This window comes from Dermacentor albipictus, unplaced genomic scaffold, assembly GCF_038994185.2.
Source record: "Dermacentor albipictus isolate Rhodes 1998 colony unplaced genomic scaffold, USDA_Dalb.pri_finalv2 scaffold_11, whole genome shotgun sequence".
In the NCBI taxonomy this organism is placed as follows: Eukaryota; Metazoa; Arthropoda; class Arachnida; order Ixodida; family Ixodidae; genus Dermacentor; species Dermacentor albipictus.
The window spans coordinates 8,972,457-9,237,557 of record NW_027225565.1 but is presented as its reverse complement, the minus strand read 5'-3'; the positions used below and the strand labels follow the sequence as shown (position 1 = coordinate 9,237,557).

The 265,101-nt window shown below is 47.5% G+C and overlaps 1 protein-coding gene and 2 long non-coding RNA genes across 3 annotated transcripts; 2 read left to right on the top strand and 1 right to left on the bottom strand.

Annotated features, from left to right (window-relative positions):
- Window positions 1–29,551: 29,551 nt before the first annotated feature.
- On the bottom strand, window positions 29,552–146,440 carry LOC139051379 (nose resistant to fluoxetine protein 6-like). Its single transcript, XM_070528397.1, has 14 exons — window positions 146,408–146,440; window positions 130,853–131,070; window positions 64,098–64,215; window positions 60,865–60,952; window positions 58,628–58,731; window positions 54,800–54,974; window positions 51,753–51,846; window positions 51,572–51,664; window positions 42,606–42,685; window positions 41,682–41,804; window positions 36,513–36,633; window positions 35,359–35,545; window positions 32,251–32,393; window positions 29,552–30,844 (listed from the first exon to the last, which is right to left on the bottom strand). Exons 1-14 carry the CDS (start codon window positions 146,418–146,420, stop codon window positions 30,464–30,466), a joined length of 1,938 nt encoding a protein of 645 aa, XP_070384498.1. The 5' UTR covers window positions 146,421–146,440; the 3' UTR covers window positions 29,552–30,463.
- LOC139051380 (uncharacterized) lies at window positions 30,401–49,744 on the top strand. Its single transcript, XR_011509348.1, has 3 exons — window positions 30,401–30,517; window positions 30,594–30,860; window positions 49,095–49,744. It is a non-coding gene; the product is annotated as an uncharacterized lncRNA (long non-coding RNA).
- A 34,317-nt stretch (window positions 146,441–180,757) lies between the features above and the next one.
- LOC139051318 (uncharacterized) lies at window positions 180,758–182,227 on the top strand. Its single transcript, XR_011509327.1, has 2 exons — window positions 180,758–180,924; window positions 182,099–182,227. It is a non-coding gene; the product is annotated as an uncharacterized lncRNA (long non-coding RNA).
- The last annotated feature ends 82,874 nt before the right edge of the window (window positions 182,228–265,101 follow it).

Below are 265,101 nucleotides of genomic sequence, written 5' to 3'. Positions count from 1 at the left end.
ACGGAAAGGCTTCCCTGATGGCCTTATATGAACGGACATTGCGTAAATTTCACAAAGTACGATCTAAAACATCTCGAAATCGTTCCGCACCACGCGACAGCAATACTTTCAGGCAGTGCCGCGACGGATCACACAAACCAGAGAGGAGGAAAGGCTTGCCGCACACCCTTTCCTCCTCGCCCGATGAAAAGGTCTATAAAAGATGAATATACGTAGATAATCATGTATCATTAACTCCCTTTTACGCTTCCGCGTTTTCTTTCTCCTCTATTTGTTTCTCTATCTCGCATTGTTTTTTCCACCACATGTGACTTCTCTGTATATTGTCTCACATATTGCTTAAGTGCACCAACATGAAGGCTCTCGAGTGGTTCCTGGGCACCATAGCAAATATTTAATTGGTTGATTGATTGACTCACCGATTATAATTATTAGTGTAGTATAAAATGGCATTTTTTAATTATGCACTAGTATATTATTTCACTGCAGTAGCTTCTTTGCAATATTCTTATAGTGTGACAACTTTTTTAAAGCATCAGTTAAGAAAGTGCATGAAGATGATATGTGTCTAGTAATATGCATTAATTGTGCTCTTAATTTCTTCTGAGGTTCAATGATGATTGGCTACTGCGTCCAGTGCTGTGCTATAAAACAATATGACGCAGCCATTATTGCACGTCGCATAGAACAAACTGAATGTCTTTCTCAATCAAAACATAGGCTAAAAACAAAGAACGAGCTGTTATTTTTATTTTTTTGTGTGGTGACTTGAAGTGTATAAATTGTGAAAATGACCTGTTTATATATGTATTTTATTATATTATACAAATGAGCTACCCCCGTACATTTGAATAGGTGCTGCAATTGTGCGAGTTGGTAAAAAGCACCCAAAGGCACCTATTAAACCCTTACGATTCCCTAGTTTGTAGTACCTGAAGCTCTGTCACTTCATTAACGTCGAGAAAGCCGCTCATTGTGAAGGCCTCCCGATAGACTTGATGCTTAAAAGCAACCCACATAAATAAATGAGGCACTCAGGGCCGGATTAAGAAAAATGGGGGCCTTGGGCTAATGGGCATGCAGGCAGCCTTTCCTTATACTGCCGCCTTGCGCCTGCTACGCGACTGGAAATATTCCATGTTTCATTTTGATTCCACCAAATTAAAAAGAACTAAGCGCGATCAACGGGATATTATTATTAATATCATCATCATCATCATTATTATTATTATTATTATTATTATTATTATTATTATTATTATTATTATTATTATTATTATTATTATAAGGGAAACAACAAAACTTGCTTGAAGCACGTGCTGTTGTAAACACCACCACATATGTTCACTTTGTGATTAATCTGCATTCTGTTTTGAGCAAAAGCTAGGCTTTAAGAAAAGGTTTAGTGCACTCAAGCCGAACAAGAACGTAGGAAAGATCACACAACCCAGATGTCGATCCTTTTGAAGCTAGGCTTTGTCTGCATCACTAAGTTTAATCCCGTGAAAAGACGCATGGTTGTATCCAAAACATTCTTTATTAAAATTCAAGCATCAAACTGCAGTAATCGTTATACACGTTACTCTATAAATATGCAATAGATATATACAATATTTAAGGCAATACAAACACCCTAAAAATGTACTAGAATGCAGATGAAAATTACCAACTGTAATTACAAAACATTATTTGAAAATATTTTCGTTAAAGGTAAGACAAGCAAGGACGACACCAAACAAACGTGGCATCGTCAAAAACAACAAAAATACAGTTCTTTATAAGCACGCTAAATATCACAAGAAGAACAAGCAAGAGACGAACAACGAAGATTTGCATATCTTGAATTACACTGCTCAGCGTTTCATTGGCAACGTGGAGGCTGGGAGGCGACAGAACAAACTTATGGGAACTATTCATGTATGGCGCAAACAGTCCTCTTTTAAAATGGCATCCTTCGCGCCTTCGCGTTGGCGAAGTCAGATATAGTCTGTTCGGAGGATAGATCGCGGAGGAGGTCATTTTCAATGGGCATGATAGCAAGCGAGTTCACCTTGTCGTCAAGGAAGCTCGAACGAAGGCGATTTTTTATCAGCGACAACTTGAAAAACGATCGTTCGGTCTCACAGTTTGCCACGCATATACTTAAGTACATTCGCAAAGCTATAGAAAGGTTCGGAAACACATCAATAAGCTTTCTTTCGTGCAGCAACTTCATTATTCCCAGGGGACTCGTGTCCTGGCACACGGAGTTGTGCAGAAAGTTCGCAAACTGAACGATTTCAGCGGAAAATGCTGGCTCCAAATCATTTTTGTAGGTTTTCAGCAATTTCTCAGCCTGCTGTGCCAGAGAGGCCTCGCTCCCAACATCAGTCAGCAGTTTTAAGGATCCGAAACTTTCGCAGATTTCAGTGTAGGCAGCCTTTCGCACTCGCAAAGCAGGGCTATATAGACTGTCAAGTACAACATTGTAGGTCTCTGCGATAAACTTTTTTCTACCTTGTAGCGCAGTATCGCTTTTTCCGTCCGGGTGCTTACTCAAAACGATGCGTTTGCCGTCATCCTGATAACATTGATTGGTACTTAGCGTGCGTGCTCTCCCTTCGAAGATATCAAAGATAGGTCGCAAAACATTAACAAAGCCTAGCTTCTAGAGAGCTCGGCAGATCTACTGCAGTTGAAATGTCTAGGCCTGGTTTCTGAAGTGCTACGCTCGTTTTGTCAAAGCGCTCCAAGATTTCACTCCAGAAAATCGCCATGAATGCAGTCTATAGTTTTGTCATTTTCTTGAAGAGAGAGTGCGCTTCGTTCCTAATGTCACCGTTTTCTTCCTCGCTCTTTGATATAGCTTCAGGGCAACACAAGACTGCATTGAAAATTTTCAGAATGGCCTTACATGATTCAGCGTGTCTTGAGCACCTGTACTCAGAGAGACTTTTCAAAACAAGCCGCTGGCCAGTTCCGCTCATGCTGTCCAAAAGATACCTCCATGGCTTAGGTGAGGCAGCAAAGAACACATACAGTCTCTGAATTACAGTGAAAAATTTGACTGCCTCAAGGCAACTGTCAACGCTACTCGCGCCAACTAAGTTCAGTGAATGACCAGCACACGGGACGTAGACTGCCAATTCGTTAAGGTGTTCGACTTGAGCTCGAAGTCCTTTGTATTTTCCTGACATATTACTCGCATTATCATAAGCTTGGCCCCGACAATCATCAATTGAGATGCCATTAGTCGTCAAGAGGGACATCACGGTATCGAAAAGATACAAGCAAATATGCGATTAAATTGGAATAAATCCAAGAAAGCGTTCGTACACTTTCCCATTTAAATAGTATCGCAGAACAACTGGCAGCTGATCAATGTGAGTAAGGTCTGGAGTCGATCCAACAATTAAAGAGAAGCATTTTTCACGTTTCACTTCGTCAACGAGACGTTCCTTGGCAGCCTTTGCCACATGCTCGATAAATTCATCACTAATGGTTTTTGACAGATACGATGGGTGACATTTTCATTTGTTCCCGTAGCATTTGATGTGCTCCTCTAGAAAGGGATCAAACTTGGCAATGGCCTCAAGTACTCCCATATAATCGCCATTTCTCGGTGAACCTAAAATCTCCTCACTGCCCCTAAACGCTATAGGTTGCACTCAGCTAGAAGCTTAACTACAACGACTACGCGCTTCAACACCTCTGTCCAGTAAGCGGTCTCAGTGACAAGATGCTTAATCAGCTCCTTGTCAATTGTGCTGCTCGAGTTAGAGCGGGCGAGCCATGCTGCCACGTAGTTCCGGTGCTCGACGCTATTTTCATGTGCGCAAACCTTTTCTTCTGCTCTTCTCCAATCAGAAAAGCCGTGCGTGGTGAAAGCACTGGGGTTGCTTGAAATCGAAAATAGTTTGCACATGAAACAGTAAACGGAACCTTTGGACTCCGAGTACATTAACCAGTGACTCTCGTACGCCTCCCCATTTGCAGCCTTTCGCACGAAAAGATGAGGTGACATATATATCGTTTCTGAGTTTTGTATTGCCTTTCGGAAGACGGAAAATTTTCTGCCCGATTTTGAAAATACAATGGCCCTTTCTCAAAGCATACACTCCGAAAGCGGTCAGTAATAACGACCGGCCACTTAGCAGAGTCACTTCGGAGAATCTCGCAACGTACCTCTTGCTGCCGGGGGTGTCTGTACTTCTCTGTTGCCGCAACAAGAAGCCGTCTCATTCGTCCTCTCGAGGCACACTCTGTGGTTGGGAACATGATTATTTGAAGCCAAACTAACAGGAAACAAGTGAGTCGTTCTTTAAATGTTGTTTCCTGGCGCTCGTCAGTAGAAGGAGGCTCATGGGAGAGGTTTGGCACCTGCTGATCAGCAGTAGTAGAAATCGGGTGTGGTGGACTGGACACCTGGAGCTCTGTGGCAGGGACCCGCCCGAGTAGCATAGACGTTGCTGACTCAGGAACAGGACAGGGCTCGGTTAGCGTCGGTTTCTCAGAAATATGGACGACTGAGGTTGGCACCGTTTTCACAGGATCCAGACAACCAAGATGACGCAAAGCTTCTTGCCAGGAAACCGTGGTGATGGAGTTGGCAAGTCCTCCACACAGCACAGTCAGTACTATTGGGAGTATGACACGTACTCTGGGTAGAACGATCATACTGCTCCGCGGAAGCTGCATTCCGTACGTAGGTACTTTGTCATCATTGGTAGCTTCTTTTCACGCTCTTCTCTTTCTAACTTCGCCTTTCGTTTAGACGCTCCATTTTGATGCTTCCGATCGAGAATTTTCGCATGAATGGATGCTAATTGTTCACCGGGCAGCGTGCGTCAGTCCGACGCGACCACATGTGTTTAACGGTGGCCGTCCCGATGCGTGGCGCACGCTGCCTGGATGGTCTGTGGCTGGCCGAGAGTAATGCGTCCTCCGGGAGCTTCTCAGCGGGCGGGCTTATGCAAGCTTAACCGGCGGCTCGGGGCTGAATCGCAGCCTGCGATCAACTTCCTTCTATAGACGCGCGCCGCGTCTCTTACTAGCGCCAAAACAGGCGTTCACATACGCATAGAGTTCCTTGTACAAATTCCCTCCTTCTCCGTACAAACTCACTCCTTCTCCCATTCCGGTCTCGTCTTCGTATTGGCTAGGAGCAATCGTCTGTTCTGGGAGGTTCTCGATTTTTCTTTCGCCCCGTCGACGCCGAGCGCGAGAACGAAGGGGAGAGGGCGACTCCTGGCGCGGGCGAAGTTACGTGCCCTCCGTCACCTCTGAGTCATCATTTTCTACTTCTTTCTGAAAAGTTCGGCGGCCAGTCTGGCCTACGTTTTCTGTTGAGCGTGCGCAAGGGTGCGCAGCCACTAGGCAGGAATGGGCCCTGGAGACAGGCCTTTGTGTCCATCTCTCCAACTTCCCCCTTCACTCTTTCACAACCCTAGCGCGAATAGTGAACATTCCATGCGCCATGGCACGCGGACAATAGCACGTGTGACGTCTTCTTTCCTTTCCTGCCTAGGCCATGCCATCAGTCTCATCATCTGCTATCGGTCTCATCTTCCCCCGCCCAAATTACCATCACGGTAAAGAAAAGTCGAATAGGCACTGTTGGGTACTGCAGCACAACCTTTCTATGAGAAGGACAGCGGCGGAGCTATTTGAGAGGTGAAGGGTGGCGTGGTGGTGACGAGGGGCAAGGGAGATTTAGGTCGTCATCCCACATTACATGTTTTAGCTGTTTCTCCCTTGCCCCTCCTCTCCAGACAGCACTGGAAAGACGGACTGACATCAAACCACGAAAACTCTTCCAAGCAAACGCACCTCGCATCATAAGAAAAAGGGCCCCGCCGGGGTGGCGGAGGATTCCTGTTTTTGCAGCTCGACAAGCTCTCCCCAAATGATCAGGTTAAACGCTTGCTGTTACATTAAGCGGGGGGCCCCGTCTGCTCGTTCTGGTTTTCTCGCTTCATACATGTCGCTCGAAGTTCCGTTGCCCATGGTTCCATATACTAAGAAGGTTAGAATAAATGGGCCCCCTTCTCCTACTGTCCGAGGTGAGGCCCTGGGCTGCAGCCCCTTTAGCCCCCCCCCCCCCCCCAATCCAACGCTGGAGGCACTCCATGGGCAAGATTACACAGGAACATGAATTGGGAGGAGACAAGGTACGAATTTGGTAAAGGTAGGTGTTCTATCTGTTTTTTCTGAGCGCTACAGGTGTTCCCAATTCTATTTTGCGTATTTTCTCAGAACCCAGTTTTTCGCGTTTCTTTATTACACCAACAAGCATAGCTATATTTCTAATGAAGATTTCTCAGTGGTACTTTACACACCTAATTCTTGCATAGTTGGCTGTGCCACCATAAGTAAAGTCGTACGACAGCTTTTGGTATGGCTTTTGATGTGATATGGCATGGTCATGCATGTGTTGGCAAGGCGACCTTGTGGACAGACGACGAGGCGGCCGTGTAGGGGTTGAAGGACGGGACTTCGGGATGAAAAACCCAAACTTGGGAGGGATTTATTCTACATTATATACAGAGACGTGAGAGTCAATTAGCATTCGTACAGACATTACGGGCCGGCAGCAACTCGGACGCTGCGGCCCGCGGCACGAAGTTCGAGAGAGGTGAATCAGGGAATCAGGGAATGTCCCAGAATGCTCAGGTCTCTCTGGAAGGCTTCTTATAAACCCTTCGAGCACTGTAAGTCACGTCATGTTTGACCAATGGGAGAGTCCGCTCCGATGACGCCACTTTCAGCCAATGGTAGGCGCCCGTGTCGCGGTGTCACACCTGGCGGCTCTCTGCGGTCTTGCCTCGCAGACTGGCAATGCACTTCTAACGAGGAGAAGGGGAGGGCTGCTCATGCTCCATTGTCGGAGGCCCACCTGCTAATCCCGGCGGCGCACGAACTTGTTGGCACGTGAACTTGTTGCCTTAAACTTGTTTGCTCGGCCGCTCCTCTGGAATGTGCTTTCCTGCTTCGGCATTCCTCAATTAGCTGTGCTGCGATCCGATGTGGTCTGGGGAACTCGAAGTAATCGCAGGAAACAGCTCCATATCTAACAGCCGCTGAACGCGAACGCAAGCGCTGGTGTCCATACCTTGTGCACTATTGTCATTGTTGTTGTTGTAGCCTGTGATGCGTGTGGCTCCTACCCACGATGGGGGATTGGCCAAGAAATGGCACTATTGTAGTTATGGTTACTTCAAAGGAAAAAAAAAGAACTCGTGGCAGGCGTACATTCATCAATAAAACGTGTTTCTTTATACGAATACGAATCAGAAAGTCTTCGCCCCTATTTTTTTTTTAGCCAAGGTACGGCTGTAAATGCGAAGTCAACATATCCATTCCCAGCGGTGGAAGAGATCATAGCCCGGCCTTATCTGCCGGTAGCGCCAAGGCGCGGCGCTGCTGTCAGTTGTTGGAATACTTACCCGCTACAAGTAGTTACAAAGGGTACGGCCACAAGTTCAGTTCAAAAGATGGCGGTTTTGCTACATATGTCCATGGCGTACGAGTAACGAAGTGTAATTCGTTTTGTATGGAGCCAGGGGCGAACGCCAGGGGCGTAGCCAGGGGGCCTTCGTCGTCTTATGGGGCTACAGCCCCCCCCCCCCCCCCCCCCCCCGAAATTGTTTCGCGCTGTCGATGCACCGTCGACCAAAGCAACCCCCGGCGCCGGCAATCAGTGTGGATTTTGTCTAGAATGTCTTTTTCACGCTCGTAAAGACATTTCACCGCGAACATAGCTAACTCGGGCTCTGGATTTCGCGGAAACGCCGATCTACCGGGAGTCACATAACGCAAGCAGCCTCTTCCGAGCACAAAGTTTCAAGGTCGTTTGGATGGCCAACGGGCTCGCCGCGGAATCTACGGAGCGCATGTATGTCAATCCCGAAACTTTATGGGTATAAAGTTCTCATAAAATTTTGATGTGAAAGGTGCATTGACATTTCCAAAGTTGTGCTTTAGATTTTAAATTGAGGAACTTTGTGGGTTTAATGTTGTTATAAACATTTCACGCCAAAGGTGCATTGACTTTCCTAAAGTCGTACATCGGAACATAAAACGAGACAAGCCAAATCAACACACTATTAGACAAGTTGACAAAGCACGCAGCGAGGTCTGATGAGACGGAGGTTTGTGATGGTTCATTTGTGCCGTCATGTCACAGAAAAAAATATCAGCATTCTTTTCATCTGCGCCAAAGCACCCGTGTCAAGACACTAAAGCCAACCAGGGTAACTACGTTCTTATTTGTTTTTTTCTACTTTGACTTTTATTCGCGAGGAGACATTGAGCATCTTCAATTTTTCTTTATTCTCGCTACCCTACCCGCGGGCTTCCAGACCCAGCCAGAAAGCATGCGTTTTTTTGGTGTTGCCCCGACCACCGCGCGGCGACCTTCCGGTTTGGTTTTCTCTGGCCGGGTGGATTTTCGCCTGGCAGAGTTTTGGACGCCTTCTCGCTAGCAGACGAGTAAAAGAAACAATGGTCGCTCGCCGCCATCACTGTGGGAACTCGACGGATTTGCAGCGAGTTCGCTTGAGCGCAACCTCTCCGGGAAGTCTTGTCTCGACGGTGTAGAATACCGAGCACTATGCGTATGGTTCTCGGTGGACCAAGCGCCTCACGTTTTCTTCGATATTCTTTCGGTAGCCACATTAGGTGCCCAAAGTAGGCATTCGATTGTGGCCAAGTTACTCTCCTTCGCGTTTTTATTTTTTTTCATTTCGGTGCTCCCGCCCCTCAAAAGGAAAAAAGAAACATTGTTGCGGCACAGCGACTCGACGCATTGTGAAAGTTCGATTTTGTTACTTTTTGTTTTGCGGAAAGTAATCGGCCACGGGACGCTTCATTTGCCGGATACTCTTATTACATTATTGTGATTGAAATTATATGGACACTCGAAACGCATTCCTGCTGTCGCCGTTGCCCTCATGTTTCGTATGAAGTCCAAGGGCGATAACATCGTGACCCCGCGCCGCATGCTGTATGCGCGAGTGAAAGCGTAGGGGGGTGTGGGGTGGAATGGGTGAACCGACGATGGTGGCTCAGTCTTGTGTGCGCAAAGGAGAAGAGCGGCGAGAAAGCGCGCCGCCTTTCGTCGAGCGCGATACATCAAGGTTAGTGAAGGGAAAGGGGGCGGGATCTAGGATTCTGTGAATCTGCGATTGGGCAACATGTTTATGTGCCTTGTTTGACCCAATATATACAGTGACATTTTTCTTAGATACGTAGATTTATTGGTGACTTATATGTATAATTAAGTATATCTTGTTGCGAGGTTTTGTGTATACGTGCAGTGAACTTTCTTTCCAGTGACAATCTTGTGCCCTTTATCAAGCATTTGTATATTCCATTGTATCTTCGCATTTCTGATGAACGAGGGCGAGTCAAGTGAAAGTGAGCCTACCCACCTCGCGCAATAATGGCTCGGTTCATTATCTGCGAGGCATGCCCGTAGCACACAGGCATCTCTCATTTACAAAAGTGACACGCAGGTGTGAGGGTAAATGTTCTTTAATGCTCTATTAAACTGGGTTGAACATGGTTGGGTGACGTAATGGATGCTTCAGAAATTGAGCAGCGTGGTTTCCTTAGGTTTTTGACAGCTGAAGGTGTTTCCCAAAAAGAAATTAGTCGCCTTATGGCGGCCGTGTATGTTGAACATCGCATTTCAATGGCCACTGTGAATCATTGGAGTAAACCACGGAGGAAGGAAACTAAGGAGAGGCCCTACCCCCTCCGCGCGCTAGAAGAAAAGTGTGGCGGAAATGACGTAGTAGGTTGTCATTTTTTTGCTGCTTTTTTTTTGCTGTATGGCGACGCCTTTTGGGCCACAATGGCGGCGTTGTTATGGTTTTGAGAGGCGCTCACACGTGTTGCTCTGGTAGGTTTCGTGCCGTGGCAAAGGCGCTGTGTGGGCGTGTTTGCGTTAGTCACCGTGTCTTGTTGCGCTGTGTTACCTGCACCGTGCGCTGCCGGATGTTGCACGAGCGCGCGCGATACCACGCGCAGCGCGGCGTGGTTTCGCGAAAGATGTAAACAAGAGAGGAGGGTGGCCCAAAAGGCGGAGCATCGCCATGAGCAACGCCAACTTCCGGCTTCACTTTTGCTTCACAAAGAGTGACGTCAGGGCCTCTCCTTAGTTTCCTTCCTCCGTGGAGTAAACGGTTGAAAGACCGACGTGAAAGCTGCAAAGACGATCCAAGACCGGGTCAAAGCCATCGTGCAATCACCCCCAACAAAATTGCAAAGGTTGATGAGCTGAAGAGACGCCTTGACTCATCTGATCCGGTATCACAATGAGGGTGGCGACTTCTTGTCTGCAATTGTGATCGGGTACGAACCATGATACTACGAGCCTGAAACATGACGGCAAAGCTTACAGTGTAACGAATCGAATTCACCTCCCACAAAGAAAGTAAAGACCGTCATTTCCGCCGTAAAGGTGGTGTTGACGTTTTTTTTTTTTTCGATCGTCAGGGGCCATTGCTGATAGAATTTGCTAAACCCGGAGAGGCTATCAATCGTTTCCGATATTGCTAAACACCGGATCGGCTGCATGTAGCAATCAAGAACAAACAACGTGGAAACTTTACGAATGGGGTCATCTTGTTCCACGACCTGGATATGGTGTTGGGCTGCTGAGCACGAGGTCGCGGGATCGAATCCCGGCCACGGCGGCTGTATTTCGATGGGGGCGAAATGCGAGAACACCCGTGTACTCCCATTTAGGTGCACGTTAGAGAACCCCAGATGGTCGAAGTTTCCGGAGTCCTCCACTATACGGCGTGCTTTATAATAAGAAAGGGGTTTTGGCACGTAAAAGCCCATAATTTTTTATAACCCTTTTATAACGCCCCCCCCCCCCCCGGAACAAAATCTCTGGCTACGCCACTGGCGAACGCCGATCGAAATCCACGGGGAAATGCAGCCCACAGATGGGGAAAGGTGTGTCGCTTTAAGATGTGTGAGTTGGTGGTGTTGTGACTTCGCAAAAGGCCGTGAAGACTTGCATGACAATGAGCGTTCGTGGAGGCTGGGTGCGCCGCTGATTGACGACACACAGCATCTCAAATTTAGGGTTCCAATGCGACAAATGTTTAAGCCGGCATGGGGACTGTATACGTGGAAAACAATGTAAGGTGCGAGGAATAGGACGTATATATGGAGTTACCTCTATATACCTTATTTTGGCTAATCAGAACTAGGGGCAAGTACTTCCTGATTCGCCCGCGTATCTGAAAAAAAGAAAAAGCATGCACAGCGCTAATTTATGGTTGCAAGTTTAGTTTACAACAGGCTGCAGGTTTAGGCCGTACTTGGAAGGTTGAAACAAAAGTGTGCAACACTCTTTGTCCTAAACGTCAAGCAACAGTGGGCCTCTGCTGAGGAGCATGTGTCGGCACGTGTCTGTGTTTGTGCCTCTGAAATGCTCTGTCAGAGCTGGCTCAGCGGGTGATTGTAGCGATGATGACAGAGCTCGCGAAGCATCTGTGGAAGGAAGCACCCAAGCCGATGCAAAGTGAGCAGCTATACCGAGCTTGGAGAAATCGCTGAGCCGGAAATGTCTGAGGGCTATCCGCAGGCTGGTATTCCTGCTGAGTTTCAGAGCAGCAAGAAAAGGCACAACTGCATCCAGCTATGTTTGCCGAGAAATGGATAAAGGCGAGGCTAGCACTCGTCGTCGTACGCCAGGACTTGATCACGTAAGCTCTCTGAAGGAGAGCCGCCAATCAACCGGCCCACTCATTTCATTTGCTATCTCGGCGCTGAGATAGCAAATGAAATGAGTGGACCGGATTGGCATTCTGTTGACTGGCGAGCTAGTCTACAAGTGTTTTTTGGCAGTTTTGGTTTCGCTCCAAGCGCAATTGCTATAACCTGCAGTGGGACAGTGCAATGCAAAGCTCTCTGCCTTTGTTCTGTTACTCGAAGTGGCGATAGCGCGCTGGGCCAGCGGCTGGGACGACGTTTGTGTCGCGGTGTGGTGTCGAAGCCCTGACGAGAAAGCGACGGCATCGTAAACGATGAAAGAACATGTTTTGACCGTTTGGACCTTGGTTTGTTAAGTGTGTTGGGTTTGGCGCTGTAGCGTTACGAGCTTTATGAAGCTTCAGAATAAGAAAGAGAAGGCAGTACTGATACAAGACATGGACAGGTGTACTTCTAGTGGCTTGACAACCAAGCTTTATTGAGGGCTTCATTATGCGTTGTTCGTTTATGTGCTCATTGAAATGCGTGTTTTAGGACTTTGAGAATACAAACTTACTTGTGCTAGGAAAGGTTGCTGCTGCCTGGCTGTAGCCTAGTGTCGCAAAATGGGTAAGTGCAAAGCCACGTTGTAACGCTTCGGAAGCGGTACGTCAATATAAGACATGATGAATCATACTCGTAGGAGGCCACTAGCGTCCTAGCTAGCACTGCAGCAGATGTGCTTAAAAGTACTTGAAGACGTTCAGCAATCGTGACAGCCGACGCAGCCTTTCGAAAGAGCGAGAGAGTTCGCAAGTGACTGTCGTCTGCGAGAAAAGTTTCGCGTTTGCAGCGAGCAGGCTACGCGTAGCAGACGACACTTGTAGGATTCCTTTCAAGGGCGCAACACTTTCTCACAATACAACATTCTTATTTCCATAAATACTTGATGAGTATTTTTATATAAGTACATGCACCATTGTTTTTGCTGTTGCAAAAATAAATAAATAATTATTCTCTGGCGTTAAATCGGGAACAGAATCACTCAAGAATACATACCCCTGGTGTGCCCTAGTGATAAACCATAGTAAACCGTGCTTCCGTCTCAAAGTCATACAACATAGAGTTTCGTATAATAGTATTTTTAGAAACTCTGTCATACAAAGTTTATGTAGCGCGTTGTACATTGTATAACATACTGCAGCAATAAAATTAGATTATATGCGACAATACTTGAGTATAGCTTCGTTTACTGCGCCGCAAGCAAACGCATGCAGTCCAATGATTGAAGTCAATCCGAAGCCTGTACTTCCCATCATTCCCATGTATGTTGAGGAGAGCCCACCGTAGACTCTAGCGCCACATTTCCCTCTAGCGTATTTATTTAGAAACTCTATAAATACAACAAACAAATATCTAAACTTTGCGCAGTGTTGCCAGTTTTTACTGCTACGCTTCATTGTTGCCTGTATTTTGTGTTAAATTTGTGCCTTGTTTAAGCAATCGTGTATTAGAGCATATAACTTCTTTTATAAAGATATTTGCCTTAAAAATTTAATTTGATATCTAGGGATATGCTATGAAATTGAATTTCTCAGGTCGTGATAAACAGCGCCGCTGGCAGGTGCTGTGGTAGTCTCGCACATGAAGACATCATGCAATTCGCGCTCAAGTCGGCTTACTGCTTGTATCTATAGGCTCCGTACAACCGTATTGCATCGCGATCGGGAGGTGGTGGTGGTGATAAACTTTATTGAAAGGGGGAAGGGTAAAGAGGGACGTGGCTGAGGGTTAGGGCTCAAGTAAGGCCCTGGGCCTGCTTGGCCTTTTCCGCCCAGTCCGCCAGTTCAAGTTGTCGGTCGACGTCCCCGGAACTGAGCCAGGCTGTCCAGTCAGTCTCGCTGCTGACGGGGAGATGAGAGAGAGAGAGAGAGAAACTTTATTTTGGTTCCTTCAAGGATTTAGCTTCTCGAGGTCTCGGTCGTCTTGGGCGCCGGCGACTTGGAGCCTCTTCCAGCAAGGGTGGGCCCCTATTCCAGGGCTCCACTGAGCCTAGCTACCTCACTAGCGTGCTGCACTAAGGCCCTTTGGGCCGTGAGCTCGCAGCTGGTAAGCCGACTCTCCCATTGCTCCGCACTCGGGTTATTGTGTTGGTGGAATGATTTATTGTGTTTACATTCCCATGTGACATGGTGTAGTGTGGGTGTGGCCCCGCACCATGGGCAGGTGTCTCTGTATTGTGTTGGGTACATTTTGTTTAGGATGTATAAATTTGGGAAGGAGTTTGTCTGCAATCTGCGCCAACTCGTTGCTTCCTCCTGCGTTAGAGCTTTGTGCGGTGGGGGATATTTGGCTCTCGTCCCTCTGTATAAGTTTAAGATTTCTGTGTATCCTCCCTCACAAGCGTGTGGGTGATACTCCGGGGCGCGCGACTGCTCTGCTCGGAACGTGGTCTCTCGAGCTAGGCTGTCTGCCCTTTCGTTACCCTCTATGCCTGCGTGGGCCGGAATCCAGATTAACTTGTGCGTAACGTTCCTCTCGGCGAAGTTGGCTCCGCCAAGAATTCTGAGGGCGGCTTTGCTAATCCTGCCCCTCGTGTAATTTCTGCACGCTTCCTTCGAGTCTGTTAAGATGTTTAGAGGCCTGCCTGTCCTATATCCTTCTACTGCCGCCAGCGCCACGGCAATTTCTTCGGCCTCCGCTGTGTCGGCTGCCTTTGCCGTCGCACATGTGATCAGATTCCCGTCGCCGTCCACCACCACCGCCGTGGCCGCGCGCTTCCCTTCTCGCGGGTACGTGGCAGCATCCGCGTACACCGTGTTCTCTAGTAGCGCGAGTGTCTTTTCCACGTATTCGGCTCGCGCCTGCCTTCTGCTCTCGTGGAGGTTGGGGTCCATGTTCTTAGGTACTGGCCTAACGCTTTTTGTTTTTCTTAAGCGAGGACGGGAGCGAGGTGCATTCCCACATTATGTGTGTGAGTGTTCCTGTTTCTGAACAGAGCCTACATTTGTCGCTTTCCCTGCCCCCTGTGATTTCGTTAATGTATTTTGGGTGTGGGTATGTGTTTGTCTGAAGTCGCCGAAACGCGACCGCTTGCGTTTTGTCGAGTTTCTTGGCCGGTGGTGGGAGCGCGCGACGCCTCAAGCGATACCGATGGGCTATTTCATAATAAGTATCGCAGGGTTCCTCGTGTCTCTCCTCCTCATTCACGCTGTCCGCATACCCGGACGAGGCTCGGCGCGCGAGGTCTCGAGCCAAACTATGAGCCGACGCGTTGCCGGGCACAGCCGCGTGAGCGGGGGTCCACACGAGGGTTTTCAAGCCGCTTAGGGGGCGTCGTGTGAGGACATGGTGCGCCTGTTTGGAAATTCTACCACGGACGAAATTGCCGATGGCCTGCTTGCTGTCGCTGATGACGGTATTCGCTTCCGCATGCATGGCCATGGCAATCGCGGTTTCCTCCGCTTCCAGCACTCGGCCAGCCGTGATTGTTGTATGTTCTATCAGTCCTCCGTTGTGATCCGCTACCACCGCGGTCATGAAGTCGCCGCGAAGGTGTTTGGCTGCGTCTGTGTAGACCACGGGAACGAAATACTCCGGAACCACCTTTTCACGCTCTCAATAGTTTCATACAATTATCGTGGGAAACTGCTTTTGCCGCTGGAAAATCGTGCGCACGCTAGCCAGAGCCGACGCTTGTCGCTGCGACTCTTGCAGACTCGCCATGAGGCTATCGTTGTGCGGCAAATCTCGACGTAGGCAGCTGTCGAACCGTGTTCGCCGCAAAGCCGCCAGCTAAACGATCGGAAGTCGCGTTCCAGTGCAAAGACTACACAGAAGGCCGTTTACACATGGCATAGAAGTGTGCAACACTGCAGGTTACTTTGCTGTCTAGCGAGCAGACGACACAGGCGAGTGGTACAATGGGGAGCTGGGTGGCGGAGGTCAAGCGAGCCTGATTGAAAACATCTGCGATTGCGTTGAACGCCAGTTGCTATGGCTGTTCTGTGAAACCTTTGTCGTCAATGTTTTTGGCCAGAGGCGCCGCTTGTGAAAACGTCGTTTTAGTAGAAAACCGATGTGCCTGAGTTGACAAACTGCACATTTCTGTTTTCAGTCGTCTGCAATGGCAAATGTTTGCAAATGTGAGCATGTCCATTTTGCATGGGGAGGACTTCATATTTATTATTCTTATTTTATGTATCCTACTTTTCCTAAATTGCCCTTGGAAAAATGTGCAAACAGTAGTAGGCTTTCCATTTGTATTCATCTACTTTTTATTCCGATATAGCAATTATAGGGACATTCTAGGCGAATTTCTGCCGTCGCCGTGAGGTTTCGTATAAAGTCCAAGTGCGATGAGATCATATTGCGCATCGTATGCTTTAAGAGCGAGCAAAAGCAAGTGAGGGGGAGCGGAGAAGGATGGTGGTTTGCGCGCCGTCTTCTAGAGTTTCCTGTTGGGGGCGAGGAGTTACGGAGTCGCCATCTAGCGGAAGCGCCTCGCTGGCGTAGTGTGAGGGATCATGCGGCGCGCTCCTCATAGGTTTTGCTGTCAGCGCTCACTGAAAACACTACGCGCGAGCTCTCCCGGACATTTCTCTAAGTACTTTCGAAACGAGAGAAGTTTTTTAGTGTCTAAATAATAATCTTGGGCAAACTGAAAGCACACAATTGTTTACAGACGCTATCTCTTTACCGAATACGTACAGTGAACGCCATTGCGCGCGGTCGCACCACGATGGAGTCTCCCGAACCGGCTTCTTGCGTGAAAGGTCGGTAAACGCTGAGAGCAAACTATGTGAAATATGTTCTTATAGTGTTTGTATAACTAAATGGAGCGTAATAGAACGAAGCCTCAATGCAGCGATCGCGCAGATTCCCAGCGACCGGCGCGTCTGCATGCTTGTCCGCGCACTGTTTCGCTTTCTCCGCGCGCGCATTTTCGCACCGTGCCATGAGCTTTAGGACGCAGAATATGAGCATTTGACAGTATACAAGCAACCATTGTTGCGTGGGTGCTATCAGAGCTGTGCAAAAATAACTTCATTGTAGAGACTTCGACGCCTACGGGGACTATGATGTGCCGTCGCGACGATTCGATCTTTTTTTTCTTCTAAATTCTTTGACCTTTCAATATTATTTCTCGAGTTGCGTCGCACTGTATGTTTATCGGTGTTCTCAGCGTGCAATTTCCCGCTGCTCCTTTTTGTAACCCAGTGCATGCATTAATTCATAACACAAACATGACCATATGCCATGCTTTTTTTTAATGTGCTTCTTACCGTTGCCTTTCCACTCCACTCAACTTGCCAGTATCTATAGCATCGACAAGTTCATAGACCAAACCGTCATGACATTAGTCGGGCAGCGCACTCGGGCGAGCGTGTCAGTGCGCGTTTTCAGAGCATCGCAGACCGGGCGCCGTGGCAGAAATCTTCCCCGCGTCTGTGCTTGCTGCATACCCGAGTTGTAGCCGATGTTTGCCGGTTTTATGTTTCGCGAGCCAAACTTCACGCAGCTTGTCCTGCGGCTACGTGTGAATAAGGCTGACTGCGGGCTCCGTTGCGTAGATCCGGCATTGTGGCACCGAGCAGTAGCCTACCATGTTGCGCGTCTTCAAAGGCAGCCACTACCTATTGTAGTGCTTTAAGCGTTGTAAAGGAGACACTCGAAGCGGGAAAACTTCGCCACTAAATGAGGACCGCAGCGTACGAGGGAATTGAAACTCTCGTTTTCAGCTTGCTTCGGCGCTCCCGAAGCAGCCGACGCGGCCGCTATGTCCACGTGATCCCTCCTAGCACGTCACGCCGACGGTGGCGCCAGCTTTTCCAGTGGTGGAGCTCGAGGCCATTACAATAATTACTAGAGGGAACTCCAGTAATTAGCAATTATAGATTAAACTAGGTCCGGGCGTTGCGGCACACGGCGCGGCGCAGAAAGGCCTCTACAATGTCTCTATGCCTTATCTTGGTGGTAATCTGATGCGGGTGCAAATGATATACAAGGGCCAGCCGAGATGAATGGTAGCTTCGTGCGCACTGTATTCTCGCGCGGCTAGTGTTGAAGGTCACGTAATTAAAGAAAGATTAATTCAGAGTTTTACGTGCCAAAACAATGATAGATGTGATTATGAGGCACGCCGTAGTGAGGGGCTCCGGAGTAATTTGGACCACCTGGGGTTCCTTAAAGGGTCCCATAGCAAATTCTGGTTATACGCTGGAAGTTGTTACATGCCCTCTAGGGAGCGTTCAGCCGCAATTTCTTTTTAAGAATAGGCTCATCAATAGTCGAGACAGAAATATTTCATTGCTGCGAACCAATGATTTCAAGAGGCAAGCTCCACTACCAAGGAAGACGCTCACTCCACTCGTCCCGTTTAGCCTCCGCAAGCGAAATTCTTTCCCGGCGTTCTCCCATACCGGACCTCGAGGATCGCGTGACGCATACGTCATGGGCCCCGCTTTCGCTTTTTTTCTCCTCGTTTCTTTTTTTTCTCTTTTTGTGGCGCTGCGCACTTTTGCTGACGCGTCACCCGCAAGCTATTCTGATTGTCTGGTTTCGCGCAGCGCACGATTTTGCGCGCTGTGCACAAGGACAGATGACTAGGGGTGTAATTCAGTGCTACACGAATACTCAGGCAAAACAAGCGGATCGTAGAGCGTGATCACGCGCTGGAACAAGGTAGAAAATGCCATAGTTTCGGTAGCTTTGCCCGGGACTGCACGACCGTGGGAACAAGCAGACGAAGCGGAAGTACATCTCTCTTGCTTCGGTGCGAAGTAAAAAAAAAAAAAAAAGCACGCAGCCATTTCGTTCGTATGTTTTATTATTTCTCTATACTTCAATTCATCAATTCAAGCAACAGATCACACATATAACAAATGTTGCCTCGAATAATTCTAGAAATCACGTGCCACTGTGAACGACGCCACACTGCGGACACGAGTACGTAGGCGCAGGTACACGAGTACGTCACCGTCCGGCTTGGAGCGCGGTCACCACGAGGGAAAGGGTAAAACGGCGTTCGGATTGATATGTCAGACCTTTCCGCGGCGCGTAACGATATAATACTTTGCAGACACGACCGCTGGGCCCCTCACCAGGTCTGGCCATTTTGAGCTGACAAGCGCCGTGCATACAATGCGCCCTAGCGATCGTGTCTGCTAAGTATAACATCGCTACGCGTCGTGAAAGAGCTGAAATTACAAACGCCGTTTGCCCTTCTCCTCTTGGGCGCCGCGCTTCCAGCCGGAGAGTCGACGCATACCGCACGAGTGTGCCTATGTACAGGCGCGGCCAAAACACGGCGCGCGTGGCCTAAAGTCCTGCGTGGCCTAGCGTGGCCGCGCTCCTCGGACCACCAAGCGGGCGCCGCGAGAAGTATTGCGGCGCAAGCGCAATCAGTGCCAGAGGCGGAGTTAGCTGCGCGTCGTCTGCTACGGCCCTTCTCACTTCGCCACACGCGCTCTGGTGCAAAAGACTGTAGCCATGGTGCTCGAAAGGAAGGAGACCTTCATCAAAGCTTCATCTGCAGCAGTGGTCTGGGCTTCTTCGTGTTCACCATATAATAAATCTGAAGCATAGATGTATTAATATGCCTTGTGTGTAGTGTGATTTTTTCACTTCCTTAGCAAGCGAATTCTGAAATCGACCTTCGGTGACAAAAGGGACCTTTTAGAAGTAACAGGCGGAATTGAAATTTTAGGCGTATAGCATGCCTGCGTGCTTTAATAACTGATTCAGAATACTACCTGTTGACGCACCATTGCTACAGGGTTTGTGTACTCTAGAGCGCGCGCGCAATCTAGGTTTCGCTGCTCGCGGCGAAGTGGGAGGGACCGTAGCAGCCGACGCGCAGCTAACTCCGCCTCTAGCGCTGATTGCGCTTGAGCCGCAATTGGCCTCGAGCTCCACCACTGGAAAAGCTGGCGCCACCGTCGGCGTGACGTGCTAGGAGGGATCACGTGGACATAGCGGCCGCGTCGGCTGCTTCGGGCGCGCCGGAGCGAGCTGAAAACGAGTTTAAATTCCCGCGTACGCTGCGGTTTTCATTTAGTGGCGAAATTTTCCCGCTTCGAGTGTCTCCTTTACAACGCTTGAAAGCACTACAATAGGTAGTAGTGGCTGCCTTTGAAGGCGCGCAACATGGTAGGCTACTGCTCGGTGCCGCAGGGCCGGACGCACGTAACGGAGGCCGGTGTCGGTCTTATTCACACGTAGCCGCAGGACAAGAAGCTGTGTGAAGCTTGGCTCGCGAAACATAAAACCGGCAGTCATCGGCTACAACTCGGGTATGCAACAAGCACAGACGCGAGGAAGATTTCTGCTACGGCGCCCGGTCTGCGATGTTCTCAAAACGCGCACTGAGACGCTCGCCTGAGTCCGCTGTCCGACTAATGTCATGACGGTTTGGTCTATGAACTTGTCGATACTATAGATACTGCCAAGTTCAGTGGACTGGAAAGGCAGCGGTGAGAAGCACATTTAAAGAAAGCATGGCATATGGTCATGTTTGTGTTATGAATTAATGCACTGGATTACAAAAAAGGAGCAGCGGGAAATTGCACGCTGAGAACGCCGATAAACATACAGTGCGACGCAACTCCAGAAATAGTATTGAAAGGTCAAAGAATTTAGAAGAAAAAAAAAAGATTGCATCGTCGCGACGGCACATCACAGTCCCCGTAGGCGCCGAAGTCTCTACAATGAAATTATTTTTGAACAGCTCTGATAGCGCCCACGCAACAATGGTTGCCTGTATACTGTCAAATGCTCATATTCTGCGGCCTAAAGCTCATGGCACTGTGCGAAAACGCGCGCGCGGAGAAAGCGAAACAGTGCGCGGACAAGCATGCAGACGCGCAGTCGGTCGCTGCGAATCTGCGCGATCGCTGCATTGAGGCTTCATTCTATTACGCTCCATTTAGTTATAAAAACACTATAAGAACATATTTCACATAGTTTGCTCTCGGCGTTTACCTACCTTTCACGCAAGAAGCCGGTTCGGGAGACTCCATCGCGGCGACCGCGCGCAGTGGCGTTCACTGTACGTATTCGGTAAAGAGATAGCGGCTGTAAACGATTGTGTGCTTTCAGCTTGCCCAAGATTATTATTTAGACAGTAAGAAACTTCTCTCGTTTCGAAAGTACTTACAGAAATGTCCGGGAGAGCTCGCGCGTGGTGTTTTCAGTGAGCGCTGACAGCAAAACCTATGAGGAGCGCGCCACGTGATCCCTCATACTACGCCAGCGAGGCGCTTCCGATAGAGGGCGACTCCGTAACTCCTCGCCGCCAATACTTCTCGCGGCGCCCGTCGTGGCGCTCCTCGAAGCGCGGCCACCCGCTCCTTGTTAACTCTAAAGTAGCTGCGCCTGTACATCCGGCCACAAAAGTTTACGGACCACGGTGTCTCAGAGTACGTTAAATTCCCGAGCAGCCTCTAGCAGCAGCCAGAAAAACTGTATACGACATTGTTGTTACCATATTGACACGTCAACTTGTTTACCTTTATCGGGCGACCACTTTCACCGCCTAACAAATGTTATCGCACAGCGCAGGACGCGCCTGCATTTATCGTAAGTTTCTGGAATGTTATCGATGGTTCCATCCGATGTCTGTGACCAAACCTTAAAAAAAAAATTATGGGTTTAACTTGCCAAAACCACTTTCTGATTATGAGGCACGCCGTAGTGGAGGACTCCGCAAATTTTGACCACCTGGGGTTCTTTAACGTGCACCTAAATCTAAGCACACGGGTGTTTTCGCCCCCATAGAAATGCGGCCGCCGTGGCCGGGATTCAATCCCGCCACCTCGTGCTCAGCAGCCCAACACCATAGCCACTGAGGTGACCGAACCTTGCGTAATGTGATTGCATGTGTGCGCGACGCGAATGATGTAGAACTTTGTGGAAGGCACGCGGGTCCCAGAGATTACTCTGCAACATTCGACGACTGATGTATAAAAGCCGACGCGCTTGACCCGCTGATCAGATTTTGACGATCGCCGACTGTGTTCGCCGCTGTCGCCGTTCTTTAAGTGTGGCCTGTTTTTGCGGGTACAGGTTCGCCCAATAAAATTTAATTTCATCTTTCACAGTATTGCTACTGTGTTCTTTATCGATAACGCTGTCGGAAGGTCAAGCGATACCGCCGGAGAGCTCTCGTAGTCACCACGCCTTGAGTATGCTCGAAGATCAATTTAGCATCCCGCCGTGCTCCAGCATACTTATTTCCGTCGGCACCGAAACACCCGCTGACGTAGAAGGCGTCATCGAGGGTCACCAACGTCTACTACTCGACCGGGAAGTTTGTGTCGCAAGAGGGATCGCCCGACTGCACGGAGGCAAAACGAAAGTGCTGGTGACAAACTTAAGCCAGGAGTTCAAGCACATCGACACGGCCACGACGATCGCCTACATCCAGGAAATTCTGGAAACCAGCAATACGCTTGTCCTCTCGCCTCATCTACTCCGACGACCGTAGTTCCCGAACCAAACTTCGACATAAATCCAAGTCTCCCCATGATTAAGCAGCAAAAGCTCAGAAGTCTGCTTCGACGATACAAAAGCTACTTTTCGATGTCATCGAGGATTCGCAAACACCTGTCGCAAAGCATCGCATAATAACCGAAGAATGGGCTCAACCACTCCGCCAGAGCCCTTACCGAGTTTCGCCGCGAGAACGCGAAGCTATTAGGCAACAAGTCGACGAAATGCGGCGCGACATCATCCAGCCGTCGAAAAGCCCGTGGACTTCTTCTGTAGTCACGGTGAAGAAAAAGCATGGAATCCTACGTTTCTGCGTCGATTATCGGCGGCTTCACGAGATCACGAAGAAGGACGTATACTCTCTCCCACGGATAGACGACGTATTGGATCGGCTCTGAAACGCTAAATATTTCATGTCGATGGATCTCAACTCTGGCTACTCGCAAATAAAAGTCGGTGAGCGAGATCGCGAAAAGACCACCTTCATCACGCCAGAGGGCCTCTACGAGTTCAAGGTCATGCCATTCGGACTGTGCTCGGCGCGTGCAACGTTCTAGCGCGTCATGGACACGGTGTTAGCAGGGTTGAAGTGGCAGGCCTGTCTTGTTTACTTGGATGACGTCGTCGTCTTTGCCGGAAATTTTTACGATCACCTTAAGCGGCTTGCGACAGTACTAGAGGCCATCAAGCCATCAGGGCTCAATCTGAAGCCGGAAAAGTGCCACTTCGCCTACGATGACCTTCTGTTCCTGGGTGACGTCATCAGCAAATCTGGAGTCCGCCCCTACTCACAGAAGACAGCCGCCATCGCAAAGTTCCAGCAGCCCATCGACAAGAAGGCAGTGCGTAGATTCCTTTGCATGTGTGCCTACTACAGGCGCTTTGTCAAGGATCTTTTACGCATCGCTGAGCGCTTGACACATCTAACCAAATGTGATGTCGAGTTCAAGTGGGAAATGCCGCAGGCCGACGGATTTGAAGAACTCAAATGACGCATGCAGTCGCCACTGGTACTTGCGCACTTCGACGAGTACGCCGATGCAGAAATCCATACTGACGCCAGTAGCCTAGGCCTTGGTGCCGTTCTAGTCCAGAGGAAAAAACGGACTTGAACGAGTGATAGCTTACGCTAGCCGGTCGCTATCAAAAGCGGAAGGCAATTATTCTACGACCGAAAAGGAATGCCTTGCCATCATTTGGGCTACAGCAAAATTTCGCCTTTACCTGTATGGCAGGCCATTCAAAGTCATCAGCGACCACCACGCGTTGTGTTGGCTAGCGAATTTAAAGTATCCTTCAGGACAGCTGGCGCGGTGGAGCCCCAGACTACACGAATACGACATCACTGTAACCTACAAGTCCGGACGAAAACACTCTGATGCCGATTGCCTATCACGCATCCCTATTGACCCGCCGCCGCAAGATGACGAGGATGACGACGCCTTCCCTGGAATAATAAGCGCGGAAGACTTTGCTGAACAGCAACGAGCAGACCCGGAACTAAAAGGCCTCGTCGAGTATTTGGAAGGGAACACCGATGTTGTCCCTATACGGCATTTAAGCGAGGATTGTCTTCGTTCTCGCTTGAAAACAACCTACTAGTAAGGAAGAAGTTCTCACCAGTCCGCGCCAACTACCTTCTTGTTGTTCCCTCAACGCTGTGTCTGGAAGTACTGCAAGCCCTGCATGACGATCCGACCGCTGTGCACCTCGGATTCTCCCGGACGCAATCGAGGATACAGGAAAGCTATTACTGGTCACGCCCGATCACCAACGTTGCCCGTTACGTCATGACATGCCGAGACTGTCAGTGACGCGAGACACTATCAACAAGGCCAGCGGGATTACTACAGCCGATCGAGCCTCCTTCCCGACCGTTTCAGCAGATCGGGATGGATTTGCTGGGACCCTTTCCGACGTTAACAGAAAATCGTCGTGGCGACGCCCTACCTCACCGGCTTCGCTGAAACGAAAGCTCTGCCGAAAGGTAGCGCAGCCGAAGTGGTGAAATTCTTCGTCGAGAACATCCTGCTGCGACATGCCGCCCCAGAAGTCCTCATAACCGACAGAGGAACGGCTTTTAAAACAAAGCTAACCCAAGCCATTCTGCAGTAAAGTCGGACAAGGCACAGGAGGACCACTGCATACTACCCACAGACGAATGATCTTACGGAGCGCCTGAATAAGACCCTCGCCGACATACTATAGGTCTTCCCCATCATTGCCAATTTCGGTATGCCTTGGCAGCTTTCCTCCTGTCGCCCCGTGCCACTCCCAAGGCTAAGACCATGTTCGCCTTCTGCTCACATGAGTACGGCGTGTACGGCATGCTTTAGGCACTGCAAATTGTTCGAAACGGTTGCGCGGCACGACAATAATAGGCAGTCGAGATCACATGCCTCTAACCGCTGGCACAGCTTGGAAGAAAAGCGGCGGTGTCTCTCTCTCGCGCATGTTCCAGATCTACGATGCATGTCTTGTGTGTATTTTTTCTATTCCGCATCGACGAACGCTGAAAAAAAAAATTGCTCTCCTCGTCGTATTGGAATAAACGGCTGATGACGGCGCGTTCTTCGGCGACAGGCGCGACCGGCTGCTGACGAAGCGCTTTTTCGAAGCGTTGTCGGCAGCCGCTTCCCGGTAATGTCAGAGCCGAGCAAAGGCTGAAGCCCTTTCTCGTAAGTGAAAGGAAGGCGCGGCGCTGGCGATGTTTTACAAATCACTCATGAGAGCGCTGCAATCGTGGCGCATTCGGGCGCACAGAGCGCGCTGTCACGTTGTATGTTTTAAACTCCGCGGCTTTCGTTTTTCACGAACATAGAGTTTACTTAGAAACTCCATGTTCACGAATAAAAACGGCCACACTAAGTCTATTTCGTTGGAAGTGCCTGGGTTGAGCAATATTTATGAAGCTCCACAACTTTCATATTGACGCTTGAACGTTTCAAGCTATATTTAAAAAGTTAACTAATTTTTCTCGGCTAATTACTCAAAAACAGACGAGCAAAAAAATGCTACTGTAAGTTTAGACAAACGCTAACAACATACACGCGATTTCTGTTCTCAAGAACGAATAGGTTTTTTTCAATATCTTCGTCCAAGTTAGCTGGGATATACCCCACACACACACACACACACACACACACACACACATATATATATATATATAAATATATATATATATATATATATATATATATATATATATATATATATATATATATATATATATATATATTAACAAACGAGAACACCAAAGACAGCATAGAAGAAATTACTTGTACCCATTAATTGAATTAAAAATTTATAAATTAATGTAAAAAAATGAAAGTGGATAAAAAAAGAAAACTGGCCGCAATTGGGACACGAGACCACGTTTCCGTATTACGCGTGCGATGCCCTTACCAATTGAACTACCACGACCCCGTTTTCCCATCCCCTTTCTGGGGTATTTATGTGTATGTACTAGAACTAACCCTGGGAGTGTTAGCCAGCGCCGCCACCTACAAGCCTTGGCGGCAGATGTCGAACATCCTTTCTGCCGCAGGCGTCACGTGCACAGGAACTTTTCGGGTGGAGGCAACTGGTCAATAAACCCACACGCGCTACCTGAAGTTGTTTTTTCATCCACTGTCATGTTTTTCGTTATCATTTAGTTCAATGAATAAATGCAGTTTCCTTAATGCTGTCTTTTTTGCCTTTGTTGGTTTCTTTGATAAGACTAATAAAAATCGGGTCCCTCGGTTTCCTTTCTTTCTCGTTCTATATATATATATATATATATATATATATATATATATATATATATATATATATATATTTCGCACGAGAACAGATGGAAAAATTAGGGTGTAGCTTTTACCTGCAACACCTGCTTTTAAAGCAGGAAACTGAAAACATTGTAACGCATTGCGCTTAAAATGTTACCTATATTCACGGAATTTTAAGATTGTATCTTGTGCTGCTGTTTTACGTGCCTGGGAAATATGTCGATTAGCGGCAGCATCCTGGAATGCTTCGATTAGTAACATTCTGCAGAGGCTCTAATGAACCTGTACAGAATAAACATTGATCGCTCGTCACTCAGAGCATTGCTTCGTACTCCGAATAAATATAAACACCATGCCTTGCGTAGTTTAGCGAGGATAGTGGGGTAAGACAACCAAGTGATGTGTATAACATAAAAATTGGGAGAAAGCGAGTATTCTGCAACTCTTTTCAGACCACATAAGCAACCTACACAGTACCAATTTTCGGTACACGTCACCGAAAAGTGGCTCTCATTTCTTCAAAATATTAAATATGACTTGTTTTCGCTCCTAAATGTAGCTCTTATTTAGGAACCGCCTGTAAATGAAGTGGACAAAGTCAGAAATGACACGTGCTTGTAGAAAAAATTCAAGTGAGTTTTCTAGATGTATTTAAATGACTCAACACGTTCGACCAAGGCCATTTTCACGAACATATATGCGATAAGTTGTGATTGCACAAAGCAATTCGACAGTTACACCTGTAAGAGGTTTGATTAGAATTTTGATGGTGATAAGGTAGTGCGACTGCAACGCTATGTAGGCTAGCTCTAGACGGGGATTCAGAAGGTCCAGCATTTGATAATCCAGCGATTTCAAGACGTAAGGCACACCAGTCGTTGGGCGTGGCTATTTGTAATACTTTATCCGGAACTATAGCCCTCGCCTGCCGGTTAAATATAGCAGGCTGACTGTGTTTTAACATACGGATATAGCGGTAGGAAAAAGAACTCGGCATGATGCAAGTTGCGCAAGCTGACATCTGTTAGGGCGGGAACTGCCTAGCGCCAGGCCTTCCCCGCAACGCGCATGTGGCTAATCCCGGGCATCGTTCGTTACAGCGTGTCTCGAGGAGGCACATTGGACAATCCTCGCTGCTCAAGCAGTGGATACGTAGTAAAGAAACTTACGTTGCCACTCTATTACGAAAAAAAATTTGCTTCAGCTGTAGCTTTGTTATACTTTTCGGCGTGCAGCTGAAAGGGAACATTTCATGTGTGTTGAAATAGCGATTCTTGGAAACGTGCCAGGCTATCAGAACTTTGCTCACTTTATATTGCACACCTGCTGAAGAATACCCTTCATGAAACCTAAGAGCGCATGCAAGAAAAGTTACCGTTCTTGAACGCAGACCATGTGTTCCCGTACACACTGGCACACCTTGTACCTTGATGCGCACATAGTGTGGACGTTCCTTGACGCAACAGGAGGGCCCAACACAAGAAACGACTAAATGGAGAAAAGGCTTAGTTGCGCCGCACTTCAGAACTCGACAAGATCCGTGCGCCTCGGGCCACGGCGACCGCATTTCGATGGGGGCGAAATGCGAAAAAACCCGTGTACTTAGATTTAAGTGCCCGTTAAAGAACCCCAGGCGGTCGAAATTTCCGGAGTCCTCCACTACGGCATGCCTCATAATCAGAAAGTGGTTTCGGCACGTAAAACCCTCTAATCTTTAAAATCTGTGTGCCTCGGAAGCAGCCAAACTACGCGACATGCGTGAAACTGTCGTCGACTATCCTTAGCGCCTACGTACGCCATAGACTGTCGCTTGCTGCAGACCACTATGCGCCGTCTGTCAGAAAAAAAAAGGAAACAGAAGAAAAGGAAAAAAAAAGAAGGAAAGTGTACCATACAGCGTATTTGGCAGGGTACGGTCACCAGTGCTTGTCTGCTTTGACAGTGTGTAAACTGGGGCTTTAGACAGGTTTTGTCAGTTATGATTTGATGTGAGTGCTTTCTGTGGTTGTGGAGGCGTTCGTACCATCTGAAACATGCCAGCACCGAAGGAAGCCTTTATGCTGAGTTGCATGTCAGCTCCCTTCAGCCCCGGCGACCGCAGTATACGGCTACAAGCACTCATACCCGGCCTTGCCACGATCGCACTGAGATGCACTAAACTGCTTTGAAAATGGCAGGACGACAGTACACGAAAGATAGGTATGTTACACATTGAGGTTCATTAGCAGCATATGCTTAGACCTTTGAATATTTAGATGATAGAAAGCCATTTACAAACAGTTGTTTAGAAAAAATGTTGGAATTCTGCTTACTTTGACATGCGAGATTCTTGAGCATTCTGTTTAAATTGGGTTATCACGTTTTACCGGAACAGACACGTTTGAGCAGTTCACATGGGTTTGCACTTGACACCGGCTCAGTAAACGTTGGCAGCCAAACATATCTCGTATAGACGTTAGCGCTCATGCTCCGAAACCTAGCCCCAGCAATGAAACGTTCCTTTCCTTCAAGCGCTTCCTAACCTTACGTGAGGCCTCCTTATAGCGAAGGACCGATGGCGGAAGCAAGCGTACTCTTAAAGCTCCCTTCGCCCGTCCTCACGTGAGGAGCGGTTGTCGCATGCCTGGGTTCGAGATGATCTCTTCAAAGCTTTACGCGAACACCATTATTCAATAAAAAAAAATGTATCGTCACACCATTCTTAAGTTGAAGAGCTAATATAGAAATGCGTGGGTGTTTTTTTTCTAGTTTTGTTCACTAAACGTAAAAAAGTACCATATTTCGATGCAAAACTTGATGTGCTCCAGCAACGCTGGCACGCCGGCGTCGTGCAACGCTTAGCAACGCCTAGCAACGCTTTCATGCCGCACGCGTGACTGAAACGAACATGCCTGGCAAGACGTACCTAAAGCCCCTGCATCTACGCGCCTGGTCGGCGGAAACGTGTATGGAGGGGTTTTAGACGTACCGTGTTCGCGCTTCTCCGCAAGTGGATGACAGCGCGCATGCGCAAGGAAACGTCACGTGGCTATGTGTCGAGGTGAAGCGCTCGTTCAGGGCCAGGAGCGGCGTGAGGACGCATGAAGGTAGCTTCGGAGCTACCTTACGCTGAGGAAGCACCAAGGAAGCCTTCATCGAGGGCCCCTCAGTAAGGAAGCTTTCAGAGTGACATAAGGTGGCCTCACCGCAATAAAGGCTTCCTTACTGACGCAAGGAAGATTTTGTTGTTTGACCCCTAGTTGTTCCATAGGCCGTTGACAGAAGATATGGAAATTGGCAGACAGAAGACACCACCAAGCAGGAAAAGGATATGAATAGGCGGTGTTCCAGCTTGCAGCGGCTAGACGCCACAGCGAAGACGACAGAAGTGACAGAGAAAGTATCGTACATTTTCTATGTTTGTCATCTAGATGTGTATATGCGTACACGTTCCCCATCACAACGCATAGACCGCAGGAATTTCAGGGCTTAAGCGCTCTACATATACTCAGTACCTGACATTCTTGTAATCGGAAAAGAAAGGGGAAAAAAAAGAACGACGACTCAGCGAGTTGTGTAACCGTGTTTACCGTGGCGGCTGCAAGTATTCACACACCGACACCAGTCCATGGCACATATATTAAAGCACACACACTGTAACACGCTATGTGCTGTACGCACAGCTAGAGTGGGCAAGAATATGTGTCCGCAGCTTACGCGCACGGCACATGAAGAAGTCCGTCTGGTGCTATACTCGAAACGAAGCTCGCGCAATCGTGCTGCTGAGATCCTGTTTCCGGAGCACGATGCCTATCAACCAAACACCCGGCACCGACGACTTTGTGCACCCAAGCTTGCATGAGGTTCTCTCTTGCCTCAAGGGCAGATGCAATTTTCGTTGTGTGGACATCACTACTGCGCATGCGGACACACCATTTTGCGGCGGCATATGCTATTAAGCGTACCTGACGGACTGCAAACCGCGGGAAATGCATCGCAAACACTGCTAGCCATGTAGCAGTGATGCCGCTAACGACGACTAATCCTGTCGTCACTGATAGCACAAATGCATCGCTCTGAAACAGCTGGGGTATTGGGCTGCAAAAGGGCTTCATGTTTCCAACATGAAGCCGAAGAGCGTCTCCAAAGCGAGCCAGCTCATGCGGGTTCAATTGTTTCTATAGCAGTCACCAGATGTACAGGCTTGTGGAAGGCGATGTACCTTATCAGTCTGCTCGACTTCGTAAGCACGTATTTGGGCGGAAGCTGTGCGTAAGGATGCAGACAGTTCGTTCCGGTCACAGATGCTTGCCGTTCTCTTGGTTACAGCGCAGGTCTCAGTGTCGTCCTTCCGCTCCACGATTCCGGGATGACTGTTTGGCCACTTGAAGCAACGTCGCATTTCTTAAAAGGATAAAAATGAGCGCGTGCGCGGAGGGCGGCTGCAGTAGACGGCGCAAAGATGTCTCGCCGCCGTCGGGAAGTGGTAGACACGGCGCGTGCGTCTCTGACACACGCGCTGCGCCTTCAGTTCACTTGGAGATCACGACGCGCAGGCCGAGTTTCATACCGCGGCAGGACAGCAGGTAAAGCTCAAAGGTGCACCGACGCGACTCCGATTTTTTCCTGGGGCACGTCGCCATTACTGACGGGCATGTCCAGGGCGCTGTTCGCCATCGCCGTGTTTCGGCGCCGCTGCTGCTGCTTCCTGATGCTGCTGCCGCCGCGGGTGCTGTTCGCACGCGACACCGTGCTAGCAGGCGGCGCCGCTCTGAGGCTGCACCCGAGCCACGTGACCCGAGCAGCTTCTCGATGAAGTCCTTGCACAGTTTCCGGAAGGGTGCCTCGAAGGCAAGGTAGAATATCACGGCCACTCCCATGCTGACGGCCAGGTTGCCCGAGAACAGGTAGAGCTGCAAAGGAGGACAGGTAGGTGCGGTGCTTTCGCAAACTCGTGGCTCCTAAGTATGTCCTAATACAGCGCCAATTGCGCATACAAAAAGCGGTATTTCAATTGGAGCAGTGTACGTCAATAATCACGAAAATACCAAGTGGTGCTCCGCTATTTTCCTCAAAGTGTGCTGTAGGCACAAAGGCAGACGGGAAAAGAGCGGTATTTGTGGGCGAGAACATGCTCCGAAATTCTTTTGTCCCAGCCCTCACCACCGCCTCTCCGGTGCTTCTCTAGGGCGGGTGCTTACTGATTCGTCCGTAGTTTGCTAGGTCGAGAGTAGGAAATGTGTCCACACGTTAGAACACGACCGATGCGATCAAGTACATTTGTAAGCTTCCCGCTCGAAGGCCGTTGCCATTCGCAGGAAGATTAGCGGCCGTGATAATAAACTAGATCGACTGGTCTTTATTCGCCGTCATAGGACAGGGCGTGTAAATTTGTTTCCTGGAATTGCCATCGACTGCGACGAAAGCCAATGGCAGAAGCTTCTTTTTCCCGATGCTCGTTAACGCTAACAACGCGTACACAGAGTCAGCCAAAGCTATACGTATGCACCTGCGCAGTAATGTTTATTTTATGCGCTAGAAAAAAGGAAGAAAAATTTTCGTCCGCAGAAAAGAGCACGAAGCCACAGAGACAATCTGAAAAACCTGTAGGGGTTGCTTTTGTAGATGTGTGCTATTTTTGCTTGGATAAATTTTTTTCTTTTCACGAACGCTTCTCCACAGTGCGTGTTTTCGCACTTGCAATTTACGTATGCTGTACAAACTTTCATTTTCCATTGATCTCTCCAATACTTCATCATAATACGTACTCCTGTGAGCAATAGTATAAGGAGCAGGGATTCCACGATAAAGTCAATTTGCTATTCCGCCTAAGAATGTAACCCGAAATTGAGAACTCCACTGCCAACTTGGCATTGCGACCTTTTTCGTGCATCCGTCAATTTCAGCCTGTGCGGCTGAATTACGAATAAATGCAGTTTTTTTTCGGTTTCCGTACACTTGTGCTCACGGTTGTGCGTGTGCTTTCATGTCAGTCATATATAATCTCTGGGTTGAAACTTCAATATAAAGTCTCCTGTGTACTTTCCCATCACCTGAATATCGCAGTGGACCAAAAAGACACCAGGTCTCAATGGGAAGAAGAAAAAAAAACGGTTGAACGCAAGTTCTTTTGTATACGCCATCACTGAACAAGTGAAGTAAATGTCTCGCCGCAGTGGTCTACAAGGCACCACATTAGTGTCGATAGCAATGCCGAATTAACGAGCAGGCTATGCAAAGGAGGCTGTTCGTCCCAGTCATCGACTCCACCACCCACTCGGCGTTCGCATTTCGACTCCACTATTGCCGAGTCTCTCACCATAGACATGTGGCTTCCGAATATCCTCTCGCGGATAGTCCACATCTGGAAGTCGAGCACCACCGGATGCGCCAGGTACACGCCGTACGTCAGCCGGCTGAGCGGAAGCCACGCCTTCCACGAGAGCACCTTGTTCACCAGCGCTGCGTAGCGTTTGCATGATTTCTCACTAAGTGGTCGAGGCCCAACACAGGAAAAAATAATAACGAAAGGAAAAAAATAATCATTCCTACCATCACCTCTTGAGATACTCCTAATCAGCAAAAACACCATAGTTGCATGACTTCGCGGAAACAATGAAAATACGGAGCAATGAACTGAGGCAATAATCCAGCAGACAGTTTAGCCGGATTCATGCGCCCCTATGTAACTATCTCTAGAAAGGGGAAAAAAAATTGCAATACGCCCCTCTGCAGCACGAAGCTACCAAGGGAAACCTATACAGGTTTCTCAGGAAGAAAGCTTTGCTGTTGAATTCGCCCTTGTCCGGGGTTTCTTTTCAACTGCGAAGCTGTCGTTCCGAGACACCCGTATGCATTTCCTTTGTAGATTTTTGCTACAGGCGGGTAGTGACAATTTTTTTCCTTTCATGAACTTTCCTCCACCTTGAAGATTTCCGCAGAACTGGTTTACCATACTCGCTATATCTTGTGCAAGGTTTGTTGCATAAACACATAATTTTGGTGTGTTTGAATCATAATGTGCGATACGTACGTACGTACGTACGCACGCACGTACATACATGCACACATAAATACATACGTACGTACGTACATACATACATGCATGCATGCATACATACATACATACATACATACATACATACATACATACATACATACATACATACATACACACATACATACATACATACATACATACATACATACATACATACATACATACATACATACATACATACATACATACATACATACATACATACATACATACATACATACATACATACATACATACATACATACATACATACATACATATGCGTCCTTTGCCGGTCAATCGTGATAATGCGGTGGGTGCGCTTTCCGTTTCACTGCATACGTTTCGCTTTATTTGTGAAATACATTTTACGGCGAAGCTGTTCATTGCTAGGATTCCGTGGATTTTTTCTTGTTCGTCAACAAATCTGCGTGTGCAAACACTCAGCTCCCGAATTTGACGCAACATCGATTCATTCGATGTAAAAGTTTATACATCTTATCACTTGGATATGAATTTTTTCTAGGTTAGTTATCAATAGGCACCGTTTTGAAGATCAGTAGACTTTCAAGTAGATAATTTTATTTGCTTACTTGCTTACGGGGGTATGAGCTATTCATTGTGGCCGATAAATTTACGTGGCGGACAAATTTCTCGTTGGGTAGGCATAGAAATGCTTACGCATTTAATCATAGAGATGATACGAGAGTGTGTGTGCGTACATTTCGTCACGATGGCCACCGATCAGGACAATGAATGCATGTCCAAGTGATGAGACTTACTAACTTTTGCATAAAATGAGGCGAATGATACGGACATGATCCTTTTATCACCATCGACTAAAGCACAGCAATCAAGAAAATGTGTGCTCGTTCGTGTGCCGCCGATCAAAGTAAGTGTGTGCGCATGTGCCTTTCTTCAGGCGAACGGCCTCACCGCTCAAGAGAAATAAAATTTGCCCATACCTTTGATCTAAATTCTGTGTCACCTCTATGTTCTGTGCTAAACAGCTTCGCTGGTAATCCACCTTCACAGCAGTGGAATGACGCGTAATGTTTTTTCTTTAGTGATGATAATTATGTTAAAATTTGTTGGTGAATATCCAGATGATTTCTGTTCATTTTCATAACGTGCCACACTGCGGCTGACGGGCTCGTCCTCATGCAGCTTTCTTCCTCCATACCGCGCAGTGGTGGCTCAGTGGCTACATGGCGTTCTGCTGCTGCGCAGAAGGTCACTGGTTCGATTCCCTACCACCGCAGCCGCAGTTCGATGGGGGCTCAATGCAAATAAACGCTCGTGTACATAAACTTAAGCGAACGATAAATAGCCACAGTTGGCCGAGACTAATCCGGATGCCCGTGTGTTTCCTTGGGACGCTAAATCCCACAATTTCACCTGAATATTTCTTCAACCACACCGAAACGAGAATGGGAAATAAAACCGAATAACTCAGAAGTTTGCCGCACTTATTCTTTGTTCTCACATTAGCCGTCAGTCAGTAGCGCTTCGTAGTGCCTGGAAAGGCAAAGCAGAAGAGTGGGTCTAAAAATTAATCTGCAGAAAACTAAAGTAATGCTTAACAGTCTCGGAAAACAACAGCAATTTACAATAGGCAGCGAGGCACTGGAAGTCGTAAGGGAATACATCTACTTAGGGCAGGTAGTGACTGCGGATCCGGATCATGAGACGGAAATAATCAGAAGAATAAGAATGGGCTGGGGTGCGTTTGGCAGGAATTCTCAGATCATGAACAGCAGGTTGCCATTATCCCTCTAGAGAAAAGTGTATAATAGCTGTGTCTTACCAGTGCTCACCTACGGGGCAGAAACCTGTAGGCTTACGAAAAGGGTTCTACTCAAATTGAGGACGACGCAACGAGCTATGGAAAGAAGAATGATAGGTGTAACGTTAAGGGATAAGAAAAGAGCAGATTGGGTGAGGGAACAAACGCGAGTTAATGACATCTTAGTTGAAATCAAGAAAAAGAAATGGGCATGGGCAGGACATGTAATGAGGAGGGAAGATAACCGATGGTCATTAAGGGTTACGGACTGGATTCCAAGGGAAGGGAGGCGTAGCAGAGGGCGGCAGAAAGTTAGGCGGGCGGATGAGATTAAGAAGTTTGCAGGGACGGCATGGCCACAATTAGTACATGACCGGGGTCGTTGGAGAAGTATGGGAGAGGCCTTTGCCCTGCAGTGGGCGTAACCAGGCTGATGATGATGATGATGATGATGATGATGATGATGATGATGATGATGATGATCCCACGTCGCCCGAAATGTTCCTTCACAATGGTATACTCTTGAGCAGCAGTCGTGTCTCCGGTAACCCCGCGCGAACGTTGGTCGATGCGCGAGCCTACCAGAGCTGCGCGGTGCTCACCGCATCGGTCGGTGAGGCAGGCGTACACGGTCCAGCCTAGGCCCAGTGCCCAGCCGGTGCGGTGCAAAGACGAGTAGAGCAGGGTCTCCAGGTCGGAGGCCTCCACGTTGCGGTTCCACTTCCACGTTGCGAACAGTGACAGCGCCATGCACAGTGACGACGAGAGCCACAGCGTCGCTTGCACCACCTGCGCGCGCCAGCCACGCGTGCAAAGAACGAGGAAGCTCAGCTTTGCACCGCTGAACGGTTTCCGCCAGCGTGAAGTTGAATTGTCGTAAACAGCTAATAAAGCAAACAATTCGAGAAATTTAGTAATTCAGATAGCTTGACGGTTATCGCACTGTTTCTGATGCCTGCCACTGAATGAATGAATCATGTCCAGCACGAAATGAAAAAAAAAATGTCCATAGAATCCTCTATTTTAACCTTTAGAGACAATTGCCGCCAAAGCAACAGTTTTTGTTGTCAGTTATTTTAGCCTCAACAAGCCGCTTCAAATGCCCTAATATAGGCTCTTTGATGCCACGTTAGTGCAGAAAAGACGTCATATTGTCTTCAGGAAATTACCATACTGCGTACAAAATAGTCAAATCCCATCGTGCTGGCTATGAGCGTGCGCGCGCGCGAGCATGAGCTCTGCATTGACTAGCCCGACAGCTCACTGTGACGTCAATACGTGGATGGTCAAATGAAACATCGGCGGTGCAGTTTGAGCATGTACAGAAAAGTAAGTATATCGTGGTACCTTTCTTCGTTCTTTTAACTATGCTTTGTTTATTTATAGCTGTCATAATGTCACGGCGATGATCATTACCAGGTACGGCGACACTGCCAGCAATAGCAATAGAGCAACTTGTGTTAACCTGCGACGGAGATGGGCACTCTCATCCGCTACTATATAGGTTCTTTGTATGACCATATGCAACACTATTTAACCTCTTATCAGCAGCAGTCTCATTTTTCTACTTGAGCTCAAAAAGTTGCTGTTCGCATTTCATCTGCCGCCACAGAATTGAAGTCCGGTTGCTTGTTATGCAATCAGCACCCTGTTCGCGCAATGTCACAGTTAACGTCAAAGTCACCGTACTGGTGACTTGCACGTAAAGTGCGGGCGAGTGAGCCGGCAAGCGCTGCAGGAGACAATTAGGGCTGACCTTGGTGATGCGCGTCGTCGGGTACTTGAAGATCAGGAAGGCCGTGCACAACCCGACCGTGAAGGGTCCCGCGTGAGTGTAGGGTCGCATCACCACGTCCTGGACCATCGCCATCACTCGGCTGGAGAAGAACGGAGACAAAACCCATCGTGGCGAAGGCTGTACACGTATACGCGTCGCAATGGAACTCGTGGGAGCCGGCCATCGGGCGTTGCCTTTGAAGCGCACCTTCACGCTGCCCCCCGATCGGCTGTTTGCACTGCTGTCACACAAAACACTATAGAGGCAAATAGCGTGACACTGGGTTGGTGCACCAGACTGATCAGACGATCGGCACTTTGACGCGGCGGGACACGCGGTACAAGAACACGCTGAATCACTCGCGTGATCGTGGTCCGCCTCCAACAGTAGAGTCCACTCCAGTATATACCACTTTATTCTGAGGCAGAGTATGAGAGACAAGGGAACGAAGCTACTTGAGGTTGACGCGGATCACAGACTTTCCAAAGAGGAATCTTACACCGATTCGGCGGCATCCGTGACCACTCCTGAATACTAGTAACGTCAGTGTTTTAACATGAAGCGGAGCCTTGGTAGGTCAGAAAAAAAGGGTAAAAACACAAGATGGGCTTGAAGTTGCCACATCAGCTCCCCCCAACGCACTAGCCCAGCGCGTGCGTCACGCCACTTCTTCAAACCATAGTTCGAAGGCATATCAGCAAGAATTATACCGCACAGCTCTTCAGAAGATCAATCTCGGCCTTGTGAAACACGGTAGGCGCATTGCTTAGGCAGACAGCGGAATACTTCTCAACAAAGAAAGCTTCCAAAGCCGACCGAGCCGTGTTACTTGCACATCTGCCTGCACAAGCGAGGCGCCTAGCGCGTTGCACAAGGCCGAGCTTGATTTTTTGAAGGGTTGTGCGATACAGTTCTTGCTGATATGCCTTCGAACTGTCGTTTCAAGAAGCGGCGTGACGGATGCGCCCGAAAGAGCCTTTAAATCGGCACTGTGTTGACGGGAAAGGAGTTGGTAATAGCGCTTGTCTTAGTCTCTTCCATGGGTCCTATGTCTAAGTTATTCTTGCTTATACTTTTCCAGTCCACATGATAGACCGACTAGCTCGAAAAATTAGTCCCTCAGCAGTCACCAAGCCTCCTTGGCAGATCTATGCGACATTACGCGCATGCAGAATTCTTGGCTAAACGCGAGCGAAGCTGTGCCACACTCACGTGAAAGCGATGACGTCACGACCGTGACGCATCGCGCCCTTTGACATCCACGTGTGCTGCTCATTTCGTCCTCCTCCGGGGTCACTGCCCAGCGAGCCCGTTCTGACTAACGCGCCTAAATATTTTCGATTGCGTAAAACAAATGTCAAGGCCTACATCGGCTTGTATAGGTGGAGTTTATATTGCACCTGTGCAAGGGCGTTTCAACTCTAAATCTTCGTTCGCCTGCTTCCAGTGGCAACTTAAAAGTTGCTTTCGTTCCCGAAGTGAAAGACCATTAGGTGTGGCATTGTCAAGGTTAAAGTAGCGCCAACAAACAGGACGTAGAAATAAACGGAAGAACACGGAGAGCCCAAACCAGCAACTAAAGATACAGAGGGGAAACCCTCGTTTTGACAAACAGTCTTGCATGCGTACATCAAGTATCCCCCCCCCCCCCCCCTCCCGCCTCTTCTTTTCTCTATCATCAATGAAAACTATTATCGCAGAAACATCCAATGCTTACCTTTAGCAACAGGTTTATAACGATGGGGGAACGATAGCAAAGACATACAAGCTGCAAATTAGTCAAGAGCAAAAGTAAAAAAAAAATTTAAGAAGAGAGAGAAGAAAAAACAGTACACAATAAGATCTGGCAGACATTTGATTGCACAGCACCAGTTACACTATGGAATAACTTCAAAAGTCCTCCCAAAAAACGGCTGCTTCTTTTTCAGTTAATATTACTGACACGCCTCTAACAACCTAATTTTAGTCTTTAGGTTTCTTTCAATATTTCTTTTATTTCGGTCTTTCTTCAGCGCAGTGTAATGAACCAACAACAAAAAAGAATACTGCGCATAATAGCAAACGTCTAGCACACTGAGAATTCTTTTTTTTTTGCGTTATAGTGTGCCGACAATACAAGGTCTGTACAGCCAAATAATTCTACGAATATGGTACTCTAGCATAAAATACCAACAAATTACATTTAGAAATACTGCCAGGTTAACGTTGAACACGTCATTATACAGTGCCCTAATTCCGGAGTTATGCAACATTCCTTGTTCAAGGATAAATTATGGTGAACAAATGATTGGAAATGCTTTACCCCGGCTTCTCAACTTTTACGATGCATCCAGCGTGAACACTGAACACTTCACAAAATCTCAGCTCGCAGTTCTTCTACGATTTTTAATTCGATGTCTAGCTATATACTATGCGGCTACTCATATCTTTCAATAAACAGTATCCTGTCGCTCTAAGTCATGTTTTGCTATTCGTACTATCTGTTACCATCAATATTTTGTTGTTTGCGAGAGTGTTTTGTTATTTTGTAATATTTGTTTCTGTAATGCGTGACTCGCTGCTGCTGTCATCGGGGTGCCGAGGGCACCTCTAAAGAATGTTCCGTTAATGTTAGGCTTCATGAAATCATTCGTGACTGTTTGTCAAAGCGAGAGTCGCCCGCAGCGGATCTTTAGTTCCTAGTTAGCGCTCGGTGTTCCGTCTACTTCTCTGCTTCAGTGTATTGCTTGTTGGCCTTATTTTATTCATGGCGATACCAGATCATGAAAAAAATTATTGAAGGACTCTGGCAATACTCTTATTCTTTTATGAGCCATTTTACCGGCACTTGCAGCGCTGTTAATTTCTTGTGTCTCCCCCAACTGCTCCGCGCGCTTGGAATTACCTTCTGTTGAACGCGACGTAGAGGGAGCGATTACAGACAGCGACAGCCACATTCCCATGGGGCAGAATAATAAAAATACAAATAAAAAACCCTCGTGTACTGGTCGTGCTCTAGGTGCACATCCTATGGTCTTCTGGACGGTTAAAATTATTCCAGAGTCCATTAAGCCCCTATTGAACCGTTCCGTACGTACACCAATTATTCCATGTTTTCCATACGATTCTGATGGAAATTACACCAAGTATATATGCAATCTATAATAGATTATTTAAGACTGATAGGGAAAGCACACGAAAAAATGCATGGAATTGTTGGAGTCGCATACGGAACGTTTCAGTAGAGACGGTGTCACTCATAGCCCAAATTTCAAATGCGGGACCGTTAAACCACACAATGGATGTAAATTTTCAGCGTATAGATGGCGTGACATGCTCCCCTCGTCCTTGCAAAGTAGAGTTTTGATTCGACATTTATTTTGGTACGGCCACTGTTTTAGTGTCTCAAAGCAATTTGCGATTGTGATAATGTCGTCTGACTCCCTCGATTGTCGCACGTTCCTGTAACTTCTCGTACTGTACTACTCGTATGTTCTGAAAAGTAGCCACTCTCTTCCTACAAGGTCTGACTCCGATCTTGAGTTTTAGTTTTCTTAGAGATTTTCTTAAGCGTGGGTGTTATTTGATTTCTGATACCTTACTGTGACTTCCAGAATAAACCTAGATATCTCTAGCTCCGCCAAAATATAATGGACAACACCTTCAGATCCTTGCGAGTTTGATCCAGATAGGACCTTTAGTTCTCTGCTCTCTCTCTCAACACACACACACACACACACACACACACACACACACACACACACACACACACACACACACACACACACACACACACACACACACACACACACACACACACACACACACACACACGCACGCACGCACGCACGCACGCACGCGCGCACACACACACACACACACACACACACACACACACATTATATATATATATATAATATATAATTTAAAGCAACCGTGCGTGAATGATGCGCTTCAATGCATATACTATAGCAGATAGAAATAGTCACCTCGATGCAATGATGCAATGGTTTGCAAAACATTGTACACTGCAAACGCTCCAATATGATGCATTTTATTCCAATGCCGAAAACTCTGTGTACTTTTGTCTAAACGTTTGCTAACCGCGTTCAATCTATATCGTCTGTCCAGCGGCTCTTACTTCCGATAGTAAATTTTACTTAGGGTTTGTACTGGCTCGTACCGTGTTTGTCCGAAACATCTTAGGTGTCACACATTTGTCTAATCAACGAAAGCACAAAAATATTAATAAAAAAAGAAACGTGCGAGAAATGCGAAAAGTGCGCTAAGATATGCACCGCAATCTAGTATGTAATAGCGGTCACAGACAGAGGAGTGCATGCAAGAAGTTGCGGCAATGTACCGCGCCGCTGCAAACACGTCGCACAGACGGAGGCGCTTCGTAAGACGCGTAGTACGTGCGCCCTAATCGCTGGCGGTAGTTGGTCAACGCGCACCTCAAGCGGAAATTGCTCGAGCAAGAGCCAGCAGCACCGTGTGCTAAGGAGACCTTAACCTGTTGTCGCAGCCGTCGTGGTGGTGTGGTGGCTTTGGTGCCGAGCTGCTAAGCCCGAGGGCGCGGAATCGAATCTACGCCGCGGCGACCGCGTTGCGGTGGGGGCGAAATTCCAAAACGCCCGTGCATTGGTTGCACCTTAAAGAACCCCAGGTGGTGAAAAATTAATCCGCAGTCGCCCACTACGGCGTGCATCATAATCACATAGTGCATTTGGGCCGTAACACACCAGAATTAAATTAATTAGCTTGTTAGCGCAAGTTATTTCAGTCAGTGTTAAGCGAAAGCCCTTTAATCACCCCCCCCCCCTCCCACCCTCGCTGTATTTTTTTTTTACTTCCCGCTGTCTTGTTTACAGGACTTACGGCGGCGATTGGACCGTCTGTGTGGCTTTTTTCCCACCTCTTTCTGCAAAAATTTGGGACCACAAATAGCTTGAGCCAAACTGTAACCAAGGTTATTTCCGGTGATGCCTTTAAGCCTACATATTTGCCCTTAAGACAACCATAGGTTCGGTTGCCGTGCTTCAGTCACGAAGGGGCTCCAGCGAGGAAGCTTATTTGGGGCGAACGTACACACTTGGCGGCTTAAACCAATTTCTTAGCTACTAAGGCCTGCAGTCGTCAATAAAAAGGACAAAAGCGAAATCTCACCTTCGCTCAGCATACAGGGGCAGCATCGTCGGTGGGTAGCCCGACAAGGTCGTTTGCACTCCTATGACGACGCCGAATATGATCACAGCTGCAAACGCAGCCATGCCCCCAAAGGCTGGTCTCCTGTTAGGAACAATGAACGAGATGGAAATGAACCGAGGAGTCCCGAGTTTTGTTAGCCACAATCATTTGAAGCTAGCAGGCAATGAAGCCGAGGAAAGCATTGGGGAAATTAGTTGTTTCTTTTTTTTTTGAACCGAAACGTATAGAAATGTTAAAACGTAAAAGGCAATAAAAGATGACGAAGAAACAACTTGCCGCAGGTGGGAGCCATACCCACATAACTTTTTATTACGCGTATCATGCTCTTACCAATTATGCTACCGCGGCCCCATTTTCCAGTCTGCTATCTTGGGAATTTGTTACGTCTGCTAGACTGCCCTGGTAAGGTTCGCGAGCGCCATCACTGACGGCCATGGCCGTGGAATTAGGACACCATTCCAATCTCGGGGTTCACGCAGTGCGTGGAGTTGCGAGTATACGCGACTGGCCACTCAACCCTCGTACGCTACCGTAAGTCATTGAAGCTGCCCGAGTCGAAACTCTCGCTAATCAGGAGGTAGTTGCTCAGTCAGGTAGTTACTTAATCAGTAAGAGTAAGTTATAATCAGAAAACTGAATGGGATAACGTAAACTTGACGATATCCTGCTGAGCGAATAAGAAATGCCGGAGGCTTCACCACGATTGTGCCGCCTAAACGCCTGAAGTTCCTTCCGCGCACTGCAGATCTAAGTGAGAACAACAAGCAGAGGGGAAATAAATCGGTAAAATCAACTATTGAAACGAAAACCACGATCTTCGAAAATGATAAACAATGAACGCTTAGGTTCATGAAGCTTTATCAAACAGTGTTTACGGCTTACCTCATCAAAAGAAAGACGATCAAGAAGAGAGCACAGTGGAGTTGCCAGTCTGCACTGACGTACCACAAACTTGGAAGGCACTGAAAACAAAGCCGGTGAAGGAATGAGTGACTTCAGGGTAGCGACAATGTTGAGCTACACTTCTTACTACACGTCGAGCTGAGACGCGAGTCCGCAGTTATAGAAGGCCAACGATGTTCCTGCGGTTTCACCTTGGATTCAATCGCAGTTTAATTTCAAGGTTCATTGATAAAAAAATTATTCTGGCCTTAATGATGAGCTCGCGCAAAAACGGTTCCAGTTATAATGCACATGCGTTACTGACATGCATGAATGTACTTTCTAATGATATGCACTTTTCTTGTAGTCTTCTGAAGAATTAAGCTTTTGCTCGGGGCCAACTGCGGCTTCCCTTAAAAATACATCTAAAACGCAGAAATGCTTTTACAAGACAGGCATTGTACCACTTTGAATCAAGCTTGTTGAGAGAGCAAGTTAAATTCTAGAAACTCTAGGAAGCAGAATATTGATTAAGGACATCGAATTTTTTTAACGAAGATTGCCGAAAGTCAGTGAGTTAAAAAAAAAAGATATAGAAGCACCAAGTGTACAAATCCCGCAACTATGCACCAAAAACAAACCTTACAGTTCTGTATGTTACATCTGTCTGAGCATCTCAAGCGAACAAATGTGATATGCGAATTTACAGCTTACGTGAAATTGTTACAAAGGTTACGAAAGTCTTGCACGAGTCCTATTCAGAAATTAATGGTATATTACAGAGCACTGTGTAATACATCAAGTCCTTCCAATGTGTTATTAGACGGAGTTTACAAAATTGTGATATAGCTTTTTTTAATTTGACTGTAAACCAATTTGCACCGTAAAGGGTGCTTTCTGTCTATAACCCTCACCCTTACACTCTCTGCGGGTGTAAGGGTACGATTGGTAGACATATTTGCACCTTTAAGGCCCCTCAAGGGGGTCCTCGAGGGTGCTTAAAGGTGCAAATCTGTTTACAGTGTTTGGAGTTACAGAGTTATCAACTTGATATTTAAGTATTTTTAAAATATTGCAATTTTCAACATTAAAAAAAAACAGCGGCCTATGTAAGAAGCCTGCTGCCTACAGTTACTAGAGTTTAATTTCTTTTGAATGCGACAAGCCTAATCAGAATAGATGCAGCGGTTGCCGGGGAAACGATTTGGCGGTTCCCATGCATTTACACAGGAGTGGGTACAAACACAGCAGCAAGGTACAAAGAATGCAAGATGCTAGGGCGACTTCAGCATGTATATACATGAAAGATACGAGCACTTACAACCGTTAAGCGTCAGAAACGCGGATGAAATTGCGCACACGCTGTCGGCATTCAGCTTACAGCCGCACCATAGAGAAAGAAATTCAACAAGAGGGGTCACTCTTTAAAAACTGGCAACAGAAAACACGTCACGCCTAGTTTCAACAACGTCCGTTAGTTGACGCGAGCATCAGAAAAAAAGAATGTGAAATAAACTTCCAGACAACGTTTTATTTTTTTTTTATTCCTTCCTACTAAAAGTGAAAAAGTTTTGCGTGTAAATGAACTTATACTTTGCAACTTTTGGTTGTGTTGCCTAGCAACAAGCTAGCGGCACGCCAGACGCGCGTGCATACGTCATGCGCCAGACAAGCCGCAGGAGTGAGCGAGGGCGGTCGTACGTGCGAAGCTCGCGTGCTCGGCGACCCGTCTGTTTTGGATATAGCCCATTTTTGGGGGGCTCCCGGCCTTCTCTATGCTTCTCTTGCGTGTCGTCTGCATTTCCACACGGCACCACTGCACTACTGGACTACGGCAAGGTGAGAAATTGTGTTTGACAGTGTGCGGCGCATTTTAATCACATTTAGGCTTAGTTCGAGTGGCGCAGTTAGCGAAAAACAGCACCGCCGTCCTAGCGCAGTTAATTTGAGTTAATGCCTCGTCCTGGGAGATGTTTGCGACGCTTTCTATGAGCCGCAACATTACTGTAACTTATTTCGGTAGTATTTGGGTACGCTTGCCGCGCCCGGCTTATTGACGCAGTAAGCGAAAACCGGCTCGGCCGTGTGAGGCATTTGCGCGTGTGCATGCGTGCACTACGTCGTAGCTGCCTCAGACAGACAAGTTTTCGCGCATTCTGTGGCCCCCAACATTATTGTAATAACGTCGTTATATTTGGGGTAGTTTAGAAGCACGGTTGCCGCGCCCGGCTTATTGACGCAGTTAGCGAAAAGCAGCTCGGCTGTGTGCCGCAGTTTCGCGTGTACTGAATCTTACTGGTAGAAGTTCGTGACGCATTCTCTGACCCGAAAAAAGTATTGTAAATTATTTGGTAACTTTTTGGAATACCTTGAGGCTTGCTCGCCGCGCCTGGGGTTGTGAAGCTGTTAGCGAAAAAAGCAAGCCGCGGCCACAGTGAGTTAGTTTTGCGTGTACTGAATTTTAGTGGGACAAGTTTGTAACGCATTTCATAGCCCTGCAACAACATATACATTATTGCGGTACTCACGCTTCTCGAAAACGCGACGAGCGATTGCCGAGAGTGATAACACGGGAGTGTTGCATGCGCCGGCAGGACGCGTAAAAGATAACACGGAGGAGATCAAGAACATGACATTTACGTATTCTGAGCGACTGAAAACAGGCTTTGCACCCACGAGTCTGACTTGAGTGCGATTAGAAGGCATTCTGAGAGCGTGTAACATGGTCTGGCCTAGCCTGTGTTGTAGCTACCTTTGTGTACTTGGCATACCATCGTGTCGGCCGAGGCCAAGTTGTTTTGGAAACGCGCAGTCACCCGTGTATTTGTGCACTTAAAGTGCCGGAAATAATGCCCTGGAAAGGAGGGGTGCTTGAAAATCGGATGTTCAGATTTTATGGCATTGTTTCGGAGGAGTCTTTGCTGCGAAATGTACGTAAAAGTGAATTTATCTGTAATGCCGCTCATTCACCACTTACGCACGTTTCGCCTCTACGCGCAATACTCCTGTTAGGTCAATATACGGAAATTATACATGCTTGTAATTTACTTTCTTTCAGCTGATGGCATCCGGTGGAGCATCGTACGGCAATGACTGCTGCTTACCTGGTGCCACAACTTTGGATGAATGCAGAAGCAGCCCGGAACGAGCATTTATATAGAGCAAAATAAACATTCCATCATTTCAGAAGACGTCTTTCGTTTTCTTTATGAAATTGCACCTGACAGATTCGGCGCAGTCTTGTAAAGGTCAATCGCAATCATTTCTACTTGAAACGATTCCACGCGAAGGCCACGCGAGGTTCAGCAGAAGCGAAAAAAAAAAAAATGAATGCCGCGCCGAGCAGCGGAGCCGGCGCGGCGTGTACCAACTGGTTTTCAAAACGCGCGCGCCCAAAACCGAAACCGGAAGGAGTCAACAACATCCGCTTGGTGTGCTACAGTCAATTCGGCCGCTGGGCTCTATGGGAGTGTCCGCTCTTGTTGAAATTTCTTTCTCTATGGCCGCACCATGAGTGTTTTGTGCCTCGGAGACAAAGTTGCTTTGAAGACATTCTGCATGTAACCGCCTAGCGACTCTGATATTAAACATTATCTAACTACAAGAACAGCCGCCGTGGTTGCTCAGTGGTTATGGTGTTGTGCTGCTGAGCACGAGGTCGCGGGATCGAATCCCGGCCACGGCGGCCGCATCTAGATGGGGGCTAAATGCGAAAACACCCGTGTATTTAACGCGCAATTTGGGTGCACGTTAAAGAACTCCAGGTGGTCGGTATTTCCGGAGTCCTCCGCTACGGCGTGCGTCATGATCAGGCAGCTGTTTTGGCACGTAAAACCGCGTAATTAAAAAAATAAAACTACATTGGATGGATGGATGCGAAACTTTAATCAAGGTCCTGAGGTAAATAAAACTACAAGAACGATTCATTTCAAGGCAGGACGCGCTAGTCTTAGCGCGACAATCTTTTTTTCAAAGCATGGCTGTCAGTCTAAAGACGTCCGCGTTCTCTGCATTGGGTGCACTTGAAAGAACCCCAGGTGGTCGAAATTAATCTGGAGTCCCCCATCACGGTGTGCCGCATAATCAGATCGTAGTTTTGGCACGTAAAACCCTAGAATTAAAAAAAAATCACCGTCAATGACAATACTCCCTAATGTGAAATTTGAGCGCAGCTCTATACGTGTTTTCATTCCGCGATATTATTGAGGCATCGCACCGATCACCGCACCGACTGGCAGGGACGGGATGCGCGGTGCTATACTATTTAGACCGGTCTCACAGTTGCCGCGTCCCGGCAACTGCAGCTTCTGGAACCGTAATCTTTACCGGGAAACGCTTGCGAACGGCAAGCGTTTAGCAGAGCAATGAGTAGAGCGGCAAGTTGGGCTTGTTGGTGGAAGTTCACCTTGTAAAAGGGCGGTACTACCTAATAAAATTCTGTTGGGAGTCTGCGCGCATCCTGTCCACTTCTACTTCTGTCCGTGTGTTTATAGCGCAGTACTCCCCTTTTACAAGCTATGCGGGAAGGCGAGCTTTCTGGTTATTTTTCTCTTTCGCCCGCACGGCCGGTGGCGCCGTTGTGGCAGATGAGCGGACTTGAGCGCCATCTGGTGGTGCTTCAAGGTGGCTTGCTGCGCTTTCATGCTCATGCTTCCACTGCGCCCTCCTCCTTCGCTTTCCTCCTCGCGCTCTCTTTGCTCTTGCCGTCTTTCATCCACCGCTGCGCTCCGCCTTCGCTTTTTCATCGTTCGCTGTGTTCGTTCGCGTGCTTACGCCGAGGGAGGACGAAGCACGCAGATGATCGACGAAGGAACGGACAACTAAGAGCTGCGCTCTAAAAGAAAGAAGATAAACTAATCGTGGGGGGCATGAATATTGCAGCCAATGCTTGCGGCGTTGCCCTAACAGCCACGCTTTTAAAAAACGTTTGAGGCACTTGTGTCACCTTACATGCATCGAATGCGAAAGCATTCTGACTCTCCGCGCAATGCTTTTCACTTGTTCATGTACTCGAATTGCGCAGACATTGAGAGTGGGCAACCAGCACCAATTTGGTGGTTGGGCCAAGTCAAACCGACCTGGCCAAGCGGGCCAGGTCGGTTTTGAATGTGGGTCAATTGAATTTTCGAACTGGGCAAATTCAAGTTTAGATGTGGGCCACCCAAATTTTGGGGGTAGGTCAAGTGAATTTTGGGAGTGGGCCAGGTCGGTTGTGCACGTGGGTCAACTCAATCTATTGGGTGTGGTTCACGGCGTCCGTCCTGTTCAACATGGGATTTTTCGGTGCGAGCCGCAGCAGGTCCAGAGCCGCGAACTTGACGTCATCACTTCGTCACGTTGGTTTTGGTACCATCGGATGTTAACGCCAGATCGACGCCGGATTTTCCGTTTCATGTGGTACATAATGCTTTCGCAGTAATATAGCAGGTTGAACCGCGAGGAGACAGGGAGTAGTGTTCAACCATACTACAAGTAGAATATGAGCCTTCAGAATATAGCTGCATCTTGCGGATTTTGCTTAACTCATTAGGTCAGGGAAAGTGATTCCGTGTTCGATCATCGGAGCAGGACGAATTTATCTTCAACTTTCGAAGCTTGACTCAAGAATCCGTATGAGTGTCTCTTGTAGCTGTGCGTTAATTACAGCTGCCATGCCAAGTTTCCCTTTTTTGAATTTCCCTCTACCTTGATCTGCGCAGAAATTGTTTGGCTAAACGTTTTTAGCTGTTCTATCTCACTGCCAAAAGTGCCAGCGAATGTACCCCTATCGCAATAAAACAAAGCAGTATAGACGATACAGCCATTACCGACAACGGCCTTTACATTTTTGTGATAGGCAGTACAAGGAATAACGCTGCAACACCTGTTTGTTTTTAGAGCGCAGCTCTTAGGCACCCGTTCCAGCGGCGAGCGTTTGCGTCGGCGGCGTAATCGAGCGGACGAGCACAGCGAAAGATGAAAGAGCGAACGTGGAGCAGGAGATGAAAGACACAAGCCGCGAACAGCGGAGACCAATCAGAGCGGCCCCATCAGTAACGCGCGCGCGGGAAACTGGTGTCATGCGGACCCGCCCGACCGCTCGATGCGTACTCGTATCTGGTCTCAGCCGGAGCGCTCGTTTCGTACTATCGTCTGCTCGCCTCAGCTCGCGCTTGTTTGGTTTGGTCGAGTTCGCTCTTGTTTCGACTGTCATGGTTTCTGATTGTTTTGTAATCCGATTGTATGCGCGACGCGAATTGTATAGTACTTTCTGGAAGCCACACGGCACCAACGACTACACTGGAACGTTCAACGAGTCATGTATAAAAACCGACGCGCTCGACCTACAGATCAGATTTTCGGTGATTGCCGACTTTCCACATGCCTCTCAAATTCTTTGCCTCACTATATCGCGAAATGTGAACACGTATAGAGCTGCACTCAAATGTCGCATTAGGGAGTATCGTAATCGTCGGTGAATGTTTTTTTTCTTTATTTTCATATTCACAGTTCCGGAGTGCTGCTTCTGTAGGCACCACGCACTGGAGAGATGGCGGTGCGGCTGTTTCAGCTTCCTACAAGTGCTGGTGACGAGAGCCATTTTGTACAGATTGGATTACGACAGAAATGAGACGACATCCTGAACAGCAAAAGACGCGTGTTCATTATTTACTTCAACTTGATAACCGATGACCGGCAGCGTTCGAACCCATAAGGCATGCGCGGTTGTAGTACTACACAGGGGGATAATTTTCAAGTTGTATCTTAATTTTAAAAATCACCTGTGCCAGATAGCATAATTGTTGTCCGTGAGCTGTATTATTCAAAGAGGTGGACATTACTAGCGCGATAAATCGAAACACATATTCAACTAATTAACACATGATCACTAATTAACTTCTTAATTACTTTACAGCCTATAGTGCAATTTACGAATTGTAGCCGGTGAGCTTGCCAAACATATCCACTTGACTTTCCAAGATGACACCAGTATCGACATATTTCCCGAAGTGTGGAACAGAATACATGGGCGTTCCAGTTGCTTTCGTGGTTCAATGAATAAAAAGCATTTTGTTATAAAGGTAAGTGGAACAACAGTGCATTTTTATTGTAAGTTTGATGGCGTATATCTCCAAACGGACGTCATCATGGAAATTCATTCCAAGTGGGTACACCTTGCTAACCCATCGTCTACAATTCCAAAATTGCAATATGTGCCATGAAGTAATTCATTCAAAAGATGATTAGTGGAATTTTATTATTAGTTAAATATGTGTTTCGATTTCTCGTGTAAGCACTGTCCGCCTCTCTGAATAACCTAGCTCAAGAAGTAGAATTTTCTTAACTGCAAAAGGTAATTTTCACAAATACGATATAATTAAAAAAATTATCATATATATATATATATATATATATATATATATATATATATATATATATATATATATATATATATATGGGTCATTCCATCTCAAGTGTACTCGGTGTTTTATCGACCATCTGCGATTCTGCTGAAAAAAATCATACTGTATTACCTCAAAGTGCGAAGTAATTATTCAAGCAATTTTTCTTGAAAAAAAATTTCTAATGCCCTGAGGACGCTTTGAAGATTGCGCACACAAGTGAAACTGTGCCAGGTAGAAAAATTTCTACAAAGTTATTGCTTTGACCTGTTACTGCGAATATTTTTTGAAATAGTCGCCAGACGGTGCTCTTTCGTGACTATTGTCGTTTATTACTCCTTTCACGCCCGGAAAAACACATGTAGCACGTATTCAGCAACAGAAAGCAGTATCGGGAGTTTTTCATGTTGCTTTACAATTTTCTAATTGACACTTTTCGTCTAATTATAATATTCGAGAGGTTGACCAATTAATTAAGTCTAATTATGCAATTCGGCGAGATCCATAAAAACTTTTCTGAGTGTCTCCAAGCGACGGCAAACCAGATTACCTAGGTTCTGTGCCGCTACGTGGCATTTGCATATTTTTATGTCTTGGTGCAAGATAGTTGGGACACCCTGTATATAGGCTTCTTTCTCCGTACCTCTCGACATCCCTGCGGTGCTGAATAAATTTGATAGGATTTTAATGTGATTGACAGGTATTTGGATGAAATTGGAAACGTTGGAAAATACTGCGTCACCGGCTTCTGAGGTGAAAGAAACGCACGTGAGCAATAAATCAGTTCTTCCCACGGGCAGTCAATTCCAGAAAGAAGAAGGAGCAAGAGCAGTATGTTCCGCAGTCTCGGCCATTCACACAGATCACCAAAAGCGCGGCCAAAAAAAGTTAAGGCAAATCAAAAAACGAAGAAGAAAAAGAGAAGGAAAGGAAAGCGCCTGTTAGACATGGAATTCCTGAAAAATGAACTTCAAAGTCATAAAATTTTAAAAAGAAAGCTAAGAGAAAGAATAGCACAAGTACACACTACGCGCTAATACAATTACAAAATATTGCTTTCATGTAAGAAACTGTCAAGAATTTCAGAGCAGATCTTTGTGATGACGCGTTAGTCTACGGTGCAAGCAAATTTTTCTTAGAATGAACGGCGATTCATTACTGACCTGATAACGTATCCCATTGACTCGAGCTGATGTGTTCTAGTTCGAACCAAATCTGAGGTGTTTTAAGTGGGAAATAAAACTGGGGCGTTTTAGTTCGAGCCTTTGTGTGAACGGGAAACACCCCGCCCACTCACGGTGCGCGCGGACTCCCTCGGGACAGAGGCTCTGCTGAATGGGCGTTCAGCGAAAATTGCAAAAATCAAAGGAAGGTCGGTACGATTCTACGCTTTACTCAATGCATCATGCCTTGTTCGTAGCACGCGGGTAACTGTCGATGTCGATGAACGCGTCCGGTATGCTCGCCGGATGTGAACCGCCTTATTGGGCTAAACGATAGTCTGTCTGTTTTTAGTTTCGATGGTCTGTACAGCAGACGCAGTGCCCCTCCTCACGCGGTTAAACATTACAAAAGGGGACTCACCTCAAGTACCTGTATAGGAACATGCCGATAGTCTGCTTCTTGGCGTTTTTCTTGTCGAGATTCCTGATCACGTTCATTGCTAAGAGGAGCCCACTGCGCAGCGCAAGAGTATCGGCATGTAAGAGCAAAAAGAGGGCAGTCGAGTACACCAGTAAATTTTTTTTTTAGCTTTGTCAAGTACCTCAGAAAGAAGAAAGTGTCCACGGCTAGGAGACCATTGACGATGACTTGGAAGAAAAATGACTCCACAGCGGGTATGAGAAATTTGAGGCCTCCTATGTAAAAAAAGAAGACAGACGAAATTGGCAACAATTAATGGTAACGTTTCACGGCCATCACAGAAGTTGCTGCGAGTTTTCAGAAAGAAAACTCGAGGGGAAGTACTGACAGCATTGTATTTAGTAGCTTGCATTTCGCGCGGCCGCGAGAGAAGTTGCGTGTACCTACGTGTATGCATGAACAGCTGCATCGGAATGACTGCAACACATGCTGCACTGCGCAACTGCGGCATGACATATATACGAACTGTATACGACTGAGTAACGTGTTTTTCCTCCCCCCAAGCTCGCTCCAGGGAAGCCGCGGAAGTCTTGAAATAAACCCATATAAAGCAATGTAGGTACAGATTTGTCTAGAGCCAAGCTTCAGCGTTATTGTTATATTATTTTCTTTTTCACACGCACTATTTCGGTTTATATTGGATGACAGAAACCCTCGTTTCTTTTTCTTAACGACTATATTTTTCGGAGGAATGCTTAGTGGTCCTTTTCTTCCCTCTGTGGTTATTTCTCACGTAGGGGTGTATAGGTATTTTTTCGGAGGTTATTTACGTGGAAATGTGCTTGCTTCTGTAGCAAATCATGTGGTGCTATCAGTTAGCTGATATGGCCTTGTCTGCTTTATTTATCGGCGCTCAACTTCTGCACTGGCAAACAAGCAAAGATAGCGAAGCTGCGTCATAAGGCACATAACTGCACTGTCACACGTTCCGGCCGTGCAACGCAGGAAGTGTTCGCCATTATAGGGCACAAGATTGCCGAGTAGCGACGTGATGAGCTCAGTAAAAGAGCGTGCTTAAATCTTACGTTAAGCTGTTTACCTAACGCAATAAAAATCTATATTCACAACGGTGTCAGCGTTGTCGTAATAAACAACAAGATCCCCCAATTTCAACTTGTGTCGCAATCAATTTTCGATGCAGCGAAAAGTATTCGTACGAATAAGAAGTGACTGGATATGCCACGTCTGGATTTTGACCTCGAAACATTTAAAAAAGTTAATAATCACGAGCGCAATGTTACGCTTATTTCTCAAGTCGTACGCCCAATTATTACTATGCTGGTGGCGTATTCCAAGTAAATCGAAGGTGTACATGAAGACAAATCTAGTTACTTTTCTCAGGGTTTCTCGATTTCTGACCGAGAGCGCCGAACATTAATTATAGCATGAATCACAAAAATGTCAGGGGAAAGTTTTGAACGCTGAAAAGGAAACAAACAGGTCAAATAATTAATTTATAACACGCAGGTAAACCAAGAGCGCTTATTTGTTAGCCCTACCTATGTCCTTCGTCTTTTGTGCGCGCTCAGTTCATCAATAAATCATTACCAACTCGCAAGGTTTCAGTTCTATTCCAATTCTTATCTCTATAAGGAAGAAAAAGACTGATATCCTCCAGGTGAGAGCATGTCCTAAGGCATTACTGTAGTCCAAAGCGCTTGCAACTGGAGCTCGACAAGGGCGTACTCGGCGACGATCAGTTCGCTTTTTCTCGACGCTTACGATAATGCAACCAGAGAAGCTATTGGCCTCGAGCTCCACCACTGGAAAAGCTGGCGCCACCGTCGGCGTGACGTGCTAGGAGGGATCACGTGGACATAGCGGCCGCGTCGGCTGCTTCGGGCGCGCCGAAGCGAGCTGAAAACGAGCTTAAATTCTCCCGTACGAGGCGGTTTTCATTTAGTGGCGAAATTTTCCCGCTTCGAGTGTCTCCTTTACAACGCTTGAAAGCACTACAATAGGTAGTGGCTGCCTTTGAAGGCGCGCGACATGGTCGACTACTGCTTGGTGCCGCAGGGCCGGACGCACGTAACGGAGGCCGGTGTCAGCCTTATTCGCACGTAGCCGCAGGACAAGAAGCTGTGTGAAGCTTGGCTCGCGAAACATAAAACCGACAAACAGTCATCGGCTACAACTCGGGTATGCAGCAAGCACAGACGCGAGGAAGATTTCTGCTACGGCGCCCGGTCTGCGATGTTCGGAAAGCGCGCACCGACACGCTCGCGCGAGTCCGCTGCCCGACTAATGTCATGACGGTGTAGTCTATGAACTTGTGATACTATAGATACTGGCAAGTTCAGTGGAATGGAAAGGAAGCGGTAACAAGCACATTTAAAGAAAGCATGGCATATGGTCATGTTTGTGTTATGAATTAATGCACTGGATTACAAAAAAGGAGCAGCGGGAAATTGCACGCTGAGAACGCCGATAAACATACAGTGCGACGCAACTCGAGAAATAGTATTGAAAGATCAAAGAATTTAGAAGAAAAAAAAAAAGATTGAATCGTCGTGACGGCACATCACAGTCCCGTAGGCGTCAAGTCTCTACAATGAAATTATTTTTGAACAGCTCTGATAGCGCCCACGCAACAATGGTTGCTTGTATACTGTCAAATGCTCACATTCTGCGGCCTTAAGCTCATGGCACGGTGCGAAAACGCGCGCGCGGTGAAAGCGAAACAGTGCGCGGACAAGCATGCAGACGCGCAGTCAGTCGCGGCGAATCTGCGCGATCGCTGCATTGAGGCTTCATTCTATTACGCTCCATTTAGTTATACAAACACTATAAGAACATATTTCACATAGTTTGCTCTCAGCGTTTACCTACCTTTCACGCAAGAAGCCGGTTCGGGAGACTCCATCATGGCGACCGCGCGCAGTGACGTTCACTGTACGTATTCGGTAAAGAGATAGCGGCTGTAAACGATTGTGTGCTTTCAGTTTGCCAAAGATTATTATTTAGACAGTAAGAAACTTCTCTCGTTTCGAAAGTACTTACAGAAATGTCCGGGAGAGCTCGCGCGTGGTGTTTTCAGTGAGCGCTGACAGCAAAACCTATGAGGAGCGCGCCACGTGATCCCTCATACTACGCCAGCGAGGCGCTCCCGATAGAGGGCGACTCCGTAACTCCTCGCCGCCAATATCGGCGTCCAAGGTTCGGTTGTACCTACGCACTGCTTGGAATTCGACGTTGAGGTACGTCTGCGACAGCACCACCCAGAACATGGTCATGACGCGGATTCCGTGCAGACATTGCATGGCCGAAGGCACGTCCTCTGTAGTCAGCAGTTGCTTTAGGTTCCGGAAGATGCCGAATGTGGCCAGCACACTTTTGTCCGCTTCTGAAATTGCGAAAGGAAAAAAAAAGTTACAGGCCGGAATAAGTCAAAACTAACTACGTGTACGATAGGTACAACCTTTAGTGGCACAAATTTTCCGATGGATATACTAATACACAGCGTGTTCAAAGGGAAGCTTTTCGTTTGAAAAGTAAACACAGCGGTGTAAGTACCTCGCAGACCACCAACATGGTAAGCTGAGGGTTCGTTATGCGTTGACACTGAGTGCCTTCCAGGAACATGAGCGTTAAACAGGTCGAGCGACGTGGAGTGGTACTTCAAGCGGCTCGGCCTCGTACTTCTATCTACGCGTCACGGTTCTTTTTCTCCCTCCGTAATAAATCACGAGCATTAGCTAAAGTACGCGTGTATCACGTGACTCTTGAGCGGACGCCCGAGTGACTCCTGGGTGAGTGAATGTTAATGACGCGTAAGGCATACATAAAGGTGCGCCATTATGCAACAGATAATGGTGGCTTTCCCGAGTCAATGTCTCTGGATAGTATGCGACCCAGTTACAGTCGTCGCTGTAGAAGGGCTACCGCATCTAAACAAGCTAGATTGGTGCATCAGTGTGCCAGAAGGGTACGTCTCCTGGATGATTCGCAGAACACCGACTTGTTCGAAAGCTTTCGGCCTTTGCACCTCACAGGAGAGCTGTTTAGCTATGTTGCGTTCTCCAGGGTCGCGTACCGCACCGCTGCCGACCAGTTGTTGCGACGCTTGGTTCTTCAACCTCGACCAGCGTTACCATTAGGTAGCGTGGCGTTGTCGGCAGACTGCAGGCGTCCGGTAGACCATGGCGATGAGACAGGGACGAGACGACTTCTCGTGCGAAACTTGCACGGTTTATTCAACGGTTGGTGATAGATGAGAAGAGAATGAATTAAAAAGGTACATTTCAGGCCCCTTTAAATAGACCCACTAAAATCGTAGGCGGGATCTTGGTCACGTCATCGTCACGTGACATGCACTGAGTCCAACGGTGCTTGGCGGCGGCAAACACTTTCCCAGGACCATGTTTTCCGCAGCTTGCCTCCGCTGGTGGCAACCCGCGGGTCCTGGGCATCGTAGGCAGCTGATCCTTTCTTTTTCGCATGTCGTTGGTTCGCGGAAAGGGCGTCTGGTTGTGGATGGACGGCTGATCCATTCTCCCAGTTGACGTCTTCATGAGCATGCCTCTGCTGGCGGCAGCCCAGGGGTCCTGTCTGGTTTGCGGACAGCGTTCTCTAGAGTTTGACAGTTCGCGGAAAGGGCTTTCACCCACACACACACACAAAGGGGCCCGTGAACACTGCGGGGCGTCAGCCAGACCGGCGTCCACTGGAGACAACGATAGCAAATTAGGAATCCATTCTTCGTTTCGCTTAGGCATGCACACACACGAAGGGGCTTGTAAGTACTGCGGCGCACCTGCCAGACCGGTAACCACTCGAGACAACCGCATCAAATTAGGAATCCGCCCTTCGTCTCGAGGAGGCATGGTGGTTGAGCATCCTTTTTGCCCGGGGTGTTGCACGCCAACCGGAACAGCTATTGTAGTAAGCGAGCCCGAGCGATCTGCGGCGCGCGGCAGAAACATGAGGTTGAATCATAGGTTTCCATACCAAGATTGCTAGCAGAAAATTGGATTCTGCAGTCGTTCATCCACCGTGACAATGATAGGCAGTAACGACATCGATTTTTCTACGATTCGGCATGGCTTTGTTGAAAATTATTTTATTGCGATAGCAACTATATGAACGCTCCAGGCGCATCTTTACCGTCCTCGTTTTCGTGATGTTCCGTATAAAATCCCAGGGCGATAACATCGTTGCCGCACGCCGTATGTATGCTGTGTGTGCGAGTGAAAGCACGCGAGGGGAGCAGACGATCGCGGGTCAATTTGGCGCGCCCGAGGGGGGAAAGCGGAAAGGAAACGCACCGTCTTCCGTTGCGCGAAAGGCCGTGGGCGGATGGGAGGCAGGCCATTTCCATTTCAAATTTCAGAATGAAGCTTCAAATGTATTCCGCTTGATCTGGATGTTGTTTAACGGTAACACTCGCCATACTGAGGGACTACACTCTTGACATTTTATTAGCAAGCGTCTTTCTTTTTATTTGTTATGTTCTGTAAATCGTACAGTGGCAAAAAAAGTTAGGGTGTAAATAAGGCTAATCGTTATTTTACACTGAACTTGCGGCAGGACATTAGCTTCAAATAGGAAACGAAAGGTTGTTCGAAGCCAGGAGGGCGAAGTTCAGCCAAATCAAAGTTGTAGTCGTTATTCCCACGCTGGATGAAGCGCAGTGCTGGCGGCGCGCGGATTCGCTAGCAGCCAGGTTTTTCTCTGGTAATCTTATTACGGAACTCTATGGTTCGGACCGCGGTGTCCAAAATGTGGCCGCGCGTGCGCACTCCGTAGATACCGGTTGCCATTGTCAGACACATCGCCGAACGCATACTGGGCACACCGGTTCTCGTTAGATCACCTAATCTAAGCAGCGTGAGTCCTTGGAAGGAAGATCACGTGGTATCGCAGAATGCTGGTGGTTCCTCTGGTACAGGGGAACAGCTTTGTATGCCCGCATTCAAAGAGCTTTTCTCGCGTAAGAGCGTTTCCTTATCGCTCGACGTGCTGGCGCGGCGCCAGTCTTGATAGCGATTACCGTGACAGAAAATTCGAGCACAGCCAACCCTGGAAGTCATAAGAGAAGTTTCGCGCATACAGTCCATTTGCACTGGGCTCCCAAAAAGGTACGCGTGTCACGTCTTGAGACGTTTACCGGTGAATAAAATTCTTGTATTCTGAAATTGCTCGGCGTCGCAGAAACGTCTGTTGCGTAAGTGGCTTTGTGATTGGCTCATCGGCGTGACGGACGGATCGCTATAACGCCGATTCCTATCGTGAGTGGTGGCCGTCCGAGCGTCTATCAGAACGTATGTGAATAGGGGTTCAGGGCGCGTATTCGCCAAAAGCTCTTACCCTAGAATTGTTCGTATAAGAGCAGATTGCAGCCAATCCTCGTGCTAGACATATCATAAACGAAGCCGGCTATCCAAAAGCAAAGAGCACTTACGAACAAAAAGCTTTGTGGATTCGGTCCCAGATTTCCGAGACCTAAAAGAAACAGCCATACGGCGTCAATGGCAGAGTATATCTCCTTTCTCCCAGGCCCCATATCGAAGCAAGTGCACCGAAAACTCATTGTGGGTGGGCGCGCCCGTTCTGCCAGCTCGCTGCCTAACCCACAAAAGGACCAACGTTATTGGCTGCTGCCACACCTAACACACAGCAAGTCCACAAAATGCTGGGGAGGAGCACCGATACACATATATTGTACTGTAAAATAAGGAGCAGTGGGGCTGCGGCTACGACAGAGACAACGACGACGAGAGAGAAAAACCTTGTTTCGGTGCTCGATCGCCTATACTATACCTCTCGCTGCTCTATCGTTCTAGTCGCGAACGCTTACTGCCCAAAGAGCTTCGCGACATTTAATGAAGGTGCTGGGTGCCATTTGGTGCAGGTATATCGGTGCTATATATGTAGATATGTCACACTGCCAAGCGGGGCATTTATTTGCAAAATGCGTTCTCTCTCAGAGTCCATCAGAGTATATTTCGTCATTTTCAAGTAGCTCAAATGTCTATTCATATACGATCGATGACGTACTTCTCCTGAATGATTCGCAGAAACTTGGCCTCTGGATGATATTCAGGACAATCTCGAGCAACGTTCCGAGGAGAAGGACGGTCCCCAAGAGGCCGAACATGCATCTGAAAAGAACGTAAAGGGATGTAACATGGTGAAATGAATAATAATTGTGTTCATGGAGCGAGATAAAGCTTTGGTCCTTGTGAAGCACCTGACGTATGCAGCGGGCAACGCACCGTGGCTCCAAGCGTGTGCTCGCGATACAAGCTAACCAATCATAATGCGTTCTCGGGGAGAACTATTCTTCACCAGAAGCGTAGCGTGAGAAACCGAGGATAAAAGTTTAAAAGCTCGCAGGCTCAGTCGCAGCTCGGCTACATTTCTTTTTTTGTCGAGGTTTTATCTTACTGTTAAGTAGAAAAATACTTATCTTCGGCTTGAAGTTGTGGGTGTGACTGAACCCCGTCAGTTCGGTATGGAACATGACGAAATAAAACGAGGCACCGATCATAATAGATTTAGTAACGTTAACGTTACGGCTCCCACGCGAGAGCCCTGTTCAATGTTGTGAACAAGGCTCCCGCGTGGGAGCCGTAATGTTAACCTTACTAAACCTTTTGCGGTCGGTGTCGCTTTTTATTTCATCTTCATCATACCTTTGTCGTATGAGCTAATTAAGGATCACAATGTCTCGAAACGACGAAAAGTACATAGAGACGCATCGGAATTACAGAACTCGAGGTAAAAAAAGTTGACTCGGCATCCTGGCCCTGCCAAAGTAAATGTACGGCGAAGCTGTTGCAAAACCAACACTACGACTGCTGAGGGTGGTATGCAATGCTTTAGTGATGGTTCGGATGCTTGTATTGAGCTTGTTCTTCATTGAAACGTATGCTGTTCTGTGTGTTGTAAGGAGGGTGATTTCAATGAATGTATGCACTGTTCGCTTCACTTTGCTGAGCGCTTGTAGCCTCTGCGTTACGGGGGTACGAGTCATTGCATTTTTTGCTTGCTCACGGGGTTATGAGCCATTGCTTACGCGGGGGGCATAAGCCTTTGCTGATGATGATAGATGTTTGTTTTGAGCTTATTCTGTATTGAAACGTACGCTGTTCTGTACGTTGTATGCGTTATTCCAATGAACGTATGCACTGTTCACCTCACTTTGCTGAATGATTCTAGCCTCAGGAGGATTACGCGTTACGAGGGATATGAGCCTTTGCTGATGAGGATAACTTTCTTGACGGACGGGCACAAAAATGCCGATCACGAGAGGCCAACAGCTTTACTGTAAAGGATTGACAGGGCCAATGGCCGTAAATGCTAATAAACCACGTAAATCATACTGGAACATGTTTGGCGCGGACAAAACATGAAAGCTTTTTATCAAGTTTAAGTTTGTTTATATATATATATATATATACACTACGTAACGCATGACAACAGAAGATGGCATTTGTGTAAATATGTCATGGAACTAAAATTAGTCAAGCAACAGTCAGTCGTAAACAGTAAACCAAGAAGCCGGCTGCGCCATTTTCGCGCCAATTTCGCGTTTCCATGGGTGCGTGACGCTCATAATCTGGCCTTTCCTTTAAAATGCAAGGAATTTTATTACAACTGGTTCTCTAGTTGTCTGATGAGAGTATTTCTGCCGTTCGCATGCATTTGAATTGAGTAAGCCCGATGTGAAGCCTCTGCTCAATAACTTATAATCAATCAAATATAGTAGAACGGAAAGCTGAGCTATATAGCGATGACTGTTGGCTTGGCATTGGTGGCACGAAATAACGACATTGACGAGAGCTAGATGACAGCAGAGTCCCATGTCCTTTTTGAATGCCTAATGCAACAAACTTTGCGCATGATAATAAAAAAAAAACTATTGCTTTCAGAATTTCGTCTACAAAATGCGAATGGGTGCTGTACCCATTTTACCCACGAAACGCTGTCATGCCCGCTCGCCAGAGTGACGCAGAGTTCGGAACCTCTCGACCGGGTCCGACACATCCATGCTTGTTTCTGCTTCGCGCGCAGAGCGTGTGTCGTTCTTGCGTGTGACTGGCTATATTTTCCCCCGCATTTTACAGTAATAAAGATGTAGACAGGGTCTGAAGATATATTACGTGAGCATGCATATATAGTTGCAGCTGACTTTTGTAACCCTCTGAGTCCGCGAAGTCAATTTGCCACGATCCAAGCAGAATGCGACATTTGAGGAAAGGGAAAAAAATGATGTTGGGCGACGTGCTTACATGGCCACCAGCTGCTCTTCCGTGAGAGTGACGATGCCTTTCGTTTCGCATTCGGCGACGCTGACGCCAAGCTTCAGGTTGGCGACCGCTGCTCGGTTCCATGGAAAAGAGAAAAACGTAGTACGCATTCCGAATCATTCAGAGCGGCCGACACGTCGCAAACACGCGCGAAAGCTGCGCGCGCTGTATGAAGAATTCCAGCACGCGAGTTTTCTGCACAGAGATTACGATCGTGCAAATGAATGCACGATATGAAAAGCGCGAAATGAAGCTGAGAGCAAGGGTCGATCGCTATAGCGTTCCGGCGCTAGTCGTAGTTATCGCATGCTTGACCAGTGAATGAGTATGGTAAATGCGGCATAACATTACAATGCTGCTACGTTTCGTCATAAACATGTACACATACCGAAGTAGCACTACAAAGAAAGCTTATGCACACCGATGTCAGCCTATATATTAGCAGCCAGTGTACTTATAACCTTGGGCCCTATAACGTAAAACTATTCCAATATATTTTTATTCCAATCTCTTGACGTCAAATTTGCGTAACCGCCGACGCAAGCAGCGGGCGGTCACCCACAGGGTTGTCTGAACAGACCAGTCAAACGCTCTCCTCGTTCACAGGAGGTCACTCTTGCTTGCTTGAAAAACGAATAACGTTGTCTACACTGAGCGGCTTGTCCTATCTAATTGGCCGACAAGAGGCGAGGAGCACGCTCAAGTGGAGAGGGATTCGATCGGGCAGAGCCAGTGCACTGAAAACGATAACCGAATGACGAGGGTGGTGCCGGCGTCTGCGATTGGTCCGCTTTCCCTTACTTGGCTTCAGGTGCCTGGTCCAAAATCACGGCGGCATGCAACGGAGGCTTAAGAATGACGCTAAAACGGATTATCAGCAAAGAAGAGTTGGCAGAATGAGGTTGTAAACGTGCCGAAAGTGCTCGAAAACGTTAAAGGCACGCAAGAAGCTTTATTATACGCAAATTAACGCATACTCTCCGGCACGTGCGAGTAGCCAGCGCCTGAGCAATCTTTTATTCCTTTCGGAAGGGGGCAGCCTGCGGCTATTCAGAAAAAATTCAGTCTTGTTCGGCATATGAATGCATCGTTAATACGTACACGTCACTTTGACGCGGTGAGCTTTCGCGGTTTCGTGATGTCGCGTGACAGGTAGGTGAAGTGGGCGCAGCCCGAAAACTTTTGACCAATAGCCGGGGGCTAATGGCAAGAAGGCTTCAAATCAGAAATAACTGTTTTTCTTTTCTTCGGTCAAATTATGCATAATCAGTGTGTACACGTCATATCAGATGGGGAGGTATCGCGGTTTTTGTGACGTCGCGTGACAGACAGGTGAAGGGAGCTAGTCCGAATTCGAGCAATCGCGGAGGGCTGATAGCCGAATTGGAATAGAAATGCTTGGAATAGCTTTACGTTATAGCACCCCTTGTTTCTATGTTCGGTAACCTCTGCTTCGTACATGACGTTTTTTTTTCTGGAAGCATTGGACATAATGTGTTCAAGTTACGACACCTCGTGTGCTATATATGCACGAGCTTCTGTCGCAAGTTGACGATACCCATTACTGCAAGCGTCTTTTGATATCAACGACTACATGGATGTATACCTTTTGATCGCCACGAAGACGGCAGCTGTTTCAGCATCGCGTAGTGTTACGTCACCAAATGCCCGAGTAATTCTTTCTTCGGCATGTGAATATTTAAGTGGGTAAATGTAGGGAAATCATCTCGTTATCCGTGCTTTATTAATGACTACATAAATTTTCATCACACTTGTTTGTTCACACAGCTGCACGTGATTGGTTGATCTTGGTTCCCCTTCATGATTCTGTTTCACTGACTCGGGAAGGCTAGTCTGCGGTCTGTGCGCAGCACAAAAAGCCAATGTCGATAAAAAAAGAAATCCGTGTAAGGGTATCAGGGATTCCCTACGGGGTGCAACCCTACCAAAGGAGAGGGGAAAAAAAAAACAAAGACCCTCGGAGCTGACCTTGAGCAAACTGGACTCCCGGCAGGTTTATGGCGGCAACTTCCGGTCGCCGCCTTTACCGCGCTTTTGGACCACCTACTCCACGCTGGCATCGCGGTGCGTTGCAGTAATGGTCTTTGTGTCCGCAGTGAAACAAATGAGGTACGGTGTAGTTAACAGTGTAGAGGCAACTGGCAAAAAACAGCGACAAGGATTTTCTATCTTTTTTTTTACATAGAGCTCCAATTCTTTGTCTTTTCACAGAGGACGCACTCAAGCCTGCTTATAGAACCTGAAGAGACAAAGCAGTTTTTTTTCCCTACGTCTCGTACGGTGAATATTTACTCCTGTCAGAATGTGAAAGGATAAAACATACGTACACTTAGTGAAGTGGGTGACAAAGTCTCGTAAAGCGGCATGTGCCTCCGCAGAATCTATATATAGTTAACAATGGCGCATTACCCAAAGACACATCGGCTCCTACAAAGCGACTGAGGATTAATATTATCTGTAGCCTTAACCCCTTTTCTCAAATCTTACAGCCTACGACACCGTATATTCAACTCGTTAGCCATCTCCCAAATGAAGAAGCAAACAATGATACATAGCGATGTTCTGCGAAGGTTGCTACACATTTCAGTAACAAAAGGAAATATCACCGCCTTCACAAGTAATTCATCATTTGACCAACTGCGTGAATAATAAATGGAGACTATATGAACTTTTAAGCAGTACTTGCCACATAAAGCAATGGCTGCTACTGTGGGGAAACGGTTCAGTTACTGCGGTCCTTCTGTCACAAGCACATTTGAAACTTAGCCAGCCGATTATCATTACATTGAAGCAATTCACTTTGCACGCTAAATTCCTGCAGTTCGTCGACTACACTAACCTTACTTTCATAGTATAGCAACCGGGCAGAGTTCTGAAAAAAAAAAGTGAACCAGTGCTTACATTCCAAACACTTTAGAATATAATATTCACGTCAAGAAATACCTGCACTCTAATCTATTGTGCTGAAATGTACTGCAACTACACATTGCCTTACCCTTACCTTTTCTTGCTCTGTTAGTCACCTGTTGTTTTGTTTACGTGAGCTACAACGGTGCCTGCATTTCAGAAAAGCGTTTGTAGTCGGTACAAGACGTTCGCATACTGGATGTGCGGGCATGTCACACAGTGTTTACCATCGACAAGCGTATATAGTATATATGAGAGGTGGCTGAAGAGCGCGTGGCAGCACCTACCTGGATTTAGCATCTTGAAGACGTCCTCTTTGCTGCATGTTGAGGGAACGCAGATGCCCACTCGGACTGCAATGGATGTCTGCAACCTAGTGTAGGTCAGCAGCGCGTCTTTGTAGACCTGCGTTAGTTTGCGGCGGTGTGGATTCAGACGCTTTAGTCATATATGCCACGTTCAGATGCCCGTTCAAATCACATGCCAGGCCACCCACATGCCAGATGCACATTGTCGCTGGGACAAGATGCTTTCTTTTCTCATGCCTTGCGATCAGGCTCGGTTTATCTGCGTGCTCTTAAGTTATTCCGTGAGTAACCGCGATTGCCTCAGCTTAATAGACTAGCTTGCTCCGTGGCGATTTGTAGTCGGGAATGCCAGTCCTAAACTTTGTAGGACTGTAAACATGAAGAACATGCTTAACACGGATGCAGAGAGGGACAAAGCAAGGAGAGGAAAGGCAGGCAGGTCAACCAGACGAGGGTCGGGATGGCTAACCAACGCTGGGGGTAAGGGAAATGGGGAATGAAAAGAGGAAGAGTGAGCACTGAGCGCACGTGGGAGGATGCAGAGGAGCACTATAAACGGCTTCTGAGTAAACCAAATGGTTCGGGCGAGTGGGGAAGTGCTAAACTAGGGTATTATATAAGCATATATCTGACAGAACCAGTGCTAGCCGGTATAGAGTGCTGTACGATGGGCTTTTGTAGTGGCTTCTTTACATACTACATAGCGCTACCATTGCCTGACTGAGCCATGCATGCTCCCTATACGTGCTCAGCATGGTGAAAGTCCCAGGTAGCGGCGAGAATTTCTGCTGAACTATCACTTCTTATCATTTCAGAAATATGTTGTATTTTGTACAGAGGAGGGGAAATGTTTTTCTGCGAGATCTTGAAAAAGTCGGAAAGTCGTGAAGTCTAATGGTCAACAATAAGCCAGGAGCGCGAACATTTACGACCGGCTTCGAAAATAAGTCGACGTGCAAGTGAACTTATTTTCTTCAGGACGTACAGTCGGTGCTAGAGGTTTACATAGCGCGGGCTTCGCGGAAAAGCTCAGTTTTAACGCAATAGCGTTAAGGAGCTCGTGTCGCAGAAAAGCCGGTCTCGTCGGCGTCGGTGTCGGCGTTGACCATGAGCGATAAATCACGGCAGGCACTTCATAAATAAAAAGCAACTTCCAAGATGGGCTGGGTGGGAAGCTAACCAGGGTCTGCAGAGTGTGAGACGGAGAGGCTACCACTCAGCCACGAGTTCGATGCTTGAAAGCGGTACAAACGCGCTTCTAGTGAACGCGGTGTTGCCTTAAAAACGTGCCGTAGAAAGTTATACTGCGGTGTATATCGGTAATTATGAGCATGTAACTTACACAAGTCGCATTTACACGAGTAGCGAAGTACGTTTCCGCTAGATTTCTTCTGCGCTTACCTAGAGTTACTGTATATGCTACCGCAGGTAGCAGAGTTGCGCGTCTGTTTTATCACGCCGCTAGCGCCCCTATTGGCAGAGCGTCATCACGTGGTAGTCAAGCAACCGTGCATTGCGGAGAAGCAGATGCCCGGGCCAATTTTTGTATTTCCCGACGCCGCCGCTGCAGCGAACTGGATTGACACAAGTTATCGCCAGTCAAATTCAAAGCGAATCCGGCCGATCTTGGCGTTCGCTGTTCGCGTGCGCGCTAGCTGCGGAGCAACAACACAACGTGCGCAGCGCATCTCACAGTTGGTTCATCGCAGCGTCCGCGCAGTGCCATCGGAATGATATAATGACCGGGTGCTCTGCTGCCGTCTGCACGAATCGCTCTGAAAGCGGAAAAGCTTTTTATTCGATCCCATTCAAACCCATGCAGCACACTGCTTTCACAGAACTGTCATAAAAAACCAGCTCACATTTTCAGGATAATGCACTGCTTTGGATGCTGTTTCTGAACATAAAAGAGGTTACACAACTAAGTAAAGATATTTCATCTACTACTGCTTATGTGAAGCAGGATGCAAGAGGAATTAATGTCGTTATTTACCATACGGTAAGGGCCTTTACTGTGTTTTGCATTATTATACCCATATTGTAGCTATGTCAATCCTGTGAGAGAAAAACTTTCACTACACTCCCACAGAAGGTTACGTTTCGAATCCCTGCAGTGAAAAGGCACATAATGAAGTGGCACTTGAAGGTGTGGCTGATATCCAGTGCCTGCTAGTAGGTGGGTACGTTTATACAGCAAATTTAATGGGGTACCAGAGTCGAAATACTAATGGTTGGTCATTTATTTACCAGTAATATTTAAGACTGCCTAGTGAGAACTTTGGCACATAAGCAGGTATGCCTATTGCAAAACCCAGTATCCAGTGTCCAGTGCAGCGCCGGATTATGGGCCCAGTGCCGCGCGCTGGATGCTGGGGTACTGGGCAGGCGCGGCGTACTGGGAGACACTGGGTACTGGTGCGAAAAACAGCTCTAGCGCGTTAAATACGCAGTGCCTGGACACCATATATATATATTTTCTGAGAACAGAAAGAAATAGAGAGCATTTTGGCGCAATAAAAGAAAAACTAAAAACAGCTTCGCCCAGGATTCGAACGTCGGGCCTGCAAATCCTAAGCCCGGTACTTTACCACTACGCCACGCCAGAAGCTGAACATCGGTGCATAATTTTCTACGTCAAGGACCAAGAAGCAGTTTTAGTTTCGCAGAGAGAAGCCTCGCTCAGTCATAGTAGATGCGCTATCCGGCGCCCAGCAACTAAAGCTCACGCCTGTACCACAAAGAAAATTTTGCTGTCCATATTCAGTCGCTTGCTCGGAAGTGCCACAACACCAATTTTCACTTGCGATTTGCTTTTTAGCTTCGAAAAAAGTCCTAAATGAACCACCGACTCGGGACGCTGTATGGGCTGTTACTACCGATTTGGATAGCCGTTTGTTGTTCTTCATGCGAAGGATATGCAACGTTTTCTTAGTTCAGTGATGCCTTTCAGTCGACACGTCTGTCTATTCATATATCTTCGTCAGAGAAGCGCAGGCTAGGACTGTGATCCTTCGGCGACAGCACATATATACCTGTGTTCATGACGCGTCACATCGGCGCTCATCGCTACTTGTGCTGTTTGTGCGCTCATGTTACTTGTGTTTATTTACGGACACTGATGCGAAAGCTGAAATATGGTGATTTATTTTTGTTAGACTTCTTGATTCCTGAGCCTAAACGCGCCGAGAGCGTGCAGATGGACTCGGCGGATACGCTTGGCATAAGCTTCGGTGGGGACCGATCGCGGCGCCTTTTGTTGACGATCTTATTCAGTCAGCTGTTTCGATGCACTTTGTTTGCGATTAGGCGGAAAAGCAGTCCACAAGCGATGCAAAAGCGCCCACGGTCGATCGACAATATGGTAGGCAAGTCGCCTGCAAAAGCAGAGTGCGGCTTCACCGCATAGATTTGGTTGCTTGCCAGGCAAGATGGCGGACCTACGCGCAACTCTGCTACCTGTGGTAGCATATACAGTAACTCTACGCTTACCGCACACGCAGAGCCATCTTGCGGCAAACACAGAAGGCCCCCTCTTCTCAATGTACGGCGCTGCCTCGACAGGTGGCGCACCATGCGCGCATTGGGGCTGTGCGCGGACCGGCCCCGACTCCCTCTCCCCTGGCGACGCTTCGCCGTGCTCCCACGCGGGTTGCAGAATCAAGCGCCGTTCCCTTCTTTAGATTACTATCTATCTATCTCTCTGCCCGTGCCGATCACGACGTTTGGCAGGCGTAGATCGTTTCCCCCTCCGAGACACCGAGTTCTTTGGTTCGTTCCGTTTGCTCAGGCGCACGTTTCGTTGCCGCGCCGAACGCTGCGTTGCTCGACGCTCTCCGTGTGATAGGTGGCCGCAAAGTCCGATGCGGGGCGCCTCGTAAGTGATCCCTGCGCCGTAGCGCATTGTCTTACACCCCTTGGCGGGTCGATGGGAACGCTGTCGCGTTCCACTCTTGAAGGCGAAGTTTAGGCGTCCTCCAATTTTTTTTCTTAGTTTGGGGACGCAGACTCGAAATTGATGCAACGCTGTGTTCGTCGTACACAAACTTTCAACTTTGTATTTCAAGCTATATGTCAAGGTCTCGCGGAAATCAAGCGACCTCGCAAATTACTCGCCATGCAAGCTTCTGACGTCGATAATATGTCGCTAACGGTTGCAGCAGAACGCAGCACCCCCCCACGAATGTAACCAACGTAAACTCTCGGCTGCATTCACTGTTCTTTACTGCACAACGACAAAACGTTGTTTGTTAAGAAACCTCACCCCCGCCTCTATTGCTTTTTTTTTCATTTCCACAAGATATAAGGAACTAATCGCTGTGCTGACATAAATTCTAAGCGCGTTGCCTTTGCTGGCCGCCACTGCTTGCCATCGCATTGTCGTTTCACAGAATTAGCGGAGCCGGAACGAACTCAGGAAAGGGTTACAAAGCGTGAACGTGTGCTTCTATGAGTTCGTCGCATTGAGATACCGAAACGAATTAGGCACCAACTATTCCCGTAACACGCCGTGTCGAGACTGCTCTTTTGTGCGCGCAGCCTATCATGAGCCCTAAATCACACACAGTTGTTAATTACTTATTATATGTCACACTTGCCCTAATGCAAGCCTCAGCACCCTTACTCCCTCCGCTGTCAGCATGTAAGGGACTACGAAAGAATAATACCCACGCGAATCTATAGCATCAATTTTGCTTTACGGTGTTAGCCGTACATGCCCGCGAAGACATGCCGTGGTCGGCGGGGAGCTCAACCGTTCGACAAACGAAAAACAAGCACGCACTATACATGGGAACACGAGAAGCACGTGATGAGCGTGAGATTTTCATTTTGACGTGCGTTCCTTTGATGCATGTAAACACAGGATAACGGTGCAAATGAGAATTAATTGAAGAAGACGTCGAACGTAAACGGTGGCGCCCTGAAGGTATAGCCGTTTGAGCACGGCATCTTGACACTTGAGAAAACCAGCGAAAAAATTGAGACGCAAACACGACAGAAAGAAGAGGCAAGGCAACGCTGGACTAGCAACTGACTTATATTCGAAAACACAGATCAACTCTCGAACATCAAATTAACTACCACATGTTTAAATTCGGCCTTTTAGAAAAGCTATCTTTTTATCGCTCAGAGAGATAGAAGGAACAGTGATGCATTTTCCTTCCTCTTGCATACTGATATAAAATCCCTGAACTATTTCTCTTTCGGTTTTAAACCCACCACTGCCAAGAATCGTCACGTTTTCAAAAAGTGGTGCACAGTCACGCTGACGACAGTGACGACGATGAAAAGCCAGGTGAGCAGCTCCTTGTGAATTGCTCAACGCACGATGGTCGCGCATCCGGACATTAACGCATCGACCTGTTTGGCAGATATAGACCTCACCACACTTCAACGGGATTTTGTAGATAAAATGTGTCGCGCACTTAACGTATCTGTTCACATGCTTGGTTTTGCAGCCTTCCTTTTTCTTTCCAGCATTTTAAGTGCATGTGCACAGTCCTGACAGCTTACACCATGTCGCCCAGCGACTTTCTTGATATTGTGCGACGCTTTATGAATATAATGCATCACATGAACTTTTCTTGTTTCTTTGTTTCTGTCATATTTTCGGTCACCTTTGTTTTGTCTTTTAAGAGGAAGCTTTAGCTCGGGCCCAACTCCGACGCGGCCTATTCAAATACGTGTAAAACGCAAAATCGCTTTTCTGAGATAACCCCTGGACCGATTCTAATGAAATTTGTTGCATTTGAGAGAGAAAGTTAAATTCTAGTGACTGTTTGAAGCGGAATTTCGATTTAGGTCCGGTATTTTGTTACAAGAATTTTCAAAAATTCGGAAGTTTGAAAAAAAATAGAAGTACGAAGTTTACAAATTCGTAGCTCTGCATCAAGAGCAGATATCGCGGTTCTGTAAATAGCATCCATTAGACTATTAAAAGTGGACAAATTGGATATGTCATTGTGTATCTTGCCTGAATTTGTTGAGTTGTTTACAAGCGTTCTGCAAAAGCTGTATTTACATATTACTAAATTTTTTGAGATTCATGTGTAACATACGAATTTTGTACGCTTTAAATGTATTATTAGATGCAATTTGCAGAATTGTATTATCATTTTTCGTTGCTGAGTTACAGAGTTGTAAAGATGATAGTTTCGATTTTTGAATATATTTGATTTTTGCCAATTTTTGTAAAAAGTGATGACGTAAATCGAAAATTCGGAACAAACAGTCACTAGATTTTAAGTTTTTCTTTTAAATGCAACAAACCTAGTCAAATTTGGTGCAGTGGTTGCCGAGAAAAGCGAATTATTATTTTACATGTATTTATATAGGAGCGCCCGAGCTAAAACTTCCTCTTAAGCTTTACACGTAAGTTCTCAGCTGCCACCTTAAGCAGTTGTGCAGGAAAACCCGCTGCAGTTATTCTCTGAATTTGACGGTCAAGGTTTTCCTGGAAGACGTGACAACAACTTTTCTGTGGCGCTCACCGGAAACATAGAGTGGCTATACTTTTTTTTTTACTAACTTAGAATGGCTTGACTCAAACGGAAGCTAAGCCTTCTCAATTTTAGGTGAATAAATCTAGCAAACGTGGCTGTCACCTCGAAAAGTTAGTGTGATGTCTAAAAACCTAATACCTTTTTCCTTATTTACGGGTGCTCGCGCATCCGTCACTGACCGGATGCGCGAGCATTGTGTGTTGACCAATTCACAAGGAGCTGGTCATCTGGCTTTTCATTATCGTCACTGTCGTCAGCGTGGCTGTGCACCACATTTTGAAAAAATGTGACGATTCTTGGCAGGGGCCAGACAAAAACCGAAAGAGAAATACTTGAGGCATTTTATATCAGTATACAAGAGGAAGTGAAATGCATCAGTGTTCCTTCCATCGCTCTGAGCAATAAAGAGGTAGCTTGTCTAAAAGGCTGAATTTAAAGATGTGGTAGTTAGGGAAAAGTGGTGTGTTACTCAATTTAAATAACTTGTACCTTGGCAAGAGCATTGCGCATGCGTCGGTGGTTTGATGTTCCAGGGTTGATCCGTGCCTTCAAATGCATGTCAGTTCCTAGTCCAGGGTTGTGGTGTCTCTTCTTTTTCTCGTGTTCGCGTCTGAATTTTTTCGCTGGTCTTCTCAAATGTCAGCATGAACCAACTGGCCCAACAAGCAGCACTTCTACGGTATCTTATAGCGGAAGTTACTCAGCGCTGGCGAGTGCAGGACGGGTGACGGTGCTTGAATATGTGACGAAGTGCTCAAGAGTGAAGCGCGCGCTGTCGAGTTCTTGGACACCGGCCTATAGCGGTCGTCGCTGCGTGCACCCCGCCCGCACATGCCATACTATGCAGGGCGGATGCGCCTTCGGCTTTCTGGCAGTACTTTCAAAAGGCGTGCTGCATTCAGTTACTTGCATAGAAGGAAACCTGTACCGAGCCGCCCGTTCGATTCAGTGAGAAGGAGCACTGCGTAGCTATATATTAAGCGAAGCGGTAGAATACTGCCGGTAGGGGTTCAACGGTCCTGGCAGAAACCACACTTTTTTATGTCGAAATTGCGGAAATGCCTGATGGCAATGGAATGGCAACAGATGCCTTGCTGGCCTCGGATCGGTGTCCACACTCCGCCTATTTCACATTTTCTTTATATCGGAGCCAGAGGACCATCATGGAATCATGGAACCTAACCTTGATTGTAATCTTCAGTCTGACGTAATATTTTTAGATTTTGCTAAAGCCTTTGACAAAGTGCCCCATAAACGCCTTCTTATAAAGCTTTCCCGCTTAAATTTTGACCCTAATATACTAAAGTGGATTGAAGAATTCTTGACTAATCGTTCACAATTCGTCACCATTAATAATAGGAATTCTAATTCAGTCTCTGTAACTTCAGGCGTCCCACAAGGATCCGTGCTGGGCCCGCTACTTTTCCTAATATACATAAATGATTTACCATTAAACGTAACATCTAGCATACGTATGTTCGCGGATGACTGTGTGATATATCGTGTTATTAATTCCACCGCTGACCAATCTTCTCTTCAAAGTGATCTTAATGCAGTCCAGGACTGGTGTAACGAGTGGCTAATGGAACTTAACCCGCGTAAGTGTAAATATTTGTCCATTCACCGTCGCCGTAATTCCCTCCTATTTCCTTATGTAATATCTGAAGTTCCGGTAGAACTAGTTCATTCATACAAGTATTTAGGAGTAACAATTTCGAGCGATCTTTCCTGGAATCCTCATGTTACTAACCTAATATCATCCGCGAACAGGACTTTAGGATTTTTAAAACGCCATCTGCATCACGCTCCTCAACATGTAAAATTGTTAGCCTACAAATCATTTGTCAGGTCAAAACTAGAATTTGCATCGCCTATTTGGAATCCTCATCAGGCATACCTAATTAACGATCTTGTATCTGTACAAAATCGCGCCGCTCGTTTCATCCACTCATCATATTCCTTTGACATCAGCGTTTCCTCCTTAAAAACTGCATCCGCATTATCCCCCTTAACGCTCCGTCGTCGCATTGCTAGCCTATCTTTATTTCACAAATTCTTTCATAGCCATATGCGCATCGCACCTTATATCCTTCCTCCTACACGCATATCTCACCGCACCAGCCATCAGCTACAGGTTGCCCGTCCACGCTCACGCACTGTCACGTTTTCAAATTCTTTTTTTCTTCGCACAGCTGCAGACTGGAACGGCCTTCCTAACGACGTTGCTGTCATTATGTGCCCATCCAAGTTCATCGAAAATGTAAAAAACTTCCTGTTATTGTGACTATGTATTTTTATTCTTGCCACCCCTTATGTAGCGCTCCATTTATTGGAGCCTTTAAGGTAATAAAATGAAATGAAATGAATCTGAACGTGAGCGGCAGTCCGAGAGTATCCAGGCAAGTGTGAGGAGGTGCATCCTCCTGCCTAGCAAAGCCGCTGTTTCTCTCTCTCTCTCTCTCTCTATGTATATATATATATATATATATATATATATATATATATATATATATATATATATATATATATATATATATATATATTGTCACGTGGTGGTGATGTTGAAGAACACAGTAGCAATACTGTGAAAGACAAAACTAACTTATATTGGGCAAATCTGTGCCCACAAAAACAGGCTACACTTATAGCACAACGATAGCGGCGAACACGGTCGGCAATCGTCGAAAATCTGAACAGCGGGTCAAGCGCGCCGGCTTTTATACAACAGTCGTCGAACGTTCCAGACTAATCGTTGGGACCCGCGTGCCTTCCACAGAGTTGTACACCATTCGCGTCGCGCATACATGCCGTCAGATTACACAAGGTTAGGCGACAACAGACAGCGGATAGAAGCATCGATAACATTCCAGAAACTTCCGATTCAGTATAGGCGCGTCCTGCGCTGAGCGATAACATTTGTTCGGCGGTGAAACGTGCCGCGCGATAAAGACAAGTGCACGTGTCAATATATATATATATATATATATATATATATATATATATATATATATATATATATATATATATATATATATATATATATATATATATATTGTGAGACGAGGTTTAGGCAGCCAGTCTCTTCTTTATTCTCCCGAGACAGAGCCCCACCACCAGGCCCCAAAACGGTGATGATGAGTATGTACAGGTGAGAATATGAAGCGTATGAATAATGCTCACACTAATTGCCCCGCACGCGCAAGCGGCCAGCCAGGCCGCGACTTAGTCAGGAGGGGAACGCCGAATGAATCGTTTTAGGCGCGAAACGTGAACGATCTCCGAACCACGACAACGATGGTCGGAAGAAACGTCTACGGGAGTAACGCGATAGTTCACGGGGGATGTTTGTTCGTTAATAATATAGGGTCCAAGAAAGCGGGATTCAAACTTCTCGCACAAACCGGGTGCACGAATGGGCGTCCAAAGAAGCACTTCCTCTCCGGGACGAAAGGAGACGTCGCGACAAGAGCTGTCGTAACGTTGCTTGCGATCTAGCTGACTGACTTCTGTGTTGAAACGAGCACGTTGACGGCATTCCTCAAGTCTCGAAACGAACTGTTCGGGCGTACTGTCTGAGGTGTTAGTTGGAGCATTGAAGAAAGCGGCGTCGATGGTGAATGTCGGTGAACGGCCGAAAACTAGGTAGAAAGGTGAGTATCCCGTAGTTCGTTGGATGGCGGTGTTGTGAGCAAAAGTCACGAAAGGTAAAAGTTTGTCCCAATTATCGTGGTTTGGCCCGATATACATCGATATCATGTCTATCAGTGTGCGATGAAATCGCTCGGTTAAGCCATTTGTTTGTGGGTGATATGCGGATGTCGTCTTATGAACTGTGCCGCAAGCTCCGAGTACTTCTGCGAGCATTGCTGACATGAAAGTCTTGCCGCGGTCGCTTAACAGTACACGAGGGGCACCATGGCGCAGCACAATGGCATCTAGAAAGAAGGTGGCGACGTCGGAGGCTGAACTAGAGCGTAGAGGAGCGGTCTCTGCGTAACGTGTGAGCTGGTCAACAGCTGTCACGACCCATCGATGACCCGCTGGCGTTATGGGCAGAGGGCCGACTAGGTCTATCCCAACGATGGCAAACGGTGTCTCGGGACATGGGCTGGGCTGTAAAAGCCCAGCAGGAGGCGAAGTCGGTCGTTTCCGCCGTTGGCACTGAACGCAAGAAGCGACGTACTTGGCCACAAAGGTAGACATGCCTGGCCAAAAGAAACGGCTCCTAACGCGGTGGTATGTTTTGTGGAATCCCAAATGGCCAGCAGATGGGTCGTCGTGCAAGGCTTCAAGCACTTGTGTGCGCATCGAGCGTGGAAGAATAGGTACCCAGCTGTGTCCGTCGGAGTTGTATATGTAGCGGTACAGCACATCGTTGTCAAGCTTAAATAGTCGCAGTTGTCGACGTAATCTGGCATTTGGTGCAGATGTAGTTCCGCACAGGCGTTGGATGATGCTGTCGCAGTAGGGGTCAGAACGTTGACACGAGGCGAGGTGAGTGAGGTGATTGGAAGATAACGTGTCAGTAACCATGAGAGGTAATAACGGTAATAACGGGAGTGACGACTTAGTCTCATCATCAAGCGGCGAGCAATGGAGAGGTGTACTCGAAGCTAATAATGGCAGCGGGCAGCGAGAGAGAGCGTCGGCATCTTGATGCTTTTTCCCAGACTTGTAGACAACGTCAAAGTCGTACTCTTGTAATCGTATCACCCAGCGACCAAGTCGTCCGGACAAATTTTTGATTGACGACAACCAGCATAAGGCGTGGTGGTCGGTTATGACCGTGAAATGGCGTCCGTAAAGATATGGTCGAAATTTTTGGATCGCCCAAACTACTGCGAGACATTCCTGTTCTGTGATCGAGTAATTCGTTTCGGCAGGTGTTAGTGCGCGACTGGCATAGGCAACAACTCTCTCTCGTGAGGTGGTATCACGCTGTAAAAGTACAGCACCGATCCCATGGCCACTAGCGTCGGTGTGCAAGCAAGTCGGTGCGTTGTCATCGAAGTGACAGAGGACAGGGTCGCTGGTTAATGCCTGCTTGAGGGCTTGGAAAGAAAGTTCGCATTCATCTGTCCAAGGGAAAGCAGAGCCCGACGTGAGCAACTTGTGTAGCGGCGACGCCATGGCTGCAAAATGACTGATGAAGCGGCGGAAGTAGGATGCCAGGCCTAAGAAACTTCGTAATTGCTTTTGATTTTCAGGGCGAGGGAAGCGATGCACGGCAGCAACCTTTTCGGGATCCGGTCGAATGCCATCTTTGCTGATAAGATGGCCCAATACTTTGATGTGCTTTCTGGCAAAATGGCATTTCGTTGTGTTGAGTTGGAGTCCAGCGTTGGAAATGCAAGTGAAAACTTCGTCCAAGCGCTCAAGGTGCTGACTAAAAGTTGTAGAAAAGATAACGATGTCATCTAAATAGCACAGACAGGTCTTCCACTTGAGGCCACGTAAAACTGTGTCGATCATGCGTTCAAATGTTGCAGGGGCATTACATAAACCGAATGGCATGACGTTAAACTCGTAAAGTCCGTCTGGCGTTGCAAAGGCTGTCTTGTCCTTGTCCGCTTCGTGCATGGGGATTTGCCAGTATCCGGATCGGAGGTCTAGACTAGAGAAATATTCTGCACCCTGGAGGGAGTCAATGGCATCGTCAATTCTTGGCATCGGATATACGTCTTTGCGCGTGATCTTATTAAGGGCTCGATAATCGACGCAGAATCGTACGGAGCCGTCTTTCTTGCGAACCAGCACGACAGGAGACGACCAAGAACTGGAGGATGGCCGAATGATGTCTCTTTTGAGCATGTCGTCAACGTTATCCGCAATGATTTTCCGTTCTGCGGAAGACACGCGATACGGGCGGCGGCGTACAACGGAACTGCCTTCGGTTTCGATGCGATGTACTGCGACGGAAGTGCGCCCCAGAAGCTTGGAGTGGACGTCAAATAAGGCTCTGTGTTTGTGCAGGAGTGAAAGAAGGTCTTCTTTCTGCGCAGTGGTCAAATCGGGATTTATCGCGGCCGTTAAAGCAGCGGCAGCAGTGTGATAATCAGTTGTGGTAGACAAAGGTGGTGATTCGGTGTGAAGCGGTACCAGCGAAAGAGGTTCGGTGTCAGTAAAGCATGTCACAGTAGAGCCCTGGGAGAGCACAACTGGCGAAGAAGTTGGGTTATGAACAGCGACTGAGGCTCTGCCGTCCTGAAACCGTACTAGGCTAGGAGTAAGGCTAAGCCCACCAGAAATGCAGTAACCACTCGGTGCAAGGAACACATCACCATTAATAATAGTGTCGGAAGTCAGCGTCAGAATATGCTCAGTGCCCGCGGGAATGAAACAATCGGTAGACGTGACAAAACGCAGGCTGTGATCATTGACAGAGGACGAAGATTCAGTGTCTGTCATATGAATAGTTCGCTGACGGCAAGAGATTAAAGCTGAGGCGGAGGACAGGAAGTCCCATCCCAAAATCATCGCGTAAGTGCACGAAGACAGCACGACGAACTGAATGTGGTGGAGGATGCCATCAACGAAAACGCGCGCAGTGCAAACACTGGAGGGCTGAACAAGAACTGCATTAGCACAACGAAGGGGAGGGCCATTATACGGTGTCTTCACTTTGCGCAATCGAGAACACAAGTCAGCACTGATAACGGAAAGCGATGCACCTGTGTCAACCAAGGCTTCGATTCGGACACCTTCAACAAACACCCAAAGTACATTTGACGGGCGCTCCGGAGGCATTTCACGTTGTCCAAAAGATGCAGCTTCCCCTCCTGAAGCTGCACCACTTAGTTTTCCGGGCGGTGATCGGAGGACGAAGTAGCCGGTCGTAGAGGGGAAGAAGAGCGCCGCATCGGTGATGGAGAGCGACGACGCGGGAAACGCGATGAACTGGCAGTGTTGAAGTCCTGTGGAGATGGGGAACGTGGTGGATAATAAACGTAGTCAGTACGCCGACGTCGTGGTACAGGGCCAGAAAACTGATCCCTTTCAAAGCCGTCATAGCCACGTCTTTCATCTTGCTGACGGCGTCGGCAAAACCTGGAAATGTGGCCACGGATGCCGCAGTAGTAACAAACCGGTCGAGGTGGGCTCCATGTGTTATAAGACGGAACAGGCGATGGTCTTGCAGTGAGAGGATTCAGGGACATGTGCGGTGCAGGTGCCTGTTGTGGTGGCTGCTGGGGGGGTGGCGCTATAGAGGCAACCTGAGCGTACGTTGGCGTATGGATAGGGTGCGGGCTCGTGATTTGCGGGCAGGTCACTGCAGCTAGCTCTTCCCTCACGATATGGCGTAGGCCGCCACCAGGAGGCGTCAGATGGACCTCAGGAGGGTTGGACGACGCTTGGGCGTGCAGTTCCTCACGGATGATGGAGCAAATCAAAGCACGTAGCTCGCTGTCGTTGGACGCCTTGAAATCAGATGTGTCAGGGTGCAAGCGGAGCATATGAAGGTCATCGAGACGCTGACACGTACTGATGATGTCGGCGACGGTAGTGGGATTCAGCACTACAAGAGCATTGAATGCCGCAGTCCCAATACCCTTGAGCAGGTGGCGTACACGGTCACTCTCTGCCATCGAGGTGTTCACGCGGCGGCAGAGGGCGAGGACGTCCTCTATGTACGAAGTGTAGGACTCGCCTGAGTGCTGTACACGCTCAGCAAGCTTCTTCTTAGCGATATCGGAGCGGACAGACGAGTTCGCGAAAATCTTGCGTAGCTGGTGTTTAAAGATGCTCCAGTTGACCAAATCGAGCTCATGATTGTAAAACCATGTTTTCGCAACTCCGGTTAGGTAGAAGGCGACGTGAGCAAGTTTTGCTGATTCGTTCCAGTGGTTGAAGTCACTCACGCGCTCGTATAGCTCCAACCAGTCTTCAACGTCGTCACCTGGAAGCCCAGCAAATACCGGTGGATCCCTCTGAGGGGTGGTGACTGTCCAAGAAGGGGTTCCCGCAGGAGTCGGTAAGGTGGATGTCGAGGTACTGGTCTGCTGGTCTTGCGACATGGTCGAGTGCAGTAGGTAGAGGCGGCGACCCGAGCGGAGCTCCAGGGATGTAGCGTAGGTGAAGCTGGAGAGAGACCGGGAGCGAGAGGGCGAAGGGACCGGACAGCACACTCCACCACTTGTGAGACGAGGTTTAGGCAGCCAGTCTCTTCTTTATTCTCCCGAGACAGAGCCCCACCACCAGGCCCCAAAACGGTGATGATGAGTATGTACAGGTGAGAATATGAAGCGTATGAATAATGCTCACAATATGTATATATATATATATATATATATATATATTGTGAAGAAGAAGACGCGCCTCGCGGCACAGCCGCATCGCCAACGCGCGGCTCGGCTCGGCTCGCGCTGTTGATTGCTGGCGTCCGTTTGGACAGTGCTTCGGGCTGCTTCGCCGTTCCCGGTTGCTGTGCCGTTACATTAGGAGCCGCCAATAAACCTTTTCTCAATTGGTGGAGGTGCTGGGTACTCAAACCCCGTTGCTTGAAACCCTGGAGCTGAGATCACGAACGCTACCACCCGCCATGACCGACAGCTCCTCCCAAACGGCACCGACGCCACAGTCCGTCACCTGCACCGGCGTTCCACGACAACGGGACCCCAAGGTCTTCAGCGGTGCAGACGACGAAGACGTAGAAGACTGGTTTGCGTCGTATGAACGGGTGAGCGCACACAACAAGTGGGATGATCCCGCAAAGTTAACTCACGTCATCTTTTATCTGGCTGGTGTTGCCCAACTGTGGTTTCACAACCACGAAAGTGACGTGCCCACAGGGCCAGTCTTCAAGACAACCTTTACGGAAGTGTTCGGCCGACCCGCTGTTCGCAAGCTCCGTGCCGAACAGCGCTTGCGCGCCCGAGCACAGCAGACGGCGGAAACGTTCACAAGCTACATAGAAGACGTCGTGGACCTTTGTAAACGAGTCAACGCCGCAATGCCCGAAGCTGAGCGAATTCGCCATATACTGAAAGGCATCGATGACGGCGCATTCCAGATGCTCCTAGCCAGGAATCCGCGCACTGTGTCTGAAGTTGTCAGCCTGTGCCAAAGTTACGATGAGTTAAGGAAGCAACGCGCTTCGACTCGGCGTCCTTTGGGAAGCGACGACTTGTTGGCGAGCCTTGACAACATGTACGACCCATCCTCATTCTTTCAGCGGGTCAAGGACTTTGTGCGTGAGGAAGTTGCCCGCCAACTTTCTTTAGTCCCTTTCACTCAGGAGCCCACCTCCCGTCTTCCAAACACGCTCCGCACCCTCATTTCCGAAGAGGTCGCCCAAGTTGTCCCTTCCGCACCACATCAGCCCCCTGCAGCCGTGAATCTCAACTCTACGCGGGCAGTGCAGCCTGTCGCCACGCCTCTCACCTATGCGCAGCCAGTCCTGCCTGTGGCCGCGCCTCTTACGTACGCCCAGGCAGTACGCAGGCCTCCACCGGCGTCTTTCACGACCAAGTCCCAACCGCTGCCACCGGAAGCCCATGCTACACCTTGGACCGCACCGCGAGCTAATCCTTGGCGGACCCCTGACAATCGACCCATCTGTTATTCTTGCTGCACTCCCGGACACGTCGCCCGGTATTGCCGCCGTCGTCCTCAAGCGTTCGGCGACGCCTCGCGGCCCTTCCAGTACGGCAGCCCGCCATTTCGCCAATACGCCGCTCCTTCCCCCCAACCGTATGCTCGTGCTGACATCCCAGAATTTCCTTCGCGTCGCTCGCCATCCCCTCGCCGACGCTCGCTCTCCCCAATGCGTCGGCGACCCGCACCACCTGACCAGGAAAACTGACCGTCGCAGTTCAAGAGGCAAGAACTGCGCCCCATTCGAACTGTCAAAGTCCTCGCGCCTCTCCTGCTAACGTGGTCGAAATTTGTGTAGAAGGTGTTCCTGCATTCGCTCTTGTGGATACCGGCGCAGCCGTTTCTGTGATCGCCGCCAAACTGTGCCGTTCGCTGCGCAAGGTGACCACGCCGCTTTCTGGACTGTCGCTTCGTACGGCAAGCGCGCAGCCCGTCACTCCGCACGCAGCCTGTACTGTACGTGTGCTTATTAACGGCATTGTTTACATCGTCGAGTGTATTGTTCTTCCCACCTGCTCGCATGACGTCATCCTCGGATGGGACTTCTTATCCAGTCATAAAGCCGTGATCGACTGCGCACGCGCCGAAGTTGAATTTTCCCCTTGTGACGCACCCTTGGACGAAGATTGCGACCGCCCTTCTAAACTTACCGTGCGCGAGGACACAGATATTCCACCTGGCTCCTTCGCCCTCGTCCCCGTCTTTTGCGATGCCATCGCTGATGCAACGGTCCTCTTCACGCCGTCCGACGTCTTCATGAGCCGTAAATCTCTCCCACTACCCTTCGCGACGCTTGACATGGCTGGCGGCTGCAGCAATATCTACTTTTACAACCCCCTCTGTGCGCCTATTACGTTGCTCGTTGGTGAATGCCTTGGCTTCGTGGAACTCCTCGACTCTTCGTCTTTGGTTGACGTCCCTGGAGACTCTTTTGACGTCGACCCCGGCCAAGCATCTTCGATGTCCGCGCTTGAGGAAACGCCCAGGGTTGCGTTCTCGCATGCCATCGCCGATACCCTCACACCTGCCGAACGCGCCGACCTTCTTGATCTCCTGCACAAATTTAGAAGTTCATTCGACGTTTCACAACCTCACCTGGGCCGCACGTCGGAAGTGCAGCACTACATTGACACCGGTTCACATCAGCCGGTACGTCAACGACCATATCGCGTCTCTGCCGAAGAGCGTCGTGTCATTACCTCCCAAGTCGAAGATATGCTGCGCCGTGATGTTATTCAACCTTCGCACAGTCCCTGGGCGTCTCCTGTCGTTCTCGTTCGCAAGAAGGACGGGTCTATTCGCTTTTGCGTCGACTACCGTCGGTTAAATAAGGTAACGCGCAAAGACGTCTATCCTTTGCCGCGCATCGATGACGCCCTCGACAGTCTTCAGGGCGCAGAATTTTTCTCGTCCCTTGATTTGCGTTCCGGGTACTGGCAGGTCCCCATGGCTGCGGCCGATCGCCAGAAAACCGCGTTCATTACGCCTGACGGTTCATATGAATTTAAGGTGATGCCTTTCGGGCTTTGTAACGCCCCTGCCACTTTTGAACGACTCATGGACAACACGCTGCGTGGCCTCAGGTGGTCTATATGTCCGTGTTACCTCGACGATGTCGTGGTTTTCTCGCCTGATTTTCCTACTCACCTGCTCCGCCTTAGACAAGTTTTGACCTGTCTAACGAACGCTGGCCTTCAACTCAACCTCAAGAAGTGCCGCTTCGCCGCGCGAGAGCTCATCATTTTAGGCCACGTTGTGTCCAAGCACGGCGTTCTACCCGATCCTGCAAAACTTCGAGCAGTCGCTGAGTTTCCGAAGCCTCAGACCATCAAAGAACTTCGAAGCTTCGTGGGCCTATGCTCATATTTTCGGCGCTTTGTTCGAAATTTCGCATCGATCATGGCGCCATTGACTCAGCTTCTACGCGGTGACGCCGCCCTCTCCTGCTGGTCCCCTGCATGGGACTCCGCCTTTGCTTCGCTGCGTCGTCTTCTCATCTCCCCACCTATTCTTCGCCATTTCGACCCGTCAGCTGCCACTGAAGTACATACGGGGTCGGTCTCGGCGCCGTACTCGCCCAACGAAAGGCGGGCTCCCCCGAATATGTCGTCGCCTATGCGAGTCGCACACTGACGAAGCCTGAGGCCACTTACAGCGTGACCGAAAAAGAGTGCTTGGCTTTAGTATGGGCACTTGGCAAGTTCCGACCATATCTGTACGGGCGCCCATTCGACTTGGTCACAGATCACCATGCGTTTTGTTGGCTCGCCAACTTGAAAGATCCCACTGGCCGCCTAGCCCGTTGGGCACTACGCATCCAGGAGTACGATATTCGCGTCGTCTACCGCAGTGGACGCACACACTCCGACGCAGATGCCTTGTCTCGTTCACCTTTACCTCCAGACTCGGCCTGCGCAACAACTTCCGCGCATTCCGTGTCATCTCTCGACATGGACTCCTTTGCAACCGCACAACGTCGTGACCCGTGGGTCGCTTCTCTTTTCGACTATCTTTCTGGATCGTCGACCATCCCTGTATCCCGAACCCTGCGACGCCAAGCAGTTCATTTTGCCATTCGTGACCAGCTGCTGCACCGACGCAATTACACTCCTGAAGGTCGTCGGTGGCTTCTGGTGGTTCCCCGCAGCTTAAGGTCTCAAATATGTGCCGCTTTCCACAACGATCCGCAGTGTGGCCATGCCGGAGTCTTCAAGACGTACGAACGAATTCGCCACCGCTACTACTGGCGCGGCATGTACAATTTTGTACACAAGTTTGTTCGGTGCTGCCTTGACTGTCAACGCCGCAAATCGCCGCCTTTACGCCCATCTGGTGCCTTGCAGCCGCTCCCGTGCCCTGCCACACCCTTCGATCGCGTCGGCATCGACCTATACGGCCCGCTTCCTATGACACCAGACGGCAATCGGTGGATCGTCGTTGCTATTGATCATCTGACACGCTACGCCGAAACTGCTGCTTTACCCAGTGCTACAGCGCGGGATGTAGCCTCTTTCGTCCTACATCGCTTCGTGCTTCGACACGGCGCACCTCGGGAACTCCTCAGCGATCGAGGTCGCGCCTTCCTCTCCGAAGTCGTCGAAAGTTTGCTTTCGGAATGCCATATTATTCATCGGACAAGCACGGCATACCATCCACAGACTAAAGGGCTCACAGAGCGATTTAACCGCACACTTGGTGATATGCTCTCTATGTACGTGGCATCTGATCATGGTAACTGGGACCGCATCCTTCCATTCATCACGTTCGCGTACAACACCGCGATCCAGGCCACTACGGGATTTTCACCTTTCTTCCTCCTGTATGGCCGCGAGCCTACGCATACCATCGACACGCTCCTTCCATACCGTCCTGACGCCTCCGAGTGTCTACCTGTTTCCGACGTCGCCCGACAAGCCGAAGAATGCCGCCAGCTAGCGCGCTCCTTTACGGCAGAGCAACAGCAGCGCCAGAAAGAAAACCGCCTCGACACGCATCCAAGCACGACCTACGCTCCAGGCGTTCTTGTGTGGTTGTCGGTCCCTTTCCAAACGCCGGGGCTTTCCTCAAAACTCGTCCCAAAATTCGAAGGGCCTTACCGAGTCTTGGAGCAAACATCCCCGGTGAATTTTCTCATTGAGCCCCTGTCACCACCTGAAGACTTGCGCCGGCGTGGACGTGACATTGTCCACGTCTCGCGTCTCAAGCCCTACTACGACCCTCTGCCTCCCGATTCTTAAGGCGCCAGGATGGCTCTTTTTGTCCGGGGGGAGATTGTGAAGAAGAAGGCGCGCCTCGCGGCACAGCCGCATCGCCAACGCGCGGCTCGGCTCGGCTCGCGCTGTTGATTGCTGGCGTCCGTTTGGACAGTGCTTCGGGCTGCTTCGCCGTTCCCGGTTGCTGTGCCGTTACATTAGGAGCCGCCAATAAACCTTTTCTCAATATATATATATATATATATATATATATATATATATATATATATATATATATATATATATATATATATATATATATATATATGTAAATTAATGAAACGAGCGCCACGCTGTCAGTACCACTTCGTGTTGTCCCTTTCTCGTAGAATCGTATTTTCTTGCGGTTACTTAATCCCAAGATCATGAGTTACCAGCTGCCCTGCACCAACACTCTGCTATGTTACCGCTTTTATTAATAGCATGCCCACCGTCAGAACCGGCTGGAATATTTTCCCTTACGAACAAATATAGCGTACGAGCTTTCTTTCTTTTGTGAGTACGGGCTGCGACTATCCAACTATCGTTCGACGCGGCGGCGCAATACCACCTATACCCATAATTGTGTGGCCAAGTTCTTGTTATAGAAACATTCTAGTGCGCAACTCCCATCATTGCGCGCATAATGCGAAGTCCGCTGCATCCCAGCGTGCGCACGCAAACCCCACAGGAGGCGTCGCGTGCTGCACGCAAGGGGTCCGAGAAGTGGCGGATGCACGCGACGCGGAAAAGAAAATGTACTTCGCATTTTGCGTCGGTGAAGACACGCGATTACATACGCAGCGAACTTATCCTATACTTATACACTACGTGTCGCGGAGCGTTAATTTTCCGACCGCAATACCGTGTTGCGTTTAAGCTCTTTGACTATATATGCGCCTAAATGAAGGTAATTAGAGAGTTGTAGAGTAGGGGCCGAAACATTCGGGGTCCCACTGAGTTTCCCGCGTGCCTGCGTTGAACATACGCAGGAGCAACGAGTTTTTGAGACAGGGTTTTGCACACGTGGTCTTGCGCCTGGAGACTATGCGTCGCACTTGCAGCGCCACTGCGGCTTCAAAGCAAAAGTAATATAAATAATACATGAAATCTGATAAAGGAAGTAGTTTTGGCTTACTCACGTCGGTGTTTTATAAAAATTTTGAGCTTCATCTCTTACCAACAAGCAATTTGTTGCGTTTACTTTTGAGTCACTGACTTATTTACCGTCAATAGCCAAGTTAATCTAAGAGGCAAATTGCGCGCGCGTTCATAGCTCGTAGCGTTGGCATCGCTGTTAACGATAGTTTGCGCATCACAACAAGAGACGCGCCGCAGATTTTAGTGACGAACGCGTCCCTCAGCCACCATATTGGACCTTGGGGAGAACGCGATCGCTACATTTAGTCAGCACTAAGGTGTGTTGAATCACAACACACGACGTGCTTGACTTGCAGAAACGTGCCACAGCACCACAGTAGGATGAAACACACGCAGCGAACTTCGGGGAGAAACGCGCTATGTAACTTCTTTCTTCAACGTCAGCTAGAAGCAGCTATCACTTTTTAAAGGTACGTGCAATAATTAATGCGAAAGCATTATATATACATGCCCCATGAAGTTAAAATCCGGCGAGCGTCCGGCGTTAACATCCTGTGGTACCAAGACGCACGTGACCAGGAAGAAGACGTCCCGTGATCAAAATGACGTCACCTTCACGGCGCTGGACCTGCTGCGGCTTGCACTGCGAAATCCCACGGTGAACATCTTCGGCGTCGGACGGAAGCCGTGGCCCACACCCGAAACAATTGACATTGTCCCCTTAGAAAATCGGGCTGGCCCACGTTCAAAACCGACCTGGCCCACTCCCAAAGTTGACTTTGTCCTATTCGAGCACATGATCAAGTGAAAAGTATCGCGCGGAGCGTCAGGATATTTTCGCATTCAATGCACGTAAGGAAACGCAAGCGCCTTTGTAACTTTCTCTTCGCCCCCCCCCCTCCCCCTTTTTTTTTTCGTATGCGACGCTCATACCGCCCCAAGCTTCTCAACCGCAAAAGGGCGAACGAAAGCTGTCGCCAGTACAAAACATGCATAACAGGTCCAGCCTGTCGCGAATTAAGTGCCCGCAGGCTGAAATTCCTTAGCGTCACAGCTCTCACATTTGCGGTGATTGTCAACCATCCTGGCTGGTCAACAAACGGGTTCACTGCGCAACCTCGCACAACAGAGATATGTCATAGCCCTAGTTAAATCGTGTTCGTGAAGTTGCTGCCGTCTTTAGCGTATTCGATCTTGCCATTGAGTGCGGGAGTTGGCCGACGTTGAGGTGGACTTTGAGAACGGAAGCTTTACTTACATTATATACGGAAACTTTACTTACATTATGTAGAGGACTTAGGAACAAGTAAAATAACAGTAAACAGTGATCGTCGACTGTTTACTGTTATGTTATGTTATTGTTACGGAAAGGGAGAGACGTTCTCTGAACGTCTCTCCCTTTCCGACGGTTCGCGGGCTTATAACCCCTTCAGTCCCTGGGGGCCACGGAACTTTGAGCCAATCGTTGATCCCGTACAGGTGTCGTAATTTTCGTCCAACCGGCGAGCCCGTACAGGTGTCGTCATGTTGGGCCGACGGGGACACTCGCTGGGCTCTCCCCTCCGATGGCCGCATCCGTCCCACTACAGAGGCTAGAAGGTTTTCCTAGTGTCGTGAACGGTCGCCATTTCAAGGGGCCCCTGTGAAACCAGTGTGGATGCACTGCGTAGGTGGCGCTGCAGCTACCAGGCGCGTGGCTTTGGCCGCGCCGTTCGCCCAGCCAGTTGGCAAGTGCGCGCGGGCTGGGATTTGTGCGTCATTTGCTTGTGCGACTCTCGATGCATCGTTACGTTGAAAAAAAGTGACGTCTGTGCAGCACGTGTGATAATGCCGACAAAAAAAGGTCGCACGTGTTTCGTGCCGCTCTGCAAAGGTGGCTACAAGTCTTCGAAAGAAAAAGTGTCGTTGTTCCGCGCCCCGTCCGACCCTCATCGGTTGAAACAATGGGCTCGAAACATAAAGCGAGATGACAATGCTCTCGACGAAACCTGTGTCGGGTGCTCAAGACATTTCGACGAACGCTACGTTCAAAGGACGTTCAGGCACGTTATAAACGGGACCTTCTAGCCTCTGTAGTCCCACGCTGCCTCCTCGCCTGTTCGTTCCCGAACGACCTTTCAGTGCTGCAAAGCATCGTTTCTCGGAACGAAGGTCAACCACCTCGATACGTGCCGAACTCCATGTAAACTCTCGGGAATCGCCACACGGGAGGAGGGGGGGTGGGGGGGGGGGCAGACAAACGCTCCCCGCGCTACACACGAGCACAAGCTAACCAGCCCGTCTGGTGGGTTGGTAACACGGTCAACGCGCACGTGCGCGCCACAATTAGAAAACGTCGACGAGTTGTTGCGCTCATAGAATTTGACCGATGCTGAGAAATGGTTTTCGCCTATAGCACTTCGATTTTAGGCCTACCGGGTATGAAATCCACAACCGAAAATAGCGTTTTTTTATCGTTCAATCTATCTCCCTCACGCAAGACAAGACAAACCGATAGCCTAAATCACCACTCGTGTATACCTGACGAACTTTACCAACTTTGAGAGTTGTCAGGAATCGAGTCCAAGCTGGTGGAAGGAGACAGCCGCCGCTTCGATAGGTGCCGCCATAACTGACGCGAAGCTTTTGGGGCAAGTTTGGGGCGGTGCGCTATATCTGAGAAATAGCGTGCCCCTCAAGAGACCATGGTGTCTGACGCATGCGCAATGGCAACATCGCTATTTGTTTGCGGCCCCAAGCGTTTCTAAAGCTATATATTATGTGTAAAAATATAAAATTTACTGCCAGAAAAACAGCAGCTTCATCATCATCTTGAACCTCTTGAATGAACGCACATTTGGTAACGTTTAGTGAGACCCAGATTGTTGGAAAGCATGCATATTCAAGGCAATTATTCCCAGCGTACTCTAAACACATTTCGATATAGCCTGCATACAAGGGAGTGAACCGCAAGGTGGTTTCCCATCGTGGGAAACATTTCAACGTGTTACTTTCAGCAGGGGTCACTTTTCCAACATGTTACTGATGCGGGACGTCAAGAAGAACGGGGGTGGACGATCGTGTCAGGATTGTCGGTAGTAGAGATGACGCCAACAACGTGCCTGAGCTCTTGCAACACTTCCTATAACACTTCTCAGGCTTGCGCGAAAAAGTTATGACGTGACTCATGACGAAGCCCGGCAATGTTTCAACCCCCGTTGGATTTGCTGTGGTTTTTATTCCAGTGTTGCTTCCCGCCGTAGCTTTTTGCCCGCGTGACCGACATGGTATATGGAAACTGTACGTGCGATGCCGAGCAACTCTTGCAGCCTGCAAGCTATTTCAGAAATTATCAACAGGCAAACAAGGGGTGCAGGTGTTCGCCATTTCCGAGAAATTAGTGCGCTCGCAAGACAACTGGTTCCGACACATAGCTTGAAAACATTGTGCACCTATGACGTACCCCGATGACGTACCCCGATGTGCCCCGCATCGGCTCCGTCTTTTTGAATGATTCTGCAGGCACTTTTGGCAGGACCACGCATTGAAGCTTATCATCGGATTCGTGAGGCTAACCCGAATCGGTGGATACCTTTGGACAAGGCGGGCCAGCATTTTTTGGACTTCTACAGCCTCTTTTCTGTGCATCGCGCGTGGGCGCCACGCTGGGCCTAACGCCACGTAGGTCTCGCGAGCCCGCCAAGCCGGCATGTTCGATATGCGCATGGACGACGAACCCTCCTCGGAGACAGAAGACGGCGAGGAAAGAATGGGTTGGCAGGTGGTCACCAACCGAAGATCGCGATCTGCGAAAAAGACCTGGGCAGCTGGTGGAGCCGCCAATTCGTTCCGAGAATCACAAGGAAAGGAGATCGCCAACAAAGGTGCTGCCGGGGCCGACAAGCTCAAGCGCCGGATTGTGAAGGCGTCAAGAATGCCGCAACTGCCGGAGGAGCACAGGAAAATCATCGTTAGGCCTCGGGGAGGCCTCAACCTGAACAAGGTCAGCACAGCTATTGGAGAAGCGATCGTCGAGGCAGCCGGACTTACAGCAGATCAAGCGAGGGAAGACATCGTCTGCCCCAACTTCACACAGAATATTGTGGTGGTTAGTACACCGGACTCCTCTCATGCTGAAAGGTATGTGAGAATCAAGTCCATTACGATCATGGAGGCAGAATATGAAGTGAGCGCTTATGAAACAGCCCCCCACTCTACGTGCAAGGGGGTTATTAGAAGAGTGAACCTCAATGACAGTCAGAGTGTGATCACGAAAAAGATAGTGCATGAATACAACCCAACAGCGTTGGCTGCACAACGTATCAAAGCTACGGGATCGGTTATTGTCCTTTTCGACGGATTCAGGGTGCCCAACTTCATCAAATATGGGTCAACCCTCGTGAGGTGCTATCTGTACAGGAAGCAATTTGACGTATGTTACACATGTGGAAGAATCGGACACAGATCAGACGTTTGTCCAACACCTGATGTTGTGCAGTGCAGGGGATGTGGTATGCAAGACCCAGGGGAGGCTCATATCTGCTCTCCCAAATGCAAGTTCTGCGGTGAAGATCACCCCACAGGTGACAGGGCGTGCAAGCAGCGGTACCAAATACCATATGTAGTAAGAGTAAGAAGAAGACAACGCTCCAAAGTGGAGACAGAGATGGAATCGGCCCAACCTACAAAGGAAACCCCTCCAGGCGCCGGAAGGCGCTCACGCTCGAGAAGCACATCAAGATCAAGACAGCGCTCAACATCGAGGGGAAGAAACCGTTCCAGGTCTCGGGAGGCGCAGGTGCGCTTCGAGGAGCAGGAGCTGAAGATAAACAAGAAAAAGGAGCCAGGAGCGACCTGGGCCGAGAAAGTCAAAGGTACTGTGAAAGTCACAGGTGCGCTAGCCTCGCAGGAACAGAGTAATGATGCCAGAGTAGAACAGCTGATCAGAGAGGTTATATCACTAAAGAAAGCAAATGAAGAACTTAAGCAGCAGATTCAGGAAATGAAAAAAGGGTTGAGGACAGAAAGCGACAGTGTGGCAATAGCTAAGCCGGTGTGTATAAGGAACAGCCCGGAAGAAGACACACCGGCGCCCAAAAAGAGAGCTGTAGTTCCGGAGGCAGAATCGATGTGCTCGGTTCTGGAGGAGATTAGGAATGCGATTAGGGACCTAAAGGACACGGTAGACAGCGTTAACCTTAAGGTGGATAAAACATGGAAGTGGAAGTTAATAGCCGAGAAAAGGTTGAAAAAGCTAGAGGCCCAAGGAGAAGATGAAGAATATATGCCCTTGGAAGCCGAAAGCGCAAGAACACCCCCAGGAGCGGCAGGTGGTACAGTCAAGCGAACAGTGACAGGGGGTAGCAAGTCAGGAGGCAACGACAATAATAATGGATAACAGAAATAGACTTAGTGTGTGGCAGTGGAACTGCAGAGGATTTCAGCAAAAAAGAGCGTCACTAGCACAGATAATCAAAACGGTTGAAAATAGGCCAAAATTAATAATGTTGCAGGAAACTCTAGCGGAGGAGATCGGGCTGTCCGGTTTCAACTCGGTCTGCAAAGGCAAAGAACCAGGCAGAGGAATTGCCACCCTAATTGACAAGAAAATTCCTTACATAGAGCACGATCTAAAATTAGGGGCGAGTAAAATTGAATACATATTTATAGAATTGGTCCTAAAACGGCACAGAGGTAAAGCGCAAAGCTTGTTCTGCCTCAACATATATAGCAGTCCCAGAGAGATGAGACAGAGCTTCAGAGCCATCTTTAATAAGACCATGAGGGTAGCCAGAACTGCGCCACTCATAATAGGAGGGGATTTCAACGCCCCACACCAATCTTGGGGTTACCGCTGGAGTAGTAAGAAAGGGGATGGAATCTGGCATCTCGCCACAGATTTAGGCCTTTCTCTTATCACGGACCCAGCCTTTCCTACCAGGTGTGGCAGTTCCACGTGTAGGGACACTACCCCGGACTTATCCTTTACTTATAACTTACCCAGGGCAGACTGGATAAACTCTGGCACTGACCTAGGAAGCGACCATTACATACTACACATAATGGTAGAAACGACGGGGGTGGATGTAAAGCATTTCACTTACATAGACTGGGATCACTTTAGAAAAATCAGAAAAGACAGAGCAGACACAGATAGAAAGGGGCGCATCAGACTACAAGAGTGGGTAGCTCAGCTTAGGGACGACTTGAATGCAGCAACTAAGGCTATAGAGACAGAGGAAGAGGTCGAACAAATTGATAGTAGAATGGCGCATTTGATCGAAGCCAAGCAATCGATTTTACAAAGATGGAAATCACAACGCTTAAACAGGAGACTTAGGAAGCGAATTGCTCAGCTCAATAAGAATATAGAGGAACACGCACGATACTTGCAGAAACAAAAATGGGATGAGGTTTGTAATTGTGTAGACGGAAGGATAAAACGTGGAGGCAATTGGAGTCTGCTCAGGCATCTGCTCAACGAAAAAGGCACTAAATCGAATAGACGCACGGCAGTGGCGAAACTGGTACACCAGGAAAGTCAGACTGCAAGCGCAGAGAGCATAATGGAGCGACTGGCTACTAAATACTTGCCTCTCAGGAAAGATCAGGATGCGAGTTATCCCGATTACTTAGGGTTAGAATGCAAATATATGGATCAGGAATTTACCGAAAGTGAGGTACGCACGGCACTGTATGATCTGAATAGTAGGTCAGCAGCTGGCCCGGATTGAATCTCTAACAGATTGCTTAAGAATTTGGACGACGAATCAATAAAATATCTGACCACATACATTAATGACCTATGGAAAGATGGGGTATATCCAGAAGAATGGAGGACGGCCAGTACTATCTTAATACCAAAGCCGGGCAAGCAACTCAACTTGGATAATCTGAGGCCAATTTCTTTAACATCATGTCTAGGGAAGACAATGGAGCATGTCATATTGAACAGGCTAACGAAATATGTGGAGGACAATGACGTCCTACCGTACAATCTGATTGGTTTCAGATCAGGCTTGTCCACACAAGATGCCATGTTGTTAATCAAACATCAACTGCTATTGGCTAAACCAACAAACACTCGAGCTCTCTTGGGGTTGGATGTCGAAAAAGCTTTTGACAGAATTAAGCATAGAGCAATACTTGAAGTGATTTCCGAACTGGGATTGGGGAGAAAACTCTATGAAGTGATTAAAGCCTTTCTTGGCAATCGTTCAGCTCATCTTAGATTCGGGGATATTATATCAAAGAAGATGGATCTCGGTGACAGAGGGACGCCACAAGGGTCGGTCTTGTCACCTATGCTTTTCAACCTGGCCATGTCAAAAGTGGCAAAGGGACTAAAAAGGATAGAGGGCATTCACTTTACCATTTATGCAGACGATGTGACGATATGGACCGCTGAAGGAAGTATGGGACATGCGGAAAGCAGACTTCAGAAGAGCATTTATGAGGTAGAGTCTATATTAGAAGACATGGGACTCAAATGCTCTGCTAGTAAGTCTGAACTCCTTGTACTCAAGAACAGAAGAAGGGGTAGAAAACCGAGGGGATACGTTCCCGAAGAAGAACCCCGGTTAGTATTAACCACGAAGGCAGGCAAATCTATTAAGCAAGTAGAATCCATAAGAGTCTTAGGGTTATTCCTGGAGGCAAATGGGGCAAATGGAAGAACAATACGACACATCACAAGCAAGACTGTGGAGGTAATAAGACTGCTAAGGAGAATCACTAACAGACAAAGAGGGCTGGGAGAGGAGAGCGCCATGAGACTGGTCCACGCTTTCGCCTTGTGCCACTTCTCATATGTAGCTGGGATGCTCATTTGGACACAGACAGAGCTAAACAAGTTGAACAGATTAATTAAAAGGCTTGTCAAAACAACAGTGGGGCTACCGATTAACACCCCGGATAACAAATTAATGACACTGGGGCTCCACAACACAATAGACGAGATAATTGAAGCTCAGCAAATTGCCCACAGAGAGAGGCTCTCTGGAACAAGGCCAGGTAGAGCAATACTAGAAGAGGTAGGATGGTGCCCAACCGAATCCAAAATTTCAGGTGAAGGCACAGTAGAACTAAAAGATAGCATAAGAGAGATAATCAAGACGACTCCTTTCCCCAGAAATATGCACCCAGTCCACAACCTGGAAAGACGAAAGGCAAGGGCCAAAGCTCTCCTGCAAGAGATAGAACACGACAGAGAACATGCGGCATTTGTAGATGCTGCGTGGGTCAGAGGAAAGAAAGCCTTTACGGCAGTAGTAGTAGATGCAGATGGTCTCACTCGGGATGCTATTACAATCATGACTAAAGACGCGACAGTCGCGGAACAAGTAGCGATAGCATTGGCTTTAAGGAATAATAAGTGGACGAAGATTTACAGCGATTCTAAGATGGCTATTAGACACTTTACCAATGGCTTTGTAACCAAAAGGGCTGCCCAGCTGATCGGTGAGTTGGACAGCCAAGAGATCGAAATCCGCTGGTTTCCTGCGCACATGGGGTCTGTCGATCCATCTCGGAAGAATTTAAACGAGATGGCTAACGCAGCTGCACGAGGGCTTACTATCCGTGCACTACGCGACCAGGACCTTAATAATATACAGGTGGAGAACAGGGACCAATTACTTACATATAATGAAATCACAAGGCATTACTACATGAACAGAAGGGAATTCCCAGTGCCACACGCTAAGCTCAATAGAGCTCAAGCGGTGACTCTGAGATTGCTGCAAACAAGAACTTATCCAAGTCCAAACTTTATTAACAAGATATATCCTGAAAGAGAGATACCAATCAATTGCGAGAAGTGTAATGGCATCATTACTCTGGATCACATGCTTTGGCAGTGTCCTGTGACTTTCACAGACTGTGACAAGGAGAGAGACTGGTGGCAGCGAGTCCTACACAGTGGAGTTCTTTCCGATCAAGTACAGGCCGTCCAGAAGGCCCATGATACGGCGGTAAGGTTAAACCTTACTGTCCCGACGTGGGAGCCGCCTGCGTCAACCTAAGGGTTGATCTTCAGGACATTAACAAAGTTCATCATACCATACCATACCTATGACGTACAAGATGGTATAAGGTTCCGCGATGATAAAAAAAGTCTTACGCTAGAATTGTTCGTAAAGGAAATTCCAGCCAATCTTGATGCTGGATATACTATTACAGACGGCAGCATGCCAATGAGAATCGGAGGAGCACTTACGAACGAAAAGCATTGCGAATTGGGCCCAAGATTAATTGTTCACTCGAATACTTTGCCAGCGCTTCCTTCACACTGAGCATGTTATCCGTTTTCAAGCGAAGCTTGTATTGGCTCCCAAATTTCGGTGACGTTGTCGTAGTCACGCAAAAAAAAAACAGTTGCTCCCAGAGCAGAGCAGCTGCGGAAAAGGGCGGTTTGATGAGTTGACAGATGCGCCGGCGCCGGAGCGTTAGCAAGGATTCCAGCTGCATAGGCGCGCGCTCACGACACGCGCGCAACCAATGAGAGCCGTTTCGCTTCTGCCGGGGAAGGAAAGGGCAGGAAATGGTTTCGCGCGCGCTGCGCCGGCTTCGTTTCCGTTCAGTTCAGCCTCGGAAAATGGATGGGACAGCCACGCATTGTGCGTTCCCCTGAGGAGCATGCAACCTTCGACGAGCGGCGCGGAAAACTCGCCCGTGAAATGGCTCGCCGTCGGCGCGCCGATCCAGTCTTTAGAGCCGCCTAAACCAAGGCGATCCAACAGCAACGAGAAGAAGATCCTGAGCTGAGGGATCAGGAGGCTGAAGCAATCCGGCACCCTTACCTGTGGGTTCCTTAACCATGACGAAGGTCACGTGCACGCAGGACAACCTTCGCTTATCCCAATTTTCCGGAAGGGGAAGGGTCGATCGCTCATTTTTGAATGCAGCATCTTCAACTTGAAAATGGGATTGCAAAGTAAAAAAACCTAACGGAGATGTCAACGGTGTTAGTTGGCGGCGCATTTACGCACGTGCACTGGTTCTGCATCAAAGAAAGCTTTATTACACGGTGCTAGCTTTCTCATAGCAAACAACAAAAACAAAATAAAATAGAGAGTACATTCCAGATAAAGTCCTACTAGACAGCTGCACTGTGTAATCAAGAAAGTAAGGTTTGAAACTCAACAGCAAGCAGATCTCATCTAGAAATCACAAATGCTTGCGCTAAATTAAAATTTTATTTGAAGTAGATCAAAGACATTTTATAGTAAAGTCACCGGCAAAAGCTACGTCTTTTGACGCGACGCTTTTTTTTTCGAACCCTCCCGAACTTGGCTGACCATGGCTGCTGCTGCTGCTGGCTGCTGGTGTCTGTCCGAATAGCGAACACACAGGGCAGCCCTGACATAACGAATCCGCTTATATATGCATATATATGGCCATATATGTACAACACCTACATATGCGTCAATGGCCGGCTCTGTTCTCTACGGAATTACACAATTAGACAACGAACGCTACCTATATAAACATCCTCACTGCAGCAAATATGAGCACTTATGCGCATAATACCTTTTAATAAAACGAATATTTTTATGACTCATTTCGCGGGACTTGGCGCATCTGCTCAGTCGGTTTCTGTACACTCTAAAAAATTCCACGCTTAATTTCACGGTAAACAGTAAGTTTAAGCGTGATGCGTATGTAAATGAGGCGCGGCCGGATGACGTCTAAAGCACCACGTGACCAAAAAAAAGCGTGACATTCCTTCATACAAGCGTAAGGACAAGACTGCCTACCATGGTTCTGTCTTGTGCGAGTGTGAGCCAGCCGCGTACTCGTGAGAAACGCAAATCACACGCTTAACAACCTGCGGAGCGCTCGCGCGGGTACTTTCCATCGCGCTTATAAAAATGTGAATAGGGGATCCGTGATATATCACGTGATCTGCGCGGAGCGTGCTCGAGAGAGAACAACGCTCTGCGTCTTCTCACTGCCTGCGGAGAATGCGAAACGTTTCTTGGGGAGGCTGTAGGAGACCTTGGTCTTTTGGAGACTGCGCGCGGCCATTTTGGTGTGGATTTTGTGGCGGACTGCCACGATCGACGTTCGCTCATTGCAGCACAAAGCTTCCGGTGTAATTGTCAGAGTTGGTGTGTATCGCCATGTTCACTTCTACATATATTCATGGCGTACAACGCGGGTGGTGTATGCGTACGTTGTGCACTGTGCCGAGTTTACGAGAGTTCACGAAAGAGAATCCACCGCTGTCTGACGGCTCCAGAGCAGCATTTCCATATGGATAATGGATATGTCGCGGCCCCTCACCTGCTATTCATGGGCCATTGAAATATATACGTAAGAACATTAGTTACGGTTCGCTTTTATTAAATGATAGCTAACTGCCTATTCATCACATGATTATTGGTGCGTGCTTGTATGATGTGCGGTGCAAAATTTGCCGTAATGGTGCGTATATTGCAAAGCGAGAACCTTTTACGCGAGCAGTAGCCTTGATCTAAATAGAGCCTCGTGCTTTTTTAACAAGTTTTAACACCGGACTGTTGAATTCCGCTGAATTGTTCAGCTTATTGTGCTGAAGTAGCAAATTCGCACGATTTCTGTTGTTTTTATTTTACAATCGCCAGCTCAGCGTTCTCTCTGTGCCCGCTGCCATATCACCTCGGGCAAGGGTGGCGAGCTGGGAGATGCCACTCTGCATTTTGCACCGTGCTTCTTCTCATGATTTAGAACTCTGTTACTGGCGCGTCAGTGACATTCCGTGTATGCCACGTAATTGTCACGTACGCCGCTCATAGCACACTGCTGCCTGTAAAGTAAAAATTCATAATTTTCTGAGCTCTTTGTTGACTGAAAGTAACCTGCATCTGAGAAGCACTGCATGCGAGGTTGTAACCACACGTGCTGCTTAATTTTCATTCCAAATTGCACACTGAATTAAGTTATCTATCCAGTGTAGCTCCGAATATTTTACATTTTGGGCTTTATAGAGAGGACGTGTGGCTGTGTTCAGTGACCATCAATATACTCCTCTCATTGCAGCTCTTGATTTCCAGCTGTAAACCTATCTAATATATATGCCCGCAGTGAGAGTGTATACGAGTGAGAATTTCACGTAGAATGTCATTCTTATAAAAATTTTCATCTCCATTGGGTTGGGAATGAAGTGTAACTACATTTTTCTAGCTCATTTTTGCTTGGGCATTAAAGGTTATTATCGAAAGCGTTGCCAGGTGTGTTCGAATTTTGAAACTTTATTTTTATGAAGAGCATCATAGAATAAAATCAGTTACAGCTATTTGTCTCACCGAAATGCGTTTTGCACAGCGTTCTTTTGTTTTTCAGGTCACATTGGAAAACAAAGAAAGATTTGGAAGTAGGATTGATGAAAATGAAAAAAGAATAGAAAAAGCTCTTTCTAATCTTATCAAAAATACTGACATTTTCTGAGCCTTCACACGTCACTTTAGAAGCGTGCTCGCGACCCGGGCTTGCAACGCATGCTCTCATTAGCGATTTAAGCATCTTTCCCATATCGCCTACTTCTAGAAACTTCCAAACCATAACATATTAAGAGCAGTCAGTAGGATAAATGTCAGAAGAAGTGCAATCAGTGTTAAAACAGTGAAAAAGCAAGCGCTCTTCGTTACCACACTTAGTCTAAATGAAACATGTTTTCACCTCTAAAGTGTTATTATTTGGGCATTAAGACGTTATTGTGCATTCAGATAGCGCTAAGTGACCCTATGAAACCATGCATTGTCCGGGGGGAATCAAGGCTTTTCATCTGCGGCTCTGAGGAGGAAAACACTGAGATGAGAAATGACACATCCCTAGGAAAGGCACTAGTGATGTGCCTATGCCTTTATTGTATGTAATATGTAACTTATCCGGCGGCATATGGCCAATTTTTGTGCAACCAACTTAAAGCCAAGAACAACTAAAGAAATATCGTGGGCACAAACAAGATTAAAGCATTTGTTCACTCCGTTGCGCATTTAAATCAAACTAATATAAAGACTTACGCTTTCTCAGCGATCTGAAAACGCTTTAACCCTGTAAGTTTTGTTAAATTTTAAGCATCAGCGTTTCATTGTATCATATTTTCTGGGAATTAATATTCTGAATAAAAGATTTACCTCAGGAAGAAATATGTCTCTCATAATTGTTTCGCTGCCTAGAATATCCGTCTTTCTTAGACAAAGAGGCCAGTGAAAAATAATTTTATCAGGTATTTTGGGCCAGCAATCGGAGAAGGAGTGAAATAGCATGATGATTTAATGTGGCAAATACTGTCCTGACGTCCCTACCCTACACAAGGCTTGCTATCTTCGAACGCGGGACGTCTCTGAGCATGGTTGAGATTCGTCCTTTTGCGCAAGGATAAACCGAGGGGCTTGTTTACGTCTTACATTCCTTGGCGTTGTTGAAATGTGCCGGGGTTTTGCAAAGCCCATTCTTAGTGAATTAGTTCCAGTATCCCCGGCGGGAGCTGCTTGCGCAATCTGTCTGTAGCATACTCAGCTTTTACCTTGCCGGCATGCTGCCACTGCCATAGCGTCTTGGTTTGTCACAGTCTGCGCCGTCGAAGCAGAAGTTAAAGCAGAGGACTGCGAAGACCTTGGCGAGCAAAGCTCGCTTCAGAGAAGCGACCCAAGCGCCCAAGCCGACAAGAGCCGGTGCTTCTGCGTTGCTTCCAACGCATGCAGAGAAGGGGCGAGGGGGTTTGGGGCATACAGCCCATTGAACTTCGTAAAGTAGCGCCACACTTCGAAGTATGCCACCTCCTTATCGCGCGCTCTTGCCAAAGCCAACGCCGCGTCGCTGTTGGCCTAAGACACGGAGGAAGGAAACTAAGGAGAGGCCCTGACGCCACTCTTTGTGAAGCAAAAGTGAAGCCGGAAGTTGGCGTTGCTCATGGCGATGCTCCGCCTTTTGGGCCACCCTCCTCTCTTGTTTACATCTTTCGCGAAACCACGCCGCGCTGCGCGTGGTTTCGCGCGCGCTCGCGCAACATCCGGCAGAGCACGGTGCAGGTAACACAGCGCAACAATACACGATGATTAACGCAAACCCGCTTGCACAGCGCCTTTGCCACGGCACGACACCTACCAGAGCAACACGTGTGAGTGCTCAAAACCATAACAACGCCGCCATTGTGGCTCAAAAGACGTGGCCATACAGCAAAAAAATTAAAAAAAAAGCAGGAAAAGAAATGAGAACCTACTACGTCATTTCCGCCACACTTTTTTCCTAGCGCGCGGAGGGGGTAGGGCCTCTTCTTAGTTTCCTTCCTCCGTGGCCTAAGAGCATCACGTGGGCCCTCGCGCCGTGCATCAGCGCCATTTTTGCTCTAGAAGGGTCTACGGAGTGGCGAGGAGCGCATGTTGGCGCCGTTGCTACGCTCGAGCAGTGTAGGCGGCGCCACGGCCGAGGAGGGAGCTTGAAAGAGAGGAGAAACGAGGAGGAGTGAAGGCGGAGGAGTAGAGTTTCGCTACTTTACGAAGTTTATGGGGCCTTAGATGGGCATTCTCCTCACTCCATTCCCATTGCCCAGTCGGGAACCCTGTCTAATCGTAGAGATGGGTCACGCCATAATAAGTGGGGGAACAGGAGTCCTTATCACGTCTGCTAAGCGTGAAGAGGGGTTCCTGATCACTCCTAGCAGGCGTAATCGGTAAGCGTGGAGAAATATCACGCTTAGATTAAGCCAGTAAAAATACTGCAAACGCACGCTTAGATAAGCATGGATTCTTTGGGGTGTACGATTAATTACGAGTACGAGTACATTGTCTGTCGTACTTACAAATATTGTGCAAGATATTACATAGTATTGTATAATTAGTAATTAACTAACACACTGCATTGTTTATTTTCCGTACTTTATTGTTATACTTTCCGTTTTCCCACTCCCCTCTGTAATGCCTTCAGGCCTTGAGGGTACCATAAATAAATAAATAAATAAAAAAATAAGCTGATGATAATCATCATCATTAAAGTGGGCCGATCCCGGAGACTGTGCAGTGCGCAATCGCGTGGATCAAGCGGTGTGGTTCTCCGTGCTTATGGGGGGGGGGGGGGTTCTCTGAGCCAGGTAACTAGGCATGTAATCGCTTGAGATCCGCGTTGCAGGAGATGGAGAGTTTTATAACATTTAATTCACCACTTCCCGAAAGATTCGCGTGACGTAAGTTCAAACATCCGCGTTGGATATATATAATTTATTTTCATTTTATTTTTTATTTTTATTTTTCAGTTCGAACTTCGCTGTCACTTCTCTGCACCCGTTCCCCACAGCACTGCAAGAAAAGCAGAAAACAATTTACGCGAAAGTCAAATTGAAATATTATAGGGCACAGATAAAGAGAAGAGGACAGACCCGCCACGGCTGCCTGCGTCGTGAGACGGACCCTTCCAGTTCTACTCGTACGATATTTAGCTACTCCATGACGTGCACGTGCCTCCTTGATGAAAAAGAAAAAAAAAATTAAGTTAGGCGTTATTTGTTTTCGGTGTTGACCGCACGGAGTTTTATCGCCCGTCTTGGTGGCTCCGAGGACAAACACGCGTTCAGGTGGTCGGCGCACACGGTGAGGGTTAGTTTACGCAGCGAATAAAAGGAGGCCGTTCCCGCTTCGCGCGAACGCTTCATGGCTTCGTAGAAATAACCCCGATGGAGCATTTGTCGCCTAACGCGCGCATTATAACCGGCCTCGCGAGAACTGCGCGGGAAGTTTCCACGCATGTTGTTGTGCCATTACCACAAGCCCGGATCCCGAATCTGCAAGATGCAGAATCTATCCTGCGAGCGCCATAATTCTCCCTTCACAAGTCAAGATGCTGCGCCTTCGTGCGGGAGAAGCCTCGGCGGAGCAGCGTGTTTTGACGTGCCCGCGTGTGCCCGACGGCCCGGCGCCGCACCTCCCTTGCCTGGAGGTCACCGCGCGCGCGAACTTTGAACCGAGTGGCCAGCGCGGTCGCTGGTTGGACCCCTCGGACGACCGTCGTGTGCTGACTTTGTATTGGGCCGGTTGAGTGACAATGGGCCTCGGGGATTATAAAAGCAGTGACAAGCCGCCTGAAAAACAGGATCCGCCGACCCCACCTGGAGAGAGGGTCGCTCCCGACTGGGGTGAGATGTGTCACGCGTTTTCGCCGGACGCCGTCGTGCGAGAACAGTCGCGTTTGTGTGAGCTCTCGGCCCCAGTGCCGATCCGTTTATGTCCTGTATGATAACCTGTATATAATGTATAAAGTCCCTTTTGTTATTCTCATCGACGCCAGGCTCGGAGTCTTCGCTACCAACGCTCTGTCACGAAACGGGTGAAGAGCGCTACGGGACCACAAAGCCGTAATCGTGGTGCAGCGGTTGAAGTTCGTAACACTGGATGGCAGCTACGGGATTGACCGGCATCAGCTACCTCGGCGCGGTGAGTGCCTGAAGTTTACCTCAAACACCAGACTTTCTCTGACACAGGTTATAGTAGCTTAGGGAAGGATTTGGTGTTGCATTGTGATAACCTTGTGTGTTTCAAGCCTAGTAAGAGCGTTTTGAAAACCAGGGGATGCTGAGGGGGTAAACAGGGCAGTGTGTGATATACTTGCATATGTGTTACTAGTAGTGTTGTAGTAGCGTACGGCAGGTATATTCAAAAAGGGTAAACAGCAGGAGGACAGTGTGAACGATGGAGAAGTACAAGGTGAAGGAACTTCTCGAAATTTGTGAGGAGTTGGGCATTGAGTTGGGCTCAACTAAAAGAAAGAATGCGATCCTTGAGGTCATGAGGACTGGGGACGTAACGGCGGAGGAAGCCGCAGAGGCCTGGGCGGATATCAAGGAACGGCGGGAAAGGGAGGAAAGGGAGAAGGAACGTTGCGAGCAGGAAAGGAGAGAACAGCAACGTCGCGAGGAGGAAAAGGAGGAAAGGAGAGAGAGGGAGCGACGGGAGCACGAGCTTAAAATGAAAGAGTTGGAGACCCGAAATAGCTCGCCAGCGCCTAGTCTCACTTCTAATGTTCCAAGAATACGCGATCAACTTCCACCCTTTGTCGTCGGAGAGGATATGGCCAAATACCTCGTGAAATTTGAGCACGTGTGCGAACGGAATAGCATTGAGCGATCCCTCTGGGCACAGAATCTGTTAGCGTTGCTTCCTGGGGAGGCATCAGACGTAATAACTTGCTTATCGAAAGAGGCGTTTGAGAGCTACAGTGATGTGAAGGAAGCGCTACTGCGGAAGTACAAATTGTCGCCCGAAGCTTTCCGGCAGAGGTTCCGGTATGCAAAAAAGGGTAAGGAGTCGAATGTTGACTTCGCGTTTCGTCTAAAAGCCGACCTGGTGGAATGGCTGAAGGGCGAAGAGGTTTACGACGACCGCGACAAAATTGTCGAATGCATCGCGTTGGAGCAGTTCTACCGTTGCATTGATGAGGATGTCCGGCTCTGGCTGCAAGATAGGCTAAAGGAGGTTAAGCTAAACAAGGCAGCAGAGTTAGCGGAAGAGTATTACACCCGCCGCAGCTTGCACAGCAAGGCAGTGCGCATAGAAAAAGCAGATAGAAGAGATGGGTTTTACGGGAAGCCCGACGAACGGAAGGAAATCACGCGTCGCGAGTTTCGGGACGACGAGTCCCTTCCCAAAGAAACTGTAAGGGATGGACAGAATGCATCTCAGAATGATGACGATGGTCCGAAACAGCGAAACGAAATGACGCGTTCTTTTGAGAAACGGAGACCGTTAACCTGCTACAATTGCAAAAAGCAAGGGCACATCGCTGCAAGCTGCCCAGAGAGAATTGCTTTTGCAACGATACAGGAAACTCACAAAAACATACGTCTATTGGAGCCCTATGTGCAGGAAATTAAGGTAAACGGCAAGAAGTGCCGAGCACTGCGGGACTCTGCAGCCACTATGGACGTTGTTCACCCGTCTTTCGTCTCCTCGAGTGATTTTACGGGAGAGTGCGTTAGGATACGGCAAGTGGCCGAGAAGGAGAGTGTCTGTTTACCGATCGCAACGGTTATCATTGAAGGAGAGTTTGGAAAACTTAACACCGAAGCCGCTGTGTCAGCCGCCCTCCCGGAGCAATTTTCCTACCTCTTCTCAAATAGCTCGGAGCAGCTGCTGAGGGATCAGGGCAAATCATTCTTTGCCGACGTGGCGTACATGGCCCCCACGCGATCCAAAGCGCGCCCGCTGTCGAGGGAACTTGACTTAGCGTCGGTGAGCGAAAGGCGGTGCGGCACACGGACCGATCACGGTAACTTGAGTGGCGAGCAGTCACGGGAGAGGCAGAGCTCGGAGGCTGGCCTAGACGAGCGGGTCCTGGAAGTGAGTGGGAGTGACGCGTGCAGTGCTAGCCGCGATATAGACTCGACGCCGCAATCAGGCGACGCGGGCTCCACACTCGCTCCGGTTTCCGCCAGCCGGCAGGAGCAGGCTGCAGTTGAAAGAAAAAGTCTGATTCGCGAGCAACAGGAAGATTGTTCATTAGCCGATCTGAGGAAGAGCGTCAAACGGGGAGTGGAAAAAAAGGGGGTTTCATTTGGCAAGGAACCTGGCTTATTGTACCGCCGCTACACGGATAAGCAGGGTCGCAAATATAAGCAGCTTCAGATTCCGCGAAAATATCGCCGGGAAAAATGAATGACCTCATTTGCTTCCTCAGAAGTATGTTTTCGGTCCAAAGCGATTTTAAGGGGACCATTCTATTTGTAATTATTATTGCTGATTAATAATTGTTTCTATTTTGGTGTGTTGTTGATTTGAAAACTGATTGTTTGAGCCTTGTGTGCTAGATCGTACACCTGCCTCTTGTTGCAGCGGGAGCAAAAGGGGATAGCGATTAATTAGGTTGATTTGAATTATGGCTTTGTCTGGTGTTTGACGGGAGACAGAGGGCACTTGTTCGTGTTGGGTGTTGCCTTTTGCCGGTCGATTTTGCAAGCTGCAGAACGACCAAGCGGGACCAGTGGCGAGAAGCAAGGTCTTAGGAACGACCCGAGCGGAGCTGGTCAAGGTGCCTTGGCGACGACGTGGTGAGCAGAGCTCCTGTCCTGGCGAGTCGGACATGGGCACGTGAGGTTACCTGGCGTCCCGACACTGGACGTGAACTTGGACGAGCCTGACGAACGTGCGCGCCTGGCATCCGAGCCACGTGGAGGCAGCTCGTCTTCCCGGCGCCTTATCTGAGGGCGGGGATGCTGTTGTGCCATTACCACAAGCCCGGATCCCGAATCTGCAAGATGCAGAATCTATCCTGCGAGCGCCATAATTCTCCCTTCACAAGTCAAGATGCTGCGCCTTCGTGCGGGAGAAGCCTCGGCGGAGCAGCGTGTTTTGACGTGCCCGCGTGTGCCCGACGGCCCGGCGCCGCACCTCCCTTGCCTGGAGGTCACCGCGCGCGCGAACTTTGAACCGAGTGGCCAGCGCGGTCGCTGGTTGGACCCCTCGGACGACCGTCGTGTGCTGACTTTGTATTGGGCCGGTTGAGTGACAATGGGCCTCGGGGATTATAAAAGCAGTGACAAGCCGCCTGAAAAACAGGATCCGCCGACCCCACCTGGAGAGAGGGTCGCTCCCGACTGGGGTGAGATGTGTCACGCGTTTTCGCCGGACGCCGTCGTGCGAGAACAGTCGCGTTTGTGTGAGCTCTCGGCCCCAGTGCCGATCCGTTTATGTCCTGTATGATAACCTGTATATAATGTATAAAGTCCCTTTTGTTATTCTCATCGACGCCAGGCTCGGAGTCTTCGCTACCAACGCTCTGTCACGAAACGGGTGAAGAGCGCTACGGGACCACAAAGCCGTAATCGTGGTGCAGCGGTTGAAGTTCGTAACAATGTGTGCCACACACGGAGAAACCTTCCTTGCCCAACTTCTTCTAAGGATCAGCTACTGAATGCGGCTAACTTTTGCCGGGTCCTTTAAGAAGGCGTTTCGCTGCGCGGAATGGTGTTTAATGACCACGTGAAAGTTTATTTATTTCCTTCTCAGGCTTATTATTATAATAAAACACGGTAGCCGCACTGACTCACACTAATGATCGAAGTCATACGTCATAACGCCAACCAAAATGAAGCCACCTGTTCCATGCCACGATATAGCGTAAGCATGTAATCATCCTCGCTACATTAGCAACGTGAGCATCTTATTGCTCCTCCAGGGCAGAAGAGAAAATAAGAAATCATGGCATCGACTGCAGAAGCTGCAGGATTGCAAAGAGCTAGTAGTAGTTGTACAGTAGGCAGTAAGAAATACGTACAATGAATACCTGAAATGAATACCTCATTGCGAATAATAAATGCCGAGAGAGAGAGCGAGAGAGAGAGAGAGCGAGAGAGGGAGACAGAGAGAGAGACAGAGAGAGAGAGAGAAGAAAAGTTAAAGGCAGGGTCGTTAACCAGAACGTAAAAACTGGTCTGCTACCCTATATACATCCGGGAAAGGGAAAGCGGGAGGTAGAAATGGTAGAAGAAAGCAGAGATAGGGAGAGACAGGGCGCGCAGATATACAATCACAGGCGTCACTATCTGCAATGAATAGCTAGCACATGCGTATACAATTCGGGTACCTTTCTTCCATAAACACAAAAAGAAGTGGAAAAGTCGCAACGATGAAACCGTAAGCTTAGGCGGGGCAAAAAATTAGGTAGGGTAAAGCGTACCGACCACTGGCGAGTGAGGTCCAGAATAAGCTACGCTTTGAAGAGAGAAAGAGGGAATGTTGTCAGGAAAAAGCATTTTGAATTATGAGGTTGTACGTGTCAAAACGACGCTTTGATAATGAAGCACGCCGTAGCGGGACACTCAAAATTAAGTATGACCACCAGTGGACCTTTAACGTGCCCCCAATGAACGGGGCACGAGCGTTGTCAGGAAAAAGCAGGCAAACCTGTTAGCCGTCGGAGGAAAAGAGCGGCAATTCAGGGCGCGGCAGACGAGAGAACATATGACACTTTGGACCAGGACGACGCGGTTAGCATACACGCAACGAATGAGAAATCCGAAATAACGGCAGAAGCCTCAGTCGAGAGTGAGGTAACTAGACAGGAAACGAGCATGCTCTCGCCAGCAGCGAAGGGCATAATAAAAAGACATCAGAACATGAAACTATCACAACGCCGAGCACTCTTGAATGATACCCACATTGTTATCACATTGAAATATTACGACCAGCCGCCATGACAGGTGCGATAGGCTGCAATATGAGTGTGATTCCTAGATGATCAGTGTGATGCCAGTTATGCGAGCCACGTACCTTTGGTGCGACTGAGCGTAATTGCTACAACTGAATTCACTTTGCAAGGGAGTTCATAGGAGCGCGCAGTGTTTTTAATGTGTTAGCATTGGGAGTGTCAAAGTGGAAACAAGTATGTGCGTTAAGCGTGGGAAGCCAGTCCCGATGGCAGAGAGCGTGTATGTGCATATATACGCCATGCGCAGCGCCTATAGGGGCGCCACTGAAAGCCACGTAGCGGCGGCCGTTGGAACCGCCGGCGGGCCTCGCGGCGGAGACATCCACTGCGGGCATGATGAAGTGTGTGCGTGCGATTTGGCGCTTGTGCGCGTCCCGGATAGTTACTTGTGCGGTGTCAGTGTGCGCAAGGGAATCGCACTGTACAATAGTGGGCATGTGTCCGACTTCACGGCTGTCTGGGACGACATTGTCTCTTTACGCGCCAAGTGTTTGCCGCAGATAAGCATCAACAAGCTAGCCTGCGAAGTGGAGCTCATCGCCAATATGGCGCTTTGATTACAACGCCCCGGCCCCTGATGGCTTCGTTTGTTGGCAACGTTCTGCATGCACACATTTGCTTCGTTTACATGCCGTGTATTCTTATAGTAGGTTGAGGGAGCGCCGTAGCGCCTGCGAATGCGTGGTTTCATACAGGCGCGGCCACGTAAGGTGCAAGCGACGGTAAAGCCTGCAAACCAGCACGATGAGCTTGACCAAAAATAGCACATAGAGCATTCCGGCCATAATTAGGGATTGACTGTTTTTATTATGCTTTCGTCTTACCACTGTCTGCACAGCATGGATTTCACATGTTCCATCGGTAAACAAGCAGAGCATTTAGATGATTTCACGGGAGCACGAGAGTGAGATATCAGAAGACGCCATAGCTGGAAATTTGCCTGCTTGGTCAGTCAACAGCATATTGCTTTTATATTTTATGGTATCTTTTAGTGTCCCCACCATTTTTACCAGTATCACCCTCGCACTCAAATACAGAATTAAACCGCAGGTTGTATTGCTTGTTGTAGTGCCCCGAGTCTGAATAGCCAATGCAGCTATTTTTAATTAGTCAAGAAAGTACGTTGACGCGTGATTAACAGTGTGAAAGCAAATGCAAAGGATGTTATTAAATAATTCCTGTAAACCACGTGCGACATTGAAATCATTTTCAAAGCAGAGACAACTGCAGTGAAGCAACATGAACATATATTGACTCATTTGATGCAAAAGAAGAAAAAGAGAACAAGCACTTGCTAGTCCCACTAGCAAGTAAAGAAAGCAAAAAAAAGAAAAAAAACATGAAGGTTTCAGAATTGACCACAATGCATGACGCAGCTGGGATAAAGTGAATCTGCATTAGTTGCAGACATCAATGCTTCGAAGTTCAGGCGTTTCCCATTACCGCGAAGTGATATTAGGAGCCATTGAAAACTAGGTTGAATGTCCTGTCAAAAGCCTTTAATGCTCACAGACGCCAGGTTGTACAGTCAACATGCAGATAGCTGAGGCGAGCTTATACTGAACGCTCTACGCCGCAAGTCGCATTTCAGTGACATCGATAGGTAGAGCAACAGCCGATTCCGTACAACGCATGAGGAGATTGCGTGGCGTTTTTTTTTTTTTTTGTAGGCGCCGTCACCTACTTTTTAATACGGAGCCCTTTGTTCAAAGCGTCTAAACAAAATGGGCACTTCGTAGCTTCACCATGTTTGCCATTCGTCCTGTTCTATGCCAATGCCCGCAGTACACTGTGCAGAAAAGATCGCTTTCCGTCGCGCTGAACCAGTTTGACGACCAGCCGCTGTCGGAAGAAAGAATTATACAACATCGATGCGACTTAACATCGCATCAGAAGGCCGTGCAAGCGCTACTGCGCTTCTGGAGATTTACCGGCCTGTGTGAACGCCTGTGATTGGAACGCCTTTTGTGTTACCCGTTTTCTTTTTTACCCTTTTTTTTAAATTTTTCTTTCTTCTCTAGCTCTTTGTCACTTTACAAACCCTATATGCCCAACCCCAGTGCAGGGTAGTAAACCGGAAACTCGCCTCTGGTTAACCTTCCTGCCTTTCCTTTCTTTCTGTATCTCTCCACAGCCTCGCTTCGCATTGTCTGACTTAGCTTTCCGCATCTTTTCTTTCTTTTCTTTCAAAAATAGGGGGGGGGGGGAGGCATTCCGTCTTATCAGTAACAGCAACCTGATGTTTATTGTATCTTCTGGACTGTAAACGAGGCGACGAAGTTTAAACGACCCGCCGTGGTTGCTTAATGGCTACGGTGTCGGGCTGTTAAGAACGAGGTTGCGGGATCAAATTCCGGCCACGGTGGCCGCATTTCGATGCAGGCGAAATGCAAAAACACCCGTGTACTTAAATTTAGGTGCACCTTAAACACCCTAGGTGGTCCAAATTTTCGGAGTCCCCCACTACGGCGTGTCTCATAACCAGATCGTGGTTTTGGCACGTAAAACCCAATTATCTAATACCCTAATCCAAGTTTAAACGTGGAAGCGTTTATTAAAGGCGCAAGGACATCAGCCAAAAATAAAAACGTAGTAATCACTCTAAAACTGCACTAAACAAAGCGCGATTGCTTATCTTCTCCGTCAAACAGCCGCGATCCACCGCCGCCGTCGCTCTTGCTCGTGAAGCAGCACCGGAAACTAAGTGTGTGCCTGGCGATTTTTTGCACGTTTTGAGGCACCCAAACTACGCGAAGTTGTTTCAAGACATCGTTGAAGGCAGAGAGAAACGTTAAATTCCGACCAAGAGCGCGAAAATGATAGCACGCGCATAGGCGCAGTTGGCAACAGTGCTCGTGAGCGCCCGTCTATGCTTTGCAGCCTTGGCGACAGGCGGCGTTGTCGGCGTTTTGCGCATGGCGTATAGACAGATACACATTTCTGGTTCGTCTCCCACCGGTGACAAGTTATAATTTCGTCCATTTTCATTTCACTTCATTATTTCGTACATTTCAATTTCGGCCGCAGCTAATTACCGCTATCCTTACCTTGGCTTCATTGTCTGTTGGCTTTGTCTATATGATCGTGAATAACAAAAATCAAGCCCCTCCGTTTCCCTTCTCTTTATTCATCCAACACACACACACACACACACACACACACACACACACACACACACACACACACACACACATATATATATATATATATATATATATATATATATATATATATATATATATATATATATATATATATATATATATATATATATATATATATATATAAATCAATGTGTCCTAGCAAAGAATGGCTCTTATAAGATGCGCGCGCACTCTGTCCACTCTCCTTGTATGGTGGTGCTGAACAGGTTTAATTCTACTTTTCTTTTGCGTCACGTTGTCCGAGTAGCAAAACACCGTGAAGTACGAGGGCCGCGCTGGGAGACGACCAGGCGCTCGGGGTGGTGAATTCAGCTTGCACGCACAGGCGGCCGCATGCGACACGCAAAAGAAGAAAATAAAACAGGTCTAATGAAGGTGAAAAAACAAAACAAAAAACAAACACGAACGGCCGCGTGCTCCAGAGAGGGAGAGAGGAGCAGGCTCTGTCGTCAAGGAAAGCGCCGCGAACAGGCGAGCAGCTGCAGTCGTGACGCGTCTATTGGATGCTCATCTACATAAGTGTTCAGCGGGCGCTAACAGCGACTGCTTAGTTTGTGACAACGAATTACACGGCGCCAGGCCGCATGAATGACCACTTAGTAGGCATCTAACGTACGCGACAGAGAATGAAGACAAACAAAGCGATTCGAGAAGGCGAGACACCGGAACCTGCATGCGGCGGCATGTAATGACTTTTCTGGTGCGTTTTTTTTTGGTTTGCGTTTCTCTTGATCACCGGAGGCTGGTATTACTACTTGTTTTGTTTTTGTTTTTTCTTCCAACGATGAATACTATTCAGTGTGAAGCTGCAACGCTGTTTCGACATACGGATAAAACAGGTGCGGACGTGCTTGGAATGACTGCCCATAAACAAACAAATAAACAACAACAACGTATTACGTATTCTTGCGCATTTCTTTCTCGCGAGTGCGCGAGCTTGCGTTTTATTTCTTTCTGGTATGTTTATTAACGCGGGATAATTCCCTTCCTCGATTAGCGCAATAAAAGATGGGCGGAAACCCCAGGAAACGGGCACACTTTCTCTCTCTCTTTTTTTTTTTTTTGTCTACCTCGCTTCTCTCGTTTCTGCGTCACACCGCGAATATTGGCTTCATTCTCCTGAAAAGAATTGCTCCTTAAACGCTCTCGCGGAGTCGTCAAAACAATGCCCATTATGCTGCGAACTGAGCGAATTACTTTGCGAATGTTTGAAGCACGCAGCCCGTCGCCAAGGGCTCCTAAGGAACGAAGGTGAAAAAACAAAAAAACAAGAACAAACAAACACACAACCAAAAGAACACCAGAAAGTAAATCGCCAGTATCGCGCCATAATGACATCGCCCACTGGCCTTGGACAGCGGAGGTCACGTGAATGCGTCGTCATCTGTGTACTCCCCTGTGTGTGTATGCGCGCGGGCTCACGAGTCGAACGCGTTGTTTGTTTGCGCAAACATTTGGGCTGCCATCCTTCTTTGCCTGAACGCGAAGGAAGAGCGCTGTAGACGGAGAGAGGTAGCGCCTCGGTAACTGAGTGCTGCTGCGTTCATTGAAAATAATAGTAAATATTATTATTATGTGCGGTAACATTGCCACCGCTTCTTCTTAACGCACTGAATACAGTCAATTGAAAAGAGACAGGCGTTCACAGGAAGCCGCGGGAGACGAAGTGACCACCGGTGGCCACTACACATACGTCAATATGCAGATAACAATGTGGACATCATTTGCAGGAAAGACCTGAACAATCAATTCACTAATTATACTAACTACATTAATTAACTACCTAGTTACAATCTTTACGGTACGTGCTTATACTGGACAGACTAAGGGAATCGTCATAAATCTAGGTCTAGGTCCGTGTCTCTACATTACAAGACGCCGTGCATGCCAGAAGCAACTGGCGTCAAATTATTCGTTCAGTTTACCTGATTGCGCATGCGGCGCCGCCAAGCGCGGCTCTCCGTCAAACTCCTCTGTGGCGAAAAAGGGGGGCGTAAAATGACGCTGAGGTCACACGTCCCTCTTCCCATGAGCCGATATCGACTGGCAGTTTGCGCAACTCCCGACGGGACTCATTATCGATGCAGCAGCAGAGGTGAGACAAACCGCTTTGTCACGCAGTATGACGAATCTCTATTTTACGCCGTCATACTATACGTCACAGGCGGGGTAGCACTGTGCGCCGCGCTTTGCGGTCCCGCGTCCGTAATCACGTAAATGTAAAGGGCCGTTTATAGTCCGACGTAACGCGCACGCGCGCGCGCGCTCGCGCACGCTACGTTACGTTGGCGAAAACAACTCCTTCTATAGTGCGACGCACTGCAGCGCCGACGTAACCGGCGGCTGCCAGCGCGCCCCGACGGGCCCGGCGCAAATTTGGCTCCTGCTCCATTCGCACGCCGGCGCCGCCGACTGCGTCGACCCACAATGCATTGCGTGCGAAGAAAAAGGCGCCAACACAACTCCGCAGACTGCTTTTGCGGACGGCGCGCGACTTGGCGAACCTTCTGCGCATGCTCCGAAGATAGCAGCCGACGGCGCGTGCGTTGAAGTATAGAGGGGGTGGCATCTCGGCTGGCGCAGCGCAACCGACGTAGCGTGACTGACCGCGAACGACGTTCGCCCGCGCGCCGATAACGTCGGACTATAAACGGGCCTTAACGGATAATTCGACGCCACCATGTTATTTCAGCCTAGATGGCCATTTCGAAATGTCGAAACATCGGACTCTACAAGGTTCTGATGATCATCCTACACTCTCTACGCCGACGACCTCACCCTTTGGGTCGACAGAGGCGGGAGCGATGGTCAAATAGAAGACACCCTACAAAGGGCAATCTGGGAAACGGAAAGCTATCTGAGACGCATAGGGATAGAATGCTCGCCGGAAAAATCGGAGATGCTAATCATGAGCAAGCACCAGGTCAATATCCAGCTCCTGGTCAACAACACCCCGGTTCCAAGGGTGGACAAGATCAGGATACTGGGTATGTGGATACGAAAAAATGGGAGAAACACCGAAACGATAAACAGACTAGAAGCCACGACCAACCAAACTTGCAGCCTTGTCAAGAGGATAGCAAACAAAAAATGCGGGGATGAAGGAGGTGAACCTACTTATCGGCTTGTCCACTCTTTCATCATTAGCCGAATCACCTACGCTATCCCGTACTTAAAGACAACTAAAGCAGAGAGAGACAAGGTAGACATCCTCATCAGGAAAGGTGGCAAAACAGCCCTAGGTTTACCACCGTGCACATCAACCGAGACGATGAAGCAGCACGACAAGCGCACCTCAAAGATGATACGGCTCCGCTCCCAATATCAAAGGATGAATTACGCTGCATTATAAGGACAACGTGTCTCAAGATGTCTAGAAACACTTGGTTTGACCAGAATTCTAAGAGCTCGGACTTATATCATATTGATCCATTTATTGAATTCAAATTTTCATTGTCATTAGATAGAACCATGGAAACCCTTATTCATCGATTAAGGCTAGGCACTGCCTACACAAAGCATTTCTTACACAGAATTGGCCGTGCGGAAACCCCAGAATGTGATTGTGGATTTGTAGACGAAGATATATATCACCTCCTCCTATAGATTGCCCACATCACGACACACCAAGAAGCCGACTTAAATCAGCGCTAATTAAATTAGACCGCAGACGTTTCAGTTTAAGGAAACTTTTGGGCCCTTGGCCAACAACGGCCTTACAGTAGAGTGCTTTAATAGCACTAAAGACTTTTCTTGAGGACAGCGGCATAGCTGGTTGTTATTAGCGCTTTCATTTTCCCCTTCATTTCATTGTCACTGTATATATCCATCTGTTTGTGAATTATGTTATGTTGTCTGTTCTGTTGTGACTGTACGTGATAATGCATTTACACGATGTATGTACCACCCGCTGACTAGACAATGTGTTATTAGGCGACAATATCTTTTGTACTTTTGAGACATTCTTCTACATAAGTGTGGAGACATTTACATTGTATATTGTATGCACCATGTATTCCTTACGTCATAGTCTTCCTGTGGAAACGTTGCGTGATAAGTCCTGGTGCTTGTGTGAAAAGACTATTTGATATGTAACCTTGAACCCTGTACGATGTATGACGGAACCACTCAAGAGATGAGGAGTAGCCGGCGCCTTAAACTGTGCGCCAACATCTCCTTATATCGTATCAATAATAAAAAAAAACGAGACGACCCTCAATCTAGGAGTGTCAAACACTCTAGAGGAAATGTGCGAGGCGAAACTCACGGCACAATATGTCACATTATACTGGCAGCAAAACGGGTAGATCCATCCTTAGGAAACTGCGCTACCAGAGCCCAGAATCGCGAGAGGGGATAACCACCATCCCCAAAGAAACTACCAACAGGTTAAGAATACTCCCCTTCCCAAGAAACATGCATCCCATACAAAACGAGGAACGCAGGAGAAGCAGAGTCCAAGGACTGCAAAGCTCCCTCCTCCAAAAACAAGGGGTAGTGTACACCGATGCAGCAGAGTACCCAGAAGGGGACTACGCTCCAATAGTAGCGAGCGACAAAGGCGAGCTAATCTTGAGCTGTAGCGTGAGACACTCTTCACCAGAGGAGGCAGAGATGTCGATGATTGCCCTGGCAATCACAAACCCATCAACAAGAATAATTATCACCGATTCTAAAACTGCAATTAAAGTCTATGACACCGGCAAGGTGTCCAAAGAGGCCGGCAAAATTCTGCAGGTGGGCGCCCGACCATAGTGGACTCACAGGGAACGAGATCGCCAACGAGGTCACCCGAGGACTCACACACCGGGCCACAGCGCAGGCAGACTACTCCCTGTCCAAAAAGCGAGACCTAACCACACACAGAGAAATTCTAGAACACTATGAAATGGGCAGCCCCCCCCCCCCCCATAGATCTCTCACAAAGAAGGAAGCAATTTGGCAAAAACTGTAGACGGGTACCTTGCCAAACCCGTATATCCTACACAAATGGCATCCTGAAGTGCACTCTTCCAAATGCAAAAAGTGTGAAGGCATAGCGACCCTAAAGCTCATGCTCTGGGCTTGCCAAGCACTAAACGGTCTACATAGAAATAAAGAGTCATGGGAATGCTCCCTCCGGAGCCAGGAAAAACAAGCCCAAAAACAAGTCATCGGTCAAGACCAGGCCGCCGCCCGAAGCCAACTAATTCTGGCCGACGTATAGGGGGGAGGTAGACGGTGAAAGGGGGAGCTGCGTCTCACCCCGATCACCCATACTCCCTGACGGGTGCAAATAAAGTGCATTCTCTCTCTCTCTCACTCTGCAACTTTACAACTGAGCCGTAAAACTTGTCACTAAAAAGTTAACGTAATTAGTTGATTTAGTGAATGGATTGCTTTGATTTTTCTTGCAACGGATATCTGCCTGGGCAGATAATTTGTAATGAAATGATTGGAGTAAATTCTGTAGGCTTATAAAAAGTGTTCAAAGTGGAAAAAAAAAATTGGCCGACATTAGTCTTCTTGGTAATGCGATCTTTGAGCGCAGCTGCTACCTTATTTCAACAACAGGTAACCGCATACACAACACGCAGTGCCTGCCGAACGGAGGCGGTTCTGCGTTTCGGATTGGGCAGCACAGCGCGATCCGCCGCTATCGAGCCGGCGCTCCGGCGACGCGCCATCTTATAAGGCCCATTTATAGTCCGACGTTATCGGCGCGCGGACGAGCGTCGTTCGCGGTCAGTCACGCTGCGTCGGTTGCGCTGCGCCAGCCGAGATGCCATCCCCTCTATACTTCAACGCGCGCGCCGTAGGCTGCTATCTTCGGAGCATGCGTAGAAGGTTCACCAAGTCGCGCGCCGTCCGCAAAAGCCGTCTGCGGAGTTGTGTTGGCGCCTTTTAACGCGATAGCGTTAAGGAGCTCGTGTCGCAGAAAAGCCGGTGTCGTCGGCGTCGGTGTCGGTGTCGTCGTCGGTGTCGGTGTTGACCGTGAGCGATAAATCACGGCAGGCGCTTCATAAATAAAAAGCAACTTCCAAGATTGGCCCAGTGGGAATCGAACCAGGGTCTCCGGAGTGTGAGACGGAGACGCTACCACTCGGCCACGAGTTCGATGCGTCCAAGCGGTGCAAACGCGTCTCTAGTGAATGCGGTGTTGCCTTCGAAACGAGCCGTGGAAAGTTATACTGCGGTGTATATCGGTAATTATGTACATGTAACGTACAGAAGTCACAATTACACGAGTTGCGAAGTGCGTTTCCGCTGCATTTCTTCTGCGCTTTCCGCACACGCAGAGCCATCTTGCGGCAAACACAGAAGACCCCCTCCTCTCAATGTACGGCGCTGCCCCGACAGGAGGCGCACCACGCGCGCATTGGGACCGCTGCCAGGCGCGTCGCGGGACTCCCTCTCCCCTGACGACGCTTCGCCGTGCTCCCGGTCCTTTCTTTAGATTACTATCTCTCTGCCCGTGCCGATCGCGACGTTTGGCTGGCGTAGATCGTTTCCCCTCCGAGACACCGAGTTCTTTGGTTCGTTCCGTTCGCTCAGGCGCACGTTTCGCTGCCGCGCCGAACGCTGCGTTGCTCGACGCTCACCGCGTGATAGGTGGGCGCTAAGTCCGATGCGGGGCGCATCGTAAGTGATCGCTGTGCCGTAGCGCATTGTCTTATACACCTTGGCGGCTCGACGGGAACGCTGTCGCGTCCCACTCTTGAAGGCGAAGCTTAAGCGTCCTCCAATTTTTTCTTCGCGCGCAATGCATTGTGGGTCGACACACTCGTCGGCGCTGACGTGCTAATGGAGCAGGAGCCAAATCTGCTCCGGGCCCGTCGGGGCGCGCTGGCAGCCGCCGGTTACGTCGGCGCTGCAGTGCGTCGGACTGTAGAAGTTGTTTCCGCCAACGTAACGTAGCGTGCGCGCGCGCGTTACGTCGGACTATAAACGGCCCTATAGTGGGTGAGTGTCGCGGAAAGGGGGGGGGGGAGATTAACAACTATTATTTAATGCTCCTGCTGAGGTGGGATGAGGAAACGGGTGAAGAACAGCGGTATTGAGTAGAGGTCACACACTCATTCACTCACAGACAGGCCTCAATGTGGCCGCACAAGGTTGGGGTGGGAAGTATAAGTAAGGGGGCGAAACACTATGACTGCCTTTCGAGTCACCGCAACCGCACTGTGCCAGGTAAGGGGAGTTATACGGCAAGAGTGGGGGCGGGAGAAGGACAACCAGGCGCAAGCACTGTCGGAGGCTACAAATGCCACTGAGGAACGCGCCCCGCAAACAGGGAAGCGAGAGATACGGCTGAGATCCGTACAGCCACGCGACGCGAAGACACAGGTGCGGAGAGGTGTGGAGTGTCTAGCCACTGTAGCGGCAGTGCCGTGACGGGGAGAGGGCCGGCGAGGGCGGAGAGGACGGTAGCGGCGAGAGTCACCGCAACGGCGCTTCTCGGAGGACGGGGGCGAGAGGATAGGCGAGAACACGTGATCCGTCTTTGGAGGAGAAGGGGAGAGCAAGGCTCGAGCTGTGCGCGAGAGATGGCGCCAAGAGCGCGCTGGACCCGGCTACGGAGCTGGTTACTGCGAGGCACAACGGCGAGGCCGACGGTGACGCGAAACGCGGGAACGGGCGCCAAAGCACGGCGCTCTAAGAGAAAAATTCGCCATCCCAGCCCTCCGAAAGTGCATGTCTAGCGAAGCTGTTGAAAACAGCCACTACAACTACTGAAGGTGGTGTGCAATGTTTTATGGCTTTGGAGTAATGGTAGTATTGCTACGTTAGAGTATAATGGTAGGAATGGGAGTACTCGTAATTTTTATGGCACGCCGCCGCCCATAGCGGTGCAGCAATAACATTGAGATCACTTGCTAGGCTGGTTATTTTATATATACCGACGGCTACGGGACGTCACACCCCACGCCGCAAGCTGGCGTCACCGCGGCAGCTTGCGCAACGGTAATTATTACCGGGTAGCGTATGCGGGGAGCGCTACGTGCTTCGCATTGTTATCACAAGAACCTTATTATCAATTATGCGGTTCGGATACTCTTTTTAAGCTTGTTATTTATTGAAACGTATGCTGTTCTGTATATTGTATGAGTGATTCAAAAGAATGTAAGCCCTGTTCGCTTCACTGTGCTGAGCGCTTGTAGCCTCTTCCTTACGGGGCTATAAGCCATTGCATTTTTGCTTGCTTACTGGGTATGAGCCACTGATTATTATATTTTGCTGTCGACGGACGCGAAAGAATCCCAGGATCCTAGCCATATACAGCTACGCTGTAAAAATAGTATATACGGTATTTGAGCAATTAAATTATTTTGGTAGTCAGCGCCTGTGTGCTACATTCATGTCACGAACTTAGACCAACTCGCCTAAAACACTATCCTAATTCGAATGACCTGCGCCAGATGTTTTTGTATGTATGTGCGTGTTCTTGCTTATATAATGAACGTTCGTGCAAATCATAACGCTTTTCTTCCTTTATGCATTTTTTTTCACATAATAAGTATTCATTTCTGGAAGCCAGGCGCTCGACGAGCAGCGTAACCTTTGCTCGGACAGCCCGTCTAATTCTGGCGTTAATTGTGCGTTCTCAGAAAACACTGGCGATTCGTCCTGTATTTCCCCCTGCTCTCAAGGCCACGGTGCGCGAATGTTGTTCCATTTTGCGCATCACGGTTCCCACTTTCATGCGCGTGGTAACGTTTCTTCACTTTCTCAGTGACGTCATGGTTGCCTACCCCCAACCCGCCCTCTCTATCAAGTGCATTACAACTTCTGCAATTCTTGAAAAACTACGTCACTCTGCGAAGATAACCTGAATTATGCCCACCCTCTGTACACTGCGATGCTTCATCGTAACTGCTTATGCATGTAGTGTTCTGAAGGTAAAATGGACTCGGTAAAAATAGTATTTTTTCCCCTTTTACTACAAGGCTGACTACGATGGAGACCGACCACAAGTAAAAAAAGAACGAAAAAAAAAGCGACAACATGATGCTAGTGATGAAATCTATCCGTAATTTACTATCAATAGCATCGATACTTTTTTTAAACTATATGTAGTGCAAAAGGATTTTTTGATAGTACGATTGATAGTATTACAATAGTTCGCTAGCGTTCAGTATTGACACTGCTATCAACTGTATCGTGGAGGAAGGAAATTAACTTCGCGTTATACGGAAATTAGCAAGCATGAACGAAGGAAGTTTGGATTCGTGCAGTAAAACTTTGCCAGCAGGAAAACAGTTTATCGGCTGTGCAGAACGCCACCGTGCGTGGGCACCGATGTAGATTTCGACTTCTTACGGTTCTCAAACGCGTACATAGAAAGAGAAAAAAAGCAAAAAGAACACACAGGCACTTCAGGATACTTCAGAAAAACGAAGCATTGTGATGTTTGAAAGTTACGCAATTCAGAAGCTGAAGTCAGAAGTGCGCGAGGTTAGTTGGGTTGCCCGCCTCTTAAAAAACGGACTCGATCGGCACTGCCACAGAAGTGGGTAGGGTTAGCCATTCACGTGCGACATTAGGACACTATTAGCCTAACATGCCTAACCTAACATGCAGAACGTCTGTAGCATAGACACCTGTTAATAATCATCACTACCCTAGATGAGAAACTTCATACTTCACTCGCCATCGCCGCCACTCTTTCACCCTGAAAAGAGAACGGGTTCGGCATGTGAAAAAAAAAGAAAAAAAGCGACTATGTTGGAAATGCAGTCAAAGCATCATTAAAATGTTATCGCAGTAAATCGTGCTCCAAAGCTATACAGAGTGCACATTTTACTTTTAGTTATGAGATCGCAATTATAAGTATGGGCTAGCCATAAAGGGTGAGGAAACATCCACAAGAGGGAGAAACGAGGTGAGCCTAGAGAACTCAGGTATGAAAAAAAATGAAATATTTGCTTCCGTACTTGTTTATGTTTCGTATCATCAGTTGTTATACTTCTATAGGCCCGCAATATGTAAGGATTCATTTTCCAGTCTTTTTGCCCTCCCTCATTGGCTCCCATGACGACAGGCCTTCGCTATCGCCAATGCTGGCAAGTTACTGCCACGAATGATAAAAGAATAGAACCGAAAGGAAAGATTGTCAGTATAACACACCTTCTGGCAGCTCTTATTTTAAACAATCCCGGCGCGTCCAAGCTTCCTGCGATGCGTTGTCAACAAGTGCATCGTCGGTTATTGACTTGTCTAAACAGAACAATAGCAATGAAACGGTTGTCGGGGCAGTCTGTGTCAGGACGCAGGCGCGAGCATGAAACCCATCTTTGTGCGATTTGTGCCAGCACAAGTATTGCGTTCTATATTAAGGCAGTAACATATGGGCTAGCTATAGTTGCTCGACTGATGTGTCATTCGCAGTGGAAGCAAAGAAACAAGACGAGCACGAAACACCAGTTATAGACAAAATGGCCACTGAGAATCAAATGGTTCGCCATGCAAACGTGGACTAGATTACATCGCCACACCAGGAGCTACATGCTTTGTGCTGCACTACAAGTGCGACGAACATAATTGGTCATCGAGCGCGTTACGCTTGATGACTCGTTCTATCAAGAGGCTTCGTCTCTTACGGAGCCATGATGACATCGCAGGGACGCGGAAGGCCTTGTCCGTTGTTACTGGTATCACGGAAGTAAAGCTTAGTTCGTTCTCTGTTGTCCTCGCTTCTCCGTTGGAACTTGAAGCTTCTCGGACGATGATCGGCAGTTGTTGATCAAACGCAGACAGGAATCGGTGGAGATCAGATGTACAAGAAATATTTATAGGTAAACTTTTCTATACACATGGCAGGTAAAACAAATACATTACAAACTTGAACAATTGAGAAACAAAGTCTCACTCTTCGACTGTCTCAATGACTGTTAGAGCCCAGACTCGTTTTAACGTACATAGTACGGAGGCTCACTGATCTATCAGCAATTCTGAGCAAAACACGCCAGGCCCGAACAAGTTATCGCAAGGCCGCCTCAAATCTCAAGGGCGTCTCTAGGCCGCAAATGTTTCGGAAGCAGGGGCATCGATACCACGTAGTGCGGCCGTACTCAAAGTTTGTCCGCGTGGGAGACTGATGGCCCTCCATGTCCTTCAAATTTATTGTCTACAAGACAAAGTTCTCCGAGTGCGTGTTTCCAAGACGCCGCCGTCCGAATGCACTCTTCACGTGTGCACCACATCCCTACAGCGTGCACTGTAAGTTGGCCTTCGACACCACACAGGCAGTCGCACCGAACAACAAGGCTGGCGATTGCGTTCCGGACGCGTAGAAGAATAGGTCCCTGCTCAGTACATGCGGCACGGGGTCAAAGTTGCTAAGCCCTTGTTAACCACGGCGGCGCCTCCAATTGGTCAGGTACTCGGGAGATCGACCCACAATACCTTGTACAGCGGTTCCTTTCAAGGCTGGTCTGTGTGGACTCGTGTGACCGTCGGCGGACTGCCAACACCGTGCGCACAATACCGACTTCCTGGAATCGGCACTCTCCCTCCTGGCGCCTGCCGCGACGCGTCACCCAACACCGCGCGGTGCCTGTGACCCCGCATAACACAGCAACTGTTGCCCCGCTGACATGGGGGGAAGTGAACTCCCTCTCTATACACAAAGCACGTGGCCGATTCGTGACACTTAAGAGCACGAACAATCAGAGCGACCTTACAACGGACGTGTTTGTGTTCAAGCCGCCTTAGTCTTCAATGAAACTACATTAGGACGAACAGCTGCAGCTTCCTTATCATTTCCGACTAATGTTTTATGGACCAAAATGGTGCCAATGGCTCCGATATAAAAAAAAATAATTTAGGGCAGCTTCGCACTAGCAGCGCGAAAACTGGGTAAACAGCGAATCTGGCGGCGCCCCCTAGGTTATTCTTGTTTCGGCTACGTTTATGAGTGGGTATGCTTGGAGACTGGGTCAAGTTTCCTGCGTGGTGTCGTCGTTAGCCCCCCAAAGAGCAACGAACACTCGGTCGTTAAAGCATGTACAATGTGTTGTTTTATTTTCAGTACCAGTCATTTCTATTGTCATCCGATGACACAACTACACAGGCGCTTCGACAACTCGCTGAGGTTTCGCCGCCGCTTCACTGGCGCGATATTCGGAATTGAACCGAAGTCGTCGCATCCGCCGGTCGAGTAGCAGCGCGGCGGCTTTCGCGCCATGCTTCTTTTTTTTTTTTGGGGGGGGGGGGGGGGGTAGTGACGCTCTTCTTCTGTCGCCCCATCTCTCCGTCGGAAACCCAGGTGTTCGGTTGGCGCGGCGGCGGAGCGGAGCTGTTTTTATACCCCCGTTTAGATCGCGGCTTAGATCACGGCTTAGATCCGCATCTTCGCATGCGCGGCCTCCGTACGGCGCCGCGAGGCAATAATAATATTTGGGGTTTTACGTGCCAAAACCACTTTCTGATTATGAGGCACGCCGTAGTGGAGGACTCCGGAAATTTTGACCACCTGGGGTTCTTTAACGTGCGCCTAAATCTAAGCACACGGGTGTTTTCGCATTTCGCCCCCATCGAAATGCGGCCGCCGTGGCCGGGATTCGATCCCGCGACCTCGTGCTCAGCAGCCCAACACCATAGCCACTGAGCAACCACGGCAGGTCCGCGAGGCAAAGCTACGGTAAAGCGGTGCCGGAGCGCTCGATGACGTCATAGCTCGGCGAGGTTTTGCTGCGCACGTTCGCCGGCCTAACCACCAGCTTAAAAAGCATCGCTGTTAAAATTTTAGTGTTGCCTCCCATAGGCATGACTATACACGACGCGCTCCCGGAGCTCACGGCGTGCTTGCCCCACACTACGCGTTAGATGTTGCTCCATTCACGTGGGAGATAGGTCAGCGGTTTGCTGCGTAGGGACTGCTAACTGTATCTGGGGCCGAATCTTATAACGGTTCGGAAGGGGAACGGTTCACTTGGCCTGATCTGATTGGTCAAAATTTTGCTTGCGTCAGAGACAGCGGGGCGGCACCGCAAGTTATGATCACGTCACGCATCTGTCAATAATTTCCACAGCGAACCCGTCTTGGCTAAGAGCGGAACCGGCGAAGGGGTAGTCCGCTTTGGGTTCCGTTGCTGTGGCTTGGCTGTTGGCTTGTGACCCTGGCCGCACGCGCCGGTCGCGCGACCACGGAGACACGCGGGCGTGCGTTGATTGTTTCGGAGGCTATTACTTGCCTTTGTCGTATGCTTGGCGTTGCTCTGTCGGTATCGACCACGGCTGGAAGTGCGATACGCATTCGAAGAAATGACGGATAATGAGTTTCACCGGACGCCCCTGCCGGCTTTATGACTAGACCTTTCGCAGGCTACGCTATCAATTGGAGGACTCTCGGGTGCAAGCGTACCAGTGGTCATTACACGCAGAGGACGGAATTGCGCGCTGCGGTTCATCGCCACCGGCCTGTAGCCCCCAGAGGTCTTTCGAAAGCGAACTATTAATCGGAATGGGCTAGATCTCTGCTGCCGACACTGTCCACGAAGTTGCTCTCGCAATTACTGCGTTGGCCGTTAGAAGCGCTGGGTCAGCTTTCCCGTGACCTCAGCTTCAAAGTCAATGCCAAGGAGATATTTGCATGGTGAGATCGAATTCCCAGTGCTATCGCCAGCGTGAACAGCTCGCAGATCACTGTTCAACAACGAGAAGGGTTCAACTTAGGCTGATCCAGTGCTTCCTTCGTTCAGCTAATAAAACTATGCAGTCAGGACGGGAACATATTGTGGAGATATCTTATTTCGCTGCCCTTTATTCTCTAGTTCGGGATTGCCGCACTTTGTTCGTCAATTTCGCGGCACAGCGCACCATCAGCACCACGCTTTTCGATTTTAGTTCGCGCAGGCGTGTATATCGTAATGCTCTATTTCAAGTTCCATTGCTTCTATCACGCGACGTGGCGTGGGGAAAATCGCAGCGATAGCGGCAGCGCGGCGGAGAGCGAGTCATGTCTGCGCCGATGACGAAGGGCGAAAAAAGAAGGAAAATTTATACAGTCGGCTGTACTATAGGTGGCCCTAAGAACCAGTTCATAGTTTTGTTGCGCTCGCTGCTTAGGAAGTGCTGGCAGTTCCTTCCTGCTGCGTGCATCGTACGAGCTCCTGGTAGCAGACGACACAGCGCTGCGCTCTGCCAACTCATTTACGGTTGCGATACCGCCGGTCGACAGAGAATGAAAAAGAATGACATTAACGAATTACTTTTGGATTGCGTAAACGCCCGACACGACACATTTATACTTTAGAACTTGCTGTATAATATTTAATTTATATTTTATATTTAATTAGCAAGCAGGAACATTCTACAGTTGCTCGATTAGCTGGTCATATAATGACGTACTCTTCAGCGGTGGCACCCTCTCATCTACTGGTCGCGTCTTCCCCTTCTTCCACCACCGGCTTGGGAGTGGCCCATTTAGTGACGTAAGCGGCGAAGTGAACGGTTCGCTTTCCGAAACCTTATAAAATTCCGCCCCTGGGCGCTGTAGCCTAAGTTCGAGCCCCATTTTTGCCAAACTGCTCACTCTATTTTGTTCCTATACTAAGCCTACGGTATAGGGTAGCTTACATCGTATTTCGCTGACTCTTGTGAAGTTCCAAATGAATTTTCTCGGATCCCTAATAATGTTGGAAGCAGTTCGGATTCCCGCTCAGGAAGAGGTTCGAACGGGCGAAGAAGAATTTCGTGCTCAAAACGCTCGCTCGAAGAGTGGCAGAGCCTCTCTGAGCAAGCGTTTCAGTCCCTTCGTGATCTTTCGCCGACTGTGTTGCGTCAGGACGCGCACTATCGCTTCACTGAATATGGAAATCGCCATTGGCGGATTTGTTTCAACGGTCGAGCAGACTTGCTCGCAGACTTGGCGGAATAGAATTACAGAGAGAGAGGGGGGGGAAAGAGGGAGGGAGGGAGAGACAAATGAAAAGCACAGCATAGTTTCGTATGAATGACCGAGTACTGAGGATGTTCCATGTGTTGCATCGCGCCTGATCTCGCTCGTGTAGCGAGCAACGAAGATCCAAAGCGGTGTTGCAGAGGCCATTTAAGGTAATATACCAGGAGAAAATGTTTCAAAAGAAAACATTAAAGCGGCGTAAAACACCGTCATAACAGCTTTTCTCTTGGTGATATCAGTGTCACAGTACTCTGCAATAAAAAAAGAGTTTATGTCCCTAACGAGACTGTAGGTGGTCTGTTGAAGGTCATTGCGAAGTAGGGTAAACAACTTGCACAAGATTTGCGGTAGCGTATAATAAGTAGAAAGCCGACCCCATGGGGTGCATATTCATGGCAGAAAGCGCAAACAGGAGCAGAACGAACGAACGGTATTGCGGGAAGGAGCTCCGACTCAAGCAGAGAATTAATAGAACCATATTTGTGATGCAAGTGTGTTTGCAAACTCACAAGAACGAGCAATAAGAGTCGCGGGTTAGCCCGCCCCTATCACCTACGACAAACATTCGCGGCTGCGCGCAGACAATTCTGCTGGCATCACTGCCGCTTTGTATAGTCGGCTTTCGTACGCAGATCCACCTCGTAGACAGAACGGTATAGGCTGTGGCCCGGGAGTGTCCAAAGTCGCTGGCGACACACTGGGCTATGGGCGTATTCTTGCTGAGCACGGAGTCGCGGCTTCGACCCCCGGCTGCGGCAAAGATCGAAACCCGACAGAGGTGCACCTTAGGTGCACGCTCAAGAATCCCATGAAAAATGTTTGGTCCACGGGAAGGGCCATGCACGGGCTTTTCGTCGGCCTCGGTACGCGTAAACGTGTGCAATCCAAGCAAAGCCAAAAAAAAAAAAAACTGCAGGATACCACGTCGCACTCTATACTGCGTTTTCCTTCCGAGTAATATATCACCCGCGCCTTTGTTTTGCCCGAGCAAACATCCTGCTTGCTGCACCTCTAGAGGACCCCTACATTTTTTTCTTTTGTCTTCCTACCCTGCGTTTCGCTCGGTGGCACCGGCTTCGAGCCCAACTTGTTAGACCGTCGCTCTGGTTTATATCTGCATCGTGTACAGCAGCGCGCACTGATGAGGCTGCGTCATGTGTCATCATCATCATCATCATCATCCTGGTTACGCCCACTGCAGGGCAAAGGCCTCTCCCATATTTCTCCAACAACCCCGGTCATGTAATAATTGTGGCCATGCCGTCCCTGCAAACTTCTTAATCTCATCCGCCCACCTAACTTTCTGCCGCCCCCTGCTACGCTTCCCTTCCCTTGGAATCCAGTCCGTAACCCTTAATGACCATCGGTTATCTTCCCTCCTCATTACATGTCCTGCCCATGCCCATTTCTTTTTCTTGATTTCAACTAAGATGTCATTAACTCGCGTTTGTCCCCTCACCCAATCTGCTCTCTTCTTATCCCTTAACGTTACACCTATCATTCTTCTTTCCATAGCTCGTTGCGTCGTCCTCAATTTGAGTAGAACCCTTTTCGTAAGCCTCCAGGTTTCTGCCCCGTAGGTGAGTACTGGTAAGACACAGCTATTTTACACTTTTCTCTTGAGGGATAATGGCAACCTGCGGTTCATGATCTGAGAATGCCTGCCAAACGCACCCCAGCCCATTCTTATTCTCCTAATTATTTCCGTCTCATGATCCGGATCCGCCGTAACTACCTGCCCCAAGTAGGTGTATTCCCTTACGACTTCCAGTGCCTCGCTGCCTATTGTAAATTGCTGTTCTATTCCGAGACTGTTAAACATTACTTTAGTTTTCTGCAGATTAATTTTTAGACCCACTCTTCTGCTTTGCCTCTCCAGGTCAGTGAGCATGCATTGCAGTTGGTCCCCTGAGTTACTAAGCAAGGCAATATCATCAGCGAATCGCAAGTTACTAAAGTATTCTCGATTTACTTTTATCCCCATTTCTTGCCAATGCAGGTCTCTGAATACCTCCTGTAAACACGCTGTGAATAGCATTGGAGGGATCGTATCTCCCTGCCTGACGCCTTTCTTTATTGGGATTTTGTTGCTTTCTTTATGGAGGACTACGGTGGCTGTGGAGCCGCTATAGATATATTTCAGTATTTTTACATACGGCTCGTCTACACCCCGATTCCGTAATGCCTCCATGACTGCTGAGGTTTCGACAGAATCAAATGCTTTCTCGTAATCAATGAAAGCTATATATAAGGGTTGGTTATATTCCGCACATTTCTTATCACCTGATTGATAGTGTGAATATGATCTATTGTTGAGTAGCCTTTACGAAATCCTGCCTGGTCCTTTGCTTGACAGAAGTCTAAGGTGTTCCTGATTCTATTTGCGATTACCTTAGTAAATAGTTTATAGGAAACGGACAGTAAGCTGATCGGTCTATAATTTTTCAAGTCTTTGGCGTCCCCTTTCTTATGGATTAGGATTATGTTAGCGTTTTTCCAAGATTCCGGTACGCTCGACGTTATGAGGCATTGCGTATACAGGGTGGCCAGTTTCTCTAGAACAATCTGCCCACCACCCTTTAACAAATCTGCTGTTACCTGATCCTCCCCAGCTGCCTTCCCCCTTTGCATATCTCCCAAGGCTTTCTTTACTTCTTCCGGCGTTACCTGTGAGATTTCGAATTCCTCTAGACTGCTTTCTCTTCCATTATCGTCGTGGGTGGCACTGGTACTGTATAAATCTCTAGAGAACTCCTCAGCCACTTGAACTATCTCATCGATATTAGTAATGATATTGCCGGCTTTGTCTCTTAACGCATACATCTGATTCTTGCCAATTCCTAGTCATCTTCTTCACTGTTTTTAGGCTTCCTCCGTTCCTGAGCGCATGTTCGATTCTATCCATATTATACTTCCTTATGTCAGCTGTCTTACGCTTGTTGATTAACTTCGAAAGTTCTGCCAGTTCTATTCTAGCTGTAGGGTTAGAGGCTTTTATACATTGGCGTTTCTTGATCAGATCGTTCGTCTCCTGCGATAGTTTACTGGTATCCTGCCTAACGGAGTTACCACCGACTTCCATTGCGCACTCCTTAACGATGCCCACAAGATTGTCGTTCATTGCTTCAACACTAAGGTGTTCTTCCTGAGTTAAAGCCGAATACGTGTTCTGTAGCTTGATCTGGAATTGCTCTATTTTCCCTCTTACCGCTAACTCATTGATCGGCTTCTTATGTACCAGTTTCTTCCGTTCCCTCCTCAGGTCTAGGCTAATTCGAGTTGTTACCATCCTGCGGTCACTGCAGCGCACCTTGCCGAGCACGTCCACATCCTGTATGATGCCAGGGTTAGCGCAGAGTATGAAGTCTATTTCCTTTCTAGTCTCGCCGTTCATGTATCACTGCTGCTTTTTGGCGTACGCGCCATCGATGTTCTATATGTACAGTGGCAACATTGGTTGGATCGCGAGTTTTCAGAAGGGCCCAACACCTGAGCCGCCTAATGCATACCATCTTCAATATCTTTCTTTCTTCCTTTCTTTTCTTAGATACCCTATATTACCCTTCGCTCGACGATAAGGTCATGATAGTCCCCGAGGAGCTATATGGATAACGACGCTCGAGGAGGCGCTGACTGCGACGATGCAGCGGGAAACTCACTAAAACAGCTATCGATTTTCAAGTAAGAACACCTCAACTCTTGCCAAAAAGTGCTACTGGTCTGTCTCTCCTGGGTGATGCCAGAAGAGGCTACTCCAAGGCCTCACTCACTTGATGTCTTTGAACGACAGAAAGCTGAGCTAGTTGGTAAGGATTCATTATGCAAAATAGAAGTGAGGCGTGCAGACAGGACACAAGAGTAGAGAAGTGGACAACACGATTCTTTCCGCTGAATCTGGCGATTCTTTCCGCTGAATCTATTCTTTCCGCTGAATCATGGCGCCAAGTTAGGTTCTACCAGGAGTGTCTAAGGGTCCGTTGCGCGGCCCTGGGAGGCGGTCACCTTTGGAACCGCCCTTACAACGATTGGAATAAGTTAGCCATGCAACATGCGGACTTCCTATGGAGGATGAAACTTCCGGAGCTTCAACAAAGTAAGGAGAAACACCTTTCTAATAATTCGCCGTCAAATAATGTACTGGTTCTTGGAGACGCCATTGTAAGTGATAACCATAGAAGAACCCTTGCTTTAGGCCCTAAGCACTGTTTTAAGCCAAACATAAAACCCGTTGAAGTTTTAAGCTTACCGCGCTGCATAACCAGGTTCGTTCCGGAAGAAGAACGCTCACGCTGTATTTCGGATTGCATTGCTAGCCTTCAACAATCTAATTCCCATTTTAAGACGCCTGACCCTGTCCGACCGTTAGTTGATTACCTTGTGGAGCATAAACTTAGACCTGTAATATCTGACAAGGAAGGTTATTTCGTAATTATGCCAGATGACGTGTTTTCAGAAAAAGCGATTTCAGCCATAGAAAAGAATTTGCAACCAGTCAAACTCAAGCCTTCGGTAGTTAAGCAACGTGCGGTTGACCTCTTGTCAAGACATAATCTTGATAGGCTTGTATGTAATGTCAAGAAAGCTAAATCCCTCACGTTAGAACTGTTTTTCTCGGCCAAGACTCATAAACAAGAAATTCCTTTTCGTGCTATAGTGTCAGAGGAAGGGACGTGGCAGGTCTGTGTCGCTAGTTACCTACAGAACTGCCTAGCTTCACTAATTTTTTCAGATCCCTTTTGCCTACGTAATTCTCAGGCGCTAGTTCACTATTTAAGAGAGGAGAATCCGGGTGATTGTACAGCTTTTAGTATGGATATCGAAGACCTGTATTATTCCTTGCCGCATGACGGGTTGCTAAATTCCGTAAATGAATGCATTAAAGAACAAGTGCAAGAGTCGGCTTTTATTGACAGATGCGGTGTCTCCACGGGAGCTTTTCTAGAAATTCTTTCAATGTACTTGAAGTCGACGCTGATTGGGTGGAGAGATGGCGTTTTTCTGCAGAAATCAGGCATTTGCATTGGCTCAAAGGTTGCCCCTATTCTTAGCAACATTTACCTGAGTAAGGTTGACAACTGCTTAGAAAAAGCCTTAGGTGATAGCGTTATCAAGATATTTCGTTACGTTGATGATTACCTGATTTTCTGCAATAGGGAAGAATTAGACTCGGCTGCTACCTCAGTAAGTGAGCAATTTAAACTTTATGGGGGAGGATTAAAGTTTACCAAGGAATTACCTCAGAGACACGTAATTCAGTTTCTTGACATTTCCTTGATCTTCGAACAAAATCATGTTTGTTGGCAGTACTCCCCAAGATCTTCGAAGCCGTTGCTAAACTTTCAATCCAAGCATTCTAAATTAGTAAAAAACGGAATTGCCATGTCGTGCCTTAAGTCTTCCCTCACAAGATCTTGCATGCACAAAATGAGCGCCAGTTTTAATGCGCAGGTCCGGCGCCTATTAGAAGCAGGTTATCCTAATGTAGCGGTGGCCGCTGTAGCTGAGCGCCTAAAGAAGTCGGTTTCGAGGGGGACGGACGTAATTACAGAAAGCAGTAATCGCAAAAAAAGAGTAGTGGCTATTCCGTATATTCATTCAGTGTCGCACAGGCTTAAAAAAGTTGCTAGTAGATATGATGTCAATGTTGCTTTCACTGCTCCCAATAAGCTAGGTAAGATATGCGCTGCCGTACAGAATAAAAAGGAGCGGGTTAAAGGCAAAAAACGAACAGATATTTGTCCAGTGAAGCACAATAAGAACAACAGTTTTACAGAATGTCGTATGGGTGTGGTATATCCCATTCCCCTTAGCTGTGGCCAGTTCTACGTAGGGCAAACGGGACGGTGTATCAATCAGAGGCTAATGGAGCATAAAAGGTCGTTAACCGGTGGATCGCCTTCTAATCTTTCGCTACATTGCCGAGATTGTAACTGCAAGCCAAAGTTAGATGAATGCGCGATACTGTACAGGCATAAGAATGAAGATACGCGTCTTATGGTAGAGGCATGGCATATCTATAATGGCGGAAGTGCGTGCGTGAGTCAGCCTTCGATTACTTTACATAAGGAAGAGATTAAGTGCCTTAACAGTTATCTCTCACGTAGACCAGCACGTGCACTCGATTGACACGTGGTGTTACCATTCCTGAGCATGCGCAGATGAGTTTTGTGTCTTCTTTCATTTTTCGCCTCAGTGCTCCCTTCAGTTGATAGTCGGCGTTCGTGTTGTCCACTTCTCTACTCTTGTGTCCTGTCTGCACGCCTCACTTCTATTTTGCATAATGAATTGATGTCTTTCTTTTGTCCTTCTCGTACAATGTCAAGCAGCGCAGCCAACGTGTCAGCTGACTCACTGATCGATGAGGTTCATGGTAGTACAACATGCGCCAGCGCTTTGTTCTGTTGCGCTTGCCGGTATAAGGAATCCGTGTACGGCGATAAACGACCCCATTTTTAGCAATAGGCCGACAGATGGGGAGAAGGAATGCCTTTTGGCCTATCGTGATGTTTGGTTATACGAGTACTGAGCCAACGCCCCGGCTGATCAGCATATGCATGCCTTGAAAAAAAAAAAGATACAAACGCAAGATATGCGTCACACTCACGCTGTCCTCCTTGAGTAGCTGCGGCAGGCGGGCGATGGCGTGTTTCGTGAGGGCGGGTATGTGCGGGTGCTCGACCTGGATGTTGCAGTGCTGTCCACGGAAGTCCTCGTCGCCGGAGCGCGTCAGCGACACAACCTCGAGACACTGGTCGTAGTCACCGTAGTCCGACATGGTCACATCCAGGATGCCTGACGGGGGCCGCCCGATGGAGTCCAGCACTGAGCGACATGCGCAAGGCGGCGAAGAAGAAAACAATGAGCTCTTTAGTACTCGCAACGAAGCAGCAATAAGTAGCCGAGGTACTCGTATTAACGTTCTGCTGCCTAAAGTGCATACTAATTACAGAAAAATTGTCATTTTCCTCTTTCATTTTATTATTGAATGCACTTCAGATAGAAAGAAATAATGCCGGTTATGTATTTTAGCGAAAACAATTTTTTTTTGTTCAATGCACCTGCTGTGTTCCATTAACTTCTTTAACTGCCCGTCTCGTATTGTGATTTTCATGCTAACTACTGAAATTTGAGATAGCTTTTATAAGTGCCAACATCTAAGTTTTCTATATATAATTTGTTGGCTAGAATATTTTTTACAGTAATAATATAGGAAGTCCAGTCCGTCTGCGGTATGTAACATTGGGACCTGCTCCATATTCTCCTATGTATGTCTACTGTTGTATTCGCATAAAGTTTGATGGATTCATTTTCTGCTTCATTCTCTCCACTGCAATCCATTTATGACAGAACGAAGAGAGAGAAAGGGACAGAGGAAAGACAGGGAGGTTAATAAAGGCGCACGTCCGATTGGCTGATCTGTGCTGGATGAAGGGCAGAAAAAAAATAATCAGAAGGGCTAAGACATGTGAGAGAAAATATTACCAACGCGCACGTGGCGGGGCGCCTGACATCATTTCACAGCCTGCCATGTCAGTCGGTCGGTCGGTCGGTATGGGAGTAACAGAGAATATGGGAGTAACAGAGAAGAATCTTCGAACTGCAGTTCGACCGGGCTGCGGATTCCTGCAGTTTAGATGCTTAAAATCGAAAAGGAGAAAGGAAACCTGACCACAGAACAGCGTAATCACTATCACAGGTGTATTGTTGCCTTCTGCCTGATTCGACTCGTTTGCGACATGTCTGTGGCTGCCAAGGACTGCCTTCGAGTCCGTGTACAGCATATTTACAGAGAAGAATGCACACCGAGTTCACGCCACATTTTCCGAATAATAAATAACTAAGAAACCACAACTATATAGCAAGCATGGTTGCGGCGTTTTTGCTAAAAACATTTAAGAGAAATCCTTCTCAAGTTTTAACGAAGACAAGTCCTGTTGACGAAATGTTGGCGTGACGCTGTTACTTCGGGTGCTATAACGTAAAACTATTCCAAACTTCTCCATTCCAATTCTGCAATCAGCTCTCCGCGATTGGTCAGTCAGTCAAGAACTTTATTGAGGTCCTGAGGGGTCTAAGCTGTTGGAGACCGCACGCGGGGAGCTCCTTGGGCCGAAACCGTAGGCGACGCCCAAGTCGGTACGGGAACATGGTGACGCTCCGCCAGTTCTTGGGCCCTCTGGACGGCCTTGAGTTGGAGTGTGAGGTCCGGGCTTTTGAGGGCTTCTTCCCATTCGGGCTCACTGGAGAGAGGGCCCTTTGGTAACGCGGTACATTGCCAAAGCATGTGCGAGAGTGAGCAGTAGGGTTCTGGGCAGTCTGGGCAATTTGCCGGGATTTCTGAGTTGTGGCTTAGTAGGCCTCGTGACGGATACGAGTCCGTTTGCAGCATTCGAAACACGGCCGCCTGCACGCGTTCGACTTTGGCGTGCGGGAGCGGGTATTTAATTCTGCCTTTTCGATAGTGTGACGTGATTTCTTGGTAAGTGAGTAGCGGGTCATGAAACTGAGTGTCCAGCCCCTCGGAGGCCGGCTATTGGTCAAAAGTGTTTTTATTGGTCAAAAGGTCAAATGTGGTGTTCCTTAGAGCAGTTTCATTATATTCCGCTTAATTAGTTAATTAAGCAAGATCAATGATGCATTCTTTTAAATATTCACTGTAGGGCCAAATGCGTTTCGTTGATTTGTAGAGGGGGTCCAGAAACGACCGATCAAAATTTTTGCTGGCAACGCACATGCTGCGTGGTGATTCAGCCTTTAAAAAAAGCCCGCGAAATATGAAATGAAACCACGTGACTACGCTCATGCGCTATCGTATTGCAGCTACTTGGAAAAAATCCGAGGACAAGATGCTGTGTGCAAATAACAAGCAACACTGAAAACAGCATCACTTCACATGTAATGCCCTGTAACTCAAGAGGCAGATATCTCCCTTTTCACATATAGTGTGTCCGTTACACCCAAAGCCGACGGTGGGCGTTGCCTCTGTAGATGACTGTAAGATCACAGCGGGCCGGTGACTGCGACTTAGGAGGGCGAGGATACCAAACCACAACAAATTCACCTACGAGCCATTTCTTCTTTTGCTTCGCCTTCGACCGCCTTCGGAGTTGACCAACATTAACGACCTATACTTACCATGCCTTCACAGCGGAGGATAAGAAAAAGAGAAAAAGCACAGAACGAAAGAAAGTGAAAGGAGCTTGCATGCTACAGAAAATCCGTAGCAGGCATGCATTTCTCTAATAACGCGTATCTGCACCTTTGCAAGATTCTTTCGTGCATCTGATAAAGCGACGTGTGCCGCGCACACGTATAGACCTTTTCATCGGGCGAGGAGGAAACGGCCCGCGGCAAGCCTTTCCTCCTCTCTGGCTTGTGCGATTCGGCGTGGCGTTGCTTGAAGGTATTGCTGTCGCGTGCTGCAGAACGATTTCGACACGTTTTAGCTGGTACTTTGTGAAATTTACGCAATGTCCATTCTCATAAGGTCGTCAGGGAGCCTTTCGGTGCGTCGGTAACTACAGTAAGCGGAAATATCTCTTTGGGGGCGCAAACATGTGACGCGCATTATGAGCCGCGGTGTCTGTATGTGTTAACTATTTTGCGTATATCAGTTTTGATTCAACGAAGAGAACCAGTGTCTCTGTATGGCCAGCATGAAATGGTAAATCTGCTCACTATCTGATCGCTTGGCGCAGGGAATAAAACATAAGAATGCATACTCGTGCACGGCCAACCTAAGGCAACCACGAAACATCTGAGCGGCCGGCACTATCAAATATTTGTGATACACCGCCATCGTTCTCACGGATTTCAAGTCTAGTAGGCTTGAAATCACTATATCTCTACGCTAGCCTCCTACGCGAGGCCGATGGTGCTGCTCAACATAGCGATCATTGTGGTTTGTGAACCAGCATGATACATGTGTAGCTATATGCTTCGGTATTGCCTTTTTGCTCTGCAAAGCCATAATATATGAGAGAAGTCGCGTAAAAATAATACGATGGCTATTTTTGAGGACAACATTTCCGTAATACGTGTGGGTGCGTCGTAGAGAACGGAACGAACACAACCGAATAAAAAAAAAAACGATTATCGTCCTCTTTCTCAAAAAAAGAAGAAAACGGGCTAACGCCGTAATACGACCTCGCATAGTCACGTCGCATAATGTTTATAGATCTGTAAACGTTTATGCCGTCTGCTTGGACTATCCGCTATATGGCAGATGTCTGTAGAAGATATAGATCTAATCCAGCACCTACCACTGCTTAGGACGCTCGCACAGTTCGTAAACGGTCGCTTTGCTGGACAAGCTTAATTCACTCTGTAAGGTGTGCTGTTATTACTAACCAGAACTACCTTATTGATGGGTGGAAACCTCATCCACGGAACCAAGTAGTCACGCAATGTAATCTGCAGCTAACAGTTTGAACGCTTGTTAAAGTATAACAGCACGGCTCCTATCGCAGCACAACGGTACCCACGCTGTTACATCATCGCGTATGTTTCATTGCTCCTAAACCGCAGAAATAGAAATAGAGGATAATACTGCAATAAGGTAACATTAGTGAATGGAACATTCAGAAATACACAAGTGATGTCCGAGGTTGATTGTAGGCTCAAATGTGAGCGCACACATCGCACTGCGTGCTCCGTTCGCCTCAACGCCAGCAGAAAGTCCGGCCATACCGACTTTAACCACTTGAGTACGTCGCACAGAACCGTTTACCACGTAGAAGACGCAACGTTATACTGAATAGACCTCACGAGCGCGAAAACAAACGCCAGAAACTACCACCGAGCGTATGCCTCCCATGCAAAACTACAGTCGGCATGCTCGCCCAAGCCAGCACGACGACTTCCCATAGATGGCGTCACTGCGTCGCAATATGGTGGCGCCCATGAAAAAATGGTCTATAGAGTCGAGTGCGATGTGCACTCATTGGTATTCGTCGGCGCAGGGGTCGGGTGTGGTGCATCGCTGGATTCACGGAAAACACGAGTGGCAAATAGTTTGTCACCGATTCTCGATAGGGATGACCCAACGAAATTTCGTATTCTGTTGCGGTATTAAGTCTTATCAGCCACTGCACCACCACTATTCTAGTAGTACATCTTGGGGATGAAAGCGGCACGGACGCGTAGGAATGGCGGCAGATCAGGGAAGAACGACAACAAAAGAACGATACCTATAGAATGCGAAACCAATCGTTATATTATTTTGTCCGTCTGATGTTTAAGGTATGCACATGTTCCGAGTGGTTATGAAGGGGGTAACACGCTGTACCTCATATATAGTAACACTTGTTTGTAGCGACGTCTATACTTGGCACACACATCGCCCGCGCTAACGCTGCACGTGCTCTGCAGCACGCCTTTCAGAGAAAGTAAAACCAAACTTTGAGTCGTACTTATATAGAGTGATAGCGTGAAAGCAGGACAAGGTATAACGAACAACAAGGACAAGTGCTGTGCTTATCATCGTCGTTACCTCGTCATGTGTCCTGCTTTTGCACTGTTAATGAATTACGTATGGAAAATAACCAACTAGCCCAATCCATCACGCTTCAATTATTTGAGATATCCTGGGAGCTGCATCTCCCACGTGACACTTTCACGTCTCCGTGTCCACGAACCTCTCGTCGTACATCTACACCTTCCAGGGGACTTGGGGGCTTGGAGCATGCTTGCACATCGCTGAAGCGCAAATGTGCTCAGTCCTGGGGCGCTATAACGTAAAGCTATTCCAAACATTTCCAGCCCAATTCTGCAATCAATCGATCGATTTTGTGGACGATACACGACCGCGTCATTGTCGCGCCGGCATTGCTGAAGCCGTAATGATTACTAATACTTTCAACTTCCGTTTCTTGAGCACTGTTAAAAAATGGCCAAGCTATCTACATCGATGCCTCTATTCTATATTGTAGGGGATGTACTAGCTAAAGTTGTGCGCGCTAGTCGTACTTGTGCTATGCGGAGATATATTTTGTTTATTTCCGCGCAGTGTCAATGGAAGTCCGTTGTCGACATCAGAGACAACACGGATTTGTAGCAAACATTTTGTGGGAGACTGCAAAAATGACTTTAGCTAACACGCATCGTATGTGCCGACCATTTTTGCGGTGGCACATACGATGTCGTTCCCGATTACCTGCTCAGTGTCACTTACATGGCTTAGCAGACGCTGCCCTTTCGCCGCATTGCAGCCATGAAAATAACGGTCAAGCGTGCGGATCTTCTTAAAAGCAAACAGAAGCGTGTACATCGTCCTTCGTATAAAACGTCCACGCACGCACACGTAGGCACACAGCAAGCGCGGTACGAAACGTGCCCAAACACGCGCAGTGCAAGAGGCAATCAAGGCGGCGTAAACGAGAGATGGGAGAGGCGTACACCCGCTAGTTAAATTTTGCCCCGCGTACGGCGCTCTCACACCGGCGCGGCAGCGCCGCTCGCCGTTGCCGTTATTGTCTATAGCGCAGGGCGGTCAACTCTAACGAACCCAGCTACTGACAAAACGCATGCACGGCCTTGACAAATCAGTGGGGTGGATGTCACCTGTAGGGTTGATGTTAGGACGGTTAAGAATGTAACGACTGGCACTCGTCTCGTGGGCCCAAGACGTCGCCCTCACCTGAGCGCCACACAATAGGCCTACCTGCCCTAACTTCGAACCCTGCAGTGGCGAATAAAGTTGTTTCTCTCTTGACAAATCAGTTCTGCGGAAATCCCCATTGTGGAGAAAATTTCATGAAAGAACTTTATGCTATTGTCGTGCGTATGACAATTTTTCCCTTTCACGCATGACCTTCGCCCACCGTTTTTGTACAGTCATCTCGGTATCTGTGTTTTAAATGTCACTTTTGAAAGGAACAGAACACAGTGACCCGAAATGCAGGCGCCTATACGGACGGAATCGCACGATTAGGTTTTCTTTTTTCAGTAGAAGCAACTAAATCTACATAACTGTTCCACAAAAGAGATAGCGATAGTATTCTAAATGGGAAGGGTAATCGAAGGCACAGACGCTTGGTATATAGAATTTCCGAGGAGGTTTTAAGAAACACTGTAATCGCCTTCCGTTTGACTGTGTAAGGCGGGTATGCACTGGCTAGCCAGAGGCAAAATGACGGATTGGTTACGTGGCACTGCGTGAGATAGAGAGAGAGAGAGAGAAAGAAAGGTAGAAATAATCTCACGGGAAACTGCAGGCACACTTATTACGCAGGGCGTTTTCGTCATGTGCCTAACGCTAACATCGACGGCGGCCCGATCGTTCGCAACACGCAGGCGCCCAGTATACTGTGCAAAGCTGGCCGATTCACGGCTTCGGTCATGCGAACCACGTCCGGACGCAGCGGGTCGTGCCACGTGCGTGCCAAGCTGCATTCAAATGAACCGATGCAGGAAACGCGGCGAACAGAAGTCGGGCGTGTGGTACTCCGCTTCTGGCAAGGCAGCTTTGCAGAGAGCCTGTTCCTTCCGCCTTCGCTCGCGGCTCCCTTTTTTTCCTTTCTTTTTCTTCTTTCCTTCATAGCAACTTGCTTTTTTTTTTGCAGGTGTGTGTTTTTTGTCCTCCCCTCTTCTGTCTTTCGCCGCCAGCGCGGCGCGCACGAACGGAGACAAGTGCTTCCTCGTGTAAGGGCGCTTCGGTCCAAGGCCAGCCACGCATTTATTTACTTCCAGCGAGATGCGAGATCAGATGGCTGTGACCGTAAGCCTGCCGCCGGGACCGAATTTCATACCGCGGTGTGCAATTACACATACGACGTCCGCTCCTTCACCCAGGCGTCATTGTTATTTCGCCCGCTTTCGCAATGTTGGACGACGCGCCGCATACACGCCCGAAGTAACCACGCTTCGGAAACGTGTTAAACAGAGAGATCCGGTGCAATTACCGGGCTTGAGTAGAGAGAGAGAAAGAGTCGCCCATTGCGACCGCGAGCATTGCAACACACTGCGAACGCGTCGTTGGGACGAAACTGCCGCCAGAGAGGCGGTCTTCGGTTCCGGAAAGAACGCGTCCGGATTTGAGAAGAAGCAGTCGGAGCAGTTTCGTTGCAATGTCAGAGTACTACGGGCAAGCGCAAAAACTACGCGCTCTCATCTACTGCCCTTCTTTTGATGACGAAAGATCGTCTTTGCGGGCTGCTTCAAGCAGACTGGTGGACGCCATTAGCCCCGAGAACGAACGCGAGCGGCGCTGCGAGCGCCGCTCGCGTGACGTCAGGGCAATGACTCGCGCCTGTCGTCTGCTACAGTTCGGGCGTTGTCCGGGCGCTTTCTGCGGTGTTTTCGTTTGTTCGCCCTCGTTCTCTCTGCTTGTATACTTATGGTGGTCGTCTGAAATATATTTTTACGACGTCTTCCTTTGCGAACATTTATTCAAAAAGCTAATTTCTTAGACAACAATGCAGCTCTCGAAGGCAACGCTACAGTGCCAGCCGAAGCGACGCAGACCAGCCCATTGCGGGTTTTTCATACGCGGATAGACAATCGCAAAAGCATAGCCTATAGGAATCCAGTTATGATACCATACCTGCCGCGGTGCAACAAGTATGTCACAAAGCTGGCTATATATGACTTCTACAGCAATTACGTTGATTTTATTCCGCTAAAACAGGTTTGCTCACGACGAGTAGTTCATGGTATAATATCGAATTTTTGCATTTCCTCACAGAAACGCTCGGCAGTAGCACGGGGACTTAACTAATACTGGAGCTTAGATTCTACACGCCTCACTTGCTTCTTGAAATGCCTGTCAACATTAGGCCGTTCTTCACGTGTTTATTTTTTTTAAGCGGCGGAAATTTGAAGTAAAGTTAATGAAGGCTTACAGCTATTTACAGAGTACAAATAGGAATGTACCAATATGTATTCCCTTTTCCGTGCTACACGTTCAACTCACCTCTCTAGAGCGCATTTGTTAATGATTAATAATGTATGTTATGTTCCTCTATTTTTGTCTATGTTACCAAGTGTATATCATTTATTTATTTGAATGCCGCAGTGTGTTTTGCATTGTTGTTGTGGAAATATTTCACTGTTCTTTCATATATTGTATAACTGCAATGTTTTATGGCCACTACATAAATGTAATTTATATGGCGCTTGATGTGTTACCCCATGCAGCCATATTGTAACTAAGGGGGTGAGGTTACCTCAAGCCGCGTCTGTGCGGCTTTTTTCCCTCATCCACCTCCATTTAGCACTCCTCTGTACATGTGTGTGTGTAAATGGAAATTAATAAATCAAATCAAATCAAACTCACTTGAGAAATTTACTGGTGCTTGTTGCTTGAGGAATATACATGACGAATCTGTTTGGCGAACTGACACAGGCTGCTCGGCCCAATTTTTTTAGTGAAGTATGCCTGCTGGACCACGTAGCTGCAGCCAGAAAGCAGTCAAGTAGAACAACGGGCGCCGTTGTTCTACCATCTCAATCGGTCGTCATCAAGTTCAAAACTTCTCACGTAACGACATCTACAGGTTCTGAACTGGCCGCTCTTCGCGCTGCTGTCGAATACATTGAAAAAGAACCGCCCAACAAATGGGCAATATTTTGTGACTCGAAAGCAGCCCTCCAGAGCTTGCGAAGCTTACGACGTGGCAATTATGAACAGCTGGTGTCACAAATCAACGAAACCTGCCATTGCGCATCTGAACGAGGACATGACATCATATTTCAGTGGCTGCCGGGACACTGTGGCATCGTTGGTAATCACCTCGCCGATGACGCTGCCCGACGTGCCCAGGCTGGCTCACCGACAGTCCTTATACCTTTATCCAGAGTCGACGCTGCAAGAGAGCTTCGCAGTCTTGCTCGTGCAATCACGTTAGGTTGCTGGCATACACCACAGAACTCTAAGTGTCGTTTACACAGTCTCGACCCATCACTAAAACTTACATTACCAGCGAACCTTCCACGACGTGACGCAACACTGCTGTGTCGGCTGTGGGTAGGAGTAGCATTCACCAACTCCTTCAGCTACCGCATTGGAATGGCGGATTCACCAATGTGCGCTAAGTGCAAGTGTGAAGAGACCATCAGCCACCTTCTGTGCCACTGTTCTCGCTTCGATAATCAACGTGAGACTCTCCAGTGTGCATTAAATAGACTGGATGACAGGCCATTCACGGAAGCGAAGATCTTGGGAGCCTGGCCTCACAGCTCATTGGCCCAAAAAGCAGTTAGAGCGCTTTTTCGCTACCTGAAGACGACGGACTTGAGTGCGCGACTATAGACAACCTACACTTAAGTTATCTCTCTTTCTCTTTCACTCCCCATTCCCCTCCCCACGCGTAGGGTAGCAAACTGGACTCAGTCTAGTTAACCTCCCTGCCTTTCCGTCTTCCCTTCTCTCTCTCTCTCTCTCTCAGTCGAAGCGTCAATGACTAGTAGTATGGGACATATGGAAGATATAGAAATTCCCCCGGTGGAGGGTCAGAAATCAAGTGAAAGTATATGCAAAGCTTGTGGTTCTTTCTTTATGAATGTTTGCGATTCGATTGGAGCAAACTTAATTTAGCCTGCAAGGTTCTCTTTTATGTACCGACGAAGCGAATAGTTATCCGTTTGCATAATTAAATAACGCTGGATCGAGGCATCGTGAGACAGAAGGTGCTTGAATTTTCCTTTTCTAGGCAATCTAAGCTGCGCGGTAGTAGCTCCAGAATACTTTAGCCATTCCAGTTGGCGCTGTAAAAAATACTTTATGGTTTCAATTCGAAGTTATAGTGAACTGATGGGTTTCGCGAACATAGCGTGCCTCGCCATACGGACAGTCGATTGCTACCGTTACGTGATCAGGGGTGTGCCATATTGTTGATAAAGGCTACTGAGGGCCACTATGAAACATTTCATCACTCTCAATTGAGTGGCTCTCGATCTTAACAACGAAACTTTTCTCTGAGATGATTGCTACTATGGTGTTTGTGAATTAACTATGTAAATACTCTACATGACGCGCCGTCGTGTTAGCAGCCATGAGCAATTCGTTTTTTGGAGGCCTATTTCAGAGGGGGATGAAAGTAGCAGCAAACTTTTTCATAAGAAATGCGCGCCTAACTATTTTTTTACGCATTAATGAATGGCCATACTTGAATAGAACAACACACCAGAGTAATAGGAATCATAATGACAGCTTCGCTGGGCAGTGTCTTGTTAACATCGGATAACATGTTGACGCCAATTACCAAATTTTTCTTCCACGTAAAATGCAGTGCCTCTCATAGCTAAATACTAAAGGAACGTTAAGTGTTTAGCGAAGCATCATACACAACTTCGCGCGTTGAATTTGCAGATATTCTTTTGTTAGACAAAATTTACCGATAGACACGGCGCATATATGCATTGCAAAACCTAGTAGAACCATTTAACGTTACTTAGCTTGTGATATCCAAGCCGCAAAGTTTCTCGACTCACACGCTTTTGAAGAAGAAACTGTGGTTAAGGTATGGCAGCTGAAAGAAGCCGACGTATTCTTCAATACGTACGGCTCGAGCCACCCATACCCCAAGCATACAGGGAACGAGCGCGCGCGGCAGCCGAGCGAGCCGGAGCGAGCGGCGTCCTGGCCGTGACGTCACTCGCGAGAGGGCACCACTCCTAATTCTCGCCGCTAATAGCGTTATACAGAAGAAAAGGTGTGAGAGAGAGAGAGAGAGCAAGGACAGGAAAGGCAGGGAGGTCAACCAGACGAGCACCCGGTTTACTAGCCTACACTGGGGGTGGGGAAAGGGGAATAGATAGAGGAATAAAGGGAGAGAGTAAGCACTATACACAGGGGCACTATAAACGGTCTCTTAAGCCGGTGCACTTCAAGTATTGTGCTACTGTACGAATCGCTTTTCGTGCCAGTGACGGGTGTGAAAGAAAAGGTGACTCGACTGCCACCCGTACAAGAAGCCGACATGAGCCGTGCTGCACGTTCTAAAAACGACTGACCTCTGTGATCGGTCACAGAGGACTATTAATGCGCGGTGAACGCTGTTGGTGCGTGCACGCGCATAACCTCTTATATATGATATTGATATACGGGAAGGCGGACATGCGAAGTACTGACACAACACATTTATTGCGAAGCATTCTTTGCCTCATTCCAGGCACTTCAAGGTAGGTAGGTAGTTAAAACACCCGTGTACTTAGCTTTAAGTGCACGTTAAAGAACCCCTGGTGGTCCAAATTATTCCGGAGTCCTCCACTGCTGCGTGCCTCATAATCAAATCGTGGGTTTGGCACGTAAATCGCCATAATTAATTTTTTTCTTACCTCATTTCGGATCTCTGTAATAAAATGAAAATTTTATGACCGGCAGTGGAATTGAACCTGTGCATTCGAGCACAGCAGCCCAATGCCTTAGTATCACCAGGCTAAGACCCCCCCCCCCTCTTTTTTTCTTTATTGTCTAGGCCACAATCGTACGCATACTACTCTCGTGCCGGAGCCGAGTAGCTGCTTGAGACGTCTGCACCGTGTGTCACGTGTCAGCATTTCGTGCTCTTTCCTCGTGACAGCTCGCCCTTTGAGACGCTGTGTTATACACCGCACCTCTTCTCTGGTATTGGCCCACATTCCCCAGTTCTTTCCTCATGGCAGCTAACGCCATAACGTTTCATCGCCAGAGTGCCGACGCCATCGTCGCTTTAACGTAGGTCACATATTTTCTAAATACCCTAGAGGGAAATGTGGCGCTAGTGCCTACGGGGGCTCTCATGAGCGCTGCCTCAACCTACATGGGAATGATGGGAAGTACAGACTTCGGATTGACTTCGATCTTTAGACTAGTGGCGTTTGCTTGCGGCGCAGTAAACTAAGCTATACTCATATATTATCGCGTAAAATCTAATTTTATTTCTGCAGTATCTTATATATTGTACGAACGCTACATAAACTTTGTATGACTTTGAGATTGAAGCACGTTTTACTATGGTTTGTCACCAGGACACACCAGGGTATGCATTCTTCTGCAATTCTCTTCCTGATTTAGCGCCAGAGAATATTTATTTATTTATTTTTAGAACAGCAATAACAACCGTGCATGTAGTTCTATATATATAGTCATCAAGTATCTATGGAAATAAAAATGTTGTATTGTGAGAAAGTGTTGCGCTATGAGAGGAATGCCACAAGTGTCGTCTGCTACGATGCCTGCTCGCTGCAAACGCGAGGCTTTTCTCGCAGACGACAGGCACTAGCAAACTCTCTCGCTCTTTCGAAAGGCTGCGTCGGCTGTCACGATTGCTGAACGTCTTCAAGTACATTTAAGCACATCTGCTGCAGTGTTAGCTAGGACGCTTGTGGCCTCCTACGAGTATGCTTCATTATATTTTATATTGACGTACCGCTTCCAAAGCGTTATGACGTGGCTTTGCACTTATCCATTTTGCGACACTAGATCGCAGCCAGGAAGCAGCAACCTTTCTTACCATAAGTAAGTTTGTGTTCTCAAAGTCCTAAAACACGCATTTCAATGAGCACGTAAACGAGCAATGCATAACGAAGCCCTCAATAAAATTTGATTGTCAACCAATAAAAAGTACAAGTGCCTATTCTGAAGTTTCATAAAGCACGCAACTCTACAGTGCCAACCTAACATACTTACGAAACCAATGTGCAAACGGTACGTCAAAACATGTTCTTTCAACGTTTAGGATGCCGTCGCTTTATCGTCAGAGCTTTCACACCACACCGCTACATAAACATCGTCCCAGCCGCTGGCCCAGCCCGCTATCGCCCCTTCGACCAACAGAAAGGCAGAGAGCTTTGCGTTACACAACTGCAGGTTATAGCAATAGCACTTGGAACGAAACCAAAACTGCCAAAAAATACTTGTAGACTAGTTGGCTAGTGAAAAGAATGCCAATCCGTAGCCTGTACTTCCCGTCATTCCCATGATGGTTGAACGATGGCAGCGCCAGATTTCCCTCTAGTTATACTAATATGAAACTCTACGACATATACCATATGAGTAAGACGTAGGTATACGTACGATTGCATAGCGCACAGTCGTTGATGACGTCACAATCCGTGCTTCTCTCACTAAAGCTAGTTCAGTACCCGTATAGAAACCAACAATTGACACGTCGTAAGCGCGAGTCGATCGGCAGGAGTTGAAATCATGCCGTCACCTTCACACGATCGTCGTCACTGTCGTCTTGCTATCGTCGTCACCAAGATGTTCGCGTCACCATATGGCGTCACACTCATAGCTCCTTGACTTACACAAACAGGTTGGTTCACCTGGTAACGTTTTTGCGCAGTAAAAGCTGGTAGCTGCTACCAGCAAAATGCTTCGCATAACAATTATTCGCACAGTGCGTGGGAACTGCTTCCCTCTCTCTCTCTCCCAAGTATATAGGGTAGCAAACCAGGTTACCATCACTGCCTTTCCTTCTGTTCCTCTCTCTTCACGCTCCATTGTCAGCATTTCCAAAAAATCTTGGGGCGATTCGAGTGTTACAGGCTAAAAGAGCACGTCCGTTAACATGTGTGACAGCGACAACATAAATTAGGTTCCATACTTTGCCAGGACGTTGTTGGAAGACGAAGTAGTAAGCTGCCCGTGCTTTAAAAGGAAGGCACAGCTTGTGATTGAAACTAAAGGAAACGGTAAAGAAAGTAAGTTGTATTCCGCGTGAGGCAGAATGCACAAGAAGCGATGCTGAAGATGAAGACTATACAAGGCGACAGAACAGTTGTGCCAAATTTTGCTTAGCAGCACTATATGGAAAACAGTTTGGCGTGTACCTTTCCTTCTTTAAATCTCCCTCACTGATCGAACTTCGTGCCAACGATGACGTTAGTCACGTAAAGGGTCCTTTTTTTACAGAAACTTCGTAAGAGAACTAATGGTAAACAGTCTACAAGGAGTGGTTCTTCTGCTGCGACGAGTGTTCGCCGAGTGGGTGCCACTGCCTGCGCAGCTGCGACACACTTCCTTCATGCAGGAACGTATGTTCTGTAACAAATGTGTTGTTTGAGCAAACATTTTAAGGGTGCGGCAGCCATCTTGTAAGAATGTACATATATGCGCATGTGCGAGCTCGATGAATAGTGCTAACTGCACACTCGCAAACACGGCGTCTACGAACTTTAGGCCAAATACACAAACACGCAGAATAATTTCGGCAGAAGCGGAGAAGAGACACACATTCATTTGTAGGTCAGCATTCTATTACTTGAATGCCGTTTACAGTCAGCCCATAGGCCCATAGGGCCGTATCACGCGAATGTTTCCGTCCCGTGAGTCTTTCTTACCTTCCCAGGATTTTTCCTCTTTTTTTATTTTGTTCTTGTTTAAGTGGCGGTTAGAAACACCACTAGATGGTTGTTACTATTACATTCAGAAATGTCGCTGGGACTGTCAATACCATAACGAGGTGACTTTTCCAGCATGTTTGCAAAACGTGCAACCATATCGCACAAGACACCCACTGCAGTTGTAAGTAAGGAACTATACGCACAGCAATCTGTTGAGCTTCCTTCACTGTGGGCAGTATGTCTAGTACGTTTAGAGTCCTACTGAGATTTTCACTGAGGTACAGTGTAGAGCACAGGCGTAGAAAATGAGTTTCCGTCTGTTTAAACACGAGATATAATATGAGATGGTATGAACTAACTGTATTGAATAGGTATTATTCAACCGCCTCTCTTGGATTACGCCACCGCCCTGTAACAGTAAACGAGCGCAAGATTTCTTCCGTTTTTGTGCGGCCATCATGATTTCCTTTACAATAGTATAATTTATAAACAAGACTCCTCTTAAGTATTGAGCACATGCTGAATTAGCTGAAAAAACTAGAGTGTCACGTCCCAAACCTCGTCGTGCATTAGTTACTTTTTTTTTCATTCCTCATTTGCTTTTATTGTCACATAATTTTTGCTACAGCAGAGCACCATATGTCCAGGTATCGCGGCGCCATTATTTAATATTTTCTTATTATCAAATAGTTTATTCATTAGCAACACGAAATAAAGAATAAACCGAGGTGAGAAACTCAAGCGTATTAAGCGTCAATTAGTTATAAACAAACTATTAATATTACGCTTAGCTAAAAGCAGTAAAAACGGCGGGCACCTTAATTAGGTGGAGAGATCGATATAGGAGGTTATCCGAAAGCAAAATAAATAAAAAATGGGGTTTGTAACTTACATTTCTTCGCCATCGCGGTAGTGGACAGGTCATTTTTTTCTACAGGTGGGGGAAAAACGAATAACAGACGAGATATCAGACGACCGTTTGCGGATGCGCTTTAAAGTTTTATGAAGGCTTGAGAAGGCGGATGGAAAGTTGAAAGCACAAGAAAATAGAGAGAGAGAGAAAACGCGTGCCGGAAAGAGGAAAGCTTACGTGACGTGCGGGTTACGTGATAGCGAAGCATGGATAAGCGTTAGCACTTTATTATCCCCAGGCGTTGTCATGGTCGCATCATTATATATCTATAGGTTCAACTATATCAATTTAGTGTGACAGAACGCAAACCACCAAGCTAAAGTGGCTACGGTTTTTTGCCAGGTAACAAATACGCATTTCGTGAAACTCGACAGGGACCTGCGACGCCACTGTGACATCCGTGCTTGTGCATTTGGTATGTGCGGGAAATTGGGCAAATGGGTGGAGCCCAGTTATAGAAAGGTATCTGTATAGCGCAACAAAAGGACACAATAAGAAACGAAAACGAAGACAAGCGCTTGGCACGGCGCTTGTTCTGCGCTTGTCTTCATGTTCGTTTCTTCTTGTACCCTTGTTTTGTTGCACTATACAGATGACCGACAAACAAGCCCATATCGCCACCCAGTTATTGGGTGCGGGCGAAATTTTCAGAATTTTCAAACTTGTGTAACCTCTAACCTCGGGCGTACATGCACGACGCTCGTCAAATATACATTAATCAGCAGTGTGCAAGCAAGGAAAGCCTCAACGCCAAGCCATCGTTTTGACAAGGGTCTTCGTCAGAAGCCTGACGGAAGACTTTGTCGAAACCTTGGCACCACGACTAAGGCTTCCCTTGTTAGCGCAGTACGCACGGATTCAAGTCCTTTTGCGATCACTTGGATAAATTGTGAATAATACGCAATACATATACGACATTTACAGGCAGGTCATGTAATGCGCAGATTAGATCATCATCATCATCATCATCAGCCTGGTTACGCCCACTGCAGGGCAAAGGCCTCTCCCATATTTCTCCAACAACCCCGGTCATGTACTAATTGTGGCCATGCCGTCCCTGCAAACTTCTTAATCTCATCCGCCCACCTAACTTTCTGCCGTCCCCTGCTACGCTTCCCTTCCCTTGGAATCCAGTCCGTAACCCTTAATGACCACCGGTTATCTTCCCTCCTCATTACATGTCCTGCCCATGCCCATTTCGTTTTCTTGATTTCAACTAAGATGGCATTAACTCGCGTTTGTTCCCTCACCCAATCTGCTCTTTTCTTATCCCTTAACGTTACACCTATCATTCTTCTTTCCATAGCTCATTGCGTCGTCCTCAATTTGAGTAGAACCCTCTTCGTAAGCCTCCAGGTTTCTGCCCCGTAGGTGAGTACTGGTAAGACACAGCTATTATACACTTTTCTCTTGAGGGATAATGGCAACCTGCTGTTCATGATCTGAGAATGCCTGCCAAACGCACCCCAGCCCATTCTTATTCTTCTGATTATTTCTGTCTCATGATCCGGATCCGCAGTCACTACCTGCCCTAAGTAGATGTATTCCCTTACGACTTCCAGTGCCTCGCTGCCTATTGTAAACTGCTGTTCTCTTCCGAGAGTGTTAAACATTACTTTAGTTTTCTGCAGATTAATTTTTAGACCCACTCTTCTACTTTGCCTCTCCAGGTCAGTGAGCATGCATTGCAGTTGGTCCCCTGAGTTACTAAGCAAGGCGATATCATCAGCGAATCGCAAGTTACTAAGGTATTCTCCATTAACTTTTATCCCCATTTCTTCCCAATCCAGGTCTCTGAATACCTCCTGTAAACACGCTGTGAATAGCATTGGAGAGATCGTATCTCCCTGCCTGACGCCTTTCTTTATTGGGATTTTGTTGCTTTCTTTATGGAGGACTACAGTGGCTGTGGAATCGCTATAGATATTTTTCAGTATTTTTACATATGGCTCGTCTACACCCTGATTCCGTAATGCCTCCATGACTGCTGAGGTTTCGACAGAATCAAATGCTTTCTCGTAATCAATGAAAGCTATAAGGGTTGGTTATATTGCGCCTATTTTTCTATCACCTGATTGATAGTGTGAATATGATCTATTGTTGAGTAGCCTTTACGGAATCCTGCCTGGTCCTTTGCTTGACAGAAGTCTAAGGTGTTCCTGATTCTATTTGCGATTACCTTACTAAATAGTTTGTAGGCAACGGACAGTAAGCTGATTGGTCTATAATTTGTCAAGTCTTTGGCGTCCCCTTTCTGATGGATTAGGATTATGTTAGCGTTTTTCCAAGATTCCGGTACGCTCGACGTTATGAGGCATTGCGTATACAGGGTGGCCAGTTTCTCTAGAACAATCTGCCCACCATCCTTCAACAAATCTGCTGTTACCTGATCCTCCCCAGCTGCCTTCCCCCTTTGCATATCTCCCAAGGCTTTCTTTACTTCTTCCGGCGTTACCTGTGGGATTTCGAATTCCTCTAGACTGCTTTCTCTTTCATTATCGTCGTGGGTGGCACTGGTACTGTACAAATCTCTATAGAACTCCTCAGCCACTTGTACTATCTCATCCATATTAGTAATGATATTGCCGGATTTCTCTCTTAACGCATACATCTGATTCTTGCCAATTCCTAGTTTCTTCTTCACTGTTTTTAGGCTTCCTCCGTTCCTGAGAGCATGTTCAATTCTATCCATATTATACTGCCTTATGTCCGCTGTCTTACGCTTGTTGATTAACTTCGAAAGTTCTGCCAGTTAAAATTATGGGGTTTCACGTGCCAAAACCACTTTCTGATAATGAGGCACGCCTTAGTGGAGGATTCCGGAAATTTCGACCACCTGGGGTTCTTTAACGTGCACCTAAATCTCAGTACACGGGTATTTTCGCATTTCGCCCCCATTGAAATGCGGAGTCCGAATTTGGGAGCAAGACACCAACAAGCAAACACGCATTATAACAGGCTTGATAACGTCGTGTGAATTACGCTGGTTGTCACAAAAGCAAGAATTGTAAACTGACAATGAAGGTTGCTTTTTAGCTTCCTGTCCATCCGCCTCCATCGAAGTGCGGACGCCGTGGCCGGAATTCGATCCCGCGACCTCGTGCTCAGCAGCCCAACACCACAGCCACTGAGCAGCCACGGCGGGTAGTTCTGCCAGTTTTATTCTAGCTGTAGGGTTAGAGGCTTTTATACATTGGCGTTTCTTGATCAGATCGTTCGTCTCCTGCGATAGTTTACTGGTATCCTGCCTAACGGAGTTACCACCGACTTCCATTGCGCACTCCTTAATGATGCCCACAAGATTGTCATTCATTGCTTCAACACTAAGGTCTTCTTCCTGAGTAAAAGCCGAATACCTGTTCTGTAGCTTGATCCGAAATTCCTCTGTTTTCCCTCTTACCGCTAACTCACTGATCGGCTTCTTATGTACCAGTTTCTTCCGTTCCCTCCTCAAATCTAGGCTAATTCGGGTTCTTACCATCCTATGGTCACTGCAGCGCACCTTGATGAGCCCGTCCACATCTTGTATGATGCCAGGGTTAGCGCAGAGTATGAAGTCTATTTCATTTCTAGTTTCGCCATTCGGGCTCCTCCACGTCCACTTTCGGTAAAAGAATTTTACCTGTACTGTTGTGGGCGCCTACCTATCTCCGTGAATACTATTTGGTCACAAACAACTACGAGTCATCCTGTCCCCAACTCCCGATCCGTGGGTAATCATTGGAGTCTTCAACGGCGGTCATACACTCAGGGGAAGTTCGAAGATCAACGCGAGAGGCAGAGCTCTGGTATCTTTCGTATGCAGTAATGAACTTTGTGAGTTGAATGATGGAAGTACTAGGTTGCTACGTGGCTCCACATACAGCAAATGTCTTGACTTGGCTTTTGTCTCACGAAGCCTTGTCAGACGTGCTGGGTGGTGTGCGGACATAGAGACGAACGGAAGCGACCATATCCCCACGTACGTCAAGATTAGAGGATTGTCTCTTTCCAAAATACGGGATACGATTCAAAGAGTGGACTGGACTAAATTTGAATTTGTCACGGAAGAAAACTGCGAGGCCAATCCATCTTTCGACTTGGAAGAGGCAAGCAAGAGCGCGGTGCAAGACACTATGCGCACTCTCACATGCTCTTCGAAACTGACGCAATTTGATGTGGAACTAGAACGACGTCGAGCAATCGGACGACGTGCTCAACGAAGGTACCGACTCACGAAGGCAATGGGCGATTTATGGACTGCCAGACGCGCGCAAAGGAACTTCCAGCGCCGGTTAGAGAAGCCTTAATCGCAACGTTCGGCTGCATTCTGTGAGTCACTAGATCCACGCAAGCCTTTATCGCAACTATGGAGAACGGTGCGCGGTTCCGGACACGCCCCCGTACAGTGGTTCACATTCAAGGCTCTGTCCCTCTCTCAAAAGAGACTGGAGATTGACGTGGCAGAGGAGTTGTGCGCCAGATTATCCGGCGAACTCACAGCTCTCAGCATTCCACCGCCTTCGAGTAGTTCTCTACCACCACGTGATCAACGCATGGATCTACCATTATGAATCCACGAACTTAAGGTAACATTATCTTTGTGTGGCCGTACATCAGCGCCGGGACCTGATGGAATTTCCTACCGAACTCTGTGTCACCTGGGTGAGCGAGCGAGAGTTGTTCTCCTTGAGCTGTATAATGAATCTTGGAGAGATGGCCCGCTGCCCTTAAGCTGGAAGACAAGTCTCCGTGTGCCACTGCTGAAGCCTGGCAAGTCGCCATTGGAACTCTCATATCATATCACCCGATCACTTTGGCAAGTTGTGTAGGCAAAGTAATGGAGAGGATGGTCCTAGGACGCTTGGAGTTGTACTTGGAGTGCCACAACACCTACCCGGATGTCATGGCGGGCTTTCGACGTGGTCGATCATCGATCGATACGAAGCTATCTCTTCATAGGCCATACTTCTCTACAGTATAGCTACCGCGTCGCCCCCCAGGTCGGTGTTCTTAGCCCTGTGGTATTTAATGTAACCATAATTGCTCATCTTGAGCACGTGCCAAACACAGTCAGGCTATCAATGTACGCGGAGGACATCTACATATGGATGTCTGCAGTAACGCGCCTAAAGTTGCGAGTGAGAATTCAGAGAGCTGCCACCCAAACTGCTATCTATACCTCCGTATTGGAGGCCTCAAAATTTCCTACGAGAAATGCGCACTAGTGCCATTTACGTGCAAATCCATGACAAACTGCAGCGTAATGATAAATGGCCAAAGAATACCATAGTTCACTCTTACATGTTTCTAGGTGTCATAGCTGACAGGGACTTTTGACGGAGCACTTACGTAAGTGTAAAAAGCCCAATAAAACGCGCTCCTCGTTTTTAGGTCACTTCATTGCTTTCAAAGCGAATAGCATTGTCTACATTGAGCAGTTTTTCTTATCTAATTGGCCGACAAGAGGCAAGGAGCATGTTCAAGTGGGTACGGGTTGGATGGGGCCGTGCCAGCACAGTGAAATTAGATAACCGGATTAGGAGGGTTTTGCAGGTGTCGGCAGTTGATCCGCTTCTCCTTACTTTGCTGGCTGTGGCTGGTCAGAAATCGCGGTGGCATGCAACGGAAGGTTAAAAATGCCGCCAAAACGGACCCTCAACAAAGAAGAGTTGGCAGATCGATCTCGTATACGTGCCGAAAGGGCTCAATAACGGTATACTGCCACTGAAAATTTTTGTATTATACGCTGATAAATCGATGCTGTCCGGCAGCTCCGAGTATCGAGTACCAGAACGATCGGTAGGACGCCATCTTGTATTACTTTTGAAACGAGGCAGTCCGGCTATTCAGAATAAAAAAAAAACAGTTTTTTTCGGCATAATAATGCGTATTTAACGCGTACAGGTCACTTTGACGCGGTGAGATTTTGCGGTTTTATGACGTCGCGTGACAGACAAGGGAAGTGGGCGCAGCCCGAAAATAGTTAACCAATAGGAGAGGGCTAATGCATGGTAAGAAAGGCGTCGAATAAGAAATATTTATTTTTCTTTCGGTCGGTCTAATCATGCCCAGTAAGTGTGCGCATGCCTTATCAGGTAGGGCGTTTTCGCGGTTTTCGTGACGTCGCGTGAGATATAAATGAAGTGGGGGCGGCCCTACATTTTTTTGACCAATCGTGGATGGCTGATTGCAGAATTGTAATAGGACAGTTTGGAACAGCTTTACGTTATAGCACCCATAATCAACATTCAATCGTCGAATCATTGAATAGCCATGCATGTCAACCTTGTTTTCTTTAGTTCCTACACTTTGTTGGTCCTTTCTTTTATTTTAACGTGATTATTATTTTTTGTAACATCTGACGAACACTCGTCGCCATAGTATACTTTTCGGATTTTTCTTTCGCTTAAATTGCTCCTACACTTTTTTCCATCTTTATACGACCATGTATGCATTGATGTAAATACATTTGTGGGCGTTTTTTTTTGTTATGAATTACATATCTCCCTATGTTTTTCATGTTGCCAGGTTTGTGACGGCTGCAGAGCTTGTGATAGCGTATTATTATCTTATCTGCACACCTGTAGAAACGGTAGCTGTGTGTGTTGCTGTGCGATTTAATTAGTGTTCGTGTTTGTGACTTTCTGCTACACCCCTGGCACAATGCTTTCGCTACAAGCCTCTAAGATCTTCCTAAATGGTAATAAAAAAAACATAGATCCTTAAATAAAATATCTAGAGTGGACGACGAGTTGTGACAGCTTGTGGGACCAGATGGCACCGCTGCAGTGCTGTGGCTCTCACGGGCGTTTTTTTTCTTTAGGAGACTGCACGTACGCTCTCTTATCAGCGTTTATATACAGAAAGCACGTTCTAGCCTTTTCCTTCCGTTTTCTGCGCGGCGAGCATGCAGACTGCTTTTGTGACAAGTTGTAGGACAATTAAAAACAGTGAGCAATTCGGCGAAAAGTCGTCGAGCGTCGGCGCCCGCAATATGTAACGAGTTGAGTTGAGTTGAGTTGAGTTGAGTTTTTGTAGGCTACTGGTGGGATTAGCCTTGCAGTTGCTGCCGGTAATTGCTCCACCGTAGCGACACTTAAAATAATTAAATCACGTAATCCGACACAGACCTCACAATTACAAATGTTCACTCCTCAGTTCACCATGTGGAAGCCAAATCCGTGTCCTGTAGGTAATTTAACAGAAGGCGAGAGACCTCCTTCCTACACAACCGATTCCCGCGCGGGAAAACTATGTCCTGAAGCAAACTGTGAGGAAGCCCTGTGTTCTTGAGGGACCCGAATAACACCCTCCTTTCCGCGTTATACACAGTACAGCACATTAGGTAATGTTCTATGTCACCGCACTCACCACATGTTGAACAAAATGGTGATAACGCCAGGCCAGTCTTAAACATCCACGCAGGGGTACGTGCAGAGCCCGTGCGAATGCGGAGCAGTAAGGTGGCTTGGTTTCTTTTGAGACCCTTGATCACACATAGCTTGTGAGGTGAGCTCCACAAAGAACTGAAGTGGCACGACACCGCTTCTCTGAAGAGTCTCCCGTCTTCTTGAGGAACTTTTCTCAAAGGATTCCCAGACAACGCTCTATGGGCGAGGCTGTCCACCATATCGTTGCCTATGATACCTATGTGTGATGGCACCCATTGGAATCGTATGGAGAAGCCTTTGATACTGAGATTTTGCACCGAACGTAGGGAGCTTAGAGATAAGGCATCAGTAGGGAACCCGTGCTCTAACCTTTGAAGGGAGGATTTCGAATCTGTAAGAATGACAACCGGTTGAGGCGTACAAAACCGTAGCTTTTTGAGAGCTGCCTCAATGGCAATGCATTCGGCCGTTGTGGAGGACACGACTGCAGTGAAGCGAACGGACCAATCATAGTTCAAAGAGGGAATGGGAAAAGCAGCTGCACTAGATCCTCTGACCTTGTCCACAGAGCCATCAGTAAAAATTTGAAGATTACGTGCATATTCCGCTTCAAGATGTTCCAGAACGAGCGAACGCGTTGCCGCCAAAGGAGAACTCCGCTTAGCATGAACGTCAGGAACTGCCAACGAACTTTCGAGGCTCGCGAAAGACCAAGGCGGTTTGAACCTCTTAGTTCGACCTCTACCGTCAAGACCCAGGTAACCAAGAGTATTAAGGGCCAAGTACGCTCGGGACTCGGATCTCTTTCGAAGGCGCTGTAGAAGTGCTCGGCCGGCTGCCGTCTGTTTGAGGCGGCCAATTTGCATCAATAACCTTTGTGAAGCGACTAAGCTAAGAGGTCTCGATAGAGATTCATAAAGTACTGCATTGTTAGGAGCAGTCTGCGGAACGCCGAGAGCCCTTCTTAGGCCCTTTCTGAGCAGAACCTCAAGTCGTTGCAGCTGTGATATCGATGGGGAAATTAAAGGGAGCTGATACATTATTCGACTCGTCACTAGTGCATCGTGCAACCTGATTATGGAAGAAGGGTGATTTCCCCATTGCTCACTTGCAACTCTACGGATTACATTGAGACGCGAAGATATCGATGTCACAACCGAGTCCACAGCTCGTCGCCACTGTAATGATGATGTGTGGTGTTTTTTGGCGCAAGGGCCAGGTTTGGCCAAAGAGCGCCATGACAAGTGGTAGTGTTAACGATGTATTATGGAGGATGTGACTTGGCTGTAAAGTGGCCTAAAAATAGTCGCTATAAAGTGCGTAAAATCCATGTACTATAAAATTATGGCGATGACGAATGACTAATACTGTGAACATTAAAATCCATCGTAAAAGGATGATGCAAAATAAAAATATATAGGATGGTAAAATTACTTGGAGCACTGCTGCCTCGCCAGAGCCCTTGAAACACAAGGGCCTAGAGGCATGTGCTACACTAAGGAGCTATCGCAGCGGCATCCTCTGACGAGAGGACCCGCTACGAACATGTAGGGCTAAAAACATGCAAGACAACATCTTTCAGAAAACTTAGGACTGCGCTGGTGTCAAATAAAGGTTCTGGGCCAAGTAACATAACAGGATGAAGGGGGATGCGCTGCCGGTATGCTAAGGGAAAATGTTTCTTTCTTTCATATTCGGCTTCCCGACACTCCAGGAGGACGTGGAGGACGGTCAGCCTCTCCCCGCATCTACCGCAGGTTGGGGGATCATTTTCAGTGAGTAAATAGTTATGCGTGCCAAATGTGTGTCCTATTCTGAGACGACAGAATAGGACATCTGTTCGGCGTGATTTTGTTACAGAGGGCCAGAATCCTAACTGTGGCTTTATGACGTGGAGCTTATTATTTGTTTGCGCGTCCCATAGGCGTTGCCAATGGTTCCGTAGTTTTCTCCGCAAGTAGGGCTTCAGATCTGTGACAGGAACTGCAGCGGTGGGATTAGCAGAATGCCATGCAACTGACGTGGCCATCTGATCCGCCAGAACATTACCTTCGATGGCCCTATGACCTGGCACCCAGCATATAATCACATGTTGGTTAGATACATATGCTTTGCATAAGACGGAATAGAGTTCATTTATAACAGGATTTTTGTGCTTACAGAACGATATCAAAGCCTTCACTACACTTAGGGAGTCCGTATATATGACTGATTTTTCGAGTTTTGATTTCTTTATATGCTTCACGGTCGACAATATTGCGTAGGCCTCAGCCGTGAAGATACTAGTCTCCGGATGCAGTACGCCGGATTCCGAGAAGGATGGACCGACGGCTGCATAAGACACCCCATCGTGTGACTTCGATGCGTCTGTGTAGAACTCCGTGCAGGAGTGTTTGTGCTGGAGTTCCCGGAAATGCATTTGGATTTCAATGTCTGAAGCGTGTTTTGTAACTTGCATAAAAGATATATCGCATTGTATGAGCTGCCACTCCCAAGGAGGTAGCAGCTTGGCTGGTTGCATTAGGCGGAGCTCGAGGAGTGGGACATGCATTTGATCACTAAGCTCCCTCACACGCAGCGAGAAAGGCTGTCTAATGGAGGGACGTTTATGAAAGAGTGTAGCATATGTCATGTCATTTATGGTATTAAAACACCGATGTTGAGGGTTAGAGTGGACTTTCAGAAAATATGATTGGCTTATGTATGTTCTCTGCAGATGAAGTGACCACTCATTTGATTCTGCATATAAACTTTCAATGGGACTTGTTCTGAAAGCTCCAGTGGCTAGTCGGATTCCTAGATGGTGGACCGGATCTAGCATCTTTAGCGCGCTCGGGGCTGCAGAATGATAGATCACGGCACCGTAGTCCAACCGTGATCGAATGAGGCTCTTGTAAAGATTCATTAAACATTTCCTGTCGCTGCCCCATGTTGTGTGGGATAACACTTTAAGTAAGTTCATTGTTTTTAAGCATTTAGCCTTGAGGTACTTTATGTGTGGAATAAACGTTAATTTCGAATCAAGAATGACGCCTAAAAACTTGTGTTCTTTGTTCACAGGAATTCGCTGGCCGTACATTTCGATACTGGGTTCTGCAGTGAGCTCTCTCTTTCTTGTGAAAAGCACACAAGAACTTTTGTTGGGGTTAACTTTAAATCCGTTTTCTTCTGCCCATTTGGACACTTTGTTCAAGCCCTGTTGAACTTGCCTCTCACATACAGTAAGGTTGCAGGATTTGAAACCCATCTGTATGTCGTCCACGTAAACAGAATAAAGAATGGCTGGCGGTAATGAAGCACGAAGGGTATTCATTTTCACGATGAAGAGCGTGCAGCTAAGTACACCTCCTTGAGGTACACCAGTTTCCTGTATGAAAGGTCGCGACAATACATTGCCGACTTTCACGCGGAATGTACGGTTGGACAAATAGCTTTCTATTAGGATGAGCATATTGCCACGGATGCCAATTCCCGACAAGTCTCTCAAGATACCATAGCGCCACGTAGTGTCGTACGCCTTCTCCATATCGAGGAATACGGATAGGAAATATTGTTTATGTAGAAAGGCGTCGCGAATGTTTCCCTCAATGCGCACAAGGTGATCGGTTGTGGACCTCCCTTCTCTGAAGCCACACTGAAAAGGATCGAGGATATTGTTAAGTTCAAGAAAATGGACAAGTCTGCGGTTAACCATTTTTTCAAAAACCTTACAAAGACAATTTGTAAGAGCTATCGGACGGTAGCTTGCCGCCAGGGAAGGGTCTTTACCCTGCTTAAGAACAGGGACCACAATCGCTTCTTTCCATGCGGATGGGAGGCATCCCGTAGCCCAAATAGCGTTGAAAAGCGTGAGTAGTGTAAGTTTGGTGTCAGTGTGTAAATTTCTGATCATTTCGTACATGACTCTATCAGGTCCCGGTGCAGAGCTTTTGCATGTGGTCAAAGCAGCTCTCAACTCTGCAATACTGAACGGCCGGTTATAAGGTTCATTCTGTCTGGATTTTTGTATTATTGGCTTACATTCTTCTATTCGTTTGTATTTCAAAAATGATTGCGAATAGTGGTTTGAACTCGACACGCTCTCAAAGTGTTCTCCTAGTGTGTCTGCCTGATCTTTCAGTGTTTCACCTTGTGTGTTCACCAAAGGAAGTGAATATGTTTGTCGCCCTTTTATCCTATTAACCCTGTTCCAGACTTTGGCCTCATCTGTATAGGAGTTGATACCAGATAAAAACTTCTGCCAACTCTCTCTTCTGGCTTGTCGGCGGGTTCGCCTGCCTTGGGATTTAACTTTTTTAAAATTGATAAGATTCTCCGCAGTGGGGGAGGCGCGTAGCATCCCCCACGCTTTGTTTTGTTTCTTACGAGCGGTCCTACAATCGTCGTTCCACCACGGGACACGCCGTTTGCATGCCAATCCATTTACTTGTGATATACATTTAGTTGCGGCATCTATTATGAAAGCTGTAAAATATTCCACGGCAGCATCAATTCCTAACGAGGACATGTCATCCCATGACATACTAGTTAAGTTTCGGAATTTCTCCCAGTCTGCTGTCTCAGACTTCCACCTAGAACCCTGTGGTGGATATTCGTCTTCTTTAAGTGTTCTTAATAGTACGGGGAAGTGGTCGCTTCCGTAAGGATCGTTCGTAACTTCCCATTCTAGTTCAGGCAGTATGGACGGAGAAACTATGCTCAGATCAATTGAAGAAAAGGTATTGTTTGCAAGACAGTAATATGTGGGTTTCTTCTTATTCAGAAGGCACGCACCAGAAGAGAAAAGGAACTGTTCAACAAGACGACCTCGCGCATCTATACGAGAGTCGCCCCACAGAGAGCTGTGCGCATTGAAATCGCCAAGAAGAACGTAAGGTTCTGGCAATTGGTCAATAAAGGATTGGAATTCATGCTTCGTTAATTTGTAATGTGGGGGTATGTAAAGAGAGCTAATGGTGATGAGTTTGTTTAGGAGTACAGCTCGAACCGCCACTGCTTCGAGAGGTGTTTGTAGCTGTAAAAGTTGACATGCAATGCTCTTATGGATAACAATGGCAACACCGCCCGATGATGCGACAGCACCATCGCGATCTTTGCGAAAAGTTATATACTGTCGGAGAAAGTTTGTGTGTTTGGGTTTTAAGTTTGTTTCTTGTAAACACAGCACTTTGGGATTGTGTTTGTGGATTAGTTCTTGAACATCATCAAGGTTTCTAAGGAGACCTCTGACGTTCCACTGAATTATCTGTGTATCCATATTGGAGGTCAATAAGTGCTGTGTGTACAGAAACAGAAGTAGTGATTATGAAAATTACAGAAATTAAATTACAGAGCCCTTTCGAGGCCCTGTAACGGGAGTTTTGTTCTTTCTGGAGCGTTCGAGGGAGCCTCGCCGCTCCTTAGGCGCTTCGTGCGCCTTGAGGATAGGTGTTGTGTCCATTGCCTCTAGTGAGGCTCCGGACACATGCTCTTGCGAGCGAGAAGTTTTCAGAGGGAGTCCCGCCTTGGAGGGCAAGACCCCTGCGCCCACCACCCCGGAGGTCGGTGGGGCTCCCTGAGGGATTTGGCTGCGCCGGCTGTTGCCAGCGCTGGAAGGGGCCGGGGAGGTTGGGGCAGCCTCGGCTGCGCCCACCTTCGGGGTCGATGGTCCCTTCTGCTCGGTTGGCGGAGCAGCGCTAGCTGCAACCACCGTGGGGGCAGATGGCGTAACTGCCGACTCACTGCGTGTGGGTCGGACAGCCGCCGGAGGCCGTTGTGACGCTGCCCCCTGACGCGCCACTTCAGCAAAGCTTTTCTTTGGCAGGTATGCTACCCGCCTGCGTGCCTCTTTGAACGATATATTTTCCTTAACTTTGATTGTAACTATTTCTTTTTCTTTTTTCCATGATGGACAGGACCGCGAGTACGCGGCGTGTTCCCCATCACAGTTCACGCAGTGTGGAGCATTGTCGCAATTTTCAGATAGGTGTTCTTGGGCACTACATTTCGCGCAAGTCTGGCGGCCTCGGCAGTTCTGTGAACTGTGGCCAAATCTTTGACACTTAAAGCATCGGAGAGGATTTGGGATGTACGGTCTCACTCGGATCTTTATGTAGCCAGCCTCAATGGTCTCAGGTAGCATACTTGATGCAAAAGTAAGTATTAAGTGCTTTGTGTCAATCTCCTTGCCATCGCGCCTGATCTTTATTCTCTTGACATTGGTCACATTCTGATCGCTCCAGCCCTCCAGTAGTTCAGCTTCACTCAGTTCCATGAGATCGGCATCGGAAACGACTCCGCGGGTGGTGTTCATTGTGCGGTGCGGTGTGACCGTCACTGGAAGATTCCCAAAGGATACTAGATTAGAGAGTTTCTCGTACTGTGTCTTATCACGCAGTTCTAAGAGGAGGTCACCACTTGCCAATTTAGAGACTTTATAACCTGGGCCAAAAGCTTCACTAAGTGTCTTTGCAACAAGAAAAGGTGAGATCATTCTCGCTGCCTTTTCTTTTTTCTCTGAATGTACTACATGAAATCTTGGAAAATTCTCATTATTTCGGCCAAAAAACTTGAAAACTTCTTCGGTGCGCCCTCGTTTGTGAGGGCGATCAGGAAGTGTTGGAAAAGAACTTGCCATAGATATGTTTGAAAATTCGGCAGCGCCGCCAGCCACCCACCATGGAGCCCAACAAGGGGACGCTGCAGGACCGTGAAAAGACGGCCTGCATGCGCCAGCTGTACGACACTACTATAACCAAATCTGTTATAACCAAGGTTGGCTATCCCACACAAGGTTAACCCTTGCCGCCGAGGAGAATGAAGTAAATGGAAGAGAGGAGAAGACAGGAAAGGTCAAAAAGTAAGAGATAAAGACGAAGATTCGAGAGGAAGAGATAGGAAAAGGCGACTGCCGATTTCCCCCGGGTGGGTCAGTCCGGGGGTGCCGTCTACGTGAAGCCGAGGCCAAAGGGGTGTGTTGCCGCCACCGAGGGGCCGTAAAGGTCCAAACACCCGGCATTGGCTCAACCCCCAGGATCCCCTTTTCCCCGGACACGGCTAAGCCGCGCACGGCTACACGCGGGAGGGTCCAACCCTCGTGTGCTCGGGTCCGTGGTGTCGCAACACACCAAACGCCTGCTGACGCAGACGCCCCTGCGGGGCGTCGCCACTGTAGGCGGTAGTCAATAATGACGCCCAAAAAGCGCTTGTGTTTAAATTGTCAAAGACAAGATTGATTAAGGTCTGTCTTCAGCCGCGCATACCTTCTTCCTCTACCTGGAAACATGATGAAGCCAGATTTTTCCACCGAGAGAGTCAACCCCACACCTTGAAGGTAATTTTGAACTGAAAGTAATGCCTGTCGAGCTATCAGAGCTAAACGCTTGTGTTGATATCCGGTTAACCAACCAATATGTAACGAAGCATGTGACGAATTTCTGCGAAAGCGTAAGAATGTTGTGTTTGCCAGTGTTCTTAAAAGCGAAGCTTTCGTTGCCCACTATCCCGGGTTTGGCATGGTGGCCTGGTTGCTGGGTCGGTCACTATCTCGCCGGATATGTTTGTGGATATATTTGCAAAGGTTAAAAGAAATGGAAAAAAAGACAAATTTGGGCGTTCGTCTTCATTGATGCCGCACAAGGAATGTCTACACGCTAGAAGCAACAAAGTAAAATACAGAAACCTGAGTAATGACGAACGACAGGGTTCCGGCGCCCTTCCACCGGCACTCCTTGCATGATTACCGAACGTAATGTCCAAATTCTCTTTCATCTGACCAAAGCACCAGCAGTGATCCGTACGATTGCGTTCACGCTAACGGTGAGTGCGGGAATGGCTCGTTGACAGAGCGTGCGAATCTGTGCTCATGCTTTGACGCAGGTGACAGACAGACAGACAATGAACTTTATTTGATCCTGAGGAGCTTCAGCGGAGGCCCCTATCGGGGACCCGCGGAAGCCGCTGGCCGCGTCCAAGTCGAGGCAGGAACGCCGTGATGTTGAATGCAGATATTTTATATAGTACGTACCTTTCACGTGAACCGATTAGTAAACCATCTGACGAAAGATGCATTTTCATGGGTGGTATGTAGTGATTGCTCATAAGATTGCAGCACCATCAATTCAAGCAAATCTTTGCTGAGTGCTTAATTAGTTGCGACTTTTGGCGTGTTTAGGATAGAGCCTGCATCCTTCGTGAATGACTTGCTGGATGCGCAGACGCATAAGCAGCCAGCGCTTCGCAGCGAGCTAGCAAGCTTTGCCGAAAGCTTAGGAAACGCAGGGGAGTAGTTTACTTATGAGCACCGCACTGTCTGCGCACGGCTAGCGCGTCGCCAGTTTAGGCGCCAGCCGAGACTTGCAGGTATCACTGACGCGTGCTGTGTCATCGTTTTGCCGCACTTGCGTTGCATGAGAATTACTCCATGCTTTAGAGAAGGCAGGATTCCTCAGAGAATATCCCAAATGTGCACTCTTCAAAGCTCCTTTCAGTGGAAGCCACCTTTGCAAGCACTTCTACAAGGAAATTCTTCGCAATAGCATATAGTTAGTCGCCCCACTCTATAACAGGATTCGACAATCGTATAACCACTGCACGGAACAGTTACGACATGACACTGCACCTAATGTCGGGTCATTATCACTATCGCTCTCAGCATTCAATTGTCTATAGAAGACTCACTGAAGTTGAGTGATGAACGCGTTGAGACATGCATACGGGTCGGGCGGCAGCATGTGCCCACCAGCGAGGTGCCAAAATTGCACTATACAGGGTGTCCCAGCTAACTTCAGCCAGAGCTTAAATATATGCGAATGCCACGTAGCTGTACAAAAGCAAGGTCATGTTGTTTGCCGTCAATTGAAAATACTCACATTGTTTTTTTTCATCTCACCTGAATAGATAATTAGCCATGATTAATTAGTCATATTCTCAAATATTGTAATTAGACGAAAAGTGTCAATGAAAACATTTTAGAGCGACGTGGAAAACTCCCGATACAGCGTTCTGTTGCTCAATACGTGCTACATGAAAGTGCTTTTCCGAGTGTGAAGGAAGCCAGCGAGTACACGCAAAGTGCCTCGAGCGGCCAGTCGCACGGCAATTTTGCGTGCATCCCCGTGCAGCCGTGCACAATACGAATGAGTCGCAGGTTGCCGAATTTCCAGCAATCCCAAAATGTGCAAAGCGAGTGGCATCGGAACTTCGCCTACATACTTAGAGACGAAGCAAGGTTCGGAAAGGCAACTCAAGAAAAGCTATGAGGAGAGACTACAGGCTCTCGAAGACAGTTGGACAATGCTTAGTAGTTCGTCATTTGGAAACTACAGGCGCTACAGCATAAAGCTATTTCAAACTGTTCCTGTTCCATTTCGGCAATCGGCCCTCCAAGATTTGTCAAAAAACTTACGACCCCTCCGGCTGTCTGTAACGCAACGTCACACGAAGACGGCGGAACTCCCCATGTGATATGACGTGTAAACACTGGTTATGCATGATTAGAACAAATAAAATAACAATTATTATTTCCAATCCTACGCCTTTTTTCACCATTAGCCCTCCGCTATTGGTAAAAAGCTTTCCGGCTGCGCCAACTTCACCTGTCTGCCACGTGACGTCACACAATCGCAAACCTCACCCGTCAAAGTGGCGTGTACACATTAAAGATGCATTACTACGCCGAAAAAAACTGGGCCCATATTCCCCAAAAATTCTTACGCTAAAAGCGCTCGTGTCAGACAATAGTAATGTAGGAAATATAATTAGCTAAGGCAATCAGCCAATGAAAAACAACACTTACAAATGAAAACCTTTGTGAATTCGGCCCCTGATCATGTTTGAAAGTTCTGTGAAGGTAGGCAGTGTTATTCACTTTGATAGCAAACAAAAGTGACTTCCTGTAAGCGAGGAGAGCGTTTGATGCTTGTGTCGGGCGTTACGTCAATTTTCCATCAGCAGATTGAAGTAAAAACAAATTGCGATAGTTTTGCATCATACGGCCCGAACACAAAGAAAGAGAGGACATGCAAGCGCTCACTCACAATTCTGGGCCTGTATTTACAAAGGGCCCTTATACTAGAATTGTTTATAAGAAAAAGTTCCATCCAGTCCCGGTACCGGACATAAGTGAAGGTGCCCATCAATGGGATAGACAACTTGCGAAGAAAAAGCTTCGCAAATTCTGAGGGAACGCTTGTATGCGTCACTTTCTTTTTGTGAGTGGGTGATTGTATGTGTCCCTTTCATGCTTCCACATCGATGCTCTAGTTTATTAATGATGTATTTACTTGTGCGGCAGCGCTATAACGGCATGTGTCGTTAACATTTGGGCCCTTAATGCCGTTTGTTTCTTCTCGTGTGGTCCGGTTTTGGCAGCACGACCGCTGCCGGGGAGGGCGTGCAGCATGTAAATCTGCTCCAGGCTCCACTCTATTTTCGTTTTGCCAACGATGCCAAGAAAACAACACCAAGGGCCCTATAACGTAAAACTATTCCGAAATGTTTTTATTCCAATCTTCTGACGTCAAGTTTGCGTAACCGCCGACGCAAGCATCGGGCGGTCACCCGCAGGATTGCCTGAACAGACCGATCAACTGCTCTCCTCGTTCATAAGAAGTCACTTTTGCTTGCTTCAAAAACGAATAACATTGCCTACGCTGAGAGGCTTCTCTTTTCTAATTGGCTGCGAAAAGGCGAGGAGCACGCTCAAGTGGAGAGGGATTTGATGGGGCCAAGCCACTGCACTGAAAATCGATAACCGGATAAAGAGGGTGGTGCCGGCGTCTGCGATTGGTCCGCTTTCCCTTATTTAACTCGCTGTGGTTGGTCGAAAATCGCGGCGGCATGCAATGAAAGCTTAAGGATGACACTGAAACGAATCCTCAGCAGAGAATAGTTCGCAGAATGAGGTCGTAAACGTGCCGAAAGTGCTCGAAAACGTTACGCGGCCACTCAAAAAGTTTTATTATACGCAAATAAGCCCATCTTTTCTGGTAGGTGCGAGTAGCCAGTGCCTGGGCGATCGGCGGCAGCCATCTTTTATTCCTTTCGGAACTATGCAGCCTGTGGATATTCAGAAGAAAACTCAGTTTGTTTCGTTCGGCATATTAATGCATCTTTAGCGCGTACGTGTCACCTTGACGCGGTGAGTTTTTGTGGTTTTGTGACGTCGCGTGACAGGCAGGTGAAATAGGTGCAGCCCGAAAGGCTGTGACCAACAGCCGAAGGCTAATGGCGAAAAGGCGTCGAATCATAAATAACTTTTTTGCTTTTGTCCGGTCAAATCATGCATAATCAGTGTGCGCACGTCATATCAGATGGGGAGCTATGGCGGTTTTCGTGACGTCCTGTGGCAGCCAGGCGAATGTGGGGGCGGCCCAAAGAAGTTCTTAACCAATCGCGTACGGCTGATTGTAGAATTGTAATAGAAAAGTTTGGAATAGTTTTACGTTATAGCGCCCCAACTGCATGACACTCGGCGAATGTGGAGATCATTTGCCATACTTTTGCGAGTGCGAGAAACGTTGTCAACAAACACTTTCGCACTTGGACAACCACACGCTGTCATAGTACATCGATTCTGCAGGACCTGGAAAGAGGGCGTGCGGATGCGCGAAGTGCAGCAAAAGCGCTCCTGGCATTATTGCGCGAACGTGACCTTGGCTCTAGGCTATAGGCCGCTGTTTTCCGTGCCCCAACCCCGCGTGCATTGAGCGAAATTGCATAAACAGCGCGATGGGGCGCAGCCATATATATATAGTTAGAATATAGTATAGTCATAATGGCCAGTGAACACGAAAGACTAGGTACCTGCACTATCACCACATAATACCATACTTTGCGCACACTAATATTTTTAAACACAGCTTCTCTCCTAGGACAAACAGCCAGGCGAATACATTGCCATCTGAATTGCTTTCATCGCGTGGAATTCCTGGCTCTGACTTTGGCAAGCTTGTCGAGCATGCTGATGCGCGAATTCTTTTACGGGTATATACTTACAACGTGTTATTGTGCCGAATACGATGTGATTTAATACAACGCCTTCAAAATTTCATTTTTTTTTTACTGATAAGCTCACGAAAGCTTTTTTTTCCCGCTACTGAGGTGCGGTACGTTGTCACCTATCAGAATTTTGTATCCTTTCCTGCTGTTGCATATTCCTTCCTGCCCCCCCCCCCGCCTCCCTTCCACCTCTACTTGGTCTTCGGACTACAGTATGTTGTAAACAAATAAAAGGAAGGAATAAGAATTGTCAGTTCCTTAAGGATCCTAACGTGACTTGAATGCGAGAGCTTTATGACTTCTCTAATTAATCGGTTGCGTCCGTGACACATGAGGCCATACACTGTCAGGTGTCCTTCACAAATCTGCCTTAATCCCCCTTGCTCTAATTTTTACCAACCTTAATGCACCCTAGTTCACTTTAATCCCCCGTGCTCTAATTTGTACCAACCTTATGCACTCTTAACGTCGCAGCCAGATGCCTGCGACATGATATGTGCAATGACGCACGCACTAGGCACGCCTTTAGCAAGCCAGAACCGTGGAGCAACCTCGTGTCGCGCCGACCCAAATGTTCATATTTTCCTTTCAAAGCCACTAATTTACCTTGTATACAGGAACCTCCGCGACAAGTTTGACCTCAATCCGAGCATATTTTGACGTGTCTTTACTTTTAGCGATTCTTGACCATAGCAGCCAAATACAGGGCGTTTTTTTTTGTTTTTTTTAGCTGCACCAAACAACATTAAAAATTGGCTGTTGCAATTAGCGCCATTCTAACCCTTGATCTAAATTACTCGATCAGGCGGCCATTACCTTTACGGGAACTGAAGATACTTAAATATCTAGCGTACTTACGTTAATTAACTTCTTTAATTATTAACTTTACGGCCAGCATTTCGACTGCGAATTATAGCCGGTGAGTTCGCAAGGCGTATTGGCATGGAACGAATTATCCGGACTGCACCAGTTTCGAGATGTTAATTTTCAGTGTCCAACGAAATGCATTAGCGTTCCAGTTACTTTTCTTTAAAAAAAACGCTGTTTTATTCTCAAGCGCAAAAGTAAGTGGAACATCAATTCATTCCGTCAGACACTTCGAAAATTAATGTCTCGAAACTGGTGCAACCCGGAGTATTAGTTCCAAGTGAAGACGCCTTGCGAACTCACCGGCTATAATTCGCAGATTGAAACAGTGGCCTTAATGTTAATAGTTAAAATAGTTATTTATTGTAAATAGGCTAGTTATTTGATTAAGTATTTTGAGTTCTCGTAGAAGTAACGAACGCCTGATCCAGTAATTTAGATCAAGGATTATAATTGTGCTATCTGCCACAGGCAATTTACAAAAATTTGATGCAGTTAAAAAAAAATAGAGCACCTTGTAGATGTGGTGGTCAAATGCAATAACGCTCATGTGCTTACATTCAGGCGCACTCAAAGAAGCCGCGGTGGTCAACGTTAATCCGGAGCCTTCTACCGTCGCATCCCTCACAATGCATTGCAGCTTCTAAAGCCTTGAATGGTGTCTTTCCGGGATTCGGCATTGGCTAATGTATTGCATTTGGAAATCCTTGCGGACCTTTTCAGGGGTTCGGTCTCGGCTGATGCTGTTCTTGCTCTATATACGCCAACTATGAATTTGCAACGATTTGCTGATTTCTTTTTTTTTTTCTGCACTGCGACCTTCCCAGTATGTCAAAGCTGCGCACCATGCTAGGTTATATTAAATAAGGCTGCGATTGAAGAAGGCAGCAGAGCAAGTTGCGGCTAGTCACGGCGACATAAGGGTTTTCCCCGCTACGAGGAAGCTCGAAGCATGGCGTCGTGCTGCGCTGCCCGTTGTTTGTTTGTGCAGAGGGAGACATCGCTATCCCCCGATAACCATCTCCTGCACAGTCCCCTCCCGGCTGCTTGTGATTTCTTCAGCACTCCGCGAAGGGAAAAGTGAATACAAGGGTCGCTGTGACGAGTCCACTGCCGAGATGTGCAGTGGCCACGTGGCAAAACACATTCACGGGCGCATACATTTTCCGCATTGCTTCCCAGAGGGCGCGAGAGGCGGGCAAATACGCATACGTGCTGCCAAGAGTCCCAGCCAACTTGACGAAAATACGAAGTATCGATCCATCACCTAAAGTACTCTGGGCGCCTTCGACAATTAATTACCGTCGCTTTTGGCACTGAAGTTATATATGTACGTCTTCACTGAAGTGGCCGTCTCAAGTCGAATTTTCATTTTTTTTTTCAACGTTAGTAATATGCGCTTTGTATACGGGGAGCATCGCAGGGACGATGAGGCGTGTCACGGCGCTTTCGCTATTTCGTTCTTTATTTAATTTTTTTTCTTCTCACGCCCGATTCCTCCACGGCCAAGGACCGCGTGAACGGATGGCGCAGGCTGGGCCCGCCGCCAACAACTTTCTCTCGCGGGTCGCACGCGGTGTGTGGCGACAGATATATAGACGTGTGAGGTCGCGTGCGATCGGTCTTCCTTCAAGGCCGCACTGCCGTGCCCCTCGCGAGCCCGATCGGTTAGAACAAGTACACGCGCGTGTCGAAGCAAAAGCGGCGCCGGCCGACGTCCGTGTGCAAGGTTCTATGCTACAAGTCTATACGCTGTCTGTCGCCGACCTTCTGCTCTTTGCCTTCCTCTTTTTTTTCCACTGCTCGCGATGACGCTCGACGTCGATGGCATGTCCCTTGCGCATTCGCCGTAGTCGACGGCCCGGGCGGTGCTACGCAAGGCGGGGGAGCGCGCGCAACCGCAGGAAAAGCGGCCGAGGAAGTTGTGATTACGGGCTGCTTGCTCCAACTTCGCTGGGCCTCGGCTTGGTTTCACAATGTCGCAAACACAGGAGGATACTGCGGTACACAGTTGACTGCTTGGTTGACTGGCGTTTCTCGCACGATTTATCCGGCAAGGCTTTCACTTAACTGTTGCCGTCGTTGCTGCTCAACAGCGAACACCTTGGTGGGCAGTTTTGGCTTCTTTTGCTAAAAATACTCTGAATACGTGCCTTATACAGATATGAAGCGAAAATAGATCCAACCGTAAAAAACTGCCGAAACAATTATTTTTTTTTGTCGCGAGTGAAGATAAAAGACAACGTCGTGTTTTCATCCAATTGTGTAGAGAATGCAGCACCGCAGCAGCTGGTAGATGAGACTATCTGCAGCAGATTAATTGGCCTGCAGACGTGACTAGTTAAAAAGGAAAACTACAAAAAAGTTAAACAACGCGATAGTTTAACAATTCCATTCCAATCCTTTTTCATTCCGCGCTTTCGTAATGGTTCGAGCGACGCCCCGCCTACGATGACCACCAGGATCGGGCTGTCGTTAGCGGTGAGTGACAAGGCCGTAATAGAATGGAACGAGAGAGGGAGTGAGAGAAGTCATAAGGGAAATGCAGGAAGTTTCATCAGGCTGAGCCCAGTGGCATTTTTACAATTGCTACAAGATCAAGCCCTAAGGACGTGTCCCGGTCTTCCGAGGTGTGCGTCTAGAGCGGCAACGATAGCCATAGCTCGAGATCACCCAATATCAACGTACTTGGTAACCGACGCTCTCAGGGCGCATATTCGGCACGTTGCCGGACTACCTTCTCACCATCTTGCCGCTCTACCCACAGAAAGGCCACACGCAACTTTCAGTCGTGTAATTGTTGCCAATCGTACCTTATTACCATCGAACTACATCCCTGCAGCAAGACCACCCTCACCTTTATGCTGCCTGCATGCACATACCTGAAATACGCCTCACCATCCCAGGAATCATGAAGAAAGCTAACATGCCGTCGTTTGCCCTGAAGCAGGCCACATTAGAACTTTTACATGAGGTGCACAGTGCACGTTTACATTGATGGCTCAGTCGCATCTGCAAGTTCAGCTGCTGCTGTGGTGATACCAAGAAGATCCGTCAAAATACAGCTAAAAACGTCACATGTATCATCAATGACAGCTGCTGAACTGGCAGCACTGCGTGCGGCTTTTCATTTCATTCAGGAGGAACCACCCCATGCATGGTCAGTCTTCTGGGATTTCAAGGCAGCCCTACAGAGTGTACTCTCAGCACTGCGCCATGGATCACATGAACCGCTCGTCGCAGAGATCACAGAAGTCCACCATCGCATAGTTGACGAAGGACACGATATAATAGATCAGTGGTTGCCTAGTCGCTGTGTCATACATGGCAATGATTGAGCAGACGCAGCTGCCCGATCTGCCCATGGCGGCGTCAGCTGCGTTGCCATTTCTCTTTCGAGAGCCGACGCAGCGGAAAAACTTTCCGCACTTGCGCGTGACCGAGTTCATCCGAGTTCACAATTGCACGCCTTCATACCCTGGACCCTAATTTACAACTCCCTATTCCACCCGAGCTTCCACGACGTGACTGCACCCTTCTAGTCCGTCTATGGCTTGGAGTAGCATTTTCAAATGCGCACTCTTTTCTTATCGTAATGGCCAACAGCCCACTTTGTGACTTCTGAGGGTGCAATCAAACAATCGCGCACCTTCTTTGATAGTGCTCGCGTTTCAACCCGAAAAGAGCAGTCCTCTCAGCCACCCTAAACAAACTGGACAAGCGCCCAATGACACAAAACAAGATCCTTGGAAACTGGCCTACGCGAACATCAGCGCGATCCGCTATGAAGGCGCTGCTGCGATATTTAAAAGACACGGGACTTTCTGACAAATTGTGACTGCACCATGTGTGACGTAGGATTGTACGGTGACACTGCGTAACACTAGGAACGCCTTTGCGGGCTGCATGATAGTGCCCACAGAAGCAGCTTGTGTTTACGTGCGTGCGTGCGTGCGTGCGTGTGTGTGTGTGTGTGTGCGTGCGTGTGTGTGTGTAGGTTTTCTTAACAATTTTTTTTCTTAATCTTTTTATCCTTCTCTCTCTCACCTATCGTATCCCCTTGCCCCTCCCCCAGTACAGTATAGCCAACCGGAGATAATAGAGAGTTTTAGCTTAGGGGACGCAAGCGGCTTGCGTACGCAAGACCTAGGGGCGACGGTACTGCGCACGCGCGGACCCAGACGTAGGGAACCGCGCATGCGCAGTACCATGGCCCCTAGGTCTTGCGTACGCCGTTTCTGCGCAAGCGGGTGCGAGAGAGAAAACATAGGGTGCCTTTGCTCCTTGAATATGTGACTCTGCCTAGGCACTACGGAGGAGGTTTCTTAGCGCGTCCTGTATGCGTTTGCCTCCGAGACAAGCCTGCATTGCGGAGTGGGGTCGAGTTTCTTTACGCTCCGCCGCTGGCTGCCGACGCGGTGAGATAGCGGGCACGGACACCCCGTTAGGTGATCGCTGTCTGAAGGGTTAATGTTCTGACTGGTGTTGTATAAGCCGCGGGTCGCTTGTTTCGTGGCGACCATAGATTGCATTATTTAAAGGCATTAATCCAGGAGGACACATGTAACCGGCAAACGGAGGCCTCATGAGAGCACCTGAGGTTATAGTAAAGCAGGCGGCGCAGGATCTCCGGGGCACCCAAGGGGTAGCGGGGGGATCAAAGCTGGAAGCAGGGCGGCCCGTGGGTTGGGGCCGCGGAGGCCGAAGCGTGCCAGGGGGTGCTCGCATAAAAAAATTGGCTGTGCGTGACAGCGGGCAGCCGATCTTATATACCCCTGGCACGCGCAGGCCTCGGTGAACCACAACCCACGGACCAGTCCGGGTTCTAGCTTTGGTGTCCCCGTTGCCGTTTTGGTGTTCTGGAGGAGCCACCAATAAAGCGAAATAATGACACGTCGTTTTTATTAGTAAAACACACGATTGAACAAATATAATTAAGTCTAGCCTCCAACTTGCGATGCCAATTTCAGCCCTACCGCGCCCCGCGACTTCTGCCGGCACGCCTAGGGACAAACGCATACAACACGCGCTAATAAACTCACCCGTAGTGCCTAGGCAGTCATATATTCAAGGAGCAAAAGTACCCATATTTCATGTCTCGCATCCACTTTTAGCGCACGCGCGGAAACGTCCGGTGACTCCACAAGTGCCACGCCCCACCGTACCTACTAGTAATTGTAAATACGCAGCCCGGTAGGCTACTCTGTGCTGAAGAAAGGGGGAAGGGGATTGAAAGAGGAAAAGGAAGAGAGAAGTTCACACTTTGCACTGGTACACACAAAATTCCGAGTTAGCACGACAAAACGATGAACAAGAAAACAGAAGTTGAACAAACAATTTAGTCATCTGTGGCAAATATTTTCAGTGCAATAAAATATCTTCTCCGAAACAGTTAGGAATCGCTATTAAAGGCAGAGAAAGGTGCCAAAGGCTAGAGAAGAAAAAGTAAGCCTACCGAGTACGGCCAGTCATTATCAAACTGCTGGACTATCACGACACAGTTTCGATATTGAAAGCTTGCTCCAAGCTTAAATGCTCTGCGATTTCGGTCATTGAAGATTTTTCCGCTCAGTTTCGCGAAATTAGAACGAAGTTACGGCAGAGCTCGTCTGATGAAAAAAAGAACGGAGCTAAAGTCAAGCTAGTTTCTGATAAATTGGCCACAGATGAAAATACGTTTGCTAGGGATGCAGCCATTGACAAGTGAAACAAAATCACCAAAAACGCTAAATGACCACAGCTGGCGAACGGAAATACAAGAGTCTTAAATATTAACTGCTCAAGCATTTTTAACAAAGTACGGCAGCTTGAAGCCCTCTTGGCCTTTCATGACTCAGAACTAGTCGTACTAACAGAAACTTGGTTGATTGTCGACATATTTGACAGTGAAATAGTTCCAAAGGATTAGGGAATATTCCGCAAGGATCCTGACAGCAGAAGCGAGGGTGCTGCGATATTGTTTAAAACTTCCCTTTAGCTGACCAGAATGCCAGATGAACCGAATGTGGAAGCCTTAGTTTGTAAAGCCTACGCTGAAAATTCATGGTTCCAATACTTCAGTTCAGCGCAAACACAAGGGACAAAGAAAGGAAGTGCATAACACGAGCGCTGTCTCACAAATGAATTTTTATTGAAATCTACCAAGAATATATACACATACAAAAGAAAAAACAAACAAAAAACAAAGCAAAGACCGCTGAATAAACCAGAATCAAACCACTACGCAGCATTCTAGGAAAATACAACAAAAGCAACTGATGTGACGCACTCTCAATCGGCACTCTCAAAGGCACTCTCAAAGTAAAAAGAGGTATCGGCTTTTCGTGTCTTATGTCGTCGCTTAAGAAATCTTGTACTCATCACATGCAAGAGGCCGGATTTCCTGCCGGTGTTATTAGTGTTGTGTGCGGAAAGCTGTTTCTACATATAAAAAACAGAACGATCTGTTGTAGAACGGATAAAAGAAAGGATAGAAAAAAGAAACAATTCGCTGTCATTCCGCACGTGCATAAATTGGCACATGGGCTTGAGAACACTGGCACGAGGTATGGTGTTAAAGCGTTGTTTTCTTCAAGTCATAGGTTACAAAACAGTTGTTCGTTAGTTGACAAGCGCGCATCGAAATCGACCTGTAATAGAGCGCCTTGCCTGATCCGTTACGTCAAGCATTTTGGTTCCTGTGCGGTAGGCGTGGTTTACAAATTGCCGATATCTTGCCAAAAAGTTTACGCAGGAAAAAACTGGTCCATGTATTAACACGATATTAAGGGAACATTTCGCCTCATTATGAAGTTCATCTACTTTAGCTGTGGCTTCGCATTGCAACAAACGCGGCTGGAAACCAAGATTTGGTAGGCGTTCGATTTTGTATAAAAGCCAGCATCAGACAACCCGTGATCTATCAGAAGCCTTTTTTTATTAGGAAATACAAAGACGCATGCGTCAACGAGGAATCACTAACCTTACATGGCACGGAATAATGCTACATCGATAAGTAGTTTTAGACTACCCCTGGCGATTCAGAGGGCGACACGCGTTCTTTCTTTTTCTGTGTGTTTTCCTATGCTCCGTAGTGATTTGATTTTGCTGTATTCTGCGGTCTTTGCTTTGTTTTTACTTTTTCCTTTTTGTACGCCTATAGATACTTGGTAGATTCCAATAAAAATTCAGTAGAGAGACAGCGCTCATGTTCTGCACTTCCTTTCTTTGTCCCTTTCTTTGTTCCTTTCCAGTCTGACCAACGAGTATATCACAGTTATTACCGACTCCCAGGCAGCTTGCCATAGCTACGCGAGAGGTCGAATATCTTAGTACCCCCAAAAAGCAGCCATGACGGCCAGCGTTGTCGACTATTTCCAACAAGAGGTGGTCTCGATGACGGTCCGCACTGCCAGTGCCCTCGTAGGGGAGGAGACAGCCATCGCCTTGGCCATCACCTATAGTCCGACCAACGAGTACGTCACAGTTATTACTGCCTCCCAGGAAGCTTGCCGTAGCTACGCGAGAGGTCGAATATCTTCAATCGCCCACCGGCTCCTCAAACGAGCCTCCGAATTCCCGGACGTTGAAATAGTGTGGACTCCAGGACACGAGTCCCTCCGTGGAAATCAGCGTGCGCACGCTGTAGCCCGAGCTCTTGCCTCCCGGGTGCCACAAGAGAGGGATACGGACGCATCCATGGAGCTCGTACCTTTACAATACAACGCCATACTACAACACCACAGATTGAACAGACGACAATACCCACCTCCACACAAGACCCTCTCACGTGAAGACGCCGTAACATGGAGACAACTTCAAACCAATACATACCCACATTTAAGCAGACTACACGCAATCCACCCTGCACTATATTCATACAAATGTCCCATTTGTAATGATTACGCCTCCCTATATCACACCACATGGGCGTGCCCCAACGTGAAGGCGGCCCCGCAAATACCCAACCCCACACCCGAGCAGTGGGGGGCCATGCTGACTAGTTCGGACCCTCTTAACCAGCAGCAACTGGTGCGGCGGGCCCGGGAGACAGCAAGAGCCGCAGGAGCCCTGGACTAAGGGCGCCTCCCGCCCGCACAAGCAGAAAGACATCTGCTTGTCCTTTTTTTTTTTAATAAATGTTTCTCCTCCTCCTTCTTTGTCCCTTGTGATTGCGCGGAAGTATCAGAACCATGAATCCAACTTTACAACTAGCGCAATTAGCAGTCTTGATTCTACGTTAACAACATGAGATACGTACTTAAAACCATTTATAGACCCCCTAACACTTCTGTCTGTGTCCCAGAACAATTTAAGGCTTATATGCAGCGTCACATAAAAGCGGATGACCAACTAATCCTAGCATGCGATTGTAACCTGCACGCTGAACACTGACTGGGATTCGTTCTCGTCTCGGTCCGCCCACGTCCTCGAGCCTGAAGTATTCAACATGGCCATCGACGTCGGTCTGCTGGAGGTTTTAAGGTTCCTACTTGAATACAGAGCAAGTCCGAGTCACTGCTAGACTTATTTTTTTTTGGTAAGCGGCAACATAAAATAATTATGCGTGTCTCTGCTATCGCAAACACCAGAGACCCGCGGAGCTATAGGGGAAGGCCAGTAATGTAGTGCCAAATCGCACAATTAGTCTAACTTTTTTGCTGGGCTTGCCCCAGCTCTACTGCTCTCTGGTGTTTGCGATAGCAGAGACATGCATAATTTTTCCGTTGCGAGAAAGAAGACCGCCGAAGTGAGCGCGCGGGTTTTTATCGGAGAGCACTGACGTCACACCACCTGTGTTCCCCGCCACACCGCTCATTCTCCCCCTGTAGGCTCCACCCACCCTCGCCGCATCGCTATGCTGCGCGATGCTATTATAACGAGACAGCGTTAAGGAGCTCGTGTCGCAGAAAAGCCGGTGTCGGCGGCGTTGGCTATAAGCGAAAAGTCCCAGAAGGCCATTCATAAATAAAACCGACTTGCAAGATGGGCTGGGTGGGTATCGAACCAGGGTCTTCGGAGTGTGAGACCGAGACGCTACCACTCAACCATGAGTTTTTTTTTCTTTATTGCATGGAATTATCGGTACTGTCAAACCAATGTATTTACATTAGATATGAACATACAAGAGAAACAAATTCACAGAAAGTATACAGTCCAATGACAGTTCAAAATTCTGGTAAACAAACACAAGCGTCCAGACGCGAAATCCATTCAGGGACAGGATCATATGTAGCCACCACACTCCGGACTTGAGCAGTCTCTTCTCGGAAGATAGACCTTGTCGAGCGAGGTGGCTCGGCATGTCTGTCGATCATTCGGCTTCTCCATAATGAATAAAGTCCTAATAACATAAACAAATCATATGGTGTATTACTGGCTGTCTTTTTGAAAGGAAGGAACCGGATACCATAACATGTGAGAGGAAAGTCTTTTTTGATAGTTCCTTGTAAAATGTCCCAAAAAAGAAATGCGTCACGACAAAGCATAAAGCAATGTTCTATTCTCTCAGGTTGATTGCAAAGCCTACAATTTGTATTCCAGGGTACATACAGTCCTTTTTCCTCAAGCCACGTTTTAACTGGCAGTGTGGAGGTGTGCAGCTTAAAGAAAAACGTTTTCGCTGCTGACGCAATGCACATTCTACGGACACGGCAAAGAACATCTTGACCAAATAGAGACAGATACGGCTTTCGGTACAGAGGTTCAGGAAAAAGGTTATCTATAAGTGCTACATTTAGCGACGTGCGATTAACGGTAAACAAATATTCAAGGTTGAATCTGGCTTTTAAGAATGAAATAGTGTCGACAAGTTCCTTTAAGAATCCCCTAACGGTAGTTCTTGAGCAAAGTTTGTCATGACAAAAAGCAAAGGGAGGTGTGACGCAAGACGTGCTCGATTAACTGCGAGAAGGAATGGATGACGGACATTTTTAAGGTAATATAAGCGCATGACCAATTGTCGCGCAAACAAATGCACAAGACCCAGGCCTCCCTTTTCAAGCGGGAGAAAAAGGTTGTTCCTTCTCATGGCTTCTTATGATGAATGCCAAATAAAACATGCAAATATTCTATGAAATACCTGGACATGGAAACGTGAGCAGTGCAAGACCTGCAGAACATAAAGAAGCTTAGAAGCGAGAAATGTATTGCATGCCTTAGCTCTCGGAAAAATGGAGAGATCGCGTCCTTGCCAGGTTGTCACCTTGCGACGGATAGTGGTTATCGTGGACGTCCAATGAGGTCCCACTATTACGGACGTTATCGAAAGGTACTCCAAGATATCGCTACAGAGACTGATTCCAATGAATATTCGCGAATACAGAGGGAGTTAGCGCCCACATGCCTAGCCAAAAGCCTCTACTTTTGTCAAAATTTACAGTAGCTCCTGCAGTCTCACAGAAGCGCAGGGTAGCGTTTATTGCCTTGGTAATGCTTGGCTTATCGACACAAAAGAAGGCAATGTCATCTGCATAAGCTAGCACTTTAATTTCCTCATCGGCATACATATATCCTTTAATGCTCGAGTCGCAAAGCACGCTTAAGCAAAGCGGTTCTAAGTATATGGCGAAGAGTAAAGGCGAGAGCGGACAACCTTAACGGACGGATGACTGTACTTGTATTATATGTGAGAGGGTACGGTTTACAATTAACTTTGTAGTGCAGTGTTTATAACAAAGTGTTATACCATTGTATAATACATCCCCTAACTGAAGATGTCGTAGTAGTTGGAATAAAAATTCGTGTTGAACCTTATCAAAGGCTTTGGCGAGGTCAATCTGGAGAAGAGCTACTTGATCCGTACTACCCTCTATGCACTCGAGGACTGAACGTGCGATATGAACATTTGTCTGTATAGAGCGGCCTCGAATTCCGCATGTTTGGTGATCACCTACTTATTTAGTAATGACTCTCTGCAATCTATTTGTCAGTATTTTTGCAAATATCTTGTAATCCACGTTACATAATGATATCGGCCTATATCCGTTTACTCTCTTTATTGTTTCATCATCAGTGCTTTTTGGTATTAAGGTTGTGTGGCCCTGATAGAAAGATGGAGGAAGCTCACCATATTGATAGGCTTCCACGAAAAGCTGCTCCAGAAAAGGACACAGGAATTCCTGAAATTTTATATAAAATTCAGCACTAAGGCCATCAGGACCAGGCGTCTTGTTCTTCTGCAGCGTTTCGACGGCAAAATTAATTTCTTCTCGCGTTATTGGCCCATCAACGCTGAGTCGATCATCTTCTTCTAAGTGTGGCATAAGCGAAATAAACTGATCAGCGTTTTCTTCGTATCCATTCTGAGGCTTAACTGCAGCGAAAAGATCTTTATAGTGAGCTTCAAATAGGCTTACTATTTGGGACGTGTCTGTGTATATAGACCCACCAGACTGAGTTAGAATGAGTTAGATGGTTGAAAGCGGTACAAAAGCGCCTCTAGTGAATGCGGTGTTGCCTTATAAACGTGCCGTAGAAATTTAAACTGCGGTGTATATCGGTAATTATGAGCATGTAAATTACAGAAGTCGCAGTTAAGCGAGTAGCGAAGTATGTTTCTGCAACATTTCTTCTGCGCTTGGCGCACACGCAGAGCCATCTTGCGGCAAACACAGAAGACCCCCTCCTCGCAATGTACGGCGCTGCCCCGACAGGTGGTGCGCCACTCGCCGCTTCTCCCCTTCGTCTCGTTTCAAGAACTCATAAGACGAAGAACTCATAAGAATTTCAAGAACTCAAAAGACGCATGTAGTCGCCTCCAGTACTTGCGCACTTCGACGAGGACGCCGATACCGAAATCCACACTGACGCCAGTAGCCTAGGCTTCAGTGCCGTCCTAATCCAGAGGAAAGAAGGACTTGAAAGGGTGATATCGTATGCTAGCCGGTCGCTGTCAAAAGCGGAAAGCAACTATTCTACGACTGAAAAGGAATGCCTCGCCATCATTTGGGCTACAGCTAAATTGCTCTGCAGCTAAACCTCTATGGCAGGCCATTCAAAGTCGTCAGTGACCATCACGCATTGTGTTGGCTAGCTAACTTAAAGGACCCTTCAGGACGGCTGGCGCGGTGGAGCCTCAGACTACAAGAATATGACGTCACGGTAATATACAAGTCCGGAAGAAAACACTCCGACGCCGACTGCTTATCGCGCGCCCCCATCAATCCTCCGCCGCAAGACGACGAGGACGATGACGCCTTCCTTGGGATAATAAGCGCGGAAGACTTCACTAAACAGCAACGAGCCGACCCGGAGCTAAAAGGCCTCGTCGAGTATTTGGAAGGGAACACCGACGTTGTCCCTAGGGCATTTAAGCGCGCGTTGTCTTCGTTCACGCTACAAAACAACCTGCTCGTGAAGAACTTCTCACCAGTCCGCGCCAGCTACCTTCTTGTTGTACCGTCAGCGCTGCGTCCAGAAATACTGCACGCCCAACACGACGATCCGACCGCTGGGCACCTCGGATTCTCCCGGACGCTGTCGAGAATACAGGAAAGGTATTACTGGCCGCGTCTGACCGCCGACGTCGCCCGTTACGTCAAGACATGCCGAGACTGTCAACGACGCAAGACACCACCGACAAGGCCAGCAGGATTACTACAGCCGATCGAACCTCCTCGCCGACCATTCCAGCAGATTGGGATGGATTTGTTGGGGCCGTTTCCGATATCAACATCCAGGAATAAGTGGATCGTCGTGGCGACGGACTATCTCACCCGTTTTGCTGAAACTAAAGCTCTACCAAATGGCAGCGCAGCCGAAGTGGCGAAATTTTTCGTGGCGAACATTCTGCTGCGACATGGTGCCCCAGAAGTCCTCATCACCGACAGAGGAACGGCTTTTATAGCAGAGCTCACCCAAGCCATTCTGAAGTACAGCCAGACAAGCCATAGGAGGACAACTGCCTACCACTCGCAGACGAACGGTCTTACGGCGCGCCTTAATATGACCCTCGCCGACATGCTAGTAATGTACGCCGACGTCGAACACAAGACCTGGGATGCCGTCCTGCCGTACGTAACCTTCGCTTACAATACGACGGTGCAAGAAGCAACACAGATCATGCCATTCAAGCTGTTTTATAGCAGGAGCCCGACGACTACTCTTGATGCCATAATGCCGCACGTCATCGACGAAGAGAATCTTGACGTCGCCACCTACCGCCATCGCGCCGAAGACACCCGACAGCTCGCCCGCCTGTGGATCAAGAACCAGCAGAGGACCGACAGCCGACACTACAACCTTCGACGACGCTACGCCGAGTACCAGCCCAGCGACCGCGCTTGGGTTTGGATCCCAACACGCTGACGAAGACTTAGAAGCTTTTACGCCGCTATTTCGGATCCTGCAAGATCATCCGACGCATTGGCGCACTCGACTATGAACTCGTACTAGACGGCATTTCGCTATCACAGCAGCGCCGCTCACGACCTGAAGTAGTTCATGCTGTGCAACTTAAGCCGTTTTAGCAGCGCTAATCAACTTTGGGACTTTAGGTAGCTGACCTTTGGACTTTTTTTTTTAGGCCGTGTTACTTTGGACGTTGCTTCTTTTTGTTGTTTTGTTACTTTTAATAAGTGTCTTGTGTTTCGCTCTCCTATGTTTGTAGCATCGCGACGATGCTCTTTAAGAGGGGGTATTGAAACGTGTTTATCTTTATCGGGTGACCACGTTTCACCGCATGTTATCGCACAACGCAGGACGCGCTTGCATGTATCGGAAGTTTCTCGAAAGTTATCGATGGTTCTATCCGCTGTCTGTTCTCACCGAACCTTGTGTAATCTGATTTCGTCACGCGACGCGAATGGCGTAGAACCTTCTGGAAGACACGCGGGTCCCAGCTATTACCATAGAGAAAGGGATTAAACAAGAGCGGACACTCGGCGAAAATTGGAAACAGGAAACACGTCACGCTATAGTATTAACATCGACGAATTGGGGTCGCGAGCATCGAAAAAAAGAAGAATGTGAAATAAGATTAACAGAAATTGTTTTATTTTTTATTCTTTCCCGGAAAATTAAGAATATCTGCGTATAAATTAAATTAAACTTTGCGGCTTACTTCCGTTGCCTAGCGACAGGCGAACCGGCGAATGACGAGCCAGATGTTTGCGTCATTCGTCAGACACGGCGCCGAAGCGACAGACCGGCCGCACATCTGAGCGTTCGACTGTTCGGGCACCCGTCCGCCTGTTTTTCTATTGTTAGGATTTAGCCTGGTTTGGTGGCCTCCCGGCGAATTATTGCGCTCATTCGGAACTTCGACAAGGCAGCACTGCACTATTGGACTACGGCAAGGTGAGAAACTTTGTTCGACAGTCTGCGACGCACTTCAAGTAATTAGGCTTACTGCCCGGCAACTAGGCTAGACTTGTGACGCAGTTAACGAAAAACAGCGTAGCCGTCGTGGAGCAGTTAATTTGAATTAAAGAATCGCACTGGGAGATGTTTGCCACGCTTCCTATAAGCCCCAATATTGTTTTAACTAATTTCGGTAGTTTTTGGGCACTCTAGTCGCACAGGGTGCTGTGACGCAGCTTCGCGTGTACTGAATTTTACTGCGACAAGTTTTGGCGCTTTCTCTGACTGCCAAAATTATTGAAACTAATTTCATTACTTTTTGGGCTACCTTTCTAGCACAGTGAGCGCGCCTGGCGCTGTGACTCGGTTAGCGAAAACCAGCTCGGCCGTGGTGCGCGGTTTCGCGCTTTAATGCATGCACTGACAAGTTCATGGCGCTTTTCTTTCTCTGACGCCCAACATCGTTGAAAATTATTTTCGATACTTTTATGTTATGAGGCCCGCTCGCCGCGCCTGTTGTGACGCAGCGAAAAGCAGCTCGGCCGTGGTGACAGTTTGGCGCGTACTGAATCTTACTGCGACAAATTTGTCGCAATTTTTATGTCCCCGCAACAATTTAAGCCTTCCTTCGGTACCCACGCTTGTCGAAAACGCGACGAGCAATCGTCAAGAGTGATAACACGGGAGTGCGTTGCTTGCGCCTGCAGAACGCACAAGTGATAAGCCAAGGAGCTCAAACGCCAGGAACTAGTAACTCAAAAATTCTGTTTTCTGAACGGCACCCACGCATTTTGTCTTGAGTGCGAGTAGAAGGAATTCTGCGAGCGTCCAGCATGCTCTGGTTGAGAGCCTGTGTTGTGGCCACCTCTGTGTATTCGCAGCGTACAATCGCGTCGGTTGTAGCCAAGTTCGCGAAACGCGCCGTCGCCCTCGCATTCGTGCTATTAAAGTGCAGGAAATAAGTGTTGGGAAGAGGGGAATGCTTGGAATTAGAATGTGTTTGTGGTATGTACGGTATTGCTTGGGATGAGTCGGGTGTTTTCTACGCCGTGTGTGTAAATACGAACTGCTTTTGTTTGTAATGCCGCCCACTCACCACTTTCGCACGCTTCGCCTCTACAGGCATTATTCTTAGATATTAATACCAAAATAACGCTTGTAATTTTTTCAGCTCACGTCGTCTGGTGGAGTTTCCTGTGGAAACTTGTGCTGCTTACCTGGTGCCACAACGCTGGATGAATGCACAAAAAGCCCGCGACGAGCATTTACAAAGAATAAAATAAACATTAATTTTTCCACATTTCACAAGGTGTCTTGCGTCTTTATGAAATTGCACGTGGCACATATTCAATGGAGGCTTATGAAGATCGTTCGCAATGAATTTTACTTAAAATAATTTGCAAATAGATATTTAATAAATAAGAAATAAATATGTAAATAAGTATTTGCTGCGAAGGCAAGAGAAAAAAAAAAGAACGGAGCCGGCGTGACGCGCACCAGCTAGAATTCAAAACGCGCGCGCACAAAACCGAAACCGGAAGTGTGCTTCAGGTTTTAACATCCACGGCTTGGTGCGCTGCAGTCAATTCGGCCGCTGGGCTCTATGGGAGTGTCCGCTTTTGTTGTATTCTTTTCTCTATGCTATTACTCTGGAACCTTCGATGACTGATGTATAAAAGCCGACGCACTTTACCCGCTGATCAGATTTCGGACGATCGCCGACTATGTTGGCCGCCATCGTTGTTCTTTGACCGTAGCCTGCTTTTGAGGGCACAAGTTCGCCCAATAAAACGCTAATTCCGTTAATCACAGTTTTGCGGCCTTCTTCAGTGTCGCTACTGCGTGACAATATGTGCGGACATCTCGAATCACTGGCGGCTGTCTTGCCGAGCAGGCAACGTGGGCCATTGGGGATGTGCCCGAATAGACCACCTCGCTGCTAACTGCTGTCTCGTCTATAGTGGACAACCCACTTCACTGGATGCGTGCTACTGGCTGTGTGCCCGAACAGACAATTAGGCACTGGGTATGTTTTACTGGGTAGGTGCTCATCCTTGGCCAATCGCCAACAATGGATACGCACCGCTGTGCGCACACAGGGGGTGCGAAGCCTTAAATTTATTTATATACGTGTCGCACTTGCCTCTGCGCATACACCTCTCATCGGCATTTTTTCCTCGACAAGAAAGAGAGAGAGAGGGATATAAGGAAGGCAGGGATGTTAGCCAGTCAAGAGTCACTTGGCTGCCCTACGCTGGGGGAAGGGAGAAGGGGACAAGCATCCTTCATTGCCTTCGTCCTCGTGTCGCTAACAGCTACGGGCTGCGAGGCTGTGCTTGTGTCACCTGCTATTGCCAGCTACCTCAGCTAATTCAAACAAGCTTCACTTTATTTAGATTTTAGCATTGCGTTAGATCTAGGCTTTATTATAATCTTTCTTTTGCATTTTTCACCCAACGGAATGCTGCCATCGCATTAGGAATCAAAGCCGTCACCTCCTGCCCAGCACCACAACTCTATAGCCATTGAGCCTCGGAGGTGGGTCAATGTTCATATTGACAGGGAATAAGCCATTAATAACAATTGTCGAATAATTTATTTGATGTGTGTTTTGCTGACATTGTTTCCTCCTCTTTTTTTCATTTGGATATTCAGCCCCATATATTTGGCATTTGATAGTCAATAATGTCTTTGATATACGCACGTGTGTGCGTGTGTGTGTGTGTGTGTGTGTGTGTGTGTGTGTGTGTGTGTGTGTGTGTGTGTGTGTGTGTGTGTGTGTGTGTGTGTGTGTGTGCGTGCGTGAGAGGTAGAAGCAGAGGGCGAAATCTTGATTGCGGAAAGCGATTTTCAAATTTCTTGCGGTACCCATGGCGCTGTTGCCCGTGATGATGATAATCTCGGTAACTAGGGCGCGAACGCACTGTGAAGGGCGGGTATTTTCTCTGATTTTTTTAGTGCTGTAGATTAATGCTGCACTCAGCGGTAAGTGCTCACCACCTCAACTACCTAGTAAACCGTTTCACGTGCAATTAGTGTCCGTGCAGGTGAAGATTAAACGGTGAATCTGCAAGTCCATCAGCAGAATCTAGAAAATGCATTTCTTCCTAATTTTGTTACGGCATTAGTGCAGTATAACTGCCGACAACAATTGAAACTGAACGTTTGCTCTGTCATCGAGGGAGCATAAATGCAAAATGTCTCGAAGGGACATCAGTGCCCTAATTTTCTTTTCCTAGCAAGAGCACACTTTTTTTTTTGTACGAGTTGTTCACACCCCCCCCCCCAAAAAAAAAGAAGAAATATAGATTCTGTGAAACGCGCTCATTTATGCAACCGACTCGACGATGACAATTACGAGACCTTAACAGAGGACGAATGCCGCTTTGCCGCTCCGTTATTCACTCAGTACTAAAGCAGCACAGCTGCGTGCCAGCACAGAAATGAGAGTGCAAGAGTAGTGGCGCTCAATTGCGAGCGAATATGTCCAGCAGCCCTCATATTTGAGCTGTTCATAAATCAGAATAAAAAAAAATGTTTACTTTGAAAAACAAAAACTGCAATTGACCTCTCTCGGTTTCCTACTTATATAGCCACTGGTCTGCCCCTCCGCGGTGGCGCAGTTGCTGTGGCGTTCTGCTGCTGAGCACGAGGTCGTGGGTTCGATCCTCGGCAGCGACAGCCACATTTCCATGGGGTTGAAATGCAAAAATGCACGTGTACTCAAATTTACGTGCCCTTTAAAGAGCGCTAGGGGGTCAAAATTATTACAGAGCTCGCCACTACGACGTCTCTCATAGCCCTAGGGCTACTTTGGAACGCTGATATCTATCTATCTAGCTATCTATCTATCTGGTCTGCTGGCTGACTCTGGTACGCGTCTTTGTGAGCGTAGAGCGTCGTTTCGCACCGAGGTCTTCAAGGACCTTGCCAGAAGTCAAGTTCATTTCGGGCGCATATTTCGTATCTATCTATCTATCTATCTATCTATCTATCTATCTATCTATCTATCTATCTATCTATCTATCTATCTATCTATCTATCTATCTATCTATCTATCTATCTATCTATCTATCTATCTATCTATCTATCTATCTATCTATCTATCTATCTATCTATCTATCTATCTATCTATCTATCTATCTATCTATCTATCTATCTATCTATCTATCTATCTATCTATCTATCTATCTATCTATCTATCTATCTATCTATCTATCTATCTATCTATCTATCTATCTATCTATCTATCTATCTATCTATCTATCTATCTATCTATCTATCTATCTATCTATCTATCTATCTATCTATCTATCTATCTATCTATCTATCTATCTATCTATGCATGACACACACACAATAGAGAGCGCTTTAGAAATCTTCACTTCAAGCAACCACCTTAATATTGCATTCGAGTAAAGTCTCGTTCACACACTTGGTTTTAAACTTGCCATTTTTGCTGTTTTAATCTTGCAATGCGTTGTACCAAGTCGGTGCAGAAAAAGTCGCCGGTCGCTAAATAGGAAGGGCCATGTTGCTAAACAAACTAAAAATCCCTAAATCCCGTGACGAAATGTCAAACGTGTGCCGTGAAATGCACTGCCGTTCTAGTTAGCAGCTCTTCGTACTGCATCTTTCTACAGTCCATAACCAGTACAAGGCATATAAGATCTAGAAAAGAGCCATGTATGCGCCCAATAAAGGCTGACATGAATTCGACCATTAAGTCATTGCCATTGAAGTCTGTGGCTCGGTACCGCCTACACAAAGCACTTTCTAACAAAAATTTCGAGAGCTGATAGTCCGGAATACACTTGTGGCCACGCACTTGAGGATCTACCGCACCTTCTGTTAGACTGTCCGAGAAACGACACACACACACACAGACACGTGATTTGGTGGAATTAGATCGCAGTCCGTTCAGCCTCAGGACGACCTTCGGTCTTTGGCCAATATATTCATGGCGGAGATGAGTGTTACTGGATCTCCAAAGAATTCTAGAAGAGAGCAATATTCTCGGCAACTATGGAGTAGAGTGTTTATCTGTGATAAGCTCACTCTATGCGATATTTTTGACCTCACTTTGACCAATCCAGTGACTGGATTCGTGCGCCTTCATTTGAATCTAATCCGTGCTTTCTGATGTAGACTGATCTTAGTGTAGTTATGTGACTTGACTGGGTTCACTTTAGTGCACCTGTGTGACTGGACTTTGTGTTGCTGTGTATCGCAGTTGAGTTTCAGTTTTAGTCTGGCATCAGTGTACTTATGTAACTGGACTTTGTGTCATTGTGGTTTGGAGTTGACTTTTAGTTTCAATGAGTTTAAGTTCATTCTTTTCTTCTTTTTCATATCAATATGTGAAAAGGAGTAGCCGTCACCGATTAAAGACGACAACACTTCCCAAGTATAGTAAACATAAAAGGAAATTCTGCCATTACAATATGCTCTATACCCCCCACCCCCCAAACTGCTTTCAAGGTCACTAATGAAAAATATTTTTAGCGAACTTCTAATTATTGTAATGAAGATTACCGGGCAAATTCCTACCTCTGGCCCCGCTATGAAGCTTGATGAGAAAAAAAATGAATTTGCACGAATCCCATGTACATTTAATAATCAGCGACACTCGCCGGAAAAGCACGCGCGGTGTTTCCCAATGTATACCGATGGCGCGGGTACACCATTTCTCGCCTCACCGTCTTGTATCCTGTCTGGTCGAACCACAGCATACACCGAACCGTGAGTCAGAGCGAACAGCAACGGCATGACGTGGAAATAATAAACGACGGTCTCCGTTCTCAGCCGCGCAGCTAGAAGTAAACAACGCGAAGCCTCGAGTGCGCGCTAATGTTTCGACGACCCCTTATTCCTGGCCTAAGCCTTGGTTGGCAATGGCTGAAGGCCGTGGCAACTTCTGTCTACGTTTGGTTTCCAGGAAGCGAAACGACGCACGAGCGTGTTAGCTTTCTTTATAATTTCGCCCTCAACGTGCATTGCGCAATTCACGGAGGCCAGACCAACGACGGTGCTATCCTTCATTAAGAGCGCTGCGCGGGCGCTTCCGCATAAAGAAGGGGAAAGATGGTTGATCAAGGCTTATCCCTTTCTCGAGCACTGCAGTGGAAAGGGCGACATTAGTTCAATTTACAGTAAAACGCCTTTGAATATTAAGCCAGTGGTGACCGGGAAAGGTATTTGCTATGACGGGACTTTTACTATAAAGGTGGTGGTGGTGGTGGTGGTGGTGGTGGTGGCGAGTTGTACCAGCAGGCGGGTTTAGCCTGGCGTTTAAGGCAGACAATAAGGGGGAGTCACTCTGTCCCAGTAAAGAATTTTCGCACCCTTAAAGATGCTTGGTTTGTCAGATGGCTAACGCCTTCATTCTTAAATGGGTGTAGACCGAATCATTGAGGCGCGCAAAAGAAATTTTCTTTTTTTTTGCCACTCTTTGCGGCAAGTAAACGTGACGGTAGCCGCGACAAACGACGCTAAAAACTGCAATAAAGTAAACTCTATTAGCTAACGCTGTCGCAAACTCTCGTGTCGGATATTTCGGCGCGCACCATGTGGCCAGGAATAATACTTGGTTTTCAACTATACGGTTTCTCTCATTGCCAATGCAATTGGCACTCCCTGTCAAGTGCAATAGTTTTTTTTTTTCAGCCTTAAAGAGGATGGCGTTAGCCAAACCAACACCTTTAAGAGTGCACATATTTTTATATCGTAAACACTTGACACAGCCAAGAAATAGGATGGATAGTTGGACTAGTATGTATTGCACTATTGGGAGACGCTACAGTTCAAGAACGACGAGACAGGTGCGCGGCAGGAATACGTTTTGCGTTTTTTAGGAGTGTATAGGTATATCCTTGGCTGACTTTCTTTTTATAGGCCAGTGGTCGATATGTCAGTCGCCAGTGGAAGGCACGCCCAGGCGGAGCAGTTGCCTGCCTATAGACTGGCATGAAGCTAAATCGCCTATTGCATGATTAGGTGCGCGCTTGCTTGGTTTTCACTGCGCAGAACACGCAATACAATGCGCAAGGTACAAGCGAATGCACCTCGTCGTATCTCTTTTGTGCAATCAAAATATACGCTGCCGCGTTAAGCAAGCGCGGAGCTTCCAACACCGCGACACGGCAGTATTCCGCATGCGCGGCGAGCGTAATGACACTATAGCTCTACTAGTACTTAACGATCCACCATGACAGGGCTGATGATAGTTTCTTCGAGGCTTCAACTTCCTGGCCCTGGCTATTGCGTCAGCTCATCCAAGGCTGGAAAAAAAACAATCTATGACGCTTCTGGACATAGCCTTGCTGCGGGAGAACTACAAGTCTTTTTTTACAGATATCTAACGTAGACAAGTTCTACAGCCGCCCTCTGCTGGAATCTAGCTCATGACATAAGACAATATTATCTATTATTTGTCGCACAATACATAATCAATGGCGCCAAACTGGTAGAAATTCTTCGAAAAGTGGTATTTTTTGACGAAGGTCGATGTACCTGCTAATTGGTCATCTGCGACTCTGCAGAAATTAGCCCCGAAGACACAAATGCTATTTTAATTTCATTGTGAAGAGAGAATAAACATGCTTGTTACATGAAAGATTAAGAGGCGTCCTCATTCCAGAATCCCTTGAGCTCGGGCCCCGTCCTGGGCCCTCGCAGTCAGTCGTTGCTGATCCTCGAGATCAGAGCGTGCCAAGGCTCTCTCCCAAACCTCGTTGGCTTGATACATGTTTGGAGGATGTAATGGTGCCTGTCTGCAAGCCCCTACTGTGTCCCTAAGGGGCCCCGGTTCTGCGCAGAAGCGGCATCTCGGAGAGAGAGAGAGAGATAGCAAGGAGAGGAAAGGCGGGGAGGTCAACCAGACGAGCGTCCGGTTTGCTACCCGGCATCTCGGAGAGAATTGTGTAGGCGCTATGAGGTGGTTTCTGGTTGGGTGGGGGAATGTAGAGATCGGAGGAATCGCTCCTGCTCTCGACTTCTGTGGGGGGTGCGTATGTTCTGCAGGTTAGCTTGCGATTTTGTGTCATGTCTTGGTACGAGACTACAGGGTGCATGCGCTCGGGTTCAGATTCCTCGGCGACGGCTCGGTGGGCCAAAGCTCGAGCCACGCGGTTGGCGACTTCGCTGCCAGGAGTACCATGATGAGCTAGCGCCCCGGATGACGATGACTGATCTCGTTGGCGGCTTTTGATTGATAATTTTGATGCGCATTGGCATAAATTCTGCCGCTAGCGAAGCCGCGACACGCCTGTTGAGAGTCGATCGCTATGATTTCAGCCTCTACTTGGGAGAGCGCTAGGGCTATGGTCGCGTCCTCGGCTTGGAGGGGATTGTTTCGTGGGTGTGAAATGATGCTCCGATGTTCTTTGTTGACGATTACGGTGGCTGTCGTGGCTGCATGTCTGCAGTAAGACCCCGCATCCTTGCAGGCTGTATAGGGTTGACTCCCGTATTGCTTGTGTGTGTCCCGGGCCTCCATTCGCGGTGCGTGGTGCACTGGGGGCATGTTGCGAGGTAGAGGACGTACGGTGATGTTTCTCCGGATGGCATGGGGTAGGCTCACAGTCTGAGACGGAGAATGGCTGAGCGTTGCAGAGAACTCCAGGCGTAAGAAGATGGACGTCCCGGCTTCCGTAACCGCCAAGCGTGTTCGCTTGCTGGATAAATGTGCCTCGATCAGCTCCTCGGTCGTGTTGTGCACACTTAGTCGTAGTAGGCGTTCTGTGGTCGTATTGATCCGCAGGCCCATCACCTGTTTCTATGCCTTTCTGATCATTGTGTTGATTTTCTTGAATTCCGTTGCGTTGAGTAGCGTGTATGGAGTGGCGTAAGTTATTCGAGACACGACGAAGGCTTCGACAAGCCGAAGCGCGTTCGCTTCCCCCATGCCTCTTGCCTTGGTTGCTAATTTCCAAATCATGAGGGTAACTTGGGTTGTTGTATTCTTAAGCTTGTTGATTATGAATGTGTGCGTGCGATCTGACTGGAAAAACATTCCCAGTATCTTTACGCTCTGAGACGGAACGATGGTGTGTCCCTCCAGTTGTATGTTGATAGTGGGCGAGTCGGGTGCGTGCTTCTTTCGCGGAGAGACGAGGAGTAGCTCCGACTTTTGGGGGGTGCAGCTGAGTCCGCGTGACTTAGCATAGTCGCTCACTACGTCTGCCGCTTCTTGCAATCGGCTCCCCATTGCCCCTATTGACACTGTGGGCGACCAGATGATAATGTCATCGACGTATAGGCCATGCCGGATCTCCGGGATGTTATCGAGGAGCGATAGAAGGCCTATTAGGGTGATATTAAAGATTCCTTATCCTTTTACAAAATTGCTAAAGCATTGATCCGCATCGTGTTCTAGGGCGCCCTCTATAACGTAAAGGTATTCCAAACTTTTCTATTCCAATTCTGCAATTTCTCCTCCGCGATTGGTCAAAAAACTTGTTTGGACCACCCCCACTTCACCTGTCTGTCACGCGACGTCACGAAAACCGCGATAGCTCCTCATCTGATATGATGTGTACACACTCATTATGTATGATTTGACCAAAAAAATAAAAATAGTTATTTCTGATTCAACGCCTTTTTGCCATTAGCCCTCGGCTATTGGTCAAAAGTTTTCGGGCAGCACCCACTTCACCGGCCTATCACGCGACGTCACAGAATCGCAAAAACTCACTGCGTCAAAGTAACGTGTACGCATTAAAGATGCATTAATATGCCGAACAAAACTGAATTTTTTCTCAATAGCCGCAGGCTGCACTGTTCCTAAAAGAATAAAAGATGGCTGCCCCCGATCGCTCAGGCACTGGGTGCTCGCAACTGCTGGAAAGCATGGGTTTATTTGCGTATAATAAAACTTCTTGCCTGGCCGTGTAACGTTTTCGAGCACTTTCGGCACTTTTATGACCTCATTCTGCCAACTCTTCTTTGCTGAGGATCTGTTTTAGCGGCATTCTTAACCTTCCGTTGCACGCCGCCGCGATTTTCGACCAGCCACCACAAGCTAAGAGAAAGCAGGCCAATCGCAGACGCCGGCACCACCCTCTTCATGCGGTTAAATATCTTCAGCGCGCCGGCTCGGCCTCACCGAAACCCTCTCCCCCTTAGCGTGCTCCTCGCCTCGTGTCAACCAATTTGATAAGAAAAACTCCTCAATGTAGGCAATACTATTCGCTTTGAAAGCAAAAAGAAAAAAAAGTGACCTCATTTAAACGAGGAGTGCGTTTGATTGGGTTTTTCAAACAACGCTTCGGGTTGATTGATTGATTGAAAACTTTATTGTTCCACCGAGCTGGGGTGCCCGCCTCTTAACCTACACGTAGGTAGGGGAGGAGGACGAAGCAGTCCCCGCGCGTTGAGGACGGTGAGTCTTCACGGCCTCAACGGCCAGGCGGATTGCTCGACGCTGGTCGTCTTCAGCCTCGCTCTGGAGCAAGGCCTCCCAGGCTTCTCTACTGACAATGTTTTCCTTGGCCCCTGGGGAGCCAGCACACTCCCATATTATATGGTCTAGCGTACCTTTTTGCTTACAAATTTTGCAGAGGGCGTCGTTATAGTCCCTCGTCTGTGTTAAGTAGATCCAATGTGGTGATGTGTAATTGTTTCCCTGGAGGCGTCGCCAAATGCGAGCGTCCTCCAGAGAGAGAGACCGATGCGGAGGCGGAAAAATTCTTCTTTCGGCTTTGTAGTGATCGACAATTTCCCTGTACGTGATCAGGCTATCTTTTATCCCTGGAACTGGCTGCTCTAGAGTTGCCCGGTGGTAGAGTGCTCGGGCGAGCTCATGAGCGGCTTCGTTGCCTGGGACTTCTTCATGGGCTGGTACCCAAATAAATGTTATGTCCCTCCTGGGAGGGTTTTTGAGTAGAATGTGGAGGGCTTCTTCCGAGATTCTCCCTTTGTTAAAATTTCGGATAGCTAATTTGTTATCGCATAATATTACTCCCGCTTTTGTTCCCGCACAAGCGAGCGCTACTGCAACCTCCTCGGCTGTACAGGCGTCCCTCGTGCACGTGGAGCACGCTATTTTAACGCACCCGTCGCCATCAACAACCGTCGATACCGCAGCCCCGTCTCTGCCGCAAGCGGCGTCCACGTACGCTACGTTATGCACCGGTGTGTATTTAAGTTTATTTACTAGAGACTTAGCCCTGTGAGCTCTCCTCTCTTTGTTGTAGATAGGATGCATATTTTTAGGTAGGGGCGCGATTCGGAAGCGCTTACGCACGTCCAACGGAATGTCTTTCTTGTCAGTCGGGGCACCCCTGTCACATTGAATTCCTACCCATTCCATGATTTTTCTCCCTGTTTTAGACTGGCCTAATCTTTCCAACTGAGACACTCGTACTGCCTCAGTGAGTTCAACTAGCGTGTTGTGTACCCCCATTTTGAGGATGAGGTCTGTCGAGGTCGAGTCTGGGAGCCCTAGGGCTCTCTTAACGCTCTTCCTAATGATCGCATCTATTCTATCCTTTTCTTCTCGTCTAAACACAAGATGCGGTGTGGCATACGCTATACGGCTGGTGATGAAGGCTTGCATGAGTCTGAGGAGGCTGTTCTCTTTGAGGCCCCTGCCTTTGAGTGAAATTCTCCTAAAGATCCCCGTTACCTGCGCCGCGTATCCTTCTAGCTTTTTGATTGTCGTGAGGTTGCCTCCATTTCTCTGGATATACATGCCCAGAATTCTTATTTCCTCCACCTTGGGAACCTCATTTCCGTTTACGAAAACAGTGATGGGTCTGCTGCTTCCAGCGTGTCTCCTTTGATGTTTTGGCTCAATGATTAACAGCTCCGATTTCTGTGGCGAGCACGCCGAGCCTCTGCTGGCCGCGTACTCTTCCACCATATTCGCCGCTATCTGTAGTTTAAGTTCGATGGCTGCGTCACTCCCACTGTTAACCCAGATGTTGATATCATCCGCGTACATACTAAATTTAATCGATTTAATCTTATTGAGTTCCGCTGGGAGACTCCTCATCGCTATGTTGAATAGGAAGGGCGAGAGCACTGACCCTTGCGGGGTTCCCTTGCTCCCAAGTGTGATGGGAGGGGATTTTACATCCAGAAATTTTATATTCGCCTCCCTCTGTGACAGAAAGTCTTTGACGTATGCATATACCCTGTGTCCCACACCTACCTCTTCGAGGCCTACCAAGATAGCCTTATGGCTAACGTTGTCAAATGCCTTGGTGAGGTCGAGACCTAGGATCGCCCTGGTGTCAGTTGAGTCGTATCGGTCTAAGATATTGTCACGTGGTAGTGACGGTGAAGAGAGAACACAGTAGCAGTACTGTGAAAGGCAAAACTAGCTTTTATTGGGCGAACCTGTGCCACAAAACAGGCTACACTTAAAGCACAACGATAGCGGCGAACACAGTCGGCGATCGTAGAAAATCTGATCAGCGGTTCAAGCGCGTCGGCTTTTATAGAGCAGTCGTCGAATGTTCCAGATTAATCGTTCGGACCCGTGTGCCTTCCACAAAGTTCTACACCATTCGCGTTACGCGATGAAATCAGATAACACAAGGTTCGGCGAAAACAGACAGCCGGGTAGAAGCGTCGATAACTTTCCAGAAACATCGGATACATTCAGGCGCGTCCCTCGCTGTGCGATTACAGTTGTCAAGCGGCGAAACGTGGTCGCCCGATAAAGATAAGTACATGTGTCAATACCCCCCTCTTAAAAAGCATCGACCCGATGCTACATACAAGCGAAATAAAAACACCCGTAGCAAAGAAAACAACAAAAAATAAAGAATTTCGTCAGCGTCCGTAAAAGGGTTTAAGGCGCACCACGTGGACCACTTCAGATCGTGCGCGGCGCCGCTGTGAATGCGAAATGCCGTCTGGCACGACCTCATAGTCCAGAGCGCCAATACGTCGGATGACCTTGTAGGGTCCGAAATAGCGTCGGAGTAGTTTCTCACTGAGTCCTCGTCGGCGTATCGGTGTCCAAACCCAAACACGGTCGCCGGGCTGGTACTCAACAAAGCGTCGTCGGAGGTTGTAGTGTCGGCTGTCGGTCCTCTGTTGGTTCTTGATCCGTAGGCGGGCGAGCTGTCGGGCTTCTTCGGCGCGCTGGAGGTAGCTAGCGACGTCAACATTCTCTTCGTCAGTGACGTGGGGCAGCATGGCGTCGAGCGTCGTCGTCGGGTTCCTGCCCTAAACCAGCTTAAACGGCGTGATCTGTGTTGTTTCTTGCACCGCCGTGTTGTAAGCAAATGTCACCTACGGCAGGACGGCATCCCAGGTCTTGTGTTCGACGTCGACGTACATCGCTAGCATGTCGGCGAGGGTCTTATTCAGCCGCTCCGTAAGACCATTCGTCAGCGGGTGGTAGGCCGTGGTCCTCCTGTGCCTTGTCTGACTGTATTTCAGAATGGCTTGGGTGAGCTCCGCTGTAAAGGCCGTTCCTCTGTCGGTGATGAGGACTTCTGGGGCGCCATGTCGAAGCAGGATGTTTTCGACAAAAAATTTCGCCACTTCGGCTGCGCTACCTTTCGGCAGTGCTTTAGTTTCAGCGAAGCGGGTGAGGTAGTCTGTCGCCACGACGATCCACTTATTTCCGGTTGTTGACGTCGGAAAGGGTCCCAGCAAGTCCATCCCGATCTGCTGGAATGGTCGGCAAGGAGGCTCGATTGGCTGTAGTAATCCGGCTGGCCTTGTCGGCGGTGTCTTACGTCGCTGACAGTCTCGGCATGTTCTGACATAATGGGCGACGTCGGCGGTCAGGCGCGGCCAATAATACTTTTGTTGTATCCTCGAGAGTGTCCGGGAAAAACCGAGGTGTCCAGCGGTCGGATCGTCATGTAGGGCGTGCAATACTTCTGGACGAAGTCCTGACGGGACAACAAGAAGGTAGTTGGCGCGGACTGGTGAAAAGTTCTTCTTCACGAGGAGACTGTTTTGAAGCGTGAAGGAAGATAGTCCGCGCTTAAATGCCCTGGGGACAACGTCGGTGTGCCCTTCCAAATATTCCACCAGGCCTTTTAGCTCCGGGTCTGCCCGTTGCTGTTCAGCGAAGTCTTCCGCGCTTATCATGCCAAGGAAGGCATCGTCATATTCGTCATCTTGCGGCGGCGGGTCAATGGGGGCGCGCGACAGGCAATCGGCATCGGAGTGTTTTCGTCCGGACTTGTAGGTTACAGTGATATCGTATTCTTGTAGTCTGAGGCTCCACCGCGCCAGTCGTCCTGAAGGATCCTTTATACTCGCTAGCCAACACAAAGCGTGATGGTCACTGACGACTTTGAATGGCCTGCCATAAAGATAAGGGCAAAATTTAGCTGTAGCCCAAACGATGGCGAGGCATTCCTTTTCGGTCGTAGAATAGTTGCCTTCCGCTTTTGACAGCGACCGGCTAGCGTAAGATATCACCTGTTCGACTCCGTTTTTCCTCTGGACTAGAACGGCACCGAGGCCTAGGCTACTGGCGTCAGTATGGATTTCTGTATCGGCGTACTCGTCCAAGTGCGCAAGTACCGGCGGCGACTGCATGCGTCGTTCGAGTTCTTCAAGTGCGTCGGTTTGCGGTGTTTCCCACTTGAACTCAACATTACATTTAGTTAGACGTGTCAACGGCTCGGCGATGCGTGAAAAGTCCTTGACAAAGCGCCTGTAGTAGGCACACATGCCAAGGAATCTACGCACTGCCTTCTTGTCGGTGGGCTGCGGGAACTTTGCGATGGCAGCTGTTTTCTGCGGGTCGGGGCGTACTCCGGATTTACTGATGACGTGGCCTAGGAACAAAAGCTCGTCGTAAGCGAAGCGGCATTTTTCTGGCTTCAGAGTGAGCCCTGATGACTCGATGGCCTCTAGTACTGTCGTAAGCCGGCTAAGGTGATCGTCGAAATTTCCGGCGAAGACGACGACGTCATCCAAGTAAACGAGACAGGTCTGCCACTTCAATCCTGCTAATACTGTGTCCATGACGCGCTGGAACGTTGCAGGCGCCGAACACAGCCCGAATGGCATAACCTTGAACTCGTAGAGGCCGTCTGGCGTGATGAAGGCGGTCTTTTCGCGATCCCTTTCGTCGACTTCTATTTGCCAGTAGCCAGACTTGAGGTCCATCGATGAGAAGTATTTAGCATTGCAGAGCCGATCCAATGCGTCGTCTATCCGTGGGAGGGGGTATACGTCTTTCTTCGTGATTTTGTTCAATCGACGATAATCGACGCAGAAACGTAGGGTTCCGTCTTTTTTCTTCACTAAAACAACTGGAGACGCCCACGGGCTTTTCGACGGCTAGATGATGTCGTCGCGCAGCATTTCGTCGACTTGGTGTCTTATAGCTTCGCGTTCTCGCGTCGAAACTTGGTAAGGGCTCTGGCGGAGTGGTCGAGCGCACTCTTCGGTTATTATGCGATGCTTTGCGACTGGGGTTTGTCGAATCCTCGATGACGTCGAAAAGCAGTCTTTGTATCGTCGAAGCAGACTTCTGAGCTGCTGTTGCTTAATCACTGGGAGACTTGGATTAATGTCGTAGTCTGGTTCGGGAACCATGGTCGTCGGGGTAGATGCGGCGGAATCCGAGAGGACAAACGCATTACCGGTTTCAAGAATTTCCTCGATGTACGCGATCGTCGTGCCCTTGTTGATGTGCTTGAACTCCGGGCTGAAGTTTGTCAGCAACACATCAGTTTTCCCTCCATGCAGTCGAGCGATCCCTCTTGCGATGCAAATTTCACGGTCTAGCAGGAGACGTTGGTCGCCTTCGATGACACCTTCTACGTCAGCGGGTATTTCGGTGCCGACCGAAATAACAATGCTGGAGCGGGGCGGGATGCTCACTTGGTCTTCGAGCACACTCAAGGCGTGGTGACTACGAGGGCTCTCTGGCGGTATCGCTTTATCTTCCGACAGCGTTATTGACTTCGACTTCAGGTCGATGACTGCGCCGTGTTGGTTCAGGAAGTCCATACCGAGAATGACGTCTCGAGAACACTGTTGGAGGATAACGAAGGTGGCAGGGTAAGTCCGGTCATGAATGGTAATTCTTGCCGTGCAGACTCCAGACGGCGTGATGAGGTGTCCTCCAGCGGTTCGAATTTGAGGGCCTTCCCACGTAGTCTTAACTTTCTTCAACTGGGCGGCGATGTGTCCACTCATGACGGAGTAATCAGCCCCTGTGTCGACTAAGGCAGTGACTGCGTGGCCGTCGAGAAGCACGTCGAGGTCGGTGGTTCTTTGTCTGGCGTTGCAGTTAGGTCGTGGCGTCGGATCACGGCTGCGTCGTGTTGAACTGAAGTTGGAACGTCGCGTCGTCGGGTCGTCGTTCGTCGGTGTAGTCTTGCCTTCCTGACTTCGTCGGGACGGCGGCGTGTCGTTGTTATGTCGTCGAGATCGTTTCGTCGTCGTCTTCGTCGGCGGCGGAGGATCTTCGTCAGTTCGACGAACAGCAACCGCACCTCCATCGGTTGCTGCTTTTAGTTTTCCGGATATGGGCTCGCTGACCGGCCCCGGGCTGGGCCAGTGTATGGTCGGCGCTGCGGCGACAGGTAGCGGCCTGGTGATGGCGAACGGGACGGCCGTCGAGGGCTCCACTGAGTAGCGGCGAGATAATCGGCGATGTCACGTGGGCGCTCGCCAAGCTGTGGACGCGGCGCGTTGACGGCGAAACCTCGCAGTCCCATCTCCCGGTACGGACATCGTCGGTAGACGTGACCCGCTTCTCCGCAGTGGTAGCAGAGCGGGCGGTGGTCAGGAGCACGCCAGATGTCCGTCTTCCTCGCGTAGGTGCGCTGGGCGACGGGTGGTCGTGCTGGCGGCGGCGGCGGCGGACGACGAAACTGTGGCGTGACAGGGCCCTGGAGCGGTCGCGGAGGGGGGCCTTGACGGCGTGCGACGGCGGCGTAGGTCATTGCTTGCGGCTCGGGCTGCGGCGATTCAGGGGCTACTCCAAGTTGTTGTTGGAGTTCCTCACGCACGACATCGGCAATCGAAGCCACCTGAGGCTGTGATGATGGGAACAGCTTTTGTAGCTCCTCCCGCACGACAGCTCGGATAGTCTCGCGCAGGTCGTCGGTGGCCAGTGACTGAAGTCCGGCGTAGTTTGTCGCGTTCGTGCGGCGGTCGAATTGCCGGTTTCGCATCTCGAGTGTCTTCTCGATGCTGGTTGCCTCGCGAAGGAACTCTTCTACGGTCTTCGGTGGGATTCGTACCATTGCGCCGAAAAGTTCTTCCTTCACACCACGCATGAGAAGGCGGACTTTCTTCTCCTCGGGCATATCCGGGTCGGCGTGGCGGAAGAGACGCTTCATTTCCTCCGTGAAGCTGGCAACGTTCTCGTTCGGTAGTTGCACTCGGGCGTCTAGCATGGCTTCGGCCCTTTCCTTGCGCACGACGCTTGTAAAGGTGCGCATGAAGCCGGTACGGAACAGGTCCCATGTTGTCAATGTCGACTCCCTGTTCTCGAACCACGTTCTGGCGGCGTCTTCTAGGGCGAAGTATACGTGCCGCAACTTGTCGTCGGAGTCCCAGTTGTTGAAAGTCGCGATTCGCTCGTACGTCTCCTGCCAGTATTCCGGGTCCTCAGTTGCTGCTCCATGGAAAGTTGGTGGGTCCCGAGGTTGCTGTAGGATAACGGGGGACGCTGGGGCAGCCATTGGAGTTGTTTTGACCACGATCTTCTTTGTCGACTCAGGTAGAAGTCCGTGCTCTGGGGGCAGTCCTTGCAGTCTGCGACTAGCACGCTGGTCTTCGGCGATGTTAGTTTGGTCCTCGGGCTTCGGGCTTGGATCGCGGCTTTGCGGGGGCGTTCGGTACATGAACGCACTAGCACCTCCACCAGATGTCACGTGGTAGTGACGGTGAAGAGAGAACACAGTAGCAGTACTGTGAAAGGCAAAACTAGCTTTTATTGGGCGAACCTGTGCCACAAAACAGGCTACACTTAAAGCACAACGATAGCGGCGAACACAGTCGGCGATGGTAGAAAATCTGATCAGCGGTTCAAGCGCGTCGGCTTTTATAGAGCAGTCGTCGAATGTTCCAGATTAATCGTTCGGACCCGTGTGCCTTCCACAAAGTTCTACACCATTCGCGTTACGCGATGAAATCAGATAACACAAGGTTCGGCGACAACAGACAGCCGGGTAGAAGCGTCGATAACTTTCCAGAAACATCGGATACATTCAGGCGCGTCCCTCGCTGTGCGATTACAGTTGTCAAGCGGCGAAACGTGGTCGCCCGATAAAGATAAGTACACGTGTCAATATCATGCTTAAGTCTGAGCATGACGTCTTGTGTACTGAGCCCTGGCCTGAATCCAACCATTTCATGCGGCCAGAGATCATTCTCCTCCATGTACCTGGTCAGTCTCGTTTGAACAACATGCTCCATCAATTTCCCTACACACGAGGTGAGGGAGATTGGTCGCATGTTGTTCAAGCCGGGTACTTTGCCTGGCTTGGGAATAAAGACTACGTCCGCCTGTTTCCATGTTTTCGGGAGTTCTCCTTTCTCCCACACCTGGTTCATAAATTTGATTAATGCAATGAAGGACTCATCGTCTAGATTCCTAAGAGCGGTGTTTGTTATCCCGTTCGGACCGGGGGCCGATCTCTTTCTGAGGTTATTAATCTCTGCTCTAACCTCTGTCGTGGTGATGGGAGCATCGAGATCTGGATTGGGAGGTCCCTCGTAGTCCCTAAACACCTCGCTCTCTGCTTTTCCAAGATATGTCTCTTGGAGCTCGCTAATGAGCTCGTCATCTGTGCCAACGAAGCCATGCCTCGCTCTCACCTGGTTTGTACTAGCTTGCATTTTTGATTTACTAGGGTCGATTAGATGTCTGAGAAGGCTCCATGTTTTGGAGAGACTCATATTGGTTTCCATCTCATCGCACTTGCTGTACCAATTTTGCTCGTTGAGCTTAATCGCATATGTTTCTATTTCTTTGTTGAGTATGGCTAGTTCGCGCCGGATATTCCTGTTCCATCTTTGTGCCTTGAGTCTTTTTTCCAGATTACTCTTTCTGCTCCACATGTTCAGCAGTTTGCTGTCTAGTGCTGGGGGTGCGTCGTCATCCTCTATAGTTGTAGTCGCTTCCTCTTTATGCGTTTTAAGGAGGTGTGTCCACTCGTCGATATTGTAGATATCGTCCGGCAGTGAGGCCTCCTTTCTTATCTCTCTGAATTTATCCCACTCCGTTAATTTCGGTTGTTTGATGAGGCGTGTTTTGACTCCTTTTCCTAGCGTGAGCGAAATAATAAAGTGGTCGCTGCCTAGATTTTGTCCTGTGCTTTTCCATGTTACTGTTCCCGCCATATGGCTTATCGTGAGGTCGGGTGCTGTGTCCCTGGTTATGCTGTTGCCAGTGCGCGTAGGGACGCATGGGTCAGTATGTAGAGTAAACCCTAGCGTTTGTATATCTTCCCATATTCGTCTACCTTTGGGGTCCCTGTATGTATATCCCCATTTCTCGTGAGCCGCGTTGAAGTCTCCCATAATGATGAGAGGTCTCCCATCTGCGGCTCTGAGCGCTTTGCGGAATAAAGTAATGAATCTAATTTTCTTTTGCTTGGGTGTGCTGTACACATTCAGCAGGAATATGCTATCTCTATTTTTCTTCCCTGTGATAATCTCGACGAGAACAGCCTCTGCCTCGCTGGGGGAGACATCATGGACAATGGTTGCAATGTTTCGCTTTACGAAGGTGGCGACTCGGCATTTATCCCCCCTGCCGCTGTCAAAGCTTTGGTAACCCGATAATCTAACAGGGGCCTTTCCCGTTTCCTACACGACTATGGCTACGGGTGCTTCCTGTTGCAGCTCGAGGTATTGTTGCAGCAACGCTCTTTTCCTCTGGTACCCCCTACAATTCCACTGCCAGAATGTGGAGGCATTTTTCTTAACCGGATTTTTATCCATTTCTATTAAGAATAGCTTCTATGGCTCCGAATTTCTCGCACAGCCTAGCTATTGTCGTGCCTAAGGTATCCATCGAAGTGCTTAGGGCGTCTATTTTGCAAGATTGTTGGTTCACTTGCACCTGTAATAGCGCAATTGCTCCTCCATTCTGTAGCTGTCCTGCTTTCATGGTTTCGTTCTCCTTGTCCATTTTCATCAGCCACGTTTCAATTTTCTTTTGCCAGCTCGCCAGCGGGTCGGTCTCCCCCGCCTTACGTTTGGAAGGGGGTTGTCTCGTAAAATCCACATTCATATCCTCTTCCTCCTGACCAGATGCAGCTGGCACAGGAGCAGGAGGAGTGATGTGGGTGTTGCATTTTTTAGGAGCCTCTGCAGGTACCCTCTCTGTTTTTAGCGCGCTCAGCTGATTTTGGGTTTCCCTCAGCAATCATTCTAACCTCATGTTTGCTTTCTTCTGCTCCTCTATTTCTTTCTTAAGTAAGCTAACCTCATCTTTTTCAGCCTGGGAGCCCTTGCTACCAAAGCTTACCAAGTGGGTATTTTCTTCTTTCTTCTTTTTTCCCCACGGGTCCTTGGGGTCCCTGGGCGGCAAGCCGGGTCCCCGGCCCTGGTCAGCAGGCCACTTGGCTGAAGTCTGCTGGCGGCCTCCTCCGGACCACGAATTGGACCTCCTTCCGGGTCTCGAGCTCGATCTCGCTCTCGACTGCTGCCCCGCGTGGTCTCTGGTAGCATCCCTTGCTCTGCCTCGGTGCTCCTCTCTAGGTGCCGAGGTGGTGTCCTGGGGCTTGCCTTGAGTTGGGGATTGCATCTGGAGCTTCTCTTGCTCTATCTTCTTCTCCCATAATTTTTTCTTGATGATGTACGGCATGCGGTATATCTCCCGGCACTTGTTGTCGCCTAGGAGGTGGGCTTTCTTGCATAGCAGGCATCGAGGCTCGGAGCTGTGATCTGGTTCGGGGTTTTCGGCTCCGCACCCCCGATATCTGGCGTCGTTGGGGTTCGGGCAAACATCCGCCCGATGTCCAAGTTTTCCGCAGGTGACGCATACTTCATATTTTTTCTTGTATAGGTAGCAGCGTGTGGGGAAGCATCGGAGGTAAACTTGCATCGGCACTTTCCAGTCTTCAAACAGGATCAATACAGATTTGGATTTCGCCCCAAGTCTTCTGACTCCAATGATCGATGGGTTTTTCTTATTTCTTCTAAGTGCATCGAGGATTTCCTCGTGAGTTGCATCCAGCGGGACGTCGTGGATCACTCCTTTCCCTCCGCTTTCCGGCATGGCAATATACGCCTTCGTCTCGACCATCGATCCACCGATGCGAAGGGCCGTGATCGCAGCGTACTTGCTTGCCCGTGCCGCATCTAGCGTAGCTATCATGATCGACTGCTGCGTCAGGTTTGGTGATGCTACGTCTTCGTCTGCAGCCTCCGGGTCGACCCCGGCTGCCTGGGCCACGTAGACGTGCATGCGCAATCTTCCAACGTCCTCCATGATGCGATTGATACCTCCTTTCGGGCGAATAATAATTTTCTCAGCACCTTCCGGAACCTCCGCGTGCTGCTTCTCGACCGATCTTGCAGCCAGCTTCTTCCCTAGCCGGGGGTTGGGCCTCGTACCGCTCCCCGTCGGCACGCGCACGGCGGATGTGCCGCTTTGCTCGGGCGTGAAACGGCCTTTTCTCCGAATAAACCACGTTCCCCCGCTGGAGAGCTCGTCCGGGGGAGCAGCATTGTCCACGGTCTCCATTTCCAGGTCCTGTTAGCTTGCGAGCGCCGCACGGCCTCGCCTAGGCTTCCCACTTTGGGTTACCTCCCGATGCTTGCGTCGCTGGTTACGTACATATGACGTCAGGAGATTGGGACAAAAATACACTGGAATAGTTTTACGTTATAGGGCCCCTAGCCACCTAATTAGCTTACCATGAACAGCTTTACCATGGAAATAATTGCAGCTTCTTATCAACAAAACCACATTTCGTGCTTTTCTCTATTTTAACGTATGGCATATATAGGGAAGAAACTAAAAAGAACAGCATCCATTTCACGTATCCCGAGCCCTGAGATAGAAGGAAGCATGAAAAACGGTCCTAATTTGTATTAGCGCCAATAAATGGTAAAAAATGCACATCTGACGATATTTCTCATCAGTGCCCACCTTGCGCTAATTTCTCTACTAAAAATACTGATGACATTAAAAAAGATTCCCATCTCTTGTGGCTTCACTCGTTACCAGCCCTTGTGCGCATCTTTCTATTATTATTATTATTATTCGTGCTTTGCACGTGCAGCTTCGATAATTCTGGTGAGATTGGCGATTAGCTTGTACCATATTGTCGCAACGCAGTAAAACGGGAAATAGGATCACGCTGCGACCAAAATATCGTTTCTTTCTCTTTTTGTTTGTTTTTCCTCAGACGAGGTGGCTCACGCGCCAACCTCGTCTTCCTTGAAAGGACTGCGGGTACTTCCCACGTTCCTCGCTTCGGTTGCCTCGCAGCCTAGGTTTACGATGTGGCAATATCATCACTTCTGATCGCTCTAGTTGTGTTGCTGGTTCTCATCCGAATAGCTACGCAATTCTTTGTCTTTATCGTTCATTTTTATTCATCTGTTCTTTTATTCTGCAGCTCTTATTATGGACCAATTTTTTTTTTACCACTTTTTCCTTTCTATGCAGAAGTAGCATGTATGCTGGGAAATCTCTGTACTTAAATCGCTTTCGCCTTTTCTGCACTATACTTACACATTACTCATTTCACCACCATGGTCGTCATCAACTCTTAAGATTATATTCTCCTTTATTTCATCCATACGAGACAACGGTGAATTTCAGTAGCCGTTACGTACCGAGAAAAAATTACTAGACTTCCATCGCGAAGCGAATCTGTTTGTGTACTTGTAAAATATCTCGGTATTATGCCTAAAGAAAGCTGTCCAAAGTAAGGAGAAGAAAAATCATGCCCTATTCAACAAAGACGACAAGTCATACGCAATTACCATTTAACTAACCACAATTGGCGGTCGATAATGTGCTGCCAGCCATTACTACAAATACGTCACTGACGCCTTCTAGGACAATAAATGAAAGAGTTCAAAAAAACATTTGCTACATTCACTTATAAGGAAAGCCACCATACCGAGGGTTCGTTGTTTTCTCCGTTCACCATGCTTGCAGAACGACAAGTACAGATCACGCAAGCTTACGTAGCGACGGCAGCTGTGCTTCAGAAAAAAAACGCATCTCTACACTGACTCACGCGCGGCCGTCAGGGCTTTCGCTTCGGGAATGGTTGCGAGACAGGTGGAGGTGATTCTGAAAAAGATATCCGGTACTAATTGTGACCCCGTGCATTATATTACATGGTTCCCAGCTCACATGGGCGACAACGTGCTGCCGGGCCGTCCGAACCCCAATGAAATTGCTCACCGCCGTGCGCGAGAATTAACGCGCCGCGACGGCGATGGGGCTACATTGGATCCGGAGGAGCTCGGCCACAGCGACCCGTTATTAACATTTCACGAGATTGTCTCCCATTATAAAGAGGAGCGCAGGCGCTTCCCGCTCCCACATCCAAATCTATGCAGATCACAATCGATCACGCTTAGGATGCTTCAGACGAGGTCATATCCCTCGCGAAGTTTCTTAAGCAGGATTTATCCAGAAATTGACCCACAGTGCCCGGATTGTGGGGAGGTTAGCACTCTACCTCATATGCTCTGGCAGTGTCCTGCGTTACGGGATACGTCCCTCACCAGCGAACGGGACTGGGACGAGGCCATATCTAGTACGCAACTCAAGTTCCAGTCCATGGCCGTCCAGAGGGCCCGTGAAAGAGCGGAGAGGCTTGGCCTCCCGATTCCGACATGGGAGCAGCCAGCGGCGAGCCGGGGGCCCCAACGGGTCTCCACCGGCTAGTCCCTCAGGACCTCATTAAAGTTCATTGTCTGTCTGTCTGTCTTGCTTGCGGTGCGAAGCTTCGAATTTTTGCGGAGACTTTCGCAATTCGATCGAAACAAGCGTGAGTTCAGCGGTTCGCGTCATGGAACCGCTCCGTTATCTTATCACCGCGTGGCTAATTAAGTTAATCGACTTGGTCGAGCTTGAAGATACACGTTAGTGCTTTTGCGTCATCTCGTGGGGGGGGGGGGAGGGGGCGGAGTACTTGTAATTTGAGACGTTTAGTAGCCGTAGTGAAGGTCACGGTGCAACCCGCCGTGGTTGCTCAGTGGCTATGGTGTTGGGCTGCTGAGCACGAGGTCGCGGGATCGAATCCCGGCCACGGAGGCCGCACTCCGATGGGGGCGAGATGTGAAAACACCCGTGTGCTTAGATTTAGGTGCACGTTAAACAACCCCCGGTGGTCGAAATTTCCGGAGTCCTACACTACGGCGTGCCTCATAATCAGAAAGTGGTTTTGGCACGTAAAACCCCATAATTAATTAATTAATTAAGGTCACGGTGCACCGCGTGGCGGCAAAGCTGGTAAATCCAGTCTGTATGTTCAAAGAGGCTGAGAGAAACGGAGCAAATGCAGTAAACTTAACCGGAAAAATAGTTGTGTCTGTTACCTCGTACGAGAGAAAGAGGAAATGGTGGTTTAAAGAGATGGGAAGGTAGAAACCCGTGTAGGGAAACGGAAATCGGTACACAAGATTCTGAGACGACACACGTCACTATCACAGTATATATCCTCCTCAGACGCGAAGCTTGCTCAAGGGCATGATAACTTTTGAAGCCGGTTCTTATTACCGGCCGACTGGTATATTAAGAACGTGAAAACACCCTTTTTTCGTTTGAATACCCAGGTTAGATGCAGGAGGAAAAAGTTTGTATCGCCTTGGGCGTTACAAACCTAACCACACTCGTCCAATCATCGTCAAGTTTACTTCATCTAAGATTAAAGACACCATATTATCGAATGGTCATAAGTTTAAGGAAACTAACTTCAGCGTCGGCGAGGACTTTTCCCTCAAAATACGAAATGCGCGAAAGCATCTAGTCGCGTTCGCTAAAGAAAAGAGAACAAAGTTTGCTTTGAATTTTAAGACACTGCACATTGGTCTCAAGCGCTACATGTTCGACGAAACCACGCAAACAGTCCAGGAAATAACAACTCGGCCCTCACAATCAGATTAGCAATCACCTCGTCGTGAACCCTCAGGGAACCGCGCCAAGAACGCTTCTTTATCTAACCTCTCGCTCTCCGTTATATACACTAACATTCGTAGTTTTATTCCTAAGCGTGAAATTATTTCTAGCCTTGTTTCATCATCAAGCAGAAACCTGCTTATACTAACTGAGACTTGGCTGAACGGTGACATGACAGACAACGAAATACTGACCGATCTACCAAACTTTCAAGTTTTTCGGAAAGACCGTAAAGATTCACGAGGAGGGGGCGTACTCATTGCCGTCAACCACGATTTATCATGTTCCCTAATACAAGATTCATCTGACCTCGAAATGTTGTGGCTAATCTTTCACGCAGCACCTAACACAGTTTTACTAGGCGTTTGTTATAGGCCGCCACATAGTAGCCAGGATTTTTCCCGTCAGCTTAATAACGTACTAAGTCAACTGTCCGCAAAGCATCCGAATTCACACATCTTCCTCTTCGGCGATTTTAATTTTCCGAATATTGAATGGCATACCCAGCTCGCACCTATAGCTAACAATGGAGAAACACGGGAATTCCTAGATTTCTGCAATAACCTCAACCTTACTCAGGTAATACTTGAACCTACCCGCGTAACACAGAACTGTGCAAATATTTTAGATGTCTTATTAACCAATCACCCAGACAGCGTTCAGCCCATTACATACCTACCTGAAATAAGCTACCACAAAGTAATTCACGCTAACCTTCTCCTTACGCCAAACCGGCGCCGCAAATACCATAAAACCATCCGTCTTTATAACAAAGGAAATTATAACGCCATAAATAATGAACTTAACGCGTTTTTTCAAGTCTTCTCGTCACATTTTTATTCCCGCAGTGTTCAAGAAAATTGGTTACTCTTCAAAGACAAACTCGAAAGTCTAACTAATAGATTCATCCCCCAAATTAGTTTTCACTCTAATTCACAAAAGCCATGGTTTACTAAAACATTGAAACGTTTGGATAACAAAAAGAAGCGTCTTTACCGTTCAGCCAGGTCTCAGGGGACGCATAGCGCATGGGTGAAATATCATGAAGCTGAACGATCATATCTCGCCGCTATTTCTGATGCCAAGCATACCTTTTTTCACTCGGACTTGCCGAATATGCTAACTAGTAACCCCAGAAAATTCTGGCAAGTTATCAGTCCGCATCACGTACCAGAAATAACCCTCACAGATGAGTCAGGCACAGTCTTCACTGATGCTGAGTGCGCTACTATGTTTAACTCTGCCTTCTCATCCGTATTTACAAAAGAAACTGAAATACCGCCATCATTTTCAGCACCACCCTCAGTAATAAATTATGCTATGCCACCAGTTGTCTTCACGTCATCTGGCATTTCGTCCCTAATTGAAAACATGAAAATTTCATCTTCATCCGGTATCGACAATATTAACCCAAAGTTTTTGAAGAATAACAAGGATATTTGTGCGCAATTTTTATGCTTACTTTTTTCACAGTCACTGTTAACAGGTCAACTACCACGCGAGTGGAAAAGCGGTAAGGTCGTTCCAGTCTTCAAATCAGGTAAAAAAAATTCACCCCTTAAGAGGAAGCTTTAGCTCCAGTGCTCCTATCTAAATACATGTAAAAGGAGAATTCGTTTTTCTCGGCAACCACTGTACCAAATTTGACAAGGTTTAGTGCATTTAAAAGACAAAGTTAAAATCTAGTGACTGTTGGTTTCGAATTTTTGAGTTAGGTTGTCAATTTTTTATTAAAAATTGGCAAAAATCGAAAATTTTCGAAAAACGAAACTATCAAGTTTACAACTCTGTAATACAACCACTAAGAATGATAATACAATTCTGTGAATAGCATCTAATAGTACATGTAAAGCGGACAAAATTGATATGTTACACATGAATATAAAAAAAGTTAATCATAGGGAAATACAACTTTTGCAAAACCGTTGTAACCAACGTAACAAATTCACGTAAGATGTAAAATGACATATTGAATTTGTCCGCTTTGAATGATCTAATGGATGCCGTTTACAGAACCGCGATATCAGTTCTTGATGCAGAGCTATGACTTTGTAAACTTCGTGCTTCTATTTTTTTTGAAAGGTCAAATATTTGAAAATTTTTTAAAGAAAATTCAAGCACTAAATCGAAATTCCGCTACCAACAGTCACTAGAATTTAACTTTCTCTTTCAAATGCAACAAATTTCATCAAAATCGGTCGAGGAGTTATCTCATAAAAACGTTTTTGCGTTTTACGTGTATTTGAATAGGCCGCGTCGGAGTTGGGCCCGAGCTAAAGCTTCCTCTTAACTACCGTCCCGTTTCCCTTACCAGCGTACCCTGCAAACTCATGGAACACGTCATCTACTCCAATGTCATGAGCTTTCTCGATTGTCACAACTTTTTTCATTCTGCGCAACATGGTTTTCGAAAAGGCTTGTCATGCGAAACACAGCTGGCCATTTTTATTCATGATTTGCAGGCTAATCTTGACACTAACGTACAGACCGATGCTATTTTTCTTGACTATGCAAAAGCGTTTGACAAGGTTCCTCACAAACGCCTACTACTTAAACTTTCATATTTGAACCTTCCCTCTAATATCTTTAAATGGATAGAAGAATTCTTGACTAACCGCTCACAGTACGTTACCGTTAACAATCACAACTCCAGTCCTATCCCAGTAACGTCAGGTGTCCCGCAAGGGTCTGTCCTCGGTCCGCTTCTGTTTCTAATTTATATTAACGATTTACCAATGCATGTCTCTAGTAATATTCGCATGTTCGCCGATGATTGTGTAATTTATCGCAAGGTTAATAACGCTTCTGACCAAACATCTCTTCAAGACGACCTTAACCGCATTCAGGAATGGTGTGCCAATTGGTTAATGGAACTTAACCCTCAAAAATGCAATACCTTGTTCTTCACGCGTCGCCGTAACCCACTTCATTTCCCATACGTCATAGCTAACGTCCCTGTACAACCGGTTCTATCCTACAAGTACTTAGGCATTACCTTGTGTGGCGACTTGTCCTGGAGTACACACGTTACGAACATCATTTCATCCGCTAATAAAACACTTGGATTTTTAAGACGTCATCTCCGCCAAGCCCCTAAACATGTGAAATTATTAGCGTACAAATCCCTTGTCAGACCAAAATTAGAATATGCCTCACCCATTTGGAACCCGCACCAAGCTTACCTTATAAATGCACTCGAATCAGTCCAAAACAGAGCAGCCAGATTCATCCATTCATCATATTCTTACGACATCAGTGTGTCAGCTTTGAAAGCTGAATCCGACTTATTGCCCTTATCACTTCGTCGCCGCATTGCCAGCCTTTGCTTGTTTCATAAATTTTTCCATAGTTCACTAGGTCGCGCACCCTACATCGTCCCTCCAGCCCGCATATCTCATCGCACTCGTCATCCGCTACAAGTTTCCCGACCTCGTGCCCGAACTACCACTTTTGCCGCATCATTTTTCTCCCGTACTGCAGCAGACTTGAACGACCTACCCAACGACATCGCAGCCATCACGTGCTCATCCAACTTTGCCAATAATGTTACCAGTCATGTTTCGTTCTGTTAACACTCGCTCACCAAAATATATGTACTCACCCCTTATGTAATACCCCTCGTGGGTCTTTAAGGTAATAAAATGAAATGAAATGAAATGAGGCAGCATCTCAATGTAAATGAACAAAGTAACTGTCTCCTTATGATTCTTGTCATAAATCCGTTTTTATTTGCCAAAAGAAATACGCGAAGATCTAAAATCGCGCGGTATTTTGGTTTGTTCACGCTGCATCCTCTGCTTTTTTTTTCTTTTTTTTGCGTCAACTCGCAGTAATCGAGAGGTACTTGATGCTTGGCTTTTGTGGTTTGTGACGAAAACAAGGACCAAGAACAGATTGGTGAGAACTTCCACAATATCTTACAATAGCAATGCGCCTAAACCGCTTTCACCCAGTTCCGCATGCTTCTCACTTCGAATTGTGGTTGGATATTTTACATAACTGCAGTTTAGATGATAATGAAAGAGAATAGAAGCAATGTACCCAATTGGCCGCTATATGGAACTGACGAAGACATCTCGCAGACACCGTATAGAGCTCTTCCTTCCTTTAACACAGGCGTTCATTATGACAACCGTCTTAATATTTTTTTTTTCTGACACTGGACGTCTGTCCAACATCTATGCGCGGTACACAGCAGATTCCTCTCAGTGCCATAACGCCGGAGATACACAGGGGATTTATGCTAACGACGTGTACGCAGCTAGCCACGGTAAAGTGAATGCATAGCGTGTCAGCCAACTCGACCTGCACGGAAGAGGCGATTGCAGACCACTTTTGCGCGAGTTCGAGCTAATTTTGCACATGTCACCTACGCCTATATCGCAGGCGTGTCGCCGCGTCGTGCCTTCACGCTACAGAGCAAGCAGGAGGTGCGAAACCTCGTTTATCAGAATGCGAGTTCCTTCAGGGAAAAGGCAAACCCTGTAACTGCTGAGCGCGTGAGCGTCGAGAGAGAGAGAGAGAGAAAGATTCTGAAGCGGAAGAGGCTGCAAGCTGTCATGCGCCGTCTTTCTTTGCGCACGGTACAGCGCAAACAGTACTAATTATTGCATAGCAAAGATGAGTCTTCTAATCTTTCTGATGGAAATAATATGCTGCGGTATTGTATTGAGAAGTCGCCTTTTCGAAACGGCAGATTTGTGTCTTCCGCAACTCTAAGTCATAAAAAAGAAACAAAACCTAATTTGGATATTTTTCAAGGAGATAATCAAAACATGAGGGAAGGTTAATGAAAGATGGAGGTTTGAAGTGATAAAACGTGACAAAGACAAGTCGTCCCTTGTCGTCCTATTGGCTCCCGTATTATGGCATTAGGTATTTTATCGGACAACTTTAGATATTGACGGCGCCTAAAGCAGCCAGCATTGGGAAAGGCCGTTCGCATTGCAATGCCCATCTTTTATTTACTTTTTTGCGTGTCTTCAATGCCTCCCCCCCCCCCAAAAAAAACCTATGCAGGAACTTCAGTGGAGTTGTCTAAGTGCGCGTAAGCATTCTGTCACTTGCTCATCTTCACGCATGCGACGCGACGTATGTTAATTGTTTACCGCGATTGACGAAGCAGTAGACGATTCATTAAATGCATGTTTTATTGGTCATGTAATCTGTTTTGGCTCTTGATCCGTCCAGTATATGCCCTTATCTACACTTATCAGTCTTTTCAACCTAATGGTGCTCGATCCAACCCTTATCGACCCTTGTGCACCTTTAATGGTCTTCATCAACCTTATCGGACTCGATCCGACCCTTAACGGTCGTTATAAGCCTTATCAGAATCCGTGTGTAGCTTATCAACCCTTATCTGTCCTTATAAACTTCACCGGACTCGATCTGACCCTTATCAACACTTATCTACCCCTACCGGTTCCTATAAACCTTATCGGAATTGCTCGGACAACGCGATACAACACATTCGTGTGTTTCAGATATATTCACCTTCTGCCAGAGAGAGAGAGAGAGGAAAGGGGAAAGGCAAGGAGGTTAACCAGAGGGGGAGATCAGGTTTGCTACCCTACGCTGGGGAAAGAGGGGAGGGGGAGATAAAGTGATAACAAAGTAGAGATAAAGAAAGGAGCACAGACATACAATCACAGTTGGTCACTGTCGGCGCACACTATCACCGCACAGCACTGTAGCACTTGCAGCACTATGAATATCTGTTCATGCTACAGCCGCTTGTCCAATTCTGTAGCCATTAAAAACAGTGCCTTCGTCGCCCTCTGCTGCGATGGCTTGTGATGGCGGAATTTTAAAATAAGTTCCTTTGTTAGAGGTCTTCGGTCAAAGCGCCTTATCTCGTTTGCGAGCGATCGTCTCTGTAAATTATAGCGAGGACAGTCACAGAGAAGGTGCTGAATAGTCTCCTCGTTACCACAGTTATCACACGAGGCGTCGTCGGCCCATCCGATTTGGAAAGCAAAAGACTTGGTGAACGCCACCCCTAGCCATATTCGACAAAGCAGGGTAGCTTCGCGACGGCAGAGCCCAGCTGGAATGCAAAGGCGTAGAGAAGAGTCTAGGTTGTGCAGCCGGTTGTTTGAAAACTTCCTGCATTCCACAAGGAGAACGTGCTATCTCGGCTGAGCATTCGAAGTTTTCTTGCGGCGTCTGTCCTTGATAATGGTATCGGCTCCTTTTCGCCTCCTTGAAGAGCCGACCAAGCACTGTTATATCGGCATGTTCGTTTCCTATGACGCCGCAGTGACTTGGAAGCCACTGAAATGTCAGCCCTGCGGCGTGGACTACACGAAGAACTGGTATACGAGATTGGAGAACTAATTCATACCTTGACTGAGAAAGGATACCTTCTGCCAGCGTGCGTGTTTAACCCTGTAAATAAAACACTCGGATTCTGAGCGTCACGCGGCAGTGACGGTTTTCCGCAGTGAGTCGACATAGAAATGTTTAAGCTTTTAAAGAAATGCTGCTTCTCCTCAGGCAGCATCGGGAGTCACTTAATTCCGTAACCTTGAACGCGTTCTCACCCCAGTGGATCTACTAATGTCAGCATGACACAGATTCTGCAGAAGTTGTGATGACTGGCGGTGCACAAACTCATGCTGAGAATTATCCGTTTAGCATCCTGTTAGATCCTGCTTTCGCGTCACTGTAGTGTAGAATTGTGCTGAAACGAAATATTCGTTTACCTGCGTTCGTTTCCTGCCATTAGTGACCCCGTTTGTGCCGATTCTATAAAATTTATATGGTAGAAGCCCTTCCATAGAATACTACCCCTCCGTCGTCTCTATCGCACGTGTCTACTCGCACCGACCATAAATTCAAAGTTAGCATTCCATAATGTGGTCTAACTGCTTGTTTAAGCTTTTTCAGTCTATGAAAAGCTAGCCAGTAGAACCCATACCCAGGAATTCTGGACATGCGTTTAGTTTCTTTTTTCGCCACCACGTGGTGTATCAACCTTAAAGATTTGAAATTCGCGCCGTGACGTATGCCATGACGCACCGCTAAAGAAAACACAATAAAATGAAGCACACCCTGAGACTGTTGCTTCCGCTCGGCACTTGGAAACGAGCGCGCTTATGTATCAGCGTTATCTTGAAGACAACCTCCTACTTGCTCGACTTGCAATGAATCGACGATTTTGCTAGACACCATGCCAGACAGCTCGTCGGCATTCCGGGTGAGATGTCTGGCCGAGATAACAGCTCCCGCAAAGCTTGCGTTGGGTTCCCTTTCTTCGTTGTCTTTTTCTGTTTATTTGTGCACAACAGCGGCCGCGGGCTTCAGTATAGTCCCCCCCCCCCCAGCGTTATTTTTCTTGCGTTTTCTAAGAACCAGTGTTATTCAATAAGAGGCAGCTTTAACTCGGGCCCTTCTTCGATGCCGGCTGCTCAAATACATGTAAAGCGCATAAATGATTTTATGAGGAAATCGCTCAACCGACCTGAATGAGAATTGTTGCATTCAAGAGAGAACGTTAGATCACAGTGATCGCTGCAATAATAATTTTGATCTAGGTCATGGCATTACTGACAAGAATGATCGGAAATCGGCAAATTTGAAAAAGAAGTACGAAGTTTAAAAATCCGTTAGTTCGGATAAAAACAGATGTCGCATCCCTTTAAACTGCATCCCTTGAAGCGTCTCAATCGGGCAAATTCGATGCATGAATTTATAACTTATGTGAAGTTACAATGCCTGTAAAGATTTTGTGAATACCATATTCAGGAGTTAGCGGTGTATTTCAGTGTGGCATATGATGTATCATTTTTGTCTGCATTAAATGAAATATTAAGTGCAGCTTAGAGAATTCCGATATCGTCTTTATTTACTGAGGTACAGAGTCGTATACTTAGAGTATTGTTTCTTGAGATTTCGCATTTTTTTAGAATTTAGAAAAGTGGAAGCTTAATCAAAATTGACTTTTTGAAATTTAATTTTGACTGTTTCTATTAAGTTCAACATAACTCATGAATTGCGGTGCAGTGGTTGTAAGAAGGAAGGATTGATGATTTCCCAGGTAGGAGCTAAAGCTTCCCGTTAGGTATAGACTAATACTTTTGCTGAGAGGAGAAGCAAGACGAGTAGCGCATATACATTATCGCGGCCGCTGTTCGAAGGGGGCGAAACGCGAAGACACACGTGTACTTAGATTTAGGTGTACGTTAAAGATGCCAAGGTGGTCGAAATTTTCCAGATTCCCCAACTACGCCATGCCTCATATTCATATCGTGGTCTTGTCACGTAAAACCCTACATTTTTTTTATTTACAGAATGTACAGTAATTGGCAGTAATTGACAAAGCCAAGCCTACAGCAGGCTAGTCATTAAACCGTTCACTTCTTCAGACCTAAGCTCGTGCTCATGTTCCTCAGCTTTGTGCAGAGCTGCGTAACATATTTCCATTTGGCGTGGAAGCGCCGTCCCGCTGCTTTTTAGGCAGAAAAGGACTGGTAGCGTTTTAGGCGGCTGACCTGAACGACGTCATGGGAAGTCTGGATGAAGCGAGTAGTAGGTGTGACCGAAGACATATCGTAGGTTACGTAGGTTACCTGACAGAGGAGCCGGTAAGCGCCGGTGTAGCGGGATAGAAGTTTTTCCGAGAGGCCGAAACGGCGGGTGGGAGATCGAAGAGGGACAAGATCCCCGAGAATATAATCGGCGTCCCGGTGACTTACTGTCGCAAATGCTTTTACTCTTGTTTTGAGAAGCACAAAGGCGACGGTGAGCAACTTGGCGTGTTTCTTGGGCTCGAGCAATGACATCGCTGGTATACTAAGACACGGACTCTTGAGGGGTAGGCAGTATTGTATTAAAAAGCAATACTGAATCTCGGCCGCACAACAAATGAAACGGCGAGTAACGTGCAGTGTCGTGGCGTGATGAATTGTACGCTAATATGACAAACGGGCGAGCAGTATCGCAGTCACGATGGTAATCAGAAACATATATGAAGAGCATGTCTGTTATTATTCGATGAAGCCGCTCCGTAAGACCATTGGTCTGCGGATGACATGCATTAGTAAATTTGTGCTTGGTAGAATAAGGACGTAATAAGGAATGTGACTCGAGCAGCTGGTCGCACAGCAATATATATATATGTGTGTGTGTGTGTGTATGTGTGTGTGTGTATGTGTGTCTGTGTATGTGTGTATGTGTATGTGTGTGTATGTGTATATGTGTATGTGTTGTGTGTGTATGTGTGTGTGTATGTGTGTGTCTGTGTGTGTGTGTGTGTGTGTGTGGGTATGTGTGTGTGCATGTATGTGTATGTGTGTATGTATGTGTGTGTATGTGTGTATGTATGTATGTGTATGTGTGTATGCCGGACAGGCCGCCATTGGAATATGAACCTGGCAACGTTTAATGCTAGAACGTTATCTAGTGAGGTGAGTCTTGCAGTGCTATTGGAGGAATTAGAGGGCAGTAAATGGGATATAATAGGGCTCAGTGAAGTTAGGAGGACAAATGAAGCATATACAGTGCTAAAAAGCGGGAACGTCCTGTGCTACCGGGGCTTAGCGGAGAGAAGAGAACTAGGAGTCGGATTCCTGATTAATAAGAATATAGCTGGTAACATACAGGAATTCTATAGCATTAACGAGAGGGTGGCTGGTCTTGTAGTGAAACTTAATAAGAGGTACGAAATGAAGATTGTACAGGTCTACGCCCCTACATCCAGTAATGATGACCAGGAAGTCGAAAGCTTCTATGAAGACGTGGAATCGGCCATGGGTAGAGGGAAGACTAAATACACGGTACTAATGGGCGACTTTAATGCCAAGGTAGGCAAGAAGCAGGCTGGAGACAAGGCAGTGGGGGAATATGGCATAGGCACTAGGAATAGCAGGGGAGAGTTATTAGTAGAGTTTGTGGAACAGAAGAATATGAGGATAATGAATACCTTCTTCCGCAAGCGGGATAGCCGAAAGTGGACGTGGAGGAGCCCGAACGGCGAGACTAGAAATGAAATAGACCTCATACTCTGCGCTAACCCTGGCATCATACAAGATGTGGACGTGCTCGGCAAGGTGCGCTGCAGTGACCACAGGATGGTAAGAACTCGAATTAGCCTAGACCTGAAAAGGGAACGGAAGAAACTAGTACATAAGAAGCCGATCAATGAGTTAGTGGTAAGAGGGAAAATAGAGGAATTCCAGATCAAGCTACAGAACAGGTACTCGGCTTTAACTCAGGAAGAGGACCTTAGTGTTGAAGCAATGAACGACAATCTTGTGGGCATCATTAAGGAATGTGCAATGGAAGTCGGTGGTAACTCCGTTAGGCAGGATACCAGTAAACTATCGCAGGAGACGAAAGATCTGATCAAGAAACGCCAATGTATGACAGCCCATAACCCTAGAGCTAGAATAGAACTGGCAGAACTTTCGAAGTTAATCAACAAGCGTAAGACAGCTGACATAAGGAAGTATAATATGGACAGAATTGAACATGCTCTCAGGAACGGAGGAAGCCTAAAAACAGTGAAGAAGAAACTATGAATTGGCAAGAATCAGATGTATGCGTTAAGAGACAAAGCCGGCAATATCATTACTAATATGGATGAGATAGTTCAAATGGCTGAGCAGTTCTATAGAGATATATACAGTACCAGTGGCACCCACGACGATAATGGAAGAGAAAATAGTCTGGAGGAATTCGAAATCCCAAAGGTAACGCCGGAAGAAGTAAAGAAAGCCTTAGGAGATATGCAAAGGGGGAAGGCAGCTGGGGAGGATCAGGTAACAGCAGATTTGTTAAAGGATGGTGGGCAGATTGTTCTAGAGAAACTGGCCACCCTGTACACACAATGCCTCATGACCTCGAGCGTACCGGAGTCTTGGAAGAACGCTAACATAATCCTAATCCATAAAAAAGGGGACGCTAAAGACTTGAAAAATTAGAGACCGATCAGCTTACTGTCCGTTGCCTACAAACTATTTACTAAGGTAATCGCAAATAGAATCAGGAACACCTTAGACTTCTGTCAAGCAAAGGACCAGGCAGGATTCCGTAAACGCTACTCAACAATAGACCATATTCACACTATCAATCAGGTGATAGAAAAATGTGCGGAATATAACGAACCCTTATATATAGCTTTCATTGATTACGAAAAAGCATTTGATTCTGTCGAAACCTCAGCAGTCATGGAGGCATTACGGAATCAGGGTGTAGACGAGCCGTATGTAAAAATACTGAAAGATATCTATAGCGGCTCCACAGCCACCGTAGTTCTCCATAAAGAAAGCAACAACATCCCAATAAAGAAAGGCGTCAGACAGGGAGATACGATCTCGCCAATGCTATTCACAGCGTGTTTACAGGAGGTATTCAGAGACCTGGATTGGGAAGAATTGGGGATAAAAGTTAATGGAGAATACCTTAGTAACTTGCGATTCGCTGATGATATTGCCTTGCTTAGTAACTCAGGGGACCAATTGCAATGCATGCTCACTGACCTGGAGAGACAAAGTAGAAGAGTGGGTCTAAAAATTAATCTGCAGAAAACTAAAGTAATGTTTAACAGTCTCGGAAGAGAACAGCAATTTACAATAGGCAGCGAGGCACTGGAAGTAGTAAGGGAAAACATCTACTTAGGGCAGGTGGTGACAGCAGATCCGGATCATGAGACGGAAATAATCAGAAGAATAAGAATGGGCTGGGGTGCGTTTGGCAGGCATTCTCAGATCATGAACAGCAGGTTGTCATTATCCCTCAAGAGGAAAGTGTATAATAGCTGTGTCTTACCAGTACTCACCTACGGGGCAGAAACCTGGAGGCTTACGAAGAGGGTTCTATTCAAATTGAGGACGACGCAACGAGCTATGGAAAGAAGAATGATAGGTGTAACGTTGAGGGATAAGAAAAGAGCAGATTGGGTGAGGGAACAAACGCGAGTTAATGACATCTTAGTTGAAATCAAGAAAAAGAAATGGGCATGGGCAGGACATGTAATGAGGAGGGAGGATAACCGATGGTAATTAAGGGTTACGGACTGGATCCCAAGGGAAGGGAAGCGTAGCAGGGGGCGGCAGAAAGTTAGGTGGGCGGATGAGATTAGGAAGTTTGCAGGGACGGCATGGCCACAATTAGTACATGACCGGGGTAGTTGGAGAAGTATGGGAGAGGCCTTTGCCCTGCAGTGGGCGTAACCAGGCTGATGATGATGATTATGTATGTGTGTATGTGTGTGCGTGTGTGTGTGTGCGTGTTTGAAGAACTACGTAGAGTGGGAATAGACAGGAAGAAATATACACCTTATTGACTCTCGTCTATAGACAGTCTAAAAACGAAGAATGAACAACAATAAAGAGAGACGTATCGACTTTTTTCAATAGACTGTCTATAGACTGCGAGTAGACAAAAAGAAATAGAATTCTTATTGACATTCGTCTATAGAAAGTCTATAGACAAATAACAGAGAAAAATAAATAGAGGCTGTATAGACTTTCGTCTATATGTTGTGTATAGAGAGGAAGTAGACAAAAAAGGAAGGAACACCGTATCAAATTTTTTCTATAGATTGTCTATAGACTGCGAATAGACAAAACGAAATAAAAATCTTATCGACTTTTGTCTATAGAAAGTCTATAGACAAATGACAGCGAAAAATAGAGGCAGTATCGACTTTTGTCTATAGGTGTCTGTTGTGGGAAAGCAGACAAAAAAGAAACGAACACCATATCGACTTTTTTCTATAGACTGTCTATAGACTGCGCATAGACAAAAAGAAATAGAAACTTTATCGACTTTTGTCTATGGACAGTCTATAGACTTTCTATCAAATAAAGTCCAAATCTATAGATTCTATAGAATCTATAGAAAGGCAAGGTCGTCTATAAAAAGTCTATAGACTTTCTATAGACAGTCTAAAGTCATTTTTGTAAGGGTTAGCAGCCCAACACCACACACACTAAGCAAGCACGGCGCGGATATAGAGTTTACTTGAATCTTATTTATATCCACAGAAACAAGATTGAATGGCACTGCCTTTAAACCATTATCACTTTCTGAAAGCGAAACCGACGCCAAAAGAAAAAATATATATTAGGAGCCATTCCACTCTGTGGAGATGGATGACCAGTTAAGCTGTAGCACATCAGACAGGATTAGACAAAGGGTCATGTATTTATTTTCACCATTTGGTAATGGAAGTGATGATAGCCTTGTGGTTACTGTGATATATGCGGGTTGGCCCGGTTTCAACCTTAGAGAGAATCTTGGCCAAAGTAGAATCTATGCACGACCGTTGCTACTTAATTGAGTTACTTCGATTGGTCTAGCACTTCAAACCAAATTCTTGTTGCACAAGCTCAGTGAACCATTTCTTTTCTGGTTTTGAAATGCCCACATTGAAGCCTCCAATGGTGATCACAAGGGTAGTGTCATCGCGGCTAACCAACGCAAAGTGCGTGGTCATGAACTTCTTAATACCACAGTTGGGTGTGCCTGAATATATATAGACAGTGGATATCATAATTCCGTCTTTCGTTTGTACAGCACACACAACTCCACAGTCGGTGCCCCTCTCCTCTTACGAGTTAAGGTTGTATGGTAATATACATACATTTACATATACATACATATTTACATATATACATACATACATATACAGGCATTGCATATATGGCAATGCCTTTTGCGCGTGAAGCCATGTGCGATTCCAGCATACCCATCGACGGGAAACAATGCATCTTCATTATTATTATTATTATTATTGGCGGAGCACTCGAAGCCTGCTTCACCTCCGCCGCATGACAGTCCGATACTCCGCAACCTCAGGGATCGGCCGGCATTTTTGCTCCCTGACACGAGAAATGCATTTCGGGCCAAAGGTACATAGCTTCGCTGTGAACGCGCCTGTGCAGTTAGTATTGCCGTCCTGTATTTTGTCTCGACGGCACTATCACCATCGGCACGGTCCCGCGAGGAGCTGCTAGCGGTTCGCGTTCGTTATCTCCCTTGCCTCGTGACGGCGATGACGCGCTAAATCTGCACCATCATTGCGTCGTGCATCCCTCCTTCGACCAAGCAAGTTTTCGGCGGCACACGTTCGCTTTTGTATTGACATTAAAGCTTTAAACTGCTCGATTTCGAGAGAGAAAACGAATGTACACGGTCGTCCACTTCCAAATTGAACACGGCTTCGGCCGGCCGCCCGAAGCCGTGTTCAATTTGGAAGTGGACGACCGTGTACATCGACAGCGGACGGGCCGCAAGGAATGTACAGTACTCACGGAGCGGTGCTGCGGTTTGAAGTGCAGATGCTGAAGGTGCCTTTCAAGCATACCCCGATGACTGTTATTTCATGGTGTACTTGATGTACACAAACGTGTACAGCTATTTTAAAAATTAAAATATCATTACAACATGGGCTCATGTCATTTAGGACATACTCAAAAATTTTTAGAAGTGGAAACAAAGTTTCCAGTTACCGTATGCTCATCGGATACAAAGGCTCAACTCTTTGTATCCCAGCTGCAACACATGTTGCCATTAGGAAGTGCTGCACCACAACTTCTGTGCGGTAGTTAGACCCCACTGAAACACGTGTTACATCAGTGCTTTGATACAGCCACACAGATTGCACAACCTGAGGAGCAGTTACCCACCGTGATTGCTTAGTGGTTGTGGTGTTGGGCTGCTAAGCATGAGGCTACGGCATCGACTGCCAGCCACAGCGGCTGCATGCAGAGGAGGATGATTTACATATGTAACAGTTACTCATCCCTTAAAATGTGAATGACCCAAACCTTCGCGAGCATATCAGTCGCAACCATCCAGCAGCGCATAGTAGAAGTACAAGCACAAGTAGAATAGTACCAACGTCTCAGCTGGTTTGTTGTGATTACCTTGCCTGCAAGTTTCTTGTTTATATTGGATAGGCTTCCTACTTCCTACAAATAGCTTGTATACATATTTGACCTGCACCACAAAGAGCTGATGTGACAAAAAATGTGTACACCGTAGTGTTATGTTGCTTTTCATGGTGTCTCAGTTTACTTAATACAGTTTTGAATTTACAGATTGCTTCACATGTTTATAGCTAAACACCACTGAAAACTACTTGCATTGTGACTGCAAGGTCACAACACGAGGATTTGTGTGGTATCCTTCCTGTTCATCGGTGTGTCCTTGCACTATAAATGTAAAATGTCACACCTGCAAACCTGAGCATCCACCCTTACATTTCAAACACTTTTTTGAATGCTCGGCAGTTATGCTTACAAGCACATTGTGACAGCAAATCTACACCACCTTAATTTAAGTGCGATGTAAAGGATTGTTTGTGCATATCCAAGCTGTTCTAGCGTGCCTGCAGGGATACAGCATTGTCCAATGGCACCGTATAGTTCAGGCGTAGTAAGGTGGCAACATATTGGGTAGCCAGGCTGGCAAGAAAGAATGCAATTGTTTGATTTCACTCAAAATAAGTTTTCTTATCAGCAATTTAAATTATATGCTTTCAAATAAGTACTCCCCTTGGAAACATATCTCATGAGTATGCATATATCTGCATAAGGTCACCGCAATACATACACATTGCTTTAAGCCAGTCATAATGAATTGTACACTCACTGCTTAACCTTCAATACCTTGCTGCATGAAGTTAACCACTCATGCACAACTTTTTCTGCACACGGTGAGAACTTCAGTCATCGCTGAGCATATCATTTAAGGAAAAGGCATTCCATGCATCCAACTGCTTTAAGCACCCTCTTAAAATTGGCAGAGTGAAAAAAAAAGCACGAGCAAGCGTATCAGCAAGCTGTACTCGGGGCCTCACACGCGTGCTCAGTGGTAGAAATGTGCGTCTTGGCGACCTACGCAAATGCATTCCGCGACAGATGTGCGTGTGTTCTGTATTCTTGCAAGCTGTCACTAACACTATAGAAACCGCGCCACCGCGCTTCCGGCGACAATATCAGTTTCGCGTGTCGCAGAACGGATCACGTTGGATAATTAGAGAGGTGTTGTTCAACCAGCCAAGGCAGCGTGGACTGAAAGTAATCATCCGAGAATACGTCGCGTGCTGCGACGTGATGCGATTGCAATACATCTGTAAAAGGTGGCGCAGATAAGACGACTGTGCAATGTTTCGAAGAAGGATGACGGTGCCAATGCAACACATACGGCTGCAGAACAGAATGTGGCAGCCTAGAGTCGCATTTTCGCCGGAACGCGGAAAATTGAAATCACATCTGCAAAAATATGCCAGTGTCGTCTGCTGTCAAAGGTCGTTGCCAACCTTGAACACCTTTGCTCCGCCGAACGGTTGCCAGCTGTCAACAGGCCGCGTCGCCCAATAGGAGTGCGCGTGCGTTCCGCTCGTGCGGATTGAGCGTGCATCGAATTTTGCGACACCTTCCGCCTTTCGGGCTTCCGCTCGCGACCGGACGAGGGCGGAACGGACGGGCGGAGCGACCATGTACGGGCCCTTAGGGGACTATGAGGCATTGCATTTTTTGTTTGATTGGGAGTATTCGTGTTGCTATACAGTTTTCTCATTGACACTTTTTACCGAATTATAATATTTGAGAAGTTGAATAATTAATTAGGGCTAGTTATTTAATTAAGCCAAATAAAAAAACTAATCTGAGTATCTCCAAGCGATGGCAAACAACATTACCTTGAGTCTGTTCAGCTACGTTATATTTGCATATTTTTAATGTTTCTCTCAAGTTACGTGGGACACCCTGTACATACGCATAGGTATATACAGTGCTTGACTATGCGTATGACTTGCTGTGGAATTGACACCATCTAATTATTCGTCCTTTCATTACAGATTATAAGTCCCGATTACTCTGTGTTAAACTTAAGGTCTAGGTTTGTCGCTGCCTTGCCACAAATATTCGCAAGTGTCTAAATCACATGCGTTGTCCGTTAGTGGCAGAATGTCGTCATCATACATAAGTCCGGGGACCTTCTGTTGCGCGATTTGTCTATTCCTCATGCAAGATAAATCAGACCCTAATTAACTGTTTTCCAGTCGCCCCCTCCCTCCCCCCCCCCCCCCCCCCGACAACAGTGCCACTTTGAAGCGATCGCGCATCGCGCCAAGTTTGGAGAGGTCGGTTTTCACGCCTCCCGTTTCCAGCCAGCCTAAAGCTGTGACTTCGGCGTGGCGCCGCTAAGTCAGAGGGTGTGGGTTGGAATGCCAGCCGAGGCGAGCACATTTCCACGGCAACGAAATGCAAGAAGTGTAGCGTACCGTGCATTGTGTGGAAGTTGAAAGAACGCCCAGGTAGGCAAAATTAATCGGGAGTCTGCGACTACGATGTGCCTGATAATTATATCGTCGTTTTTGCTCGTAAAACCGAAGGATTTATTATAATTCACTTTAAACAATCAATCTATTCGCGGCAAAGCACTCATCCTAAAATTCCGATATTTTCCGTCCCAACCCAGATCTAATCGAGTCCGCACTGCTCCATCTGTTACGAATTACGGAAAAACATTATCCAATGCTTTCCCCCCAGAGAGTTGCTATTAGGGTAAATAGCATTATTTGCCTTTATTCAGCCATTTCGAACCTATCTGTCCATCCGTCCGTCCGTCTGTTCGTCTATCTGTCTGTAATCTTACGCCGACCCAGTGGCGGAAGTAGTCTACCTGCTTGGGCCCCTAGCTATGTGATCCTTTCATTCCTGATGACGCAAGGAAACCAAGCCTGATGCCACCAATGCTCAGAAATCTATTAGCGCAAATAATTCTCCCGCACACCTTTTTTGATGTACCATGGCGCTGAAGCGTTTCTTGTACAATGTAGGAGAAAACATTGTAAAGACAGAGGTGCACGGTTGGGTGCATCTGTTCTAAGTTCAACTTGAATTGCGTCAGGAAAACCTGTCCGAGTATTCGCACCTGCTTTATTAGGTGCCTACTGCACCAACAATATACAGGCGGTCTTCTTTACCGGCACCGAATATTAAGGAATAGATCAATGTAAAGCTTCCTGATATTATTGTTATCATTCGAGTGTTCAGATAGTAACCTCCGGATACGGATCAAGTTGAGCAGTTGTGTGCGCAATTTACGAATGTATGTTAATTACCATTTAAATAATTGTTTTGGGTGGCTAAAGCAAATTAGCAGTCTGGAGCCTGTCTTCGACATATTGTAGTTGAGCGAATATATGCTTAATAATCATGCTTCTGTAAGAGCAATGAACAAATATTTTGTAATTAAGCGTTCTCTAAAAGCCTAACTGACGCGGAAAACGATCGTGGGTAGCATCGACCTGACCGCTTCCAGCCTTTCGAGATATTGCGATGAATGGCACAGCTCCGTGAGCATGTTCCTTGCGGCCAGGCGACTGTCGATATTTATTCACATCGTTTTTCCGAAGGCAAGCCGTTTGAAGTTGAAATGTCAATGTAGCAACGAACGTGCGCTGCTGAAAGCGTGCTTGGTTACAGAAACGATGCACGATTGAATGATAGTGCAGATTTAGCGCGTCATTGCTCTCAAGGCATTGCGCTGCCGCCAACGGAAGCAAGATAACGAAGTTGAACTGCTTGGCTGCTTCTTACGGGGCCGCGCCAGCTAAGGGCGGCAATACTGACGTCACAGGCGCATTTTTTTGTCGGTTTCGCTTTAAGAAAGAGATAATGCTACAAATGCAGTGTCATTCGTTCTTGTCTCGAGGATTTAAACACGGGTTTTAATGCTCTTCACACCGCGTTTGTTTCCAAGAGTAGGTGTAAGCAGGAAAATGTTCACTCACACCCGAAAACACACAAACACCCTCGCACGCACACATACGCACTCTCTCTCCCTCGCACGAGCACACACTCTCTTCCTCACAAGCACTCGCACGCTCTCTCCATCGCACGAACATATATCCATGCGCGCACAAACACGCACTTTTGTCCGCAGGCATGCATGCTGGAAGACGAATACGCACGGTCGCACACGTGCACATTGACACGCCGCCATGCATGCGCGGCAAGCACGCAAGCGCACGCACACATGCACTAACACGCAGATCCAGGCATGCACACACACCGCGAACACTTACACACGCATACACGTACTCGCGTGCATGCATATGCAAATATGGAGGCACTAGCACGCGCACACACTCTCCCCTTGCACGCACACAAACGCAGTCTCTCTCTCCCTCGCGCATACACACGCTCTTTCTCCCTCGCACACAAACACACTTTCTGTCTTCCCCGCACACAAACGCACTCTCCCTCACACGCACGTACTCTTTCTCCATCCGTCACACAAACACACACACACACACACACACACACACACACACACACACACACACACACACGCACACATTTCTTCGCAATCGTGCATGCTGAAATTCGAAAACTCGTTGGCACGCGTACGCGTTCACACGCGGCCACGCATGCACCGTAAGCGCGCGCACATGCGCACGCACACACGCTGCGAACGCTCACACACGTCGCGAACGCTGACACACGCATACACGCACTCGCGCGCATGCAAACGCAAATACGGAGCCACACGCCCGCCCACTCATAAACAGAGCGAACATGCGCGTAGAACCATACCCAGGCACGCTCAAGACATGCAGATGCATAACCACTCTGTACCATCTCGGCTGCTTCTCAAAAGCCTGCACGTGCCAACAGGCTGCATAACACCCCCTTCTGCCAATACCTTCTCAATGCCAACTGTAATAAATCGCTTTATGGTTTAAATTTGGCGCTTTTTCAAGCCAATGTGCCCTCTGGCGGGAGGGTGCAAAACGATTTTCTCCTGTCGTTGGACTTCACCGCCCTTGTCTGACTTTCTTTAACTGCTTTAACGTACCACCAATGTTCCGACTAAGTGCCAAAATGCATATGTTGCTAGAAGGGACTACCCTCTTGTTGTAGTCATTTGAAACTTTTTGACCCTCGCCCTATATTCTGAAATATAAATTAGAAAAAAAAATTTTCCCATTGAGTTACACTTGTGCGTTGCTGTGAAGTTCCGATGGAGAATGTCCAGAATTCCTGGACATGACCATCATGCCTCCAATGTTGCCATCCCGGCCACCTTAAATTTCAAGGCTGTTCCAAACAGCCATGTCTGGGCATTTCACTTTCTCTTTGATGCAGTAAGGCTCTGAAAGTGTGAAAATAAATAAATAAATAAATTAAGTAATTAATTAATTAATTATATTTAATTAATTAATTAATTAATTAATTAATTAAATTTTCAAAAATGTATGCCCTGTTGGTTCTGCTTCGGTCCTCGTCTCGTCCTCGTCCTCGTTTGCGCTCATTGACCTTTATCAGCACAGTATTGACAGAAACGAGTGAAATAAATCAATTAGAGATAAATTGTTATGTTTAAGGCATGTCCATTAGTTTATTGCAGTGAAAACCCAGAAATACGGCGCGTAGCAACAGTCGCACACATGAGACAGTCCCATCAAATACAGCCCTCACAGCCTCTCTTCTTCCTGGCTGCTCACACACTGTTCGAGCACTTATTTAGTTCTTCGCAAGTACCTACACCCGGCGATATTCAGCGCAGGCTTCTCGTAAGAAAACACTTACATGACCGGGCTTCCTCAAACGCTGGCACTCGAGAGCAAAACGCAAAGGGACGCTTCGATGGCCTAACGTGTCAACAAAGTGCGTAAGCGTTCCTTGAACAGCTTTCTCGGAAAATGTGCTAAGCCGCCGGTATAGCAGTGTGAGAAAAGAGTCAGCATGAAAGGACTGGTGAAAAGGAGAGACCAGCATGAAGGACGAGTACGAATGAGATCATCCTCACAAAAAACAACAATCAAAATTTTATAGAAAGACTAAAAACGTTTTTAGGAGAAATCTACAGAATGTTTAAGGACAACGTGTGGGCTTATGGCCTTATACATTTTATAGGGCGAACCTAATATTTCATTCATTTCGCGGTGTAATTCAGTATGCCACACGAATTGCACGACTTTCGGGAGTAGATACAGGGGTATATGAGGTAAGAAGGGACCAGAATTGGCTTTCGATAAAGGACACACAATCTCTCCGTGGCTGCGGGTGTACCAGTGGTAGCCAGGTGTACCTGGCAGCCATCGAGAAATAGGTCCACCCATGAAAGAATATGAACAGTTCTGATCCCTCCCTCAATGTTGTTATAATGAGACGGGCCATAACGTACAAGTGGTTAGTACGTAAGACGTAATCATCTTTCTCCTTTAAATTCTCATGGACACCCATTCATTGAAAACGTCGGTTTAACGAAGTGCAAAACCTATAAATGGATACAACAGACCTTTATTGATTCAGGATGAGGTTCTAGTGATCACTTCGAGTAGAAGCCCATCCCGGACTTCTTTGCTGCGAAGCTTCCTTAGGGCCGCAACTTTGTTAGTCATACACTGTTTTACAATTTGTCAGCGTGCGTTTATGCTGGAATAACAAGGTTACACGTGTGCTATTTGAATATTTACAGAATATCGGTCCTTCGGCGACCAATACCGCGCTGTCGCATCGGCTTCCACCTGACACGGTGCTAATTATATCCCTTCCTCCTTTTTCCTTCCCTCGCCACCCCCACACAAACCGATGTTGGCCTTGAAGACGGACAATCGTAATAACGAAGGAATGGTCATAACGAAGCACCATGTCCCCTTCAACTTCGTTAGAACGAGTTTTTAGTCTCTTTACCGACTGGATGGCTACGTAGAGTTACAAATGCCTTTACGATTTTCCCGTTATAACGTGATGTTGTTACGTTGCCTTTGGATCGTTGCTTCACTTACGAGTCCTTAGTCCTTTCTAACTGGAATGGGTCACGCACCTATGTAGAACTCTCGAGCATGGCTACGAAAGGGCGGTTGAACATCTCCTCTACTCTTGTGCTCGCTCTAATGACCCGTTTTCAGCAGGGAATTTGTTTTTGACCGTGGCCACGGTAAAAATGATTTCACCAACGCGTAGTCATGGAACCACGCGTTCCGGACTCGTGGCTTCCAAACACATCTCGTGCGCGTTGAAATTGCCAACGACGATGGGTGGCACATTTTCATCTGATGACGCAGAGAAGTTGGTAGCTCAAAAGGGTACCCAACTGAGCTAGTTGGTTCATTGTTGGAGGATTTTATCAGCGGAAATTGTGGGACACAGACACAGAATATGTGTCTGTGTCTGTGTCCCACAAAAGACACAGAATATGTGTCTGCGTCTCATTATTTTTGCTGCTAAAATCCTCGAAGTTGGTAGCAAAAGGAATCGTTTGTTGTTCCGCTTACCTGTTTAACAAAACGCTCTCTTATGCAATGATGCACAAAATTAACTGGAACGCCCATGTATTTTGTCTGGACACTGGTGTAATCGCGGAAGTTCATTTCAAGTGGATACATCTTGCAACCTCTCCGGCTTCAATTCACAAATTGCTATATATGCCGTGAAGTAATTAATGAAGTTAATTTGTAAATATGCGTTAATTAGCTGAATATGTGCTTGTGTTTCTCGTGCTAGTAATGTCCGTCTCTTCCAATAATCCAGCTCAAGGACCACAATTATGACATCTGTCAGAGGCGATTTTCGAAATTCCGTAAAACTTAAAAGGGATCACCCCATATATTAAAGTTTCGGAGAAAAAAATCGCGTTGGAGGGCATTTCATCTCACCCTGCCTCCATTCAGTGCACTCCCTTCCCCGAAATCACCCACAAACTGCTCTACCAGATCTTCACGGTCGCACAAAAATGTGTGCAGCGGCGAAATGCGATCACGTGAAACGCGTACGGCGACCGCATGTGCTCTTGACGTCAGCGACACGTCGCGAGCGCTACGCGCGACCTATTTCTCGCCTTCTGCTTTCTTTTAGCGCTGGTGAGGGTTTTCTCACTTCCTTCTCCACCTATGCGATGTGGTGATTAAAGAGTACTCGCCTGTTCTCCCCCGTGTCCCCACTTTCCCATTCCACCACGTATTCGAGTGCACTCGTAGTTTCGTCTGACCCTCCTCCGTCTTCCTTCGTATCTCGCAGCTCTTGGTCCCGCCCACAGAAACTTCTACAACGCACAAAGGGCTCCCCTCAGCCACAAGATGGCGCGCTTGCCAGTCCAGGCCGCACATAATAAGGACGCAAGCTTGAGAAAAAAATAAAAAGAGGCACGCACATGAGTATACCGACTGCAGATCAGGTATATCAATTATTCTGCATGTGTTGACGACAGTTTTTTTTTACTACAAATTACAGTAACCCGTAAATGTTCCCAGCGCAGTCATACAGGCATTTACTGCGACGCTCTTCTCTCCTGCCCCTTTACACAATCATTCATTTCTTCTCCGAGATGAGTTATGGCGTTACGCTGCTGAGCTAGAGGTCGCGGGTGCGATCCCGGCTTCCACATTTCGATAGGGGCGAAGTATAAAACACTCGTGTACTTCAGGTGAACGTAAAAGAACCCTTGGTGGTCAAAATTAATCTGGAGTCACCCCACTTCGACGTGCCTCATAATCAGATCGTGGTTTTGGCACGGAAAACCCCAGAATTCAGTTGATGTGCGTGGGTTACCTCCTTCCCACAATCAGTGACGTGCACCTACGCCTCGATCACCTGAACATGGCGGGCTTTCCGATTAGCACACATGTGATTTGTCGCCACATGTGCACCTGATCGATAAAAAACGGGTGTAGCTAATATTTTAGGTAAGATTATGAGAGAAAATAGAGTTGGTCAGGTTATTTAACCTCTAATAGCCAGAATTGTTCGCGCGAGGAAAAACATTTCAAGTGCTTTAGAAATGCTCTCATATGAGGTTAAAACGCCTAAGGTTAGTTTAACAATATTTTCTACCACTAGGTACAATTCGTACGATTCACATACCGTTACGTAAGCTGAAATGAGCTCCTTGCACTAAAAGATGCCTTTATATTCGCACGTTTTCGCACTGCAGAAGGTTTGAAGGGGCAGGCCGCTCGTTTTGCATCTGCTTACTATTATCAGTATTAATAAGGCAAACAAATATACACACACCACAAGGCGAAAGAAAACCGGGATGCAATTTTTTCACCTGAATGGATGCAGCCGCGTGAGTTTCTTGGAGCGTTCACACTTGTCGGAAACTCCGCGTTTTTGTTTCGCGAGTTCTAAATGATCACATGCCGACATGTTTTTTTTTTGTTTCGTCGCATGGCTACATAGAATATCAGAACCAGGCCTTCTCTCCCTTAAGCGTGCTATTCGTATTTAGGAGCTCAGATTGGCTATGTCGCCAAATTGGGACAACAAGCTATAGAAGGGGTTAATGCGTCGAGCAGATAACTGGCGGTCTGTTAGAGTGACGGAATTTTTGCCAATAGAAGAGAATTGAAATCGACGACGGAACAGTATTCGGTATAATGTGATGGCGTTAGGAAATTGGTTGGCACAGGTCGGTCCTGGAGCCGGCGGGTGCGAGACAAGGGTAATTGGAGTTGGTTGGGAGAGGCCGTCGCCCTGCAGTAGACACAAGAAGGACCATGACGACGATGGTAGAGAGGGAAAAAGGGAGGAAACAAGTTGACAACTGCAACCGGAAGGAGCCCAAAGCCTGCCTGCTCTTAAGGAGGAGGGGATAGAATCAGAAGTACCAAGTATCACAGCGCTGCTCAGCTCGGTACACAACATAAAATTAAGAAAGGGAAGGGCCAGCGTGGTACCTTTCTGTCGCACATATTATTTCGACTGATGCCTCCACGCTCCTGTTCACATCACTCCCCCTTTGATGGTGAAACGTCTAGTGGTGCCACACCTATATCATTACAATAACTTAATGTTTTAGCTCCATACGTTTGAATTAGCGCGCAGTGCTCAATAAAATGAGGTGGGCGGGAGGAAGGATATATTTGCAGAAAACGTACTGTTATATCTACCGTTTCCAATGTTGCGCACTGTTGAGCAGGAGCATGCATATGGTTTATTTCGGTAATTGGCGCCGTCTATAACACCCCACGTCTAAGCAAGTGTCGTACGAGGAGCCGTAAGAAAAGCCGTACATTCGGCCCGTTGCTGAAGTGGCAGAAATGGACAGTGCCTCATTTTAAAATGCTAACAGATGACGCCTGCCCCAGCCTCGTTACCCAGTCCACATTTAGCGCCGTGACAGTGAATCTGTTGTGTTTATACCCGCCGTGGTTGCTCAGTGGCTATGGTGTTGGGCTGCGGAGCACGAGGTTGCGGGATCGAATCCCGGCCACGGCGGCCGTATTTCGATGGAGGCGAAATGCGAAAACACCCGTGTGCTTAGATTTAGGTGCACGTTAAAGAACCCCAGGTGGCCGAAATTTCCGGAGTCCTCCACTACGGCGTGCCTCATAACCAGAAAGTGGTTTTGGCACGTAAAACCCTATAATTTAATTTTTTTGTTGTGTTTATTTTGCTCTCAATTTGGTTACCACCTTTGCGGCAAATGGGTTTAGATGTGGACAGAGCAGCTTGGAGGCTCTAAATGAATATCCCCACATAAAAGCGATCACCTGTAAAACTGCCTACAAGACTAAAAAAAATAATATTCGCAGATATATGGGTGCTTTAGCGATCTTTTGGTTTAAATATCCTGGGGTTTTGCGTCCCAGCACCACGATCTGATTATGAGACACGCCACAGTGGGGGACTGCGGGATAACTTCAACGCGCACCCCATGCACGGTATACACGGGCGTTCTTGCAATTCAGCCCCATCGAAATGCGGCCGCGGTTCGATCCCGCGATCTCGTGCTTAGCAGCGCAACGCCATAGGCGCTAAGCCCCCACGGTGGGTCCATCTTTTGGTCTGGCACTGGAAACAAATTCATCTTATGCAAACTGGTTCGAAGCCGTTACGTGGTCACTTGTGGGACGACTCTCTGAAAGTACAAAAACATATAAGAGCTCAAAAACAAGTGAAACGTGGGGCAGCCAAAATGACAGAACAGCATGGAATCTATTCTGCGGTATTGATCAATCTGTTCTTTAACCGCACCGCACGGGGACGCAGACCAGCGGTCGCTGTTATTTACTCCCTCGCGAGGCACGCAGATTTCCAGAGGCGCAATTTGCTTAGCGCGGCGCGCGCAACGTCAGCGTGCGCCCGCATCGAGCGTAACAAGTTGCGCGCTCGTGCCACCAGCTAACACAGGCCTTATATGCACCTTGTCTATCGGGTAATGACTGCGGCCGCGGCGACTTATGCAGGGAAAGGCATGTATAACCGGCGGCGCGAATGCGAAAAAGAGCCAAACGCGCGCATGCTGCAGACCTGGCAATGCGGGACGGCTCCGAAGGCAACACCGAGAGTGGGAAGCGAAACGAAGAGAGCGAAAGCTAAGCGAGAGCAAACGACGAAAGTGGGCAATGCAGGCGAGAAAGAAAGTGACCGTGGGCTTGGCACAGAAGGCCGCATTGTTCTCGTCGCAGATATGCGGACGCGAGGTTGTCGCCAATGCGAGAAGGTGCGAAAGAAAGGGGAGAGAGTGTAAAGCTTGAAGAAACACAGGAACACATACACACACACACACAGACACTCACGCAAACACACAAAAACAAAACCATCTTGCTTTCTCCGAATCGGAATTGCCGCGACTCATTATTATACCCTCTATCTCTCTCTCTGTCTCTCTCTCTCTGTCTCTCCGGGTAGCACGCTCATTGTACGCGCTCCTACACATACGCTAACGATCCATAAACGGCGCAACTAATAGACGGATTGCACTACCAGAATTACCTCACCCGGAAACTCTCCCGCGCAGTAGACTTGGATTTTAGCTCCGTGAGGTGCAGTTATTACGGGCCCTGTTATGATCGACCGGCTTTTTTTATCATCTATCTTCGCTGTATGAAGAACGCCGCCGCATCAAACTATGGATTTATTTTGACTGCTTCTGAACCTTTATTAAAAAAAATAAAAAAAACAGATTGTGGGGTTTGACGTGCCAAAAGCAAAATATGATCATGAAGCGCACCGTAGCGGGTGACTTTCAGATTAATCTTGACCACCTATAGTTCTTTAACGAGCACCCAATGTACGGCACACGGACGTTTTTCGCCCCCATCGAAATACAGCCGCCGCGGTCAGGATTCGATCCTGCGCCCTCGTGCTTAGCAGAGCAACGCCAGAGCATCTAAGCACCCACGGCGCCCACGGCGCATTGATCCTTTATCAAGCATTAAAATAACAGTACACGTAATCTGTTCTCATTTTAAAATACCACAGCATTGTATGCCCCAATACACGAACATCCGGCGTAGTAGTCGGCGGCGTGACCGAATTATGGCACCAAAGATGGCCGACAGTGCAAACAGTAAAAACACGTGAAAAAACGCTCGTGTTGAGGTCAAATGTCTCAGGGAGGTTACTGTAAACAAACAAAATTAATGTCTTTGAAAGGCAAAGTTTTGTAAATTTCGGTCCGGGAAAAATCGAGCCCGGTCCTCGCGAGACGAGCCCGCTGCCCCGACGCCACGGCTGCTCCTCTGTTTTGGCGGACCTAAGGCGTGGCCTCATCGGGCGTGCATACGGCGCAGCCGATGGGGAGGAGGTGGCGCCACGTCATGAGTGTGTAAAATAAACTGCATAAAATAAAAAAGCATTATTGTCTAATTGAGTGATGCTGAGCGGCCCTTCGACTTATGAACTCCGCGCGGGAAAGCGAGCGTGTTGAGACGCTTGGCGCATTTTGATTTGACCTTACCGGGGGCAGTTGGAAGGCATGCGAGAGCTTGCGCGAACAAGGAGTGCCACATTTCAGCAAAGGGACTGTAATGCTTTCGCATACCCACACGTAAGCATTCTTAAACGTCTCTGCCGGGTTTTTTTTTTTTCGTCATTTCTATATTTTGGCCGAAATACAGCCTCAGTAGCCAGCAATCAAATCAATGACTTCGTGCTCAATCACCGAGCGCGGCATACGATAGTCGCTAAGTCACCGAGGCGACAACCAACTGTTGTAGAACGAGCTCAATTTTATAGCCGGACCGATGTTAATGCTTCCCTCCGAAGCCAAAGCTAGCCAGCCGTGTGCCATTGGCATATTGGCAACTGTTGGGTTAGCCTGTACGTGATAAGGATGTTGTGTCTATCCTCGCTGCGTTACGCTTGATAAGGCTCGATTAATTGTATTGCAAACCTCTCTTCACTCTTCTTTACTTCTAACAAAAAAATTCACAGATTTTATTGCACCTGACGCAATCCTTGCATTGTGCATGGATGGATGGATGGATGGACACAACTTTATTAAACGTCCGGCAACGTTTAACGCGAGCCGGGCTTAGGCCTCCCACGGGGAAACGCCGAGGCACTGCCTCAACGGCGCCTCACGGGCTCACTGGACTGCCCACGTCTGGGTGCCGAGGTCTGAGCTTCATCTAGTTTTCTTTATTATGTTTTTTGTCTCTTCTTAGAATGTTTGTATTTCGCATCAATATTCTATAAACAAACGCACTTCTGCCTGGGCCAAATGTTGACATGCAGTATTCTCCAAATAAAAAAAAGAATAATATGAAATTATTTTTACATCATTATAATGGCGCTATTATCATATAATAGTTCTAACCTACCGCATACGGTGTCGAACCTGGGGCTTCTTGCTGCGAAAAATCGACGGTTTACGGCCAACGTGCGCCACGGCAAAATCGACAAAGCGCGAGCGCTGAAAGCAGGCCATGGCTTACGGGGTAGTCGTTATCGTTCGCGCTGCAATGCACGACAGCGCCTTAAAGAAAGGCACAGAGCTGTCAGGAAGCGAGAGACGCGTCGACAACGGAAAACCTTGTGACGCCTGTCTCAATCGTTGACCTATAAGGAACATACAGCGTCATGCGATGAAATTTCAGGCTTGGAATGTTGTTGGCGGCCCAGAATATTTACAGGTTTATGTAGAGGCAATCATCCATGTGTATTTACTGTAGTCAGCAACACAGCAGCTTTTCCTATAGTTTTATCCTAAACTAAAATGAAGAACACCAGTATAGACGCAATACTGCCTCACTAAAGCGCGACTCTGCCTTTGCTTCTTTCTTTTACTTGTCGTCCAGCAGGTTTATTTTCTCATATTGAATCATTTCATTTATTCATTTCGCCTCAGAGCTAACATTTCGAATGCATGGTTCCGTGTTGGGTTCTCTCTTTCCAAACATTTCCACCTGATCCCTACGGTAACCAATATCCCTTCTTCATTTGGGCCTTTAAAACGTTGTAGCTTCTCTTTCCAGCTGTGCCATTTTGTTCAAGCCCTTTCTTGTTTTAGTAAAGAAATTCCGCCTTCTAAACTTACATTATATAGCTTCGATCCCAACCCCATTGTTTACAGCAGTAGCACCACTGTTGCAGCAAACACGGGGCCCACATAGCAATGTCACGCACGCACTGCGACTGCGTACTCGTGCGTGACAGACAAAGCTACCGAGTGCGCGACCCCGTGGGGTACATTCCCGTATCCAGACCGCGCAAGTTTTCTACAGCAGCGACCGGACCGCCTTACTACGACTGAGACGCTGCCGGCAAATGAGCTCATAATAGCCGGCGGCCGACGCAGCGGCTTCGCTTGCTCCAAAGCGGCGCCCTAATAAAGGGTCTTCGGACGCATGCGAGCTCATCTTCGCTTCGCGGAAACTGCGTTTTGCTCCAAAAGAGCGCTTGCGTATTTTTTCCACAATGCGTTTTGTAGCGACCGCGCGGACAGCCACACCGCTAGCGTCTTTATAAGTTCTGGCGTTCCTTGCGCGGCAACTGCAGGAGAAGGGTGTCAGCGTCTTTTGCCGACCACAACCCTTCATTACAAATGTTATGCACTCCTCGAAAGGGGTGCCGGCCACAAGAATGCTACAATGTGCGCGCACGCACGCACGCACGCACGCACGCACGCACGCACACACACACACACACACGGACGCACGCACACACACGGCATAATCCTAAGGTCAACAGCTTCGACGGCAGAGCAACTATAAGGGTTAACTAATTCGAGCAACGCAAGTCATAAGAAACATCACGCACAATAGATTACGCAACAGCGAAGCGTTGCTTGCAAATGTAAAATGTCGGCCATTGTTCATGCAACAACTCTGAGACATTGAAAACACTGCTTTATTTTAGCTATTGTTTTTAATATTTTCCGGAACCAAGTGTGACATCCAAATGTGCCACACGTAACCCGTTTCACTGATTCGATGAACGCGAGCTACAGCACACTCCAGCGTCGCAGATTCAAGAAATATGTGACCCTTTGACATAGTTAAGATTTGTGCGGATCAACGACTGAGAAATTTCGCTTACCGAGGTTAAACAGCTGCTCCTCGGAACGATTTCACGCTATTACAGTGTTCTTTGCTCTCCTTTCTGCAGGGTTTCAGCGTAAAAGCTTAACGACAGCCACAGAACTGTAGTGCACAGCAGTTCAACAGTCTGCACGCAGCAGACTGTTCCAACATGCTATCCTGAATAGCCACCTTTATTGCCCAAACTTCCTAATTGCTTTTTATTGCACTATGTCTCCATAAAATGCAAGAAATGTGGAGAATTCTTATACTAGTGACGACTATAGTAAGCTTCTACGATGACACGCAGCTTCTATGTAGCGTTAATTAGCTGATACGAGGAAAGCAATGGGGTAATGTGGGCCCATCCTGAAAGAGTGAGGGGCGAGGGGAGGGGGTTGGTTCAATCTAACACAACGTTTCAGTTGTCATGAGGGATAATGTACACACACGCCAAACGTCTCGAATAGCTATAGTAAGAGACAACTTAAAAGAACAGCAGTTGGTAACCAAATCACACAGACCGTGCGGGGTTGTTACTCCGCCAGCCAATCACAGAAGCAAACAAAGTCGTCGTCATGCCACTATTTCAAAATGTCCTCGTACTTGATGCTTCCGTATTTTCGCTGATACTTCCGCTGTTCTTCAAGAGTCTTTTCACTGGCGGAAGCGATGAGGTGCGCAAAAGACATGGACATAGTGTACGGAGTCTGAGCATTTCACTCTTCAAAAGTCCGCGGTACAGTTCAATTTACTGCTGACACCGTTTTACTCATGAAACTTCACTGCCAACGGTAGTGAAACTTGACAATAAATAGTTGCAGCGAACCGAGGGTTTTATTTCAGTTACATGTAGAATTAGGCTTTCACCGTTTCAGTATAATAGGCAAAAAAAAACGTATAAAATTCCGGGCTTACAATTTTATTTTTGTGGTTACCGCCTTATTTAGGTAACAGCGAAATTGTGAAGTACGAACTATTTGCACCCTCGGGGAGAAACAGTGGCTGGCTGTTATGAGAACGTGGGCCGGGTTTCACTGTAGACTTAAGTTGTATCCGACTATAGTCAACTACTCTGACACGAGCGAAGTAGGCGTGGGATCGTGGTGAAATGGTTAGAGCATCAGGCTGGATGTGGACATCACGGATGGATGGCGGAGTCAACATCGCATTCCTCGACGGCGAAAAAGACTCTTTTAGAATAATAAAAAACTAATTGGACTTCGAATAGAAAGGTGCGGAAAATAAATATACGGTGACCGCGCGTTGGCGCTGCGGCTTGCTCCCGGTAGGAAAATAAGTCAGGAAGTGATATGCAAGCCTTATCTCTTTATTATAAAGTGTCCAACAGCACTGCAACAAAGCTCTGAGTATGGATCGGGTGTTGCACGAACTCCGAGAATAGTCCCTGTCCGTTCTAATGAATTAAGTTTAAAGCGTTAAAAGCGTGGGAGAATCGAGAGCTGACTACAAAATATCAACTGGTACATATCAGTTCACTACGGGGCATCGATGCAAGATAGTGGCAGCTTAATTCAATAGCGACGTAATGGCAACCATTTTGTTTTTAACAGCTATAGATGTAAAACAAACGTGAGCATAGATGTAGTACGTGTGTTCAAGAGCAACGACTCGTGCAAACAGCCTCCACACGACTAATTTACTTTTTTGATGAAATTGAAACGTCGAATTGTAAATTGAACGTGCAGCCAGAAATGACACGAGTACATAGGAAAATAAACAAAAAGCACCCCTCCCGCAACACACACACACACGCAAAAACACAAAATGGCGAGCATTTAGCGTCAACGCGCTTGAATAGATGACCGACGCAGCGTACGCGTCAAGACACTTAGTATAAAATATGCATATGAATGCATATACATTATGGATTTAGAGCCGACGGCCACATTATCACGGTTGGCGTCGCCATCTGTGCTCTGCGACTCGAGAAATTCATTCCATTGGACCTGACCGCACGCACATGTACGCCAAGCATTTCTTTTGCTTCCAAATGCGAGGCGGTGTAGGTATGAGAATAACTTATAATTTTTAGCATGCCTTCTGCCACCTTGCAGTCTGAGCGTAGTAGCCTAGCTAACTCGCTCAACCCCGTATGTAAAAACATCCGGGCGTACATCACGCGATGTCAAAACCGACGAATAACACATTCAACCCAGAACCTGGCGAACGCAGATGACCACGCGGTAGACATGTTGGCCTACGACATTGAAAGACTATAAAACAATTGGTTATGCAAACATTTATGTGGACTATAGTTGTACGAACAACAACAGAAAAGAAGGCAACATATTGCAAAAAAAGAAGAAACGTTCACTTACATAAACTTTACCAAGTAACGTGCGACTGCTTTTTTCCTATTCAGTAAATGTAGCGAGAAGCTTTGCGTTAAAATATACGCGAGCTTAATTCATTTTTGCTGTACGTCACTTTTCCCTAGTTGTGAATACACCCAAGGAAAATACTAAGCAAGAAAACATACTGCACAGGGATAGCAACACTTTAGCCCACTGCAAGCTGTTGAGGAATGCGCAAATATACGCACTTCTATGAAATCGTTAACCGTGCATTAATACGCAGCGTGTAGGATTGCCGTGTTTGGGCATCTAAAGAAAACTTCACATTTCTGTGCTCTCCAAGCACCGTCTGCATAGCGATAATGAAATCAGGTCTTTGGCTGAGGCGCGTATCCTTTGCCCTGCCGACTATGTTATTGCGGATCAGACGGTCACTCAGGCTGCGTTTTATTTATATTGTGGCCAAATGTTTAATTAGGATTTCCGCCAAGCACACAAGACTTGATACTGCTCGTTTTCAATGTCGCAATGTTGATATGTGGTCTAATGAGAGTAATCAAAACGTCAGTTAACTTTTATTATCTAACGATTGTTAACGAATTGCGCAAGACGGGGAAATGACACCACACAAAGAGGAACACCACGAAAGATCAAGCGCAGAACTCGCGTGTTGTCGTTTTCCCAGCTTGCGCACGTAGTTAACAGTCGTCGAAATGAACCAAGTGCCCCCTCAAGAGGTCCTACTCAGTTTTATCTACCTGGGCACATTATACACACCCTGCAAAGGCGTAAAAGCACCCGATATATATATATATATATATATATATATATATATATATATATATATATATATATATATATGAAGAAACGAAGGAGAACACTTACGAACATTGCATTTGTAGTGATTTAACGTTCCGGCCGTGCCACGGCCGAAACGTTAGAGAATTAAGTGAATGAAGAAGAAAAGAAACCGAGGGGCCCAATTTTTATTAGTTAAATGATAAGAAGCCAACAAACAATGACACAAAGGATAGCATAGAGAAAACTATTTGTGGTTCTTAATTGAAATAAAGCAGTGACAAATGCGTAAAAATGAAACTGGATGAAAAAGCAACTGACCGCAGGTGGGATATGAACTCACGTCATTGCATTACTCGTTGGATGCTATAACCAAATGAGCTAGCACGCGGCGCCATTTTAACATCCCCATTATGGGGTACTTACTGTTTGCATACTATAACTAACCCTGGGAGTGTTAGCCAGCGCCATCGTTCCCGGCCATGGTATTGGTTGTAGAAGACCATATCTACCGCAGGAGTCACGTGGTACGTGAAATTCTTTTTTGAGAGAAGGTAATCGGTGAATAAACCCACACGTGCTACCTCAAGGGATCAAAGCTGCCCGATTCGAGACCCTCGCTAGATGTAATGAACGACAGGAAATGAAACTGAGGGGCCCGATTATTATTAGTCAAATCATGAGACGCCAACAAACAATGACACGATACCCACCTTGGTTGTTTAGTAGCTATGGTGTTGGCCTACTAAGCACAAAGTCGCGGGATCGAATCCCGGTCATGGCAGCCGTATTTACATGGGGGCGCTATGCGAGAACACCATTGTGCTATATATTTAGGTGTACGTTAAAGAACCGCAGGTGGTTCAAATTACCGGAGCCCCCCCGCCACGGAACGCGTCATAAATCGTGGTTCTAGCACGTAAAACCTCATAATTTAAATGATGGGGCGAAGGACAGCATAGAGGAAATGATTTTCATCTTTTAATTGAAATAATGAAATGAGTTCATCTTGACTTATGTATCATTTCTTTATTTCAGTCAAACCGCCGCGGTATTTTGGAAGCTGTAACAAGTCTACCATGTGACCCAGCTAACGTTACATCAGCCGTTCAAAGAAAAAAATCGAATACACAATGTGATACAATTATAAATTCAATGGTGTTTGGTTGTCAGATCTCTGACGAACACCGTAGGTTTTCAAGCCGTATATTGCACCATGTCTATAAAACATTTTCTTCCCCGTTGAAGCGCTTGGCTAACGTTCGCTGGGACGTTCTATACGGGTGTCCCGCGTAACTTGAGCCAAACATTAAATATATGCAAGTGACACGTAGCTGGACAGAACCAAGGTAATGTTGTTTGCGGTCGCTTGGAGATACTCTGATTATGTTTTGCATTCCGCCTAATTACATTATTAGTATCATTTATTTATTCAGTTTCTCAAAACATTATAATTAGATTATAAGTGTCAAAGAGAAAATTGGAGAGCAACATGAAAAACTCCTGATCCAGCTTTGTGTTGCTGAATACAGCTCATCGTCACGGAGACATCAGTGACACCAGCGGGCCGCGCCAGGATGCACCTGCAGACCTGGCAATCAGCCACTTGCCGCTCCTGTCCAGGGAACCAGCTGCTGGATCAGCGACATGTACTCTAGGGCTGCTCGGCTCTTGCCGAGCACCGTAGAAGAGCGATAGCCATCCTCCCGCCTATTCTGAGGCCTCCGGATTTGGACGCCTGGCGCCAAATCCGGAGCAATCCCGAGCCGGCACCTCATATTCCAGTCATTACTCCGATTTCTACAGGACTCAAAAATGGTCAAGGATATCTGAATTGACCTTCCCCTTCATCCCTCCCCCCGCCCTGATGGATGCACTTCCTGGGGGCAGAAATTTTATGGTTATTTTAATAAACGTTTTAACAACAACAACGTGTTACATTAAAGTGTTTTTCCAAGCATGAGAGAAGCCCGCGAATACACGCTAAGTGCCTCGAGCGGTCAGTAGCGAGGCAATTTTGAGTGTATTCGCGCGGCTTCTTTCACGCTCGGAGTGAGTGAGTGAGTGAGTGAGTGAGTGAGTGAGTGAGTGAGTGAGTGAGTGAGTGAGTGAGTGAGTGAGTGAGTGAGTGAGTGAGTGAGTGAGTGAGTGAGTGAGTGGGTGAGTGGGTGAGTGAGTGAGTGAGTGAGTGAGTGAGTGAGTGAGTGAGTGAGTGAGTGAGTGAGTGAGTGAGTGAAACAACTTTTTTTGGTCCACAACAGACGCGAGCAAACTCAACGTCACCTGCCTAGGCCCACACGGGGACCATCAGGTGAAACCTGACGGCCCTCTCGCGGGCCCTCTGGACTGGCAGGATTTGAGAGGTCTGGTCCTGGGCCCTAATGAGCTTCATAATTTCCGCTTGGGTGAAAGGGGAACACTTTTATGCAGCACGTATTCAGTAACAGAAAGCTATATCAGGAGTTCCTCGCGTTGCTCTACAATTTTCTCATTGACACTTTTCGTCTAATTATAACATTTGAGAAGTTTAATAATAAATTAAGAATAATTATGTAATGAGGCGAAATGTTAAATATAATCCAAGCGACGGCAAACAAAATTAACGTGGTTCTGTCCAGCTACGTAGCATTTGCATATATTCAAAGTATGCCTCAAGTAACGCGGGACCCCCTATATATTGACACTCGTACATGTTTATCTTTCTCGGGTGACCACGTTTCACCGCTTAAATGTTATCACGCAGCTCAGGACGCGCCTGCATGTATAGCAAGTTTCTGGAATGTTATCGATGGTTCCATCCACAGTCTGTCACCGAACCTTGTGTAATCTGATTGCATGCATGCGCGACGCGAATGGTGTACAGCTTTGTGGAAGACACGCGGGTCCCAGCGATTACTCTGGAACATTCGACGACTGATGTTTAAAAGCCGACGCGCTTGACCCGCAGATCAGATTTTCGACGATCGCCGACCGTGCTTGCCGCTATCGTTGTGCTATAAGTGTAGCCTGTTTTTGTGGGCACATGTTCGCCCAATAAAAGTTAGTTTTGTCTTTCACAGTATTGCTACTGTGTTCTTGAACGTCGCCACCACGTGACAATATGCCCCACGCTTCTCGCACGTAAAACTATAACCCGTGTGAAGGCTGTGAAACGTTTATAGGATATGAAGACTTGGTACAAAATAGTTAGTCTCCAAAGGTCGATGACCTGGAATCATCGAAATTATCGTGATGTCATGACACAGAGCCAAATCTCCTGACGTCGTGAAGCAATATATAAGGCTAAGTACGGTGACGTTGTTTATTTTAAAATTTAGCAAGAGTGCAGCCCACGTTTAGTTTGGCTACGTTCACATTTGGAAACCACAGTGACCGCAGAAATGGACCAGACCAATTTATCATCATGGATACACCTCTCCTAGGTACCAAAATCGAAACACTAGGCGCGTTAGTCCCAAAGAAGAGTCTTGCGCTGGAACTGTTTACAAGAGTAGATTCCAGACAATAGTGATGTATTTATAATTAGCGAAGGCAGTTAGCGTATGCCAAACAGCATTTAGAGATGAAACATTTTGTGAGCCTAGCGGCTGGTTTGGGGGAACAATTCTTAAAGCAAATTGTTTAGGATGTCCTCACGTTTACCAGTATTTTTCTAGCGTTCAGAGTGCTTAGGCCTTCATTTAAAGCACAAAGAAAAAAAAGACAAGTTGTCTTAGTATTTCTGCAATCACGCACAGTTTCACGCTCCATAAGCAAGTTTTTCGTCGCTGCGTTCTTTGCTTCGTCGGCCGCTTGAACAATCCCGTCATATGAGGTCGTTAGAACGGAACTGTTATTCTAAATAATTCAAACAGATCGCTCGATGAAACGCATCGACCTGCGGTATTCATAAAATACCGCAGATAGCGTTATATGTACAAATACAAGAAATGCTTACGCTTTGCTACAAGTTTATGAAATACGCAAAATGTTTTCGTTTGGTACCGTGGATGAAAAAAAAATGAAAAAAAAATGGCTTGAAAAAGTTTTCTGTCTGCCCAACCGCGCGTGTGCGTTGCATTTTTTCGCAAGCGTATCGCATCAGAACGGCTGAACAAAATCAAAAGAAACTTGGTAGTGTTTTAGGTGTAAACACTTGAACCACTGTCTCTACGTCACCATAATACGCTGAGAAGATAGAGCAACGATTTATCATATAATTAACTTTCGTGCACCCTCTGTCTCTCTTTAGACGAAGCCAGGGAAGAGGGGAGATGTAAAGACGGGCGAGGCTGGGAGCTATTTACACCACCTCCCACCTTATCAATCCACGCCCCGAGAGTTGTAACGGAACAATATTTAACCCTCTACACCCATGCTATTCGGGTAATTTTTAATGTGAGAAGAAATGAGTTTCTGCTTGCAAGTCGTCGACATGCCGGAAAACGTGTCAAAGTCCATCAGCGAACGGGTGCGTTCGCAATAGCGTCGCATAGAAAAGCTTGCTACGTGATTTAGTTTTTCGCTATGTAATCCCCCCTCCTCTGCACACACAGAGAAGAGTGGGAGTAAGCGAGAAACGCAGAAAAATCTTCGGACGACAGGACGCAGGATGCTTTCATGCATCCCGCGAGCAATGCTGAGCGGTCATTCTTATACTAATAATTATTAATGTTATTAAATGCATGTAAAGATATGTCGGCAGCTGTCGGAGGCACCGGCTGCTTTTATGTTTCAAATTGTGCAACAAAACAAAACAAATAAGAACATCGATACGCTTGTTATGTCAAGAGCGGCAAGAACAGGATAAAGAAGCGCTCATGTGACAGTATACATAAACCTTGTGAAAGCCTAATAAAATGAATTTCAGCAAGGTTGCCGCGCTGCAAGGAAGGCAGAGGTCGTAGTCAGAGCGAGAGAAAAAGAAATATGGCTCATCCCTCTTTCATAGGAATCGGCAGAACACGAAGGTGAAACGCGTCTCCACAGAAGCTGCCGTATGTTTATTGTACGTGAAGAATTAAGTTTCAAGCAGTCATCGGCGGCCCCCTACCACTGCACAGGGATCGTCGACAATTGCCAGACAACCGAAAGTTGTCGAACGTCTCGCGACCGGAAAACAAAGCCCGCCCACACTGCTCTGAATGGGCCGGAGCAATTCGTAAATCCGCCATAAATCACAGGCGTCCGCAAACCGTACAAGCGAAACCGAACGGGTTGTTAGTAAATCACTTCGTGAACTCGGGGTCCACTGCAGCGAAAGGCGCACGATTTGCGGGTCGGCGACTGCGTTGAAGTTTGGTTGGCGCGCGGCGTCCTGCGGTCGAATCGCTTCAGCGACGGTACGAGCATTTTGGTCCGGCTCCGTAGTGTTTTGGGCAGCCAGTTGAGTTGCGGCGTGCTCAACTTCACGAACGCGAGTGCCAGACTTCGCAGCGTGCGCCGCGAACGCGCGAAGGCGTTCTGCTTCAGGCTGGCGTGTCTCTTGCCGGACCAAAGAGAGCTTCGCCCGTCGACGTCGTTGCCGTTCTGCGCCGCTCAGCGCAGCAGTTTTCTTGAGGCCCAACCATTGGCACGCGCCGACAAGCGAACGCTTCGCTTCGCGTTGGTCGGAGGAAGAGGGCACGCAACCACTGGGCCGAAGCTCGCTCTGCTCCGCTACGGCGCACTGTTGCTGGACTATTCCGTCTTCATCCGCCAAAGTCCGGCCCAAAACAGCCTGCTGTACACCAAGCTCGAAGTTACTGATCTGCGTGCTCTTTCAGATATGAAAAACACGTTTGAATAATAAATGTGCGCCTGCCGCAGCAGTTTCTTTTTATCTTTGAAGTAGCAATAGTGCACGAAATATCGACATCAGCGCTCGCGCTCGCGCGTCGATGCCACTTGCACGACGATGCCATATATCAAAAACTGTTGTACGAGTCCATCTTTTGCTAGCTAATTGCACAGCCAGCTATGTAAGAATTAGGCGTGCGAAGTATCACTGAAAAAAAATCTGTGTTGGAAATATTGCCACGTAGTAGTGGCGGTAAATAAATAGTGCCGGCTCAATCGCAACGATAGCGGCGAGCAATGTCGGTAATCGTCGAAAATCTCATCTGTGGGTCAAGCGCGTCGGTTTGCATACGGCAGTCGTCGAAATTTACAGCCTATGCGCTGGTGCCCGTGCGCCTTCCAGAAACTACTACACAATTCTTGTCGCGTATGCAATCAGATTATACAAGGTTCGTCGACAACAGAACACCGACAGAACCATCGATAAAATTCGCGATACATCCGATACGTTCAGGCGCATCCTGCGCCGAGCGATAACGTTTAACATTTTTTAGCCGGTGAAATACGGTAACCGGATACAGATAAAGCATACGTGTCAATATAATTATGCTTAAAAAAAATTAAATTATGGGGTTTTACGTGCCAAAACCACTTTCTGATTATGAGGCACGCCGTAGTGGAGGACTCCGGAAATTTCGACCACCTGGGGTTCTTTAACGTGCACCTAAATCTAAGTACACGGGCGTTTTCGCATTTCGCCCCCATCGAAATGCGGCCGCCGTGGCCGGGATTCGATCCCGCGACCTAGTGCTCAGCAGCCTAACACCATAGCCACTGAGCAACCACGGCGGGTGTATAATTATGCTTGTTGGTGCATGAAGGAAACGTGAGAAAGTGGGTTCTGAGGAAATCAGCAAAAAACAATTGAAGCACCTGTAGCACTCACACACACAAAAAAACCATCTATAATAGCTAAAATTTATGTAATTCGTAGTTATGTAATTCGTGTAACTCCTCCAGATTCTCGATTCTGTCAAATCTTGCCCATGGAGTACCTCGTTTATTATTCTAGGTTGTTTTGATGCATCAACACCGCATCGGGAGGCCTTCACATTGAGTGTATTGCTACAAAACATTTTCACAGTGTAAAGGCCATGTTCTATTGTAATTGGTTTCAACATGTCAAGTTTGTCACTCTGGACATTAATGAAATGACATACCGTCAGATAATAGAAGCTTGCGAATTGGAGTGTTTTAATAGGGGTCTTTCGTTGCCCTTTGCCAAGTCGTACTATTGAAGCGCTTATCGGAATGTATGGGGGAAGCTTATTTTCATTATATATATATATATATATATATATATATATATATATATATATAGGCATATTATTTTATTGCACAACACTGGATAAAGAAGCCAATAATTATTAAAAATCAGAAGAAATTAATAGCACAATGCATATGATCAGGCACATAGCATATTATAGCACTTTCTTAATTTATGCCCTTTCTTTAATTGCGCAAAAGCTACTGCACTGAAGTAATATACTAGTACATATATATATATATATATATATATATATATATATATATATATATATATATATATATATATATATATATATATATATATATATATATATATATATATATGTGTGTGTGTGTGTGTGTGTGTGTGTATGTAGCTGCACGTTGCAGCTCAGCCTCCTCCTTAAGAGGATGCTTTAGCTCGGGTGCTCCTATTTAAGTACACGTAGAAGGGGAATTCGTTTATCCCTGCAACCACTTTACCAAATTTGAGGAGGTTTGTGGCATTTAAAAGAAAAAGTTTAATTCTAGTGACTACTGGCTTCGAATTTTTCATTTAGGTCAATTATTTATTAAAAATTGGCCAAATTTCAGGAAACGAAACTATCAAGTTTAAAACTCCGTGACTCAATAATGAAAAATGATATCACAATTCTGTGAATTGCATCTAATAGTACATCTACAGCGGACAAAATAAATATGTTACACGTGAATCTCAAAAAAATTTAGTATTGTGGAAATGCGGCTTTTGCAGAACCCTTGTACACAACATAACCAATTAACGTAAGATACAAATTGACACAGCAAGCTTGTCCGCTTTGACTGTTATAATAAATGCCGTTTACAGAACCACAATATCTGTTCTTCATGCATAGCTATTAGTTTGTAAACGCCATGCTTCTATTTTTTCAAACTTTCGAATTTTCCAAAATATTTTAAACAAAATTCAGGCCCTAAATCGAAGTTCTGTTTCCAACAGACACTAGGATTTAACTTTCTCTCTCAAATGCAACCAATTTCAATAAAAGCGATTAGCAGGATTAACTCAGAAAAGCGTTTCTGCGTTTTATAAGTATTTGAATAGGCCGCGTCGGATTGGGCCCGAGCTAAAGCTTCCTCTTAAACAATTTATCGAGGGATCAAATACATGAATAACTGCATTGTGATTGCCAAAGATGCTGCAAACGAATTCTTGAAAGCTACGCTCTGTAAATACAAGTAAAATATGTATTTTTTTCATAAAATATTATACTCGTATGTGCCAAAAATTGGTCCCAACATAACTGAGGTCAATGCTTCCATGTTTTTTGTCTATTTATTAAGTAAAGAAAATATCACACGAACTTTAGAACTATATCAATTCGAAACCAGGAAAGCAGTGCATGCCGCTGATATGAAAAATTAAAAGGCAATGAACTGAACAAGTTGAGGACAAATATCTTAATGAAACTTTGTCATTCAAGAACCGTGCTTACATTCTTGTATATATGCAATGGCCAGTGAAAAATCTCAATGACGCTGTCGTTTGTTCCATTGTATTACGCAGGAGTAGCTGTTCCTTGTCGTGTATCGTGAGTAATTGCACCGAAGTTATAGTCACGACAGAGAGCACGTATAAAAAGCAGGAGTTCTGCAAGATATATGAGGGCAAGTCAAATGAATGAGCCAACAACGGGGTACTTTATTTAAAAGTAGTCTTCATGAGAATTTAGACATTTGTCCTATTGACTAACGAGTTGCGTGATTCCCGTCTTATAAAACTCCTTGGGTTGCTGCTTCAAAAAGTCTGTATCTGGTTCCCTTGAGCTGTTTTTTCGGTTGCCCCAAAATGTAGAAGTCGCAAGGTGACAGGTCTGAGCTGTATGGCGGATGTTGTAGCGTTTCCCACTTGAACTTTGGCAGTTTTGTATTAACCACATAAGCGACGTGGGGACAGGCATTGTCGTGGAGCAAGATGACCCCATTCGTCAATTTTCCACGTTGTTCGTTCTTGATTGCGACACGCTGCCGTTCTGGCGTTTTACAATATGGGAAACAATTGATAGCCTCTCAAGATTTAGCAAATTCTATCAGTAATGGACCCTGTCGATCGAAAAAAAAAGTCAACAACACCTTTCCAGCGGAAATGATGGCCTTTACGTTCTTTGGACGTGGTAAATTCGAATGTTTCCGCTGTAAGCTTTGCCGTCGTGTTTCAGGCTCGTAGTAGTGGCACCAAGGTTCGTCCCCGATCACAGTTGCAAACAAGAAGTCGCCATGTTCATTGTGATACCCGATCAGATGTGTCAAGGCAGCGCGAAACTTCTCCGTCTTCTCGTGATGGATAAAAATCTTGGGGATCCATTGCGCACCAAAGGGCCGATAACCGAGAAGCTCATAAATTATGGCGTGAACCGAACCGTGACTGATGTTCAGACGGTCTGCCAGTTCATCGATGCTTATCCTCCGTTCTTGTTTCAGCAGCTCATGAACCTTTGAAATTGTGTGGGGGGTGATTGCACGATGGTTTTGGCCCGGTCTTGGAATGTCTTTGCAACGTCCTTTGAACCGTTTGCTCCAACGATACACAGTGGTCAATAAAATGCAGTGTTCAACGTATACGGCAGTCATATGGTGATTAATTTCTGTTTTGGAAACACCTTCAGCTGTCAAAAACTTCGCGACACCAAGTTGTTCAACTTTTGAAGTGTCCATTATGTGGCGCAATTATATTCAACCCAGTGTATGAGAGCATTAAAGAACATTTATCTTCACACCTGCGTGTCACTTTTGTAAATGAGACATGCCGTTCTCCTACGCGCAATTCCTCGCAGATAATGAACCGAACCATTATTGCACGGTTAGGGTAGGCTCACTTTCATTTGACTCGCCCTCGTACATTAGAAATGCAAAGATACAATGGGATATGCAAATGCGAAAATACGGCTTGATAAAGGACAAAAACGTGTCACTGGAAACAAAGTTCACTGCATGTATACACAAAACCTCGCAACAAGATATTTAAGTATACGTATAAGTCTCCAATGAGTCTATGTATGTAACTGTATAAGTTAACTGTATATAATGCGTCTAATAACTGTATAACTGTAATAACTGTATAATGCGTATATAATACTGTAATAAAGAAGTAACTGTATATAATGCGTCAAACAAGGCAAATAAACATGTTGCACAATCATAGATTCACAGAATCCTAGATTCCGCCCCCATTCCATCCACTCCCCCCGATGTATTGCCCGCGACGGAAGGCGGCGCGCTTGCTCCCCGCTTTTCTCCTTTGCGCACACAAGACAGAGCCACCATCGTCGGCTCACCCATTCCACCTCCCCTCCTACGCTTTCACTCGCACATACAGCATGTAGCGCGTGGTCACGATGTTATCACCCTTGGACTTTATACGAAACATGAGGGCGATGGCAGGAATGCGCCTGGAGTGTCCATATAATTGCTTTCGCAATAATATAATAAACGTATCCGGCAACTGAAGCGTCCCGTCGCCCATTACTTTCCGCAAAAGAAGTATCAAAATCGAACTTTCACCATGCGACAATTCGCTGCGCCGCAACAATGTATTTTTTTTTTTTTCTGTGAGGGAGGCGGAGGCACCGAAAGGAAAAAGAAACGCATAGGAAAGTATCTTGGCCAGAATCGAATGCCTACTTCGGGCACCTAATGAGGCTACGGAAGGAATACCGAAGATAACATGAGACGCTTGGTCCACTGAGAACCATACACATACTGCTCAGTATCCTATAGCGGCGAAAGAAGACTTTCCGGAAAGGTTCCGCTTAAGGAATGCGGTGCAATCCTTCGAGTCCCCACAGTGATGGCGGCGAGCGACCATTGTTTGTTTTTTTCTCGTCTGCTAGCCAAAAAGCGTCCAAAACTCTGTCCGGTGAAAATCCACTCGGCCAGAGCAAACCGAACGCGCACCGAAGTGTACCGCACGGTGGTCGGGGCCATACGAGAAAAACGTATGCGCTCTGGTTGGCTCTGGCAGCCCGCGGTTAGGTTAGCGAGAACAAAAAAAAAATTGAAGAGGCTCAATGTGTCCTCGCGAATAAAAGTCAAAGTAGAAAAAATAAATAAGAACGTATTGACTTTGGCTGGCTTTAGTGTCTTGACATGGATGTTCTGGCGTAGGTTAAAAAAAAATTGTATTTTTTTATGTGACATGACGGCACAAATGAACCACCCCAACGCTTCGTCTCATTGAACCTCGCTGCCTGCTTTGTCAACTCGTCTGCTGGTGTGTTGATTTGGCTTGTCTCGTTGTATGTTCCGATGTAAGACTTTAGAAAAGTCAATAGACATTTGGCGTCAAATGTTTATAACAACATTAAACCCACAAAGTTCCGCAATTGAAAATCTAAAGCACAACTTTGCAAATGTCAATGCACCTTTCACATCAAGAGCTTATGAGATTTATACCCATAAAGTTTCGCAATTGATATCCATGCGCTCCATAGATTCTGTGGCCTCAGTGAGATGCCGCGGCGAGCCCGCTCACCATCAAAGCGCCCTTGAAACTTGGTGCTCGGATGGGACTGCTTGGCGTTATGTGACTCCCGGTGTATGGGCGTTGCCACGAAATCCAGCCTGAGTTTGCAATCTTCGCGGGTAAATGTCTTTTCGAGCGTCAAAAAGACATTCTAGACAAAATCCAGAGTGATTTCCGGTCACTTTGGTCGGCGGTCCATGGACAGCACGAAAAAATTTGAGGGGGGGCTGAAGCCCCATAAGCCCCTCCCCCCCTTGCTACGCCCCTGCTAGTACGTATTTAAAAGTACGATTTTATACTACGATAATAATCAATCATTCAAATGTTTATTGTAGTGCCCAGGAACAGCTAGAGAGTCTTTCTACTGGTGCACTTAACGAGCAATATGTCAGGCAAAGTGTACAGAAAACGTGAATGTGGTAGACAAAAAAAAGTAAGGTAGAGAAACAAATAGGGAAAAAAGAAAACGAGGAAGAGTAAAAGGGAGTTAATCATACATGATTATCTAAAGACACACCAAAACATAGGAAATGAACTCCGCAGTATGTCAATACAGGCACAGTCCTTATTATGTCGTTTGGAGTCGAGTCATATATAGCACAACCCTTGCAACATATATGTAGCACCCTTGCACCCACACGTATAGCACCCAACATATATAGCACCCCTGCGACAAGGCCAAGCATAGAATGTGGAATGTTGCCTAGTATACTGTTGCAGCTCGAACTAATGCACATTATCAAGAAGCTTTGGGGAATGTAGAATAACATGGACCGCCTTATACAGGAACAAAATGTGTGATTAGTTAAGTTATAAGCGTGATTACACGTTATAGCGCCCCTATGGGGCGCTATAACGCATAACTATTCCAAACTTTTCTATTCGAATTCAGCTACCAGCCCTCCGCGATTGGTCAAAAACGTTTTTGGACCACCCCCACTTCAGCTGTCTGTCACGCGACGTCAAGCAAACCGCGACACTTCCCTATCTGATATGACGTGTACACACTGATTATGCATGATTTTACCGAAAAAATAAAGATAGTTATTTCTGATCCGACGCCATTTCGCCATTAGCCCTCGGCTATTGGTCAAAAGTCTTCGGCCTGCGTCCACTTCACCTGCCTGTCACGCGACGTCACAAAACCGCGAAAACTCACCGCGTCAAAGTGACGTGTACGCATTAAAGATGCATGAATATGCCGAACAAAACTGAATTTTCTTCTGAATAGCCGTAGGCTGCCCCGTTTCGAAAGGAATAAAAGATGGTTGCGACCAATCGCTCAGGCGCTGGCTACCCACACCTGCCGGAGAGTATGGGTTTATTTGCGTATAATAAACCTTCTTGTGTGGCCGCGTAACGCTTTCGAGCATTTTCGGCACGTTTACGACCTCATTCTGCCAACTCTTCTTTGCTGAGGATCCGTTTTAGCGTCATTCTTAAGCTTCCGTTGCATGCCGCCGCGATTTTCGACCACACCGCAAGGTAAGTAAGGGAAAGCGGACCAATCGCAGACGCCGGCACCACCCTCTTCATCCGGTTATCGATTTTCAGTGCACTGGCTCAGCCCCATCGAATTCCTCTCCACTTGAGCGCGTTCCTCGCCTCTTGTGAGCCAATCACATCCGACAAGCCGCTCAGTGAAGGCAATGTTATTCGTTTTTCAAGCAAACAAAAGTGACCTCCTATGAACGAGGAGAGCGTTTGATAGGTATGGTCAGACAAGCCTGCAGGGGACCGCCCGGTGCTCGCGTCGGCGGTCACGCAAATTTGGCGTCAGGATATTGGAAGGAAGGAAAAAGTGGAGAAGGAAGGCAGGGAGGTTAACCAGGAACGCAGGGAGGAATAAATACATATTGGAATAGTTTTACGTTATAGGGCTCCATGTTAGTGCTAGGCGACGAGACGTCACAGGTCAATCCGACGCGAAAGACAAACCATGTGCGGAAACTACGTCGTCACCTCGCCAGAAGGCCTGCACCGCCTACACCAGGTTACACCGCGTGGGGCCACCGCTGCATGCGCTGAGGCTACCGAAGCGCTCAAAGTCGGCATTCGTTAGTGTCACGATGCAATACTCCCATTTACCGCTCCTAGATGGCGGTGCCATCCCTGTCAAGAGAGCATACGCGTTCGCGCCGACGTCACGTCCGTTACAGGAAGTTGATCGTGGACCCCGGCATAAACACTTTCGTCTTAAATATGGGAAGAGGCGAGCAGTGAAGATTTCGATCTCATCATTAATTCCTTCATGAACGGCCATTCGCGATCATTTCTGCTACAAGCCATATTTATCAGTCTGTGTTCCGCAAAGGCATTTTTTTACATCTCCGTTATTTGCTGGGCTGATTCCTCATTGCAAAGACCAGTGAGTCCGACGATCGCGACCCTTGCAATTTCCCTTGGCGGTCCGCTTTGACCAGCAACACTCCGCGCGCATCATGACAGCTCGCTCGCTGTGTGACCAGCACCAAAGGGGCATAAAGCTTTTGCTACTCTGTATTATTCCTCGCACAAGCGATACGACAAACTTGAAACGGCTGCAAAGAGCTGGCACTATGTGCTTGAACTAACGCATCTTACGAATGTGGTCACGTAGCCTGAATACATAAAGACAAAGCAGCTGGTTAACTGCGTGTATCCGCAAACGAGCTTAACCGAAATTGCTCGAATTCGCTGAATTGCCTCGAGCGCCTGTCGGATGCGACGTTTCTCTTTGTCTTCTCGGGAACCTATTGTGTTAGAATTGTGGCAACAAACAAGCCGCTTTGTTTATTGCGCATTGCGCATGCATGACGCCATTTCAAGCATAAACAATTATGAATAAAGGCTCTCGAAGAGTCGCCGGTAAGATAAAAACAAAGTGAGGCGAGAACAAAAGGGTTCTAAAAAAATAATTCTTGCGAGTAGGCCACGGCCTGTTAAAAAATATAAAGCAGTAATTGATGCGAGCTAACGTTCGTGTGCGTTGCTCGAAAGCGCAATATGTACGGAGGTGCGTGCACAACACACCGTACACTTTAAGGCGCGCAAGTGTGAAGTGCGACATAAACAGGGTGTTTCACTTAATTGAGCCAAGCATTAAACACACGTAAATGCCACGTAGCTGCCACGTAAATGCCACGTAGCGTAAATGCCATGTAGTAAAACCAAGGTGGTGTTGTTTGCATTCGCTTGGAGATGCTCAGATTATTTTTTGCATTCCGCCTAATTACATAATTAGTATTATTTAATTGTCTCAAACATTGTCTCGTAGTAGTGACGGTGAAGAAAGCAGCAATACTGGGAATGACGAAACGCGTCTTATGGGGCGAACTTGTACCCTCAAAAACAGGCTACACTCAAAGAACGGGTATACTGCAGTGGCGAACACAGTCGGCGATTGTCGAAAATCTGATCTGAAAATCTGAAAAACATAAAAGTGTTTTTCCGAACGTGAAAACATCCCGCGAATTCAGGCTAAGTGCCTCGAGCGGCCAGTGGCGCGGCAACGTTGCGTGTATTCGCGGGCTTCTTTCATGCTCGGAAAAACACTGATGTAGCACGTACTGAGCAACAGAAAGCTGTATCGGGAGTTTCTGATGTTGCTCTACGATTTTCTCATTGACACTTTTCATTCAATTATAATATTTCAGAAGTTGATTAATTAATGAAGACTGATTCTCTAATTCGGCGGAATGAAAATAAATTGTTTGAGTATCTCCAAGCGACGGCAAATAATATTGCCTTGGTTCCGTCCAGCTATGTGGCATTTGCATATTTTTAAATCTTGGTGAATGACGGTTGGGACACGCTGTATAGTTCACGTATATTGGCTGAGCTGCTCATGTATGAGGCGACAAACCATCGAGACACACAGTGCGAGCCGCTTTCATGACAGTCACTCACTCACTGTGTTAGGTTTTCATTAATAGTTTCACTTATGACCTTGTTTTCCACTTGTACGACAACCTCTGTGAATTTCTGTGAAGTTCCACACAATGTTAACATTAGGACAGTCTCTTTCATTTTAAGGAGCCCTCTACGTTGGCCTTAGCTCCAACGTTGTGCGCGAAAGGCTGTCAGAAGCGTTCTTACCTGCGAGAACGATGTGCGACGGTATCTAATGAAAAAAACAGTGGTAAAGCGCGTGTTTCGTAACTTTTTAACACAATGTAACATACGTTGAATACAGTTGTCAAAGGGCAACCCCCGTTGTAGTCATTGTGGCGTAGCCATGCTGCCTGAAAAGGGAACAGGCTGCGGCTGACTGGATTTTAGTTTTCGCAAGGCTGCTTCAGTGGCAACGCTTTCACATGTAGTAGAGGAAGAGAGCGTTGATTCGAGCACACATCTAGGAGCATATAATGCAAGACGCCGTGGAACTGTCACTGGGACATAGTGAAGGGCAGCGACAGACTGCGAAGCCCACGTTCGTTCGTTCATTCGTCCGTTCGTTCATTATATTCGCTTAATTGACAATAAGCGTCGATGGTATCTGCAGAAGCTCACTTTGTTTTGTTTTTTTCGTGCAGCTTGCCATACGGCACAGAAGCGTGTTTAAATAAAAGCACGGAGGCACTGCTCACGTAGCTATTGCAGTAATGGCTTAACGAACTTGTCGTTCGTAAACGAACGTTGTTCGATCCGCTCGTATACCTCTCGTTCCTGCAGAATGAGCCATTGTTTCGGTGACTTCGACATGCCATGGCAGAAATCCTGCCCTTCGGGGCAACTACATTTTGCGGCAGCGGATTAATTCCACTTCTTTGCACGCTTTTTATTGCACCGATGGAGAGAAAAACAACAACAACTATACTACATAATAGTACGCATTCTCCGGATGCTTTTTCATTTCTTGAGGGCCAAGCCCTGGCTGGCAGAGGTGTCTCGCGGCACATTCGCACAGATATCACACAGGAGAACTTAAATCTTCCTGGTTCCTCGGGCGCTTGCAATGCAATGGGAAGGACATTTGTATTCCTTGCTCACTGCGGGCGCAACATCAACGAGATCTCGCAACGCGGCGCAACATTGGTGTCTGTTTTGTGGCGCTGTCGTCACGTCAACACGATGGCGGGGAACTTTTGACACGAGGGCCGCCTATTACGCAGAACGGAGGCCAAACACCGGAGAATGAGAACTACCAAGTCTTTCGGTTTCTCCTTTCGCAGCAGTTCCGCTTTACGGGCGAAACTGCGACTTTCATCTGCCGTGTACTCACTGGAACCTCGCGCTATATGTCAAGAATTTATTTTCAAGCTGGCGGAGAACAACCTCTGCACTATTCTGCCGCGAAAATTCACATAAAAAACGGGCCCGCAGCGGGGAGACTACGAATTCAGACCGCAGGGTTCCTTAAATCTGAACATGCTGATACATTTTTTTTCATGTTGCATCTCATGCGCCTATATCAAATATGGCAGCCGCTGCCATGAATAGAACCCACGACATCGCGTTCAGCCGCGAAACGTCACACTGCTGAGACATCTCGGGCGTTGTTCAAATGGCCCATGTATACAGGTATACAGTACACGCGAGTGAAAGAAAAGAGCATAAAAGAGAAATTTTGACCTCGTACGACTGATCAAAACTACGTTAGAGAGTTCGCATCATCTTGTATTTTAGGCCCGAACGCTGCTCGCGAACGCACCGGCAGCTAACTTCACTTCACTATGCGGCCACTCTTTCTCTTTTTTTGTCACGCGTAAAACACACCATTACCGCGAATGAACGAGCCGATCGAGCTGCTCGTTTAGCCCATGTGAGAAGACCACTGATTATCAATGCCGCAATCTAGGACAGATGCTGCAAGGAGGGATACTTGCACGGCAATGTACCACATATGACTGGAATGAACCGGATTTCACGCATTCCCGATTACGCAACCCGAATCCAACCTTAAGCCATCGACTTCCTCGCACGCGACCATTTTGCGTAGGCTGTGGTTGGACGTCGCATTACCAATGCCTACACGTTCCGAATAGGGATGGCCGACATCGTGTCCTGTGGCCACTGTGGGGACGAAGAAACAATCCGTCAGGCTCTGTGATAGCGGCAGCAGTAGCGTGCAGAGACAGATGCTTTCCGTCGTGCTAGACCAGTCGGACGACCGGCCTTCCATCGAGAGAAAGAATTATGCAACATCGACGGGACTTAACATCGCATCAGGACGCCGTGCAAGCGCTACTGCGCACCCTGAGGTGCGTTGGTCTGTGGGAACACCTTTAACTGGAACGCCCGCCTGCATTTTGCATTCCGCCTAACGACATAATTAGTGTTAATTAAATAATCAACTTATAAAATATTATATTTCGATGAAAAATTTCAATAAGAAAACTGTACAGCCACACGAAGAACTCGAGATACATCTTTCTGTTGCTCACCACATGCTACATAAAAGTGTTCTTGCGAGCGTGAAAGAAGCCCGCGAATACATGCAAAGTGACATGAGTGGCCAGTATATAGCGCCGCAATTTTGTGCGTATTCGCGGGTTCCTCTCGCGTGCTCCTATAGAAGCAACGCAATATGCTACGCTCAATCATCCTTGGAAAGCTAGTGCTTCCGACCCTGTGTGTCGGAAGCACTAAAATTTCCCCGATGGCGGTGGTCAAGTCGAAAATGGTTCACCTTCCCAAGCATTGAGGCTGACAACGCAATATGTGAGTCTTCACCTCGCACACGCACTCCCACGCGAGCGACGCTTGAGCGCATTAAAACTCCAAGGAGGCTGGAATATTGAGCGAAAATAGCGGGACTCGCGCGAGTTGAATCTAAAGGCTGACACGTTTTCGCTTGCGGCTGGTCACGCACACCAAACGGCTGAGCGCCAATGCGGGGCTGTACAGAAGGAGCGCTGCGGGGAATGGAGCAAAAAAGAAACGACGAGCTCACAGAAAACAGAAAAGAACGTGACGAGAGGCCCTTCGCGGCGTCAAAGTAGTAAGGTATAAAAATGACCAGAGGGTTAAAAATTCACGCGATAACCGAGAAAAAAACAAAGGGGAAAACATAAAAAAAGAGCCAGCAGCGCCGAGCAGAAACGAAACGAGCGAAAAGCGGGCAGAGTCTGCGCTGCCTCTGGGTCTTATACCGGCTGGCGCGTAGCACGGCAGCGGAACGCCGTAATCGCGGTCGGATTAGAATCCCGTCCTCAGCCAAGGCCACGTATGGAAGCCAGCGGAGCGTGCCGTTCACGACGCTGCTCTTTTGTTTTTTGCGCCGAGCCGCAATCGCCGCGCGACCCCGCATCCCTACGGCTGTGTAACCGCACCAAAATATTTGCTGCGCCTCGTTTCTCCGGACAAGCTTAGAAAGTGGCAAGGAGAAAATGAAGTTGTACAACACACTTAGTTCAACGCTGGGTTTCTCTTCATGCGATTCCACTTAATTCCACTTTTTTTTTTTTTTATGCGGTTGGGCATGTAGACCTCAGACTCTGCCCAGGCGGCGCTGCGGAAAAACCCGTCACCAGCGCCCCACGGAGCCTTGGCGCGAACTGAGTAGTGCAAGGAGAGCTGTCCGCAAGCGAAGGTGCATAGGCCACAATGGACTCTTCTCTTTCGTTTGTGTTGAGGCACGGTTTCCTAAAAATCAAGGACCTGGAAAGCTTCTTCCGGCCATCCACGCTTCGGAAAGGTAGCTCAGCAGGGCAAAGTGCGTGTAGAATATAAAATAAAGTCTCAAGTGTTATTTTGGCGTGCTGCAACTCGCAAGTACAGAGAGCATCAGAGAGAGAGAGAGAGAAAGGCAAAGGAAAGACAGGGAGGTTAACCAGAGATTATCTCCGGTTGGCTACCCTGTACTGGGGGAGGGGAAAGGGGATGCAATAGGGGAGAAAGAAAGAAGGATAAAAAAAGGGAAAAAAACCTAAGCACACACACGCACGTACACACGAACTATTTCTGTGGGCACTGTCACGCAACCCGCAAAGGCATTCCTAGTCTTACGCAGTGTCACCGTACAGTCCTGCGCCACACTGTCTACTGTCACAATTTGTCAGAAAGTCTCGTGTCTTTCAAGTATCGCAGCAGCGCCTTCATAGCGGATCGCGCTGATGTTCGCGTAGGCCAGGTTCCTAGGATCTTGTTTTCTGTCATTGGGCGCTTGTCCAGTTTGTCTAAGGTGGCTGAGAGGACAGTTCTTTGAGGGTTAAAACGAGAGCACTGACAAAGAAGATGCTCGATCGTTTCGTTGCACCCGCAGAAGTCACACAGTGGGTTGTTGGCCATTCCGATAAGGAAAGAGTAGGCATTTGAAAATGCTACTCCAAGCCATAGACGGATAAGAAGGGTGCAGCCACGTCGTGGAAGCTCGGGCGGAATATGGAGCTGTAAATTAGGGTCCAGAGTATGGAGGCGTGCACTTGTGAAATCGGATGAATTCCACTGGGCTAATGTCAGGTCACGCGCAAGTGCGGCAAGTTTTTTCGCTGCGTCGGCTCTCGAAAGAGCAATGGCAATGCAGTTGACGCCGTCATGGGCAGATCGGGCAGCTGCGTCTGCTCGATCATTGCCATTTATGCCACAGTGACTAGGCAACCACTGATATATTATATCGTGTCCTTCGTCAACTAGTCGATGGTGGACTTCTCTGATCTCTGCGGCGAGCTGCTCACGTGATCCATGGCGCAGTGCTGAGAGTACACTCTGTAGGGCTGCCTTGGAATCACAGAAGATTTACCATGCGTGGGATGGTTCCTCCTTAATAAAATGAAGAGCCGCACGCAGGGCTACCAGTTCAGCAGCTGTCGATGATGATACATGTGACGTCTTTAGCTGTATCTTGACGGATCTTCTTGGTATCACCATAGCGGCAGCTGCGCTTGCAGATGTGACTGAACCGTCGATGTAAACGTGTACGCGGCCACTGTGCACCTCATGTAAAAGTTCTAACGTGGCCTGCTTAAGGGCAAACGATGGCATGTTGGCTTTCTTCATGATTCCTGGGATGGTGAGGCGTATTTCAGGTCTGTGCAGGCACCATAAAGGTAAGGATGGTCTTGCTGCAGGCATGTAGTTCGATGGCAATGAGGTACGATTGGCATCAATTAAACGACTGAAAGTTGTGTGTGGCCTTTCTGTGGGTAGAGCGGCAAGATGGTGAGAAGGTAATCGGGCAACGTGCCGAATATGCGCCCTGAGAGCGTCGGTTGCCAAGTACGTTGATACTGGGTGATCTCGAGCTATGACAATCGTTGCCGCTGTAGACGCACACCTCGGAAGACCGAGACACGTCCTTAGGGCTTGAGCTTGTAGACCCTGGAGTACACGCAGGTTTGTTTTGCAGGTGTTCCCAATCACAGGGAGGCTGTATCTTGCGAAACCGAGGAACAAGGCGTTATACAGCTGAAGCATTGACCGCACCGAAGTGCCCCATGACTTTCCGCCGAGAAATTTGAGGAGGTGTATTATTGTCAATAATCTCTTCTTCAGGTATGAAACATGCGGGCTCCATGATAGGTCTCGGTCAATAATTACCCCTAAAAAGCGGTGTTTCCGTGCATTTGCTACTGCTTGCCCATTGACCTTTACACTGTAACGCTTCATTTCCTTCCGAGTGAATGTAACAAGGCAGCATTTCTCTGAAGACAGCTCTAAGTTCTGTTTTCGCAAGTACAGAGATGTTATCATAGCTGCCTTTTGTAGCCGTGCTCGTACCTGCAGTCGTGTTACGGCAGACGCCCAAATGCAGATATCGTCGGCATATATTGATACCTGAACTGTGTTGGGCAAGCATCGGACTAGGCCAACGAACACTAGGTTGAATAGCGTCGGGCTCAACACTCCGCCTTGCGGTACTCCACGGCACGTTTGGTGTTGAGTCGTGGCGCCATCCTCGGTCATCACGAAGAAATGCCTGTCGGTCAAATAACTGCACAGCCACTGAAAAGTGCGGCCACCGATTCCGGCTTCAATAAGAGCATTTATAATGGCATAATGTGCTATATTATCATAGGCGCCTTTTATGTCTAGGAATAATGCAGCAGTGAGTCGTTTACGGCGTTTTTGATGCTGAACAAACGTAACCAAATCGATGACATTATCTATGGAGGAGGGCCCTCGCCGGAAGCCAGACATAGCATCTGGGTACACGTTGTAATTTTCCAGGTACCATTCCGGGCGCGTCAAAATCATTCGTTCCATTATTTTCCCTATGCAGCTGGCCAGAGCGATGGGGCGGTACGATGACAAGTTTAACGGTGATTTACCAGGTTTGAGAAGTGGAACCAAGCGGCTACATTTCCAGTCACGTGGAACCAAACCATTGCGCCAAGACTCGTTGTAATGGTTTAGTAGCATGAGTCGTGCTTTCTGCCCAAGATTGGCGAGCGCCGCGTAGGTAACCCCGTCCGGGCCAGGTGACGAAGAGCGCCTGCAAGTCGCCAGTGCCGCTTCAAGCTCCTCCAGCGAAAAAATTACATCCATGCGGGAATCCCGTGGCACAGGAGTAGCACATGGTGTAATTGCGCGTTGGAACTGCAAACTGGAAAGTCTTGAGCAAAATTCTGCAGCAATGTCAATTTCGCTCCGACCTTGGTGCAAAGCGAGGGCTTTGAAAGGGACACGCTGTTGTGGTGATACGCGAAGCCCACGCACAGTTCTCCATATCTGAGATAATCGCTGACGTGGATCCAACGACTCACAGAAACGTTTCCATCTTTGAGATTGTAGTGCATCGATGCGACGTTGAATCTTCTTTTGCATCCGCCTTGCCTCTCGGAGATCATGGATGGATTTAGTTCTCCTGTAGCTTCTTTCAGCCCGCCGGCGAATTGCTCGTAGTCGCTGCAGTTCTGCTTCAAATTCTACGTATTTCGGGAAAGGCTGGAAACTACGCGTAGCCTCTTGCGTGGCTTTTTGAATTTCGTGTTCCGGACTTGAAGGGGTCCCTTGCTGACATACTCCCTCCATGTGCGACCGAAACGCCGACCAGTCAATTCGCCGGAGCGTCATGGAGGAGCATTTCGATAGTCCCTTGATCTTCAGGTACGTCGGAATATGGTCGCTTCCATGTGTTTCGATGTCTGTAAACCATTGCACGTTTCTTTCAAGAAGCCGAGAAACCAGGGTCAAGTCTAGGCAGCTGCTGTAGGTAGGCCCACGTAAATATGTCGGACTACCATCGTCGAGGCAGTAAAGGTCGTGCTGTGTGGCAAAGGATGCTATTCGCCTTCCCCTGGAGTCCATCTTCAGGCTCCCCCAAAGCGGATGGTGAGCATTAGAGAGAGAGAGAGAATGAAGAGGAAAGGCAGGGAGGTTAACCAGATATGAGTCTCCGGTTTGCTACCCTACACTGGGGATAGGGGATAGGGGTTAGAAAGATGACAGAGAGGAAAACGCTAAAAAAAAGGGAAAAAAACACGCACACGTGGAGGCACACACACAAAAGGCGTTCCAGTTAAAGTCGTTCACTCAGGCCGGTAGATCGCAAAAAGCGCAATAGCGCTTGCACGGCCTTCTTCTGTGACGGTAGGTCCTTTCGATGAGCATTAAAATCTCCTGTGAGAATCGTAGGGGCGGGTGTCGCTGATAGCACGTCGTGCAGTCGTTTAGAGTCGAAGCCACTTGAAGGAGCAATGTACACAGCGACGAGTGTGAACGTAAGCTTATTCGTTTTCACGATTAAACAAACGTACTGGTTGTCGTCGTGAGGCGGAACTGGGTGCAACACGTAAGTCAGATCACATCTAATATATACAATTACCTTGCTTACATCACCACAGGTAGAGGACATGAATGCCTCATAGCCAGAAATACGTATAACATTCTGCACGTTCGGTTCGCAAATTACGAGGATGGGAAAACGGTTTTCGAAGACAAAATGTGTAAAATCTGAAATTCTTGATTTGAGACCACGGGCATTCCACTGCAGTAAATATGCTTTCTTGACTTCCTTGCGGAAGGGCAGCGAGGGGCGGGCCATGGTGCTATGCGATGCTTTCAAGTACTGGAGTCAGCGCGTCCAATAATTGCAGTGCGCTACGAGCAGCTGGAGTGTCCATGTTCGTCAGTAGCAGACGCATGACATTCGTGAGCGATTTGAGCATGGCAATCACTTGTGAGTCCTTGTCTTGCATTTGGTCAACTGTAGTGACATTTGACTGTAAATGGCGAGTCATTTGCTGTGGCTCTGGCGCGTGGCATGTTCTCGGCAGTGCCGGCCACGCATCACTTGATGAAGCATGCATGGCCACTTCTTTCGTTGACATTCGTGCTCTTACTGGAGACAGATGGAACAAGACGTGGCGTTGCCGGACGAGACATTTCCCTTGAACCGGAAGAGGGTTTCATAGACTTTCGTTTCCGGGATCGATGTCGCCTTATCGCTTCAGAAGCATCTCTGTGTGACGATCCGTCTCTGGCCATTTTTCTCAAGATTTTCTGCTCTGGTTTGCCTATACGCATATCAGCATAAAAATCAAAGCATTTCAAATTGGTTCATATTGAATATGTCCTGAACACAAGACTTAAGTATCTCTTATACTTTTATGTATTTAATCGTAATGTTTTGTCTCGCAATTATTTACAGAGAGTAAATCCTTTCATAGCCTTTTCTAGGGCAGCAAACAGAAAACGTTTTCAAAGGCAGCAAACAGCGTGCGATCATAACGGAAGTAAGCTTCCTACAGTGCCTACGCACTGCATCTTTCTTTCTCGCAGGTGCTACAGCATTGCTCAGTACCTTGATTTGAACTTTTCGCAGACGCTTCGAGTAACAAGCACGCACAAATAAATGTAAATAAACGCGACAATTTTTTTCTTTACACACGTGCGTTAATTCGCTATTACTCATCCAGTGCTCCCACAGCAACTTTATTGCTCACATTTGAAAAACGCAGTCGAGCAGGCTCAGCCCATTGCGAAGCGTGCTTGTTGTGTCGGCGCAGGACATACAAAATACCGAAAGTAGAAATGAGCTCGCGATACAACGATGCTCTATAGAACAGGATTTTTAATTCATAAACGAACCAAGATGTTTGGTTAAGCCGACCTGACAAATCTCTCCGTCCCACTTGTTGAGTCAAGCAGAGGCGGACGTCTGTTAAAAGGTGGAGATATCGATGGTACATAAGCAAGATGGTTCGCAGCGTTGTTTTTTCTGTTACCAACGAAGTAGCGGCTGCAGATTCTTGAGTTTTCGCTTGGTCACGACGGTCCTCCATCAGGGCTACGCAACACAATTACAGAAGAACAAAATTGTCGCACTTTCTCATGCGAGCTGCTGTGTTGAGGGGAATGCAAGTAATCCGATCACCCAACAGGTTGAACGGCCCGTATCCAGCGCTCTCGCCTTTCCCCTTCATACGATCGCGATGGAAATCGGCAAAACTGAACGTTGTTATTCCGTCCTTCACGTTCATGGCAATTTACAACATAACAGTAGCGTCGATTGCGGCGTTTCTTTGTAGCGCGCGGAGCTATCGCAGTTGCCTTCGTTTCCGCCATCAGTCTGAAGAGAGAGCCAGCAACCGCTTTATGGCAGTTCGGCGGCGCGTCCGACTAGCAGAAATTCATAGCTCTCTGCCTGGGTGTTAAACGCGCAAAACACTCGCAATATGGACCAATATCTACTTAGATCGTTGTTTCGCAGTCGCTAGCTGCATAGGCAACTTAGCAAGGGAATCGGGCTTCGCACTACTCAATTACTGCCTCTTCGCACCGGCAGGTGGTGCTACGCGTCTTGCAAAACTCCAGAGTCTGACGTCCATACCGGTCATTCAAGGGTGCTCTGCATCGTGGATTATCGTAGAAAACAGCAAGGAGGGAGGGGAAGTGCGTGGAGCCAATGAAGAAAATAGCCCAAAGATTTAGGGACGCCACTCCCGGAAAGAAGATGAGCGCAGGAAATTACGTCAGCATTCCGTGACAGCAATGCTGCTGCATTTAGAAAAAAGGCACACCGGGGCGAGCTTAGACGAGTGCGTCATCGCAGAGCCACGTTGCGCAGGGCACGCACCGATTGCATCATCCTCTCCGTGCCAACTTTATCACCGTCCCCGATTGCTATTGGGGGCGAGGTGTTACGGAGTCGCCGTCTGTCGGAAGCACTTCCCTTGCGTAGTATGAGGGATCACGGCACGCTCCTCATAGGTTTCGCTTACGGCGCTCAGTAAAAACACCACGCGGCAGCCCTCCTGGACATTTTTGTAAGTATTCTCAAAACGAGGGAAGTTTCTAACTGTCGAAATAATAATGTTGGGCAAACTGAACGCACAGAATTGTTTACAGACGCTATCTGTTTACCGAATAG

Bases quoted from the DNA above. Each gene is read 5' to 3' on its own strand.
- LOC139051379 (XM_070528397.1), bottom strand. The intron at 64,216-130,852 runs GTGAGTGTGACG...AAACTAACGCAG, and splicing joins AGCTACTCAAGGAGGACAGC to GTCTACAAAGACGCGCTGCT. The intron at 30,845-32,250 runs GTGAGAGACTCG...CCTCCTTTGCAG, and splicing joins TCGGAAGCCACATGTCTATG to CTCTACCTGTTCTCGGGCAA.